Source organism: Acartia tonsa, chromosome 5 (genome assembly GCF_053477335.1).
Source record: "Acartia tonsa isolate MP-2025a chromosome 5, ASM5347733v1, whole genome shotgun sequence".
Taxonomy (NCBI): Eukaryota; Metazoa; Arthropoda; class Copepoda; order Calanoida; family Acartiidae; genus Acartia; species Acartia tonsa.
Window position 1 is genome coordinate 35,331,944 of NC_137264.1, and position 237,504 is coordinate 35,569,447.

Genomic DNA, 237,504 nt, shown 5'->3' on the forward strand with positions numbered 1-237,504 from the left:
TTATCTTTGGACTGAGAGGATAGGTTATTAGGGATAAAATCATTCTTATATGATGAATTTCCCCCAGATTTAAGATTTTTTGGATAGGCCTCCAGGTTCCGGAGCTCCAGGCCTCCAGGTGGTCTCTGTACAGGTAAAATTGAAAAAAAATTTTTTTTTTTAAGTTACAGGTCAACTTATAAAACAAAATATGCATCTTTTTTAATATTACTCACATATTTGAAGAAAAAATATGCATATTTTGTTTTATAAGTTGATTTTTAACTTAAAAAAATTTTTTTTTTCATTTTTACCTGTACAGAGACCACCTGGAGGCCTGGAGCTCCGGAACCTGGAGGCCTATCCAAAAAATCTTAAATCTGGGGGAAATTCATCATATAAGAATGATTTTATCCCTAATAACCTATCCTCTCAGTCCAAAGATAAAGCATATACTCACCGTTTACGCAAATGTGTCAGAACTTCCCCCCCCCCCCTTGATCTATATTTTTCCATGTTTTACCTATATTATTCAATTTATGACAATAATATTCCCTCAAGGAGAAGCTAGAAACATTAACAATTGTTTAAGCTTTACAAAAATAAATAAGAACTATCCGTTCTGAACTGACATGTTTATACCTAAATATTCTGAGCTTTACAGCCTAACACGATCGCCCTTCATCTTTTATCTTCAACGAACATCTGACCAAACCTTGCATTTCCTTCAAATTAACTGCCAAAAATACAGATTTCAGCCGCCAATTTGATATAACCAATTCCAAGGACAGAATCCACTGATTACATCCCTCATAACCACCTTCAATGATCAGACATAGGACCCCACTGGATGAGAGGCTGCTGAGCCAATGGGAGTATGTATATGAGTGGATATCATGTCGGGGGAAAAATTGTCATCAACTTAGGTTGCAAACATGGAACTCGCTTATTGAGTCAGTTCATTCATTCATTAGAAGGGGAGAGTTTATGGTAAGCGGGTGGATGGGAGTATCGTTATTTTAGTCCGCTAAAAGTTTCAATTCAGTAGTAAAAATTAAAATCTGGTGTTTATACACTGCCGAACCAGTAATAAAAATCATTATACTGTGTAATCATCTAAAACAAAATAATAAACAAATTGTTACTTTTTATTCGGATAAAAAGTTACAATAACAAAATTGATAATATTAATATCACATTATTTTATTTTCATTTCTTAATTCGATTAAGAATTTACATAAAAATTAATTTGTAATTTTTTTTATGGCAGATTTTATTTCACAGCTTCGACGATTTCATATGATAAAAAAAGAATTAATTCTAAAATGCCACATTCAATCTTTTGAGAAATATTAAGACATTCTAGTACCTTGTGTAATAGGGAATTTAAAGAAAAAAATTGAATTTTATAAATCCTTCATGTTTTTTTTTGTATGAGAAACATTTAATTTAAATTATTTAAAAATCGATACAATGCTTAATTTATCTAAGCGCAAAAGAAAATTTGGCGGGAATGATTTAGGCGACATTTTGTATTAGGCCAAAATATTTAGAGAATCAACTAATTCATCCACAATTTCTGCACAGGTATAGAATGCAAAATCATAGTATGGTCTGCCTTTAGGATCCTGATACCCAGGTTCCCAGGAAAGCTTCTGACTGCTGCTGGCAGTTGCAGCTGCAGCACCACCTGGCAGATGGATAGGCAAGTCAACATGCATGCTGCGGTGTAGCTGATAATTGTTGACGTTGTGGAATAATGCACAGCACTCGGGACACTCATAGAAGAATAATTCATCTTCTTCCAATTCTCTTTCACTTTCTTCTTCGGAAACACTTTCATCTTCAACTCTCTTTTTAATAAAAGGATTAAAGTTAGCATCTTCATCTGTGTAATTAATGACAGTTTCTTCAGCTTTCATTTCATCAGCTTTTGACAAATTTTGGATGTCATTTGGCTGAAAACACATATCTTCCTGGAGGATTAGTTGATCTGGCTTCCAGCCAAAGTAATCCAGTCGTACCTGGTTCTTCTTTTTGGATGCCAGCCTGCAGTTTGGATCCTCCTGGTTGCTTTCCAGGTCATGGATGGATGTGTTTATAAGGACAGGTATCTGAAATCAAAATAGTGTAAACTTGGGAGTTTGGATTTTAGAGACTTGAACAGAAACGAGTGTTCAATATTTATAATCAGTTTAAATCTGTGAGAGAGGGTACAATGGGCTGTTTATTATACAAATCCCCAAAGTTTATAATAAAATTTTCTTGTTCGTTGGCTCAACATTTTTGAGGACTTTAGTTGTTTTGATTGGTTGATTCATTAAGTCAAGTGTTCAAACAACTAATTTTAATCTACATCAGGAGTAAACTGTGTATTATCATTAGGGATGTACATCAATTTATTGGCCATTGTCTTATTACTTTAGATCCCTGTAATATATCTGATGAAAAATACTTTTGAGTTATGAGCTGGTTGTTTGAATCCAGCATAGAAATGGAACTCTTGTCCTGCGGATGAACTCCTGGAGTTTCTCAAACTTCTGGTGCCGCATCCCAACAACTTTTCTGGACTATCCAACTCCATTATTACTGGCTCTTTTAATCTAATTATAAAAATTTAATTTAATCCCAATAAAGAATAAAGGATCTTAAAAACATATAATCAGAATTTTAATGATTATGTACAAGTTTTGAAGATTCTAGATCTAAAAAAAATATTTTATTATGTATAAAATTATTTAGTTTGTACCTGATTGAATTCTCATGTTCAAGAATGAGTAGTTGTTGCAGCTGTTTAAATTTCTTGATGGTAAGGATCAGGTGCACGGGGTTTATATTGATCTGCCCGGGCTTCAGGATGCACCAGCGGTCAACCAGCAGCTCTGTCAGGGTCTTCAGTGGCTGAAAAATAAAAAGCTCTCACTTAGATCCAGGGATCTTAAGGGGGTGTGACAATGATCGATGAATTGATGAACAGCCCAAGTGATGATAAACAAATTTGCCCATTCTGAAGATTCAAATGCTTGGTTGGAAAGTTTGGACAGTAATAGTAAAAGAACCGACCAATAAGAGTTTTAAAAACTTTGGGTGCCAGTCAAATGTAACCTCCATCCATACCTTATCCCATCAAAAATGCTATTTAAATAAAATGAAATATTATAAAAAAAATAATTCCTAGAAAATTGGAATTAAAGAAAATTTTTAAAAAGTTTTTACAAAACAATGCAATATGTGTAAAGTACCCCTCTGTTATAGGGAGTACACTGTGAAGATAAGACTGCAAAACCACCACGCACCAAATTTCTGTGAAAGAAAAGCAACAATCATATTAATCAATTTATGTGCTTACATTGTTTTCTTTTCAGAAAGCACATAAATAAAATGACTGTTGCTTTCCTATAACAGTGGCTCACCTACTTTTGCAAAGAGGTGAGAATCATATTGTAAACAAGTATCTGGGTGTAAACAACTTTAGCATCCCAAGTACTTTGATAGGGCATTCTTCCCATTATAAATCTTACTGTCTGTAATAACCTTCACTATCAACTGTCTATAATGAATTATTTATATCGTAATATTAATTGTCTTATTTTTTAGGACTTTTTCAACCTTATTCCATATGATGTTAACCATACAATTCATTTTTCATACTAAAGAACTAAAGATGTGAAATATGATATGGTACATTGATGTTGAAAGACAATCGATTAGAGGTTTGTTCAATTAAAAAGCTGAGACTCAGGTATGTGTTATCTAGAGAGCAACCTACTCTATAAGCATCATCTGTCTGCTCAGTACATTGAAAAATTAACCTCTGCAAAAGGAGTCTTAGCCACTACCTCACAATTAAAATCAACTGATATTGACTAAGGGAGCAATCCTGAGACAATATCTAAACCCAACCTTCTACACAACTATATGGCCACAGGGAGAATCTCCTGGCTATTTGAACCCTACCAAAAATCTGCTCAAACCCATGAATCCTGATCACCATCCAGGACCTAATACAAGGGCTAAAAAACGAAGTCTTGTTCCTCCTCTGAATTTCAGCAGGCCAAAACTCTTCAGGGACAACACCAAAGCTGCCCGTAAGAGATCACAATCGGAGCCTAATCTGCCAACCCCAACCAAACCTTTCCAAACAACCCATCGTCCTATAAGAGAGGAGTGGATAACCCACCAAACAGCCTCTCGCCCATCCAGAGTTGCGGCAAGGCCAACAAACCTTCGCCGCCAAAAACCTCTAGATAAGTCTAGCAAACCAACAAGGAGGTCAACATCTGAGCACGGGCTGCCTAGCAGAACAACCACTGCACTAAAGGAACTGTTGCTTGAATGCACCCCCAGAGGTAGTACCCCAATTCATTTTACTTCTAATCCACCCAGCCCTTCATTCACAACTTCTCGTGCACCCACCCCTATCCCTACTACTGAACACCCCCTCCAGCCCACCACCCCTACATCACCTAGCCAACCTAAACATTTCTCCTTCAACCAAGAGGAGATAGTTGAAACAGAGGCAGAGGCTGAACTCGAGTGGGACAACTTCAGCCAAGACCTAAGCTTTCAAGAATTCAGAGGTATACTTGAGGAAGCCCTTGACCAGTTATACTTGCAGGAATCATTGATAGAGCAGTATCCAATTACAGAGGAAGGACTCCACGACCAACTACCTGGAGATCTCAATACAACCTCTGAGACCTATAACGTATCCACTGATATATTGGTTCCCCTTAAATCATTCATCATGCCGGATGCACAGGAAATGTTACTGGAGTGTGACAATTGTCAAACACTTGATACAGATGTCGAGACAATTATGGATAGCCTTGACAACAGAACTGCATCATCACTGAATGAAAAAGTATCTAAACTGGATACTGCAGCAGAAAAACTAGGTCAAATCCTAAACTACTTCAGAAGGTTCCCAAATGCTGCATTTACAGATAATGACAAACTGGAAGCCATAGCCCTGAAGAGCAGATTAATTGCCAAAAGTGAGGCAATTCAGGCACACCTTAGGTCTACTGAGCGTCAACAACCCAAGCCTGATCCTCCAACTGTAGAATTGATTAATTCTCATGAAAATTCTCAATCTGCTAGCAGCAGACACCTGATCCCCCCTGTGCCAACACAAAGGACTGACATGTCTGTCGACACAGATAAAACATTACCAACTCCAGCGCCCAGATCCAGCACCACAGCTGCAATTGTGAAAACTGCCAGAGTCACCCAAAAATTGAAGCCAACAATAAATGAGTTGGATGACTTGGCCATGGCATTTACTGAAATCTTAGGTGTCACATGTTCATCTGTTGCATCCTTCCACAGACTAAATGCCAAATTCACAGATTCCATGGCAAAAGCCAACAGATCCATCAACAAAGCTTCTAAGCTTGTAGATGATGCTTGTGCAGTAGATCTGGAGCATGAAGCAAAGGCCATTGATGAACAGATAACTTATCTCGACACTCAAATATCTGATGCTGAAAAACACCTAGATGAAATAAAGGAATGTCTAGGCATTGCTCCAACACAATATTCACAATCTTTCAAGAACACCAACCTACCCATCCCAACTTTCTCAGGTGACCACTATGTGGATGAATATGATTTTTACACTTTTCGTAAAAAGTTCACCATATACATCGAATCAATGCCTGCCCTTGCAGCTGTAGAGCAGGCAGAGATCCTAAAAGCAAAGTGCTTAAAAGGACATGCACGCACCTTATGTGCCTCTGAAAAATCAGTCACCAGTTGTATGAATCTCCTACAAGTTCACTTTGGCTCAGTTGATGCAATCTTTGCAAGGAGAAGGTGCGAAATAATGTCACAAGGATCCATCCATCCCAGTCGTTGGCATACACAGTATGAATGGCTACTGCAAATCCGCGCTATTCTTACCACAACTCAAGAGTTTGCTATTGAAAACGGTATGGAATCAGCTTTATATGAAAGGGCTGACCTACCCAATGCAGTGCTATCCCTCTTACGTGGCAACAAGTACCAAACTATGGTGTCGAAATTTCGTGCATGCACAAACACTTCAGGAATTCAGGATCGCAAAGCCTGCTACCAAGCCATGCTTGATTGGATAACAGATGAACTTTGCCAAATATCATTCTCAATAGCACACTTTGAAAATGAATCTGCTATTGCTAACTCACACAAACAAATGGCTGATCGCAACCAGGATGGTAAACATGACCAGAGAAAAACCAATGCCAATTCCAACAATCAACAAGCTTTTGGATATGCAACCTCTGAATCTAACACTCCAAATGTGCATCAACAAAGTTCAAGAGATGGTAGCAAAGTCAATGGTGAAAATGGGGTTTCTCGACGTGACAAATCCCCTACACCTTTACTTACTTATACCAAAGCTGCAACGACCCCAACTCCGGTTCAATGCAAACCATGTAATACAACACATTTGTACCTATACGAATGCAATAATTTCATTCAAACACCTATAAAAGATCGAGCAAAAGTTTGTGCCAAAGCAAAAATCTGCTTCAGATGTCTCCGCTCTGACAGCCAGATAGACTTTGACAACATTCAGGAATGGTGGAACAACCACAAGAACAACTGCCGCACTGAGTATGTTTGCATATACAGTGAATGCGCCTCCTTGACCCATCGTCGTCAAAAACATATATTGACTTGTGGTAAGCATATTGATATAAACAAACGTAGAATCAATGACTTCAAAAAGTCAGTCCCTAAGGACATTCAACTTCTACAGGGTAATCTCCTTTTTATGGAACATAGGAATTACCATGTGAACAACCCAAAACCACTTGAGGATCCAAATTCTTTACCTGAACCTGAGGGCTCCTCCATCTTCATGTGCCAATTTACTATTGCACCATCAGGCCAACCATTGTTTGTCTTTTTTGACAGTGGCTGTGGCACAGCAGCTATATCCACTGCAGCTGCAGCTGAACTCAACTCTGTCGAATACAGACCAGGTCCAACAATAATGAATGTTGCTGGTGCCCAAATTGTAAAGCTTCCTTATGGCCATGATCGCTTTCAACTTCCATTAACAGATTCTGTTCACTCTGCTTCAATTATAGGAGCTAAAATGGACGAAATTACTGCTCCATTCCCTCAATGGCATCTCACTCAGGCTTACAACGAGCTTGTTGCTCATTATAAAGGTCATGAGGAATTGCCCACAGTTCCTAAAACCACTGGAGGTGTGCCAGTTGATATAATACTGGGCATTCAATATTCCAAGTATTTTCCACGCCGATTATGCTCATTACCTTCAGGCTTATCTCTTTATGTTAGCCCAATCAAAGCTCCTGATGGTCACCAAGGCGTACTAGGTGGGCCACACAAAGCATGGGCTAAAGCTAAAGAAACTGCTCACTTCATGGGTGCCAATTGTTTTTTTACGAATGAGCTGAGAGCACTCCGTTATCATTCTGAATCCATAATCAACAGTGGCCGCTGTTGGGTAGCAGCTGATTCAGATACTGAAACTGATGAGGATGACACAAAGGAAAACCCTAACACAACTATCCTAGTGTCAAGGGAACCCAATGTAGAGATACTGAATAAAAAACAAATTCAGGACAGGTCATTGCGTGCAAAGAAAATTGAACGGCAGTGGAAGGAATTTGAAGACCTTGGAACTACTTCACTCTATCGATGTATCAACTGCAGAGGTTGCCCAGCATGCAAACAGTCCTTAAGTCTGGAAGAGGTCTCATTTGTTGAAGAACGAGAGCAAAGTTTGATTGAGCAATCTGTCTCCTATAATGCTTCAACAAAGACAGTATCAGCATTACTACCCTTCACAAAAGAACCAACAAATGAACTTCAGGATAACAAAGTAGCAGCTGAGAAAGTGCTGAATTCACAGCTTAAGAAACTTTCTAAAGACCCTGTTGCCAAACAAACTGTGCTGGAAAGTCACCACAAACTTGTAACAAATGGATACACCAAGCGAGCTGATGAATTAACCCCTGAGGAACAGGGCATCGTTGATGCCTGTCCTGGGAAATATTACTTACCTTGGAGATATGTTGTCAAAGCCTCCTCCCCTACAACGCCCTGTCGAGTAGTTTTTGATGCATCTATGCGAACTAAAACTGGAAAGAGCCTAAATTGCATCCTTGCTAAAGGACTAAACAAGCTGGAAAAGATTTTAGCACTCCATCTAAACTTCCGAGCAGGCTATTATGCTGTCACCTTTGACATAAAGATGGCATACAACCAAATCAAACTGAAACCTGAGCATTGGTCCTATCAGCGCTATCTATGGCATGAAAATTTGGACTTGAACAGCCCCCTTACTGAAATGTTCCTGTTAACCACAATCTATGGTGTTAAACCTTCAGGAAACCAGACAGCTCATGGTCTACATCTGCTTTCCCAACATGTGAAGGAGAACTACCCTCAGCATAAAGAAGGAGCAGAACTAGTTGATAAGAAACTCTATGTAGATGATGGATCTGATTCCTTTGACTGTAAAGAAGTAAGAGCAGCTACTGTCGAAAGTGTAAGGTTTACACTGTCAGAGGGTCAGATGGCTGCAAAAGCATATGTTCTCTCTCATGAACCACCACCTGCTGAAGTATCAAAAGATGGCAAAAGTGTATCTTTCTTGGGTTACACTTGGTATTCAGAAGAAGATGAAATTGCGTTGGCTCCAAAAGAGATCTTCTTTGGAAAGAGTGTCAGAGGAAAGAAACCAAAGCCAATCACTGGACCACTCATTGAGGAACTAAAAGAGCACTTCACAAAGCGCACTATCTTATCTCAAGTTTCTGGAAACTTTGACCCTATAGGCCTGTATGTTCCATGCACAGGGAAATACAAATATGATTACCATACCCTGATTCAGGAGGAAAACATTGACTGGGATGACAAAATTCCAGACAAATATCTTGAATTATGGGCTGAAAATATCCAATCTATGGCACTTTTGCCTTTAATTAGATTTAAAAGATCTGTTGTCACACTGGATGCGCATAAAGATATAGATCTTATAGTGTCATGTGATGCAAGCCAAAATATGGCTATTGTTGCTATCCACGCAAGGGTCGTTGACCTGGCTGGACAAGTCTCTGTTAGATTAGTAGCTGGCAAATCAAAAATAGTCACTGGATCAACCATTCCTCGTGCTGAACTCAGAGCAGCTGTAGCTGCTGCAGTGTTTGCAGATGTTGCAACCAAAAATCTTCAAGGTAAGGTCAGACGCCGTATTTTTGTGTCAGATAGTAGCATTGTACTATCTTGGCTTAATTCTGACACCAGACCTTTAGCCCTAGGAGTGCGTTCTGCTGTCATTGAAATAAGGAGATTCACACAAAAAAGTGAGTGGTTCCATGTTGACACTGAAAACAACATTGCTGACTTAGGCACTAGAATGCTTGCTACACAACAGGATATTGGACCTGATTCTGAGTGGCAGATGGGCAAATCATGGATGTACAAGCCCTATTGTGAAATGCCAATCAGACCAATTGAGGAGATCAACCTAACAAATGATCAACAGAAACAGGTAGCCCGTGAAATAAAGGTATTACATGCTGACACTAAATCTGGAATAGAGAAAGTAACAGAACGAGCAGCATACAGCAAATACCTATACAACCCATGCAGATTACCTTGGAGAAAATCTACTCGCGTTATGTCAATTGTTACAAAGTTTTGTAGGATTGACAAAAAACAATCTAAATCAAAACCTGTAATACAACCCACAGCCATCCAGCTGTCTGATGGTGAGTTAGAGCAGGGAACAAATTATTACTTCAGGCTTGCAACAAAAGAAGTAAAGAAATTTTCTGACCCCAAGCAATACAAAGATCGGGCAGTAGAAAAAGATGGAATCCTGTTTTATAAAGGAAGGATTGTTGAGGGACTTAAAGTGGAAGACATTAATGGATTGCTAGATGTCAAACCACTTCACTTTGTTAGACCAATCATTGACAGGTATTCCCCAATTGCATATAGCATTATGCTCCATGCCCACCAGCAGCTTGCCCACCACAGAAATGTAAACACAACATTGTTCGAATCACGATCTATCGGCTACATTCTGGATGGAAGGTCCTTAGCTAAAGAGGTTAGAGCAGCCTGTGTACACTGCACTCGCTATAGAGCTAAACTGCTGCAGGCTGAAATGGCTCCAGTTCATCAGAACAGGCTTACAATTGCACCCCCTTTTTACCATTGTCAGATAGACTTGGCAGGACCGTATCAAGCCATCTGTGAGCACAATCATAGGTCAACTGTGAAAGTTTGGGCAATGGTATTCAAAGACCCAGCAACAGGAGCAATTGCTATTCATGCTCTTTCCAAAATGGATACAGATGCAGTTGTGCTTGCCATTCTACGCTTCAGCCACCGCTTTGGATTTCCAGCTGTTTTGTACTTGGATGCAGGAACACAACTGATAAAGGCTGCCAAGAAATCAGAAATCAAATTTGCCGACATTACCAGAACCTTGAACTCCAGGCATCAAATCTCAATAGAACATGAGATTGGCCCTACACAAGCACACAACTGGCAAGGCTCTGTTGAAAGGAGCATAAAAGATATGAAAGCTTTACTATATGCATCATTCTATGGATTAAAGTTAGATGTCTTAGGCTATGAGAGTGCTTTCTCATATATTGCCAATGAAATGAATTCTCTGCCATTATGTTTGGCAGTTTCAGCTGAAAATTCTGGAGAAATTGACCTGATAACCCCAAACCGTCTATTATTTGGACACAACAATAGACGGTCCCCTACAGGTCCCATTGCCATTCCCAACCCAGGAAGATTATTGGAGCAGCAGGAGATACTGTATCGTTCATGGTGGCAAGTCTGGACATACGAACGAATACAGTCATATATTCCTGTTCCCAAACGATTTAAAGAGACAACTGTAGATTTGAAAGAAGGAGACACTGTTGTTTTCTTGAGAAGCCCAGATGAGCTGGTAAATGACCATCTCTGGAGACTAGGTCAGATTGATGAGCTACTTCCTTCTGATGATGGCATTACAAGAAAGGTGGTGATTCGCTGGAGAAAGGATTGGAATGAGCCATTCCGGACCACAACACGCTCAGTTCGACACATAGCAAAGCTCTTCTCAGAGGATGAACTAACCCTAATTGACCAGCTGAATGAAGCAGCACACAAGGCAGACCACCACATGGTTATGAATTACCCAGACCAGTGTTACATATCTACTTTCCCTGATATTAACCTTGGCATCACACTCAGCTGTTGCATTGAGTCCTCTTGAACAGCAGCAGAATTAATGTAAAATAATGTATATAGGTGATTTATCAAGATATCTTGATATCTGTTAAATACACCACGAAAAAAAAAAAAAAAAAAAAAAAAAAAAAAAAAAAAGTGTCATTACAAGGATCTCTACGAGATCTGGTAATTATACAATAATATGTACCCCCTCTACCTATCTCCATGCCAATCACCCCAGAATTCCAAGAAGGCCAGTCAGCGGATACCTGAAGATTCTCCTTCAATCCTAAAGATAGTCCTTCAATATTTATTAATATTTTAATTATGTATAGTGATGTTTAACAATATTTTTTGTTTTGCATGACAACCAATTAAATATGTGCAATATTTTATATTATATCATGTATTTTAACATCAGTTTAAATTATCAATCATTTTTACCCTTTGAAAAAGAATATATTAAAAATTTGTATGAAAATGCAGCCTAAGGTACGTTGAGTACTGGCTGTCATTAGAACCAATCAACAATCTCAAAACATTTATTTTATTTTTAAATAACATTTTGTGACTCCCTGTAAACATTTAAACATGGGAGACTTAACAATGTATTGTAATTTATGCATGTTGGTTTTGTCAGTTTTCTGGCCCCCCCAATGTAAAGTACCCCTCTGTTATAGGGAGTACACTGTGAAGATAAGACTGCAAAACCACCACGCACCAAATTTCTGTGAAAGAAAAGCAACAATCATATTAATCAATTTATGTGCTTACATTGTTTTCTTTTCAGAAAGCACATAAATAAAATGACTGTTGCTTTCCTATAACAGTGGCTCACCTACTTTTGCAAAGAGGTGAGAATCATATTGTAAACAAGTATCTGGGTGTAAACAACTTTAGCATCCCAAGTACTTTGATAGGGCATTCTTCCCATTATAAATCTTACTGTCTGTAATAACCTTCACTATCAACTGTCTATAATGAATTATTTATATCGTAATATTAATTGTCTTATTTTTTAGGACTTTTTCAACCTTATTCCATATGATGTTAACCATACAATTCATTTTTCATACTAAAGAACTAAAGATGTGAAATATGATATGGTACATTGATGTTGAAAGACAATCGATTAGAGGTTTGTTCAATTAAAAAGCTGAGACTCAGGTATGTGTTATCTAGAGAGCAACCTACTCTATAAGCATCATCTGTCTGCTCAGTACAATATGGAAACATTAATAGTACGTACAATTAACAAATACGCTAATAGGAAACAGTTGTGAAACAATCTGGTCATATTTTTCGTTAGAAAGTTCTAGATTGTAATTTGTAAAGTGAAGTTTATGACCAAACAGTTTTAATAATTTAGATATGGATAGTTCCGGTTGAATTTCTTGGGATAAAGTATGCTTTCAGGAAATCACGTCGAAAAGTTTCGTTGTTCTTATTTAGGTAAGGAATGAATCGTATACAAATATAAATAAACAGCAGTGTTCGTCTGCTGGGAATTCCTATACAAGTCAGATTATGGGGCCAGATTGACCATCTAGATCTACTATATCAATTGTCAATACCTTAACAGGACTGACTGTGCTGAGACTAGGGGTGGCAGGTGGATAGGATCTTCTGTTCAAACTGTTTGCACTGCCGTTTTGCAGTTGCTGGCGTTTAGAATAAATAAGAGCAGCCTCATTTCTTGCTCGTAATAACAAACTGATGTTATCCAAACTCCAGCCCTAAAAAAATTATTTCATTATCAAATTGAAGAAACAAGACCGAAAACGGTCATAGTTAACATGTATTGGTACTTAATTTATATATTTGAACCAAAAATGCAATACATATGTTATTATTTTCAGAGAAAAGGAATGGGATTCCTTCTTGGGAAAATTTAGGAATATCGAAAAGGTCCTATAATTTTCATAATGTTTTAGTGTACAATCTAAAATAAAAGTATAAAATTTATTATATTATCATTGCTGCACTACTTGTGGATATGAATGTCCTCGCTCGCACAAAACAAAGCTTTACCGGAGCATTTAGTCGTTTTCTGTTCTCCCTCTTCCTCAAAAACTTAAGAACGTTTTCCTCTTTAGAGAAATCATTCTCTGCATCAACTTCATCAATAACTTCAACATCCTCTTCTTGACTTGATGTTGTCTCATGGAGAGGCTCTTCTATGATTGATCCTTCTTCGTCATCACTGGTTTCTGTGTGCAGTTTGTCAATATAATCTTGGTTCAGCTTCTCTATTTCAGTCTTCTCTTCTTTTGATATTTTTCTTCCCTATAATAAATATTTTTATTTGTTACATTTTCTGAATGAATCTAAAGTTAATAAAAACTGTCTATGAATGACCGAAACAAAGTTCCCTGAAAGGTATAATCGAAATGGTCTATATGTTTTCAAGACCTAAATGTACAGAAAACAATATCATAAGTCTTTCTTTTAGAAACATCTAAGATTTAAGGGACTTGTGAGTTTAGAGCTTTTAAAACATAAAAAACAAACAAATTAAAAGTAAAATACCTGTTGAATACTAAGATTTGAGATGACACCAATGACCAGATCAGGTTCAATATCCAGGTGACGAGTCATACGCTTTAGCAAGCTTGCCAAGGAATACCCAGTTCGTTTGTGTCTTTAAATAAACATTGTTAACAACTTTGCCATTCGAGTAAAGAAGGGGTGATTTTGAATTACAATGCAGATTTTGAAATATTGTAGTTTCAAGGAAAGAGTAAAGGGGGGGGGGGGGGCATGATGAAGGATATGCTTAATACCCACCACTCTCTTGCTTAATGGGAGGGGAGTGGAGGGCTAACTCTAAAATCAACCTTCAGGGTAAAATTGGTGAGAAGACATCGACTTTAAATTGTAATGGAACCCAAAATTTTAGGTATAACCGCGTTGACTTAAAAACTTTGGGTACTTTAATCTACTTGAGATTGGTTGGTTTTAAAATTTTTTTTGTTACCTAATCAAATTAATGTAAATTCTCCCCCACCAAATAGAAGTACTGCTCAGCGCATGTAAAATCATCTTTTTGAAATCATTTACAGCTCTAGGGGCCTAGAGTAGCACGAAAACAAAATACCTTGGAATTCGCCACCATCTTCTTAAAGCTCTATTCTTAATGAGGGCAAGTTGATTGAAAGTGTTGGAGTCCAGCAAAACTCTTCTTGACAACCCAGGAATGGGTTTCTTTCCTGATGAAGAAATATCTATTATTCTAATTAGTTTGAATAGTGCTGGGAAACTATGATTATTGAACAACAGGGACTATTTTTAAAATTTCTGATTGGATGGTAACAGGTTTAATCTTCTTTATGCCAATATAATCCGATTATTGTCTAGAGTCTTACAGAGCAGCGGAAGGAATTCTGCCTTCAGTTATAACAAGGTTTATGCCAAGTCAAGTGGATATCCAAGTCCATGCTTACAACACTTATGAAATCTAAGATTAAGCTATTCTCTTTTTTATTTTTATATAAATATTAGGTAACAAATATCTACCTGTTATATTTTTGGTCCTTCTTAGCCAAAGCCCAATTTGTCCCAGAGAGAGGTCATATGGGCGGTCAACTGATATCTTATGGAATATTCTCTTCTCTCCTTCCCCTTCAAACTCATCTTTTCCTTCCCCTTCTTGCTCCCCCTCCTTCTTGTCAGCTGATTTGTTGTTGAGCTTCAAGGCGTCCCAAGTTTCGATCAGCTCAAGATCAATGTCAAGAGTTTCAGGGTTCAGCTCTGAACAAAAAATTGCGTTGTTTTTTAATACTTAGGTAAATACTTCCTGAATGGCTAAATAATGAATATTTTAACACATTTCTTTTAAAATTAAGATAATAAGGGGGGGGGGGTCGGATCTGACACTTTTGCGTAACAGGATGCATAGACTTTGTCTTAGGAGTGAGAGTATAGGTTATTTGAGAAAAAAGTTTGCTTTTGGGATGTATTCTTTTATAATATTTAAAAAAAAATTGGATTTGGCCTCCAGGTTCAGGTGCTGCAGGCCTCCAGGTTGTCTCTGGACAGGTAAAAATGAAAAAAAATTTTTTTTTGATGAGTTGGAGTTCAACTTATAAAACAAAATAAGCATCTCTTATCTTCAAATATGTAAATAACATTCAAAAAGATGCATATTTTGTTTTATAAGTTGAACTCCAACTCTTTAAAAAAAAAGTTTTTTTTTCATTTTTACCTGTCCAGAGACAACCTGGAGGCCTGCAGCACCTGAACCTGGAGGCCAAATCCAAAATTTTTTTAAATATAAGAAAAATACATCCCAAAAGTAAACTTTTCCCCCAAATAACCTATCCTCTCACTCCTAAGACAAAGCCTATGAGTATGCACCCTGTTTACACAAAAGTGTCAGATCTGACACCCCCCCCCCCCTTAAATTTACTTACTGTTCTTAAGAATGCCAGAGATGATAAGTATGGAGATGAACTCCTTCATAGACAAGGTGAAACCGGAGGCTAGAAGCTTGTTGTACCCCTTCTTCAGGTCACAACGGTGCTCCAACCCTATTTTTAATACCTGCAAAATTAAAAGTTTTAATACCTACAATCCTTGAAAAGAACAAGAACATAAAGCAGGGAAAGTTGCATGAAGTGCATTTAACTGTAAGCATACGTACAAGAATCCCATCTAACATATATAATATTATATCACAATGAATATCTATCAATTAGGCACCACCAAAATAGTCATCATGCTGTTTTTGTGAAAATAGGACAGCCATGATAGAATGTGGTTGAAACTATTGAACAGAAAAAAAATATGCAGTTCAATTAATTCAAGTTTAAATGCACTTCGTGCCACTACCTATTTAACCTTCAATCTTAATTTCGATATTCATGGTCTTTAAACTGTATCTAAATAAACTGAGAAACATATGTAATACTAATTAGGGTACCTTGTTTAACCTATCTGAATCCCAATAAATTGGAACGCTTGGTTGGCAGTTTTTATTATCCAGTGAGGTGTTACTGATGTCTTCTTGAGGCCTGTCCAGGGTCCTGTTCTCCACCCTGAGGCCAGAGTCGTCCAGGATCATGCTGATAAGCTCCTCAATGTCGTTGGCCTTAACCGGCGACAGGCTTTCTTCATTCCATCTAAAAAATAAAATTGAATACATGGGACTTATCAAAGCTTAATTTTGGCACATTTGAAACTTTTCAAGTGTTTCTTGTACTGAAAGAAATGATTACCTACTACCTATATTTCAATGGTAACACCAAAATAATATAATACCTGTCTTTGAGCAAGATTGACCAGCAAGCTATGTATCCAGCCTGCAATAGAAGCATGAATCTACTTCTAGCTTGTTGGTAAATAGTCAAGGCAAGATGCAAGTTATCAACCTCCAATCCTAGAATAATAATTAGATATATGTATGTAGGAATTATTCAAAAGTTTCTTTGGAAATAAAAGAAAAGAATAGGTTTTATGCTTTTATATAGCCTTAGAAACAAAACTCTAGATTAATTGTGTGGGTTTACTATGAACCCGCACAAAACATGTTTTTTCGTCACAGGAGTTAATAACTCGTTTATTTCCAGTTGGTACTAAATAGTCTGCAATAAAAATAATTTTTTTTTCTTCACTACGTAACATCATTTGCAAATATATCTAGTATACTAGGTAATAATTTCTTAGTTAAACTAGCCGAAGAGGAATTTGTTTTTAACTACCAAAAACATTGATTACAAATTTACTAACCTAAACTGCACAACTTTTGTTGCAAATGGGACTTCATTGCCTCAGGAGCTGAAGAGCACATCAGATAACTTGGAAACCAATCACTCATAGGATCATCATTACCAGAATTATCAACAGACTGGAGAGAAGCTTTCTTAAGCATTTCATCCTCAGTCATATCTTCAACAGTTGTTATGGTGTACAGTGTGCTGCCATCAGCTAGAGTTGTTTCTATTGGCTGGGGTGCAGGTGAATCTGGGGGGAACGTATCAGCATTTTGATCAGGGGTAGCTTGTTCTTGAGCAGTTTGTTCAGGTAGACGCTGATCATAACTTTGATCCATGGCATTATTAACAACATTGTTCTGGTTCAGAGATGATAGTTGACTATGAAGATTGTCCAAAGATTCTACTCCCTCCATTTTGACACTGTTTTCTAGCAACATTTGATCAGAAGTAATTTGCAAGTTGTTGGCATTTGTTGATCTCATTTGGAGCTCTTGAAATTGGAATGGCACTTGATTGGCAATCTCTGATAATAACTGAGCCGCCTCTGCAGCATCTGAACTGATGTTCATTCTTGTTATGTCATTGCCAGCTAATGTATCATTAGATGTTATTGACAAGGTATTATTGGCAGCTGAAGAACCATGCTCTTGCTTCAATGGGCTTTCTATAGCATTTGATATCAAATTATTTGACATTATTGTCTGACTGACAGCTGTTGTTGTGAAGTAGTTTGCATCAGATACATTTAAGGATGATGTCATAGCAGAGACTGGAAAGCTTGATGGAACTTCAGGTATACTTTGCATTGCCTCCATAAACAAGTCAGCTGGACTTTGAGCAACATTAGATGCAGGTTTGTATTCTTTATTACTTTCTATGTTTTCCTGTTTTGGTTCAGTTTTCATTTCTACGAACAAGGTTTCAATATTTTCTTTTACTGATTTATCATCAAGGTTGTCTTTTTCGTTATGATTCTCAGTGGTGGGGGTATTTTCTTCTTTTAATTTGTCAGCTTGCAGCTGTTCTTCTTTGACTTGTTCTGCTAGTATTTTCTGGACAGAATTAAAAATCCATTGCTCAACCACCTACAAATAATACTGAGTAAAGGTGCTTTTCCATGAGGATATTCTACAAGCTATGCATTTTCAACTACTATTAATATTTATGTTTTGTATCTTAAGTTAAGCACCTAGTCTATGTCATTTATGAAAATGATAACAAGAGAAGAATTTTTCCAGCTTAATATTGAATAAAACAAAAAAGTGCTAATAGTAGGTAATCATAAAAGGAATAATTTTAGAAAATTGATTAAAACTACAATTACAAGAGTACTGAGAATCATTATTATAAAAAAAGTCTAGAACAATCACCAAAGAACGGAATAAAGTAAATAACAGAATAAAAAAGTACATTTACATTTACCTGGAAAACAGATGTAGGAATTTCTGGTGGAAGTATGACCTCTTTGTTTTCCAACAATCCTTTCAACTCCTAAAAGGGATGCACTTGTAATAACGCTAAGGAATGAGTAAGTCAAAATCAATAATTTCTTCAATGAAGTACTATCTTATCTTTCTTTCTAACAATCTTAGCATGCTATTTCGTAAAAGAAGCAGAAATATTTACTTTCAAAATAATAAATTATCTATCAATATTAAATTTTTTTTTCAAATTACCAGAAAAATTTCATTTGACAAAGTAGGAATTACATCCAAAGGTGAATCATCTATTTGAGCCTGGCATTGTTTGTATTTTTTCATCAGCGTCTTTTTAGAACATTTAAATGTTGGAAACTTCTTCCTAAAATTGAAATAAATGTAATACGCATAATAAAACATATGTTTAGTGTAATTATATGTAAAATCAAGGAAGTAATGGATTAACTTAGGTGTGTCTGTGTGTGTGTAGTCATTGTTTTTAGTGTTTGGACCTAAGTAGTCAAAGAGAAGGACGAGACACTTTTGTATAGCCATTTTCAAGTACAATGTGACTTGACCCGCTCTTTATTACCTCACTATCGACGAGTATGGCAGGTGTCCCATATTGAGTTACCGTAATGGAGCTTTGGATAAGGGTTGTACACTGTACAGATATTATTTAAGTGAAAATTGAGTATTTAAACTACTCAATTTTCACTTATTCCACAACCAGGGAAAGTTGCGTGAATTTATCACGACTGAAAAATTCGAGTTGCCACATGGGGACTCAAACTCCCACCACCGTAACTCAGTGCATTACTTCTGAGCTATGACTATGGTAAATGAGAAAGTAATAGAGTAATCAAGAACCTTATATCGTAAAAGAATAAAATTCACAAGTATTGAAAATAACATTTAATTTGAACAAGAAATACAGAAAAAAAACATTATCTATGCAGACATCCACAAACACATACCAATTTACTACTTCAGAAGTTTCAATTTTCATGAAAAACTTACTTGAATTCGTCTAACCATAGATCACCAAGCATAGGACTCTTCAAGTGGGTCAACAAAATCTGCTTTTTCCGCTGGATAGCTCTCTGGCGAGATGGAGCCAGCTCCGTCAACATTTCCGGTGTCCAAGACCGGCCAGTCAAAGAGGGCGGAGGTAAGTTGGTGCTGGCGCCACCAATTGAGCCTTGCAGGATGCCCACAGAATTTGTGTTCAGTGTTGGTAGTTCAGTCAGTGTTAGCTTACCATTCTTTATCTCAGACCTGTAATAATGTGAATAGCTTTTGATAGCTTTTATGTAAGTATTTAAATAATTATAAATAACTATGAAGTAAGAGGACATTGCGGTAAAAAATACACTGATACCAAAGGCTTAACAGCCACTTAGGGTGGGTACTTTTAATAAATTTGATTGGTGAGTTCCAAACTTGCAGTGTTCAAACTTTTTTTAATTAAGGTATACTTTTAAACAACAGGAGTACTTTTTATATTGGGGATGTACAATACATCAATTTTCCCATTGTCTTATTCCTTTTAATACCTGAAAATGTAGCACTTTGTGAGGAGCACTGTAGGTCCAACAGGACATCGTGGATAAATTTTCTTAAACTCAGCATGAAGAACATCAGCAAGCTTTTGGTTGTACAGGCTGTTCTTGCTGGCCGTGGCCACCTTGTGACAGTTGATTAGGTTGGCTATGGCCTCTTGTGACCAACGCATCTGACCTCTAAAAATTAAATAATTGGTCAGTTGGATTTTTTTTGTGGATTCGTTTGTCCAGCCGAGAAACAACTTTTGAACACAAATGAAAGATTGATGATAAAAGATTACCTGTTATTTAAATAGTTAGGAGCTTCCTCTTTTTCTTCCGTTTTAATTACTGGCTCTGTTTTCATCTCTTCTTCCTCCTGTTGAAAAATAAGACCATTTGTATGTTAATTTTTGGTGCCTAGTTTCTTTGGAAGTGGTTATACTTGTAGAGATCTCGTTATCATATTAAGGGCAATTAGACATATCAAGTTAGCGCAAGTAGCATCTAGGGGGAAAACCAGCATATAACTACATTGCAAAGGTTCCCTAAACTGGAAATCTTTAACAAAATTTAGGATTTTAACGATTTTTAAAATAGTACTTATAAGCTATCAAACACATACATAAAGTCAAAAGTACAAAAATTGAAAAGAATATTTTTACCTTTCTTTCAATTATAATATTATTCAAATATTTTGTACCTTGATAACTGGTGTAGGTGTTTTTCTTATAATTTCAACTAACGGTGGCTTCAGGTCATTATCTTCCAACTTGAGCATTAGGTATGTAAAGGTGTCCCTCCTCGTGGGGTGCAGTTGGCGCCATTTTGTTACAAATTGCCGCGTTGTATATTCTTGTGTTAACTGTAGCTCTTTTACTAACAGCCTTAAATCCTAAAAATAACATTTTAGGAAACTGGACATCTAATAACTGCATGATTATATCAATTAAATCAACTTCGATTTTCCTAGATAGATAGAAAAAAAAAACAGGTAGGTACCTTATTAAGCTTTGGATTCCATGGTAGTTGAGTAACCTTGATGTTGACCTCCCTTCGTTGTGCCATCAGTTCCATTTCTTCCTGTGACCGCTCGGCCTTAACCTTCAGGTACATAGCCACCAACTCTTCGCCGGATTCTATGGATCCTGGGTACGCCTTCTGCCAGCAATTCTATTAAGGAATTTAAATCTATTTATTTAAAAACATGGGATTCTTAAATTAGTTTTGATATTTTATTTACAAATTCTATATTTTTAAAGTTCTAAAGTTGGCAGGAAACTTTGAAAAGGTTGATATAACATTTACGAAAAGAATGACTTACCTTAAGTTGGCTTTTTATTTTTGATGATGGTTTACCAGGAACAATCAAATTCTTTGCTATGTTCACCAGATCATTTAGCTTTTCAACTGTCCATACCTGTAATATATATCAGTTCATAGCTTTGAAATGGAAATATTTTCCAGGTATACAAAACATACAAGTAAATTTGTAAGACGACGGTTAAGTGACTCTTAGTAAGGTAGGATATACTCAAATAAAAGTGTAAATGCGCTACGAAAAATAAAGAAATCATTAAACAATTTTAAGGACAGATATCCTTTTGCTACTTACCGCCTGATCCAGGTACATGACCGGACTCTGTGCCCTGCTACTGCTGGAGGTTCCAGATCCTGCAGCCTTTACACCTCCAGACTCTCTGCTGTTCCAGTAGAAATAATGAACACTGAAAATAATTAAGATTAACTTCTATGTACCCTTAAATTAGAAGATTTAGAATAACATTTGAATATACATATAAAAAGGAAACTACAAATGTTATAAAAAAAAATGATAAAATTTTTAGTATGGCTTCGAAATAATTAATATAGGCTGGATTGGAAACGGCTCTCCACAATATTGACAAATAATGTATAGCATCGTATTACAAACAATTTTTCCGAATATTGAAAAAAAAATCTTAAAATTAATAAGGTAAAGCGGGCCAAGTCGTTCGTATTTTCATTAGGTAAATGACCTTTATAGGTATCCATGCTCTAATCGACTGACAGAAAAAAACATAATTTTTTTTGCTTTTTTATAGGTACTAACTTTTTAAATTTTATATAAATTCTATAAAAAAAGTGAAATTTCTCGTAATTGAAAAAAATATTTTTTTTGTAGAAAAAATTGTTTGATCTTCATAATTTTTTTGTGCATGCTTATTATTACATTTAGCAACTTTAACCTTTAGGGCATGCTTTAATTAAATCAATATATTATAGGTTTATTGGAAGCTTGAAAATCGACCAACGACTTCGCCTCGAGCGGGGCTAAGTCGGTAGAAATTTTTAGGTCCAATTTTGACAAACAAAAGTCCTAGGATAATGTCCTTTTAGGACCTGTTAGGCTTTTCCGATATCTTTCTAATGGTCATGGTCCCATTTAAAAATAATAATATTTTACCCTCTTTTTTTTCCAAAAAAAACCGATAACACCCGAGTTCGCCCCGCCTTACCAGTTTTCTTGGCCCGGGTATTATTCTTATAGTTATTTATTCAAGTATCCGCGGAAAAATTGTCCATAGCACGATGCAAAAATTAACTAATACGGCACTAAAAAAAATATTTCACCTAAGATTATTTGCAGTATAAGAACAGTTGGGATATATCTTTTTAAATTCTTTAATCCAAATCTTGGAATAGGACACCTTGCGACCAAGTTTAGCTTCTCTTGTTTGGATGGCCACAGCCTAAAATTAAAATTTGTGATATTTGTACATCATTTATTAGTCATTTCAATGTTCTTTAATTTACTTTGTCTTTTCTTATCACTGCACAAATGTACATATAAACATAAACATAACATAAACATATTTATTTGGGCATAAAAATTAAACATAGTCATAAAATAAAAAACAAAATATAAAACACAATTCAAATTACTATAACAATAAAACAACCTAAATCCTAATCAGTTCTGCCCGGGTAACCATGAATAGATCACTAAGGATCTGTCTACTTTGCCCATTAATCATTACCATAACTGTAAGAGTTATCATCCTTAGAATTAGTTCTATAAAATGCTTACTTTTGCCCTGGTGGCTATGACATCTGGCATCATAGCTTGGCTGTTCCAGGTAAACTTATCACCATACACAACACCACTAGTGTCATGATCATTGATATCCATGTAAGAGTCATCAGCAGCGATGCTGTTGTTGTAAAGCATTTCTTCTTCCTCTTCCTATTTCAAAATGATAATTTGTTAACAGATGATCTTTTTATTACAGTCTTTTTAAAAGTTATTTTATCAAACAAAAGTTTTTTGATATTTGGAGTAAAACGCAAGGATCTAACGGGAAAAGGCATTGGCGGCCGATAAATTGATATACATCCCCATTGATTAAACAAAAAATTACCACATCTGTGTGTAGATACAATTAGTAAAAAGGTTTGAACACTCAAATTAGTAAACTAACTTATTAAAATACAATACAAGTCCCCAAAGTTGTTAAGCCACTGAACAAGAAAACGTTATTATAAAAGTTTGGGGACTAGTGTAATAAACAGGCCAATTTTCCTCCATCCCTGAGTAAAACGACTCTTTAAACATATTTCAACTTTCAGTTAATTCTGAATGTAAAATATAATAGAGATACTTTATGTTACCTGTTTAACAAGATTATGATTTTCATTCAGATATTCTTTGATTTTCTCTTTGTTCAATTTTAAATGGCGGATTCTTACAAGAAAGGATTTTACTGTTTCCTAAATACATTAAACATCATGTTAAAGTCTAAAAGACACATATTAGCACTAAATTAATATATATTTTTATCACCTATTATTAAATGTAATCTTTATGATATAGTAACAGGATGTTTGTTTGTTTGTTTGTACCGAAGCTTCTCATAGGTCCCGGGAAGGTTTATAACTATTTTGGGGGAGGGTCCCACCACCCTCCAAATCAACCCTAGAAAACTATATCCCCTCAAAAATAAAAATAATAAATTTTTTTTTTAAATGCTAAGAATAAAAACCTGAGAATCAGGATAGATTTCCATCCACTCTTCCAACAATAATGGAACTAATTTCAACCCAGGATCAGTAACCTAAAAGATATAAATTATATTGCATGCCTTGTGGAATATTCATTGAAGTTTATTTGTTAAAAAAAGTGTAAATCTACCTTCATGACAGCATATTTCTTCCTAGTCTTATCCATGCAGCTGATAAAATCCTTAAGCATGACTAAATTCCAGTCGGAAAATCCTTCAATTCCCGCCACAACTGATCTGCGCACAGATTGCGAGGCATTGCGCACAATTTTGGCGGGAGTTGAGTTTGTTGGGGTTGTGGCCTCTTTGGTCGGTGTGACTACAGGGTCTTTTATTCTTGCCTAAATATGTTGTATTTGTAAATTAGTTTTAAATTTTTAATAATTTAGGTAAAATTTATTCCTACTTCAATACTTACCAAGAGACTTCTGGCAGTTTCAAGACAACTTGGATGTCTTAGTTGAAAAGCCTGCAACAGCTTTTGAGCAAACTCTTTAGATCCGCTTTCTATTTCAGGATATTCTACATAAAAGATAATAATAGGTACCTGAGTATTTTTTTTTTAAATCAGTATTATTAATATGATGCATTTTTTTGTTACCTTCAAATATGAGATCTTTGAGAATGAGTAAATCTTCTTGCATAGATTTATTCCAATGTCTAAAAAAAACATGTTAACTAAATTACTATCAACAAAATAATATAATTTAATATTTTGGTAACCTATCTTCTACTTCTTTAATATTGTAACTAAAAGATCTTAATCAAATTAGCAGTTATTTTTTTTTTGAGGGACAGAGATGAAAATATTTGTTAAATTACATTAACCGAGATATTTATCTATTTTATCTAAACTGTCATTTAGATATTATGTTTATGTAACAGAGAAAAATTGAAGATAACCATCCTCCAAATCTTTTACCTCAATCCTTTAACTTCGTTTCCATCTTCTTCTTCATAGGACTCTAATTTAAGTCTAAATAAACAAAACAAATAAATAAGCAAAAAGGTTCCTGATTTATAAGTTCAAAATTGTAAGAAGCATAGGCTGCAAAAATATCTTACCTTTTCTTGGCTGGCTCTATGGCTTGATTATTTGAGGCATACAAAGGTCTTTGTTCCTCCTCTCTGAATAAAAAAGAATATAAATAGGATAAAAAAACTGCGTCATACAAAGACCAACGAATAATAGTTTTAGATGAAAAGCGGTGGTCACTGATGCCATCGAATACAGTTAGTTAAGTTTGTGGTCACTACCTTCTTAATTCACTGACATAAAACATGATTGTAGTAGAGTTACTTACAATTTCATCCTATATTATGTATTATTTACTTATTATTACGTCATTAAGTTTAGTTCAATTCTTACCTTAATTCAGCAGCTCCGAAATGATATTTGTATCTATCTATGATTTGTTTCCAAACAGGGCCAGTTATTATTCCCATATCTGGGTATATTTTAGACCATTCATCTTTCCATAACTCAGTCAACTAAGACCAATCCTTAAATTAATTTCCAATAAAAAAATGTGTAAACTAAACAAAAATGCACCAGGTAGGTAATTAGTTTATATTGAAACAAAAATTCAACTGTATCTAAGTGCAAAAAGCGTTTTAAATAGGTTAACATTTATTGCTAGATTTTTTAAGGATCCGTCCCTGATTCAACAGTTGACCGCCAATAGCTACAGATTGTACTGGTAATCCGAGCTTAGTTAGCGCACGTTCTCTACTTAACCTAAAAATTATGATTCTATTTTAAATTTGGTTATATTTATTGTTTTATAATAGTTTTCCTTGAATAGGAATTATATGCAACCCTAACAATTCAAGAAATGTTTCTAATTTGAAAGGCATTTACTTTTTGATGAAATAGAGAGGAATGCCTATCTTGTGCTTGAATATTCACATTTCAAATTGTTTTATCACTAAAAATATCCAGTCATTCTTTAAACAAGACTGGTACACTTGTTTCTTCCTATTATATGTAAACTTTTTTCTTATGTATAATTTCAACATTTTTGCATGTTTAAAAGTTTAAAAATTTACCTAATATTTTCAATCATATTTGGTGTCCAGTTAATTTTGCCATGTTCAGAAACTGGTTTTTGTGTCAGTATCTGGATGGCTCTGTCATATTTGCCTAAAATCATAAAAAAAATCATTCTTTTATAGAATAGAGGGCTTTTTATCCAATATATTATAGGTACAAGTATATCTTAAATCCAAATAAGCATAAAGTCAACACAGCGCCTAGGCGTATTTCAGTCCTTGGACACTTCAATTATATTGTGTATTTATTGAAAATATGGAGATGGGAGACCAGGTACGTGCACGCCGTCCATCCTGCACCGTGCATCAATGACCCTGGCAGCTACACCAGAAGAGTCCTACTGTGCTGGAAAGGTCCCAGGGTAGATGCCAGACTGAATTCTGGTCACTTCCCCCCAGTCTAGGGGGTTTGGGTGGGGCTAACAATCCCTCCCTAGAAAAAAAACCTGCTTATGTTCAACCCGCACAAAGTAATGACCAATTTAACTTTGGGCTCGGGAACGAAGTAGAGGTTGGAAACAACAATATGATGTTTGGCTGGGAAACCGCTAACGGACCAGTCAGGCGGATGATTCTGAATTCCCGCAGACCAGCAAAAATTTGCACCTGGAATGTTCGGACAATGTTTCAGTCAGGCCAGACAGAAAACATTTGCCGAGAAATGCTAAAAGCCAAGGTTGACATCCTGGCTATCACCGAATCAAGGTGGACAAACAATGGAGAGTTTAAACATCATTCTGGCTTGAAAATACTATACTCAGGTCATATGAATGAGGATCTAGGCCATAATCAAGGGGTGGCTCTTATGCTGACCAACCAAGCAGAGCAGGCCATGATCAGTTGGCAACCCCATGGTCCTAGAATTATGGAGGCTTATTTCAAATCCTCAGTTAAAAACATCAAACTGAGAATTATAGTAGCATATGCTTCTACAGAACAATCAAATACAGAGGTCAAAAACGAATTTTATGACCAGCTTGACTCTGTATTTAAAAATGGTCATAAAGAAAAGGATCTGACCATGCTCCTAGGAGATTTCAATGCTCAAGTGGGGAGTAATAATGAGAATTTAGAAGAAGTTATTGGCAGATATGGCCTAGGCTTAAGTAATGGCAAGGAAAATGACAATGGTGATAGACTTGTAAGTTTTTGTACTGAAAACAAACTAGTCATTGGTGGAACCATCTTTAAACACAAAAAGATTCATACTGCCACCTGGAGATCACCAGATCAAAGAACCTTTAACCAGATAGACCACATATGTATATCTAGATGCTTTAAAGGTTCTCTCCTTGATGTCAGGGTTGAAAGAGGACCTGATGTTAATTCAGACCATTATCTTCTATCTTCTAAAGTTCGGCTTAGATTTAAAAAGCAGGACACAAACCTAACCCCAGGAAGAAATATAATTTAACAACCCTCCAAAACTCTGAAAAGTTGCAAGAGTTTAAGCTCACTCTAAAGAATAGATTTGAGTTGCTGACTCTTCAAGAGGAAGATGGAGTGGAAGATATTTGGCAAGGTATCAAAAAAGTTTATAATGATACCAGCCAAGAAAAATTAGGTTTCAAAAAGGCTATGAGATTACTAAGAGCATTGCAGGCAAAGTAGACAAATCAGGATCACACATCAGGGACAAGGATGGTTCACTCCTTAAAACTGATGAGGATATTCTAAATAGATGGGCAGAACATTTCACTGAACTGCTGAATCTTCCAGTTCCAGAGGAAGAAACTGAGATTCCACCCTCAGATGCACTTGACATTGACTGTCGAGCGCCAAATCTATTGGAAATCAAAGAGGCCATTAAAAGTTTGAAAAATAACAAGGCCGCAGGACCTGATAACATCCCAGCTGAGATCATGAAAGCAGACCTAGACACATCTGCTGAGGCATTCCTACCTTTGATCACTAAGATATGGAATGATGAGTTATGCCCAGAGGACTGGAAAAATGGACATATCTCAATACTGGCCAAAAAAGGAGACTTGACCCAATGTGGAAACTACAGAGGGATAATGCTTCTTTCAGTACCTGGCCGTATCCTTAGTAAGATTCTTCTTAATAGAATAAATAAGAAGGTTAATGAAAAGCTAAGACCTAATCAGGCTGGATTTAGACCAAACCGTTCCACTATTGATCAGATAACCTCTCTAAGAATCATCATAGAGCAATCCAAAGAATGGAACTCTGAGCTTTTTGTAAACTTTATTGACTACAAAAAAGCATTTGATTCTTTAGACAGGAAATCACTCTGGAAAATCTGCCGACACTATGGCATTCCAGAAAAGATAATCAATATCATTAAAGCTATCTATCATAAAGGAGGTGGAAATGTTATGTATAAAGGTAAACTATCAACCTTTTTTGAGATTGTAACAGGTGTCAGACAAGGATACCTTCTCTCTCCCTTCCTTTTCCTCCTTGCCATTGACTGGATCATGAAGAACTGTGAAAACAATGATGGCATTCGCTGGCAGTTATTTGGCAATCCCAAATATTTGGGAGATCTGGACTTTGCTGATGATATTGCTTTGTTAACAAGCAATAGAAGTCAAATGCAAAGAAGGACTAACATGATAGCTGAAACTTCCAAGAAAGTTGGACTTGAAATAAATGTTCCAAAAACTAAAATACTCAGATTAAATGCAAACTCCCAAGAACCAATAACTATTGGAAACCAAATTCTTGAGGATGTTAACTGCTTTGAGTATCTTGGAAGTAAAATTGATGAAGCTGGAGGCACTTTGACAGATGTTAAAGCTAGAATTAACAAATCTAGAACAGCCTTTGCCAGCTTAAACAAAATTTGGAATTCCAACAACATCTCCATAAAGACCAAGTTAAGACTTTTCAAGTCAAATGTTCTGTCTGTTTTGCTGTATGGGGCCGAAACTTGGTTCCTAAACACAGCAGTGGTCTCCAAGCTTCAGACATATGTCAACAAATGTCTTAGGAGAATCCACAAGATCTTTTGGCCAAACAAGATCACAAATGCTGAGCTTTTAGAGCGCAGTGATATGTCAGACATCAAACTGACAATAAAACAGAGAAAATGGAGATGGTTGGGGCACACTCTAAGGAAAGGGCATGATGATTTAACCTATCAAGCCTTGACTTGGGACCCCTTCACAGGAAAAAGGAAACCAGGTAGACCAAAAACAACCTGGAGGAGGGAATTCCTTGAAGAACTGAGTAAAAAGAATTTTTCATCTTTCAGTGAAGCCTCTACTGAGGCCCAATTCAAAGATAAATGGAGAACCATTGTGCATGGCCTATGCTCTGGAAAGAAGAGATAAATGGCGATGATGATGATTTATTGAAAATAGTTTATTAATAGATTTTTAATGCAATGTAATTTTCATTTATAAATGTTGATATTGTAGGTATGTGTTGTTTTGTCCCAATAAATATTTTAATTTTATAAATAGATTTTCTTAAAAATGACATATTTGTTACCTAATTTCATGCTAATTGTCTTGGTATTTTCTTCTGAATCTGGATAATATTGTTTCCATTGATGCAACAACAGAGGAGCAAATCCTGATGGCTTTTTACCAGGTTTATAGAGATCCTGAATTTTATTGATGTATTAAATTTTTATCGTTTATGTAGTAGCAGCACAGCTATTCTTTAACCACGAGCGTAAAGAGATCGTTGAGAATACAGTATCTATGCAGCTTACACCTCAACGCATAAGCAATGGGAGAAATATAATCTTTGTTTTGTGGTAAATTGTTAAAGCTTAATATTCTTTAGGTAAAATCAGGGGTGTATTTTCTGCACAAGATTCGTTTTTTCCCTCTACGGCAAAATTTTTTCTCCTTCTATTTCTTTTCCAGCAAAGTAGGGGAAAAACTAGAAAAATATTTTCATACCTCTTAATTTTATTCATATCCCCCCCTCCCACATATTCTTTTATTTTTTTTCACCAAGGAGGGGAGAAAAATAAAAAAAAAATGTTTTCTGTTCTCTTAATTTTTACATTTTATCCCCCCCACTACATATTTTTCTTCCCCCCCCCCCCCCTTTTAGCAGGGTCAATTTTGCAGAATACACACACCCCTGGGTACAATCAAAGATAGTAGATCAGTTCTTTCGATGCGCTATCTATGGTCAATAAATATAATTGTTCTTTTAATTAAATGTTTATTATCAGTCATTTCCAAACAAAAACAAAAACAAACTAACTAAGAATCTGAAGAAAAAGGTTATAAAGTATAATTGGCTACCTGTCCAGGAAAATGCGGGACAAGTGAATGCCTCATCTGTAATAGCTGGTCGGTAAGGATACATTCATAACTCTTATTCTCATCATCATAGAACACATGCATGTAATGGTAGTCACAAATCCACAGAGACCTAAATAATTTTTTATTTAAATATGAAAGCCATATACACAAACTTTTCAAATAACATAGTGTTAAAGGCTATTAAAACATACTAATGATACAAAAAAAAAACACTGCACTTTTTCCAACAATTACATAAAAAAGGCACTGAAGGCAGCAATCTACCTTCACCATTTATTATAGGTAATAACTAGCTTTATAATGCTAAAACTGTCAAAGATATAATAAATGCCTTAGAAATATTTATCACTTTAAATATTTGAAATAACTATTAGGATAGTAACTTCATATTGTCTTTATCATAAAATATTAAGCAAATGAAATATAATACCTAAAAATTTCATGCAAAATAATAAATGTTTACCTTGGTAAATCTGGATACTCTATGGGTCTTTCCTGTTATCAAAATAATTCTTTATTTATGTTTTATTTTCAAAAGAATTTAGGAGTAAAGTGAGCGTTGAACGGGGAAAAGGGAGAGCGTATCAGAGTTGATAGATTGAGCAATTTACTTTTTGAAATACGAAGTAATGACTGACATATCATAGTCATCGAGTAGCTGCGATGCTGAAAAGAAATGAAATAATGAATCATTTCCTTGCAGAGATATTGACCAGCTGGAGGCAAAGTTTCAATGGCAGCTGTATCAAGAGCGTTTTCTTTACCCTGAATTTAAAAACAACGTTTAGAATTTAGTAGAACTTTAAATATTTTAGTTTTTACAAATATGGTTTAAATTTTCAGGCAGTCACAGTTGTAATATTTAAGACAAATAATTTGATCTTTATAAAGTTTTGAAAATTGTCTTCCAAAAAAGAATCCTGTCTGAAAAATAAGTCATCAGACGCAATATTTTTACCTGGCTCCCAATAGTTCTGAGTGGGCTCTTCTTAGTCTGCGGCTGACTAGCTGTTCTTTCCAACATAAGAATGGCTTGGGGAGACTTTATAACAGTTGGTGTCCTACCAACAGCCCCACTTCCTACCACAGCTGTTGTTATTGTTGTGTTTAGAGATTTTGTTGCACTTGTGTTCCCGGATTTTTGCGGTAATATTGGGATTAGAACAGGCTCCATGGGTTGCTTTAATTGAGGTGGAGTTATATTGTTTGCAGGTTTCTTTGGGGTTGGTTGCGAAAGCTTCTTTTTGGCACCTCCAGGATACATTGGATACTTTGGAGCAGAGCCTCCATGTGTCCTGAAAATAAAAATAAAAATTAATTTCCCTATTACAGAAAACATTATCAAATGTAGATAAAAGGGAGTATGAAAGAACGAGAATAAAAGGTTACAGCACCTTACCGCATTGATCTAAAGCTGCTAAAATCTAAATACTAGGTTTATGTTTATTACAGGTTAATTATCGATAAACTAAGTTTTTATCAAAATACTCTTTAGATATATATTATGCGATGCATGTATCTAAAATAAGAATCGTCGGTAGTGATAAAAAAAAACATAAGTATGATCAGGGACGCTTAAGCTTTTGAGGGGGTAAAATGTGAGGGGCGGGAAATCTAATGTATTTTTTTTTAAAAATTTTGAAGGACTTAAATGGAATTTATAAAGATTAAGGGGGTGTTTTATCCACCCTAAGGTTTTTCAGCATTTGACGATTTATGTTGACAACTTGATATAAACAAAGCATTTGAATATTTTAAATTATTTTGTAAAAGAGAAGCCTAATTTTTATAGACTTTTTAAATGCTCTGTTCCAACTAACCTTTCATAAACTGTGAATCTTGACTTTAAATTTCTTGGAGTTAGAATTGAGTTAGGATACAATATTTTCCACTCTTCTTCAAGACTAGTACCACATTTAGCAGCCTACAGTTTTTTTAACGATTGATAGTTTATTTTTAATTCAAAGTCAGTATTGTAATATTCCAATGCATAGCTTAATATTATTTATTTCTCGATACAGTGTTCATTAAAATAAATCTACTTATAATAAATAGGTAAATAAGTGGGAGATGATTTCTTAATGCAAGTAGGTATAATGAACACATAAAAAACTAAAACTCCATATGTATATTTTCGATAGGGCCTTTTTTTGTTTTTAAAACTTATGAGCAAAACCATCTCCTTTCGCCATTTTTGAAAATATATACCAATAAATAAACAATTTTAACAAAAAATGCATCAAATCTTTCCTTATTAGCACAGTAGTGTAAATTATGAAGCATACTCTTGCTCCATTGTCTGTCTGAATGATCTTCGCCGGACACAGCGTTGCCGTCTAGAACTGCCATACATGGATAACGGGATAAGAAAATGATCAAATTAGATTTAAGGAGCGCAGCTACTCTACATATATCACATATAATCAGTGAGTTTAATAAAGCTATATCTTCCTTGTGTATTAAAGAACATCAAATATTTAAAGACAATAAACCATGTAATTATTAAAGATTAATTGTCCTAAAATGAAACAAAACTGTCCTATTCAGTGACATACTCAAGAATGTCTTTTAGATTGCTTTTCCTTTAATTAGTCTTATCAATTATAATAAATGATAGGAAAATAAACAACAAGTTAATCCTGCTTTCAATTTCTTCTTTGGTATATTATATTAATTTGAGTAACGAATTTTGATAAATTTCTTTTTCTTCTTTTAACCCCTCACCCCCTGATAATTGTAAGCTAACCAATGGAAGAACGAGTTTAAAAAGTTAAAAGGAAAGAATCACATACAACTGATGTCCCCTATTTCTGCTTTTTTAGTTCTGTTACCGTACCATAAGTTATACTTTTATGTCATATTTAACTATTCCATTATCCTTGCCTTCATTATCTCCGCAGAGGTCCTGTGGGCTGTGTAAAGAGCCAAATGAATCATCCTGGAGACTGCCAGCAGACCCACTGGCAGTGCCCGAGGCCGCCATTGGCAAGAATTCGTCCTCAACTTCCGATTGGAAGGAAAACTTGCGCTTCATGCTGGTCATACCTAAACATTATTAGGTACTTCTAAATATACAAAACAAACTGAGAAACCTATCAGTGTGATTAAATAAGAAATTTTCAGATTTTGATGTATGAAGCAAAAGATCCCTACAATGTCAGGTTGGATTAATCTGTGCTTTTCAGATATGCTTTATACAATTAAGTTATAGGGTGGTATTTGGCTCCTCACAGATAAGATCCCCTTTATTTATGATTTAAACGCTATAAAAGGTAAAGAATGAGCTACTCATATCATATATGAAAACTTTATATTCCTTAATGAAACTACAAAAGACATTTGAAAGGGGTATATAAGATTGTGCTTTGAGTTTGAAGGAAGATCTAATTAAATTATTGATGGGTTTGGGTTATTTCTAACAGAAAATAATTACTACTCTAATTACACCCAGAAATTCAATTCAAAATTTAGTAAAATATTTTACAGTTGGAGAAATTTAAAAACTATTGGCCCGAGAAAAGTGTTCTAAAATGACATTTTCTGATAAAAAAAGGTTTATATGTCTTTCATGGAGGGACAATCTGTAAATTCATCTAAATCAAAAGTCCTAAGTTTTGATTTTTGGTCCTATCAAACCCTATATTTAAAATGAAAAGTATTGCTATAAAAAAATATTTTTGTCATATATTTAATTGTATTCAAATAATAGGGAAAATCCAAGGGAATTCACGCAACCTTCGTATTATATAATACAAATATTCAGTTTTAAACGAATTAAAGGCTTAAAAGTTAATATTCTTGGTAATTGTTAGGTCAGAATGCCATTATTAGTCAATTTAAAGCTAATTTACATAAAAAAAATAGTAAATTTTGGTAAAAATATGAAAAATACGCAAATAATAAAAATATTGGCCAAACCAAACCCTTATACTTACCCATAATAAACATAAACATAATTTCTAAGTTTTCATATAAAAAGACCAGTTTGGAACTAATTTTCACCTGATATCAGTTAGTTTTGGGGTTCTTATTGTGAATTTATCCTAAAAAGTCACCTGAAAATAATAAAATTAGCTCAATTGGAGCACAAAAATTTTACATTAATTTTAATGAAATGACAAATAAGTGAAAATTGCATAAATATACTGTTTTATGAAATATTTTTGATATATATGTAAAGAATAACTAAAATAAAGCTTACCTGCAAAAATTGAAGCCCAGTTAATACCATTTTCACGATATTTTTCACTTTTTAATCAGAGCCAAAATAATGTGTTGAAAAGCCTCCTTATAGACTGACACAAGGGATGGGGAAAGTGGGTGAAGTTGGGAAGGTCAGTACCGTCGACGGGGTATGGAGAGAGAAAGGGGAAAAGAGGGAACCAAAATAAACATTAAAACTTTTAAAACATGAATAATTAGTCCGTCTATTTATGTCAAATAGGAAGAATATGATAATATCTTACATTTTAATGGTAAATTTTAATGATGAAAATCAAAATAAAGGCGAAAATCACCCCAAATGTTTTGTACTTTGACGGGAAGGGGGAGGTGTAAACTCTTATCCCAAATCCTGCTTTGCTTTGCCTTTGGTTGGCTCTCAGCAGACAGTGTAAACGTTTATCCCTTCCCTTATGAACAGATTGTTTTCTATACAACACAAGATTTTATATACCATTTTTTTAATATTTAATTTTAGAAAAAATATATCATAGCCCAAAAGAAAATATTTTGCCTACTTGAAAAAAAGGCTCTGACAAAATTTTTTAAAGACAATAAAATTGCAAAATTAAAAAAATAAATTCTTCTTGGTAGATAATATCAAGAATGGTTGGCAACATTTTACATAATCCATGTTATGGACAATAGCATAGTAAATAAAAAAATATCTTTTTCTATAATAATGTAATTTTTTTAAATGCAAAAAATCTCCTCTTTATTTTTAATTTAAATGCACGATTTAATTTGTTTATAAAAAATAATTTAGTATTTTTCATAATTATTTAGCACATCACTTCTTGAGCCGGTTCCAGAATTCAAGGCTACCAAAACGCATTTTTTGAAATTACAATACTTCAATATTTCCATCTTTGGGTATTTTCAAGAAAATATTCAATAGATTCCTTTAACTTTTATTAATTATAAATTTATAGATTTTTAAGATTACAGCTAAAAAATACAGATTTAAAGATCTGATTTTAAATCAAATATTTCATATTTAAAATTTGGCAACCGTTTTAGAGGTAAACAACCCTGAATAAAAAGTTGTCGCGAGGCGATTGACGTTTCGTATTCGGAACAAGTAAAATTTTACATCTTCAGCCAAATTTGGGACTTGTTTTGTGATTTGTATTTGTTTTAAAACAGACTTTAATTATTTTTTTGTTTTCTTTTATGCTAAAAATAAATTTGTTATATTTTATTACTTGCTATTATAATTGAATTTTCAGATATTATATCGAAAGTAGTACGTGTGGATATAACTGTCGAAACCTTGCTTAATATCATAAAGGTAAGAATTTCTTTTATTATTTAATTTTGTCATGGATATTTCACTGGCCTTCAAATTAGAATAAGCTCAATCTTTTTATATTTTCTTCTATTCAACTAATAATAGGTAAAGTGGTATTAGTTTTTTGGATTTTATTTTGATTATCGTGACAATTTGTCTGTAATACGATGCTACATGATTTTTAAATATGAATGAGAACCGTTTCTAATCTAGCGGATAATAATCGGTTTCGAAGTATCATTGGAAAAGTTATTCCATAAGGGCAGGATGAAATTAAGATTGGTAGCATGTTTTGAGTAATTAAATAAAATTTTGGTTAATTTTAAGTATGTATTTTATATGTTAAAGGCTACATGAATTTATATTTGAAATTTCTGTAAATCTAAACATTTTCTAATTTTTTTTTTGACGTAGATAATACTTGCAATAAAAAATAGGTTGTTAAGTAACCATTTATATTATGTAACATAATAAGGGGGGGGGGGAAGTTCTGACACTTTCGCGTAAACGGTGAGTATAGGCTTTATCTTTGGACTGAGAGGATAGGTTATTAGAGATAAAATCATTCTTATATGATGAATTTCCCCCAGATTTAAGATTTTTTGGATAGGCCTCCAGGTTCCGGAGCTCCAGGCCTTCAGGTGGTCTCTGGACAGGTAAAAAAATAAAAAATTTCTTATTTGAACAGTTAGAGGTAAGTTTATAAAACAACATAAGCTTCTTTTTATTTATTATTCATATATTTGAAGAAAAAATTACAATCGGCCTCCAGGTTCAGGTGCTGCAGGCCTCCAGGTGGCCTCTGGACAGGTAAAAAATCAAAATTTCTTATTTGAACAGTTAGAGGTAAGTTTATTAAACAACATAAGCTTCTTTTTATATATTATTCATATATTTGAAGAAAAAATTACAATCGGCCTCCAGGTTCAGGTGCTGCAGGCCTCCAGGTGGCCTCTGGACAGGTAAAAAATCAAAATTTCTTATTTGAACAGTTAGAGGTAAGTTTATAAAACAACATAAGCTTCTTTTTATATATTATTCACATATTTGAAGAAAAAATTACAATCGGCCTCCAGGTTCAGGTGCTGCAGGCCTCCAGGTGGCCTCTGGACAGGTAAAAAATCAAAATTTCTTATTTGAACAGTTAGAGGTAAGTTTATAAAACATAAGCTTCTTTTTATATATTATTCATATATTTGAAGAAAAAATTATAATCGGCCTCCAGGTTCAGGTGCTGCAGGCCTCCAGGTGGCCTCTGGACAGGTAAAAAACAAAATTTCTTATTTGAACAGTAAGAGGTAAGTTTATAAAACAACATAAGCTTCTTTTTATATAATATTCACATATTTGAAGAAAAAATTACAATCGGCCTCCAGGTTCAGGTGCTGCAGGCCTCCAGGTGGCCTCTGGACAGGTAAAAAATCTAAATTTCTTATTTGAACAGTTAGAGGTAAGTTTATAAAACAACATAAGCTTCTTTTTATATATTATTCATATATTTGAAGAAAAAATTACAATTGGCCTCCAGGTTCAGGTGCTGCAGGCCTCCAGGTGGCTTCTGGACAGGTAAAAATCAAAATTTCTTATTTGAACAGTTAGAGGTAAGTTTATAAAACAACATAAGCTTCTTTTTATATATTATTCATAAATCTGAAGAAAAAATTACAATTGGCCTCCAGGTTCAGGTGCTGCAGGCCTCAAGGTGGCCTCTGGACAGGTAAAAAATCAAAATTTCTTATTTAAACAGTTAGAGGTAAGTTTATAAAACAACATAAGCTTCTTTTTATATATTATTTAAATATTTAAAGAAAAACTTACTATCAGTCTCCAGGTTTGGGTGCTGCAGGCCTCCAGGTTGTCTCTGGACATGTAAATTTTTTACCTTAATAATTGAAAATAAACTCATATTTTTATTATATTATCTACTTACCTCATTGTGTGCGGGAAGGATGCTGTATCCCCCTTGAGGCTTAAGACTTACAGATTGGCTAGTTATAGAGCAGCTTTTGCAATAATAAACTACCTGGGTCTGTAATGCAGGGAAGGATCAAGTTATCACAATCTCACCAGAGGTTATCCAAAGGGTGCAGGGGGCCAGGACGGGAGTACGGTTAGGGTCTCCAGGCGGGGCCTCAGGGCATTTAATGGAGTCTGGAAATATTGGAAGGTCTTGATGTTTAGGCCTAAACAAATAGAGTTATATTTTGGGAAATTTGGTGGAAACCTAAACTTCACCCGGCCTAAGCTATTGTCCTATCCTCCCCCCAAATACATTATTTGTTAATAGGGAAAGGTGGAAAGGTTAATAATTTGAAGAACTAAGCTGTACCTGGATGTTAATTCTGGACAGCTTAGTTTTCCAAAGAGCCGGCAGACATTATAATTAAGCGGTCTGAAAAATGAAAATCTTTAATTTGCTGTTTGCAACCGCGAAATTAGAATGTCTGCCGCAGTGAGCCGCAGGCAACCCGTTGTTCTTCTCCAGTGGACTGGTGGCCTGAAAGTGTACATACATTAGTGTACATGACACTCCCGGCAAGAAAAAGAAGAACATAGGGGTGCGGGTTGATCACTGCAGTTTACAGAAGATAGGAAGAACGATACGCCCAGCAGCAATAGCCTTTAATGTGTTTTTTTTTTTTTTTTTTTTTTTTTTTTTTTATGGGGCGTATCGTTTACAATGGGTTAAAATAAATAAATAAATAACTATTTTGTAAACAATTTTAAATTTACAATATATGATTAATACTAATCCAGGTTTTCTTCGGCTGGAATCAATCCTCATAAGTGGGGTAAACTTCTTGGGGTAATCAATCATTTAATAATAAGATTATTAAAGACATTAGGCAGCATCTACTTGTTGTAAGATAACATTTAATAATGAGATTATTAAAGTTATTAAAGGGAGTGTGAACCTTTAAGCAGGATTTTTCTTTTGTAGTAATTGAATATTTAATAATGACATTATTAAAATCAATGTGCAGGATTATGTAGTGTAATGAGGTAGGGTTTTTTATCTTCGGCACTTACAGCCTTTATTAATAGCAGAGTTGAATTTTGGACATGCATAACATCGTAATGCTTGTCGGTTAAGTTATGTTTTTTCGGCAATTACAGCCTTTATTAGTTGCAGATTTGAAATTGGAAACGCAAAACATCGTAATGCGTGTCCGTGAGGTTAATTATTATCTTCGGCAAATTCAGCCTATGGCAAATTCAGCCAAAGTTTAACGGGTGTAACTCATTTGCGACGCATTGTGTTAACCCGTTTCAGGAACGGTTTTATTAGGTTTTTTGCTCTGAAGCGTATGACTCATCACACTTGGAGGCTGCGGACCTGATTTGGTCAACTAGTGCGAGCTCGTCCTCGGAGAACAGGATGGCGATGTGCCGGACACTCCTTCTGGTCTCATGAAATTCTTCCTTCCAGTGTTTCCGCCAATGGATAACTACCTGACGGACAATACCATCATCAGAAGTGATGAGGTGTAGGACCTGACCAAGGCGCCAGAGTTGATCGCCAATCAACTCATCTGGGGACCGGAGGAAAACGACGATATCCATCTCCTTTGGTTGTGGACCTGTTTTGCCAAATTTCTTTGGTCTTGGGATGTAATCTGGAAGGCGTTCATATAGCCAGATCTGCCACCATGATTGATAGAGGCGTTCCATCTGTTCCAAAAGGCGGGAGGGTTGTTCTACCCTCATTGGTCCAGTGGGGGCACGCCTGTTATTTCTGCCGTGTATCAGACGGTTCGGCGTGATAAGGTCTGCGTGACCTACATCCTCCGTTCTGGATACCATGCAGATCGGCATGTTGTTGATCTCATTTGCTATATATGAAAAGGCAGTCTCAAATGACATGACATCCAGTTTGAGACCGTTAAATGTTGCATGGAACAAGGTTTTGATTTCTTTGATTGAGCGTTCCACACAACCTTGATAGTTGTGAGCAGCAGTGGGACCGACCTCGTACTCTATGCTGCAACTTTTTCCATTGAGCGTTTTAGTGATGTCAGCCATGGAAAACTCCGATTTTGCTACGCCTTTTATGAGCTGTGCTCCTGGGTCGATGAAGACCTTTTTAGGGTAGCAATAACGATGAACGAATCGTTGGAATGCTTGGAGAAAGGCGTCTGTGTAATACTTAGTCATAACATAACACGCTGTTGCGGATGAGGCTGGGTCTCTACAGACTAGACCCCAAACCTTGACTGTGGACCTGTGGTTGTGTTCACAGTGAGCCAAGAACGGACCCATCAGGTCAAGCTGGCAGTAGTAGAACGGGGGAGCAATGGTCAATCTGTTTTGGTGGATTGGTCCCATTTCAGCTTCTAGAAGCTTGGCCTTGAACCTACGACAATGTGGGCAAGCCGCTCTAATCTCTTTGGAGAGATCTCTGCCATGGAGGATATAGGCGATGTGCCTAGATTCTAAGAGTGTTGCATTTACATTCCTGTGTAGTGCAAGCTCTTGGTGGGCGTATAGCATAACGGAGTATGCTATCAAGCTATACCGATCAACTATCGGTCTAACAAAGTGGAGGGGAGACAAATCAGGCATGATATTGTCAACGTCTTCAATGCTGGTGCCCTCGACAATACGACCATTGTATTTGATAATGCCGTCGTCAGTGACAACATTGTTGCCGTGGGCCTTAGAGTTGGAGAATTTAAGCACTTCTTTAGTGGCGAGCCTAAAGTAGTATTTCTCCGCCTTCTGAACTTCCTCGTCCAAGAGTTGGACAACCCGAGGAGTGGGTTGTGGAAGTGATGCCTTGTTGTGACGGTATGATTTAAAGTCGAAAAAGCAGAATTTTCGAACGATGGCCATGACCCGGAGAGATTTTGGCCATGACCGTTTACACGGGTCGTAGAGATAACTCGAGAACTTGGTTATCTCTGCCGTTCTTTCTTGGGGTGATTTCGTATCACCATGGAGGATTTTGACCTCTTGGGCAGCGGCCTGTTTCGCTTCCATTGTTAGTTTAAGATCTTGGAAGGATTGGGCTGGCATGTCCTGGTAATCAAGATACATCCAGGGTTTGCCATTTTGCCATTCAGATTTGGCGTCGATGTCCTTAATAGTGGCAAGGAACCGGGTGCCGAGATCCGCGATGTTGTTTTCTGACTCAACATGACGCCATTGATCCGGGGATGAGAACCGTCGAATTTCGATGACGCAGCTACGTACGCCCAGAGAAAGAGGACGTGCGTCTTGGTGAAGCCATGACAACACAACAGTAGAGTCTGTGAAATAGGTGACTTTGTCGACCTTGTCTTTGAGATTCTTGGCAACGGTTGTTGCAAGAATGGTGCCTACAACGGCTGCCCTTAGCTCTGCTCGAGGGATAGTGCTGCCAGTCACGATCTTTGACTTGGCAGCGGCCAATCGGACAGTGACCTCCCCCGAGAGAGATGTTGACCTAACATGCACACACACGATTGCCATGTTTTGGCTAGCATCAACGGATACTAGCAGATCAACTTTGGGTTGGGAGTTTGCCGGGATTACCGACCGTGGACAGGAAACTGACGCGAGTTGTTGCATCGTTTCAATGTTGGTCACCCATGTTGGAAGCAGTTTGGTTGGGAGCCCATCGTCCCAACCAGTAGCGTAAGAGAGGAGATCGTGATAGTCTGCTTTGAATTTAGCAGTCACGGGGGTGCAGAATCCGAGAAGGTCGAAGTTTGAGGCAACTTGCGACAGGATGGTTCTTTTCGTGAAACTGAGTAGAAGAGCCTCTTCAAGACTGCCTTCTACTGGCGGGGGTCTTTTCCCTCGTTTTGTTTTGCCAAACGACAGGGGTTTGACATCCAAGCTGAGAGTGTCAGCTAGTGGGGCCCAGCGATAGCCGAGGTAGCTAACATGTGTGCCGTCGTTGGACACGGTGTCTTCAGGTACAGCTGAAGATTTGACAAAGCTTTTGACGCTCATGCCTGCCAAGTCAAGAGTAAATTTGACTCCCGCAATGAGTTTGTCTAGTTCAGTTGCGGAGTCTGTTGAATCAGAAGTATCATCAACATAAGTTTTGGTTCTGAGAACCTGGGCACCTGCGGTATGTTCAGGGTGGTTGTCCATGACATACTGAGCTACCTGTTCAAGGCCTTCTGCAGTTTGATTGCCAGAAGGTTTGACCCCATAAATGATGGTACGCATGATGCGCGTTCTGACAGTGCCACCAGGGGTAAGGCTATCAACCCACAAGTACTTGTGCCAGCGGAAATCAGATGGATCCAACTTGATCTGGTTGTACGCCATCCGTATGTCGCATGCGAAAGCATGTGGTCCTGCTCTGAAGTTGATGTCCAGAGCTAAGATTTTTTCGAGCCTGTTTGTGCCCTTTGCTAGGACATCGTTCAGACTTTTACCTGAGGAGGTAGTTGCAGACGCATCAAAGACAACTCTAACTGGAGTGGAGAGAGAATTTTCTTTAGTGACGAAGCGCCAAGGGAGGTAGTATTCTCCTGGCAGATTGTCTACTAAGGCTCGTTCCTCAGGGGACAGGTCATCAATGTCACATGAATAGCCGTTTAGTGCCAACTTGTCATGTGATGCCATAACTTGCAGTTTGGCCTCTGGATCTTTCTGCAGTTTTCGCAGCTGCGATTCCAGAACTTTGAGGGCCCTATTTTTGTTTGGTTGTAACTCCTTGACCGGATCAGCAATGAAGGGAAGAGATGCTACGATCCGGCGTTCGTCAGGTAGGAATTTGACGGACTTTTTTATTAGGAGTTGTTCGGCCTCTTCTCTGAGAGAAGTTGCATCCAGAATGTCTCCGTTTTTGCAATCATTGCATCCACGGCATGCTATGCAACGGTAAGGTGCTTGAGTGCCTATGTCTTCACTCTCAAGATACTTCCGTTCATGTCGTTTGACGTGTTGAATATCGGAGCTGTATGTATGAACATCCAGCGAAGTGTCCTCCTCTGTTTTTTCCTCAACAGTGATTGGATGGAGGTATGGAAAGGTGTCGGTTAAGGAATCCGCGCACCAATTCCTACCACTGTTCAGAAGTGTTTCAGTGGTATAGCGGTAAGCAGACAACTCGTTGGTGAAAAAGAGAGCAGCACCAACAAAGTTTACAGTCTCGGCTGCTTTGGCCCAAGCCTTGTGGGGACCACCGAGTACACCTGTGTGGCCATCAATGCCCTTGAGTGGGCTTCTGTATAAGGATAAGCCACAGGGCAGTGAGCAGATACGCATTGGGAACAAGTAGTTGTACTTGATCCCCAAGATTATGTCAACTTGGCCTCCGCCAATGACATCTGGTACAGTAGGGAGAAGCTCGTGGCCTTTGTAGTGATTTGCGAGGTCACCATAAGGCTCTGTGAGTTCCCAACGAGGAAATGGGGCCGTCAGTGTGTCCATTTTTGCAGCAATTATAGTTGCGGACATGGCACTGTCGACTAATGGCAGTGTGAACTTGTCACTGCCATAGGGAAGATGGACGACTTTACCACCTGCTACATTCATGAGGGTGGGTCCAGGGCGGTGTTCTGTGGCATTTAGTCTAGCCGCTGCAGAAGCTGAAACTGCGGCTGTACCACAACCGCTGTCGTAAAAGACAAACAGCGGATTGCCGGAAAGATCAGGGACGTTTTGGCACATGAAGATGCCTGGGGCAGCAACATCAGGGAAGGTGTTGGGGTCGGAAACGTCAGGTGTGGTGTCAGAGGTTTGGAGATTCATGGTAATATTATCCATGAACAGAAGGTTGCCAGATGTTATAGGAACATCCTTGGGCAATGACTTGCGGAAATCGTCTAACCTCTTTTTATTCTGCTCGACATGAATAGAGCAGGCGAGGATATGCTTTTGCACGCGATGAGCAGACGCGTACTGGCAATTGTCAGCTTGACAGTAAAAGGTGGTGCGACAGTCATTTTTGTGGTTGTTCCACCATTCGTCAATATTGTCGAAATTGACGCTGGCGTCCATTCTGAGGCACCTGTGACAGGCTTTTGTCTTGCCATGGAGTTGACGTTTCTCCTTATGTGGTGTATTGATGTACACCTGGCATTGGAACAAATATGTGTGTTTGTTCTGACAAAGCGCGCAATCAGTTGGTACAGGCTTAGAAGCAGCGCCTGTGTATGTTAAAAGTGGAATGGGTGTCTTAGCGGACTTATCAGAGGCCCTGCCTTTAGGGCGTTGTTTTGGGTCCTCTGAGGCCGAGAAAGTGGAGGCCGTGTAAGTTTGAGAGGCTGGTTTACTCCGGTTCGAGTTTTTCTGACCAGGGTTGTTACCAGTCTGGTTGGACTGTCTATTGCCGGAGTTGCCGCTGCTCAAGTTGGTATTGTTACCACCAGAGGATGCGGTACCAGTATGGAGGGATGCTCCTTCATGCTGGTTAAGTTGGTATTGGAGCTGACGTAGTTCGCAATCCAAGAAGAGGAGAAGTTGCTCATAGCAGTACTGGCCATCTTCCTCCCCATTTTTGTCTGCGCTAAGCAGGAATTTTTTAGACATCTCCTTAAAGTAGTCCCCTTTAAGAAGGTTCAGTACAGAGTTGGCGATGTCCGTTTTGCCGTGGTACAAGGCTTGCTCTGCATCATTCTCTTTTGCAAATTCTTGGGTATCAGCAAGTAATGAACGGAGTTTTACCATCCATGTGATCTGCTGTTCCCAGTTGTATTTAGGGCATGGTCCCAGTTCCATGATTTTAGCCTTACGTTTGGCTATGATGCTGGTTTTGCTGCCGTAGTGGAACGACAGCTGCTTCATACAAGCCTTAATAGATTTTTCGGCTGAGCACAACATCTGCGCATTGCCCTGGAGACAGTTTTCTTTCAGGATTTCCAATGCTTCGACTTCTGCTATAGACGGCATTGAGTCGATATAAATCTGGAACTTCTTTTGGAATGTAAAGAGGTCAAGTTTATCTGTCTTGGCCCCGGAGAAGTGAGGGATAGGGATGTTGGAAGAGCGCTGATTGAAGGAGTGCCCTGAGATAGGTACTCCGAAACGATCCCTCAAGCGTTCAACGTAAGATTCCACGCTGGATATTTCCGTTTCAAGCGTGGTGGACTGGGCATCTAGTGCTGTTGCATCTTGCTCCATGTCCGTAAGCATTGCGTCCTCACACAAGGTTTTGGCTTTATGTAAGGTGCGCTGTGCCTTATCAAGTAGCTCTTTAAATTGAGCATTGAGCTTATTGAATTGACCTAACTGCTTAACTTCGGTTGCTTTAAGATCGCCGAACTTTTCGCAGAGGTCATCAAGCTCCACAAGCATGGGGTCCCTTTTTTGTTTTACCCTTGCTTGTTTTACCGCGTATGTCGTAGGGTTTATGCGGTTGGGGATGGGAGCTGTTTGCTGGAGCATAGTTGCAGCAGGAACAGCTGTGGCCTGAGTCGTAACTGCTGGAGGCACAATTACTTGGCCATCACATGGTAAGGTACCTGCCTCGGATCCGACTGCTGAAGTGGTAGTCGAGTCGTCAGAGCAAGTAGAGAGAGGTACTGCTGGAGGAGCAGTCGTCGTAATCGGTTGAGCTTTCAAACGTGATGTACGATGGTCATGAATGAACTCGATTTTTGAGCGCATGGCTATACGTAGCTGTAACGCTTTGTTCATGTCAGCTTCGGTGACCCTTGGGTCTGGGCTGTTGCGAAAGAAAGCTATGATGTGGCGAATTGACGAGGCTTTTTCTTCCAACAATGATAGACTATTGTCTAGCTTTTCAATGCTAAACCTGTCAGGGTTATTTATGATGCTCTGACAGTCTTCGTCTATCATCATGCACTCATCGCATTCGATGATGAGTTTGGTTGCCTCATCAGTCATGGTTGGGGTTTGTGCTGTAACAAGCGCAGATAGATCGACACTAATATTGTGTGTCGATGTGGAAGCGTTATAAGCGGAGCCTGGGAGGTGGTCGTGTAATGGGAACTGTTCAGGGTTATAAAAAACCTCGTCCTGAACCTCTTTCTGTAAATCTTCAGAATAGAGTTGTTCCAAAGCTTCTTCAAGAATTGAAGCCGATTTTTGGAAGGATGGTATGGGGGAATAATTATCCCAATCTAGTTGCTGTGGGGCTAGCTCAAACTCTTCAGTATCTGTAGGGGTTGTAGGGGTTTGTGGTGAAAGGCCGTTATACGGATGTGTAACGGGAAAAGTTACCAGTGGATCAACAGGTGAGGAGGGTAAGTGGGGGGCTGCAAGTAGTTGGGGAGCTGCAGGGGGTGTAGGGAATCCTCGGATAGGTGACGGGGATGGGCTACGGTGGTGGCTGTTTTGGCCTGGGGGGGTGCGACTAACGCTGGGCCTGCGTGAGGAAACGACGGGCCTAGAGTTGCGGTCAACCGGTTTTTGCCGTTGAAGTAGCGCTTTTTTTGTTTTAAGGAGTTTTTTGGCGCGTAATTCAAACGGGGTGTTGAGTTTATGTTTTTTGGCTAAAACTCTGACGGTTTTAGACCGACGACTCGCAACAGTCGCAGAGTCGGATTGTGAACGTTTGGTGTGAGAAGGGGTGGGGTGTGAGTTAGATGGATGATAGAGGGTGTTATGCCTTGAGCGTGTAATTGCTCCGGGCGGTTTAGTGAGGAAAATCTCCTTCATTGACCACTGAATGCTATTGTTAGTTTATTTATTTAAATTATAACCTCTCTTTAGCTTATATTTTTTTTTTGGTGTTTTTATATTTTTGTGTTTTTACAACAAATAAATGATGAGGGGAGAACCTTCACCGAATTTTTGTTGTCTTTAATATGGCGCAGTATGGCAGGGACCGCAAGCTATCAGGGAGATGAAAAGGGGTAGGGGGGAAAACAGGTTCGGATTATTTAACAGCTATATTGTTAAATAAGAGGACAAGGAGTTGTCCTATGGGTAGGGAGAAAAACAGGTTTGGATTACTTAACAGTTATTGTTAAATAAGAGGACAAGGAGTTGTCCTATGGGTGGGTGGCACTTAGTTGTAAAGCACCTCAGCAGCTGTACAGGATTAACAGTCTGTAAACATCAATGTGCGGGAAGGATGCTGTATCCCCCTTGAGGCTTAAGACTTACAGATTGGCTAGTTATAGAGCAGCTTTTGCAATAATAAACTACCTGGGTCTGTAATGCAGGGAAGGATCAAGTTATCACAATCTCACCAGAGGTTATCCAAAGGGTGCAGGGGGCCAGGACGGGAGTACGGTTAGGGTCTCCAGGCGGGGCCTCAGGGCATTTAATGGAGTCTGGAAATATTGGAAGGTCTTGATGTTTAGGCCTAAACAAATAGAGTTATATTTTGGGAAATTTGGTGGAAACCTAAACTTCACCCGGCCTAAGCTATTGTCCTATCCTCCCCCCAAATACATTATTTGTTAATAGGGAAAGGTGGAAAGGTTAATAATTTGAAGAACTAAGCTGTACCTGGATGTTAATTCTGGACAGCTTAGTTTTCCAAAGAGCCGGCAGACATTATAATTAAGCGGTCTGAAAAATGAAAATCTTTAATTTGCTGTTTGCAACCGCGAAATTAGAATGTCTGCCGCAGTGAGCCGCAGGCAACCCGTTGTTCTTCTCCAGTGGACTGGTGGCCTGAAAGTGTACATACATTAGTGTACATGACACATTGAAACCAAAAATTTAAACTACCATCCATATTTTATTGTAATGACCATTGGGAATCAGGCCATGTATTTGAAAATAAAAGTTTACCTTAAGAGTTAGAAGTATATAATAAAAACAAACATAAAATTAATTTCAAATGTCAAAAGAAGCTTATGTTGTTTTATAAACTTACCTCTAACTGTTCAAATAAGAAATTTTGATTTTTTACCTGTCCAGAGGCCACCTGGAGGCCTGCAGCACCTGAACCTGGAGGCCGATTGTAATTTTTTCTTCAAATATATGAATAATATATAAAAAGAAGCTTATGTTGTTTTATAAACTTACCTCTAACTGTTCAAATAAGAAATTTAGATTTTTTACCTGTCCAGAGGCCACCTGGAGGCCTGCAGCACCTGAACCTGGAGGCCGATTGTAATTTTTTCTTCAAATATGTGAATAATATATAAAAAGAAGCTTATGTTGTTTTATAAACTTACCTCTAACTGTTCAAATAAGAAATTTTGATTTTTTACCTGTCCAGAGGCCACCTGGAGGCCTGCAGCACCTGAACCTGGAGGCCGATTGTAATTTTTTCTCCAAATATATGAATAATATATAAAAAGAAGCTTATGTTGTTTAATAAACTTACCTCTAACTGTTCAAATAAGAAATTTTGATTTTTTACCGGTCCAGAGGCCACCTGGAGGCCTGCAGCACCTGAACCTGGAGGCTGATTGTAATTTTTTCTTCAAATATGTGAATAATATATTAAAAGAAGCTTATGTTGTTTTATAAACTTACCTCTAACTGTTCAAATAAGCAATTTTGATTTTTTACCTGTCCAGAGGCCACCTGGAGGCCTGCAGCACCTGAACCTGGAGGTCGATTGTAATTTTTTCTTCAAATATATGAATAATATATAAAAAGAAGCTTATGTTGTTTAATAAACTTACCTCTAACTGTTCAAATAAGAATTTTTTTATTTTTTTACCTGTCCAGAGACCACCTGGAGGCCTGGAGCTCCGGAACCTGGAGGCCTATCCAAAAAATCTTAAATCTGGGGGAAATTCATCATATAAGAATGATTTTATCCCTAATAACCTATCCTCTCAGTCCAAAGATAAAGCCTATACTCACCGTTTACGCGAAAGTGTCAGAACTTCCCCCCCCCCCTTCTTAATCTAACCAATGTTCTATCAGCCCATTAATTATTAAATTAGTAAAATTGCTCAAAAAAATTATAAATGAAAGTTGGGTATAAATGATTAAGTGAAAGAAATAAATGTAAATAATAAAAATTTTTGTTCAGAGTTTTTAAAAAGGAGAGGGAAGGAAGGATCTTTTCTAAAGTAAAAGATAAACAAATACACATTTCCAAAACTCTAAAAGGAAGTAAGTGGAAGTAACGTAAAAGGAATAAAGAAAAAGGTAAAGTTAAAACTACGTGAGTTAAACTAAAACGTGAGAGCCTAAACATGTCGGAAGGAGACCAAGAAATGAGTCAAGTTGAGGAGATCAAGGTAGAAAAAAATGAGGGAGATGATGATAAGAAATCGTACAGGCTTTTCGTGGGCAAGCTTAACATTATAACCAACGAACACACCCTTAAACGCTACTTTAGCGACTTTGGGGAAGTTGAAGATTGCTTTATCATGCGTTTTCCAGACACCAAGAAGTCCAAGTGCTTCGGATTTCTCAACTTTAAGACTGAGAAAGCTCTAAACGATGCCCTGGATGGAGAACATGTTGTGGATGACAACAAATTGGAGGTCCGCAAGGCTGTCCCAAGGGGAGAGTCGGAGGCCGAGGTGTTCAAGAAGGAGCGCGCCAAGTATCAGGACAGCAAGATGTATGTCGGCGACCTCACAGAGGACACAAATGCCGAGGATCTCAAAGAATACTTTTCAACGTAAGTTTTTTATTTTTGTTTGGTGGTAATTTGACTTAATAATACTGTTGTATAGTTTACGTTAAAATCTTTATTGAAAACTAATGAGGTCAGTATTCAATTGTCATCGAATGCATTGTTTTTAAATAATTGACAAATAGTTTGGACTAAAAAGATTAGGTACCTACCTACACGATTGTTTTAAAAATCCTAATCGTTTTATTTTCGAATATTTTTTGAAATATTCATTATTTGTTTAGTTTTGGTACAGTCGTGGACTCTTTTATCATGAGAGATGGTTACACTGGCAAATCAAAGAAGTTTGGATTTGTTTCTTTTGAGTAAGTTCCTTGTATTAACAGTATTTTAGATAATTTTCAGTATGGTTTCGAATCATTTCAATCTAATGATTTAAATCAATGATTATATGTTATGCTTTATAATCATTTTAATTTTTGTTATTGTTTTTAGGACCACTGAAATGATGGAGAAATGTATTGAAGCCAAACCTCACACAATAAATGAGAAGGAAGTTGAACTACGCAGAGCTGCACCAAAGTAAATCTTAGTTTATTGCAAAGACAAGAAAGTTTTAAAGAAGATACCTAGTTTTGAATTTTTATAGATAAAGTCATTATTATTTACTTTGTAGTGATCTCATTATTATTTAATTTATAGTTTGCAATACGAACATTTGAAATGTTACCCTTATACTATTTCATAACAAGAAACGCCTGAACATTAAAGGTTGAATTAAAGTCATAAAATGCACAGGAACGTTTAAATCATTTAATCACTATTTTTAAAATACTATATAAATTTTAGGAAAGGAGCTTTTGGCAAGAGAAAGTTCGAGGATGATAATGATGACATCATTGAAGGTATTTAAATACTTTTTGCTTTGCTCCTTAAACACATGATCGTTCTTATTTTCCTGAAACTGCAAGCGTCACTTTCATTATTTGGTATAATTGAAAATTTTATAATTTTGGAAAATCATATCATAGTGCTAAACAAGGATGTTAATATTCAAGGGAGGTATGTCGATAGAAATTATCTGATTGTTTAGGTGAACATGTAGAATTACGCAGACTTTATGTTGGTTCTATTCCCACATCTGTTCCTGAAGATGAAATTCAGGAGTATTTTGAAAAGTAAGATTATTAAATTTAGTTTCTTAGGCTATCTAGATAGTCATTAGCCTGAGTGTAAAAGGATCAAGTGTTCCAATCAAGGATCTTTACAAATGAATTTAAATTCTCATAATGTCAAGGTCTATGACTTGACTATTTGTGATATTATTAGAGTTTTTGAAAAATATGGAAATGTCTTTAGATTACAAGACTTAAAGCTAATGCTTAACATATCTTGTCTTTCTTTGGTTTTAACTTATTGTAAGCAATAGGACAATGTAAAACATCTTAACCATTAAAGAACCATTTATCTTTTAAACAAATTTTGAATAAAATTAAAAAAGATTTAGTTTTATTGTGCTTTTCTTCAAATAAAAATTGCTTACGTCATATTCAATTATTATTCAACCACTTATTACATTATCTAATGCTTATTATTTTACTAGATACGGAAAAGTTATCGAATGCACCTTACAGAAGAACAAGTCGACTGGAAAGTCCAAGGGAATGGCTTTTATTACGTTTGCAGAGGTAAATATCATTTTCAGCATTTATTTTTTCTTCAAACAGAGCACAGTAAATAATCTAATTTCGTCTCGATAAACTTCATTTTTACTTAAGTTATGATAAGATTTTCCATAATTATTGTTGTACTGTCTTGCAAATTACTGTTCGTTTTTTTCGTCTTCTAGACTTTCTATCGCTATCCTTTTCTTATTCTATAATAACCAAATGCCCTTAAAATTATCTTTGAAATTATATCTAGGCTAAAACAGTAAATGACATCCAAGCAGAGAAGTCTCACAAAATTGGCGGTAAAACAATTGAATGTCGCAGACCTGCCCCCAGAGGCTGCAGCCCTAGGTCAGTTTAGCATTCCTCATTTTTGTTACAGTGTAGCTAATCCATAAAGCAACCACCTCGTAGCCAATGCGCAAATAGCTCTTAGAACGCGAATTTCGTTTTGAAACTTGGCATGAGTAAGTAATCCTTGGTAACCCTAAATCGAATAAAAAGTTGGAAAATTAACAGCTGCCGGCTCAGCCGTTTTTAGGCTTTTTTAGGGCAAAATTATCGTTAATAATACAAATAAAGTTATTTCTCGCATCGTATTATAAACGGCTTTCCGCGGATATAGAATGTACAATTATAAGATTAAAACCAGTTTTTTTTTTATCCCGTGCCTTCAGTTTTAATCTTATGATTGTACATTTTTATATTCGTAAAAAGCTGGTTATAATACGATGCTAGACTTAGTTTTTTCGTATGGATGAGAACCGGTTCCTATCCACCGGACTTGAATGAATACGAGAAAACTTTTTACAAATTTCTATTACCAGCTGCTTTACAACTAGAACCGACTAGAAACGGCTGCTAGAAGCTACAAAATGCCAAGAGTAGGTATAATTTTAATAGGACCAAATAATGTACAAAAAAACATTAAAAAAGTTGATTACTACGTAATTACTGATGGATGTGCCCTGAAAATAGCCTAAAACCGGCTAAACTGCTGAGCTTCAGCCGCCAGCCGTTACTTTTCCAATTTTCTATTCGAGTTAGGGAAAATAGACCCATCAAGGATTTTATCCTGAAAAGTACCATATGCGCATTGATTACGAGATAGTTGCATTAAAGTAATGTATTCACACAATGTTTTCATACATGAATTAAAAGTACAAGATGAAACGATAGTTAAAATTTAAAAATCATATTGGAGAGGAAGGAATTTATGATTTTATTCAATGTAATCGTATGAACTCTAGTTCAGTATTTCATCCCTATTCATAATTATACAACAAACTGCAAGAAATAATAGAAAATATTCAACGATATTTTGTAATTTAGAGACCCTGAGGTTTTAGCTGTGACCAACAAACTTTGGGTGGGAGGTTTCTGTGAAACTGTTGGAGAGAAGGAAGTCAAGTAAGTCAGGGATCTAAAGGGATAAGACAATGGCCGATAAATCGATGTATATCCCCAATGATGATTATTACTGCTTCACTAGATTGAAATTACTGTTTGAAACGTTTGAACACTCAACTTAATTAAAATATACTAAAGTCCCCACAAGTTCTTAATCTAACGAATAAGAAAACGTAATTAAAAAACTTTTGGGACAAGTTTCTTAAACAGCCCATTGTCCCCTCTCTTTCTGCAAGTAATTTTATTCTGTCATTCTGTCAAAACTATAATCTTGGTACCCAATGAATTCGCCATAAGATGAAGTGCCCAAAACTTAAGAGTTCTTTTTGGGTTTAGGTTTTAAACATTTTGCATGTCTCCTAAAAATAGCTAAAAACTTGAACATTTGAGATATTTAGTATCCAGAATAAGAAGTAGAAGTAGAGGTTTTCCCCCCCGCCTTTATTTGAAATTTAAGTAGTGCAGTTGCATTTATTATGCCACGGGGCTAAAAAAAACTAGTTTTAATCTCATAATTGTACATTCTATATCCGCGGAAAGCCGTTTATAATACGATGCGAGAAATAACTAATCTCAGATGATTGAGAAAGTTGTCTAATTTGGCGAAAAAAGGCAAAAAAAATTCAGCGGGAAAGAACGGTAGCGTTCAGTTCCATATTGATCTCCACAAATGCAACTGCTGTGCCGAATTTTAGAGTTTTAACTCTTTTATGGGCTGAGATCATGCACGTACTTTTGGTTTCAAAAAGTGGCACATCCGCCTCCCCCCTTTGAACCATTTTGGACAAGTTTAATGCCCAGTAATTTTACGTGGAAATTTTTAGGCCCCAATTTGGAGGCCCTAAAAAATCCCCAAAAGTGGGTAAGAAACCCCCTTATGTACAGAAGAAACTTATAACTTTGTGTAATTTAGGGAATATTTTGAGAAGTTTGGTACAGTAGAAGACGTGGAGGCTTTGATGACTCCTGATAACAGAATGAGAGGATTTGGTTTTGTCACATTTGAAAGCAGTGACACTGTTGACAAAGTAAGTTTATTTGCCTTGTTTATTGGCGTATTCATAAATTAAAAAGATGTAAAGGAGAACCATATCGTTTCAGCAATTGGCGAGATCCTTCTCTACAGTCAAAAAAGTTTACTACTTTGTATCTGACACAAAAAGATCTGGCTCAACAAATCAAATAATAAGACATTGCAGTAAGAAATCCGGCGTTATCCTCTTAGAAGTTTTTTTTCAATTTTACTAAACTCTATCTAAGAGGATAACGCGGGATTTCTAACAGCAATGTCTTATTAGATTTGTAAATGCCAGATTTTTGTTTGTTAGACATAAAGTAGTAAGCTTTTTTGTCTGTAGCGAAGGATCTCGCTAATTGCTGAACCGATATGGTTCTCCTTTACATCGAAGCTTCTTACGGGTCCAAGGAAGGTTTATAACTATTTTCGCAAAGGGTTTCTCCACCCTCCCAGGAGAAATTGACTCTAACCTCTCCCCTCTCCCACCAAAAAAAGTCATGTTTTGCTTTTCCATTTTAAAAATAAAATTGAAAGTGTATGGTAATCTTTCCTCACCCCCCTTCTCCCATTCTCTGAAGTGTCCCTAAATGATTCTTCTAGAGGCGTAGCCGCTAGTATTATAATAGAAAACATGTTTTGTTTAGAATATTCATTATAATTTTTATACGCTCTAAAATATCATGGTTTTAAAATATTCAAGTTATAACTCAATGTGAAACTTAATCTAGGTTGTATTAATGGCACGTCACTTTATCGGAGAGAGAAGGATGGATGTCAAGAAAGGTCTCGACAAAAGGGTAAGTTCATTAATTTCGCAATTTTTTTGGCTTACTTACTATCACAATTAAATAACCCGTGACTGTTTTGAAAATTTTGAAAATCGGAGAAGAAAAATTCCGCAAAATCTACTTGTCTTCTCATCTCTAAAATTACCTGTAGGAAGGGAGGTATGAAATATTTTTTGTTGCAGGGGAAAAAATAATCTTGCAGAATATACACCCCTGTATTCATCCCAAAAATAGTGTCAAACCGCCCAAATGCTTTTATTATACGACGTTAATTTTGTCTGTCTAGGAAATGGCGGCTATCAAGAGACAACGAGAGGCAGAATTTATGGAAGCTCAGTACAGAATGGGTGGTATGAACGCCGGCAGCGGTGGGTTCGGGCGCGGGGCTAAGGCTCCCCGCATGGTCGGCAACTTTGGACGTGGTGGAATGCATGGAGGTGACAGGAAAACGGTAATTTTTTTATATGAATAATATTTTTCAATATTAAAACAAGCAAATGACCATAAAAGATAAAAAATAACTAATAGGTACTAGGATATGATAATACAAATTTTTTGTCTTTTAAAATCAGTAATATGTTAGGTAATCTGTGCTTAGCGAGATTCCCCCCTCCGCAAGGGTGTATATTTTCAAATTTGACCCTGCTGAGGGGGGGGGGGGGTGTAAAAATTAAGAGAACTGAAAGCATTTTTTCCCCATTTTTCTCACCTTTTTTGTGAAAAAAAACTTAAAGAATATGTGGTAGGGGGGATACTATGAATAAGATAAAGAGTTTTAAAAATATTTTTCCATTTTATTTCCTTCCTTGCTGGAAAAAACTAGGAGGGGAAAAAAAATAATTTTGCAACAGGAGAAAAAAATTAATCTAGTGCAGAATATTCCCCCCTGCCACTCCCCCCCGTAATCATTAACTTTGAAATAAGTTGCAAAAGGATAAAGGGTGGCGGGAGGGTGGACTATTTTATTTTTGGTCATGTATTTCTATGTGTAGCTGAAAGTTCATAATAATGGTAGTGGGTTAGTTATTATATTATATGTAGGTACCTAATACTAATATAAATCTCATTGTTTTAAAAGCAATGATTTTTATAGGAAATTCTATCGAAGATTGACGCCATCTATGACAACATAGCAGAACTGAACCAGCTGACAAATGACCCTAGCATAGCGGACAAGCTGATGGGGATGAGGGGCGGTAGCGGTGGTGGTGGCTGGGGGGCCATGAGAAGTGGTGGAGGCGGTTGGGGTGCCAGCAGGCCAATGGGAGGTGCAATGGCTGGGGGATACACAAATTTTTCAAGGAAATAATACTTATATTTTACAGTTATAGTTTAAAGTAAAACTTATAAAGATACAGAATTCAAACACAATCTATAATACAAAGTAGCTTGATGTCTGTCCGTCTGAAGCTTAAGATCTCAGTAACCACTAAAACGATTGGACTGTACTCTTCAGGGAATATATTTACTAGTCCTGTGGTGGTTTTAAGCTATTTTCTTGGGGGGTGTGAAACCCTTAACCCCCAAAATTAAAAATTCCCCCCCCACCCAAAAAAAAAATTAAATTGTTTTTAGGCAGTTTATTCACAAAAATTGGCAACCAGAAATACCTACTTAACTTTAATTTTTTTTTAATTTACCTCTTGAGAAAAAAAAGCCCCTAGAGGCTAGGGGCGAAGCCACTAGTTTGTTATAATGTAGATACGCGTGCATTTTTAAATTAAATATTGTAAGGGTAGACAACAACAAAGAAAATAAATAAAGATAAGGGGTAACGGCTAACGGCTTATATTACATCCCACTGGTAACCTACCTCTCTCCGGGACCCCACCCCTCGGGCGATAGTGGACAAAATAATGCCACGTGTCCCGGTCATACGCCGTCACGCGTCAGGTTGTAAGGGTGACGCAAATTTCATATCTTAGTTTTCGCGATTTGAAATAAACTTATCTTTGTATTATAGCGAATTAAATAATTTTGCAAGAAACGCTTTTATCTTATAGAGTAAAAAATAAATCAAATAGCTAAAACTGAGATCTGAAATTTGTGTCCCCTTCCAACCTGACGCGTGACGGCGTATGTCCGGAAAACGTGGCATTATTTTGTCCACTATCGCCCGAGGGGTAGAGTCCTGGAGAGAGGTAGGTTACCAGCGGGATGAATAGTAACATAATGCCGTAACTTGCGTTTGTACGCGGTTATACGCAATCAGGAACAAGGTATAACCAACAAGTGAAATTAATCTAAAATAATATTTGGGGGGCAAATGCAGAGTTCGTCTATTTTACTATGTCCCCCCCCCCCCCCCCCCCCACCCACCAACGAAAAACACACATAGGTTTTGTGATTTTTTCCAAATTCGTTTCATTGTTGGTATAAGCTGATTAGCAATGTTCGAATCCTGACCCAATTGATTTGATTTACTTTTTTTCTCTATAGGATTAAAGCGATGCTTTCAAGATTATTTAATTCGCTTAGATTAGATAGGTATGAGGTAAATTTTTCTGAAATTTGCTTCACCCTTTCCAATATTGCGTATGGCAGCTTGCGACCGCGAAAAACGGTATTTTATTACTAGTCATCGCCAGAGGAGTTTAGGGTTCGTGCCTAATTAAGGTGGGGTGTCTGAGGGGGAAGGGGTGGGTGCCCTAGGGATTGAGGGGGGGGGGGTATTGTATCGGATTACGTAATTCCTCTAGTTTGAAGAATATAGCACGCAAGTACTATTTTTCAAAGGGATAGTTGCATGAGTATTTGATTGCAAGCATAAGTTACAAGAAAACCATCTAACATATATAATTATAATTTTACTTTAATTACTTTAATAAATTATTTTTTCTAATTACATCGTTGGCTACAACTGCATATGGTTGTCTACTATTTTTTTTAAAGATCTGTCATTTATGCAAAAAAAATTAATATATAAACCAATTTTTTCAAGATTTTTCGCTTTTTGTTATACATTCCTTTTAATTGAAACATAAATACCTAAGTAAAAGTATTTACTCAATATTTTTTTTGTCGTGGTCGCAATTTTTTTTATTAATGAACAACAGTTCCGTGATTAATATTTTAGTTCATACTAAGATGTGATGTTGTGACAAATAGCTGTAAAATGCGATTTAAACATATATTTTTTAACAGTTAGACTAGGTGTATTGTTAATCTATTTGTTTTATTAAATATTTCACTAGTTAATGTCTTAAAAGCTTGCCTCCAAGAGGTTATGGAGTGTAAGAAAAATATTTTTGTTGCGGGGGGAGGGGAAAGTAACTTTTTAGTGAGGTATTCTTTTCTTTACTAAGGGACTACCCGGACGGACTTACATAAACGATCACATTTGTATTATTATCATTTCTTATCTTTCTTTTGTTTACTTTTCTCCTCCCCTTTTTATTTCCTCGCATGCAATTTATCATATATGGTACACATTAATTTTAATTACAAATGATATTTATTGTAGTGAACAAGGAAAAATTAAATTGTTATTGTTATTAAAACGTAGATATTAGTGATCATTTTTTACTGAGATTAAATTGCATTTAGAAATATTTTATTTATTACACTAGAAATATTATTAAAAATCATCTATCATAAAATTTTTGAAAATATTACACACGCCCACTTCATATTGAAAATCTTTCGTATTGTCATAAGGAATGCCTTGGTATGTATCGCATCGTATTAGAGACAGCTTTCTGCGGATATTAAAATGAAAAATGTTAGATTAAAACGATTTGAGTTTAGTTTGCCCAGAGGGTCCGAAAGCCCCGGCTAACAAAACTTTAATCTATAATTTTTCTTCAAGATTAATGGAAAATTGTCTTAAATGAGGATGACTTTTTAGTATGGCTGAGAACTGGATATTAATCTGTTTCGAAGCTATACTAGAAAATAGCGTATGACATTTATAGAGCTCGCCTGAAAAGTACAACCCATTAAATTCGGACCAACGATTATGGAGATCTAAAGCTTCAAACACAAAAGATTTTTCTTAATATTAAAGGTTTTATTTTCGAATTTTAGAGTGTTTCGACTTCAAACCCCCTTCCACCTCAAGTGCCCTAAGACGCCTTTAGGGGCGTAGGCGCTAGTAAACATAAAAGTTCCTAAAAGAGACATTTAAGTCAGGGAGTAAGGGAAGGGACAATGGGCAATTAATTCAATTTAAGAGTTTTTGAAGAAAGGCCATGAAAACCAGAATAATCCCGAAAATATGGTGGAAATTGTAAAGTGATTGTTGATTAAATCTAAGAAAAACCGGAAACTAAGAAAAAAGTTCCAAGAAAAAAAGCAATCATTTGAAAATAAGATTACCAGTATTACAGACTGACATAACCATTCTGTAATTAATTACTAGAAATATCTCCCTGGAACTCTACAGATGACAGGGAAAGAGAAAAGGTATTTGGGGGCAAGTGATGTGAACACAAAAAAAAGGGGCAGGCAGGCGTGTAGCTGGATGGGCAAGTATGACCCGCACGCCTTCCTGCCCCTTTTTATCCTGCTTATTTCCCCCACCTCCCTTCTCCATTTCCCTTTCTCGTCTACTTTTAAAAAGGAGGTGGGGATGAAGGGAGAGAAATATAGTATGGAAGGGGGGCCGTGTATTTATATTTGAAGTACTCTCTGTCTGCAAAACTATATATATTCAAAACTAACATAGCTAGTAACGGCATTCCTTGCGCAAGTCCCCAAACTCAGCCAGAAACTGCTAAATTCTTGCACATTCCCTTTAAGCCAGTCCCCAAAGTCTGAGACTCCTAAAGATTGAATATTCGATCCATTGTCCCCTCCCTTACTCCCTGCATTTAAGTATTATTTCAAACTTTAGTGATGAGGGCTACGATGCTAGTTATGGTGGCGGTTGGGGAAGCGGAGCCGGCGCTGGTTACGGCGGAGGCTATGGCGGCGGATCTGGTGCTGGTTACGGTGGAGGCTATGGCGCTGGCGGCGGTATTGGTTACGGAGGTGGTAGCGGATACGGAGGTGGTAGCGGATACGGAGCTGGATATGGGGGAAGTTATGGCGGCGGAAGCGGTGCAGGTTATGGAGCAGGATATGGAGCCGGTAGTGGGTCAAGGTTTGGCGGCGGTTACACAGGCAGCTCGAGACCCTCGGGCGGCAGAGGAGGAAGGGGGGGAGGATACAGTGCAAGATATTAATGTACTCATTTTGAAATGTCAGATTATTTCTTTTACATTATTCAAATTAACTACCTTGGTATTTGACTAATGTAATGTTGCAAAATATGTAATTTTAGTTATTGTAATGTACACTTTGTTTTAATTTTATTGTATCTTTGAACCTATCTTTACTTGTTTTCATTTGTTATCAAATAAAGTAATAATTTTTGCATTGGATAAAGGTTTATAAAAATTTAGTTAAATCCAGAAAAAACTTGAGCATTTTTTAAACAAACTTTAATTGTAATTGCCAAAAAAATATTCTTTGATAAGAATTATTTAAATTAGTAATGATGTTATTGTTACTAATAATTCTTACATGAAATAAACATATAAACAGTCTTAAATGATTTTATTTTTTCCCGCATTTTAAATGTTTTGTTTCAGAGTTTCAATAACATAGAATGCCGAAATCTTCGGAGATAGATTCTCCGCCTCTTTCACCAGGTATTTCAAACGGATTGATAAATGATATAAAGTTCAGCTTTTGTCAAAAATGTCTCCTAGAAAAAAATGCCTGTATAATTCGTACAAAGTAAAGTAAAATAGTAGGTAAAGTGGGGCGAACTCTGCTTTTTTCGGTTTTTTGAACCTGCAAATAGTATGAATTATTTTTTTTAAATGGGACCAAGACCAGTAGAAAGATCTTGGAAAAGACGATCAGGTCCTAAAAGGACGTAAACCTAGGACTTTGGGAAGTTTGTCAAAATTGACCTCAAAAACGGCACAGACTTCGCCCCGCCTCGAGGCGAAGTTGGTAGGGCATTTTCAAGCTTAAAAAATCGATGACATATTGATTTTATTACAGCATGCCCAAAAGGTAAAAGTTGCTAAATCATAATGTAATAGCATGCACAAAAATTTTTATTAAGATAGGTCAATTTTTCTACCTTAAAAAATAATTTTTATGAAGTACGCGAAATTTGACATTTTTCCTCAAATTGTTTTGATAAAAAAAATATAAATACTTCTAGAAAAAATAACTTTTTATGACTTTTAAGGCCTGATCCTTAAAATTCAGGCAATTTTGAATAGATTTGGCCAAAAAAAAATTTGCAGAATTTCCTAAAAAATTAAAGTTGAAAAAAAAAGAGAAGTTTGGCAAAATCTGTGGTTGATTTTCCAGCTTCAAAAAACCTATGACATATTGATTTAATTACAGCATGCCCAAAAGGTTAAAGTTAAAATGTAATAAAGAGCATTCACAAAAAATTTATGAAGATCGAACAATTTTTTCCGCCAAATTTTTTTTTTTCAAAGTACGAGTTCGCCCCGCCTAATAAAAAGATTTGAGAAAAAACTATACAAGCTTTTTAAAAGTTTTCAACGGAAATGGATAGCCAATTAGATTCTTAATAAGTCCCCTGAAGACGTCTAAGCTCTAGCTCTTACAAGTTTTTGTCCAACTTACTGTTGTTCCGACCGAAGCAAAACAATCGAAATTTTTTTTGTCGTCCGACTTTGAGACCCAATAAGTACCATAAAACTTTTTTATAGGCAATTTAATAAGGAACAAATTTGATTTTATGTTTTTTTCTGTCAGTCGATTAGAACATGGAGAAAAATCATAATGTCATTTAATGAAGGCGTGTAAAAAAATAAAGACTTCGCCCCAATACAGAGATCGCCCCGCTTTACCCTAAATAAAATAATTTCTTGTGATGCCTCTTTTTATTGATATGCCTACTAGTGCAATTATGGTCTTTTGTATTATATTTTTATGTGACAATTGGCTTCATCATTAGGACTTTTTTCTTTAATAGAGGAAAGTAAAAATTGGGTTATTTTTCGATCCTAACTTTCGTTAAACTTGTTGAACCGAGTGCTGTTGTTTACGAGATATTTAACTTTTTAAGTGCATACAGTTACACAACTTGTTATTATTATTTTTTATCCTACTTTCTGATTTTAGAGCTTTGCTATTATTAATGTTGTCATTCTTGTTTTTCCAACACATTGCCTTATTTTAATATTTTAGGTTCCGAAGCAGACCGTGTACGTCACAATTCTAAGAGTGAAACAGAAAGCTTACCAGACGACAAGTATGTTTTTCATTTTAAGTAGCGCAGCTACCTTTAAAGGTTTCGGGGGTCAATAAATCTTGGCTATTCAAGATTTTAAAGGCCGTAGATTTTTTGGAGATAAGGGGGGGGGGGAAGTTCTGACACATTTGCGTAAACCTGGTGTATAGGCTTTATTTTTGAACTGAGAAGATAGGTTATTAGGGATAAATCATTCTTATATGATGAATTTCCCCCAGATTTAAGATTTTTTGGATAGGCCTCCAGGTTCCGGAGCTCCAGGCCTCCAGGTGGTCTCTGTACAGGTAAAAATGAAAAATAAGATTTTTTTTTGAAGAGTTAGAGGTTAACTTATAAAACAAAATATGCTTCTTTTTGATTGTTATTCACATATTTGAAGAAAAAACATACATATTTTGTCTCATAAGCTGACATCTAACTCTTTAAAAAAAATTTTTTTCATTTTTACCTGTAGAGAGACCACCTGGAGGCCTGGAGCTCTGGAACCTGGAGGCCTATCCAAAAAATCTTAAATCTGGGGGAAATTCATCATATAAGAATGATTTTATCCCTAATAACCTATCCTCTCAGTCCAAAGATAAAGCCTATACACCAAAGGCCAAAGGCCAAAAAAGACTGATTTGGGCGAAAAAATCCACAGATCAAACAGAAAGGTGGGGAAGGAGAAACAGCACAACATGGACCAGGAGGGGAGGAGGATCCAAGAGACAGAGGACTTCAGAAAGTATAACAACAGACAAACGAACACGACCATTAATGACAGAGGAGGAGGAGAACAGAGAATAAATAGTGATGGGGGTAGGCAACAAAAAGGGAAGGGAAACAAAGAGTCTGCCCCCTGTAAACTCAACATAATATACACCAATGCAAGGTAATGCAGATAATGCTGAAATGGCCCAAACACTAAATGATCATTTTTGTAGTTCCTTTAATGATGACAATGACAATGGACCAAACATACCAAAACGAAACATGAATAGTGAATTATCTCATATAAATGTTAGATTACAAGATGTTATATCAAAAATTGACGAACTTAAAACTGGCAAGGCCCCAGGTCCTGACAAGATATCTGCAGAATTCTTATAGAAAACTAAGAATCATATCGCCCGACCATTGCAAAAACTTTTTCAGGCTTCAATAAGTACAGGCAAAGTTCCACAACAATGGAAAGATGCTAAAGTAGCTGCTGTATTTAAAAAAGGATCACGAGGGAAGCCAGGCAATTATAGACAGATATCTCTCACCAGCCAGGTATGCAAACTTAATGAATCTATTATTCGTGACCACATGATAGATCACCTTATAATTAACAACCTAATCAAACCCTCTCAACATGGATTTATGCCCAAGAGATCCTGTCAAATAAATCTATTGGAATTTTTAGACAAAATTTTTGAAATGATTGATGAAGGAAACTCTGTTGATATTGTGTATCTGGACTTTAGTCGCGCCTTTGACAAAGTTCCACACAACAAGCTAATACAGAAACTGGAAGCACATGGAATAACTGGATCTGTACAAGAATGGATAAAATCTTGGCTTAAAGACAGAACTCAGTGGGTTGAAATACAAGGAGCGAAGTCAAGGCCAGGTAAGGTCAGGTCAGGTGTCCCACAAGGTAGTATACTTGGGCCAGTTCTCTTTGTAATATATATCAATGACCTTGATGATGATATCATAATTGACATTTTAAGAAAGTTTGCTGATGATACCAAGCAAGCAAACAAGATAAGAAACCAAGCAGATGCAGACTCATTCCAAGTTTCATTAAATAAGCTTCTTGATTGGAGCAAAACTTGGGGAATGTTATTTAATATTGACAAATGCAAAATTCTCCATTGTGGCAGGAATAACCCAAAAAATGAATATTACATGGATAATATTAAACTTGGAACAGTTGATTCTGAACGAGATATTGGAATAAGAATAACTTCCAACCTTAAGCCATCAAGCCACTGTAATGAAATTGTCAACAAAGCTAAAGCTGTTTTAAACCAAATATCAAGGTCATTTCACTACAGAGATAAACATGTTTTTATAAGGCTGTACAAACAATATGTGAGACCACATCTGGAGTTTTCTTCATCTGTCTGGAACCCCTGGAACCTTACAGACATTAAAAACATCGAAGCTGTCCAAATCAAAGCAGTTAAAATGGTCTCTGGTCTGAAATCACAAGATTACCATGAACGTTTAAAAGAGCTTGATTTATGGACTCTTGAAAAAAGGAGAAATTTTGCTGATCTTGTCCAGTGCTACAAAATTCTTCATAACATTGGAAATGTTAAATGTGGACTTGAAACTGTAAATGTTTCTCAAAACAGAGTCACAACAAGACAAACCTCTGATATTCTTAACCTAAAGAAAGGAAGGGCTAATTCTGACATCAGACTAAACTTCTTTTCCTTCAGAATTGTCGACCCATGGAATAGTTTACCAAGTGATATCAAACATGCCACATCAGTGGCCAGCTTTAGATCAAAATTGAAAAAATATATGAATTAGTAAAAGATAACAAAATTATCAGTACCAACATCTTCAACTCGCTACAACAGTAGAAAATGAAGATTAACAAGCCAAGTATCAAGTAAGTACCAGGTTTACGCAAATGTGTCAGAACTTCCCCCCCCCCCCTTGTTACTTACTAAGGACATTTTATCGTGAACTGCACTATATCCGACTGTTAATGATTTATATTTAAGATCACTATCATCAACTAGCAGAATACAAGAGAGGCTGAAAAACTTGTCTCAAAAGAATTGTGAAGTTGCTGAATCGAGGTAATGTTTACATCAAAATTAAATAGTATTAAACGAGAATTTAATATAGTTATACGTTTCTTCAGGGTCCAGGGATCTTAACGGATAAGACAAAGGGCGATAAATTGATTTACATCGTGAATGAATATGATGCTAAACAATGCAAATCTGTTGATTAAAATTATGTGTTAAATAGTATTAAACAACTACTTTGAACCTACCAATCAAGATTTAGTTCAACAATTACAAGTACAAGTTTTTAGCCTACAATTTAGATAACATGGTAATTAGACTTTCATTTTCAATGTCTCCAATGTATTAGAATAAATTCTTAGCTATATACCACTTTAATCTACCCTAATGAATAAAATCTAACAGCAAATGGTGGTGGGTTTAATCTATCGCCTACCACTAACAGCAGACAACTCATCAAATGAGCTCTATGCATATAATCCTAAATTACATTTCAGACTGACCAACTCTGAACCCAAAGGAGAATTTTTGAAGAAAGAAATTAGCAGATATATTAAAGACAACAGAAGAGGTAATTTTATTTATTAACTGTCAACATAATTTGTATGACTTCTTCAATAAAGATAGGAAGACTAAATGGTAAATTCCTCAAATTAAGATCAATCCGACCATATTATTGGTTGGAAGTGTACACATTTTGGTAAGATACGTCTGCTAGAGATTACTTTTTAAGTTTGACGGACTATAGTGACTGATTGACCAGTAAGGGTCATTATATTTTTTAAAAGCGAAGCTTTTCTATAATTAGTAGATCTTTTCATGAAAATACCCTTTTTCGAATTTCAATCTTCTGCTAACCTAAAAAGTTACTTTAGGGGCCTAGAAATATATGTACAAAATTTCAGCTCTCTATCTCTACTGGCGACCTAGCGCCAGGCATGTAAAATATCAACAGATAACGGTAGCACGGCGGTTTTAACAATATCTCAATAATGTGCAGGTTTTCAGCTCTTCTGCATATTTCAATTTAAACACATAAGGCCAAAGATATTATATCCAAAAAATCTTTTGTCAAAGTCTACTCTAGACCTAGCGCCAGTCACATTTCTAAAATCATGCATTTTATACCTGTGAAATATGAAATCGCCAGCGCTAGGTGTAGAGTAGACTTTGACAAAAGATTTTTGGGATATCATATCTTAGGCCTTATGTGTTTAAGTTGAAATATGCAGAACACCTAAATTCACCTTCCAAGCCATTCTTTAAGCATTTTAATTTTTTTTTTGAAATAACGGGATTTCAAAATTGCCTTTTGAAAAGGCCTAAAAAATATCTTTTTTTGTCCCTTTTTTCACTGTATATAGTTACAACTTATTAAGATATTATTCTCAGTTAAAAAAAAATTGGCGCTTCCAGCAGCAAAACCGGCAAAAACAGGCAGTTAAACTTCTGAACCCCTACTTAACCCCCTGACAGACCCCCCCTCTATCTCGGCTCCTGTTACAGATAGAGACGTAAAACTTTTTTCTGGTTGTTCATGTGTATTTTTAGAGAATTACTTTTTCTAGTCATAGCGGTCGGACCGCTCCTTATCCGCTTTTTAGCGGCCAGTTGCTAAATATTAAAACAGCTGTAGAGCGGCCAATTTTAAAGCTAAGAAAACCAAATTTTATGACAAACTATTATTTTTTATAATAAAAAAATACCTTTTTTGACCATCGCCGAAAAACGACAATTAAGGGAAACCGCCAATTTTGGCGGTAAAACGGCGGTTGGCGGCGCTAAATAATATTTTTATCTGTTTATAGTTACAACTTATTAAGATATTATTCTCAGTTAAAAAAAAATTGGCGCTTCCAGCACCCAAACCGGCAAAAACAGGCAGTTAAACTTCTGTATCCCTACATAACCCCATAACAGACCCCCCTCTATCTCGGCTCCTGTTACAGATAGAGGCATAAAACTTTTTTTCTGTTGGTTCATGTGTATTTTTAAAGAAAATTACTTTATCTAGTCATAGTGGTCAGACTGCTCCTTATCCGCTTTTTAGCAGCCAGCCACTAAATATTAAAAAAGCTGTAGAGCAGCCAATTTTAAAGCTAGGAAAACCAAATTTTATGACGAGCAATTATTTTTCATAACAAAAAAAAATACTTTTTTTGACCATCGCCAAAAAACGACAAATAACGGAAACTGCCAATTTCGGCGGTAAAACGGCGGTTGGAGGCGCTAGTTTTATCTGTTTATGATCACAATAAAGACTACATACAAAAATTGGCTGGTCTAGAGCTGTTTTAGAATTCCGCTACTGGCAGCTTAAAAACGGCAAAACTACAGGTAGGAAATAAAAAATCAGTTAAAAATCAGTCAAGGAGTGGCCAAATGGTCATGGCCTTACTATTCACGGAAGTTTATTATTACTCAAGAATTAATATATATTTATAAAAAAATTTAATTGATTTGAAGCTTACATGGACTGCCGCCACTTGCTGCGGTCAGCTGGAAACAACAGCTGATTTAAAAAAAAAATTTAATATGTCATGTAGGCATGTAAGATAAGCTTAATTTTACAATTTTAAGTCTATGAGTAAAAAAATAAATACACTGGAGCCATTCAAAGTTATTTGAAGACTAGGAGGATTATATCATGCTGGATCATACCTGAACACCTAATTTTCATCTTATTTTTTACTAAGGTTGATTAAATATTACAAAAGTAATTACAAGAGAGTTGTCCTTACTTCTGATCTTAGAGCTTTGTCTTTAAGGATGTTGTCATCCTTTTTTTTGTCTGTATTTAATCACTTATTAATGTTGTCATCATTGTCATATTATTTAATAAAAATATCAATGCTTTACAAATAAAATTTATAGAGAAGATCATCTTGATGTTTTTAATAATTAGATTTGTATATTTTAATTTTGTTGTTAACCCTTTAACAAATTGATAATATTTCTAAATGTTATTTTTTTTAATTGTCTGCGTCTGGCATCTGACTAAAATAAAAATCTATTACATTAGTTTAAACAATTAACTGTCTTGACCCTTTCCAGACCTTAATCAGCCAATTTTTGTATGTAGTCTTTTATTGTGATCATAAACAGATAAAAATATTAATTGGCGCCGCCAACCGCCATTTTACCGCTGAAATTGGCGGTTTCCGTTATTTGTCGTTTTTTGGCGATGGTCAGAAAAAGCATTTTTTTTGTTATGAAAAATAATTGCTCGTCATAAAATTTGGTTTTCCTAGCTTTAAAATTGGCCGCTCTACAGCTTTTTTAATATTTAGCGGTTGGCTGCTAAAAAGCGGATAAGGAGCAGTCTGACCGCTATGACTAGAAAAGTAATTTTCTCTAAAAATACACATGAACCAACAGAAAAAAGTTTTACGTCTCTATCTGTAACAGGAGCCGAGATAGAGGGGGGTCTGTTATGGGGTTAAGTAGGGATACAGAAGTTTATCTGCCTGTTTTTGCCGGTTTGGGTGCTGGAAGCGCCAATTTTTTTAAACTGAGAATAATATCTTAATAAGTTGTAACTATAAACAGATAAAAATATTATTTAGCGCTGCCAACCGCCGTTTTACCGCCTAAATTGGCGGTTTCCGTTATTTGGCGTTAAAATTTGGGTTTCTTAGCTTTAAAATTGGCCGTTAAAAATAATAGTTTATCATAAAATTTGGTTTTCTTAACTTTAAAATTGGCCGTTTTACCGCCAAAATTGGCGGTTTCCGTTATTTGTCGTTTTAGGGCGATGGTCAAAAAAGGTATTTTTTTATTATAAAAAAATAATAGTTTGTCATAAAATTTGGTTTTCTTAGCTTTAAAATTGGCCGCTCTACAGCTGTTTTAATATTTAGCGGCTGGACGCTAAAAAGCGGATAAGGAGCGGTCTGACCGCTATGACTAGAAAAAGTAATTCTCTAAAAATACACATGAACAACCAGAAAAAAGTTTTACGTCTCTATCTGTAACAGGAGCCGAGATAGAGGGGGGGTCTGTCAGGGGGTTAAGTAGGGGTTCAGAAGTTTAACTGCCTGTTTTTGCCGGTTTTGGTGCTGGAAGCGCCAATTTTTTTTTTAACTGAGAATAATATCTTAATAAGTTGTAACTATATACAGTGAAAAAAGGGACAAAAAAAGATATTTTTTAGGCCTTTTCAAAAGGCAATTTTGAAATCCCGTTATTTCAAAAAAAAAATTAAAATGTTTAAAGAATGGCTTGGAAGGTGAATTTAGGTGTTCTGCATATTTCAACTTTAACACATAAGGCCTAAGATATGATATCCCAAAAATCTTTTGTCAAAGTCTACTCTACACCTTGCGCTGGCGATTTCATTTTTCACAGGTATAAAATGCATGATTTTAGAAAAGTGACTGGCGCTAGGTCTAGAGTAGACTTTGACAAAAGAATTTTTGGATAAAATATCTTTGGCCTTATGTGTTTAAATTGAAATATGCAGAAGAGCTGAAAACCTGCACATTACTGAGATATTGTTAAAACCGCCGTGCTACCGTTATCTGTTGATATTTTACATGCCTGGCGCTAGGTCGTTAGTAGAGATAGAGAGCTGAAATTTTGTACATATATTTCTAGGCCCCTAAAGTAACTTTTTAGGTTAGCAGAAGATTGAAATTCGAAAAAGGGTATTTTCATGAAAAGATCTAATAATTAGGGTCCGTACGTCCTTCTGTAACGGATAGCTTTTTTTCGTTAATTTAGGCATGTTAGAACTGTCCTATTGATTTCAAACTTTGCATGGTGATTCCTGTAGTAGTTAGGTACGATTTAGAAAGCGTAGCAACTCTATAATCTTTACCAGAATGTCCGTACGTTCATTTTAAACATGTTGATTTTTTACTTTTTGAACAACTAATTTTTATGTGATCTAATAATCCGATTAATCTGATTTTTGGTATACTGATTCCTGGGACAACAAAATACAATTTTATAAGCGAAGCAACTCTATAATCAAATCCTAAAGTTGTAAGTATGTCCAAAAACATTATTCTGTATCAAGCAGTTTTTCAACAATTTTACTTACAATTTTGCTTTGATTCTTTTACATTTATATTCTGATTATTCAGTTCTGACATTATACAAGTGCAGGGGTGTATATTCTACATGGGATCTCCGGCTAAGGGGGGGGGGGGGGGATAAAAAATAAGTGGTTGGAGGGGAAAAAAATGTAAAAATTAAGGAAAATAAAAACATTTTTTCCATTTCCCCCCCTCCTTGGTGAAAAAAACTTTTAAAAGTGTGTGGTAGGAGGGATAAAATAAATAAAATATAGATTTCTTTTAATATTTTTCCATTTTCCCCCCTTTTAAGTGAAAAAAAACTAGGAGGGGAAAAAAAAATAAAAAATTTTCTAGCCGGGGGAAAAAAATCTTGTGCAGAATATACACCCCTGTACAAGTGTTAATGTCCGTCTGACCTACCGTTTCAGTGCTTCGCTTTTATGGATGTTGTCATCCTTGTTCCTTTAAAAAGGGCTTTTATATCTGTCGTTAAAAGATAAATTTAGAGAGAAAATCTTTTTTTGGTATGGAAGGTTGTGGCCTCCCATTAAGTAAAGCTCGCCATTTCAATTAAAGATAATTTTGTCAAAAGCGACGCTTCTCTAAAATTAAACTATTTTGTCTTCTCATCCTGATATAAAAATGTTTTTATTTACCCAGAAAATGGCGAAGAAGAGCCTACAGAAGAAGAAATTAGAAAACAAATCTTTCTTCCTAAGGTATTCTTCAGAGTTACAGATTTGTATGTTATAATCTCCTAAATGGCTTCGATTTTACCCTTAAAGTCATGTCATATTTATAAAGGGATATATGAATTCTTTATTTAGATAATTGCATTCTTCTTAATTTATTTGAAAAGTCTTCAAAAAGCATAAATAAAATTCCAGTATGGCTTCGATACTTAATATGACTACGGCTTAATATCTGTTGAATTAGAAACAGTTCTTAGCAATAATTAAAAATCATGTATAGCATCGTATATTCAGACAATTTCACACTAATATTAAAATAAGACCATAAAACTAATACTTTTATGCAGTGTTGTGGAGCCGCTTGATTTTGTTGTGGCTCTATAACCGATAAAGCCGCCTCTGAAAAAAATGGATCCGGCTCCTACCTTTTTTTCCAGATATTTTTTCAGCTATTCCTTTGGAGCTGGCTCCACAACACTGGTTTATGGATAGCCTATGCCTTCGTCCTTTCGCGGCTGAGAAAACAGTTTTATTCTTATAATTTTTCATTTTAATATTTGCGGAAAGCTGTGCTATAAATAAATATTCTTTGTTTATTTTAGACTGCTGATGGTTTTAAAGAACCAATTAAGGAGTGGGTGGAGAATCCAACCAGTAATGTAGTTCCAGGTATGTGATATGTCCAGTTGATTTCCATTGGAAATATAATGTTGTAAAAATAAAATAGTCTTTTGATTTTTGCGCCAAAAAAATATACTTCGGGAAGTACTGTTGGATGTTGTTTATCTTCTAAGTTTTAGAAAAAAAATTCTAGATATTTAAGGTTTTGTACAGGGAGGGAGGGGACATTTGGCTTTTAAATACACTAATCCCCAAAATCTTAAAATAACGTTTTCTTATTAGTTGTCTTAAAACCTTCGGGACTTTTATTGAGTTTTGATTGCTTGGTTTATTTAGTATCCAAACGTTTCAACAAAAATTGTAATCTACAAAATGGTTAATGTTGTGTATTATCATGTTTTTATCTCTTTTGATTCCTGAGTTTGTATGTCTTTAAGCTATTAATCTAATAATGTGTATTCATTTACTTGTTTAATAACTTTAATGGATGCTGTCAGTCATCTGTATTCTTTCATATATAATTCTGCCTAGGATGGAACAAGAAACTTTTACCCGAGGAGGAGATAATTAGACCTCCAGACTGGCGTCCACCCACACCGCCTAAAGTGGATTTAAGGAAACAAAATTCTATCCAAAAATTCTACGCTGAAAATCAAATAAAATACCTAAAGCTGATTGCCAATAAACAAGTAATGCGTACTTAACCCCACTAAAATAATTATCAGAAAATCTTAAAACACGAATGAAAAATATTAAGGACTTTTTGTCTTATATTGAAGTTATTTAAGACACATTTACCAGTTTTGTATTTAAAGTTTCAGGTGCCACCCTTAGAAACTATTTTAAATATGATTAGAAATTATGATAGAATTTGTATAATGTAGACTGACCCCCTTTATTGAAAGAGCCAAACAAGATGCCACCGAGGTAACCAAAATTTTAATGGGATATATTAAGATGGGAATTTTACCAAAAAAATAAACAATGTTTTGTATGCTTGCGTGTTTAATTTACTAAAGGTATAATTTCGCGATAAAAGTGTATTATCTTATTATTTTCTGTGATCCCATATATATAGCTTATAATCGCAGTCGCTTTGGCCCATCCTTGTCATATGTGACTAGAGTAAAAAAGAATATAAGCAATTTTTTTTAAAAACAATGGGTAAGTTTATCTAATGTTAAAAATTGGCTAATTTTGCGAGAAAAACTCGGCGGTTTTCGGTGGGGCGCTTGCTGCGGTTCCGTCGCCGTTCATTTCCAGTTCTAAATCATACTTCCATAAAGAATATTTGCAATGTTAAATTTCATTGCTTTATCACAATTTCTTTTCTGTTAATATATATCATACTAGCGGCTACGCCCCTAGAGGCCTCTAGTGGCACTTTAAATGTTTTTGTTTGTTAAAGTTAATTTTTTATGTACGATACCACCTTATTTGACGTTGAAGTCTCCCCTAAATTATAAAAAATTTCGATTTTTTGTCATTTCTCTTGGGAGGGTGGTGGTACCCTCCCCCAAAATAGTTATAAACCTTCCCGGGACTTATGAGAAGCTACCCTGTTAAGGAGAACCCGATCGGTTCAGCGGTTAGCGAGATCCTTCGGTACAGACACACAGACAGACAAACATCCTGTTACTTTAGTATAAGGATTTATAGGTTTAATTTAAAAAAAAATTATTTAATCACCCCCCCCCCTTAATACCCTTGTCATATATCTCAACTCCATACAATATGAAAACAGTAAAGTTAACACAACATCAATGTAGGTTAAAGAGGAGCCTGTAAAGATGGAGGTAACAATGAAAACCACTGAAGAGGACTTGAAGCACTTGAGAGGCAGTGACGTTATTCTGGTCATGAGCGGCTGTGGATTCGTAAGGTAAGACTATACACACCCTTCTTCCTTGTTCTTTCACTCTTATCTTCCTGGTGTATGTATTGTAAAGGCTGATATTAAGGGCCCAGGCCAATAAAACCGGTATCTTTTGTAATAGGTAGCTAGTGAACTTTGTTAGTCAACATACGCGTATACGGAAGCTGTTTTACACAATTCATTTTGATAAGCTATATCCTCCTATCCTTCAAAGTAATAGGCTTTTTTTTGTCTTTAGCGAAGAGTCTCGCTGACCGCTGAACCGATCGGGTTCTCCATAACAGGGTAGCTTTTCATGGTCCCGGGAAGGTTTATAACTATTTTGGGGGAGGGTGTACCACCACCCTCCCAAGAGAAATCACAAAAAATCTATTTTTTTACGTAGGCTTGAACGCAACATATACATTTTATTAACAAAAAACATTTAATTGCCACTAGATGCCTCTAGGGGCATAGCCGCCAGTAATATATAAAGTAATAAGCTTTTTCTGTCCGTAGCGAAGGATCTCGCTAACTGCTGAATTGGGTCCTACCCCAAACGTAAGAGTCCCAAACGTCAGAGTGGACAAACGCAAGAGTCCCAAACGCAAGAGTCCCAAACGTCAGAGTGGACAAACGTCAGAGTGGGACAAACGTCGGAGTGGACAAACGTCAGAGTGGACATTGCTTAAGTAAAACATCAGAGTCTATGCTATTTTAATTATATGACAAAAAATCTTCTAATTTTTTGCAAAAAATCTTTCAAAACATCCTGACAAAACTATGACTCTGGCTGCAGCACCCTAGCCTGCCTAGCCGCAGCGCTCGGCCCCCTAGCCTGCCTAGCCGCGGGCGCTCGGCCCCCTAGCCTATAACCTAACCTAACCTAATCATAAAGAAAATGACTCTGACGTTTTACTTATAAAATGTCCACTCTGACGTTTGTCCCAAAAATCCTGCGTTTGTCCACTCTGACGTTTGTCCCACTCTGACGTTTGGGACTCTTGCGTTTGTCCACTCTGATGTTTTTCCACTCTGACGTTTGGGACTCTTACGTTTGTCGTGGAACCCTGAATTGATATTGTTTTCCTTTACAATGAAGCTTCTTATAGGTTCTTAAATATTTTGGGGGAGAGTATCTCCACCCTCCCAATTAAAACTCAAATTGAAAATGGGGGGAGGGTCGAAATTAAGTGCCACTAGAGGCTTTTAATGGCGTAGAATAAAACATGAAGAATAGATCATAACAGAAAGCTTTAAGTAAACTGACATTAATAATTATCTGTAATGTAAGCAATAGGTAATCAAATATTAAGGCTTATATTTTCATAGTGGCGGACAAATAACAAACATATATTTAATGATAAAATATACAATATAAAATCACTATAGTTAAGATCGCGGTAAGGTAGAACTCGTTCTAGGAATCATCTGTAAGTAAAGATATTATAAAAGCTAGCTTGAAACTTTAATAAGCTGGTTTAAGTCCATAAATGTCGTAAATACAGTATAATATGTAGCTGTGTTTTAAATTTTAGCCTTCTAGGATTTTTCTTAATATACTTCACACTTTATTGGTTTTAAATTCAATCTGAAATTTAATAGGGCCTCTTTCTATTCATTTATTTCTTTAGGTTCACTAAGGAAAAGTTTCTGGAAGCCAAGCGGTTGAATGAGGATGTCAAACCCTCATTTGGCGGTGGACGGTTTGGCGGGAGAGGGGGTGGTAGAGGAGGAAGGGGTGGTGGCAGAGGTGGGGGTGGCAGGTTTGGCGATGACCGTCGAGGCGGGAAAAGGTAACACATTTTTTAGGGACCATATTCAAGATATGTAGGTCGGAAAAAACCTTCTATTTAACGCTTCGCTAGGCTAACAAGAAACCTTTTTTATTTTAATATTTATATTCAGTTTTGGTCGCTATTTAGCTAGTAGCGGTTGCGCCTGTAACATCAAGGGACTCTGTCTTCAAAGGGAAAGAATAGCTAAAACCACCCAAATATTTTAATTTGAAAACGAAATACCCTAAAACCATCACGAGACCTCTGAACTTTGAAGCCTACCCCAAAAAAAGAGTACCAAATCAGTTTAGTAGTCATTGAGATCTTAAGCTTCAGACAAAAAATCTTACTACTTTATATAATAGGATTAACATTTCATATTATGCTGCCTCCTCGTAAAAGGCAAATATTTTTAGACGGAGTAGAAGCAGATCCCGTGATAGAGATTCTAAGCGGATGAGAAGGTCTTCCCGCAGCCCCAGAGGTGACCGCAGAAGGTCGCGATCCCGTGGAGACAGGAGGTCAAGGTCACGTGGAGATAAGAGAAGATCTAGGTAAAACAGAATCTTGAGTTAATTTTAAAGAGCTTATGTGTGTTTTTATATGTATATATTATTGTATATAGCATATTTTCAAAAGAATTTTATTACGACTTTTTAAAAGGGGGGGGTGGCGGATGTGCCACTTTTTGAAACCAAAAGTAAAACTGCATGATCTCAACCCATAAAAGAGTTACAGCTCTAAAATTCAACACAGCAGTTGCTCATGTGGAGAAGAATATGGAACCGTGAAGAAACGGCGGCGGAATTTTTTTTTGCCTTTTCTCGCCAGAATACCTAGACAATTTTCAATCATCTGAGATAAACTTTATTTTTCTCATAAAAATTTCCCTTACATTTTCACTTGACATTTTACACTTGCAATTTTTTTTAATATTGACATGTTTGAAATATTAAAAGTGTCACTTGAAAATATAAGGGAAATTTTTATGAGAAAAAAAGTTTATCTCAGATGATTGAAAATTGTCTAGGTATTCTGGCGAGATTATTTAGAATTGTCTAATTTGGCGAAAAATAGGCAAAAAAAATCTTCTCTACATAAGCAACTGCTGTGCTGAATTTTAGAGCTGTAACTCTTTTATGGGTTGAGATCATGCAGTTTTACTTTTGGTTTCAAAAAGTGGCACATCCGCCCCCCCCCCCCCCCCTTTTTATTTTCACAAAATCAACATGGTGACCTTTATAGTTGTACCATAAGTTGTTGGTTGCTTGTGTTAGGAAAGAAAACACAAAACAGACAACCAACTCTTTAAAAGTCCCCTGCCCCAATTTAGCTTTAATCAGGGGGGGGGGGGGAATGTAAAAATTAAGAGAAATGAAAACTTTTTTTCCATTCTCCCCTCCTTGGTGAAAAAACTATAATAATGTGTGGGAGGGGGGGAAATATGAATAAAATAAAAGAGTCCTGAAAAAAGTTTTCCATTTTGTCCCCTTCCTTGGTGGAAAAAACTAGGAGAGGAAAAAAATATAAAAATTTGCAGCAGTATATACATACACTCCTGTCTTTAACATAGAAATAATACCTATTTAAAGTCTTTAGTAATGTTGCACTTTATGGAAAAATTTAAATATAATTTTAATTAGTATGTCATTAATTTTGTATTTTAGATCCAGATCTCGCGGCCACGATGAAAGAAGGAGGAGAGATTCTCACAGATACTCACAGAAAGACTCTCCGGCTGGAGGCCGTAGGGACTCGAACAGATCACCTGCAGGGCACCGCGATTCAAAAAGAGGTTCACCTGGACGGAGACGATCTCCTCAACCACCACCTACATCATCACGCTCAAATAGATCTCCCTCGCTAGAGGTTGTGAATGATTACAGGCATTGATCCTTATGAATAATAAATATTTAGACATTTTTTGAGACTCACAATTAATCGTTGTCAATTCTACCCTTGCCTGCCTAGCCGCAGCGCTCGGCCCCCTAGCATGCCTAGCCGCGGGTGCTCGGCTCCCTAGCCTATAACCTCATCATCATCAGGCGCATCTCTCTTTTTGACTGTGAAGGCCAGAGAATACGGACACCTTGAGGCTTGTTCCTCCATGAACTCCTGTCTTTGGCAAGTTACTCAGCTTCTCCCCATGTTAATTTTAAATTAATTAGGTCTTTTTCAGTGCTTTGCCTCCAGGTCTTTTTTGGTCGTCCCTGTTTACGTTTACCAGTGGTGGGGTTCCATTTTAAGCACTTTTTTTGGAAACCTATTTTGTTCCATTCTGAACACATGTCCTAGCCACCTTAGTCTTTTATATTTCATTTCTGCTGCGCTTGGTCTTAGCATACAGCTCAATGTTTGAAATTTTGTTTGGCCAGAATATTTTGCAAATTCTTTTTAAGCAGCTATTGTGAAATCAAATGCATTAAGTTGATTTGTTTCAGTTTTCACAGTTCTCCAGCATTCAGCTCCATAAAGAACTGATTTCACATTACTGTTGTAAAGTCTGATTTTTGATAAGAATTAATAGGACAAGTGTTTAATCTGAAGCAAAAAATAATCAAAAAAAACTAAGGAAGGAACATTTGTAGAAATGCTTTGATTTGAGAAAGATATTTACTTAAGGATTGATTTTAGGAGAAATAACCAGCATGCCATATCTAGTAGCAGCAGGTACAAATACCAAAATTAAAACTTGAAATGTTGGACTGTAAATTATACCTGTACCAAAAGTTTTGAAACTCCATACTCTTATTAGCTAGATTAATAAGTTTGGGTATTTTTATCAAATAAAATCCTTATTGTTTAATTTAAAGGAAGCCTGCAAGAAATACCACGCTTTAACTGCTGAAAGACTGCCACAAGTAGACCCAATAACCCAAATTTGAAGCCTTCAGCTTCTATAACAAAAAAGGTCTAGGCATTTTAAAATGACATTTTATGTACAATGAAAATTTTGAAAGAATTGCAGTGCTAATTTTAAAATTAAACTACGTGGCCTATAAACAAAAGTATAAGCTTATTTTTGGCATAAATTTAGGCAACCAGTAACTAATTATATTTTTACAATAAAAATACCCATTTTTATAGTCAAAATCATTTTAAAAAATTAAGTTTAACTTGCGTTGTACCGAGTGTACTGTAGCCAATCAGAAAGCTGAATCAGCTAAACAACCAATCACAGATGAGCTTGTCTTAGTTTCCCCCTTTGTTTCCGTTTGATTTTCGTTTAAAAATGCAATTTAAATCGAATTTTTTTCATGGATTTTGACTATGAGATGTGGTGTTCTTATTGTAAAAATGTAATCAGTTACCGGCAATCTAAGTTTCTGACAAAGATAAAGTCATAATTTTGTGTCTAGGCGACGTTATTTAATATTGTTTTTTCTTTTATAAGCATTGTATTTCTTTCAAAATTTTCATTGTACATAAAATGCTATTTTGAACTGCCCAGATTTTTTTTGTTATTGAAGCTGAAGGCTTTAAATTTGGGGTATTGGGTCTACTTGTGGCAGTCTTTTAGCAGTCTTGCAGGCGTCATTTAAGCTAGCAGTGTCTTAAAGTTTTCAAATAATATATTTTATCTACACTATGGGCAAAAAATAGCGATTTTCGTCATTTTTTTCCTGCTATACTTAAATGGATGAAATATGCACTATTGGTTAGCAAAATTCTTCTAGTATGATTCAAACATTTTTAAAAACTTAAAAATATTTCTATTTATATAAAAAAATCGATTTTATTTAATTTTTAAGTTTGGACCATTGACGACGATATTTTAAATTTCATACTTGCCTATGGAGCTTTAAATATTTTATAGCAGACAGAAAGCAACTTGTTGCAGACAGAGTAAGATTCAGGGGATTATATAAGTAGAAAATCTTAAAGTTTCACTAGTTTGGATTATTTATTCATACTTAAAAGGTGTTAATTCATAAATTGAGCCGCTAATTACTGAATAATGGACGGGTTTTATTGGGGGGGGGGGGGGGTTCTTTAATTAAGATGTGTAATAAAATATCAAAGGCGGCAATTTAAACAGTAATGACAGAAGGGACAAAAGGATGCATTAAACCTATCAGAATAACAGATTAAATTTATTAGGGTATAAGTCATTTTCATTAAACTCAATAGCATATCAATAAAAAGTTTTTTTTTAAGGGCCTTTAATAAATCAACATAAAAATAGACATTACAAAATAGTTATGGCATTGCTATGTATTTGCTACAGGAATCATCATGCTTAGTTTTAAATTGATAGGACAATTCTAATTTCTAAAGGCCTAAATTAATTTTAGGAGCTATCCATTTTACACGGACGGAGCCTACATGTAGAAAAACTTTGAAATAAAAAAAAAAACATTATTTGAATCCATGAATAAAGATAGGCTATATTAACCCTTTCAACCCTTCCCCTTTCTTAGCACTAATCCTTTAATTGAGAAGTTTTAAACTCAAGTTTAGACCTATAATAACCTCTTATAACACGGTTAACATTATCTAGGAAACTTCGGTGTTCTTGCAAAACAGCATTTTGTAATTTATCATAGATAGGGTAGAAATCTTGAGTAATCACACACAAATTAACAAAGAAAAGGAAAAACAATATGAATCACAGGTTTCAAACTCATTTTACATTTTATATATTCATGTTATATATATACTATAAAAAAGAAAAAGTTTCTAATATTATTTATTCATTAAATTAAGTCTTTGAATTTATTTAAACAATTGCTGTTTATAAAACTTTGTCACCTTGATTTCAAATAGTTAGTAAATGTCAATGTGTAAACAATGAAATACGGATTAAACTTAATAAAGATTTATGACTTTATATCCTACCCTGTGGTGTAAAATGATATTAAGGAATTTATGACCAATCCAGGAGATAAAGAAAGGAAAAGAATTAAAGGATGTAGACTTACGGAAGTGGTGTTCTATCCAATCTGCAAAAATGAATCATCTTTTAAAGTTTGAAATCAATAGAATGATTTATATCTAACGTTCCAATTTTATGATTAAATAAATCCATTACTGAAGGACATATTAATCGACCATTAAAGTAGAAGAGCTCCACTGTTAAAAAGGAAGTATTTGCTTATAATTCTGGTCAATATAAGAGTTTATTTAAGTATTATTATGCATACCTATTTCACATTTGTATTTGCTTTTAAATGATAATTTAAAAATACATACCAAAGTACATATTAAAATATTCATGTATAACGCTAAAATGTCTATTTCTTGCTTTATCATATAATGTAAAAATATTTGTCTTTTTTAAGAAACATATAAATGGAAGAGAAGTGAGAAGCCCCTCCTCTCCTCTCAGTATGATAGCCACGTTATCAAGTTTTAAATCCCCCTATACGTGACGACGGTCATCTACATATACATTTATGCAATATGCAGATGTTACGACATACATCGTCTTACTTTTATTTTTCTTACAAAATATATCCCTAGTAATCTCTGTCTCAGCAATTTACCTTTTTTTGTGCTTATATAAGCATTTTTGTCAGATTTAAGTAGGACGTGCTCACATCGGGAAAGTCAGCACTTTACAACAAAAGTGGCTTACTTAAATCGGACATGTCGGACTAACGAGCCATTTTCGTAGGTTAATTGCTTACTTGAAGAACTATTATTGCCCTATAAACCCCTAAAAATCCCCAAAAATAAGGGTGGCTGATAAGAATCAGCCAAATCGGACGCTTTTGACGTAAATGTCTTACAGATTAAAATTTTAATCCGGATTATTTTTCCTCAAAATTTAATCCCTTCTCAGCCATTTAGGCTATATTTGTAGTTGATTGCTTACTTATATCTTCCATTTTTGCTACAAAATCCTTACTTAAACAAGCCATTTTTGTTATTAATGTCCTACTTATATCTTCCATTTTTGCTACAATATCCTTACTTAAACAAGCCATTTTTGTGATTAATGTCCTACTTATATCTTCCATTTTTGCTACAAAATTCTTACTTAAACAAGCCATTTTTGGGGTTGATTGCTTACTTAAATCATCCATTTTTGCTACAAAATCCTTACTTAAATAAGCCATTTTTGGGGTTGATTACTTACTTAAATCATCCATTTTTGTTGCAAAACCCTTACTTAAATAAGCCATTTTTGGGGTTGATTACTTACTTAAATCATCCATTTTTGTTGCAAAATCCTTACTTAAATAAGCCATTTTTGGGGTTGATTGCTTACTTAAATCATCCATTTTTGCTACAAAATCCTTACTTAAATAAGCCATTTTTGGGGTTGAGTACTTACTTAAATCATCCATTTTTGTTGCAAAATCCTTACTTAATTAAGCAATTTTTGGGGTTGATTGCTTACTTAAATCATCCATTTTTGTTGCAAAATCCTTACTTAAATAAGCCATTTTTGGGGTTGATTGCTTACTTAAATCATCCATTTTTGCTACAAAATCCTTACTTAAATAAGCCATTTTTGGGGTTAAGTACTTACTTAAATCATCCATTTTTGTTGCAAAATCCTTACTTAATTAAGCCATTTTTGGGGTTGATTGCTTACTTAAATCATCTATTTTTGTTGCAAAATCCTTACTCAATTAAGCCATTTTTGGGGTTGATTGCTTACTTATATCTTCCATTTTTGTTACAAAATCCTTACTTGAACAAGCCATTTTTGTGATTAAATTCCTACTTATATCTTCCATTTTGGCTACAAAATTCTTACTCAAACAAGCCATTTTTGTGATTAATCTCCCACTTATATATTCCATTTTTGTTACAAAATTCTTACTTAAACAAGCCATTTTTGAGATTAATTTCTTACTTAAATCTTCCATTTTTGCTACAAAATCCTTACTTAAACAAGCCATTTTTTGTGATTTATTTCCTACTTTCATGATGAAAATTGGCAAAATTGAACCTATAATTAATATAAAAAAAAAACTTTATAAGTCAAATTATATTAAACTACATGATATTATACAGTATTACAATACATTCAAAAATTTTATATTCTTTTCATGTTTAAAAAATGACTGATGAAAGCTTGTTTTAGATTTATACAAATTAGATGTTTAAATCAAATTCACTAGTTTTCTGCATAAATCAATCTTCTGTTTCTGATTTAAAGTTGTGTTATAAAGTTCCAGCAAAACCACTCTAACCACAGACTGAGACAATCTGTCTTTGAAGTGATTCTAATGTACTCTAATGATATTTTGATTGATTTATCAACTCTGTTCTCCAATGAAGGTAACTCCTGAGAAAAAATTACTAAAAATAAGATATATTTAATATTGATATGAAATACACAAAACTACTCTTTCTAACATATGTTTCTTTAATATTTACAATAAATATTCATGAATTATTATTAACATTTAGAATAAATAAATAATAGTAAAATATCTAATATAGTATTTGTCATTTGGGATTAGACTTTTATTCAAAAAAAAATTTAAAGTTATTATATATAAAAACAAGCAATGAAGTGCACTGATGTCTAAGGAGGGAGGGATGTACAGGTATGATAACCCCCACCCCCAATGAAATTTGGCATTTAGGAACTAAGACATCATTGTGGAGCTTCTATGTAATACAGCATGACACACAAAAAGTATTTTTTAGGGTTTACAGACCATATTACTTAGTGTATCAAAATAAGTAGCATATGTTGTTGATCTCTTAATATTTCCACACAAGAAAAAAATTTTAGAAAGAGCCTAAATTTTGAAAAAGTAACTTAAGAAAAAGTAACTTACATAAGTTTTAACCCTTTACAGTCGGGCCCCTTGCCGCACCTTAATCAGTCGGGGGGGGGCGTCCCCCCTTATTATCTCAGTTCCTATTAGAGCTAGAGGGCTAAATTTTTTTGTGCAAGTCCCCTGTTTGATAATGAATTTCCGACCTTTTATAAGTCTAAGTCAATTTTCGCTTCCTTCACCCTTTTATTTAACAACCTTTGTTTTTAGGTCCTTTTTTACTTAAAAATTTCAAACGGAGCCTTTTAAAGATTTCTGGAGACCTGGAGGATCAGGACCTGCAGGATCATACCTGGAACCTGAAAGTGACTTGAACACCTGTATTTCATATAAGGATGTACTACTAGAGGATTTTTAAGTATTTTGGTATGATAAAATGCTTTGTTTTAGTCAAAAAAATATTTTTGCTCTTTACCTGGATGACCCTGCCAGGTTTGCTGGCATCCTGTGCCCGCCAGGATGATGATATTCAAAAAATTCCAACTCTCAGTTATGTGTCATACCCATACTTAAAAAGTCAAGCAGTTTGGGCTCTTCATCTTTCACACACAGAAAATGAGATAGAAAAAACCGGATGGGGGGGCGTTCAACGCCCCCCCCCCCCCCGACCGTTAAGGGTTAAGTAAAAAGTTAAAATAAGTTTTAAGTTGAAAACATTTTTTGAGTCTTGTAAGGTTAATGATATTTTCATGATCTTAACTTTATTAACAAAAAAGATATCAACAAAATAAAATTTCATCAAAATGAGTTTTGATTTTCAAAAGCATAATTTACCAGAGATCTAAAGAGATATGTCGAAAAGGGGGCCAAATAAATGTCGGAATTCATCCTTTATTATACACATTGTGATGAAAAAATTTAGTTTTTAAAGTTAAAAGCATTTTTCTATTATTGGGATTATTTATACCCACAAATTTTAGTTCCAAGGTTATAAGTTTTAAGAATAAAACAGATTTACAACTTAAAAATGTAAGAATCAATCTAGCACCCCAAACAATTGGCAAAACTTAATGATTCTTGGTTAAATATGAAGATTATTACCATAATTATTCCTAAAAATTTCAGCTCTGTATCTTTTATAGGAGTTGAAAAAATCATGTTTTACCCTTTCTGTCTCTGACAAATGGACGGACAGACAGATAGACATTTCATATAATAGAGTAGCTTCACTACTAATTATAGAATAGCTTTGCTACTAAAAATAAGCTCAGAACTCATATTTATAGTTTTAGAGGGGGTCTTTTGCTCCACTAGCCTCTAGAAAGGAAGTCCCAAAGTAAAATCTGTAATGGTTAATTAGTTAAGTTATGTTAAAAAAGTTTTCTTTAAAAATCAGATTGATATCTTTAAAAATAAGCTCAGAACTTACATTTTTAGTGTTTTCGGGGATCTTTTGTTCCACTTGCCCCTAGAAGAAAAGTCCCAAAATTCAATTTTTACAGTTTTACAAGTGGATCCAATCAAATAAATGAGCTTACAAGCTATTAAAACAAGCCCAACAATCCAGGGCAAAATTTGGTACTGAATTATAAATATTATTGTAGCATTTGCTGCATAACAAAAACACACACACATAAAAACTTTAGGGTACCTATATTTTTGGGTACCCCAATGCTAAGAAATGATAAGGGAGTAATAAAAAAAATTATTTGTGTAAGAACCAATTATATTCAGAAAGTTTTTAAAAAACAGAGGGGGAGAGGAATGAGGATACTTTGTTAAATAGTTTAATGTTGCTGCCTTACTTATGGATATACTTATCCTTGGTAAATTAGTATAGTATAATGTTGTTGTTTTACATATGTATATAACTGTCCTTGTTAACATTAGAAGGAATAATGTTGCATTACTTACTCATATTGACCCCCCCCCCTCTAGTTATTTCAATGTCATTTTTTTTTTAGGTAAGATAGAGAGTTGTGACTTCATGACTATTTAAGTTTTGTAATTATACGTCGGCAAGAGTTGATCTTATAAGAATATCTGGTCTGTGTCGGTCGTGGCGTCCGGTCAAAGTCGGTTAGGTGGCACCAAATTTAGAAAAAATTTTACATAAATCTTAATTTCTACATTATGACTTTTGTGTATAAGGAAAACCTAAAATGTTTTTGGTGAATACTTAGATATCAATGACCTTCTGAGAAAAAAGGTGTTATGACCACCATGACCACCAGAAAATTTTTTTATGTCTCTAACTGTAACAGGTGCCGAGATAGAGGGGGAGGGTCAATATGAACCCCCCCCCCCCCCCAATCTATTAAGGTGGGAATTGGGGCCCGATCTGTAAGGGTTAAATTTAGATTATCATAATGTTGCTGACAAACTTGTGGATATAAATGCACTTGTTAAAATCAGTAATTTACCACAAAAATGGCACAATTAAGTAAGCAATTTACTTTTTTTCATGCTTACTCCACGAGGAGAGATTACTAGGGACAGCATAATATAATTTTGCCGCGCTATTTATGAATATACTTCAACATTACTTAAACATCACTATTGTATAATATTGCTGCTCTACTTATATTTATACTTGTCCATGCTAAATTCAGTATAGTAAAATAATGCTGTTCTTCTTATGAACATACTTGTCCTTATACCAGTATTACCTCTAGGGGCTCGGTGACGCTTTGGGTAAAAGTCCTCTCCACCCCACCTTCAACCTACTCTGTGTCTAAATTGCAATGTAACGCGCTCAATCGCCCAAGGGTATTAACCCTTTACAGTCGGGCCCCTTGCCGCACCTTAATCAGTCGGGGGGGGGGGCGTTCAACGCCCCCCCCTATTATCTCAGTTCCTATTAGAGCTAGAGGGCTAAATTTTTTTGTGCAAGTCCCCTGTTTGATAATGAATTTTCGACCTTTTATAAGTCTAAGTCAATTTTCGCTTCCTTCACCCTTTTATTTAACAACCTTTGTTTTTAGGTCCTTTTTTACTTAAAAATTTCAAACGGCTGTAATTTTCTTATTTTTGAAGCTAGAAGAAAATTTTTTTTTCCAGAAAATGTTTATCTTTATGTAAATTTTACATTAGAAATATCAAAATATAAATTTCAGCGGCCGCAGCTGTACTTGGCAGCTGCCAGCCGCCGCAGTCGGCGGGAAAACGGCGGCGGATCTTCATGAAATTTTATAATGTTATGTAGACATGTAAGAAAAGCTTAAGTTTAAAATTTGAAGTCTCTAAGTCAAAAATTGCAGCCACAGGAGCCTTTTAAAGATTTCTGGAGACCTGGAGGATCAGGACCTGCAGGATCATACCTGGAACCTGAAAGTGACTTGAACACCTGTATTTTATATAAGGATGTACTACTAGAGGATTTTTTAGTATTTTGGTATGATAAAATGCTTTGTTTTAGTCAAAAAAATATTTTTGCTCTTTACCTGGATGACCCTGCCAGGTTTGCTAACATCCTGTGTCCGCCAGGATGGAGATATTCAAAAAATTCCAACTCTCAGTTATGTGTCATACCCATACTTAAAAAGTCAAGCAGTTTGGGCTCTTCATCTTTCACACACAGAAAATGCATCTTAACCCTTAACGGTCGGGGGGGGGGGGGGGGGCGTTGAACGCCCCCCCATCCGGTTTTTTCTATCTCATTTTCTGTGTGTGAAAGATAAAGAGCCCAAACTGCCTGACTTTTTAAGTTTGGGTATGACACATAACTGAGAGTTGGAATTTTTTAAATATCTCCATCCTGGCGGGCACAGGATGCCAGCAAACCTGGCAGGGTCATCCAGGTAAAGAGCAAAAATATTTTTTTGACTTAAACAAAGTATTTTATCTTGCCAAAATACTAAAATATCCTCTAGTAGTACATCCTTATATGAAATACAGGTGTTCAAGTCAATTTCAGGTTCCAGGTATGATCCTGCAGGTCCTGATCCTCCAGGTCTCCAGAAATCTTTAAAAGGCTCCTGTGGCCTCAATTTTTGACTTAGAGACTTCAAATTTTAAACTTAAGCTTTTCTTACATGTCTAAATAACGTATTAAAATTTCATAAGGATCCACCGCCGTTTTCCCGCCGACCGCCGACTGCGGCGGCTGGCAGCTGCCAAGTACAGCTGCGGCCGCTGAAATTTATATTTTGACATTACAAATATAAACTTACATAAAGATAAACATTTTCTGCAAAAAAATTGTTCTTCTAGCTTCAAAAATAAGAAAATTACAGCCGTTTGAAATTTTTAAGTAAAAAAGGACCTAAAAACAAAGGTTGTTAAATAAAAGGGTGAAAGAAGCGAAAATTGACTTTGACTTACTTAAGGTCGGAAATTCATCATAACACAGGGGACTTGTACAAAAAAAATTAGCCCTCTAGCTCTAATAGGAACTGAGATAATATGGGGGGGGGGCGTTGAACACCCCCCCCCCCCCCCCCCCCCGACTGATTAAGGTGCGGCAAGGGGCCCGACTGTTAAGGGTTAAAAACGTTTTAGGAAATAAAGCCAAACATTAACCCATTTACTAATTTAAAACAAGGAAATTTAAATAACAAAATGATTTGCTCATAAAAAAATTTAAAAGGTTGGGGTCAAAATAGGTAAACAAGGATGACAACATCCATAAAAGCGAAGCTCTGAAAAGGTGTGATAAATGAACATTAACACTTTTAGAGTGTCAGAACTAAATAATCAGAATATAAATGTTTAAAAGATGAAACAAAATTTTGAGTAAATTTGTTGAAAAACTGCTTAGATGCAGAATAATGTATAAGGACATACTTTCATTTTTATAGATGCTACGCTTACAAAATTATACTTTGTTGTCCTAGGAATCAGTTTTTCAAAAATCAGATCAATCAAAAAATTATATAACACAAAAATTAGCTGTTTAGAATGGACGTACGGACATTCAGGTAACAATTATAGAGTTCCTACGATTTCTGAAGTCTACCTATCTACCAAAAGAATCACCATACAAATTTTGAAATTGATAGAAAAATTCTGACGTGCCTATTTTAATTTAATTTAATGCATAATTTTAATTAACACTCAAAATATTCTTAAAAGTATATGTCCGTCTGTCTGTCCGTCAGTTTGTCCGTCTGTCCATTTGTTTACGTCTGTATGTCTGTCAATACCTTTTCGTTAATTTAGGCATGTTACAGTTATCCTTTAAATTTCAAAGGTTTTAGGATTTAGTGCTCAACAAGGTATCCTGAGTGAAAGTTACAATTTTAATTGGGATAAGACAATGAATGTTTAATTGAAATACATCCCCAATGATGATAATAGTTATTTATTGCACCGTATCATAGACAGCATTCCGCGGATAGTAAATTTAAAAGATTAATTACGGTTTTGTTAACCCTGAGGGGCCGAAGTCCTGGGCTTACAAATCTGGTATTTTTGTTATGTTTTTTTTCATTTTAATATTCATATAAAATTGTCCAGTATGGCTTTGAACCGGTTCTAATCCTGCGGATATAAATAGGTTTCAAAGCCATACTGAAAATAAAATAACCCCTATTGTAGATTAAAATCATTGATTGGGCAATACTTGTCTGGAACCAACCAATCAAAATTAAATAAAAGTACCCAAAGTTTTTATGCTAAACATAGGCGAGGATGGTAATAAAACTTTGGGTACCTTTGAAAATATAGTCCAATGTACCCTCCCTCCTTGGTTAAAAATGTAATTTACTGCTCAATGATCCCTACATCCCTGGGTATGGTGTGTCTACAAAAAGGCAGTGTTCAAACTTTTACACCAATTATTTTAATCTACAAAAGTGATCCCGTTTTACAATTGTAATTGTGCATATTGTAAACAGTTATCGCGTAAGTAAATTTCTGTTTTTCTACAATATAATATTTTTTTTCATTTTGACTCAAAACCTATCAAATCAAGAGGGAAAACTTAGATTCGTAGCCACACTAAAATAGTTATTTATAGCATCATATTATATACACTAAACAGCTTTCCGTGGATTTTAAAATGTATAATTGTAAGAGTAAAAATAATTTTAGAATAATGCGTTGAAAACTTCATTTTATTTGCTCAAAGATGTGCCTCAAATTAAAAACGTTTCAAGAAAAATGCCACCCCCCTTCTCCTTATACAACCTATCCTAACCTGACCCAAAATTGAAGGTTTCAGTGCTCATCAAGGTACTTCGAGTGAAAGCGCCAATATTTTGTTTTAGAGCATTGCAGTTATATGGATTTATATTTCTTGTTTTTACTTTAAACTAAATTTTCGTTTTAACTAGGAATCTTAAAGACTAAGACAATGGACGATATTTTGATGAAAATTCCCTTTTTACAAACAAGTTTGAAAACTTAACTAATCAAAATTCAATAATCTATCATTATTATCTTTAGTGTTCAAACGTTTCCAACCCTAATTGTAATCTACAGAATGGGTAATTATGTTTACCATCAAACTAATTAGTTTTCCAACCCCAAAAAACCATACAAGTCAACAAACAACAGATTAGTTTTTGGGACAAGTATAATTTCCAGTCCAATGTGCCTTCCCTCCTAAATTGTAACACAGAAAGAAATTATCAGGGGAGGGGACCTTTGGCTGTAAATTACACTGCTCCACAATGTTGTGTTTGATGGCTCAAAAACTTTGGGTAATTTGAACCAATAATTTTAATAATTGACTTTGGATGTATAAAAAAATATTATTATCCATCGCCTGTTCTCTTATGATCGTGATTGGATAGTGTTAAAATTTATAATTTTATTAAATTTGGATTGGTTAATTAATTTACTTGCAATGTGCAAACGTTTCATTCAATAAAATTACAATTTCTGAGGGGTAGTTTAACATCCTTGAAGATATATATTAATTTATCATTCATTGTCTTATCCCTTTAGATCCCTGAATTCATAAACAGTTGACCACAAGAAAAAAACCGATTATTTAATGTTATATATTTAGTTCCAATAACATTTCTCTATACGCGGAAATCTGAAAATTAATATGTTTTGATAAATAACTATTAAATAAATTATTGTTTCAGAGATCAACAATATACTCTGAGAAAAACACCAGTATTTTTTTAGCATTGCTTTCATGGATTCTACATTACCAAAGTCTTAAAATATTGTTTTCTTATTCGTTAACTTAACAACTTTGGGGACTTTTAAAATCTAATAAAAGTCTCCAAAGTTGTTAAGCCAGCGAATAAGAAAACGTTATAGTAAAACTTTGAGGACTAGTGTAATAAACAGCCCATTGTTCCTCTCTCTTTGCTAGTTCCCAAAGTCTTATAATAACGTTTTCTTATTTGTTGGCTGAATTTTGATTGGTTGGTTTAACCTCGACTATACGTAATAACCTAACAATTAAAAATCCAATAAAAGTTCCCAAATTTTTAAGCTAACAATAAGAAAATGTAAAACTTTGGGGACTAGTGTAATAAACAGCCCATTGTCCACCCTTATTTCCGAAGTCTTATAATAACATTTTTTTATTCATTGGAGACTAGTGTAATAAACATTGTACCTCTCTCTTTGCTAGTTCCCAAAGTTTTATAATAACTTTTACTTATTTGTTGGTTTAACAACTTTGGGGACTTTTACTGAATTTTGATTTTTTGGTTTAACCACTACTACACTTAATAACCTAACCATTTAAGATTCAATAAAAGTCCCCAAAGTTATTAAGCCAGTGAATAAGAAAACGTTATAGTAAAAGTTTGGGGACTAGTGTAATAAACAGTCCCCTCATTCTCTAATTCCCGAAGTTTTATAATAACGTTTTAATTTTTGATTGCTTAACAACTTTGGGGACTTACAGATGGGGTATTTTTAGGAATGTAAATGAATCTATCGGCTATTGTCTTATCCCTTTAGATCCCTGGTGGCGATAAACTTAAATTAAAGTACCTAGAGGTTTTTGGCCAGCTAAGAAGGTAATTTGCAGTTCAGTGTTCCCTACCTCCCTGGGTAGAGTAAAAGTTGTCTACAGGGAGGGAACAATGGACGAAAAATTAAATAAATTATGTCTATAATAACATGAGAAGGACAGTAGCGCCCTGTAATCGTTATCAGAAAGTCTGAACGTTGATTTGGCGAGGCTTTTTACATTAAGACAATATACATTAATAAGATACATACACAACGTTATTGTTTCTAAGCAACAAATAAGGTAATGTGGTTATAAAACTTTGGTTATCTGTGTAATTAACAGCCCAATGACCCCTACCTCCCTGGTGAAGTATTATCTATCACATCGTTTTAAAGGCACTTTCCAGGGATAAAAAATAAAAGATTAATTCAAGAATTGTTGGTTCTGGTAAAAAAAATTTATTATTGGTGGAAAGTTATCTATAAAACGACATTATACATAATTTTAAAAGTTTCTCAGAAATGGTTTATATTTTTTATATCGCGGAAATTAATTAAATTACACTAGTCCCCAAGGTTTTATAATAACGTTTTCTTATTCGTTGGCTCAACAACTTGATTTTAAATTTTGATTAATAAATTTATTAGTATAGTGTCCAAACGTTACAACCACTAATGGTAAAAGACAGGGGTATTTTGATTGGTTGGTTAATTAAGTTGAGTGTCCAAACGTTTCACCCACTGATCGTATTCTATAGAAGGGGTATTTTTGTGTATGAAAATTGGGAATGTCTATTAATTTATTGGCCATTGTCTTATCCCTTTAGATCCCTACTTAATGGAATAGTTATTTATCGCATCGTATAATAAACAGTTTATTGCGGATATAAAAATGTACAATTATAAAATTGTTATTCCCGCGTTTCGATTATAATCCCCTGGATTAGAACCGGTTCTAATCAATACTGAAAAATAATGCAAAGTATTACAAACTGTTCTCCACGAGTAATAAAATAAAATTATCCTAAAATTAAAATAAGTTTTGTTAGCCAGGGCCTACGACCAATCAGAGCTTACAAAACTGGTTTTAATCTTAAATTTTTTTAGATTTAATATCTGTAGAAAGCTGAATATTATGATGCGATAAATAATTATTTTTTTATATAATCATATCCTTACAATAAAGTAACAGGATGTGTGTTTGTCTGTGTGTCTGTACCGAAGGATCTCACTAACCGCTGAACCGATCGGGTTCTCCTTTACAGGGTAGCTTCTCATAGGTCTCGGGAAAGTTTATAACACAACCCTCCTAAAATAAATCGCCCCTAGGAAAAAATTACCCGCCCTAAAAAAAAGAAAATTATTTTAAAAAAAACTAAATTAAAAAATGGGGTCGGGTGGCGGGACCCCCCCCACTCTAATAAAAATTTTTTTACTTTTAAAAAGAATCTAAATTAAAAAATATGTTTTGAGATTCAACTCCCCCCTCCTCAAATGCCCCTAGAGGCCTCTAGGGGCAGAGCCGCTAAAAATATATAATACAAAGTAGAACAATGTCTGCCTGTCTGTCTATTTGTAATGAAGGATCTCGCTAACCACTGAACCGATTGGGTTCTTTTTTACAGGGTAGCTTCTCATAGGTCCTGGGAAGGTTAATAACTATTTTTGGGGAAAGTACCACCACATATACTCATCCATATGAAAAAACTATGTCTAGCACTGAATTATATCCAGCTTTCTACGGATATAGAATGTACAATTATAAGATTAAAACCAGTTTTTTAGCCGGCTCGGGGCTAAAAAAATAGTTTAAATCTTATAATTGTTTATTCTATATCTGTGGAAAGCCGTTTATAATACGGTGCGAGAAATAACCAACATAAAACTTTGGGTACCAGTGTAATTTATGGTCCAATGACACCTCCCTTCTTTTTTTGCTCGTACATGTACATCAAACGTTTTAAGTACCAAACATAAACCTATTTATAGTATTATGCAAGTTCGTTATCCAAACATTTCTTATATTTGTTTCTTATATATAGTAAATGTAAATAACAAAATGCTTAGCTAATAAAAATGTAAAAAGGTTTGTGTCAAAATAGTTTTTAAAAACCCATATATAACAGACGCACTGATGGACTATATGTACTGTATATCATATATTACTAAAATAAAGTAATGCACAAATAAGGTCCAAAAATACATATATTAATCTTTTGATTTTCATACAACATCTTGTCCTTTGCTGAAAACTAAAAATCAATCCTTATATGTATATGCCGCTACCGAAGTAATGGTGCGTCCTACGTGGTTGCTAATGATAACCACTTTTCTTGGGCTTGAGGAGTTCTAGAAAAAAGTATTTCTTGGTCAAGTCCGTAGAATGACTCCCAGGACCACATTTAGGGATCGAAAAGGTTACCCCGTTTTCGGCGGCAAGTTTAAAGCAAATAATGTTATGTTGTAATGGCCAGATTAAAACTAAATTTGGGTATTTTGCCGGATTTAAAACATTTACTTTATTTCAGTAATATATGATCATTGATACTTAATAAAACAGAGTCTAACCTTTCAATTAATAGAACTCCCATTATCCATGCATAGTTTCCTTTCAAGATAGCTTGACTTGGTTTAATTTGATGCGTAGTTTTAATTTAACTTTACGATTTTCTACAATTCAAATATTCTTTAAAGTATTATTGAATAGTTGAAATTGTTGATAATGTATAGCTAAAAGGAAATAGAATTCACTTGAGAATGTTTCTTGATTTATCAAAACACTTTTACTATAAATAAAAAGTACATTGGACAATCACATATACATAACAATTACATGTTTCTCTCTCGCTTACCATGAATGTACTGACTCGTCTTCGGGTCAGCCTAGTGCTGACCCTCGCGCTTACACCACATACACACACACACACAAGCACGCACACACTCACAATTGAACACTTATTCCCGCATTCTAGCTAATGTTACTTTACTTTGGAGAGTGGAGTTAACCTTTTGCAAAACAGATAAAAACATTTGCAATAAAAAAGCTTGCCCGTAAAGCAAACTTCAGTTCACCTGCAAGATTGTTTTTTTACATACAGACATTCTGTTACTTTTGTATAAGAATAAAAAGATAGTTAATAGTTTTTCATTTTCCCACCCAAATGTATAACATTTTCAAATCAAAACCTAATTATTTTTACAGCACAAATGACTTTTTAGTTGTGAAGCTACTCTAGAATTCACTTTGTCTGTCCACCAGTCCGTCCGTAATGCTATGGGGGGAAACGTGATTTTCTCTCATAGAAAAATGAGACAGACAAGAAAAAGACAGTATAATATCAGAGAAAATTTTTGGGTATAGTCTCATTTGTAGCAACGCCTCTTAAGGGGCGTTTCGTCGTATTTTAACAGTAGCTTTTCTCCTATTTCTAGACCCTGCGGGTCCAATTACCTAACCCGGCGGGGCAATCACCTAATCTTACTTAACCTCTCAAAAGCTACTGTGAAAATATGACGAATCGCCCCTTAAGAGGCGTTGTCATGAAAGGGACTATACCCAAAATAAATTTTCCATGGTCCAATCCCTTGCATAGTTTCTCTATAACTTCTGTTAATTTATAAATGTTATCATGTTATAGATTTCAAACTTTGGGTAAAGATTCCTTTAACATAAATAAGCCTTGGGAAGCAAAGCATTTCTATTATCGTTATCAGAAAGTCTTTATATCCATTTAAAACATATGGCAAAACTCTTTACATTAAAAATTAGTATAAACGTGGGTCCGCATATCTGGATTGGGTGTCCAAACTTTTCAACCAATTAATATAATCAAAAGTAACAGTTTTTAGTACCAAAGCTACTCTATAATTTGTAATGTCCGTCAGTCCGTCCGTCTGCCTGTCCGTCCGTCCGTCTGTTAGAGACAGAGTGGGGGAAACATGATTTTCTTAGTAGCAAAGCTACTCTATAATTCGTAATGTCCGCCAGTCCCTCCGTCTGTCCGTCCGTCCGTCCGTCTGTTAGAGACAAAGTGGGGGAAACGTGAATTTCTTAGTAGCAAAGCTACTCTATAATTAGTAATGTCCGCCAGTCCTTCCGTCTGTCCGTCCGTCCGTCTGTTAGAGACAAAGTGGGGGAAACGTGATTTTCTTAGTAGCAAAGCTACTCTATAATTAGTAATGGCTGCCAGTCCGTCCGTCTGTTAGAGACAAAGTGGGGGAAAACTTTATTTTCTTAGTAGCAAAGCTACTCTATAATTCGTCATGTCCGTCAGTCCGTCCGTCCGCCCGTCTGTTGGAGAAAAAGTGGGGGAAACGTGATTTCTTAGTAGCAAAGCTACTCTATAATTCGTTATGTCCACCAGTCCGTCCGTCTGTCCGTCCGTCCGTCTGTTAGAGACAAAGTGGGGGAAACATGATTTTCTTAGTAGCAAAGCTACTCTATAATTCGTAATGTTCGTCAGTCCGTCCGTCTGTTAGAGAAAAAGTGGGTGAAACGTGAATTCTTAGTAGCAAAGCTACTCTATAATTCGTAATGTTCGTCAGTCCGTCCGTCTGTTAGAGACAAAGTGGGTGAAACGTGATTTCTTAGTAGCAAAGCTACTCTATAATTCGTAATGTCCGTCAGTCCGTCCGTCTGTCTGTCCGTCCGTCCATCCGTCCGTCTGTTAGAGACAAAGTGGGGGAAACATGATTTTCTTAGTAGCAAAGCTACTCTATAATTCGTAATGTCCGCCAGTCTGTTCGTCTGTCCGTCTCTCCGTCCGTCCGTCTGTTAAAGACAAAGTGGGGGAAACGTGATTTTCTTAGTAGCAAAGCAACTCTATAATTCGTAATGTCCGTCCGTCTGTTAGAGACAAAGGGGGGGTAACGTGATTTTCTCAACTCCTATGACTGATAGAAGGCTAAAACTTTTTGATAACATTCCCATCATTAAGGAGCATAATTAACTTTAACACAACCATGGCGGCCGGACTGCTTTTTAGCAGGTTTTAGGCTATTTTTGTATTTTTTACATTTTTTTATATTGGATATCTAAATTAAATTTCCTGTTGTTTAATGAAATATCTATGGGGGTTGGACTGCCTTTTAGCAGGTTTTTGGCTATTCTCTATTTTTACATATTTCTCCATATCTTTGGGGTTTATGGTCCGATTTTCAAAATTTTTGTAGTTAAGAATATCAAAATAAGATTTCCAGTTGTTTAAAAGAAATATCCCTGGTGATCAGACTGCCTTTTTGCAGGTTTTTGGCTATTTCTATTTTTTATATAGTTCCTAATATCTTTGGTGTTTATGGTCTGATTTTAAAAATTTTTGCAATGAAGAATATAATTTTTTTTTTTAACTTATTTAATATTGTACACTATCTTATCCCTGAGCAAAATAAAAAATCATTTTTAGGACCAATTATTGAAAAATATTTTATTTCACACCCTAGCAGCCAAGATTAGTTATTATCGCAGCATTCTATAATTAGCTTTTTGCGGATAGTCAAACGATAAATTATAAGATTAGTTCCGGTTTTGTTAGTCCTGAAGGGCCGAAGGCTTGGTCCAATGAAAACTGGTATGAATATTAGGATTTTAATTTTACTCTTCATAGAAAATGTCTATATTTTGATACGATACATGATTTTGCAGTATGGTTGGGAAACAGTTCTAATCCGGCAGATATTAATTGATTTTGAAGCCATACTGGAAAATCAAATAAATTACAGACTGAATGATGAGAGGCAGAAAAGTGAATCATAGAGTAGCTTTGCTTTTTATACTTTCTTGGTTAGTATTTTTTTTCCAGAGGGAGAGCGGAGACAATTGGCTGTTTATTTCAATAGTCCCCAAAGTTTTACAATAACGTTTTCTTATTTGTTGGCTTTGGGGAGTTTTACTGTATTTTGATTGGTTTATTAAGTTGAGTTTATAAACGTTTCAAACCTTAATTTTAATCTACAGAAGGGGTAATTTTGCGTGTCATATTTAGGGATGTGCATCAATTTTTCGACTATTGTCTTATCTCTTCATTCTCAGTATGAATCCCCCCTCTACTACCCTGGCTTTCATTTCCCCCTGGAGCAGGCAGTTTTGCTTATGCACCAATACTCACAGCATCTATACCGGCAAACGGAAGTAAGCAAAACTGCCTGCTCCAGGGGGAAATGAAAGCCAGGGTAGTAGAGGGGGGATTCATACTGAGAATGATGCAATTATGAAGCTGGAAACCGTTTTTTTACATTTTCTGGAACCAGGTTTTAATACCCGGTTCGTCACTAATGGGTTAAGCAAGGATAACAAATAAAATTATGAAATAAATCAGGGATCTAAAGAGATAAGACAATAGTCGAAAAATTGATGCACATCCCTAAATATGACACGTGAAATTACCCCTTCTGTAGATTAAAATTAAGGTTTGAAACGTTTATAAACTCAACTTAATAAACCAATCAAAATACAGTAAAACTCCCCAAAGCAATAGCTCAACAATCATGAAAATTTAGGTGAATTCAAAATACCCCTTCTAACTTTTTTGTTTTTATAGTAAAGTCGCTGATTTTTTTCGTGAAATCTAAAGTTTATTGACAAGTACATCTATTTGTGAATTCGTTTTTTTCAAATTATTATTTTTTATATGATTTTTCTATCGTTTTTTTACGCCCTATTATGACCCGGTTCGGCATGGCCATAAATACCCGACAGTTTTGGTTTTTACCCGGTTTTAACTTTTCAACCATTAAATATTTGTTTATGATATATTATTATATTATATTAGTAACATATAATATAGGCTAACGTTAAGCTTATTCTTGGAGGGATAGGACAATGGCTGATTGATTATTATACATTTTTACATAAAAATGAAATGGTTTGGCAAGGATAATTAATATTCCATCGTCCTTCTCCAATATCCCAATGTTAATTAAATCTACAGACCTTTGAATCTAATTAATTAAGCTAGGTATATGAAATTTAAAGTTGAAATCTATTTTTTTCCATTTTAAAGAATAATAAGATAATTTCTCTAATTTAAATGAAAACAATTAATTTTTAATGTTTTTCTCAATCCTTATATAAAAGTAACAGGATGTCTGCCTGTGTCCCTGTATGTATCTATGTCTGTCTGCAGTGAAAAACTTTGCCAAAAGCTGAACAAATATTGTTTTCCTGTATGAATCTTTAACTGTATATTCTCATTGGTCCTAGGTAGGTTTATTACTATTTTATAAGGGTACCACACTCCTCAAAATATAAATAGTTCCTAGAAAAATCATATTCCACCTCCCTAATTTTTCATACTATTTTCTCTTAAAACTAATTAGGGGAAGGTCAATTTACCCTTTTTTCCGACTTCAAATTTATCTAGTGGCCTCTAGGGTAAGCCAAATAAGCAATAAATGTGATTGATTGATTGTAAGTAATCTACCAAAAAATTGCATGATCTGGTATATAAGCCAAATAAGCAATAATTTTCATTGATTACTTATAAGTAATTTATAAAAAAATTGCATGATTTGGTTTATAAGCCAAATAAGCAAAAATTTTCATTGATTGCTTATAAGTAATTTATAAAAAAAAATAGCTTGATTTGGTATATAAGCCAAATAAGCAAATATTGTGATTGATTGCTTATAAGTAATTGATCAAAAAATAGCATGATTTGGTATATAAGCCAAATAAGCAAAAATTTTCATTGATTGCTTATAAGTAATTTATAAAAAAATAGCTTGATTTGGTATATAAGCCAAATAAGCAAATATTGTGATTGATTGCTTATAAGTAATTGATCAAAAAATAGCATGATTTTGTATATAAGCCAAATAAGCAAAAATTTTCATTGATTGCTTATAAGTAATTTATCAAAAAATTGCATGATTTGGTATATAAGCCAAATAAGCATTTATTGTGATTGATTGCTTATAAGTAATCTATCAAAAAATTGCATGATTTGGTATATAAGCCAAATAATTGTGATTGATTACTTATAAGTTATTTATAAAAGAAATAGCATGATTTGGAATATAAGCCAAATAAGCAATAATTTTCATTGATTACTCATAAGTAATTTATCAAAAAATAGCATGATTTGGTATATAAGCCAAATAAGCAAAAATTTTCATTGATTGCTTATAAGTAATTTATAAAAAAAAATAGCATGATTTGGTATATAAGCCAAATAAGCAAATGTTGTGATTGATTGCTTATAAGCAATTGATCAAAAAATTGCATGATCTGGTATATAGGCCAAATAAGCAAATATTTTCATTGGTTGCTTATAAGTAATTTATCAAAAAATAACATTATTTGGTATATTAAAATATGCAAAAATTTAGATTAAATAAAAACCTTAACATTCTATTTTCAATTTGTAGACCAACCATGCCCATGGAACATTGATCTGTAAATTACATTTATATCCAAGGTGGGAGTGTACATTTGACTGTATTTACACAGGTACCCAAAGTTTCATTACCATCCTCGCTCAATGGTTAGCTTAAAAACTTTGGGTACATGTAGTGCACTTGCTCGCCGTCAGGGAGGTGAAAGCTATATTATATCTCTGCCTAAGCCCCGTGTCATAACTAAAGACGTTATAATGGTTCCTACTGCTACTAAGTCAGGTGCGCAACAATAATAGTTAGAGTAGGGGGAATGCCTGGGTCCAAAACAGGGGCAACTTATTACAAAGGTTGTGCAATCAAAGGGTTGGTTTGGTTGACTGATTGGTGAATGGATGCTTTACACCAAACACATAAGCAGAGTATGTTTTAAGGTGTTTGGAGAGGTCTAGAACCCAAAGCAACACCTAGCCACCTACAGTTTTAACTCTTACTTTCCTTAGGATGCTACTTTGTCCGAGGCTGCTTTGTCCGAGGCTACTTTGTCTGGAGGCTACTTTATCTGAGGCTACTTTATCCAAGATCCAATTGCTGTCATACCAATGACTATTCAATTGTAAATTAGTTAATTACATTAATGTCTGAAACATCCAGCATAGAAGAATTTTCGGGGTCCCTTTCATGGCAAGCCTCCTAAACGGTGTTTCATCATATTTTCAAAGTATATTTTATAGGTTATGTTAGGTTATTGCCCTACAGGGTTAAGCAATTGGCCCCACAAGGGACAGAAATAGAGGAAAAGTTACTGTGAAAATACAACAAAATGCCCCATAAGAGGTTGCCACAAAAGAGAATTTTCTTCTACAATTTCTATTTAACTATTGACTGATTGAATACAAGCTTATGCTCAGGTTTTTTTAAAGGGGGTGGGGGAAAGGGCATTTGCCAGAAAAAAACAGCCTAAAACTATACCTAGAGGTAAATTTGCAATTGCAGTAGCCTAAGGGAAACATCTCCAAAATGGAAAACTCAATTAATACTGCAATAGAATTTATCTGCTGAATGCATATACAACGTCATTCAAGAGAAATGATTTTAAAAAAACTTAATTATGCATAGAAAAGTCCAATTATTCCAAATACCTTTTTTTCAAAGATTTGTGGATTTCAAGGTTGTGCCAAAATATTCACATTTTTAAATTCAAATTGTACTACTTGTATTAATAGTAGAAAAATATTACTCATACCATTAGAATCTTCATAAGCTCTAGTTTTTGAAAATATAAGGACCGTTTTTGTGCTATTTGTAGTTTATGAGCTAAGTTGAAAAATGTGAGAAAAAGGTTGAAGTTTTCAGTAATTGGAACATTTAACCACCTAGCTCCTATACTATACGTAGCACAGAAATGGTTTTTATATATTAAAAAACTAGAGCTTATGACAATTCTAATATGCATAACATTTTTCTACTATTAAAACAAGCCGCATAATTTGAATTTTAAAATTGTGCTTATTTTTTTAACAACCTTTAAATCAATAAATCCTCAAAAATAAGGCCTTTGGAAAAAATGGTTTTTAGCGCATAATTTGATGAAATAATCCTGTTTAGATATTTGAAATGTAAATGTCTCAATGGTTTTCCATAATAATTTTATTTTCTATGCATAATTAAGTTTTTTTTTTCTCTTGAATGACCCTGTAATACAAAAGTTTTTTTAAAAATTATTTCTCTTGAATGTCCCTGTAATACAAACACCATAAGATTTTTTTGATGAAAATTACTCCATAAACCATATAACTTATAAGCAATCAATAACAATAAATGGTTATTTGGCTTATATACCAAATCATGAAATTTTTTCATAAATGACTTACAAGCAATCAATCACAATATATGCTTATTTGGCTTATATACCAAATCATGCAATTTTTTGATAAATTACTAATAAGCAATCAATCACAGTAAATGGTTATTTGGCTTATATACCAAATCATGCAATTTTTTGATAAATTACTTATAAGCAATCAATCACAATAAATGCTTATTTGGCTTATATACCAAATCATGCAATTTTTTGATAAATTACTTACAAGCAATCAATCACAATAAGTGCTTATTTGGCTTATATACCAAATCATGCAATTTTTTGATAGATTACTTATAAGCAATCAATCACAATAAATGCTTATTTGGCTTATATACCAAATCATGCAATTTTTTGATAGATTAATTATAAGCAATCAATCACATTTATTGCTTATTTGGCTTATATACTAAATCATCCAATTTTTTTTATAAATTACTTACAAGCAATCAATCACAATAAATGCTTATTTGGCTTATATACCAAATCAAGCAATTTTTTGATAAATTACTTACAAGCAATCAATCACATTTGTTGCTCATTTGGCTTACATCAGCCAAATCTTCTCTTTTTTTCATAAACTGCTTACAGGAAGGAAGGGATTAATTATTACTCCTCCTTCTTTTTCTTCAGTTCAACTTATATAAGCCACTTTTACTGTAAATGACTGAGTATTTATTTACTCCACCCTCTTTTAACTCACAAGTAAGACCAAATTGTTGTTGAATGCTGATATAAGTAAGCAATTAGTATTTTTATGGCTTATCAGTAATTTACCACAAAAATGGCACAATGGCACATTTAAGTAAGCCAAAAAAAATGTTAATTGCTTACTTACTCGTTTTGAGATTACTAGGGTATCCTTTTAATGAGTATTTTTAAGCACTAATATCTCCGCTAGTCGGCAAAACCGAGAAAAATGCCTTAAGTAAAGCTAATTCCTCATAATCTAAGCTACAAAATGGTGTCAAATTTTTTTTGAGAAAATGTGAGAATAGTTATTTCTCGCATCGTATTATAAACGGCTTTCCGCGGATATAGAAAGTACAATTATGAGATTAAAACTAGTTTTTTTAGCCCCGAGGTGCCGAAGGCACCGGCTAAAAATACTGGTTTTAATCTCATGATTGTACATTTCTATATTCGTAGAAAGCTGGATATAATACGATGCTAGACATAGTTTTTTCGTATGGATGAGAACCGGTTCCTATCCACCGGATTCGAATGAATACGAGAAAAAAAGTTAATGTTTTTGATTTGCCCATAGTGATCTACAGAAGGGCTAATTTAGTTTTATGTCATTAGGAATCTACATCAATTTTTGCTCGTATTTTATAGTGCTTTTAGTAATTTTCGACGATATATTAATTTTTTTCTATTTAAAAATTGTTGATATTTTGTATTTTAAGACGAAGATACTCCCCCTCACCATCCCCACCAAGACATCACAGGAGCGGCAGGTCACCTCCACCTCAGAGGTAATGCAAGTTGTAACTTTTGAAGGATCGTAGATAGTTTAACCTCTTAAGGAGCGTAGCATATTTGATTTCCAAAGGTTTCTAGATTTTATTACAAAAGCCAATCGTATAATAATTTGTAGGGTTTTAGAGAGTTTATTTTAGTTATAAAATTGAAAAAAAAATTCTAAGAGGATAACGCCCAAAAAAGAATTTAGCCGTCTTCTATTTTAGTATTAGAGAATGAAAAACTAAATTATTGATATATAAAATTGTGAATGACATCTCCTACTTCTTAGTATTAAGAGTAAGACGTGGACAAAAATTGAATCTTTCCTAGAAATTATTCACCTGTGCCTGAAAGAGCAGCTGGAGGTCGAGGCAGCCGTGGCTACTCCCCACCCCCTACACAATCATCCAGGTATTCCCGGACGGAACCAACACAATCTAGATATTCGAACTCATCGCCACCTCCGCCATCTAAATCAAGGTATCAGAACTCGTCACCTCATTCAAACTCGAGGCAACCATTGAGGCCGTCGGCCTCAGGATACTACCATAGTATATCTCCGAGTCCCACCCATAGTCCTGTGCCTCAATATTATGGTGGAAGGCGTAGGTCACCATCACCTCTGCCACAACATGTGACATCCTATCATAGAGATAGAGACAGCTTTCACAGGTGAGCATTTAGTTTAGAACTACATAGTCAAAAAAATACAACAACAAAAAAATCAAAACAAAAATGATTTGAATTTTATATTAAAAAGTTAAGAATTAAAGTAAATAACTTGTTTATGGTTGGTCCATTGGTATTTTTAAAAAATTTTTGTTAGAGATTCTCCCCGACATGGCGGAAGTCATTATCCACGGGATAGACCTGGACCAGGGAGTGACAGGCGCGACTCCAGAGATAGGACAGGAGGACCTCCACAGGATTCAAGAGAAAGACCAAGACACGAATCTAGGTAAATATTTTTAGAACTATTACAACAAAGCAGCATTGTGGAGTCGTTTGATTTTGGTGCGGCTCCGGCTCCGCAGAGCCGCTCGTGAAAACAACGGCTACGGATTTGGCTCCGACCTATTTTTTACCAAGTCTATTTTTGACTTTTGAAGGTTTTAAAAGTTCATTTTTTGAAGAAAAAAAATGGACTTACAATAACTTAAAAGGGGCATTTGTACACGGAAAAACATAGTTACCAGATTATAATTAATAAAAAATCTCCTTTTAGCTAACCCGGAGCCGGAGCAGTTTATTTACGAAAATTACGGCTCCGGCTCCAGCAAAATATGGCAGCCCGCAACGCTGCAACATAGTATTGCGAACCTAACAACAGTGTTTTTTACCTGACGACAGAGAACAATTTTTGCAATTGTCTGCGAGACATGGATTTTTCCTTCGGATTATTTCCGGCTTTCGAAGCGGTTTTTGAGCCTAAAAAGAAATGAATAACAGATTTCCTTATTGATGCATGCCAAATTGCCAATTTACCTAATTTTCATTCTTGCAATTTAGTTCAAGAAATTAACACAAATGAAAGTATTGATTCCATCAAAAAGAGGTATTTAGAATGTGATTCAGACATTGATAAATTTTTACTACTAAATTAAAAAATTGTAAACTGTTTTCATCTTTTCCCATCCAAAAAAACTAACAAAAATTCCTATCCTACTAGGCCATGATATTATGTTTAGTTTTGTAAAGAAATGGTCTTCTTTTCAATCTCAAATGGAAGCGTCTTAAAATCACATGAGTAATTTTGACTAAGTTTATGAAGAATGTGTCTCTCCCTCTTAGTCTTCATAAACTCAACAGATTTATCTTCGATCTTCGAAACTACATTTTTGATACGTGCAAAATCAAATGTTTAAGTTAATATTATCAATTTATCTTTTTTTTTATTTCTAGGTATGGTGACCATCGTTCTGAATCTACATCCTCCCGACAAAGTAGCAGTGCCAAACAGCCAATGTCCTATGCTGAGTATAAGGCTCTCAAAGCGCAGAGACAATAGGTTGAAGAACATGAAAGATATCTATTCTTGGGAGACTCAGTCAGATACCATGTTATTTATGTTTTCATATCATGTAAGTAAATTATGCAATCTTAAGTTAAAACTCAAATTTGCTTAAACTTTCGTTTTTTTAACTTCTGCATAATAATTGTAAAAGGTAAAATATCAAAATTAATTTTAATGGAATTATACTCTTTCAATTTCCAAAGCAAATGCTTTCAAGTTGACAAGCCATTGCCATTAATTCCTACTTCATTTTCTATAGAGACGATAAAAGAGAAACTTTCTAAATTTATTCAATTTATTCGAGTATTAAAAGTCTTTACTTGATATTTTTAAATGTATTCGTTTTTTGATCTTTTTATAGATAGTTTACCCATAAGGTAATCACAGTTCAGTAAAGTTCTGGTAAAGAAATAATTATTATGTGGGTAAATTGTTATTCCGTGCTATTATTATACAAAACCCTATTTTTATCCAAAATATAATCCAGTTATGTTGCATTTTGATCTAAATTAAAAAATAATGTAAAAAGTGAATTTATGTTAACGAGCTTAACGAAATTTCAGAATATGTACCTATAATTTTTAATTGTTCTTCCAGAAATACCTATATTTTAAAAATGATCAACACTGTTTATTTTTTAATAGCTAAAGTGTATTAAAGTAATCCAACTTTATTTTTTAAGTATCTCGTAAATGCTGTAATAGTTATTTCTCGCATCGTATTATAAACAGCTTTCCGCGGATATAGAATCTTATGATACATTTTTACATTCGTAGAAAGCTTGATAAAATACGATGCTAGACATAGTTTTTTCGTATGGATGAGAACCGGTTCCTATCCACCGGATTCGAATGAATACGAGAAAAGGCAATTCAACTAAATTTTGGTGTTTATATTTTTGTACTGTAATTTTTTCAATAAATGGAATAAATGTCATATTTTTTGTGTCCATAGTATTTAAATTGATTTAAATCTAGAGTATATAAGTATTTACAAATCTTAGTTTTATAGCAGGTGTTAAATAACTGTACGTACACCGGGTGGGGACCCTAAACCGTTTTTAAATTTAAATATTGGCCAATAGCGTCGAAAATTTAAAAGCTAAGTCGCTTCGAAGGAGCAGAAAGCAATTTGCTAGTAGACATTGAACTGTGCAAGGCACGTAGAAAATTGTAATCAAAGCTTTGGTTAGTACTTTTATATATTATGGAAATCCACTTATCTAAATGATTAATAATTTCCCTTATTAGTTATAAAACAGACGACATTTATTTAATGAAATTATTTGCGGAATACAGCGCAACCGTGTGTAAACATGGTTTTTGTGCAAATTATACTTTGACAATTTCTCCCTCACATTTCTGTAAATATATAGAGTTTTGTATACAAATGAGGCCAAAATATTAACAAATTTGGGTTCAATTATTATTTTATAGAACATTATCATAGATTAATTTAAAAACTGTCTTTCTTATGAAAAAATATCAATTTTTTCACACAAAAATATAAACAGGAGAAAAATTTACAATTCGAAATATACGCACATAACACGAGAGGAAAACGATTTATCATTTTCTTCACCACGATTTTCTTCTTCGCTAACATTAAATTTGAGTTTTATAACGCATTGTGTTTATTAAATAATTAAAACTTACTATATAATACAATTAAAGGCGTCATTATAAATTCATTATCATAACATATTTTTATAATGAATATATAGGTATATTATTTGACAGAAAAACTTGTTTTCAGACCTTACTAATCCAACACCTATCAAAATGTACATGATGTATTATTTCAATGACGAGGGTAATAGAGTCTACACTCTAGCCAAGGTAAAGATGCGGTAAAAAAAAGTACAAAGCTATGATAAAAAAAAAAAATTCTACTGCATATTATTGAAAATGGGGTGGCATGCAGACTAAATACTTTTTCAAACCAAATTACAAACGTAAAGTAACTGACCAAAAAAAGATTTGGAGCACTGAAATTTAGCATGACAGTCGTTTTAGTGAGGTACTATGTGGAAGTGGAGAAGCGTTGGCGAAGCCGCCGTTGTTGTCAAAATCGCTATTTTTTCTCAGGAATAATTTTTTCTACTGATTATTTGCTTTTTCTCGGTTAATTAGAAGATTTTGAATAGTTTGAGAAAATCGTACATGAATAACAAAAAAAAAGTCCTTTTTATTTTAACTACACTTGTTATATTAGTTCTGACATGTTCAAAATATTTTAAGTGTTAAATAACAATTTATAAGGGAGACATTGATGGATGTTTTTTTTACAGATTCACATTGAATCCCTTTAAGGCTACTGCCATGCTTTTTGTCAGTGCTGTAACTCATTTTTTTGACTGAGTTTCTTTGTGTTTGATTCAAATGAAAACAGTGTAGCCCCCTCTCTTTCAACGTAATGTTTCATTGATAGTGGACAAATTAATGCCCCGTCTCGCGGTCATGCGTCATATTGGAAGTCTGACGCAAATTTCAGATCTCAGTTTTCGGTGTTTGATTTACTATTTTTCTTTATAAGATAAAAGCGATGCTTGTTAGATTATTTTATTCGCTATAATACAAAGATAATTTTTATTCAAATCGCGAAATCTGGGATCTGAAATTTGCGTCACCCTTCTAACCTGAGGTGGGGAAGAGAATAAGGGATGGGGTAGAACCGGTTATCATAATGTTTTATTTTCTCGACTTTAAGTTCATTACGCAGAAATACTGATTTGCTCCTAATTTGGTCTAATGGTTTAAAATTCCGCCCTTCTGTCTAGCCTTAGTTTACTTATTATTCCATGTAGTGTATATTGACATTTAAGGTTGCTCCTGACGGAAAGCCAACCCTGAGCGCTCATCCCGCAAGATTCTCTCCCGAGGATAAGTACTCTAGGTAACAACAAGTGAAATTAAAATATTGTGATCTATTGCAGTTCACGGTAAAATATTGCTGGTAAGCAATATTTTCAAAAATCTATGAATTTTAAAGGCTGCTAGCTGCCAAACGGCTAAACGGACAGATCATGCATGCACACTATTTTAAGCGACATAAGAAGGCCTACAAATAATCTAGATTAGTCAAGATCCAATTATGCACAGGGAAAGCTTCACTGAAAAAAAAACGCGTAAAATAGGTCTTTTTCGCGCATTTCTCTGCACTGCGCAGGGTGGGCATACAAAAAACCCACCCAATAAAACCACCCAGGGTTTTTTTAAAAAACCATTAAAAAACCCCAAGGTTTTTTGGGTTTTTGAAAAAACATTGAAATTTCACGTTAAAATTTACAAATTAAACCTACATTTACTCAAAGACTAGGATCTAATAACATTTTAAAGCCAATTTTACCTAAAAAACGTAAAAAATATGAAGTAAGGGGGTGGGGGGTTTAATGCAACCATCTCGTAATCAATGATTAAATGGCACTTAGAATTCGAATTTTGATCAGAAATTTTGCATGAATAATCCTTGGTAAATCTATTTTCCCTAAATCGAACAAAAAGTTAGAAAAGTAATGGCTAACGGCTGGCAGCTCAGATGTTTTGCCAGTTTTCGGCTATCTTAAGAGCAAATTAGTCACAAAACCTATCTCCACATAATACTTTTTGTCGCTAAAAAACCTTATCAAACGGTTCTAGCCGGTTGCTGTAGGTACTAGAAATTTTAAAAATAATTATTGCCATCATTTAACATGAATTAAACCAAAATATGTTTTAAAAAGTTGATTCCTACGTAATTAATGATGAATTTGCCCTAAAAAACGGCTAAACGGCTGAGCCGCCAGCCGTTACTTTTTCCAACTTTTTGTTCGATTTAGGGAAAATAGACCTACCAAGGATTACTCATAAAAAATTTCAGATCGAAATTCGAATTCTAAGTGCTATTTAATCATTGATTACGAGATGGTTGCATTAACCCCCCCCCCCCCCCCCCCCTTATAAAAATGATGCTCTACATATTGTTCAAATGTTTATGAAATTACTTTCTCTCAAAACTTATTTTCAGAAAACGCTTTGCTACTAAATTGATGATATATAAATTGTGTAAATTACATAATCATAATTGATTTTTAAACTAAAACATAACAATTTATGAAAGGAAATAGTTACAGTGGCGTGCAGAGGGTTTTATTAAGGGGATGTAAAAAGGGGAATACCTTAATAATTTCTGGGTGGGGGGGGGGTGTTTGACAGCTTAGGAATAGAGGAGGAGGTTCCATGTTTTGAAGCTTTTAACCTCCCCCCCCCCCCCCTTAATAGAATATTTTGTGCACCGTTGCTAATAAGGGTTTATAATTGATCGAAATGCCAGTTGTTTTCATTATCTATCTTGTTTATTGTGAAATCTTGCTTACCTTTTACCTACAACAACATAAACATTAATATTTCATCAATATATCAAATGTATTTGACTCCTAAATGAAAAAACCCAATAAAACCCGGGGGGGGAAACCAATAAAACCCAGGGTTTTTACGGGTTGGGTTGGGCTTTTTAAAAAAAACCTGGGTTTTTTCCCACCCTGGCACTGCGAGATAATTATGATTATTGATTTATGGCTATTCCAGATTATTTGTAGGACTTCTTATGCCGCTTAAAACAGTGTGCGGGCATGATCTGTACGTTCAGTCGTTTGGTAGCTAGCAGCCTTTAAAATTCATAGATTTTTGGAAATATTGCTTACCAGCATTATTTTACCGTGAACTAAAGTAGATCCAAATATTTATTTATAAATTACATAACATGATACTATCAAGGATAATTTAGGGGTATCATTCTCTTCTTTTCTGTCCAAACACCAGGGGCATTATATAAAGTTACACCCAACAGACAACCAACTCTGATTGCACGACATTTGTCTGGAAGTCCTAATTGTGCGTGGTAGTGAGATGCGTCTGTTATTGGGTCAAGGCATTTAAAGTAATTCTAAATGAAATAACATTTGTATCTGATTTTCACTAGATTTATCACTGTTATTTCATATTTTCCATTATTGAACAAATCCTATTGAAAGAAGAAAATTAAACTCTAATAATTGGGATCAAATCCTTTTTCTATATGTGACTTTCTAGCTTATTATAGTGTATTTTTCTGTGCGAAATTCTTGAAATATTAGTTTGTTTATATCAATATCATAAATGCTTAAAGTTTAGAGTAATAACTGCTATTAGATACGTTTACCTTATTACCCTTTACGTTGAGATCAATAATTCTTTTCTTTCAGGGAAAGAATCACAATCAAGAAGAGATTTGGACTCCTGCCTACTCAACAACCTGCCCTTACATACTGATCATCACAATTTTCATACGTTTATCTTGTTTTTTTTTGTAAATTTAAACTGTTTTTGTTTTTCAATACATCTCAAAGAAAATACCTATGTTACTGTGTAAATTAAATTCTCAATATTTACATTGAATATAAATATGATCTCTTTAAATAAGAATAGTTCTGTATGAAGGAATCTGATCTTACTATTTTTTTTCTAAGTTTTGTTTATTTTTTCAGATTTTAAAGATGTCTTATGACAGCCTTATTTTTTATTTTACTCCAAAGAGAAATTTTTAATTTCAGCTGTGAATGGGGTTTATTAAGAGATTTTATGCTAAAATCTTTCTTGTGATGTGTTTTTTTGTCTTGGAAAGTCCATAATTAATTGATGGTATTCTCAGAGATCTAAAGGGATAAGACAGTGGCCGATAAATTGATGTCATCCCCAATGATAATCTACATCTTTTGTAGATTATAATTAAACGTTAAAATGCTTCGACACTCAATTTAATGGTTCAACTAATCAAAAGTCTCTAAAATTGGCAAGCTATCGAATAAGAAAACGTTAAAATAAAACTTTTGGGAATAGTGTAATGAACATTTAAAAGTCTCCTCACTCCTGGATATTCTTGAATTAATATTTAATTCCGAATTATTGACTTTTCAAATGAGCAGTGGGTAACTTTTTCTCTTTTTTTTAACACTTGCTTTTTAAGTCTTTAACAAGGTACCTATATTGTTCTTAATAATATATACCACTTTTGTTGGACCATTCCATATCTGTGAGGGATAGGGCAATAGAATTTAGAATATTCTAGTTCTTTACAATTGCAGCTGAAAATTGTTAAGGAGGTACCATATTAAGATGGGGGAGGGGTGTAAATACTAAATATACCACTTATTATCAATCCTAATACTAGAAGGAACTCGACAAAGATTTTCAGCATAGGAATTTGGAACATAAGTTGTCTTTAATAATATACGATGTTGAATTGTTAAGGAACGGTCGCTACTGCCGCCGAAAAATACTGATTTTGCGGCATTTCTTTTCTTAATGAAAATTTTGTAATCATAACAAATCAACCATATTTTTGCATTTGACATTTAAACTTTTTTTTATAATTTCAGATCTATTAAAGATGTCTGAAAGTGAGGCAAGTAAAGGGTCAGGGGATGGTGGTGGGGTGACACAAGTTGAGGCAGAAAATATTATTTTTCTTAAGAGAAAACTTATCATCCTAGACAAACTTTTAAAAAATAAGGTAATATAATGAAAATAAAAGGTTTTTATCTGTGGCAAAGGTGTATTATGAGGATACAAAGAGGAAAAATACTTTTAAGGGATCATCTGTTTTTTTTCTGTTTAACTAAGGTGAGGTTAGAACTGTCCTCGTTTTGTTATTAACATTTTTTTTTGTTTACAATAAATGTCCTTCTACCGACAGTAAATTAAGATGACTTGTAACTATGTTATTCAATGTTACGTAGTAAGAGACTCGTATTATTTTAGTAGGATTTCGGCAATTATAAGAAGGATGCTCTGGCTAAGAAACAAAAGCTTGCAAAACATTATAAATTAGAGTAAAGCACTAGAGGGGGAATAACTGTATTTCCCTATCCCAATGACGAGTGCCGACCAATGCTCAAATGTTCATAAAGACAGACAGAACATCCTGTTACTTACAATCAATACATAGCATGTTATTACAGCGGCTCTTTTATAATTGTGCTAGTTCACAACATTAGAGTAAAATATTAGAGGGGTAAGAGGTAAAATAACAAATCTCAAAGACCTTGAGCCGACTTACAATTGGGTCTTTAAAAATCAATATTGTCGGGAATATTAACACAGCCTAGTAGCAGAAAACAATTTGCTAGCAGACGAAAAAGGTAATTGAAAAGAGGGTAGGTAGGTATCTGTATATAATACATCTATACTATAGATCTGTTCTAAGTAAACATTATTTGTAATATTTGCATCTTCTTGATAACAAAGACCATGCAAATGTTGTACAGGCTTACACAAACAGACGTACTTAAATAACAATCAGGGGCTGTGATTCAGCCAATTTATTCCATTTGAAATTGCCGATAATTAAATATATTGTTTAGGGTTGGCAATCCGAAATCCGTCCAATTTTTGGACAATTTTGGAATCCGGAATCAGTTATTTTAATAGCGGATTCGGATTGTTAATTGTTGGGCTAAAATTAGCGTCTTCAGTTTTTTTTGGTCCGAATATATATTTTAATTTTTAACAAGTTGACTACAGGTATAATGGTGGGTAGCATCCAAAGTTACGTTTTTTAGTATTTATTTTCATTTCACAGTAGCTTTTCATGCTTACTTTAGGATAGTTTAGGTTAAGTAAGGGTTAGAAAATAGCTGCTGTAGGGTCTAGAAATAGGAGAAAACCTACCAGAAAAGTATGAAAAAACGTAGCATTAGATTCTTCCCAGTACCCGGTAAAATTTAATCCCTTAATTTATTTTAAACATTTTTGGGCGCATTTTTGTAAGAATCTAAATCCGTTCCAAAAATTGGGCGGATTGCCAACCCTAATTTTGTTGGCGTAAAATGTTTTTTAATTCAGCTGAAGGGAACTGGGGGGGGGGGGGGGGGAATAAAAACGAGGGTTGTGGGGAAATTTTCACTTAGAATTGTTTGTCTGAAACATATTTCCTAGTTCCTGAATAACAATAATCATAAATGATGATAATATTTAGGAAAAACTGAATGCTCAAAATTCCACCCTTTCATCAGAAAATATGTTTAAAGATAATAAGATCAACAGCATACAGGTATGAATATTAAAAATTACTAATAGAAAAATAACTGTTACAAGATGATCAGTCTGTCTGTTTTCCAATACTGCACTTGATGCTGTAATGTTATGAAACTATGCACTCACTGTAACCTGTTAGCAGTAGCATATATACTCTATGTTCGAAGTCGTACTTGCATCCGATTTAGCAATGAAGCAAAACATAACTTCATTGTGTATATTTTGATCTTAGTAACTACCTAGTTTTGTTTAAAAAAAACATTTTGAAATTAAATGTGCTATTTGGTACAGTTGGGACATGTTTTGAATATTAAATTAAAATAAAAATAAAGATAAAAATTTCAAGTTTCAAGAGCAAGGTCAACTTTATTAAAAGATAATAAGTCATGCCAGGCTACAATTGAATCAAGACAAAAGTAAGTGTGCTCGGCACTGTCTTGATTCAATGGTAGCTTGGCGTTAAGTTTGTCTAAAAATGATTTAAATTGCCTTTTTTTGTGATAAAAAGCAAAAAAATTTGGATATAGCGATTTTCGACACATACCTTTACGGAAAATAAGTAGAAAAATGACGCCCTTAAGAAATTCATTGACAATCCCTGTAAAAAAAAACTCCCCTAAGAAATATTATGAATTGTTTCATTATTATTAGGCTGAATTGGAAGAACTCCGAGCAAATCTTGAAGAAAAATCTGCAAAATTAAAGAATGTAGAGAAAGAGAAACGGGACCTTGCCAATGCTTCTCGGCAAATGGAAGCCACAGTTGCCAAACTAAACTCTGATATCTTTAATGCTAAGGAATGAAAAAGTTTTTTTTTAATATTTCTAAGTTTGCTTACACTGGTTTAATATTATCTTTCTCAATCAAGCAACCAAACTCATATTGATAAGCTTATACATTCCCTGAAGAAATACAGACAACCAACCATTTTACCTAAGTCATAACTTTGCCAGGTAATGAGAAGCGGTCGTTTGTAAATGACCCAAAACAAAACTTTCAGTTTTTATACACCTTTGACCTATTAGTTTAAGGACTTTTTTTATTAAAGTCTTGATTTTGACATAATTATGATATTTGTAGGGAGAAAAGATTTTTATTAGGTACAAAAAAACTGCTTTGAAAAAGGTTGTTTCCAATGGCCTGATAAGTAGAATCGAAGACCTAGAAGCCGAGAATGAGACACTCCAGGAGAAACTTAAAACAGATATACGGAAGTTGAAGACACAATATGAGGAGGATAAATGGCAACAAATTTCAGGTATATTTGCGCGCCGTATGAAAACATTTTCCATTGTTTTCTTTTCCTCGCTGGAAAAAACTAGAAGGGGAAAAAATACAAAAAAAAAGAATTGCAGCAGGAAAAAAAATTAATCTTGTGCATAGTATACACCCCTGGGGAAGGGTATTAAAAGGATATGGTTTGTGTGTAAGTAACAAGTATTAATGATATTAAGTCGTTGTCAAGCTTATAATTTTCTTTCAAATTCCGTCAATAACACACAATTAACACACCAACCAACATGCTAATTACAGAAATCTCCAAGCTGAAGCAACAGAACACATATCTGCAGCAGAAGGTGGATGAAAAGCGTGAAAGTCTTCAGAACTTTGATAACATCACATTCGACAATAAGAAACTGAAGAAGGAGAATGCAGAGTTAAAGCTAAAGCTAGAGGAAATCAGGTATTAATATTTCTTTTAAGGGAACTATTTATTAAAGGTTAGGAGGACATCACATTGACTCTCGTCTCAATTAATGGATGTGTAAAGAATTTCTGTACAAATATATGCACGTTAAAGCTGTTAACAATATTTTATTATTAGTTACATTATCGTCTACGAAGGCTGGGTATTAATCTGACTTATGTTTAATCCACATTTCAAGATAAGATATTTTATGGATTATCGAAAAAATAATGATACTGTCCACGGATATGTCATTCCAATATCTTTACAATAGTGCCTAAACCGGGCCTAGAAATTAGTGAAACCTTTTTTAGGCTTTTATTCCTGTTATATCACATCAAAAAGTTAGTGGTGCCATATTTTATCTTTTACTACACAATGAAAAACAGTATTCTTGTTATTTTTGCGCCTACAATAATTTTTCTAAAAATGAAACTTTAACAATTACAAATTAAAATTGTCTGGTAAAAGTTAATTTACCTTTTGTATAACTTTATTGCTAACCAATAAACTCGATAAATGAACCTCATGCAACGCTCCCTTTTGTTTAGACAAGACAAACAAGTTGAGATGTTAATGAGGAAACTGGCAAAAGCAGAGGCTCAGATCAAAAAGCTGGCAACCAAAAACCTGGATGAAATTGAGGATTGCTACATTCCACCGGATAGTCCTGTACATCCAAGTTCCACAGGTATTTATGCCCAACAGAAATTAACCCTCTCACGGGATTGCTTAAAAATGAAATTATGTTGGCTTTAAAATATAGGTTAGGTATTATATTAAATATAAAGCAGAGTGCAGACATATACTATAGCGTGGCTGATATTTACGCTAAATGGTTTTAACTTCCTTTTCATTTTATAATCTATAATACAAAGTTAATCTATGACAAAACAAGTTTTTTACAAGGTTGCTTGTTTTTGATATGTTTCCTACAGAGTAATCGTCCTATAAAATTCATAGATATCCTTATACTAAAGTAACAGGATGTTTGTGTGTCTGTGTGTTTGTACTGAAGGATCTCGCCAACCGCTGAACTGTTAGGGTTCTCCTTAACAGGGTAGCATCTCTTAGGTCTCGGGAAGGTTTATAATTTTTTGGGGGGAGCCTAGGGTACCACCCCCATCCCAAGAGAAATCACAATTAATCTAAATTTTATCTTAAGTATAGAGACTACTACGTAACATTGTGAGGTATCGTAGAAAGAGACTCCTACGCAACAAAAAAAACTAAACATTTTAAGTGCCACTAGAGGCTTCTAGGGGCGTGGCCGCTAGTATAGTATATATCTTTAAGGTGGTACTGATCATGAAATGAGCGAACATGAAGTTGTAACAGATATTACCAAAGGCATTGTTTTCTAAAAAAAAAGTTTATTTGGAAAGGACTCGTTGCAAGTCAAGTGCTTGTCAAATTGTTATTTTCAGATCTAAATCACGCTCACAAAATAAAAAGAGAGGGGTGGTTGTGACACATTTTGAAACCAAAACAACAGGAATTCAACCTAAAAAAGAGTTGCTGCACTGAGGTTTGGAATGACAGTCGCTTTACAGTACAATGTGGAACCCTGAAGAAAAATTGGTGAAACCGCCGCTACTGCCGTTTCCCGCCAAAAAAAATTCGGCAATAGCGGCGGTTCCGCATCCTTTTCTACAAAGTTCCACATATTACCTCTTAAAAGCAAACGCCATACCAAATTTCAGTCCTATAACTCTTTTTTTTTACTTATAGTTTCAAAAAGTGTCACAACCGCCTCCCCCCTTTTTAACATGAAAAGCTAAAATGAGGATGATTGATTACTATAGAAACAAAACTCCTCAGTCCCTTCACTCTGATTATAACAAAAAAACATTATTTTGTATTAAACGTGTTCCCAATAATATAAGTAGGTAGCAAATTTATTTTTTTTAGCTCAAAACTATTTTGGGAAGGCCTAATATTGTCAAAGTGAATTAAATATCTTTCTGTAGTATTTTTATTATACACACCATTTAGATTACAAGGTAATGATCCCTATATCCTATTTTATTTCACTTGTCCATCCTAGTAATATGTTTCTCTATAAGAAGAAATTAAACCCCGAACAAACATATTATGCAAATCTGAATTTTTAAAATAGCAGCTTTATTATTCATTTAGGATGAGTTTACAATAAATATGAAATGTAGATGCCTCTTTTGGTTACAAAATTCCACTGTTATTTTTTAAGGGGGGGGGGGAAGTTTTGACACATTTGCGTAACAGGGAGTATAGGCTTTATCTTTGGACTGAGAGGATAGGTTATTAGGGATAAAATCATTCTTATATGATGAATTTTCCCAAGTTTTAAGATTTTTTGGATAGGCCTCCAGGTTCCGGAGCTCCAGGCCTCCAGGTCCTCTCTGTACAGGTAAAAATTAAAAAAATAATTTTTTTTTTGAAGATTGAGAAGTCAACCTATGAAACAAAATATGCATATTTTTTAATGTTATTCACATATTTGAAGAAAAAAACGCATATTTTGTTTCATAAGTTGACTTCTAACTCTTCAAAAAAAAATTTTTTTTTCATTTTTACCAGTACAGAGAGGACCTGGAGGCCTGGAGCTCCGGAACCTGGAGGCCTATCCAAAAAATCTTAAAACTTGGGAAAATTCATCATATAAGAATGATTTTATCCCTAATAACCTATACTCTCAGTCCCTGTTTACGCAAATGTGTCAAAACTTCCCCCCCCCCTTAATCAACACCAATAAAGCACAAGATCTCAAAAACAGCATTAGGGGGTAATACTGGTGAACAAACATATTATGCAAATCCAAAACAAAGCAACAAAAAAAAGGTTTTTTGGCACTTTTCTCCTCTTTTAAAGATTGATTATGATAAAATAATAATTTTTTAAGGGATTTATGCATTAATTATTATGAAATATAGTATAAGGTAGAAATTAATGATTTTTCTAAATAAGAAATGATTGAAAAAAAATAAATTCGATCCCTATCACTTTAGAGGATAGCTGCTGACCCCCAGTCTTATGGATGAACCTAAATACATGTTAAAGATAAAAATTACCCTGAAAAGTATACAAAAATGTTTTTTTTATGTGTTAAAAAAATTCATTTTAAAATCTTGATTTTGAGGATGATGACCTTTCAGATGCTCCTGTTGGTGGTGATGGTGAGCCAAATGTTATCTAAGTACATGCCCATTACAACAACTTTTCTATTAACCTATGTACCATTTTTTGTAGTCATAGTAGCCTCCAATGGAGCCTTCCGACAAGAAATATAACCATCTTCTAAAAACTACAGTATTCACCTTATGAATTGAAGAAAATAAAATTGCAATTCTTTTCTTTTTTAATAATGCTGGGCTGGAGGATGCTATAACTACAAAAATTGGATCATAGTTTAATATATAAGTTGTCATCATGGACATGCACTTTGATAACATTTGGCTCACCATCACCACCAATAAGGGCATCTTAAAGGTCATCATCCTCAAAATCAAGATTTTAAAATAGATTTTTTCAACATACCAATAAACATTTTTGTATAATTTTCAGGGTAATTTTTATCTTTAACATGTATTTAGGTTCATCCATTATTTTATCATAATCAATCTGTAAAAGAGGAGAAAAGTGCAAAAAAACCTTTTTTTTTTTTTTTTGCTTTGTTTTGGATTTGCATAATATGTTTGTTCACCAGTATTTCCCCCAAATGCTGTTTTTGAGATCTTGTGCTTTATTGGTGCTGATTAATCAAAAAATAACAGTGGAATTTTGTGACCAAAAGAGGCATCTAAATTTCATATTTATTGTAAAATCATCCTAAATGAATAATAAAGCTGCTATTTTGAAAATTCAGATTTGCATAATATGTTTGTTCGGGGTTTAATTTTGATTTAAGAAAACAAGAAATATAAAATTCTAGATGAAACCATTGCTCCTAAGCAGACAATTCGTTTCCCAATATTCTTCCCTCTCCGCAGAAAAAATATTGTTAACAAAAATGCAGCTGCTAAGCCTTGTAGAATATTCAAGGCGGCCAGCATCTCCTACTCAGATCCTCCACTTGTGCTGGGCATCAAACCTGTGATATCATTTTCTAATTCCAGCAAGGAGTATCTACAGAATGATGGAGAGAACGAGCAGGTTTATTATTTTTATTTTCTTTAAACTGTACAAAAAGTTGTATAAATGAGAGCTTGCTATAATTTCTCTTTTTCGTCACTACTTTGAACCTAGCTTGAAATATAACTTCATCTCATAGTTTATAAAGATTCCAGAAAGGGAGAGGACATTGAACTGTAAATAATACTGGCACCTAAAGTTTTTAATACATGTTCTTTGATTCCATAGCTTAAAATTTTGGGATCTTTTTTAAAATTTTGATTGGCAGGAGTAAACTTGCAGTGTCCAAACTTTTCCACCAATATCATAATCTACAGAGATGATAATTTTGAATTTGAACATTGGGGATGTATTTTAATTTTTATTAATTCAATGTTAATTGTCCTCTCTTGTGATCCCTGGTTGTCATTAAAAAGATAAATTAAGTTAAATTACATTTTTCTGGCCATTTTGTGCCATTTTGACTACTTAAACATCTTCTAAACTTAGGACCAGCCTCTGAAAGTGTTGTATGACGAACAAATCAAGTTCTTGGAGGATATCCTTGACTCAGTGACACCTGGTGGCAGGAAAAGGAAACGCGCCTATAAAGGTGAGATTAAGATCTTCTTGACTAGCTTTTGCTTGATTAGGTTGTCGCATAATATGTTGATTATTGTATGATAGGTTAGATTAAATAAAAGTTAGAATAACCCCGTAGGTATTTGGCCCCGCAGGGTTAGAGCCCTCGCGTGGCTTAAAATATCGGATTTATTTTGGTAATGGGGGTTGTCGGTGGTCGAGAAATAGGTTTGAGTGATAGTATAGAAAAAAACACCTAGCTTCTCCTTGACAAAATCATTATTATTTGATTCGGAATAAATATATATATTATATATATGGTAAAATATTTTGACGTTTACTTTTCAGGACGGCCGCCCATTTCTCCCTACAGCAAGAAGTATAAAAAGGACACCAACATCATGAAACAATCTAAAGGAATGACACTTGTCAAGTTTTGAGAACCCATAATTTGTATTTCAAAGTAGTGTATTATATGAGTATGATGGTTTTAAGATTTTTATTAAGCATTGTATTTTTCGCTGTCAGGCAGACTATTCTAAATTAAAATCAGTTGTCAAAACAAAAGAAAACTACATTAACTTGATTTTTTTTATGAAACTAAAGACGCAGACACTATTTTTAATTTCTCGTCAATAGTTTACATTTGAGCCGGCGTTTCAGCCGCAGCCAATTTAGTTTACACTAAACAATATTAGTAATCCGTAGGCTTAGATATTTTTTCTTTATTAAATACTGGTGACTAGGGGCACTTGAGGTGTAGGGAACCCATTTTCAACAAAAATTAAAAAGGTTTTGAGGGGTCTTTTTTATTAGGAGCGATTTCTTATGGGATGTTGGTGGTTCCCTTCCCCAAAATACCTATAAACCTTCCCAGGACTTTATGAGAAGCTACGTTGTAAAGAAGAACCATATATCTTCAGTGGTTAGCAAGATCCTTCAGTACACAAAGACAGGCATTATGTTTTTGAAAACAGAGTCATGAGCTTTAAAACCTTTAAATTAAATTTTTTCTCGTATTCATTCGAATCCGGTGGATAGGAACCGGTTCTCATCCATACGAAAAAACTATGTCTAGCATCGTATTATATCCAGCTTTCTACGAATATAAAAATGTACAATCATAAGATTAAAATCAGTTTTTTTAGCCAGTGCCTTCGGCACATCGGGGCTAAAAAGCTGGTTTTAATTTTATAATTGTACATTCTATATCCGCGGAAAGCCGTTTATAATACGATGAAAGAAATAACCATTACTTAATGCCTGGTGTTTCGTGGTCTGCTTATATTTTGCAATCTTTGTAAAAGTTCACAAGGACAAGTTTGTACATAATTGCATAGGTACAAAGAAAGGAATGTATTCAGCTATAAAGGTGATCAGTCCAGATAGTATCAATAACTCATACAACATTGCTACCAGGTAATTATGTCATAACATTTAAGCATTATATGTAGCTTATATTCTGCTTTTCATGGTATTAAGCTTTTTTTTCGGAAACTGGCTAAAAATGTCCATTAATTTTTTGGAAGTTTATAAGCCTAAGGTCAGGTAAGTCTACCCAAAAACATATACAATAAAGATTTAAAAAATTCTTGTTGTATCTTTGTGTGGCTTGTGATAGGGATTATCAAAATATTATACATGGGGAATGAATTGGCCCGTCAAAAGGCGTAATTTATTGACCTTTTGATATTTGTCCATGCAAAGTTATTAATAAGTCTTGAATATTACACATAAAATGTAACTACTAGTATGGAAGTTGATGAGACATCAGACGAGGACCATGATAACGATGAAATCATTATTGACGATCATCTCAATCAAGACTCATCCTCAAGGGTGCTATCTTATTCAGGTAAAAAAGGTAAAAAATCTATATTTTAACTAGCACAATTAATTAGCTTAAATAACATACTATATATTGAAATTATGAAATGCTCTGTTTGTCTCTATGAGCATTTCTCATAGAATTTGAGTATTGGTTCAGGGTCCAAGTTTTTAGGATATTTGAGAAGATGTGGGCGGGGGCTTTGTTACTCCTTGGGAAATATGGTCCCTAGATCCCACCCCATCAACTCCATAAATGTCATTAATTCATAATAAATTGAAATGTAGGGGTAGTGGCACCTTCAATTTTTCTTTTGGAGCTGAGCCCTCCGAGCTCCGATAATCATGCTTTTAAAGCTCTTCCAAAACACAATAATCTAATTGTGTATATACCTATATTATATGTCAACTGTCCCCTTAGGTGAGGTGAACAGTTCGTCTCTAGTCCCTGTGATATCATCAGTATCAAGCTTATCAAGAGTAGCATCAGTGCAGTCAACTCCAAGACTACCTTCATTTACTCCAAGTGCAAGTCTATCTAAGGCATTGAGAACTATTGAAAATGATTGCAGCCAACTTGACGTTCAAGCTTTTTGGGGGGTTTTTCGGGTTAAAATATAAATAGGTGGGGGTAATTCAAGTTTAGTGGAATGTGAAATTGCGCGCAGAAATATCTTTTACCCCCTCAAGATTTTTACCCACAGATTAAAAGAGGACTATCCACGATCAAGAGCACGTGATTCTAAGTACCTTCCAGCATTGATCCTGAGTATTTTCTTTCAGAATATAATAGGTCACTATTAATAAATAATATATTGACGAGAAAATTTAAGTTTCACCACTTCAAGTTGAAGAAAAGTAAAAAGATGTCCACCATTTTTCGTTAAATTCTATCAAACGTTTTGTTGAGTTCGGGGTGTCTTTAATTGTCCATGTTGTCAAATAATAAAAATAAAAAAGTCAAAAGCACATTTACTATATCTCATATGTATGTTTAAATTAATGCTAATATGGATTAATTTACAATCTATATAAAACGAGTATTCGCATATGTATCATCAAATATCCATTTTATTAAAAGAATTAGCTTCATAAAATTTTTTAAAAATCAATTAAAATACCTAAAAAAACATGGTGAAACATAAATTTTCTCGTCAATATATTGATAATATATGGTGTCCTATTATATTCTGAAAGAAAATACTTAAGATCAATGCTGGAAGGTACTTAGAATCATGTGCTCTCGTTCGTGGATAGTCCTCTTTACATATGGTTGTTTATCCCCCTTAATTTTAGGTGGGTTTACCCCCTTTGACGTTTTTTATCATATTGCATTAGGTTAATTTTCTATTAATCCCTTTTATATAAAGGAGTAAGTCATTAGTTTATTCATGTTCCATTGGACGGTAAGATTCAAACCATAATCTAGTAAATAAAGACAAGGATACCTGCTTCTTAATCTAAAGTTTTCTATGGTGAAAGGTTACTTCTGTAGAGTCAACATCTAGCTCACAACTATCAAGCTCTTCGCCAAATAAAGGTGGGACAGGTTAGATATAATGTCTTCCATTTTTGTTACCGAATTTAGAAATTTTGCCTAGAATTTATTTTAAAAGCTGGCACTCAGAACTTCCCCAGCCCCCAATTTAAATAGTATAAATTCAATTGCTAATTTAATTATCCCTTAATAAAAATTAAGCCTTTTAGGAGGCTTTTCGCATAATTATGACCAGATTGTCTGTATGTTAATTTGAACTTTCAATTTGCTGAGTTTTACAACTGAAAACACCAAACACCTCCCGTAATTAATAATGGGGATATATATACCTTTCCACTTTCATTTCTCCATTTAGTAAATCAGAGATGGCATCAAATTCGTTTCGGATTAATCGGCCAATTTTTGTACCACAACTCAAAATCCAAAATCCATGAAAATCTATTTAGTTACCTAGCTAGAATAAAGCCGCAAATATTTTATTAATCCAAATCCGATTTTGCCTCGGATTGTCATCCCTGTTCAGTACATTTCTGTGCAGTTGCACACTATTAGATTGTTTTTAATGAAATATTTATTTTTTGGCTTAGGTAACCCACTGTACACAGCAAGCTCAAGCATGTTCTCAGAGAAACCCATGTCGAGTTCAACGCCGCATAGAACACTTAAAGGTTAGATTATTAAATTAAAGTAACAATGGATATAGAATACATGGATACTGTGAGAAATTCACGCTAACCCTCATAAAATGCCCCTTCCCCCCTTTTTGGCCTTACTCCAACTTCCTGCCACATTCCTGGTCATAGGGGAACATATTGACCAATATCTAAGTACTATATTAGCAACCTAAGTTGACAACAAAAATTACCTACCCTTTTACAATATCTACGTATTCTATATCCATTACCGTAATACATATCGAATCCGCTCTTCATTGTAGAGGTGATGTGTTCCAATCTCGACCTAACAGTGACAATTAAAAGTTGTTTAATTAGTGCAATGTGAGATGCGCATAGATACAATAGGGGGGAATGCCTTCGCCCGGAACTGGTGCAACTCCTTACAACTTCCAGTTATGACTTCCAGACAAAAGTCGTGCAATCAAAAGGTTGGAATGGTTGTCTGTAATCGTTGGGATGTTAGTTCCTCGGAACCTATTATAAAGGTCTGGCCTTACGTTGTTATCAACCAATCCCTTTCTGTAGAGATATTGATTAGGTAAAACTATTCTTATAGGAAATACACTGAAACCTGAACCAAGCACACCAAATCTCCTCCACTCTTCAGTAACCTCACCCTACAAATGTCAATCCTCCATCATTAACATTAATAAAATTAAACCAAGTAAGAACAGCAAAGATAACAGGCTGATTGACAAGAATCAAGAAAGTAATGTTTCAAGGGAAAGAACAAATGAAATTAATAAAAGATCTGAGAAATCTATATCCAGGTAGGCTTTTTAGACATTTAATTCTAATGATTAGCCTCACTCGCTCTGCTTTTATTTATGTTTGCACATAATAACATTAGTTTTTGACATTAAATGTTTTTGGAGAAGGAAGTCCTCCCTCCCATTTTGAAAAAGTGTAAAACCACCATATGACCTAATGATATATCCCAACTTTGTACAACCTTGTCGGTTTAGATGTTACGTAGATCTAAAGCTTTATGCAGACATTTATTTTTGTTAATTATTCTATTATACTGCAGTGAAACTTTTTTTGTTGTTAATTTTAGTCTGCCAACCCTGGTACCAGTTACAGTATCAGATGAACCTAAGAGTGTGTATTATGATCCCAACCCTGGGAAAACTAGGAAAGCTCACACCCAACAGACAACCAGGAATACTAATATTGTTTTTATTCATATATTTTATATTATTGTAAAGTAAAATTCGAAAGTTCTTGTAAAATGACAATTTCGGTAATTTCCTTTTCAGCCAGACTTATTTTAGTTTTCTATTATTGTAGCTAATTTCTAAACAAGTTGCATACTCTAGTATACGTCTATCCCATTCTTTAGTTCGCCAATATGCCAAAAAGTTTCACCTGTACTATTCCAAATAAATTTAACATGATTTTTCTATGAATTCCCACTTTAAATAAAATGTATATTGTATATTATTAATCAAATTATAAAATGTTTTACAATATTTGGTCATATTTAGTAGTAGCATATGCTTTGTACCTGCTAAAAATACACCACCACCTTGTAAACAGGTAAATATTATATTTACACGCAGTTATTCTATACTTTGATGTGGAATAAAGATGGTAATTTGCGTATTTTCCGTAAAGTTGTGTGTAACCGTTTAGTCAAATGCGCCTGAAAAAGTTCTTAATTATGACCAAATGTATAAGTATATAAAATTATCATAAATAAGACAAGTTTGACTTAATAAGCGCATTTGACTAAATGGGTGCATACACACAGGTCTCCTTAACAAAACTTTAGATTAAAAAAAATCTCGAAAGAAACGGACAACAGGGCCTTCAAATAGGGTACAGTGGTGGTCAGAATCCGTTGGAGATTAAATCTTAGCTGCTCCTTCTTGCCAGATATTGCAATTTGAAGTTTTGTGATAAAAATGCATAAAATTTAAAGAATTCTAAGGATATATGCATAAGTAAAAACCTTAATACATCAAATAAAAAGGGTGAGTTTAACATTTGAGGAGTTTATATGTCTCTGCATATGTAAACTACACAGTCCCTCCCCATTTAGAAAATTCTGTTTCTTTAAAGAAATTATTTAATGAAAAAGGTACATTGTTCTGTTTACAACTTTAAGCTAAAGGCTGTTACTCTGGAACCAGTAAAGAGAACCTCAGTTCTAGTTTACATATAGCTAAAGTTAATATTTAAAATACTCTCAATCCCCCCCCCCCCCCCCCCCCCGTTCAACCCCCTCTTGCAACCCATAAATTTTAGGGGGGAGGGCAAAGTAATAGTATTATGTTTTACTCAAAACTACTTGAAGAATTGAAAGAAAACATTATATGTAAGATTCTTAGGCCCAAAGTTTCTGGAAATTTTGTTGACTACACCTTCCCCCCCCCCCCCCCCCTAATGAAATCTAATTGGAAGGGGGTGAAGAGGCAGAAGAGTTCTTTAGACAGCACTAAAGATATATATAAGCTTTAGTACTTTAACTTTCGTAGGCATCAAAATCTTTTGCAAATATTGCTGCAACCAACCCACTCCCTCCTTCTTAGACCACAAATTATTAGGAGGGGGGCAGTGGATATGGAAAATATTCTTGTGTTACTTTGAAATCACTGAATTATATTAAGCAAACTTTGGAGTTAAGCTTTTTTGGGATATTAGTTACTTTTACAAATATTGCTGAATTCCCCCCCCCCCCCCCCCCCCTCCATCTGTTGGAAGTAGTTGCTAGTGGCATAGGTAAGTATATTATTTAGAAACCTCTGGAGATATTCAGGGTTAATATTTTAACTTATGTAGGCTATATTTAATTTTATAAATATCTATTTCAACTACAACCCTCCCAATCTAGTACAATTATTTTGCTATATAATCTCCTCCAGTCTATTGGACTAATAAAAGAATTATTGTCAACCCATTGCTCCTTCCCCAAACATTGAATAGGTAATACATATAAAGCAATTTGAAATCTAAAAGTTTTATTCCAATGTTTGCTCCTTATTGCTATAGTGGTTTCTGAGTAAAACACAGGTGGTGAGGTTGTATGGAGGGTAGCTGGAGAGGGAGGGACAGGGCCAGCAATATTTTAATATTTTTTTTATGGGGGTGGAGGAAATTGAGCAGTAATATAATTTTTCTGGATGGGGTTGTTTGAGGTTGGGGAAAGGTCAGCAATATTAGTTCAAGTATGAAGTAATTATGGACCTACTAAAGTTTAAATCCAAAAGCACTCTATATCTTGAGTAATCTCAAAGTAAATCACAAGGGTAATGCTATACTCCCTTCTATTACTTATTTGGAGGGAGGGGGGGGGGGAGAGATTGTAAAGCAATAGGGGGGGAAAGGGGGCTTGGAAGGAGGCTTCAGTAAAATTTGTAAATACTTTTGACTTACTAAAGCATATTTGCTTTGCTGCTACAATTCTAGTGGTTTCTTAGTAATTCTAGTGGTTTCTTAGTAACACACCATAGTAATAAACTTTCAACTGCAACCCAACCATTCTCTCTCTTCAAAATTTTATGTTTTGGATTTATGAGGGGAGGGGAAGAGGTCAGCAATATTTGTAAAAGTGCTTTGGGTCCCACAACAATACAAATCCAAAAGCTTTATATGTATCTAATATTTTCTTAAAACACATTGGAATGATATTCTGCCACCCCCCCCCCCCCCCACACCAATTATGTCAGGACAAGGAGGAGGGGGAGAGAAGGTGGTCAACATAATTTCTACAAAATTTTGGTCTAAAAACCTTACATAAAAATTTTTCCCACTATACCTTAATTAGTTTTTGAGAAACACATAATAGTATTACTATGCTCCCTCCCCCTCCACCCTAAAGTTTGTAGGTTGTGAGAGTATGGGGGGGGGGGAAGCAGAATTACTAAAAGTAACTTAGGCCATATATAAACTTAAACTGAAGTTTTTTCCAGGGTAATAGCCTTTAGGATAGAGTTGTAAATTGGGCAAACCTCTTTAAGCTTATAGTACCTTATTTATTACTCTTATTGAAGTTAAAAACATCACTTATAGTAGTAAAAATTGTTCTAAATGGGGATGAAGTGTGTAGTTTACAAATGAAGAGATATCTAAACTCCTCAAATGTTAAACTCGCCCTTTTTATTTGATGTATTAAGGTGTTCACTTATGCATATATCCTTGGAATTCTTGTAATTTTAGGCATTTTTACCACAAAACTTCAAATTGCAATATCTGGCAAGAAGGAGCAGCTAAGATTTAATCTCCAACGGATTCTGACCACCACTGTACCCTATTTGAAGGCCCTGTTGTCCGTTTCTTTCGAGATTTTTTTTAATCTAAGGTTTTGCTGAGGAGACATGTGTACAACTTTACGAAAGATGCGCGAAAAAAAAGATCGCTTTTTAGTGAGCCATCAAGTACTATTTGAAAGATTACTTTTAGAGAAGCTTTACAAACCCGAAGTATTCCTAAATGTTCTTAAGTTATATTTATTATTTAGAATGTACCAGAAAAGTTGTCTACAAGCTTACCCTCCAGACAACCACCAAAGAAACCTGGAGGGGTGGCTATACCCCCTCCCCAGACATACGAGTCAAAATCCACTCTTGTGATAAACAAGAACAAGAAAGTGATAAAGAAGGTAGCTACCAGCATTGAAGCTAAGCTTGAAAAGTAAGTTTCTTAACCTCGTATCAAAGTAACAGGATGTCTAGACTATCAAAATTGTCTGTGTGTGTGTGTGTCTTTCTATTTATTCCGAAACGTATTGCTAACCAATATTGTTCTCCTTTCTAATGTAGCTTCTCGTAGGTCATTGGAAGGTTTATACTATTTTGGGGAGGGAATCACTACTTTACCAAGAGAAATCACCCATACATAGAAATTACCCTCCTCCACCCCAAGTAACCCTAGAAGCCTCTATGTGCAAAGGAAGCCGCTAAAGACTTTTTTAAGCATAATATTTGTATTTCATAGTCCTGCGTTATAGTCTTGTTTGCAAAAGATTAAGAAACTAACGAAACTGATTGATCAAAAAGATCTAATACTAATAAAAAAAGGTTTTACTATGATGACCAATTTGTCTAATTTAATTATTATTTAGAAGCAGAGTGGCCACAGGTGTATCAACTACCCTCTCGGGTGCCAGAGCTAAGGTTCTTAGTCAGGGATTTATCATTGAGGTAAATTGATAAATTTAAAGTTCAGGTCGCTTTTTGATGAGGTTTTGGGTTCGAGTCTCTTCCAATGTTCGTCAAAATAGATACAAAAAAATGTATAACTTCAGTTGCTCATTTGAAATCCAAGTTACCAACTAAGGATATTATATTCTCTTTTTTACTCTTTTAATTGGGTAAATAAATCGAAAGGAATGGGTAGAGGGGGGGGGGTGTTAAATTATACACCCCTGTTAAAATCCTGTAAATAAAAAGAAAGATATTTTAAATAAAAAGTTCTCTTTATCCCTTTAGCTTAGATACCTTTATTACATAACTATTTGTTTTCACTTTCTAGACCCCAATGTCAGTGACGGAAAAACAGACAGAAGAGCAGAAGGCGGAGAAGAAGAAGCATATGGTTGGCAGGGCAGCTCCGGGAGTAGCCACCAGGCCATCTGTTGATGGTTTCAGGTAAACATTTTTTTAAAATTTTTGTTTTAACTACGATATTTTGATGTACAAGGAATATATCCATTAGGGTTAGTTCCAAACTCTTTTTTTAAAACTTTGATTCATTTTAATTATAACAGGAGAGTCTAAAAGAGTATAATCTCAGTTCGCTAAAATGCCTTTTCAAACTGAAAAAAACAATGATTGACCAATCATTTTTTGATCATCTTAAATGTTTATATTTTTAGGGCTTCTGAACCTTTATCTAAATCAAGTAGAGCCAATACTTTGACAACAAACAAGATCACCAATGTCAGACCAAAAGCTAAGGTAAGTTTTCTATTTTTCAAACACAGGGACATCAAGCTTAAATGATGAAAATTAATCCACGAATATTCAAAAGGAAAATTAGCGATTTTTACATAAAGATAATTTCTATATTACCCTAATTAAAGTTGCATGAAATCTTTTTTTCCTATTGTAATGAAATATTTATGCAGACAAATAAGATTGTTTTTAAATCCACAGGATATACTGTAAAGTATAAGTGATGCTTTATGTAGGTTGCTATCAGTGAAGACATGGCTGTACCAGAGCGAAGGAAGACCCAGCCCGCCAGGATGACCGTAAACAGGGCCAGGTCACAAGCTACTACTCCCACAGATATGCCAGGCAGGGGTTTAGTGGTTATTCTTAAAGAAATACAATTAAGGTCTTAATAATAGAGATTTTTCTCGTTATCATTTATAACCGATTAATATCCGGTGGATTAGAACCGGTTCTCATCCATACGAAAAAATTATGTTTAGCATCGTATCATATCCAGTTTTCTACGAATATAAAAACGTACCTACAATCATAAGATTAAAATAAGTTTTTTTAGCTCGTTTCTTCGGTATCTCGGGGTTAAATCAACTGGGTTTTATCTTATAATTGTACATTTTATATCCGTGGAAAGCTGTTTAGCATACGAGGAGATCAATATCTCTTTAAATTTACTCTCATGTATGGAATTGATTTGGATCTTTAATGAAATGTATCTGGATAAAAATACATTTTCAAAAATAATTTTTAAAATTGTAATACTCATTTTACCTAACTGCACTTCTTTTGACTGTTAAACACATATTACATAATTTATAAGTTTAACCACTTAACCCCCTTTAACAATACTCTAGATCCCAACCTAAAAGAACCGATGAAAGCAACCTCCCCTGTACCACCAACCATCGAGAAACCTACAATAGACAACTCTGAAATGAATATCACCATAAACAGGGTAGAAGCAGAGAAGCCTAAACTGAATGTCACATCTCTCAGTGATGAATCAGAGGATGAAAGTTCTGACGATGAACTTGACCCAGATGAATTACTGCTCATGAAACAAAAATTTGCAGCTAAGGATCCTAAACCAGCTGATCGTGATCATCAACAACAGACTACAGAATCAGAAAAATCCTCGAGGCCATCCTCAAAAAAATCCGTAAAATCCGTTGAAAGTGAATCTTCCACGTCGTCAGATGATGAGGAAATAGACATTGAGGAGTTGATGGCCAAGAAGGCTGCTTTAGCAGCTGACGCAGCTGCAAAGGGATCGCCCAGTAAAGAAATATCGTCAATGTTTGATATGGGTCCATCTAGTGAAGATCAAAAACGACATCTAGGTACATCTATTTTTGTAAACTTTTTAAAAATACTGGTTCAGCACTTGCATCTCCTAACTCTTAATTAACCTAACCTAAATGAAATATCAAAACACATATCTAGTTTTAGGGATATATAATATATATTGCAAAAATTAAGAGGCGTTTTATCGTATTTTCATTTCACAGTAGCTTTTGACAGGTTATTTTAGGTTAAGTTAGGTGAGGTTATTACCCGCAGAGGCTAGAAATAGGGGAAAAGCTACTGTAAAAATACGATGAAACGGCCCTTAAGAGGGATCTTGGACAAAGTAGCTTCAGACAAAGTAGCTTCAGACAAAGTAGCTTCGGACAAAGTAGCTTCAGGACATTTACTTAAGAAAAGCAGCTTCCTTAGAAAAATAGTTTCTTTCTTTCTGTAGCCCAATTCTCCTACTCAATCATTTCATCATCGTTTGTTGCCAGGTTCAGGAACCTAGCCACTTCCAGGGGTTTTGTCCAGAGGTCTCTGGTGGTCAGATCTGTTGGATTTACAGGACAGTTGAACAGATGTTCCGTAGTGTGTGGGGCAGGGCACAGCGGGCAATTATCTGAGGTTGTGTTGCTGTTGTCTATCCTTGCTTTGTAGCTGTTAAAGTAACAGCTGTATCTGGACCGGAGTTGAGCAAGGGTAGTTCTTGTGGCTCTGGGGAGGACCTTTTCAGAGTCACTGATGAGGGGGGGAGGGACCTTAAGTACTTTGCTGTCAGACATTGTGGCAATCATTTCTCTGACAGAGTTTGTGTGGATGGTTTTAAGTTTCCTCTTATAGTCATCAGAGGAAATGTTTGGACGAGTGATGGCCTTTATGTTAGCTCCAAACTTAGATTGTAGAGTCTGTTTCATTTTACGGGGGAGCGCACGGGCATTGAGGTTGATAGGGTTGGGGTGATCCTGTTTTTGGGTAGATAACAGATACTGTTTACTCAGCATTTCACAGTGTTGTCTGACTTTCATGATTTTGGTTTCATGGTGAAGATGGTCAATATCAGACATGAGATGGCAACCTGTGGCAATGCGAAGTGCAGAGTTTTGAGCAGCTTGCAGTTTCTTCCAGTTAGTTTCACTGAGAGATGGAGTCCAGATTGGTGCACGCACAGTAGTTGGTGATTGACTGGCCTAGAGCTTTGTAAGTGTTTGTAATTGTCTCCTTTTCCTTGCCCCAGTCTGTTCCAGTGAGAGCTTTCAGGATGTTGTTTTTCGACTGGAGTTTGGTTTTCATGTCCGAGGCATGTTGGTTGAAGGAAAGGAGCCCGTCAAATGTAACACCTAAGAATTTAGGTTTCTTGACTGTATATAGGTACCACTTCACCGTTGATCTTAATATCAAGTGTTTCATTGACTTCGGCGGATTATGTAGTAAAGAGTGTAGCTGACGACTTGGCTGGAGAGATGAACAAGTTTCGGTTTTTAAACCATTCGTCAAGGATGTCTAGGTACACATTTATTTCTTTAACTACTTTGTCAATAATTGGGCCTGAGTTCAGGATGTTAGAATCATCAGCATATGATACTAGTTTTATGTCGCCTGGTGGTGCTGGCATGGAGGACATATAAAGGTTAAATAACACAGGTGATAGGACACCACCCTGTGGAACACCTTGTTTGACCTTTCTGAATGATGATTTAGAGTTTCTAAATACAACATATGTTTGTCTGCCACGTAGGTAGGCACACAAGAAACGTTTGACGTGGTCATTGAGGGGGAGGTTACACTGAAAAATAGTCTCCAATATGGCCGCAGCGCTCGGCCCCCTGGCCTGCCTTGCCGCGGGCGCTCGGCCCCCTAGCCTATAACCTAACCTAACCTATGTTAGCCTCAGAATATTTATTTAAGAAAAATATAATCAACTGGTAATACATTATTATGTGGTTTAAATTTCGTGCATTTTGCAAAAAGTGGTTGATAGATTTTTACCAGGGTTTCGGATCCGGATCCGCAAGGATCCGCATATTTTGAGTCCAAGGATCCGGATCCGCAAAAAAAATGCGGATCCGGATCCTTAGACTCCAAAAAATGCGGAAAAAATGGAAAAATCTACCTAAATTTATAAAAAATCTCAGACATTCTCTTGATGAGAGCCAATCTTTAAGGTTTAGGTTCAGACTTGAAAATTAAAAGTATTTTTGACTTCGAATTAAAGAATAAAATTTTTTTGAAAAATTTGGTGATTTTATTTTTATTGTCAAAGATCCGGATCCGGATCCAGTAGGATCCGGATCCGCACTGACCAAATTTTGAGGATCCGGATCCGCATAAAATCAATGCGGATCCGAAACCCTGATTTTTACAATTTTTAATATTGTTTTTACAAGTTCTAATAATGTTTTTACAATTTTTTGGTTAGGTTATAGGCTAAGGAGCCGAGCGCCCGCGGCTAGGTAGGCCAGGGGGCCGAGCGCTGCGGCCATGACCTTTATTAACAGTGCAAGTTACTTTGTACTGAAGCTACTTTGTCCTGAAGCTACTTTGTCCTGAAGCTACTTTGTCCTGAAGCTACTTTGTCCTGAAGCTACTTTGTCCGAAGCTACTTTGTCTGAAGCTTCTTTGTCCGAAGCTACTTTGTCCGAAGCTACTTTGTCTGAAGCTTCTTTGTCCGAAGCTACTTTGTCCAAGATCCCTTAAGAGGCGTTGCCACGAAAGAGGCTTTACCCCTTTCTTTTATTTAAATTTGTTTTTGAACATGTCTCTAAAATGATGTATTTGAAGGAACTACTGAAATCAAAGAGGTGGATGACAGTGATGATAAAGCAGGAGTTAGTGGTATAGACGATGCACCTGACGGAAGGGCCAGCCAACATTCTTCTCTTGATGAAGATCTGGATCTCAGTGAAAGTGATGGTGACTAAATTGGAAGATTTTTCTTCTAGAATTTGTGGAGTTATTTTGGACCTAACATTTAATTTTATTTATAAATGTCCGAAGAAGAACAAAAATAGTCAAATATTTTGTTGAATTTGAATTTAAAATAAAAATTAATTTTATTTTGGTTTAATATTTAATTTATAGACATTTACATGACAATACCCAAAAAAGCGTTAAATGAACTTTAAATTTTCAGCTCCTTTGTTGAATATTTTGACAAATCTAAGTCATAACAAATAAATTTATTATTTTAATATGAGTCAATACATAATAAAATGAAGATTTAATCACAAAATTCACGCTTTTATTGAGAACTATAATAATTTATTCAGAAAAGTTTACGAGAATTTGACACCTCCTTCCTTGTATACAGCCACCTAAAAAAAATTAGATAAATCCAGGAATAAGGGGATAAGACAATAGCTGATAAATTGATGTACATTACTAATGATGATACACAAAATTACCCCATATGTAGATTGAAATTAGTGTACTCTTAACTTAATGAATCAACCAATCAAAATTCACTGAAGTTCCCAAAGTTGTTAAGCCAACCAATAATAAAATGTTATTATAAAACTTCGTTGACTATGAAATAAACACCCCACTGTCCCCTCTCTCTGAGTAAAACCAATAAAACACTAAGGCCGGATAGTGGAAAAGTGGATTCTTGTCAGTTTAATTTGAGTTTATATATTTTAAACAGGTCATCAGGAATTAGCTTCTCCATCATAGAACATTAAGTACCCACAGTGAAGATTTGTAAATAAATTATAAACAAGAATTTTAATATCTAAAAAAAGCCAAACCAAAATTATATTTTGAGATTTTCAACCATCTAATTAGGCGCGTGTCTTCAATATGACTGATTCAGCCGAAATATATTTAAGTTGGCCGGTCGCAGCTATCAAAATTTACCTGCTTGAAGTTGGCATACATCAGGACATTGCTCTTGGTTGCTGGAAATGGTAAAATAATTATAAAAACATTAAAAACAGCAAAGCCATACAAAAAAATCTTCTGAAAATGGCATAAATTATTTTTGTCAAAACGCGAAAGTTAAGCTTATACTAAGGACTGTTTTTGTCACATAAATACTCTATTTATGGCTCAAGTTACACGAGCAAAACTGGTTAAAAAAAATCAAAGGCAGTAGTTAAATAAAACTTGTCACCTATTAATTGATTGTGCACCAAATAGCAAAGCTGCTGCTGCAGTAAATGGAGCTATCAATGAGCCTCCTGTAAATAAAAGATAGACGATTATTATTTTCAGAATATTTCAGCTTTTTGGTGGATTTTTTGTCTGTTATTGAGATATTCACAAATGCTTACACTTTATAACTAGCTAGTGGCTGCCCACCTAGCATCTAAGGGGTTAAATCCAACCCAGGGCCTATGTGAAGCTTCCCTAAAATGGAGAACAAACTCGGATCAGTAGTTGATGAAATAATACGATTCAGACGAAATAAAACCATACTACTTTATATAATAGACTATCGGCTACGCCCCTAGAGGAAAATCTGTTTGAAAATGGCTATACTCAAAAAACGCCAATCTCAGAAAACGCCTTTTTCATAAAACGCCTACTAATTTTTAAAAATTATCGTGCAGTGAAACATCTCCGTCTAAGAAGGTATTGTAAATATTGTACAATATGTACATTATAAATCTTTATATTGAAATATCTATCCTTGAAGTATAATGTCACTCTTTTACATTCCTTAGACAAAGGATCACAACTAAATAACAAAAACTTTTACCTATTAAATTCATGTTTTAAGTTTCTTTATTTCATATATCTACTGCATACAACCCAGTTTACTTTTCAGTTATTACAATAAGATGATCAACTATGAGCTCTATCAAAACATACTTCTTATCTATTTTCTTTATTATTTGACCTAATATCTTGAATTAACAGAATATCAGGTTGAAATGTTGTAAATATGACTAAACCTAGTAAATTTGTTAAGAGATATTCATAAAGATGTTGTGGAATTTTGGATGGGTGAATTTAAAAATAGGGTTGTGAAATTTGGGTAGGGTGTAAGGAAGAGATAAATAGTTTGGAAAACACAAAATTTTGTTCTAGTTTTTATTATGCTTCAAAGAAATTTTAGATTCATGTTATGTAATTATTAACATACACAAATAATATACAAAATATTTATTGAGTATAATATGCTTTAATTTTATCAGAATTATATAGCTGTTCCTCAAAATAAAAAAATAGTTTAGAATAATTATTATAAATCATATAGCAATTTAACATTTTCTATTTAACAACCTACATATCTGATGAATTTTGGGGGAAAAATAGGGTGAGGTTATTTTAATGTCTTATCACTATATTCCTTCTTATTTTTACCAGATTAGAAAATTATGTACTTTTGAATGTGCTTCAATAATTAAACCCTTTCCTCCAATGAGTTCTCCCAACAATAATTTTCTCCCATTTATTTAAACTATCCCCTTTCTCTTAATATAGCAGCTACTCTTTAGTTTACCATTTTATCCATCTTTGTACATAGTTTATTTACTGGTTTATTTGGTAACTGTTTATTTGTGTTTTAGATAAGAGATCATGAATGACAAGTATTGTATTATTCTATTAAATACTATTTATAAATTAGGCTTTATTTTTTAAAACAGTAGTGGGCATTTTATGAAAAAGGCGTTTTTTGAGATAGGAGTTTTCTGTGATGGGCGTTTTTTGAGGTAGGCGTTTTCTGAGATAGGCGTTTTTTGAGATGACCCTTGAAAATCAGCTATTTACCAAAAATACTATTTTTTTAAATTTCCTCTTCTGGAGATTATCTGCTTTGGCTTATGTAACCAAATCAAATTAACTAAAAAGTGTCAAAGCTAACAAATGAGAGAAAGTATTGGACCTGTAAATTCATATTACAGTACAATGTCCCATGCCTTGCTGAATTACAACTTTTTTACAAGCTAAAACTCAAATTGATGTTAGAGTTGTTACTAAAGGAATAAGACAATGGCCGACTAATTCATGTAAATCCCCAATGTTAATACACAAAATTTCCCCTTCTGTAGTTTACAATCATTGGTTGAAACGTATGGACGCTCAACATAATAAACCAACCAATCAAATTCATTAAAAGTCCCTAAAGTTGTTGAGCCAACCAACAAGAAACCGTTATTAAAAAAAAATCTTTCGAGGACTTGTGTATTAAACAGCCCATTGTCCCCCCTCTCTCTGCTGAAGACTGACCTGAGAGCGAGGCTGCTAGTATAAGTGTTCCTCCACCAGTTATAACTGAAGTTGCTCTCACTCCAGGACAGTTGTTCGCGCATGGAAGAAGAGTTGCTAAATCATACACTAAAAGTAGCTTCAACTCTGGATTCTCGGGGCTTTGCTCCAAAATTGTGTGTGGATTACCAGTACCTCCCGACATTTGTTATAGATAAAAAAAAAAGCTGGATGGGGTACTTTATTACAATACTTTAAGGGCCATATTTTCAATGTATGGTGAAAATTACAACAATTTGATTAAAGCAAAGATTATCAGATTTGGATATAAAAAAATAAGCAAGGGTTAAAAGAAAAAAAAACTTGAAATAACGTCACCAACTTTTGCTTGAATAGGATATAACCTCGTATTCATAGAGAAGCTTAATTAATTAAAAAAAAACAGATATACCACTAAAATATGTACTACTAGCGGCTACGCCCCTTGAGGCCTCTAGTGACACTTAAAATGTTTTTGAGAAAAAAATGTTATGTTGCGTTCAAGTCTCTACGTAAAAATTTTTTTTGTTATTTCTTTTGGGAGGGCGGAGGTACCCAACTCCAAAAGGAGAAGCTACCATGCTAAGGAGAACCCGATCGGTTCATTGGTTAGCGGAACCTTCAGTAAATACAGACAGATATCCTGTTACTTTATTATAAAGACTTACTTTCATCTACATAACACCAAAACGTGTAGTCTGTAAGAAGCTCAGAATTGTATTGAATACACTGCCTCACACTAAATCTTTCCTGTGAAAAAAATAATTTTTAATTATTTCATGAAAATATCTGACAAGAAATATTACAAACTTATCAAATAAAATCAAAATACATATTTTCAAGGTAGAAATAGTGCAACACCCAATAACAAAAGTTTATCATTTCAAATTATTAATTGACGTAATTAGTATTAACAATTGTATTTTTCAATAATAGAGAGTAGCTATCTATAAACAATTCTGATTCTTGTATATCTGAAATTTAATAATCCTACCTGTATCTTACATACAAATCTGGAAGGGAGGGGATATTGGGCTGTTTATTACACTAGTCTTATAATAACGTTTTCTTATTTATCGGCTTATTAATCTTGGGGACTTTTAAAGAAATTTGTTTCATTTAGTTGAGTGTCCAAAAGTATCAACCATTAATTGTAATCTGCATAATTGGAGATGTATATCAATTTAGCGACCATTTTCTTATCCCTTTAGATCCCTGCATACAATTAAATCCTTATAATAGAAAAGCTTTTCTTTAAAAAATATTTGGAAGTTAAATAATAGTTATTTCTCGCATCGTATTATAAACAGCTTTCCGCGGATATAGAATGAACCCCGAGGTGCCGAAGGCACGGGATAAAAAAACTGGTTTTAATCTTATGATTGTACATTTTTATATTCGTAGAAAGCTGGATATAATACGATGCTAGACATAGTTTTTTCATATGGATGAGAACCGCTTCCTATCCACCGGATTCGAATGAATACGAGAAAATATCTTTCCTCTTGAATATCAAAGTTACACTTAGGTTTGTTAGTGACAGGAACAGCAGTTAGACACTCAGCTACATCTCTAAAATCAATAGCATCAATTAAGTCAAAATTAAATAATTAATATTAATTAAAATAAAACTTGATAGATATAGATTGTATTGCAAATTAGATTTTAATACTAAATAAATTGTCATCAAGCATAATTCTGAATGATATAAATAATAAAGTTAAATTTCAATTCTAGTTTTAATTATTTTTTTTAGAAAGGGGGTTAAAACCTACCCCGTAAAGGAGAACCATATCGGTTCAGTGGTTAGCGAGTTTCTTCGGTACATACAGACAGAGACTCTGTTATTTTTTTTTATAAGAATTAACTTTACATGTCCTGTCTGTCACCAGTTCCAATATCTGACAAGCATGACTCAGGATATCTATAATCATCTGGCATCTTCATACCATAGTTAGCTGCTATCCATGGCATGTAGCATCTAGCATCTATATATATCAATATATCTATAATCATCTGGCATCTTCATACCATAGTTAGCTGCTATCCATGGCATGTAGCATCTAGCATCTATATATATCAATATATCTATAATCATCTGGCATCTTCATACCATAGTTAGCTGCTATCCATGGCATGTAGCATCTAGCATCTATACATATCAATATATCTATAATCATCTAGCATCTTCATACCATAGTTAGCTGCTATCCATGGCATCTAGCATCTATATATATCAATATATCTATAATCATCTGGCATCTTCATACCATAGTTAGCTGCTATCCATGGCATGTAGCATCTAGCATCTATATATATCAATTTATCTATAATCATCTGGCATCTTCATACCATAGTTAGCTGCTATCCATGGCATGTAGCATCTAGCATCTATATATATCAATATGAATATTTAGGAGGCTTGCTAATAGTTTAAGATGCTTAAGGTTCTAGCCTCCTCAGCAGGGCTCAGTAGTTGTGGAGAAGCCTTAAATTTAAGCCGTTAGGATGCTTTGATAAGAGGGATTGCTATATTTGGTTTCACGCCAAACGTAGTGGAAAACATCGGAGTGGACAAACGCAGGAGTCCCAAACGTCGGAGTTGGACAAACGTCGTAGTGGACAAACGAAGGAGTTTAGGGACAAACGTCGGAGTGGACAAACACAGAAGTCCCTAATTTTTTTTCAATTTAAATTTTTTTCTAATTTTTAATTTTTTTTCAATTTTTAATTTTTTTTTCAATTTTAAATTTTTTTTCAATTTTTAATTTTTTTTCAATTTTTAATTTTTTTTACAGCCCCCTCCCCCTTATTTTTCTTAGTTAGGTTAGGTTAGGTTATAGGCCAGGGGGCCGAGCACTGCGGCTATAGTCATTATTACAAAGACAGGGGTATAAAAAAATTCAAAATTGTCATATTGTTAAAATAGCGGACACTCCTGGGTTTTACTTAAGCAATGTCCACTCCGACGTTTGTCCCACTCCTACGTTTGTCCACTCCGACGTTTGGGACTCCTGCATTTGGGACTCCTGCGTTTGTCCACTCCGATGTTTGTGACTCCTATGTTTGGGGTAGGACCCCATATTTGGGTCAGACTTCCAGCTAATTGTTGAAGGTTTATTTTCCTGAGGCTTACAGGTGGCTATCTAACCATGCTACAAAGGTATCAATCACATAGACGAGATTATTGATAAAAAAAAGTTAGAAACTTGCTACGCTGAGGCTAAGGCTGCATTATTCATATTTGGGGATGTGGGTGAAATTTGATGTACGGATGTGAAGTTTAAACCAGAATTCCATTAAAACCTATGCATGAAAACACCATATGCAGTCACAACAACCAGAACAATAGCCACTCACTGGCAATCAGAGTTTAATAAACAGCTTTACCTGTAAAAAGAGTTGGATTAAAAGATTCCCTAACAACTCCGTAGGACACATCATTGTATATTTGATAGAATTGCAAACATCCTCTGAAATTGTCAGATTTGTTTTCTCTGTTCATTATTGTAAATTTTTTAAAATAGGAATATAAACTTAAAGTATACCTATGGAAGCTTAAAGGTCCCTGGAAACTGTACCTATCATAACCTGAGCTTTTAAATGGTTTCATGATTCCAGATCCTGCTTACACAAATAATATGATTTCAAATTCTTAAAATAAGTCTGCAAGAAATACACCTCCCTAACTGCTGAAAGACTGCCACAAGTAGACACAATATTTTTGTTATTAAAGTTGAAGGCTTCAAATTTTGGATATTGGGTCTACTTGTGACAGTTTTTTAGCAGTTAGGGCGGTTCCTTTAAAAGTTATTACAGAGAAAAAACAATCAAAATTTTCTTTTAAGTATTACAAATTAATCTTGATATTATTTTTTTCCTGAAGAACCAAAGTTTGGACAGGTCATGTAAGTTGGATCTCTGTAACATTTACTTTTGGGAGGATAGTAGGTATTGGTCTTGTCACCTGAATACATTAGTTTTCAATAGTTATTGGTGTATTGGCAACACCTAGCGCTCGTCGTCGGGAAGGTGATTGGTTCGAATCTTGGCTTAACACTGCGTTATGACTGAAGACGTTAAAATTGGCTTCTATTGCTGTTATGTCAGGTGCACAACATTAATAGTTAGAGTAGGGGAAATGCCTTGGCCCAAAACAGGCACAACTCATTACCATGCAAAGTTAGGACTTCCAGGTAAAGGTCGTGCAATTAAAGTGTTGGCTGTCTGTTGGGTGTTTGTTAACATAATATAGCAAGGGTTTGGACAAGAAAGGAGAGATTTGTCTCCTCTTAGTTATACTGGGTTGTTGGACCCTACGTTAGGGTGTCAAGGACAGCAGCCTCGCCCGTATGAGGTAATTGAATGTTAACTAGTTTCATTTATGTAAATTGTGTACTTGATTTTAAGAAACTCCAACCTTTAACATCTATATCTTTGCAATCAACCTCTTCCAACATCATCTGCTTCAGATAGAAAGAACTTGCTTTGAAATCAGAGGTTCTCTGGCTAAGAAATCCAAATCTCGCTCTTAATAGATATTCAATATTGTTAATGAGTTTATGTTTTCCTCAGCTTATATCAACAATGAAATAAATTCGGGGAAAAATCATGTAACCTATGCTTGATTTTCAGTTGTTGTTGGGGGTTAAAACATAGTAGAATTGAAGACCTTTTATCTTCTATTTTAGATTTATTTCGCCTGTTGGCTATACCTTACTCCTGGTTTTCCTTAGGAATGAAAAATGAAAATGTTAGATGAATTTATTTACTTTAATTCTATGTTATTCCCATCAGATTTTTTTAGTAGAAAGCTACTCTACAATTTCAAATGTCCGTCTGTCTGAAACGAGAATTCCTTTTCCATATTCTGATACATTATGTTTTGGTGCTTTGCTACTTATGGATGTTGTCATCCTTGTTTCTACCTGTCTTGAGGGTCTCCAACATCCCATCCTGCCAAGAAGTTTAACTTTCTTGTTCCATCTACAAATTGTATTCAAGTTTATTTTGAATATCTAAAAACTTTTCTTTAATTAATTTTCAACAAAAATTTATAATAGTATCACTTTATATTTTGTGTAAAATTACTAATTAAAATTCACTGCACTTTGTATAATTAACCCATGGAAAGAAGAGATTTAAAATTTGAGTATTTTGAGTACATTTCCTGGCTGTAGATATTCATCATCACCCTTGGGAAGACAGGCTGGCCATATGTTGGTCTTCTTCAAGAAGGTTGCATTCTGCAATAAAATATTATGAAATAATAAAATATAAACAAATACTTACAGAAACTTTACAATGAAGAAACCAATCCTATTTGCTTACTTTCAGAAGAGTGTCATCAACTACATATGTTGCAATGTCATGTCCTAAAAATATTTAAAATAATGTTTTCATAAATAAAATTCTAAAAATGATCAAAATATTCAAAATAGAAATAAAAAAGAAATAAGTTCCTTTAAGAATATCCTCTGGATCATACAATGGATGATTGATAATTTCCTGAAATAAAACTTGATTGAATTTTGCAATTTTGTATACAATATGAAAAAAGGTTTTTTTTCCTGTATTTTCCGTAAAGTTGTATGTAAGCGTTTAGTCAAATATGCTTCTTAAGTCAAACTGTTCTTAATATTTAATGAAATGGTCAAAATTAATACATTAAGTTTGACTAAACGCTAACACACAACTTTCCGGAAAGTACACAAAAAATAACCCTCTTTTTTATTATTTTCAGTAAACAACATTGATTTTGCATTTCATTATGAAATACCTTAATTGGTAGAAAGATTTCATCCTCTGGAGAAAGGAATATATTTTCAGTTTCAACACTGAACTCTCCACACACAATGTTCAGATCATCAATTTCAGCCTTGTATGTTCTAGCATCTGGTGTACAGTAGGGACTCTTCCTAAATATCCATATTAGTCATCTTGAAACTTATTAGGGGTGATTAATTTGCTTGAGTTATAATGATTTTAGCAGTATTTGAAAAAAAAAAAAAAAATAACCAAACCCATTGTTAAAAAAGAGTGTTTAAATGTTTTGTCTTCAAAGAAATCGGTAATTATTACATATTTTAAGTGTAACAAGCTTTATTTTTATAAAAATTTTATTCTAGCATTCACAATCTTTCTTCATATGTCCATTTAGAGATATAACTTTACTTATTGAGTATAAAAATGTAATTTTTTTATACCATACTCATAATTGTAAGAACGAGTAGAATATAGTTATTTATCACTTCGTCTTATAGACTGCTTTCCGCAAAAAAAAATAAAATGACAAAACTATATTTTGTTATTTTTATTTAAATGTTTGTGGAAAATTTTCTGTAATACGGTGCTATACATGATTTTTCAGTATGGCTGAGAACTGGTTCTAATTATGTACAGGGTGAGTCAGAAAAACTGAGTTTTCCGATTTTCTGATACAACCAGTAGGAATATGGAAAAAACAATTATAGGTTCTTGTTCTCTATAAAAATATACATTAAACTTAGAAAAGGTGTTTTTTAATATCTCTGAAAACAACGGCGCTTTTTATAGCATAAAGATTTCAAAAAGTGTGTGTGATGACTTTTTCGGCCATTATTTTGTACTTTTTAGGTAGATTTATGAATAATAAAAAATGTCTACCATTCTAAAAAGATGAACAAACATATTTTTTTATTATTAAAATTTGTATTCAACAGATTGTAAATATTTAACATCTTAAAAATACAATTTATTTAAATTAAATTATCACATTATAAATCAAACGTTTTGTTGTAATCTATTGTTGATTTAATGCTCCATGACCGGAACTATTAAATCTTGTTACCTAAATTCTTTCCCCACTCCCCCTGAATTTCCTCTATATTTGGTGCAAGACTGGATTTAATCTCCAAAATCTCCGCCCCCTTTTGACAAATTATACTTGTGTGTTATAATCCATCATAATAACTAAAAAGGCATTTTCATTTTAAAAATCAAACCTTGATAGCGTTTTTATCTTAAGAGATTTTTTTGTCAAATAAAAAGATTTTTTTTTCTTTTTACTATAAGCTACGTTATTATAGAAGATTCTTTTAAACCCCATGCATCACAATAAAAAAATATGAAAAAATTACAAATTGCAGTATTCTAAAAATGCTTTTGTGAGAAGCCAAAAAGCATTTCACCTTTAAAACTCATTAAAGTACTTTTCTTAGATCTTTTTCTAAATAAATATTGAAATTTTAAGATTTTTTTATACAAAATAGATAAGTTGTTTTAATTTTTCTTGATCAACATTTTTTCACACAAGGCATTTTTTGACACCATACACCTATCATAGAGGCCGCATTTTTAGAGATAATGAAAAACACCTTTTACAAGTTTGATGTGCTTTTGTACAGAGATCAAGGATATATAATTATTTTTTCTGTATTCCTTCTGGTTGTTTCTAAAAATCGAAAAACTCAGTTTTTTCTGACTCACCCTGTATATTATTCGGTTTTAAAGTCATACTAGAAAAATGATGATGCTGAAAGTTTTGACCTGCAGTTGGTAACATATCCATCAGGTCCAACAGTTGAACAGCAACAGGGTTCAAGTATGTTTCCTTTATTATCCTAAGAAAATCCATATTCAGCTAATCATAATGTCGCTAATATGTTTAGAGTACACTTTACCAAATAAGTAATCAGATTATGATCTCAAGGCATTGGTTTTTTAAAAAACAGTTTAATAATTGGTCATTCAACCCCCCTCCTTATTTTTGGAATGAATTAAAATAAGGGGGACTGAGTAGATTTTTTCTATGAATATCCCTGAAGAACCCATCAGGACTTTTCTTGCTATGCTTTAACCTTGCAGGGCTACCCAGTATAAACTAACAAAACCCCTACCCCCTTTATATTTTATTTTTTAAAAATAATGTGGGGGAGGTTTTGTGCTCGACAAGGATTTATGGGGAAATCGTCTAAATATGTTGTGTTGTAATGTCTTTTGTAAGTACCTTGCAGAGGTAATTGCAATGAGCTGAAGAAACCAGAATAGTTGGCCCAGGAGGAGCTGATAACAGGGTCACTCCACACTTGTGATAGCTCCTAAATTATACATTGTTATTTTTTTTAAAGTAGTGAAGTTATAATTTACTTTGTCTGTACGTCAGTTTGTAACGCTTGGTGAGATATGTGATTTTTCTCAGCTTCTTTACAAGATAGACGGCTGATTTTTTTTGTGAAGATTTCTTATACCATTTAGCATCCGGTATGTAATTTACTTTGTCCGTCGGTCTGTCAGTCATGCTAAAAAATATAGAATACACTTGAAAGGTTTCGTAATTCCTTCTCCAATATATTTATATTCTTGATTTTAACAAATCACCAAATGCTCTTTAAATCTCCTTGTCAGTATTCACATTCATGATTTTTGTGCTTATGGGTGTTGTCATTCTTGTTATCTATATAAATTGTTATAAAAATGTCTAAAATTGTAAAAATTACGGCAAGTGTATTTAAAATTGCCTGTATCCAAAACTTCTAAGAGAACAAGCCCATGGATATTTTCTTATTTTGGTTGCTGAAATCATAAGTATATTAGAATGTTCATTTAATTAATATATTCTATTACATGGAATCTTAATTAAAAGTGAAAAGTGTTTTTGCATATTCTAATATTATGAAAATTGTAATCCTTTACCTAAATGAGGAAACTATTTGTCTAAAATCTTTACTTACTGCTATCTAGAGTTATTGTTTGAGCCGCTGGTCCTGCAAATCTTGTAAGGAGGCTGCTTCTAATAACATTTTATAGATATACTAGCGGCTGCGCTCCAAGTATCTCATAGCTCATAGTATTTGGGATAGGGAAAAACATACGTATATATTTAAACCATTCTAAGACTTGGATTTAAAAGGAAGATAGCCTAAAACCATCCAGGGATCTATGATTTTTTAGAATGGAGAAATGAATTGGTTTAAGTTTTCGATATCGTTACAGACAAAAAATACCCTACTACTTTATATAATTGCATGTGAACTAATTTTTACAAAATTAAAAATGATTTATACATGTCTCTAGCAGATAAGTAAAATTTACCTCATGAAAGATGTTGGATTTGATGCATTTAGATCTAAAATTAAAATTGAATTTTGACCAAAAGATGTTATTTGATTAAGTTTATTTTAATTCTTAATTGTTTAGGTTTTAGAAAACTCAACAGTTTCATTTTTCTTCCTATAAAATCTTTTAATAAGGTTAAAGAATAATTTAGTTTTAAATAAAAATGGGAAGTTTTACCTACAAAAAGAGGAAATTTTGTATTCAAGTTGTTCCTTGTTAATTCTCCACCCAAGTGTGTCAATTCCAGTGTAGATTTAGTCAAATTCAAGTTTTTGAATGAGTCCTAAATAAAATAAAAATATAAATACACCTGTAGACAAATATAAAACCTTAATAGAACGAGAATGATTTTGTTCAATAGATGTGAAGCTAGAAATGTTGGAAAGAGAAGTGTTGGTTATGGAAAGTGATTGGATATGGGAAAGAGAAGTTACTGCGTTGATTTTATAAATAGGCAAATCCTACATTAGAATTACAAAAGGACGGTCAATAACAAGCACTTAAAAGGTTTACTACTACTTAGAAAGATGACTATTAGGACATCCCAGTATAATAAATTACTATAGAAAGCAATAACATCCATTTTGGGAGGTAAAGGGAGGGGGTCCTAACAAAAAATGAAAATAAATATAATTAGATTTGACCCTCCCCCCCCCCCTCCTTCCAAAGATTTAAAGATTTTTGGTATGTGAATAAAAGATGAAAAATAAAATCGTTTACCTTGTTATCGAGGTTTAGCAGAAGATCAGAATCATTATTTAGTAAAAGTGTATTATTTTCCAAGATAATTTCTTTTAACTTGTTATTTCCATTTATTCTTGCTTTGGTGGCATTTCTCTTCTTTCTTTTGCGGCGTTCATGAATACCTTGATGATTTTTGATATATTTATAAAAATATATGGATAAAGTGCCTTCATGGTAAATCGTTTCTTTTCTGGGCCTTCTGGTGCCGCTTATAAAAATGAACAAGAAAAAAATTTGGCAGCTATCAGCCAATAAATTAAATAGATTTTTGGATATAATAGACCTAAGGAACAGTTCAATGGTCTCTTGACAAGTGAGAAGCATGAGTTTGGTCCCTGCCTTGGACGAGATGGCGAAGCCGCCCAAGTTCCTGAGGCCTGCTATATTTTTATTCTGATAAGGAACAGTTTATCTTGAACTGCACCAGATCAATATAAAGAATACCTCATAATTTAATTCATAAGTTTATATAAACTATCATAGTTTTGCCTTTCCATAAAACAAGGATGAAAAAATACATAAAAGTGAAGTTCGGAAATGGAAAGACAAACGATCATTAACACTTATTAGAGTGTCAGAACTGAATGAATAAGCAGAATATTAATGCTTAATTAAGTATAATCAAAATTGTAAATAAATTTGTTGCAAAACTGAATAAATACATGTTACTGTTTAAGGACATATCTACATTTCTAGGAATTGATTATAGAGATGCTTTACTTACAACATTGTACCATGTTTTAATTGGAATCAGTATTCCAAAAATCAGATTAATCAGATAATTTTAACATACAGAAATTTTTTTTTTTAATCAGCATGTTTAAAATAGATATACAAACTTTTTGGTAACGATTATAGAGTTGCTGCGCTTTCTAAGTCGTTCTTAACTGTTATAGGAATCATCATGCAAAGTTTGAAATCGATAGGACAATTCTAACCTGCAAACTAAGTTTATCCTTTAAAATTCACCTATTAATGGATTATCTATACCTGTATAAGTTCCTGGGCTAAAGTTAAAATAAGTTAACATGTAAGTTACTGCCAAAGAATCAATGTCCCGAGAAAAATGAGGTTCTGAAAAAAAAGAAATGACTTAGTTTATTAATTACTAGCAGACACGCCTTTTTGTAATTCCGTATTCAAAGAGGCAGATAGTGGCTAGAATAATATCTTAATACCATCCCTGGTGGCTAAGTCTGATAATAGATAAACCATTACACAAGCTTTCCTAAAAAAGTGAACTCAATCGGTTCGGTAGTTATTGGGACCTTTAGCTTCAAACGAAAAACCTTTACTACTTTATAATAGGCCTACTTTGTATTATCTCTAATACAAAGTAGCTTGATGTCTGTCTGTCCGTCCGTCCGTCCGTCCGTCCGTCTGAAGATTAAGATCTCGGTAACCACTGAACCGATCGTATTCTACTCTTCAGGGTATATACATATTGGTCCTGCGGTGGTTTTAAGCTATTTTTTGGGGGGTGGGACACCCCCAACCCCCCCCCCAAAACAACCCCCCCCCCATTTTTTTTATTGCAGAAGATTTCCTTGGTCATTTTTTTTGCAGGAGATTTCCTTGGTCCTTTTACGAATTTCACCTTAATTTTTTTTGATCACCTCTTGGGGCAAAGCCCCTAGAGGCTAGGGACGAAGCTGCTAGTATTAAATATAATGCAGAAAAAAAAGATTTTAAAATGCCCTACCTCCATCAGGAAACAGAGAAAGGTAGCAGTCAAGCAATACTCTTATTTTCAGATCAAATTCTGTTGTTACACCCAAAATTAGTAAAGTTGCACTAAAAAAAAATTCTTTAGTTGTGTATTATCGACGTAGGACAGACTTTTAGCTAAATGTAGAATAGTCTTGCAATTCTTACCATCAAATAAATCAATTTTAATTGTACATGTACTTTATTTAAAAGCATGCATGCAGATATTACTAAAATGATAATATTATACCTTTGGTAGATACTTAAATGGATATGTAACCGCGGTGTCCACACCTAGGGACTAAAACCTGCAGCTACTGGGGGGGGAACCTAGCAATGCCAAATTCTATATCCAACTGACTTCTAAATCCCAACCTTTGCATAATATTTATTTGCAAACAACAGCTTAGCATTGCTATCTCTTAAAGTTAGCCCTGCTCGTCCTTGTTCCTTTGTTAGCTGTCTGTTTTGCTTCTAGGAGCAAAGCTCCTCTTCAACCCCTACTACCTTGCTAATATTCAATGAAAACCTAGGCTTTATGCAGAAATCTTTAGCTTAAAAATTTTTTTTGATAAAAAGTACAATGGTTATTGACTTTTCATGAATTTTAATTATCAAGAAGTTAAATTATAAGATGAATGTAAATATTTTGAATACCTGCTAATCATGGAGATATAGTAGGCAGAAGTATAGGAGAGTGCAGAGCAGGATAAACGACCACTTGAGGTTGATATCCTATTAAGTTTGTTCATAAATTGCCAAAGGAAACGTTGTCTATTCTACTGTACCCATTATCTGCATTTTAAAATAATTTTGTCCTAACATCGTTTTTTCAATAATTAGTCTTCGAATTGAACTAAATCTATTATATACCTTTAACATAAATAAATATTGATAATCAGAAATAGGCTCAAAGAAAATTATGAAAGTAAGTAATGCATGAAACTAAAACAATTTTTTCAATTACAGTTAGGTTACTATCGTTCAAATATCTGTAAATTAATTAATTATTTCTCGATTTACAAAACATTTTTTTATGAATATCCATAGCTATATAATAGTTTTTATTATGAACAAGTTTCCTGTCTATCATGTTTGATATGCCTGTGTAACAGTTATCAAAAAAACAATTCCAGCTTTTAGGTTTCCTAGACATATTACTATTAATAAAATCGAGAAATTACTTTTAATTTTATAAAAAATGCAATTCATGTTTCTGAAGCTATTAAACAGTAAAAAAATACAATATAAAACATAAAAAATACCTGTATTCATTTAATTTTATATTTCTCGTTCTAAAACCACTTGTAAGATCGATAATTATAAAATCCAAAGATAGCGGTGCATTAAATGCTTCTTGATCTTCCCATTCACAAGATTCCCAACACTCTCCTATAACAGAACCTATCTTTAGTCAAATAGAACAAAACAAGTATTTATACTAGGAATAGCGACATAGACGTCCAATGGGGGTGGGAGCCGCCGTAAAAGGGTGTTTAACCCAATCAAACCCTTAAAATTCTTCATTTTCCCAACTTACAGGCATGTTGCATATCAAAATGACCGCATTGAAATGCTGATTAAGAATCTGAAAACCGTTTAAAAAATATAGATTCAGTCTAAAATGATTTTCAAATAGCCTACCAAAATAATCAGTTTTGACTAAATCAGCTGTTTTTGAGATCTTATTCAAACTAGGAACAATATTTATAAAAATAGTTTTTAGATTCGTAATCAGCATTTCAATGCGGTCATTTTGATATGCAACATGATTTGTTTGAAGAAATTTAAATTTTTGGTTTTATAAGGTCGTGAGGGGGGGGGCACATTTTATACCCCCGCGCCCGTTGTTATTGGATTACAAAACCCCTGTTAAGTTTTACAGGGTTTTATATTGGCCCAGTAACCCTTGCCAATGTCAACTAATGTGAAAATCCCAAAAAGCTTGTAAATCGACCCGCCCTTAAAAAAGTATATGAAAAAACAACACAGAATTCACATATATGGGGTAGCTCAAGGGTAAATTGATAAGCAGTCAGACAGACATAAAAAACATACGTGCTACCAAGGACGTCCAAGGGTGGGGGGGGGGGGTAAAATGGTGATTACCCCCCCCCATTTAAAATCTACCCCTACCTTGGGGGTAAATACCCCCCCTCCATAATAAATAATCCTTAACAAAAAAAATGTTGGCGCCCTTCGCTAAATATTTAATGCTATTTCATAATTAGGTAGGTACCTTTTTACATTATTAAATTACCCCCCCAAAAAAATTTACCCCAGGGGTAAACTTTTTTTTTATCGAAAAACCCATAATAGACTAGATAATAATAAGGTATATGACCTGAAAAAGAGTTGGCATCCACAGTAGCTGCATTCCTTTTTAAATATAATCTTTACATTTTAATTTCTCTACAGTTTGTGTCATTGATCTAAGGTTAAAAGCTTAGAATCATATTTAACTATATTCCAAGCAAATGAGATTAAAAAACTTTTAAGGGGCAATGTGCAACTCCCTTTCCCTCCGGAATAGAGTTTAGTAATTCTCTTTGTTGGAACAAAATAATAATTTTATTCTCTAGTATGGCATCAAAACTGATTAATATCCGCTGGATTAGAACCGTTTATTAACCATAATGAAAATTCTGTATAGCATCGTATTACAGACAACTTTCCACGAATATTAAATAAAAAATCATTTCCGGTTTTGTTAGCCTAAACCTTTGACCCCTCGGGTCTAACAAAACTGATATTAATTTTTCAACAACGAAATCGATTCATTGGTCGTTAGGGGGCAACACATAGTAGAATTGACGACCTTTTTATCTGCACTCCAAATGTTATTTAAGGTTTATTTCGCTTTTGGCTATATACATTATTCCTGCGAAGAAAGCTGTCTATACTACGATACGATAAATGACTAATAAGATTGTGTATTAAAGATGTGAAGCTTCCTTATTCCACAGTCAGGATAGTCATACAACACTTCTTTGGGTTCCAACAAAAATCTAATTTTTAAATATAACATAATAAATATTTATAAAAGGTTAACTTACAAACAAAATATGAATTTTACATACTTTTCGAACAAAACGTATAGAGCTTGTTTGCTCTCTTCAGATGTCAATATAAATAATGATATATATGTATGTATATATTTGGCCCTTGGGTATTATTTTCCAGGGATGGATTCAGAGGTTAGAGGTAGCCTCCTCAAAAATAGTTATAAACCTTTCCTAGACCTATAATTACCTTCTAAGAAAGACAGAGAGATATCCTGTTACTTCAATATTAGGATTACAGATGTAAGGATAAGGAATATTAAGGTATATTATCCTAGCAATATAGAATTGCTTACATGACTGTACCTATATGAGAGATAGGTATACCTATATATACAAGTAACAATATACAAGGCCCTGGCACATATCATCATTTTTTATACCTGGAAACAGCGTAAAAATCATCCAAAAAATGACGTCATACAATAAATGACCAATGATAGGCCAGTATACATACATTGTAATTGACCAGTGGTAAAATTTAAACTGGCCTCTCATTGTTAATTTTTTGGTGGCACTTTACGTTGTCTCTTATACCTGTAGTAGTAGGCTAGATTGTCACCAACCAGGTTGAAAACATCACTCCAGGTTTTTCCTTTTTATTTTAGAGTATTTTTGTATTTTATGTTTTATTTTTTCTTACATACTTTTATAAAGAATATTCTCTAAACTTTGATTAGGATTATTATGTAGGCGCAGTAAAAAGAAGCTAACAGCAGTTTAAATTAGAGCCTTAGGTTAGTTCAAATCTGTGCCCACTGCCTACCCTCTTCTTTGTTATATTGGGTATATTTCAATTTTAAAAAGGTGAGAGATTCCATAGCTTAATATGCACTTTAAGGAAAAGCACAAAAAAATAACTTTGTATTTTACTATAAACACTTCTAAAAAGCATATAATCACAAAGAACAAAAAATCCCTTCCTGTTGATTGATTTGAATACAAAAGAAATATAAATATTCTGCTAATATACTTTAATATCTTCATTTTTAACTTTAATTATTTACTTCTCGCATCTAAAATGTCTTAATAACTACTTTGGCTTATTTAATCAATTTGGATGTATTTGTTCTTGTTGTTTACTGTTTCATGAACGGATGAAAACTATTTGCCTTCTAAACCAAGAAAATGCATTTGTAGATTTAAATATTTTCTCAGGGATATAAAGGGATAAGACAATGGCCGAAAAAATTATGTATATCCCTAATAATAATACACAAATTTACTCCTTCTGTAGAGTACAATTAGTAATTAAAACGTTGAAACTTAATGATCTAACCAATCAAAATTCAGAAAAAGTCAAAAAAAGTTGTTAAGCCAACGAATAAGGAACGTTATCATTAATTTTTTATGTACTACTGTAATAAACAGTACAATGTCCCCTCCCTCCCTGATAATTTCTACTTTTAATTGCGTATCCTACTGTCTATCATTAACGGATAGCACAGATGATATATTTTAAGCTTATTAAAATCGTCCTATTATTTTAAATCTCGTATAAGATTCTAATCAACTTGGTTTGGATTATAAACATCCAAAGACTTTTTTTTTAAAATCGCATATTTTAAAACAATTTTTTCAATGGTGATTTCTTGAACATCTAGGTAAACACTCTTTAATTTCACTCTAGATTATTTCATAAAAAAATAGATCTTGGTTCAAACATATTTTTCTTGAAATGTTTATTAAACTGTTTCTATAATTTGTTTCATTATCTCGCATGGCGTTTTCCTTGTTTACATGAAGTTTGATAAAAAGGGGAAGTCAGGACCTGTTTTGTCTAAAAGTAATTTGGAAAGAATGGACTATTGAAATAAAATCCAGAAATTGAAAAGATAATAAATTTTTTGTCAGTTAGCTACAGTTGCTAAAAAATACAGGGGGTCCAAATATTCTATAAAGTCATAGAGATTTTTTGGATTACAAGGATGACAATATCCTTAAGATAAAGATTAATGTTTTTGCATTACATACAGACCAAGTCAGTTGCTTGATGGATGCTTTTTAGAAAGGGATATCTTTAAGATCCTCCATAGCGTCACAAACTTACAGAAGGACTAACGGACAAAAAAGGTGAATTATAGCGTAGCTTCGAAAGGCTGATTTTATTTACCATGAATGTGGGAATTTTTTTGTAACCTTTCTGTCGTTTCCACATAATCAGAAATATTTCTTAATTTCATAAATAAGCTTAACAATCTACCTGATTAATATTCTAAAAAGTTACTCTTTGAAGTGAAAGCTAACCGATTTATATGTGCAATTTTAAGTCTTAGGGCGAAAATCCTAACGTCATTAATGTTACTTGTAGTACACCACAGTAATTAGAATATTGGATATAGTTTTAGTTGTGACATTTACATTTAAAAATGCCATTGTTTAAGCTTTCGTGGTAAAGCAGTAAAATAATTCAGGGGAAAACTAATTTTAGGGCTTTTCATAACCCTAAAATATCAGATTACTTGGGAGGGAGGGAACATTGGACTCTAAAGCATAATGAGTTGGACGCCAGTTAGATAGGGGACAATGGGCTGTTTTATACGCTGATCCCCAAAACTTTTTTACTACGTTTTGTTATTTGTTGGCTGAAGGGAATTTTGTGTAGCACCGTATGGGATGTACATCAATTTATCGGTCATTGTCTTTATATCCGTGAAAATCACTGATCTAGGTATATTAAGTTGCACTTTTGTAGAAAGTTGTAGCCAAGGGCGTGCACACGAAATTAGCCTGAAAAATTGTCCCCCCCCCGCATCTTAAAAATTTGTACACACTCCTAAAAATGTGTATGTATGATTTAAATAATACTGTTTAATACTGACACACCTTTTTTTCGCTGGATAATTGAATTGATATGACAATGCTATTTTAGTTAGACTTTATTACTAACATTTTTCAATTAATTACTCATTTTCCAGTAGGACGTTTTAACCGGTTCTCAGTCATACTGAAAAATCATATATAGCATCGTATTGCACACAATTTTCGACGAATACTAAAGTAAAAACCATAAAATTAATACCAGTTTTGTTATCACAGTCCTCCGCCCCTTTTAAATAATCTTCTATATTTATTTACTTTAAAATCCGCGAAAATCTATCTATGATACGATGCGATAAATAATTATTACAATATTCCAGACAATCGTCAGAATTGGGGTAAGATCATTGTCGTATTCCTTTATTCATGGATAGTTAAAATTAATTTGCATTTTATTATTTAATTTCAAATTACATTCTATTTATATTTTTAATGAAATCTAAGATTTGTAACAAAAATCAATAAGTTTTTTTTTATATTGAAATTCGGTGCATTATTTGCCAAATGTACCACTTTTCTGCACTACCTCTCCGATTTTGTTAATACTCTATATTTTGGTCCGTTGGGTCATTCAAGGATGCTGGATGGCAAAAAAAAAGTTTCAGAGTCCCTGGATGTCTAGATATCTAGCTATCTATGAAGGTAGGTAACAAAAATGTAAAAAACACCCATTTTTTCACAATTTTTAAAACTAATTTTTTCATCAATCTTACATCCAATCTATACATTTTATATACCAAAATGATCGTTTATTCATGTAAAAAGCGCACATAATGCTATTTTGGCCAAAACTCTAATTTTACAGGGTGTCCAACAAAAAGTGTATTTTGGATATCTAGCGTAATACCCAAAATACCTGTCCGAAAAAAATCATTTTTTTGGCTTAAATCCTGTGTTTTATCTGTGTGCATATGTGGTATATAACGGTTCGGACCACCTGGGACTATAAAGTTGTCAAATTTCATTTTGGGACACCCTGTAAATGTGATTTTTGCGTCTGTAGAGCTAAAACTTGGTCCAAATTGGCTATTTTTTTCAAATTACTCTAATATGTGTCTTAGTATGTTTGGCCATAGTGTTTTCTTACCAGATCAAAATTTTCATATTTTTTGGACACCCTGTATTTTCAAAAAAAGAGAAAATTTTTTTTTGTTTTTTTAAAATTTTTTTTTCTATTTTTAAGTTACTTATAACTGTCATATAGATACAGATTTTGACTAATAACAATAATATTTGCCTATTTTACAATTTTTTACACTTTTGGGACACCCTGTGCATGTTTTTGAAAAATGATGGTTTTTGCCCATTTTTTGGGGGAAGGAGTCATTTTAGGGCCATAGACTTTTTCTTCATTTTTGTAGAACTTTTCAAGACACATCATTTGTTATTAATGCAAAAACCGCAAAAACCGAACCGTTTTGCGGTTATTCACCGCCAAAGGCGGAATTTTTTTACGTTTTTGCCGTTCCAGAGGTTCTAATGGGCATTTGTGGTAAGAAGACGTTGATTTATCAAGATAACTGTGAAATACTTTTATTTAGGCATTTTAATTTACTAAATTTCATGTGAAGTAAATTTGTTTGTATATCCAACCGATTTTTGTCAAAAGGAATTTCAAATGCACATGATTTAAGTTTCTTTTATCACTTATGTTATAGCAATTATTTATGCTATATTCACTTCATTTTCTTGTTTTAACAATTGAAATCCATCTCGACAAAAAACGGTTAGCTGCACAAAAAATTTTACTTAAACTGTTTTTAAACTATTTTTGAATGGGGGGTCAAAAATATACTAGGACATCTATAGAATCAGACTGCAGAGCCCAAATTTGATTTAAGTCCCCAATAAACTTTTTTTGGGGGATTTAAAAATTAATTTTTACTGTTGCTTTGGTCATTTTTACCAGATCAAAGGGTCTTTTTTTACTTCGTGTAATATTGTAACTTAGTGAACAATTTTATATAATTCACTTTATACTGATACAATAAAAAAAACATTACTCTGTTCAATGGAAATAATTTTTTTTCTAAAACAATTAATTTCATTGAAAAATCTGACATAATACAATAAAAAACATAATGCTGAATTTAAACCAATTAGAAATTAGAATTTCCGAAAGAGTGTTTTCACAAAGTGACTTATTTCAAACGTAGTTAAATAATTTTATTTAATAAAAATGAAAAGAATGAAAACCCTACTCATAAAAGATACATACTTTTTAAAAATATTTTTAAAAATATGTTTGAATAATCTTATTTTATATCATATTTGTATATGTGAAAAAAATAAATTTGTTGTATTGCATAAACATTTGTTGTCATCTTAATTTATTTAACCCTTTACAGCCAATTTTTATGTGTTTTAATGTATAATAAACATGAAACATTTTTATGTTAATTCATTGATATATTGTAAAGAATTAATTTTTAATTAGTATTGATAGATAAAATCAAAAGACCTAACTTTACTGTATACTAGCATACAATATTTACGAAGCAAGACACTCTAAAAGCTGAGTATTTTACCTACAAAGGGAAGAAACATCACGATTCAGTAAAAATTATTTAATCCATAGTAAAAAATAAACTTTAAAATCCTAATAAAAATTGATGTGGGCAATTGTTCTCATTTTTGGCTTTGCAGTATGATTCTACAGATGTCAAAGTATATTTTTAATATACCTTTTAAAAATAGTTTAAAAACAGTTTAATATGAAATTTAGTAAATTAAATTACCTAAATAAAAGTATTTAAGCGGTATCTTGATAAATTAACGTTTTCTTACCACAAATGCACATTACAACCTCCGGAACGGCAAAAACGTAAAAAAATTCCGCCTTTGGCGGTGAATAACCGCAAAACGGTTCGGTTTTTGCGGTTTTTGCATTAATAACAAATGATGTGTCTTGAAAAGTTTTACAAAAATGAAGAAAAAGTCTATGGCCCTAAAATGACTCCTTCCCCCAAAAAATGGGCAAAAACCATCATTTTTCAAAAACATGCACAGGGTGTCCCAAAAGTGTAAAAAATTGTAAAATAGGCAAATATTATTGTTATTAGTCAAAATCTGTATCTATATGACAGTTATAAGTAACTTAAAAATAGAAAAAAAATTTTAAAAAAAACAAAAAAAAATTTCTCTTTTTTTGAAAATACAGGGTGTCCAAAAAATATGAAAATTTTGATCTGGTAAGAAAACACTATGGCCAAACATACTAAGACACATATTAGAGTATTTTGAAAAAAATAGCCAATTTGGACCAAGTTTTAGCTCTACAGACGCAAAAATCACATTTACAGGGTGTCCCAAAATGAAATTTGACAACCTTATAGTCCCGGGTGGTCCGAACCGTTATAAACCACATATGCACACAGATAAAACACAGGATTTAAGCCAAAAAAAATGATTTTTTTCGGACAGGTATTTTGGGTATTAGGCTAGATATCCAAAATAATTGATGAAAAAATTAATTTTAAAAATTCTGAAAAAATGGGTGTTTTTTACATTTTTGTTACCTACCTTCATAGATAGCTAGATATCTAGACATCCAGGGACTCTGAAACTTTTTTTATGCCATCCAGCATCCTTGAATGACCCAACGGACCAAAGTATAGAGTATTAACAAAATCGGAGAGGTAGTGCAGAAAAGTGGTACATTTGGTAAATAGCCTGATATCTAGTTGCCGAATGTGTACGCAGTTTCCTGGGTGTTTCCTCATCCTCGCTCAATATTTACTACTAGCTACAAATCTTCAAACTTCCCTTAAAAAAATCAAAATTTGAATGTGTAAACGATTTATACAATATACATTATAAATTTGAATTTTTTAAATTTTGATTTTTTTTTTTTGAAGTTTGAAGCTTTTTTAGCTAGTAGTAAATATTGAGCTAGGATGAGGAAACACCCAGGAAACTGCGTACACATTCGGCAACTAGAGGTGGGTTCTATAGTCGGAACTGTGATCACAGTTCTATCACATTGCTGTTCTATCACGGTATCTCACATTGCGGTACCTCGGGCGGCCATTTTTGTGTGTCGGTGCGTTCTATAAACATTACTGTGAGAGATAATACGGTAATATGGTACAGTGATAGAACTGCAATACTGCAGCTGTCATCAACAACAAAATCAACAGCAAAACTACAATAAATGGGATGTTAAGCAAATGTCGTCTTTGAATTTTGGTCAATTCAGCCTATTTTTTTAAAGTACAGAAAATGTGAAGGGAGAGGGGGAAAGAAAATGCCCCTCCCCCCCCGGAAAATTTTTTTTTTTTACTCACTTATAGATTACCTAATTTTTTTTCAATTATATATTTTTTTCTACAAAATTTAAAAAAAAAATTTTAATTTCCATTACCTATCAAAAATTTTATATTGAAAATATCTATTTTTATAATAATTATTCAAATTTTTTTACTTAAAATTTTTCATCCCCTGCATAGAGATCTGTTGGGAATGCCCCGTTTTTTTCATCATAAACCATGCTTTCAATGCATGATTTATTGTTTTATTTACATAATTTTTGTCTGCAAAAGCAGGAATTTTGACAGCTTTTGATAGCTTGTACTGTGAGATGCTGTTCATCTCCCTGATCCATCTGTGAAATCAACAGCAATGTGAGATGACGTCATAACAGCGATATGTTACAGCGATTGCATATACCGTGAGATGACTTCTGAACGTCTAGCGTCAGATTTTTGTTGTTGATACCGTATTTGCAGCTGTCAATACCATAACAGTTTTGTTTATAGAACCCACCTTAGATATCAGGCTATCTATTTTTCTTTTTTGTTCTAAAGTCAATCTAATGATTGAAATAACAGAAGAGTATTAGTCTGTCAAAGTAAAACAAAAGCTGTGATACTAAGAAAATGAAATTCTTGAAAGCCACAGTTTGTTGTACAGTACACTGTGTACAGTTTTGTTTACATAGAAGCAGCCCTTTGCTGGGTATAAAAGATAGATATTCTTGTGTCGTCATTAATTCACTTCCATTCATCTATCTATTCACATACAGGTGATTTGTTTGATTGTTTTCAACAATGAAGTATCTCTGTGTGTTGTTAGTCATTGCTGTTCTAGCTCTCCAGGTGAAGATATTTATATTATATACTACTTTTAATACAATTTTATGTTTTGTCTTTTTTTGTTTGGTTTTAGATTGAGTGGTTTCATTGATTAGTTTAGTATGTGCTTTTCAAAAATATTATTAATAGTTAATTTTTCATTACTCTTCTACATATTATTTATTTTGAATTTTCTTTTATTTTAATTTTTAATTAGTAGTCTGTGATTTATTATATATCTTCATATTATTTGTGTTTGAATTCTTTTACTTAATTAGTGAAGATTTGTCCGTCCGTAATTCATTATATTTAGAATTTTTTTGTGATTAGCGAAGCATCTCTAAAAAAATTCCAAAAATACAATCTTTCATTAAACCTTAAAGGGCGAATATAGGTTTGATATGATATGGGCTTATTTCAAGCGTGCAATTATATAGATTACAAGTAACTTAAAGACATTGACATATTTAACTGTATAAGTCCGTTTCTAGCCTAAAACCGAACTGATTCGTTGATATAATTACGCCATTTGCGTAACTTGTGTGGTTCCCTAAGAAATCCAAACATCCCTGCATCACACAAGGCTGCGTCGGAAGGTTGTATTATAAAGCTTTTGTTCAATCATAGTCATAATGAAGACGAAAGGAATGGGGAAAAAAAGGATGCTGCAACTTTTACTTTTAATCAAATAAATTTTTCATAACATAATTTTGTAAAAGTACATTGAAAAAGGGAGGGCTGAAAACTGATTTTAAAAAAATATTTCAAAATTAAAATATTATGTTTGTTTGCCAAAAGTTGCATCATGTTTGTGTCTTTACCCAGGCTACAAAGGGTAAATATATTTTACATATTATATATTTTTATATAAATAAATTGTATTCATCATGAATAAATCTAAAATCTTAGTAGAGAAAATAAATTTAAAAACTTAATATTTATCTTTATAATGCACTATAAAGCAAAATTTTTGATGCTATTTAAAATTTGAATAAAATACTATATAATTAAATAAAATAAACATTTTAATTATCATTTAAGATGCATGCCAATCAAATAATCAATTAAACTTAAGAAAACTAGTCAAAAAAAGTCTTGTAAAGGGCTAAAATAAACGATTTTGTAGGCCATCTCATTTATTATATGTTGAAGAAAACACGAAAATTGTAAAATCTACTTAAGGATTTTTTTGAATTTTTAAATTTAACATAGATATTCTAAAACTATGCAATGGCACCTTTGATATAAGCTCATATCATATCAAACCTATATTCGCCCTTTAACCTACGTCCTACATGTTCATGCGATTTTTTTAAACTTTTAAATTTATATTCTTTTAGATTAAAGTTAGCTTTTCACTACATGGATACATGTTGTCATCTTTGTTAAAGTTCATTTCAGTATGTTAGTTTGAAGTTGCTAATTGTTTTTAATTAAGGCTGAAGCTGGTGGGTATGGCGGTTATGGTAAAGGCGGATATGGCGGTGGCTATGGAAAAGGTAAAGTTATAACTATTTTATGCTATAACAAAGCGAAGTATTTCAATAATAAATAACATTTTTATAAAAAAAATCTTGCATTTTTGATTAATGGGAAAACTGCTGAAAACTTTTTTTTTTTTTGGGGGGGGGGAGCTGAGAGTATTTTGTTTGCAGATTATTTTTTCTCATTTAAATATGGTATTATTTCTAAGTGAGAAACTTCTCTGAATATCTATTTGAATATTTCTATTAAACCCTAGAGTTCCTTATCAATTAAATAACTGGCAAATACAGTCCTTTACGTACAGACTTTATTCTTAGCGTAGCTTCTATCTAATTACTGTTTAATATTTTGCTCTGGATATAATCTTTAATAATTTACAATAACTTTTTAAACAATTGTTCATTTTTATTTTTAGGTGGTCACGGTGGTTTCGGTCCTTGGGGTGGAATGGGTGGATGGGGTGGATATGGCGGATGGGGCGGATCCGGCCCATGGGGAATGGGTGGATGGGGCGGATATAGACCATGGGGATTTGGAGGATGGGGAGGTTGGTGGTGATTTCATCAAAAACTATTTTATTTTTATGTAATTTTATATTTTATGGAAGATATTATGTGAACAAATAAAATTTTACAAAATCTTAACTTAATTCTTAATTTAATCATCCTGTTCTAAATTTTGGGTTTAAACGTCAATACATCCAAAAGTTAGCGTATTAAGTATGTTTATTTGTTTTACAGAGCATGTCATTAAGTAAAAACAAGTCTTAAGTAGCGGAGCTACTCTGATACTAGTTAAGTTAGCACCATCCAGTACTCCAAATACCACCCTCGTTTCCGCCATCTATTTCATCTGCATTGTCTGCGGGTACCATGCCAAGCTAAAACAACAAAGTTGGTTAATTGAAAGAATAGTCATTTCTCGCATCTTATTATAAACACCTTTCCGCGGATATAGAATGTACATTTCTATATTCGTAGAAAGCTGGATATAATACGATGCTAGACATAGTTTTTTCGTATGGTTAAGAACCGGTTCTTATCCCCCGGATTCGAATTAATACGAATAATCTGATTGGTTTGTTTCGTATTTTTACAGTAGCTATTCAATTATTTACAATCCCTGCGGGGCCAATTTCCTAACCCTGCAAAGCAATCGTTAATATTTACCTAACCTGAAATAACTAATCAAAAGCTGGTGTGAAAGTAAGACTAAACCCGCTATTACGTTTTCTTTTTATGATCCGAATGTTTAAATTGCAATTTAAATGATTTCTTGGCGGTTGTACTGAAAAATGTGGTAAATTTTTATAACTAGGGCAAGTTTTTATAGTTCATATTATGTTAGTCTTATGTACAACAGTATATGTATTTTTGAACAATATCATTTTGTCCAAAATGAGTATAATGCAGTGGTTAGAAATATATTATTACTAGCGGCTACGCCCCTAGAGGCCTCTAGGGACACGTAAAATTGTTTCTTTTCAATCTATCTTAAAATCCGCTTTCATGATCTAATATTTTTTTCGTCGCTGGGTGGTGTTTTTAGCTAATTGCGAAAATTTCCGCAGGGCGGCGTTTTTTTTATATTGTCGATCACTGTGGGGTGTGTGGTGGTACCATCCATCAAAATAGTTATAAACCTTCCTGGGACCCATGAGAAGCTACCCTGTTAAGGAAAACCATGTCGGTTCAACGGTTAGCGAGATCCTTCGGTACAAACAGACATCTTGTTACTTTATATATTACTAGCGGCTTCGCCCCTAGCCTCTAGGGGCTTTGCCCCAAGAGGTTTGATCAACTTAATTTTTCGTATTTTAGATTTAAAAAGAAAATTAAAAAAAAAAATTTTTTTTTTTGGGGGGGGGGTATTTTCATTTTTTGGGAGGGTTGGGGGTGTCCCACCCCCCAAGAAAATAGCTTAAAACCATCACAGGACCAGTAGGAATATTCCCTGAAGAGTAGAGCCCAATCGGTTCAGTGGTTACTGAGATCTTAAGCTTCAGACGGACAGACGGACAGACAGACAGACAGACGGACAGACATCGTTCTACTTTGTATTATAGACTAGCGGCTGCGTCCCTAGTATCTAGGGATATTAGAAGGGACATGAAAGTGCAGAAAAATAACTTAAATCCTTACAACGACTTTTTTTGTAAAAAATAAACAGCCTAAAACCACCCTGGGACCTATAAGAAGCTTTACTCTGAAGGAGAACAATATCGGTTCAGCGGTTAGTGAGATCCTTCGCTACAGACAAAAAAATGCTTACTACTTTATATATTAGGATAGCGGCTTCGCCCCAAGAGGTGATGAAAAAAAATTAAGGCGAAATTCGTAAAAGGACCAAGTAAATCTTCAGCAAAAAAAATGGGGGATTTTTTATTCTTGGGGGGGTTGGTGTTGTACTACCCCCCAAGAAAATAGCCTAAAATCACCACAGGACCAGTAGGTATATTCCCTGAAGAGTAGAATCCAATCAGTTCAGTGGTTACCGAGATCTTAAGAGACGGACAGACAGACATCAAGCTACTTTGTATTATAGATATATTATAAGGATTGTTGTATCCCTGTATTAAATTTTTTTAAGGAAAATTTTATTTTATACTTTGTTTAATCTTAGTGAATTTGTTATATTTGATTCCTTTCTGATTGTTTTAAAGAATAATACTGATTTTTATAATCGCATCTATCCTTGATATTATGTTTGTCTTTAAGTATTATGGTTACCTTAAGTTCCTCCATTCTTGCATCCATTAGTTGTACAACATGAGGTAGCTCCTCTCTTAAATAATTTTCAATTAGGCTCTGGTTCTTATCTTGTTCAAAGCTTTTTTATGAAATAAAAAGAGTGAAATATGTTGTTTCATAAAATGAAGAGTGAGTAACTGATAGATTTCAGTACACGCTTGCAAAAGTTTTACTTATATATGTAATACTAGCGGCTACGCCCCCTAGAAGCCTCTAGGGGCACTTAAGGTAGGAGGGGGAAAAGTCGACCTCGTCTAATTTTAAATTTTACTTTAAAAAGAGTAAAAAAATATTTTTTTTGGGGGGGGGGAGGGGGGTGAAGACACCCTCCCCAAAAGTAGTTTAAAACCTTCCCAGGACCTATAAGAAGCTTCACTGTAAAGGAGAACAATATCGGTTCAGCGGTTAGCGAGATCTTTCGGGACAGACAAAAAACGCTTACTACTTTATATAATAGGATGTATGTATAGTGATTATTAGTGTTTGAAAGTGTAACTTTAAATTGTTTTTTTTTAATACAAACCTTACATTTACTGTATATTTCGTAAGATTTTCTAGATTATATTGCACATATCATTTTTGGAAAGTAAATACTTTCTTGAAGCCAATCTTAACGAGGAAGGTATTTTTGGAAAGGGGAAAATGTGCAGAAAACACCCATGTAAATTAGAAAATCCGCAGAAATCATTTTCAAAAGTTATTTGCAAACATTTGCAATGTTAATTTGCAAAATTAATTTCATGCCTTAAATGATATATTTTGAAATAAATGTTCTTATGAAAGTTTTTATCTATGAGTTTAGGACATGTTCAAGACATACATTTTATTTTCAGTGTTAGTTTTTTCGCCCTACGTGTGAAAAAAGGCATTTCTCACATTTTATTATAGAAAATTGCATATAAACACAAAAATAATTTTTTTCTGCAGTAAACATAATAATTGGTATAAAATCTATCATTTTAAATGCAAAAGTCAGATACTGAATCCTTTTTAGAGCGAATATATTGCAAAAAGTATTAGCAAAGTATTAGCAAAGTATGAATATCTAAAGAAATAAATACTTTTTATTTTTAATATACATATTATATAAATGAATAAAAAGAGAGAGAAAAAAAACTATAAAACAAGGTATATGTTTTTTTCACTCTATCATTGAATAAAATGCACTTTTAGGTTTGATTATAAGCAACGCATCACATAAAAACTCATTTTTTACAGTTATTAAACAAAATCAATGCAATTCTACAATCAAGGTAGTTTTATAAAGCAGTAATCCTTTTTGTAGCTATATTTTTTGCCAAATTTATTCTTTATTTTTATAAATAAACTTAATAAAAATCTAATGATTTGAGATTTCGTAATAAAGAACTTCATATTTTTACTGTTTAGACATATAAATTTCAAAGAAAAAGATTAAATCCTTTAAGTTTGAATAAAACTTTATTCATTTACATAATAAAAACGTTAAAATCATTAAAGAATCTAAAAAAAGAAAAAAATAAGTAATTTTTATAAATGTTTTTGTGTCGTCTTTATAAACTCTTTCCGCTTTTATTATTAGACTGATAGAATTTGAAATTATAAATAACACTTGTTGGGCCTATCCTATTATATAAACTTAGTAAGATATTTTGTCAGTATCTTAAGGTTTGATACTGCTAAACTGATTGAGTTCTCCATTTTAGGGAAACTTTACATTGGTCCCGGTATGGGTTTAAGCTATTTTACGTTCCCTTCTTAACCCTTCAGAAAACAGAGCCCCTAGAGATAAATAAATTGAAATTATTTTAATCTAAACAGTCAGAACTCTTCCAAAGCTTAACCCTTAACAGTTGGGCCTCTTGCCGCACCTTTATTGGCCAGAGGAGGGGGGGGGCGTTCAATGCCTCCCCCCCCCCCTATTATCTCACTTCCTATTAGAGCTAAAAGGCTTAAAATTTTTGTGCATGCCCTCTGTTTGATAATGAATTTCCGACTATAAGTGAGTGAAAGTCAATTTTCGCTTCCTTCGCCCTTTTATTTAATAACCTTTGTTTGTAGGTCCTTTTTTACTAAAAAATTTAAAACAGCTGTCATTTTCTTATTTTATCTTGTTCATACAATGTTTATTTTTATGTAAATTTTATAATAGAAATCTCAAAACATAAATTTCGGCAGCTGCAAGCCGCCGAAATCGGCGGTTGGAGATAAAAACCTGGATAACCCTGCCAGGTTTGCTGGCATCCTGTGCCCGCCAGGGTGGAGATATACAAAAAAAATCTAACTCTCAGTTAGGACTGTAAAGGGTTAAGTGGATGGGTTGGGACTTGGGGGGGGGGGGGGTAAAATAACATTATAAAACCTACTAGAGGCTGCACCTCTTGCATCTAGGGGCTCTATAATCGAAGGAATATGAAAGTGCAGCCCCCTTGTAGCAAGACTTATCAAATTGTTTCTTTTTTTGTCCATAGCAATGGAGTCTAAAAGAGATGAAATAACTTGTTCTTTTTTCTGATGACTAACATTGCTTAATAGTGCAACAATATTTTCAGGTATGCATTTTCCCCACATTCATGACCTTTGCCCTTGTGGATAAACAAATATTGCAAATAATTATAGTTTCCTTGTTTTGTGTAACTTTGGCTTCAGTTGTAGTCATATATACAACTTTGTTACCTTTTTGTCTGGCTGTGCTGCATATCATGTTTACTTTTTTAGTGCAATAAACAGTTAGGGAGTTGAATCCATTTTTATAGAAGCAGAAACATAATCTATGATTATGGTTTTGACCCTCTAAAACTGTAATCTACCTTTCCACTTTCCACTCTCTTGGTGAAGATATCTTCAACGCGGATACGATTTTTGAAATGTAAGATTCTACTTTCCCTTCTCTTGGTGAAGATATCGTCAACGCCGATACGATTTTTGAAATATAAGATTCCACTTTCCCCTCTCTTGGTGAAGATATCTTCAACGCCGATACGATATTTGAAATTTAAGATTCCACTTTTGCCTCTCTTGGTGAAGATATCTTCAACAACAGAGACAAAAGTGGAATCTTATATTTCAAAAATCGTATCGGCGTTGAAGATATCTTCACCAAGAGAGGGGAAAGTGGAAGGGTAGATTACAGTTTTAGAGGGTCCAAACCATAATCATAGATTATATTTCTGCTTCTATAAAAATGGATTCAACTCCCTAACTGATAAAGGCAAATCTTCTTTCTGTTTTCCTCATGACTGCTCATTTTTGTCTACAAGAATTTGTAAAATCTCTTATATGACTGGATGTACACATAAGACTTTGAAAATTGAATTTTGGTAATTTCCTTCTAGGGGTTTGTGGAGCAAAAGACCCCCAAAACACTGAAAACATGAGTTGTTAACTTATTTTTTTTAATGATTTCAACCCGATTTTTTTAAAGAAAACTTTTTTAATATTACTGAACTAAGGAACCATTACACATTCCATTTTGGAATTTTTCCTTCTGGGGGCTTTTGGATCATAAAACCCCCCAAAACACTAAAATTATGTGTTTTGAGCTTATTTTTAAAGATATAAACCTGATTTTTTAAAGAAAACTTTTTAAATATAATTAAACTAAGGAACTATAACACATTTCATTTTGGGACTTTCCTTCTAGGGGCTGGCAGAGCAAAAGACCACCCAAAACATTAAAAATATGAGTTCTGAGCTTATTATTAAAGATATCAACCTGATATCAAAAAAGATTTCTTTACAAAAAATCAGGTTGATATCTTTAAAAATAAGCTCAAAACTCATAATTTTAGTGGGTCTTTTTTGTTTTGGTGGGTCTTTTGATCCACAAGCCCCTAGAAGGAAAGTCCCAAAATGAAATCTTATGTGTACATCCAGTCATATAAGAGATTTTACAAAAAGAATTAGATTGATAACTATATTAACAAGCCCACCTGTCCTTCCCAAACTTTCATACTGAATTTAATTTCCTATAAGTGTACAAACTCCCCCCCCCCCCCTTAATTATAATTTTTGTTTCCAAGTGAAATAAAACAGCCCATAGATAGTTCAGTTGTTTTGATTGATTAAAACAGAATCTGTCCTTTTCCCAATTTCCCCACTAATAAGACAATCAATTTTTTGGGAAAATGCAAATCATTTAGATAAATAGATTTTTTAGATAAATAGATTTGAATTTTTCATAAATATTGTACTCTAGTATAGAAAAATTAGGTCTTTGATCATCTATCAAAACTAGTTAAAAATTAATTCTTTACAATATATCAATGAATTAACATAAACATGTTGAATAGCTATTACCAATTTAAACACATAAAATTCGGCTGCAGAGGGAAAAATATGTAAAATGTAAAAATAAATGTATTATGCAATACCATTTATTTTTATCGTATATACAAATACAGGGTGTTTTTTTTAATAGGACAAAAGTATTGCTTACTATAACCCACTTGCCATTGACAGAAAATAATAATCTATATCTTAATTTCTTTATTGGGTTGGGGCAGTTTGTATGAGAAAAAAATATTTAGCGATTTTCAACAAATTATGCTTTAAAAACCGGTTTTTCAAAGTAGCTATTTTTGGAAGATTTTTTGATCATGGCCAATTTAAAGTGTGGGCAAAAATGCATGCATTTTTAAAAATCAAATTGCACGGCATGTGTTAATAGTAAAAAATGTTATGCATACCATTAGAATTGTCATAAACTCTAGTTTTTGGAAATATATGTATCATATTCATGCTATTTGTAGTATAGAAGCTACGTTTGAAAATCTGAGAAAGTTTTGAAAAAGTGGCTGAGGAAAAAGTAACTTAAAAGAAAAATGCTTTTTTAAAATGAAATTGCGTGTTTTCTTTTTAATTTCAATACTTTTTATAAAACTTATATAAAGATGTTTCCAAGAAATTTTCTTCATGCTGAAAGCTTTTTATTTTATTAAAATAGGTTAAAAAATAAAAAGTTACAGCTAAAAAACTTTTATTAAACATTTAACAATTGGGGAGGGAAATTGGTTATAAGAAAATGCATTCAGTAAAATTTGAAAAGTAGTTTTTTTATATGTAAAAGAAATGTTTTTTATTGCAATAAAAAATGCTTTTTTGATGGTCAATCTGTAGAGTTTATGATGATTATGCATAACATTTTTCTGCTATTAACACAAGCCGCGCAATTTGAATTTTAAAATATATGCATTTTTGCACACTCTTTAAATTGGTCATGATCCAAAAATCTTCCAAAAATAGGTACTTTGGAAAAATTGGTTTTTATGACATAATTTGTTGAAAATCGCCAAGTATTATTTTGTTACACAAATTGCCCCAACCCAATAAAGAAATTAAGATATAGATTATTATTTTCTGTCAATGGCAAGTGGTTTATATTAAACCATTAGTGACAAACCGGGTATTAAAACCCGGTTCCATCCGGTTCAAGAAAATGTAAAAAAAAACGGTTTCCAGTCTTCAAATTGCATCATTCTCAGTATGAATCCCCCCTCTACTACCCTGGTTTTCATTTCCCCCTGGAGCAGGCAGTTTTGCTTACTTCTGATTGCCGGTATAGCTCAACAAAATTTGTAAACCATGAAAATTTTAGTGAATTCAAAATACCCCTTCTAACTTTTTTGTTTTTATAGTAAAGTTGCTGATTTTTTTCGTGAAATCTAATGTTTATTGACAAGTACATCTATTTGTGAATTCGTTTTATTCAAATTATTATTTTTTATATGATTTTTTTATTGTTTTTTTTACACCCTATTATGACCCGGTTCGGCATGGCCATAAATGCCCGACATTTTTAAAACCCTGCTGGGTTTTGGTTTTATTACCAGGTTTTAACTTTTCAACCATTAAATATTTTTTTATGATTTATTATTCTTGAGCCACCCTAATCAGTATACCCTAGTAATCTCTATATGTGTCCTCCAATATTTTTATGCTCGTTTTCTGATATGTATTACCCAATTTTTATATGTTCTTTTTTTGTAGTGTGTGTGTTGTAAAACTACAAGAAACGGCAGCACCTATAGCCGAAACACTAAGTTGGATATAAATCGCTTCGTATATTACTTTTAGCTCTATAGATTACATGAGGTTGTGTAGTTTTCAATTAAGGATCGTATCAAAGTTCTAAAAAGTGTTCATCTCACTTTGGGCGTTCAAAAATTACATTTTTCATTTTTTTGCCGGGTTTTTTTGCAACTTTCCTGTGCACGCCACTAGAGCAAAACAAAAAAATATGTTTTCCGTTTTTACCATTATAAAGCTTCCCTGAGATTTTCAGCTCGATCGCCCCATAAAAGTGGCGCTCGGCACTAATGGGTTAAGCAATACTTTTGTCCTATTAAAAAAACACCCTGTATGCAGGGGCGTCCAAGCTTTTTATTTTGGGGGGGGTAAATACCACCTACTAAATGGTTGGGGGTGCCTACGGCACCCCCAGGGTAGGGGTAAATTTTAAATGGGGGGGGTAATCGCCCCATTACCCCCCCCCCCTTGGACGTCTATGCCTGTATGATATAAGATAAGATTATTTATCAAAACAGATATTTTTATGGTGGAAGCTAACTGTTTTTCGTTTTTTAAAAATAATTTAGACAATCCTACTTCTTTTTGTCTTAGAATATAATTTGTATAGAAACACCTAAAACAGTTAGGGAGTTGAATCCATTTTTATAGAAGCAGAACTATAATCTATGATTATGGTTTGGACCCTCTAAAACTGTTATCTACCCTTCCACTTTCCCCTCTCTTGGTGAAGATATCTTCAACGCCGATACGATTTTTGAAATGTAAGATTCCACTTTTGCCTCTCTTGGTGAAGATATCTTCAACGCCGATACGATTTTTGAAATGTAAGATTCCACTTTCAATAGAGGCGAAACTGGAATCATGGTTTACATTTTTAATATCTATGTTTCTGTAATCTTCCATTCCTTTTTTAACATCGACATAATAGAAATGTACCATACTATTTCAAAATTATGTCAATTGTGAAAAAAAGCATAGATTTTATATATAATTTAAAAATTGTTGTATATTCTTAATTAAATAAACAAAACATACAAAGAGCGTATATAAAAGATGTTTTGTTTATTTTTAAAGAATACTTTAAAAAGGGTATCAAATGAGTATTCAAAATTTAAAAAGTCGTTTATTAATTAATTCAATTGTATATGTTTGTAATTTTTTTGTTCAATTTATTTCATCTTAATATTTCCCTAGTAATCTCTCACCGTGTAAGTAAGCACTAAGAGATTAATTACTTATTTAATTGTGCATTTTTGTGGTAAATTACTGATCAATTACTGAACAATTTGGTCTGATTTGTGAGTTAAAAGTGGATGGAGTAAATAAATCCTTAGACATTTATAGTAAAAGTTGCTTGTATCAGTTGTATCATCTCTGGCCACAGCGCTCGGCTCCCTAGCCTATAACCTAACCTAACCTAAAATAGTTTTTTGAAATTTTGAAAATTTGAGTACCCCCGACAACAAACATTTCTTGCCGCAGCGCTCGGCTCCCTGACCTATGACCTAACCTAACCTAAAATAGTTTTTTGAAAGAAGGCATCTTAACTTTTTTGCTTTTTATTTAAGATAGCTAGCCGGTTCTTTTAGTAAGTAATAGATGTGAAATAGAATTCAAATATGCAATCGGTTTTTTTAGTAGACCTCTTATTTTTGAAGTAATTTAAGTTTTTTAAACAAATAATTAAGTCAGTTTTAAGGTACTAAAACGCAACAAAATAAAAGAAGAAAATTGCCAGTATGAACAAAAATAGTAAGATCTTTAATTTGACACCTTACTTTTAAAATTCTGTTGAGTAATTATTGAAAAAATCTATTTTTTTAACTTCGGTTTAATAAAAACTTTAAACCTAAATATTTTCTCCAACAGACATAAAAAATATGGGTTCATATATACCTTTAGAATCAGAAAAATATTACGAATCCATTCTAAGCAAAATTGAAAAAGTTTTATAAAACTATAATAAAAAATATAAGTTTATTTTAAGAATCATAATTTTGGCTTTAAAGGGCTGACTTGAACAAAACCTGAACAAAACCTAAACAAATGTACATACACTGTAACAGATATTTTTTTAACACAAGAAACAATAATGCATTTTTAACTGCATTGTTTTGAAGTTTATAAACAGACGGAAGCATATTTGTTCATACTTTTTCATTCTTTACATGTTATGTAAGTATCAATATTTTTATTGTTGTATCTATTGTATATGTTGTATGAACATTATCCTTTTTTTTTTGTCAATTCTATTGGTTAAGTTTTGAGGTGAAGCTTCCTGATTCGTCAATTTTTGAGATTTTTGATTGGCTAGTTTAATAGTTAAAATTAAGTGTTGCCTGTAAAAATAAAATATTTTAGGCCATTTTTATTTTTTTAAGTTTTTACTTTTTTTCAATTTTGCTTAGAATGGATTCGTAATATTTTTCTGATATATGAACCCATATTGTTTTTGTCTGTTTAAGAAAATATTTAGGTTTAAAGTTTTTATTAAACCAAGGTTAAAAAAATAGATTTTTTCAATAATTACTCAACAGAATTTTAAAAGTAAGGTGTCAAATTAAAGATCTTACTATTTTTGTTCATACTGGCAATTTTCTTCTTTTATTTTGTTGCGTTTTAGTACCTTAAAACTGACTTAATTATTTTTTTTTTAAAACTTGAATTACTTCAAAAATACGAGGTCTATATAAAAACCGATTGCATATCTAAATTCTATGGACCATTTTACATCTATTACTTACTAAAAGAACCGGCTAGCTATCTTAATTAAATAAAAAGCAAAAAAGTTAAGACGCCTTCTTTTGAAAATTTGACTACCCCCAACAACGAACATCTCTGGCCGCAGTGCTCGGCTCCCTAACCTATAACCTAACCTAACCTAACTTAAAATAGTTTTTTGAAATTTTGAGTACCTACCCGACAACGAACATCTCTGGCCACAGCACTCGAAATTTAAACATTTTCCGCCTCTCCCTTTTCTTCCCCTTTACACTCAATCCCCCCCTACTATTACCTTGCCTCTGTATGTCTGGACAGGGCAAGGGAGAAAAGGTCAAAGGAAAGTCTAGTTCACCAATTTTCAAAATTGGTAAAAAAATTCCTAAGAGGATAATGCCGTTTCCTTTTATATACACAGATATCAAAAAATCAACAGAAAAATTACTTATTTTTACTTTTCTGTCAGTGATAATAATTAGCCCAAAAAGTAAAATAAAATCACGCATGGTATATTTATCTTTTCTTAGACAAAGATTATTTTAAATGGGGTATTCCTGTCCAGTTTTTTCCTAAACAAAAAACTGGACAGGAATATCATTCTCATTTAAACAAAAACTCATTTTTATGCTAGTAAAATGTGGTTTAATTTTGGTTTTTAAATTTCATTTATTTTCCTGGTATAATTTTTCTTTCTTTTAGTAATTAATAAAAATTATAAAATCTTCCAAAAAAAATTAAAAATCTTCTAAAATCATACCAGGGATATAAATGATCATACCCGGGAAATAAATGAATATTTACATCCACTATTTAAGGGGTTGTTTATATGGGAATGTGCATTTATTTCAAACCAATGAAAATTCAAACTGAAGTACAAAATAGAATCCAGAAATTTGCCTGTCTATTTTGGCTTTCATTGTAGGTGGATTGAATTTATGTAAAGGTAATTCTTATCTCAGGACTTTAAAACTGTAAAATTAGATTTAGATATATTTCAAATAGCTTAATATATTAGATTCAAAGGCCTTATAGATTTAATTAACTTTGGGATAATGGTAAAGGACAATGGAATATTAAGGGGGGGGGGGGAAGTTTGTACAGTTATAGGAAATGAAATTCAGTATAAAAGTTTGGGAGGGCCGTGTGGGCTTGTTTTTATAGTTATCAACCTAATTCTTTTTGTAGGCTCTCTTATATGACTGGATGTACACATAAAACTTTGAAAATTGAATTTCGGCACTTTCCTTCTTGGGGCTTGTGGAGCACAAAAACCCCCCAAACACAAAAAATATGAGTTCTGAGCTTATTTTTAAAGATATCAACCAGATTTTTTTAAATAATACCTTTTTAACATAACTGAATCAACGAACCATTACAGATTTCATTTTGGGACTTTCCTTCTTGGGGCTTTTGGAGCACAAAAACCCCCCAAACACTAAAAATATGAGTTCTGAGCTTATTTTTAAAGATATCAACCAGATTTTTTTAAATAATACCTTTTTAACATAACTGAATCAACGAACCATTACAGATTTCATTTTGGGACTTTCCTTCTTGGGGCTTGTGGAGCACAAAAACCCCCCAAACACTAAAAATATGAGTTCTGAGCTTATTTTTAAAGATATCAACCTGATTTTTTTTAAATAATACCTTTTTAACATAACTGAATCAACGAACCATTACAGATTTCATTTTGGGACTTTCCTCCTAGGGGCTTGTGGAGCAAAAGACCCCCAAAAACACAAAAATATGCGTAACGAGCTTATTTTTAAAGATATCCACCTGATTTTTTTTCAATAAAACTTTTTTAACATAACTGAATCAACGAACCATTACAGATTTAATTTTGGGACCTTTCTTCTGGGGGCTTGTGGAGCAAAAGACTAAAAATATGAGTTCTAAGCTAATTTTAAAAGATGTCAACCTGATTTTTTTAATAATACTTTTTTAACATAACCGAATCAACGAACCATTACATATTTCATTTTGGGACTTTCCTTCTAGGGGCTCGTGTAGCAAAAGACCCCCAAAAACACTAAAAATATGAGTTCTGAGCTTATTTTAAAGATGTCAACCTGATTTTTTTAAAAGAAAACTTTCTTAACATACCTGAATTAAGGAACCATTACAGATTTCATTTTGGACTTTCCTTTTAGGGTGTAGTGGAGCAAAAGACCCCCAAAAATACTAAAAATATGAGTTCTGAGCTTATTTTTAAAGATATCAACCTGATTTTTTGAAAATAATACTTTTTTAACATAACCGAATTAACGTTAACCATTACAGAATTCATTTTGAGACTTTCATTCTTGTGATTTGTGGAGCAAAAGACCCCCAAAAACACTAAAAGTATGAGTTCTGAGCTTATTTTTAAATATATAACAACCTGATTTTTTAAAAATAATACTTTTTGTTTTTTTTGCCCCACTAGCTTCTAGAAGGATAGTCCCTGAATGAAATCTGTAAAAGTTACCAAGTTCAGTTATGTTAAAAAAGTGTTCTTAAAAAAAAACAGGTTGATATCTTTAAAAATATGGTCAGTACTAATATTTTAAGTGTTTTGTGGTTCTTAAGCTCCAAAAGCCCCTAGAAGGAAAGTCCCAATATTTTTAGTGTTTTGAAAGTCTTTTGCTCCAGTAGACCCTAGAAGTCCAAAAATGAAATCTGTAATGGTTTCTTAGTTCGGTTATGTTAAAGAAGTATTATTTTAAAAAATCAGGTTGATGTCTCTAAAAATAAGCTCAGAACTAATATTTTTAGTGTTTTGTGGTTCTTTTGCTCCACAAGCCCCTAGAAGGAAAGTTCCAAAATAAAATCTGTAATGGTTCCCTAGTTTGGTTATGTTCAAAAAGTTTTCTTAAAAAAATCAGGTTGATATCTTTCAAAATAAGCTCAGAACTCATATTTTTAGTGTTTTTGGGAGACTTATGCTCCACAAGCCCTTAGAAGGAAAGTTATAAAATTAAATCTGTAATGGTTTCTTAGTTTGGCTATGTTAAAAAAGTTTCAATAAAAAAAATCAAAATGAAATCTGTAATGGTTCGTTAATTCAGTTATGTTAAAAAGGTATTATTTAAAAAAAATCAGGTTGGTATCTTAAAAATAAGCTCAGAATGCATATTTTTAGTGTTTTTGGGGTTCTTTTGCTCCACAAGCCCCTAGAAGGAAAGTCCCAAAATGAAATCTGTAATGGTTCGTTGATTCAGTTATGTTAAAAAAGTATTATTGAAAAAAAATCAGGTTGATATCTTTAAAAATAAGCTCAGAACGCATATTTTTAGTGTTTTTGGGGTCTTTTGCTCCACAAGCCCCTAGAAGGAAAGTCCCAAAATGAAATCTGTAATGGTTCGTTGATTCAGTTATGTTAAAAAAGTATTATTGAAAAAAAATCAGGTTAATATCTTTAAAAATAAGCTCAGAACGCATATTTTTAGTGTTTTTGGGGGTCTTTTGCTCCACAAGCCCCTAGGAGGAAGGTCCCAAAATGAAATCTGTAATGGTTCGTTGATTCAGTTATGTTAAAAAAGTATTATTTTTAAAAAATCAGGTTGATATCTTTAAAAATAAGCTCAGAACTAATATTTTTAGCATTTGGGTTTTTTTTTTGCTCCACAAGCCCCAAGATGGAAAGTGCCGAAATTCAATTTTCAAAGTTTTATGTGTACATCCAGTCATATAAGAGAGTCTACAAAAAGAATTAGGTTGATAACTATAAAAACAAGCCCACACGGCCCTCCCAAACTTTTGTACTGAATTTCATTTCCTATAACTGTACAAACTTCCCCCCCCCCCCTTATCCTTGCCAAACCATTTCATTTTTATGTAAAAAGGTATGATAACCAATCTGCCATTGTCCTGTCACTCTTAGATAAAGTTTAACTTTGGCCTATGTTATATGTTATAACACATACTTAAGACTTAAAACTTAATGTAATAAAAAGCTTTCACTTAAGCAAAGCTAAAGGGTGTGCAAAAAAAAAATGCAGACATTTTTGAAATTGAAATTGCGCGGCTTGTGTTAATAGTAGAAAAATGTTACGCATATCGTTAGAACCGTTAGGAAGTCTTTTTTTTGATTTTGGTCTACCTGGTTTCCTCTTTCCTATGTGGGGGTTCCAAGTCAAGGCTTGATATGTTATATCATCATGCCCTTTCCTTAGAGTGTGCCCCAACCATCTCCATTTTCTCTGTCTAATTGTCAGTTTAATGTCTGACATATCACTGCGCTCTAATTTATGAGCTATGTGGTAGAATGTCCCAACTGACTTAAAACTCAAAAAAAATTCCACTTTTCTCACATTTTTCAATATAGCTTCTAAACTAAAAATAGCAATTTTTTCAATGTCTGCATTTTTACACACCCTTTTTTATCTTTAATGATTTAATGCACATCCATAATGATGACGCACTAAATAACCCCTTCTGTAGATTAAAATTAGTGGTTCAAACGTTTATAAACACAATTTAATCAACCAATCAAAGCCAACGAATAAGAAAACGTTATTGTAAAACTTTGTGTACTATTGTAATAATCAGTCAATTGTCTCCTCCCTCTCTGGAAACAAATACTAACTAAGAAAGAATAAAATGCAATGGTACTCTACAATTCACTTTTCTGCCTGTCCGTCATTCTGTCCATGATTTTTTATGATTTTCCAGTATGTCTACGAAACCAATTAATATCCGCTGGATCAGACCCGTCTAATCCATACTTGAAACCATGTATTGTATTATATTATAGACATTTTTCTACAAATAGTAAACTAAAAAGTAGTAATATGAACACCAGTTTTGTTAGACTGGGCCTTTGCCCCTTCAGGACTAACAAAACTGGAAAACAGATGCAATTAACAATTAATCTTGTCTGTTTAGTTTTGACAATGCCAGTTTTCATCAACCAATTAAGATTAAATAAAAGTAAACAAATTTATAAATCCAACAAATGTTTATAAAACTTTGGGTACTACTGAAATTTAAACCCTCTGTTATTTTGCTGAGAGTGAACATATTAAAAAGACATAGTTATAGAAACCTGCAAACCATAAGAGTGATTTTTTTAGACATACAGACTTCTACCAACCCTTTTGTAGAAAACGTCACTTAGAATCAATAACATTTTGTATGTATCTTATCAATTTATATTGTTATAACTCTTTATATAAAAAACTTTGTAAAATGTTTTAAATGGACATTCAGGACTTTCTGATAACGATTACAGGGTGCTACTGTCCTTCTCATTCTGTCTTCTCATGTTATTATAGACAGAATTTATTTAATTTTTCGTCCATTTTTCCCTCCCTGTAGACAACTTTTATTGTACCCAGGGAGGTAGGGAATAATGGACTGAAATTACCTTCTTAGCTGGTCCAAAACCTCTAGGTTCTTTAATTCACGTTTATCGCCACCAGGGATTTAAAGGGATAAGACAATAGCCGATAAATGGATGTACATTCCCAAAAATACCCCTACTGTAATTTGCCATCAGTGGTTGAAACGTTTCGCCACTATACTAAATAAACAAACCAATTAAAATTCAGTAAAAGTACCCAAAGATGTTAAGCAAACAAAAATGAAAACGTTATTATAAAACTTTGGGAACTAGCAGGAAGAGAGGTGGACAATGGACTGTTTATTACACTAGTCCCCAAAGTTTTCTTATTGGCTGGCTTAACAACTTTGGGGACTTTTATTGGATTTTGAATGGTTAGGTTTTTAAGTACTAGCGGCTTCACCCCTAGCCTCTAGATATAAAAAAAATCTGGTGCTGCGACCATAATTTATGGGCATCACCAGAATTTTTTTTTGGGGGGGGGAGGAATTTTCATTTTTTGGGGGGGGGATTGTCCCACCCCCCAAGAAAATAGCTTAAAACCACAACAGGACCAATAGGTATATACCCTGAAGAGTAGTATCTGTTCGGTTCAGTTGTTACCGAGATCTTAAGCAACAGACGGATGGACAGACAGACAGACATGGTTCTACTTTGTATTATAGATAGTAGTGGTTAACCAACCAATCAAAATTCAGTAAAAGTCCCCAAAGTTGTTAAGCCAACGAATAAGAAAATTTATGTTTTGAGATTTCTAATATAAAATTTACTTTAAGAAAAACATTTTCTTAAAAAAATTGTTCTAGCTTCAAAAAAAGGTAATTACATCCATTTAACATTTTAATTAACCTTAAAAAATAAAGTTGTTAAATGAAAGGGTGAAGTAAGCGAAAAATGAATTTGTCTCCCTTAAAGTCGGAAATTTAGTATTAAACAGGAAACAGGCACAATTTTTTTTGCCATCTAACTCTAATAAGATCAGAGATGATATGTGGGGGGGGGGGGGTGGAGCGTTGATTGATTAAGGTCCGGAAATGAGCCTGATTTTTAAGTGTTAGCAACCTTTATTTTTAGGTTTTTCTTAAAAACTTCAAACTAATAAAAATATAAAAAAAACTAACTAATATGTACCATTTCTACTATGTCGATTCAAAGATATGATATGTTATCTTGAATGTATTATTCCAGTTTTGGCTCTATTGAAAGTAGAATGATACATTACTATTATGTCGATATAAATAAGGAAATCAATGTTTATGAATACGCTGATATGTAAACATGAATGTATGATTTCAGTTTCGCCCCTATTGAAAGTGGAATCTTATATTTCAAAAATCGTATCAGCGTTGAAGATATCTTCACCAAGAGAGGGGAAAGTGGAAGGGTAGATTATAGTTTTAGAGGGTCCAAACCATAATCATAGATTATAGTTCTGCTTCTATAAAAATGGATTCAACTCCCTAACTGTAAAAATATTATTAATGTCTTGATACAGACATTGTTTGGTCAAACCCAATGCATTGTTTACTTTAAAGGCCATATGATCCAACAAACTATTACATTGTTTTTATCTGGTGGAACTATATTGTATTCAGAGCCATGATCATGGACATCAAAGCTTTTTTATTTGGGTGGGGGAGATAAAAAGACGAAATTCTTTAAAATCCTATTTTATTTGGGGAAGGGAGGGTAAATAATTCCACCAAAATGGTTGTTGGTAAATTTTTTGGTTGGGGGGGGGGGGGAGATGAGTAAAATAACATTTTTTTCTTCTTAAATATACATGGTGCCTATGACATCCCCAAATGCGTTTTGGGTGTGTGTATGTGGGGAGGGGGGTAAACAATAAACACACCCTTGGACAATGACATACCTGACAAAACAAAGTATTTTCATTTTTAACCTTTTTAGAGTGTCCCAAAGTGGAAAAAATTATGCATAAATAAGACACAGTTTTAATCAGTAATTAAAGGCCTGTTTTATGTCACTTGGAAACAAAGTAATCAAAAATTAAAAATTCTCATTACAGAAAAAAAGTTTATCTAACAAGATTTAATACCAAAAAGAAGAAATGGAGAGAGCTAATAAACATACAGACATAGTATACAGTATTGGAGCCATTACAAATAAGCTGCTGAAAAAATTAAAGGCATTTAACCCTTTACAGTCGGGCCCCTTGCCGCACCTTAATCGGTCGGGGGTGGGGGGGCGTTCAACGCCTCCCCTAATTATCTCAGTTCCTATTAGAGCTAGAGGGCTAAATTTTTTTGTGCAAATCCCCTGTTTGATAATGAATTTCCGACCTTTTATAAGTCTAAGTCAATTTTCGCTTCCTTCACCCTTTTATTTAACAACCTTTGTTTTTAGGTCTTTTTTTATTTTCACAGAAATTGTTTATCTTTATGTAAATTTTACATTAGAAATATAAAAATATAAATTTCAGCGGCCGCAGCTGTACTTGGCAGCTGCCAGCCGCCGCAGTCGGCGGTCGGCGGGAAAACGGCGGCGGATCTTCATGAAATTTTAATACGTTATGTAGACATGTAAGAAAAGCTTAAGTTTAAAATTTGAAGTCTCTAAGTCAAAAATTGCGGCCACAGGAGCCTTTTAAAGATTTCTGGAGACCTGGAGGATCCTAGAGGATCCTAGAGGATTTTTTAGTATTTTGGTATGATAAAATGCTTTGTTTTAGTCAAAAAAATATTTTTGCTCTTTACCTGGAAGACCCTGCCAGGTTTGCTGGCATCCTGTGCCCGCCAGGATGGAGATATTCAAAAAATTCCAACTCTCAGTTATGTGTCATACCCATACTTAAAAAGTCAAGCAGTTTGGGCTCTTTATCTTTCACACACAGAAAATGAGATAGAAAAAACCGGATGGGGGGGCGTTCATCGCCCCCCCCCCTGACCGTTAAGGGTTAATTTTCATAACAATGCTTCGCTACTAAATGAATGACTGTCCCACAAAAAAAACATATTTAATTATTTGGGAATCGTCCCTTTCGTAACATGGCCCCATAAGGGGTGATTTGTCGTATTTTTAAAATGCCTTTTTAGGCTATTTTTAGGTTATTTTAGGTTAGGTTAGGTTATATTTGGTTAGGTGATTGCCCCACAGGGTTAGGTAATTGGCTCCGCAGGGTTAGAGCCCCCCCGCAAGGGCTAGAAATAGGAGATAAGCTACTGTTTTAAATACAAAGAATCGCCCCATAAGGTGCGATGTTACGAAAAGGACTACACCCGATTATTTTTATATTACTATGTCACCTCACTTTTTAATAATTCACTATATTTTTCAAAAACCTTTTTTTTTACCCTTATAATTAAAAATTTCTTTTGCCCACAGGGAGAAAATATTCTTTTTTTTCTTTCAAATGGCTGGCTTTTATTAATCATTACGACATGCATGTTTAAATATAAAATAGAGACAATGCGGGTTTTTTTAATGTACAAAAGTAATTTTATTACAAGAAAAAAAGAGTATCTTTCATTATAACTAAAAGTAGCTTTTTTGTTCATGTTAAAAATCCTTTTTATGTTTCTCAGAAAAGAATATTACAAAATACATGCATGCCTGAAAATTAGTTTAAAAAATTCGTATTAAACAGGAAAAAGAAACTAAATCGTCGTTATATTTATTGGTTGTTCTTTTTGGTGTAAGGTTTTTTTTAATGAAACTTTTTTGGATCTCGTTAATTCGATTTCTGCGGATTTTCTGGTTGCCAGAAATGAAATCTACGCATATTTTTTAGCTAGATGGCATTTGTCTGGTTAAGATTGGATAAAAAATTCTTTGGTTGGTTAAATCCAATAAGTGTGATTGCAATACAATTTTTATCTTATATACAATAGATATAATATATCTAGATAATTCATTTTACCTCGTTTATCATCAATCTTAAAAATGAAATTTTGCAGACAAAAACTGTTAACATTTTGTTATGTACGAGATATGGTCGACGAAATTTAAGACAAATTTTTTAGGCGATATGTTTTTTAGCAAAGCTAACTTTATTCCGAGAATTTTATAACTTACTTAGTTTTGTAATATGCTTCGCATTATATGGGGGAGAAATTTTTAACGAAATAATTAACCAAGATAAGCTTTATCCTAAAATATGTGATTCATAATGCGAACAAAATGAAAAAAATATGCCCTAACGTACTTTAAAAATAATTAATGAAATTGTTACTTGATATCATTTCTCTCCTCCGGGTCAACTTCCAAATCATACAAATGAATAATATCCACTGCTCTATCATTATCCACATTGTTGTCAATAGGACTATCTTCAACATTGTTTGAGTGACTAGGTTTTTCTCCATTAGGAAGACCCTCTAGAAATATGATAATTTAAGTAAAATGATTAATATGAAAAGTTATTAGGTCGTTCATGCTAAGTTTTAGCCAACAAGCGAAATAAATCTAATCTAATCTAAGATAATATTCAACCCGTGGACCAGGATTCTTTACATACTTGTATCTTCTCAATATTTATACCTGGAGGTTGTACCCACCCAACTCATGGACCATGATTCTTTACATACTTGTATCTTCTCAATTTTTATACCTGGAGGTTGTACCCATCCAACCCATGGACCTGGATTCTTTACATACTTGTATCTTCTCAATATTTATACCTGGAGGTTGTACCCATCCAACCCGTGGACCAGGATTCTTTACATACTTGTATCTTCTCAATATTTATACCTGGAGGTTGTTCCCATCCAACCCATGGACCTGGATTCTTTACATACTTGTATCTTCTCAATATTTGTACCTGGAGGTTGTACCCATCCAACCCATGGACCAGGATTCTTTACATACTTGTATCTTCTCAATATTTATAGCTGGAGGTTGTACCCATCCAACCCATGGAACTGGATTCTTTACATACTTGTATCTTCTCAATATTTATACCTGGAGGTTGTACCCATCCAACCCGTGGACCAGAATTCTTTACATACTTGTATCTTCTCAATATTTATACCTGGAGGTTGTACCCACCCAACTCATGGACCATGACTCTTTACATACTTGTATCTTCTTAATTTTTATACCTGGAGGTTGTACCCATCCAACCCATGGACCTGGATTCTTTACATACTTGTATCTTCTCAATATTTATACCTGGAGGTTGTACCCATCCAACCCATGGAACTGGATTCTTTACATACTTGTATCTTCTCAATATTTATACCTGGAGGTTGTACCCATCCAACCCGTGGACCAGGATTCTTTACATACTTGTATCTTCTCAATATTTATACCTGGAGGTTGTACCCATCCAACCCATGGACCTGGATTCTTTACATACTTGTAACTTCTCAATATTTATACCTGGAGGTTGTACCCATCCAACCCTTGGACCAGGATTCTTTACATACTTGTATCTTCTCAATATTTATACCTGGAGGTTGTACCCATCCAACCCATGGAACTGGATTCTTTACATACTTGTATCTTCTCAATATTTATACCTGGAGGTTGTACCCATCCAACCCGTGGACCAGGATTCTTTACATACTTGTATCTTCTCAATATTTATACCTGGAGGTTGTACCCATCCAACCCATGGACCTGGATTCTTTACATACTTGTATCTTCTCAATATTTATACCTGGAGGTTGTACCCATCCAACCCATGGACCAGGATTCTTTACATACTTGTATCTTCTCAATATTTATACCTGGAGGTTGTACCCATTCAACCCGTGGACCAGGATTCTTTACATACTTGTATCTTCTCAATATTTATACCTGGAGGTTGTACCCATCCAACCCATGGACCTGGATTATTTACATACTTGTATCTTCTCAATATTTATACCTGGAGGTTGTACCCATCCAACCCATGGACCAGGATTCTTTACATACTTGTATCTTCCTAAAAGAACAACCCAATTATTCTTATTTCTCTGTAATGATCGTTTTTCTTCCTAAAAATATTCCTAAATGTTTCTTTTTTCTCTATTTCTCCTTTAATCCATTTTTGATAAATTATTTAAAATTCTGTTTTAATTCATTATTAAATAGGGACTCGGCAGCCGCGCGTTAGCCGCCTCTAATCAATCAATCTTAAATTTCAAATTTCAGCTGGAAGTCATAACCTCACTACCCAAATACGGCAATAACTCTTTTTCAAAAAAAAAATTAGATTTGAGGCTTATTTGCGGATGTTTTGCGGCTGCCGCGCCCTGGAGAAATGACCTTGTATGAGAGCACCAAAAGTAATTCCTTTATCATCATCAATATTAACAACAACCTCATCTCTGCCTGCAGTTAGTTGCCAATCATTTTTTATAAGGGGCTTCTCTACATTTTGTTGGGTGAACGTATATTTATTCTAGTACTTTCCCTCACAGATCCTAGCGAGCACAGAAACAACCCCCCACATATATTTTTAAAAATAAATTGGAAATAAGGGGGTTGTATTTTTTTTATTAGAAGAGCTTCTTCAGTTTGAACTCTAAGGATGGTTTCAGGCTATTCTATTTTTAGATTTTTTATATTTTTCTGCATTTTCCTACCCAAACCTATACAGAGCCTTTAGATGCTAGGGGCGCAGTCGTTACTGTAATAAAATTAGTTTGACAGTCCTTGATTCTCTTCAGGGTCCACCAATACTGGCCATTGGTTGACTCCACTAAAATTCTCAGCCTAAATTAATTTAGCAAACAAATTCACTGAATCTAACACAGTACAATTTTTAAAAAGACTATGGCATCTTTGGACTTGTAATGTAAATTGTGTATATTGACTCTATAGGATCAAATTATAATGGTTATGGCTGACTTATCATTTGCATGCTATTCTTGTTATCATTATCATTATTTATATCGACTATATGAAAGATTAGAAAGAACACTATTGAATGTTTTCATTGGAGGATTTTTTTCAGATCGAAATTTTTTTCTCCCACTGTTTTTAAAAACATTGAAATAACATTGCAAAAAAACATTGAAAATATATTTCAAAACATTAAAAAAAAATAATATTCATAGGAATCGATAAAACTTTCTAAGTTTATAAAAATGTTAAATGTTTAAAAAAGACCCCACCTGCATGCATTTAACATTATGTTTTTTGTAAGTAGTGGAAACTAGGATTGGGCCGGATACTTTTTTGGCCGGATACCGGATATCCGACCGAATAACCGGATTCCGGCATTATAATCAGCCAGATATCCTGTATCTGGATAGTTTCAATATCCAGTATCAGGCCCAACCCTAGTGGAAACCTTACCTTATTGTCCCTCTTCTTAAACATAATAATTATTTACCTGGATTTCTTCAGGCGTTGCTCCAGCAAGGTGGTAGAAGGTTGGCAGCCAATCAGAAATATGGAAGAGGTTTTCAGAGGTATAGCCTGAAATTATAACATTTTGATTCCCTTACAAATTTCAAATGTCAGCTGTCTATAATTGAAAATTGCGGCTTGGCTGAGTCACAAAAAGGCGAGACAAAGAGTCTAGACAAATTAAACCATTTGAATCTTTTAAAAGGAAAGAAAAAAAAGAAATAAAACTGACTGAAGAAAAATCACCAAACCTCTCGTTTATAGATTAAATTATATATTGTGACTTAAAACTAACCTGAGTTTTTTAGCAATGGTGAATGCACAAAACCTAACATTCATATCAATATAAACATTTTTAAAATTTGGCTAGGATATTATAGAATATTGATTGATTGATTTAAAGTCTGTCTGTCTGTAAAGATTTAAGAATATAAGGCCATACTTTTTCTGTACTTCAACAATCCAAAGAAAAATAGATTTAAATTACATTTAATGAATATTTTAAAAGAACTTATACATATGTATGTATATTATAAATGGACTTTCCGCTTACTTATGGACGAAATTGTCCTAGTTATTTATGTTTTGTTTGAAAAAATATATAATTCCAGAAAATAATAAAACATTCTAACCTGGCACTCTAACCCCACCTTCCCAAATAAATCCTTTGAAACCTCTAAACAAAAATAACAATTAATTTTGAGCAGTACGATTTTCCAAAGCAAAGCAGAATATATAAAAATTCATTCTACATTACTAATTATATGGTTCAGTGAAAAAAATGCCCCTTTATATCAAAATGTGTTGCTAGTTGGCCGATTTAATGATTGTTTATCTAGACTTTCTATATTTATTGCAATAGATTAACCATCTAGAAATATTTGTACCTGAGAGGCCAATTATTTCCACCGGCCCCAATGATTGGATTACCTCCATTGTCACTAATGAAAACTACCAGAGTGTTTTCATAAAGTCCACGATCTAAATAATTACTTATTGAAATGAATTTGTAAAAAATATGTCCTTTAAAAGAGCACTGTTGCGTGGCCTGATGAAAAAAGTTTATTTCAGTGTTAGGCAAAAATGACTTTGCAATGGTATCAGTAAGTAGGTCTAATAACACCCTTTGCTAATTTTAAAGTCCAACTAAATCTAATTTTTGAGAAAATTAGATTTGAAAATTTTAAGTTCAATTTTCATCCCTTAGGAGTTACCGAACAATCATGACAAGAAAAGCAAAGATTATTGATTTAAAATTTGCTTTTATAAAACCACTCCTGAAGGGAGTTAATCAATGGCCAGTTTTATCAGTTGCTTTGCTAAGGTAACGAAAATTCAGCCTTAAATAAATCTTATTTAGAGTGGCTTTATTAAGGACTTCATAAAAAGTTGTAAAGAATTGAAAAGTATGAATATTTGCTTTTCTTGTCATGATTGTTCGTTAACTCCTAGGGGATGTAATTTGAACTTAAAACAATCAGTATTTAACTTAATTATAAATTGATTCATCGTATTAAGACGTCTAAAGATTATCCAGGTTTTATAAAAACAGATAAAATAGTTACCTTTAAGATTCTGAACCATGATTCCAACTTTTTCATCCAGAACTGTAGAAGTTGCTAGCAACTTTCTGCGAGCTTCATCTGTATAGAAACAAGGATGACAACATCCATAAAAGCGAAACTCTGAAACGGTGGGACAAACGGACATTAACAAAATTTGTTGTTAAAAAAGTAAAAAATCAACATGTTTAAAATGGACGGACGGACATTCTGGTAATAATTATAGAGTTGCTACGCTTTCTAAATCATACCTAACTACTACAGGAAGAATCTACATGCAAAGTTTGAAATCGATAGGATAATTCTAACATGCCTAAATCAACGAAAAAAAGCTATCCGTCTCAGACTGACGGACCGACCCTAATTAAAGAAAATCTTCGCTTTTAAAAATATACACTAATAACAAAATTATAAAAGATAATATTTTACCCCTCGTTTTGTAGTAATTTTACTGAAGACAAGACAAATAGTTGCTGCCTTCCCTTTCCCCCCATTTTCATGTTCAGCTGACATTTGGGTTGGGCCGGATACTTTTTAGGCCGGATACCGGATATCCGGCTGATTTCTAATGCCGGATATCCGGTTCCGGCTGGATATCTGGCCAACGTTCGATATCCGGCAAATTACCGGATAACCGGATATCCGGCCTCAAAAATCAGCTGGATATCCTGTAACCGGATAGTTTTAATATCCGGTATCCGGCCGGATATTGAAAATGGCCGGATAACCGGCCAAACTAGATATCCGGCCCAACCCTAGCTGACATACAAAAATGTCCAGCAACAAATTTAAATGGACTGCTTGTATCAAAATTTGTTCAAAAGAAGGTCATTATTTTTTAGTGACGTCAGACAAAAATTTAAAGATAGTAATGTAGTGCTTAGTGTCTTATTATATTAAGAAGTGAGGTTTCTTTTTGTCTGAAGCTGAAGATTTCAATAACTACTGAACCGATTGAGTTTTTGTTTTGGGGAATCTTCACATAGGTTCCAGGGTGGTTTTGGGCTATTTTATCTTTACGTCTTGGAAGGTCTTAGGCTATTCTTTTTAATTCAGAGCACCTTGATGCAAGGGTAAAAAAGTAAAAGAGAACCATATGATTTCATATTTAGCTTAAATACAAGAAAAGAATCAACCTTCAACACCAGCATATAAATCCAAGTACTCCTGTGGGGGAGCTAGAGGTGTATGAACTGCCTGAAATTTAAAACAATGCAATGAAAACAACAACCATAAACAGCATGGCAAACTATGAAATTGACAAGTTAAAGAAAAAATACTTTTTAATCCTGGTGAGCATTATGCTAAAAACTCAAAGAACTCAAAAGCAATTTAAAAATTAAATATATATTAAGCATAATTAAAGCAGCTAAAGATCTTTCCAGTGTAAATATTATATTGGCCATAGAAATGTTTTTATTAATTCTGAAAATTTTACCTGATGTGACATAAATATGAAGAATGGTTTGGAAGAATTGTTTTCCACGTGTTCGTCAAGAATTTTAACAAATCTTTCTTCATACAAATCTAACAAAGAACAGTAAAAGATTATATTGTATTTTTGGACATTTAATGTCATAATATCACTATGTTAAGTTATCATATATCGGTTTTTGCAAATAAACCATTGAAATTGTATCAACATAATTCCTCTAATTCAGGGGCTGCTATTCAGCCAATCAATTCCAATTGAAAATGCCGCAAAATCTAATATTTTGTTGGAGTAAACTTGGAGTAAAACTTGTATTTTCACGTATCTGAAGGGGAGTGGGTAAGAGTGGGAGAAAAAGGAAAGGTTGTGGGGAAATTTTCCTTGTTCGTTAGAATCACATTCCCTTTTCCCTGCTCTAGTTTTGACAAAGGTATTTCTACGATTTTAGAAGTTTTCACTTCATTTCTGGACATGACAGATATAGTGTTTTAAACTAATAATTAAAAGCATGTTACCCTCTGAGAAAGTGTTATTAGCCACAAGATCCAGCTCCATCTGGTCCCTGAAGTCATAGCCATGTCTGTACCACTTTGTATAATAGTCTTCACTTCCTCCCCAGTATCCGTAATGGCTGTCAAATCCTCTAAAACAATTGAGTAAGTTAAATATATACATGTGCTGTAGCCTAAAATGTATCCAAAATTGGCAGGCAAATACTTTTAAATGACATTTAAATAAGTTTGGTTTAATAGGTGGTGGATTTTAAATCCTTTATTTTTCTCAAATATTATAATAGTCATAACTACTACATAATATCCATAATGGCTGTCAAATTCTCTAAACAAACATTAGCAATTGTGTAAATCAAATATATTACATACGTACTTTAGCCGTTAATCTTTTAATATATCCAAAAATTGATGACATAAACTTTTAAATTAAAATAAGAAATAGTTAGATTTATGTTTGTACCCTAGAGCAATTAATGGATCATGATTCTGCAAAACATCCCTGAAAAAAAACCTACAAAACCTCTAAAGGTAAATTCAATTTTAGATACTAAATTTTTTGGGTATAGTCCTTTCCACGACATCCCTCCATAAGGGGCGATTCTTCGTATTTTTCACAGTGGCTTTTCTCCTATTTCTAGCCCCTGCGGGGGGCTCTAACCCTGCGGGGCCAATTACCTAACCCTGTGGGGTAATCACCTAACACAATATAACCTAACCTAACCGAAAATAACCTATAAACAGCCATTTTAAGAATAGACTAATCGCCCCTTATGGAGGGATGTCGTGGAAAGGACTATAACCAATTTTTTTTTTTATATTTAGAGAATTAAAAAAACTGACAGTCAAGCTGTTATTGACTTGTTACTGGGTACATAGACCACCAACGGTCATTGTAATAGAATTGGAAGTAATACTTACCTATTTGTAGGTAAATATTCCTCTTTGCAGAATCCCAAATGCCATTTTCCAATCATATGTGTGGCATATCCTTTATCTTTCATGTATTCTGGCATCAGCTTTCTATCTGAAAGAATGTTTTTTTGGGAAGAAAATAAAAATACTTTGATACAAGCAAGGGCTGCTTTTCAACACATTATTTCCATTTAAAATTGCCGAAAATTTAGTTATATTGTTGGCATAGAATTGGCGGAAAACTTGTCTTTGTTGAAACTGAAGGAAGTGGGTAAGAAGGGGGAGAAATAAGGGTGTGGGGTTGTGAGGAAATTTTCACTCAGACTTGTTCCCTTTCCCTGGATACAAGCAATTATAAAAGTTATTTTTACCTCACTATATCAATAAGCTGAAAATAATGTTTGAATTTAAAATCTATGCAATTCCTTCTTCTTTGACTATTCTATCCTTTTAAACTGATTAATTGTAAGAAAATCCTCCAAAAGTTTAAGATAATGTAGTGAATTAAAGCTATGTTATATAAACTTACGTTACCCCCAATAGGTGGTTTCATGGGTTAACCTAAAGAAAGCCCTAAGTGTAATATTTGGTTTGTAGGTTATGGAGTGGGGGTGCCCTGTCTCCCCAAGAGGTAGGCATTTATTGGTTAAAGTAAGCCCCGAGGGTTATTTATGGGATATGGGGTTGCTAACTTCCCGAGGAATCATACTATACCTAAAGTAAGCCCTAATGGGGAATTGGGGTGCCTTGTCTCACCACAAGGATATCATACTTTACCTAAAGTCAGCCCGAAGGCTGTTTATTGGGTATGAGGGTGCTAACCTACCCACGAGGTGCAGTAACACCTTACCTAAATAAGCCCTAATGGCTGTTAAAGGGGAATTGGGATGCCTTGTCTCATCACAAGGATATCATACTTTACCTAAAGTAAGTCTAGAGGGCTGTTTAAGGGGTTTGGGGGTGCTAAATTACCCACGATTTAGTCCTACTGTACCTAAAGTAAGCCCCGAGGGCTGTTTATGTGGAATGGGGGTGCCCTGCCTCCCCACAAGATAAGCATACATCCCACTCATTAGGGAAGATCTACTTGGGGTGCAGATAGGTTGCGCATAGTTGTGCTCCAATATTATTCCACTCTGAAATAAGATAAATTCAAGTTTTACAAAATGGTTCAAAGCATTATTATAAAAACAAATATCAATCTTGGGCTATTGACTTATTCATGCATTTGTGTAAAAAAGGTGATAGAAAAACAAGGATGACAAAATCCATAAAAGCGAAGCTCTGAAACGGAATGACAGACGAACATTAACTCTTATAGAGTGGCAGAACGGAATCTACAAAATAAAAATGTAAAAGTTTTGACAAAATTATACGTCTATTTGTTGCAAAAATACAGAATTCTGTTTAAGGACATACGAACATTTTTAGGACTTGATTATAGAGATGCTTCGCTTGTAATATTGTAACTTATTGTAATAGGACAGTGCTCCAAAAAATTCAGATCATTCGGATGATATGTCACATGAAATTGTTGTTAAAAAAGTTAAAAATTAACATGTTTAAAATGGACGTAAGGACATTCTGGTAACGATTATAGAGTTACTACGATTTCTAAATACTGCAGGAATCATCTTTCAAAGTTTGAAATCGATAGGACAATTCAAACTTGCCTAAAGTAACGAATTAGCTATCCGTTACGGACGCACGGACGGACGAACCGACCATAATTATAGAAAGTTCGCTTTTAAAAATGTATTAAATAATTTTATTCTTTGAACAACGTAGCACGTCAATAAGAGCCTAACGAGTTGAAAAATATGTATAGTCTAAGAAAAAAATCTCAGAATATTTTGATATCCTCTAAATAACAAGGGCGTTAGAAACATTTCTACTAACTTATACAGATAAACGAAATAAGCAATTGTATTAAATCAGCTGAGCAACTAAAAAATAGAGACTTACCCTTGCAAGTTCATCAAGATTTGGAGTCAGGACAAAGGGATTGTGATACCCTAAGTAAATAATAATTATCAGGGCTCGGCAACCACATGGATAGTGTAGCTTGGTGCTAGACTGACAGCTGGATGACGCTTTTATGTTGAAATTTGGCAGTTATATAACAATATTAAGACGATTTTTGTTCAGTTTTCCTAAGAATATTCTGTTTCTAGAAAAATTATTATGGGTCTGTCTGTCTGCTTGTCAGTCTTTTCTAGTCACTCTATATTTTTTAATGTTGTACGTCTGATTTGTTGAGCTTTTTTTTGATGTTGTTATCCTTGTTATATTTAAAAATAAAATAACAAAATCCGCCAAAACCAATGAAGTAAATGTAACTATAATCTTTTTTTACAATGATGTGTTTATAATTATTACTAGACTTGTAATTATAAAACATATTATTATATAACTTGTAATGACCATTGTTAATTATGGTTAAAAATACATTTGCTCGTGATTAAACCTTCAGAAACCGTTACAAAGTGACGGATATTATTTAGTAGCGATGCTATTCTGTAAGTCACATGTGTCTGCCTGTCTGTAACACTTTCTAATATAGAATTTCAAATATTTTACTTTCTCTTTCTTACCCTTTAAGAAGCGAAGCTATTCTATAACCCACAATGGTATACTACCCGTCCGTCTGTACGTGAAAGAGGAATCTTATTTCCTTGGCTTCTATTCAAAATATTAAAGTAACAGGATGTCTGTCTGTCTATGTGAAGAAACAGCTATTTTTGAAATTGTGAAAAATATTTAATTCTTTCGATTTTTTATTTGAATAGATCTAGCATTTTCAGAGATCTTAAAGATGCTTTGATAGATGAAATATTTACCTATATCATTGTATCCCATATCATCAGCAAGAATCAACAAAATATTTGGCTGTTCTTGGCCCTACAGAAAATACGGTTCAAAATTAAAAGAGAATATAGGATGGTTATTTATCGCATCGTATTAGAGAGAACTTTCCGCGGACATTAAAATGAAAAACAATGATTAAAACTAGCATTGATTTCATAATTTTTTTTTGATATTCGTAGATAGATTATGCAAAGTTTGAAATCGATAGAACAATTCTATCCTGCCTAAATTTACGAAAAAAGCTATCCGTTCCGGACGGACGGACGGACCGATCCTAACTATAGAAAAGCTTAGCTCTTAAAAATATGACTTATGCTCAAACGATTTGATTAAAAAATACCATTCTAAACTCCCTAAAAAAAATATTTGAACATGCTATGTTATTTGAGTTTCTGCACTACTAACTAAAACAAAAATTACCAAAGCCAGCGAGGCCAAGGCAACAAGGCCGCCTATAGCCAAGAGTTCTTTCCTCTCCCACATAATCAAAAGAACTGCAGTCAATAAATAAACAAATATTTACAAAGAGTAATTTTTATCATTCTGTCATTTAGAGAAAAAAAGATAACAAACATGGTCAATTATGTCTGACAACTTCGCAATTATATTAGCTATTTGAATTAAATGTAATTTAACATTTCCCTTCATTATCAGGCATTTTATCTAAAATCTATTTTGCCTGTAACGTTTTCTCTAGGGCTTCAAAGCTTTTTCATTGGGGGGGGGGGGGGGTAAAAATTTAAAAAAATTTAAAAATCATATAGGCAAGGACGTCCAAGCTTTTTTTTTTGGGGGGGGGTATCATCCCTTCCCCCCCCCACCCTTGGACGTCCTTGACGTTTCCCCAAATTTCTTATTTTGCTTATACCGAATTCATTGTACTCTAATATGTATTTTGTCTTAAAGATGGTTAATTCATAGAACATATTGACAAAAAAGAAGAAAAATAAACAGTTTTTCACCTTATTAAATATACCTTTTTCCAAAAACGTCTGAGCTAGTGGCTTGCACATGGTTTTTCCAGGGAGGTGTACAGTACACCTTAGTGGATGTAAAAGTATGGAGGGAAGTGTTCCCAATTGTAATACTCAGACAGGCGTTGACACCCTTTACACCAGCTTATGGTCTACTTTAGAGTAGCTTCGCTTCTACAGATTTTATGGTGTTATTAGGATACAAGAAAAGTACGTTGATATTGTGTCAAACTTATGGTCAGTATTTGTTTTTGTTAATTGTATATTATACTATTTTATCCGAATAAAACAGCCTTAACAAAAAAGATAAAATATTTTTGTTAGTAAAAGTACTTGTTTAAAAGTGTACAGAAGTACTTTAATTTGTCTTGAAAGAATTATATGTATATAATAATTAGGATTATTTTATGAACAGTTTAAATAATATGTTTAAGCTTGTAATCAAATTTAAATGCTAAATTGTATTTAAAAAAAAACATAGCTTTTTGTGTGCAGGAATAGTTATTTCTCGTATCGTATTATAAACGGCTTTCCGAGGATATAGAATGTACAATTATAAGATTAAAACTAGTTTTTTGAACCCCGAGGTGCCGGAGGCACCGGCTAAAAAAACTGGTTTTAATCTTATGATTGTACATTTCTATATTCGTAGAAAACTGGATATAATACGATGCTAAACATAGTTTTTTCGTATGGATGAGAACCGGTTCCTATCCACCGGATTCGAATGAATACGAGAAAAAATATTAAAAGTGCGCTTTAAATATGATAACGTTTAGGTAATGTTTTTGAAAATAAATAATTTAATTTTTGTAATAGGAAAAGTAATAAAATTAAATTCTTAATTCTAGAACACAAATTTTGCCCAATTTAGCACTAAAAAAGGACTTCATAATGAGTAAAATATTTTTAACCTTGGGTGACCTTTTTAAGGATTGTTTTTCCCTCTTCATAATAAAGTAAGTAGATGTGTGGATGTTTATCAAATTGTTCAGAAACCCCGGCCCTGAGAGTCAATAATTTTCAGGAAATCTTACATATGTTTTCTTCCCATATTAAATCATAAATGCTTAAAAATAATTGTTAATTTGTTTGGGACAAAATCCCCATCCATAAAACTTAGCCTCGAAGTCTAGGGACAAATCATCACAGGATTCGCGTTTCTAATTGAAAACCTTTATAATGTTCCTAATAACGATGAAGCAAATTTTAAGCAAAACCAATTCCACTGACAATGTTATTTTAGGTTAGGTTAGGTTTTATTTGGTTAGGTGATTGCCCCACAGGGTTTGGCACTTGGCAGGGGCTAGAAATAGGAGAAAAGCTACTGTGAAAAAACGAAGAAACTCCCCTTAAGGGGCGTTGCCACGAAAGGGACTATACCCAAATGTTTTATGGCTTTCTTATCCGTATTCAAAAGTATGTAAGCTCATGCGAGGAATACATAAATGGATATATTATTACTTCGATCTTTCACCAGATTTTCATGTTCTATAATAAATTGAACTTTGTAGCGGGCTAAAATAACAATCTCCCCCATCCGTTTCCTGTACCCCATCCCCTCCCCTCCTAATGGATGAACGGTCTGACCCAGAAATAAGGTATAACCAACATGCAAAATAAATCCAAAATAATATTTGGGGCCAAATTGAGAGGTCGTTAATTTTACGATGTGTTGCCCCCCAACGACAGCTGAAAAACACGTATAGGTTTCGTGATTTTCTTCCGAATTAATTTCGTTATTGGTATGAGCTGGGTCTGACCAATAAAAGCGAGGGGAAATTGTAACCTAAATTGACGACAATTTTCTCCTGTCATAATATCAACGTATATTCTACATCCGTTAATATTATATAGTTATTAAATTGAAAATTATTGATCCCGAATTTTCAAAGTTTTCAATATTTAACAAATATATTGTCGAAATAAATTATAAATATGGTGATAATCGGTTTTAGATCATTAAAATTGAACTGATTAACGCAGAGAAAAACGGACATTCGAAAGTTTAAACAACATTTTTTAGAATAAGATGTTTAAATTAATATTTTTGTTGTCCAAATTTTCTTTGATATATCAGAGAAATAGAGAAGACAATGGGCTGTTTATTACACTAGTCTTCAAAGTTTTATAAGAATGTTTTCTTATTCGTTGTCCTTTCAACTTTGGGGATTTTAGTGAATTTTGATTGGTTGTTTCTTTAAGTTTAGTGTTGAAAAGTTTCAACCTCTAATTTTAATATACAGAAAAGGTAATTTTGTGTACAATCATTGTGGATGTATCTTATCCCTTTGGATCCCTGTAGGTATAAACTGTCATACATAAACATTCTATACTGCGAGGGAAAGGACATTAGAATGTAACTTATACTAATCTCCAAAGTTATAAACTTCGGGGACTTTTATTAAATCTTGATTTGATTGATCCACCAATAATTTTAATCTATGAAATTGGTGACAAAAAATAAAAACACATCAATTCAATAGTATCCCTAATCTTGCCTCTTTTATGGTAGATTAAAACTTATAAAGGGGGAGGTAGGCTGTGCTAAAATTCCGTAAAGGTGTGAGTTTTAAAGCTTAAAAGCAGTAGTAGAACGATAATGTTAACTAAATATGTTTATTCCTTATTGAAAAGAACTATAGACACAAAAATAATTTAAAAGTAAACATAAATTTTATCGTTCTACTACTGTTTTAAAGCCTTAAAACTCACAACTTTACTGAAATTGAATTTTAACTCCCCCTTTATCAATCCTAAAAAAAGTACACATACACTAAAGTATACATGTAACAAGGATTGCAATACCCAGTAGTAACGAAACACTATAATAAAAAATATAATTTACAGTAGTAATAACAGACGGAAAAAGTAGAATCAGTCCTAGTAATATTCACAAAAATATCACATAGCTGTGAAAAATAGCTTTCATCACATTTTCCCAAAGGCATAAATTTACTGGCCTCCAAAGTGAGTTATTGAAAAGATTTTTTTTGTTAAGGGGCATCATTTTAAACAAAATCAGAAGCCTATTTCATGTAGCAGCGTTGCAAATCACAATTTATACATGGTTGGACAGACGTACGGATATATTTAGATGTACAATAGATAGATATAAACATATTTACTATAACTTCTATCCCTTATAGCAGCCGACCAAATTATGTTTCCCATGAGAAAAGACAGACAAAATGAATTATAAAGTGTCTCAACTTGTAAAAAGATATGATGCATAAAACAATTATATTTTGATGATTTTTATACACTTCTAATAATGACAAGAATTATGTATATGATTAAAATAACATTTTAACACCACTTCCTATGGTAATAATTGTAATTAAACAAAGATAACCATATCCATGGGTAGCACAGCAATAACAAGAATAAACTTTTTAGATATATTGTCAAGTACAGCTATACAGTAAACAAAATTAAGATAGAAAAACATTTTACAGGCATTGTAAGTAAATCAATAAATGTGACATATTCTTAAGATAGCAAAATTCAAATTATTAGTGAGGAAATGCACAGATATTTATTTTTTTGTTGGGGGAGGGGGCAACAATTAGCAATAATTTCTACATGTCTTTTTAGGGTTTATACTGAATAACAGTACAATGCTTCAAGTTTCATTGATAACAGTGTTTAATTTCTATGAACATACAATTAATCATAATACTAAATTATACAGCTACTACGCAGACAATATTATACTAAAACTTCATTAAAGATTCATTATCATTAAAACGGACAACGACAACGGAAGCAAAAACTTTGATTTTCAAGAGCAGCGTATCAACTGTAAAATAATGTAAATTCGTTCATCCGTCTGCATATCAGCCTGTCTGTCAAAGTTACATATAAATTAATGTAACTTTCTTGCAAATTGAGACATCTAAATAAACCATGAAAATTTCATATGCAGTCATTTAGTTACAAATAGCGGCTACTCCCCTTAATGCCTCTTGGGGCATTTTAGGTGGGTGGAGGGGAAGGAAGTTGACTCTCCCGACGATCATAACGGTTAATCGGTTGGTGAGATCCTACGGTACAAAGAGACAGATAGATTCATGGACCTCCTGCTACTTTTATACAAGAATATCAAGTTTTTTAACTTCATAAACATATAAGGTTTAAATTTCATAAACTTTATATATGATTATTTTAATTTAGCATTGATTTAGACATATTTGTCCTTGTTCACACTTCAATTTAACATAATTCAACATCTATTTAAACCATATCTAACTTTTTAAAGCTCAGGTACTTTACTGCTCGTTTGTTAGTTTGTTTTATAAAAAAATATAAATGAAACGAACCAAAAATATCTTTTATTTTATAATTTTATTTTAGAATGTATTGTCAAAATTGTAATTCCTTTGAAGCATTGGAATATTTTGAAATAACAAACATTGTTTTGCATTTATGCTAAATTTAGAATAATATCATATACTTGCAGTGGTAAATCGACCTGGCACCCCAATTAATTTATAAATCTTAATGATACTTAGTGAAAATATGTAGAATGTAAAATTGATTAATGATTAATCCCTGAAAATTGAAAAGTTGTTGAGAAATGCACAAAATTTGAAAATCTAGGAATTTTCTAGCACCCCAAATAACAGACAGGTTGACAAAACAAAGTATAGATAAGATGGGCATATATCATAAAAATCTTCACTACAAATTTCAGTTGTCTATCTTAAATAGGAGCCGAGAAAATCATGTTTCCCCCATAGCGTTACAGACTGACTTACTGACTGACGGACAGACAGAGTGAATTATAGAGTAGCTTCGCTACTTAAAAGCTTTCATACTTTAAATAAGTTTAAATTGGGTTAATTACAGGGTATTTAAACACCTAAATTTTATTTCTTTTATAAGTTGTTATAGGTATTAATTAACAAAATACAGTTCTTGTAATGTTAAAGTTGTCGCAAAAATAATATTGAATACTACTACGTATATTATAACAAACAGAACAATATGGAGAATTGTCTATTAATTACGGTGCTAGATCAATTTCTAAATTTTTAAGTTTTAATGATTTTAAAGGTTTCCTAATTTCCCTATTTTATCAAATTTAATTTTTATTGTATGACACTTCTTTATAGTAAATGTTTTCCCAATATCCATTCATAATTTTTTAGCTTTGCTACGTTTGGATGTTGTCATCCTTGTTTATTTTTAGATACAAGTCTTAGTGTGGTTTTAGGCTACTTTCTTCCCATCCTTCTTGTTTCGAATGCGTCCATCTGAATATATTAACAAGGGGTGGTGGGCGGAGTCTTGTGTTCCAATAAAAAAGGGAAATCTTGCAAAATTTGTGCAACATATTCTAAAATATTTGAATTCATACGTTTAGTTTGTAGTTTTTAAAATTAAAATATTTTTTTTTTTGTAAAATTCTAAATTAAAATTTTATTTTAAACTTTCATCAGTAAGCCGCATCCTACAGTAGCCTAACCGTCAGCCGTTCAGCTTATTATATTCAAGCCACCCGATATAAGCACCAGCCATCTTATTTGTATTCCGTCAATCACAGCTACAGCCAAGCAGCCTTTAGAAGCTGTTTCCGCGCGGCTGCCAACCCCCTGCGAATCCAAATCCTTGTTAGTCATTAATTTTTTTTTACTGTTAAATAAAGTTTTATCAAAAACATTTTTTTTGCAAAGTTTAATTTAGAAAATAATAATATTTTAAATTTTTCATTTCCTTTCAATTTTAGTTCTTTTTGTTATATGTTTTTCTATTTAAAAAAAATCATTGTCAAATTTGTACTTTAAATTTATTTTTATGATTTTAATGAATCTACACGTGATCCATTTATATTTTTTAAGTGATGGATTATTCTAGTTTGACGTCATTCAGAAGTTTTTAAATTTATCCCCTTTTTTACAGGCACTATAAAGAGCTTATTTTTCATCGTTGGATAATCAAGATAGAATAGAATTGTCTCAAAATTTTAAGCGAACGAATAATAGCTTTAAAAATGCCATAAAACTTTAATTAAAATATAGGAACGATCGTCATACAGAATGACATAATATTAGTTTAGTTTATAGGAGTACTCTTCATATCTTTTATGTATCCTTCATATAACAAGGATAACGATATCCACAGTACAAAATTATGATTACTTTTTAGAATATGTTAAGATCACCTGTTTACCAAAAATAGATATAAACCTTCCCAGGACCAATGAGGAGCTACACTGTAAAGAAGAACAATATCGGTTCAGCGGTTAGCAAGATCCTTCGGTACACACAGACAGACAAACAAACAGAGTTCCTGTTACTTAATTATAAGGATATACTAAAATAAGATAAAAAAAACTTAAATTTAAATAAAGAATAATAATATTTACTAGACAAAAGGCCTACAGACATATCCTAGCTGTAGGTAAGCTTTTTTTGAGAAAAAAAAAACATTGTTTATTCAATAAATAATTTATTCGCCATAAATTAGAATTCAAAAATAAATACATAATAATAATATTACAAATATTATTGATGACAATTTCTAAAAAATACAAAAACTAAAATTGTCAAGGCTAATTTTTTGGCATCACTATGGATTTTGTGATTTTTTGACTAGTCAGAGAGAAAATTAGTCCAAAATGGCTCTCTCCCTCTTCCCCCTCCCCGCCAACCCTTATTTGACTTTCATACAATGTTAAAAAAAGTAATAGAATAGCAAAATGTAACAAAAGTAAAATTTAATAATAAAAAAACTAAGGCAATAACCCAATCACTAACTTTTTTAATAAAACATGTTTTTGGAGTTTACACTTAACTTGTAATGAAATAGATATATATATCAAAAAAAATTGAATTCTAAATAATTATATAATTAGCAAATAATTCAAATTGATCTTTTAAAAATAAAAAATGTAACATTTCAAAAATTTAATAAAATTTTCATGAACTTTTGCTATAATCCCCTTTTTTATACTACAGTGTAAAAACTCCATCGCTATGTGCGCGACGTTTGACAAATCAGTGAGTATTCAAGGACTTTTTTTACACTCTATACATACATATATGTATAATACTTTTTAGTTGCGCAGCTACTCTATATATCGACTCTCATTAGACTATGTTACTACTTTTTTACAATTAGACTTTAATTTATGCATGTTTTTTATCATATGATTAAAAATAGCCAGACGGTTTGTTGTAACTTAAAACAAACATACAAACAAGAAAATATTCACCAGCAATTATTCATTTCACACGCAATCACCCAGATTTACAAAAAACGTCAAAGGCCGTTCAATTTCTCAACACACACATACATTAAAAAAAGAAAAGAAAAAGAAAAGTAATATTTTGAAATGCTCATTGAATTAAAGCTGCGTTTTTAAATCATGATCATATTCGTTACTTTATATATAGACAGTCATACATAAACATAATTACTATAAGGAGGTGTTACAAATAAATTTTCATAAATTTGCATGCTAGTTCATCCAGAAAAAAAGTTAAAAAGAGCTCTTATTGTTTTATTTTATCAGGACGATTGAACGTTAGACTAAAAATGGATCTTCCCCCCCATATTTTTAAATTTATTTATAGTTTTTTTTTGGGATAAGGATATTGGAAAATGACATAAAACACAAGATTATATACATAAGTTTTCTACCAATTATTTTAATCTGCAAAAGAAGGATTTTAGGAAAGATCAATTTATTGCCTATTTCTGTTTCCCCGATTTTAACACCCTTTAAAGCTTTCTGTTGTCAGACTCATCTAAAAAGGTGGATAGTGGGGGGTAATGCCCCTTACCTTTTTATATTTAGGTTAGTGGTGGGGGGGGGGGGTGTCGTGGGGCGGATGTATTGTAGTCTATTTATATGACGAAGTCTAATCTGTACCACTTTTGCACCACTTGTGACGTCATATTCTCCATCTCTTTTTTAGGGGATTTCTTTCCCACTTCTCCTCTCATCTTCCTCATTTTATGACGTCACAGGAATAAAAAGTGGTGCAAATTGGGCTTCGTCATTTCTCTTAACAATGTTAAACTAATTGAAAATAGCCTACTCAGAATAGATTGAAGCTTTTCTAAAAACTAAATTACATAAACACCAAAAGAGACCATTTTAGAAACTTTTGTAATATAAAATTAAAACTATGAGTACCCTTTTAAATACAGATTGGCTAACTAAATCATTGTTGAAAATTAATAAAAGCAATAAAACAATAATAACAAGTACAATTATATGAACAAGTAGTGTAGCAAGTACAAAATAATCAAATTATAGACTTGGTAAAATTAAGATAAGATGCATACCAATGGGAGAAGCAAAATGGATTTAATTTAAATAAAAAAAATAATATTCAAATCTTTTGGGTCTTTATTTTTCCATGCATTTATGAATTTATGTGAGAGTATTATTTACACACACACACACACGACACATCATCATTAATCATCGGCATAACCAATTAAATCTATAAGTGAAAAAGTAGCTGCGCTTCTTATAACATTTTTAATTAATTATTTGACAAATTAATTACACCCATTAACAATAGCTACAACTCGGCCAATTTATTATTTTATAATTTTCTCAAAGGAAATATATAATTTATATCTTCAATAGAAAACATTAAATTACATCCCAACAATTTGGAAAAATATCAAAATTAAAAGTTTGAGCAAAATTAATTGTTCATATGACATTCATACTTTTGCATTTTATAACATTCATGAGGGTAAATTAATCATTTTATCAGAGGTCAATCCTTTTAAAAAAATAATCGAAAAAAAGAGTTAAAATAGGATTGTTTAACAAGTGACTTTATCAATCCTATTTTAATTTATAAATAGGAATTTCTAAATATATATTTAGGCCTATATTACAATTTGACTACAAAATATTTTTTAAGGGTCGACTTCAGATTTCTCTTTAAAAATGTGTTATGAATTAAAAGAAAGACAAATGTAAAGAATTTTACTACTTTTTGATGAAAAATCACTCTATCGTTGATTGAAACAAAATGAAATTAAATGATTTTAAAAATATTTTAACTAAATATACAATAAATATTAACAAATATAGTACAGTGTTCGGTGAAATATACAACCAGTGCTGAAATTGAGTGTTCAAAAAGTTTTAAATAGTTAACCGCAAGAAGATTTTTTTTTGATTTTGAAAATTAATTTTAATTTCTTTGAGAAAAAAACGAAAGCATTTTCTGCTTTTAATTTTTGATCAAAAAATGATGTACATTATGTCATTGGCAAGTCCCTGTATGCTTTTCTGAACACTTAATTGATGATGAATAATTTTGTAAATACCCAGCTTTGGTATAGTTTTGATGTTGTTTTTACTCAGTCTTCTCATCTTTATTCTTTCTTACTTCTACACTTTGAATAATGGATTCTATCATACTAAAACATAGATTATTATAGATATATCATAAGGCAGCTACCAGAAGGGAGTGGATTATAATAGTTAAATAAATCTAAACCTAAATCTTACAAATATCTATAGCCTTATCAATAGATTTTTCACAGAACTAATCGCCAGACCAATTAAGGTTAAATCCTCTACACAACCATTTCTTATTATTTTAAGTTTTAAATACTCTTTTTTCCCTAGTGAGATTTTCAGTGCTTTTCCACAAAGTGCCAATTGAGCACTAACCCTCCCCCCCCCCCCCACATTTAATTTTGAATAAATTTAAAATAGATGGGGGAGGGGAATTTTTTCTCTCTATGCTAAACCCTTCGGGAGATCACAACACTGTAACCCTAGTAACCAAACCAAAAATAGTAACCAAACAAACGAAAAACTTACCCTTCCCCTTCCACTTATCTTTAAAATTATTATAAAATAATGGCAGGGAGGGGGTGGCAGCAGTGTGAAAGCAACGATTTTCAATTGGCGTTATCTGTCAGCCGTCGAATGTATTCTATAGTTTTGTTGTGTGCAAAAGTTTTCAAACATTTTATCAAAAATTTCAACAGTTTCGAAACTTTTTGTACAATTATAGTAGAGATCGGCAACCAATTAATGACCCATTATGACCCATTGAAAATGCAACCTATATTTTTCTAATTTTATTTATTGGATACAATTGTTTAACTTACTATTTAGATAAATTTCAGTTCCCGTTAAGATGTTAAAAAACAAGGACGACAACATCCATAAAAAAAAGTAGAAAAAACGAACATTAACACATTCAAGAATCAGAATTTAAATGTATAAAAGTCAAAAGAAAATTGAAAGTAAATTTGTTGAAAAACTGGGATATTGTTCAAGGACATACATACATTTTTAGGACTTGATTATAAGGATGCTAGGCCTATAACATTGCACTTTGTTGTCCTAGAAATCAGTATTCCAAAAATCAGATCAATCGAGTAATATTATCACTTAAAAATTTGTTGCTAAAAATGTTAAAAATCAACATGTTTAAAATGGACGTGCAGACATTCTAGTAACGATTATAGAGTTGCTATGCTTTACTAATCGTTCCTAACTACTGCAGGAACCACCGTGCAAAGTTTAGAATCGATAGGACAATTCTAACTTGTTTAAATTAACGAAAAATACTAACTGTCTGTGACATACGGACGGATGGACCGATCCTAACTATAGAAAAGGTTCGCTTTTAATAGGAATTTAAAAAGTAAATTTTTGCATTTTGAATCCTAGTTGACCGAAGAGAAAGAAAAAATATGTGCTAAATATCTTACCAATCTTAATTATTTTGATTTCCTGGTAGGGCTAGGGGAATGTGCATTGCATATAGGAAGTTAAGCCACTCTGTTTGAAAAACAAGGATGACAACATCCATAAGTAGCGAAGCACAAAAAATCGTTGATGGGAATACGTACAGGTAGATTTAAAAGGTTTTTACTAAAATCAAGAATAGATTTATTGGATAAAATAAACATGAAACCTTGTTTTATTTTGCATGATGACGATGGTCAAAGTAAATTATATTAAAGATGCTCAAAACAATAGTAAAAATTATTATGATACTGATATCCCATAAAAGTTTGAAAATTGCATCAAAATAAACAAAGATATGGGGAAATAAGTAAAACATATAAAAATAGCCAAAAACCTGATAAACCGCAGTCTGGCCGTCATGGTAGTTTTAATAAAACGACAAAAAATTTAATTTTTAAATCCTTAACTTAAAAATTTGGAAAATCGGACCATATACACTGAAGATATGGAAAAAAGTGTTAAATATATAAAAATAGCCTAAAACCTGCTAAAAAGGCAGTCTGGCCGTCATGATTGTTTTCTTTAAAAGACGGGAAATTTAATTTTATCTATAACTGAAAAAATTTTGAAAATCGGATCATAAACACTGAAGATATGGAGAAAAATGTGAAAAAAATAAAAATAGCCTAAAACCTGCTAAAAAGGCAGTCTGGCCTTTATGGTTGTTCCTTTAAACGACGGGAAATTTAATTTTGATATCTGTAACTGAAAAAATTTTGAAAATCGGACCATAAACACTGAAGATATGGAGAAAAATGTGAAAAATATAAAAATAGCCTAAAACCTGCTAAAAATCGGTCAGAACGCCAATGATGTTTTATAGTCAATTGTGCTCCTTCATGATGGGAATGTTGTCAAAAAATTTCAGCATTCTATCTTTTATAGGAGCTGAGTAAATCCCATTTCCCCCATAGCGTTACGGACTGACTGACTGACGGACGGACTGACTGACGGACGAACAAAGTGAATAATAGAGTAGCTTCGCTACTAAAAATCACACGGCCATAGTGGAATTTTCGGGACACAGCCATATTATATCGCAGATTTACGATAGTATCTTTGGACCAAAGAAAGAAAACGAAGTAGCAGATTTTATCGTTTTTTCACAGTAGCTTTCGATAGGTTATTTTAGGTTAGGTTAGGTAAATGTTAATGATTGCCCCTTAGGGTTAGAGCCATCCGCTGTGGATAAAAATAGAAGAGAGGCTACTTTGAAAATATATATTTTTTATGAAAGCGTAACCTTTTACAGATTTTCATAAAAGGCCGCGACAGATTGTTATCGGCTGCGGCTGCTGACCTCTGGCATAATGCCTAATAAATTATGCAAATATTTACAGGGAGGGAAGGCCCATTTGGCTATTTATTTCTAGTCCCCAAAGTCTTATAATAACGTTTTCTTAATCGTTAGATTAACAACCTTTGGGGCATTTATTGAATTTTGATCGGTTGGTTGAATTACTTGGGTGTCCATATGTTTCAACCACTAATTGTAATCTACAGAAGGAGTAATTTTGTGCATCATCATTGGCGATGTAAATGAATTTATCGGCCATTGTCTTATCCTTTTATATCCCTGAAATATTCAACATAAAACATACTGTCAAACTTTTTTCATATTTTATCACTCAAGAAGGATGTAAATTTCAATATATATATGGATATGAAACATTTTCGTAAATATTGTGACAGGGAAATTCAGGTTGCTTATATAGTCCTCAGATATTGTAGATACGTTCCTACATGGTAAGGGGAGAGGATTGGGTGAAGTCATAAGGGGTATCGTTATAATAGCCAGCTGAGAGTAACATTTATTAGGTTCTGCAAGAATCTTTCACAATATCTAGTTATTCTATTTACATTAGTAGCAGAACTATTGATGTCTCGTACCAGAATTAGCAGACAATATTTTAAATTTTTCGTATAAAGCCCAGTCAGGGACAAGGGATAGTCCATCTGTAGAAAACCTTTAATCCCCTTTTTGGCAATCAATAATTACAGTTTCTTTGGAATAGTTCTATATGTTCTCTTTTGGTAACTAGCTACAACATGTTATTGTAAATAAAGTTTTCTATGATATTTTTAAAAAAGTTTTACTACCGTGTAGATTAGCTTTTTAGTTTTTCTTCTCCCATCCCTTTTCCCTGGTTTAGTCCAGACTTATTTGAAGTCTTAAAGAAGGTGTATCAACTTTTTTGCTTTTTATTTAAGATAGCTAGCCGGTTCTTTTAGTAAGTAGTAGATGTAAAATTTTTCATAGAATTCAGATATGCAATCGTTTTTTTTTGTAGACCTCTTATTTTTGAAGTAATTTAAGTTTTTAAAAAAAATAATTAAGTCGGTTTTAAGGTACTAAAACGCAACAAAATAAAAGAAGAAAATGGCCAGTATGAACAAAAATAGTAAGATCTCTAATTTGACACCTTACTTTTAAAATTCTGTTGAGTAATTATTGAAAAAATCAATTTTTTTAATCTCGGTTTAATAAAAACTTTAAACCTAAATATTTTATCAAACAGACATAAAAAATATGGGTTCATATATACCTTTAGAATCAGAAAAATATTATGAATCCATTCTAAGCGAAATTGAAAAAGTTTTAAAAAATTGTAAGGTGTCAAAATAAAGATCTTACTATTTTTGTTCATACTGGCCATTTTCTTCTTTTATTTTGTTGCGTTTAAGTACCTTAAAACCGACTTAATTATTTTTTTTAAAAACTTAAATTACTTCAAAAATAAGAGGTCTACAAAAAAACAGATTGCATATCTGAATTCTATGAAAAATTTTACATCTACCACTTACTAAAAGAACCGGCTAGCTATCTTAAATAAAAAGCAAAAAAGTTGATACACCTTCTTTTCAAAAATTTTTGAATCTTTGATATTTTACTATTGAGCATAATATTTTTTCATTTTTTTTATTTGTTTTTCAAAAAACAGATACTATTCTTTTGTACATAAAAGAAAAACTTAAGTTTGCAACCAAAAGATTTAACGACTGTTATGTTAAGAATTTATTATATCTAATCATTCTACCATTAACCTATCCCTATTCTAATAAATTATTTTTCTAATTTGCATATTCGACGGACGAAAAATAAGAATTATTTTAATACTATGCCGGTAGAAACGTGTAACATTGATCTTGAAATCATATATTAACTTTTAAATACAAGGAAATACAGACGGTATGCACACTTTGTCGTGAAAAACCTCGCTTTTGAAAATCTAATTAGAACTCATTTCAAAAAGATTTTTTTTCTCTCATAAGTAGAGCTCTAAATCTAATGTTATGAAAGGGCAGACTAATAAACCAATAGTTTCAACTTTAATATCTACTTTGGCACAATTAGATACTATAAATTTAGGTAATATCAGGCTAATTCAAAGATTACTAAATAAAACAAGAAAATCTTTGACCTAAATTTATATATAAACGAGGTTGGCATCATCCACATGCATGTAGCGTTAAGAATTTACAAAAAGATGACCATTGGTCAGTTGTCATAGGAATCTTCACAAAAATAATATTTATAAAATGATAGAAAAACCGAGGGCTATGGACCCTCACCCACTAAGAAATTGAAATCAGCATCAGCAACCACAAGCATTAGCTTTGCTTGTTATGGGCAGATAAAATAAACCCCGAAAAATAAATAATAATTCTCATTTTGTTAGATTTTTAAATAACTCACCTAGGATCAATAGCTTGTTGTATCTTGTTAATAAGATTAATAGTTCCCTCTTCTGTTAAACTAGAGCTGTAGCTGGATACCTTTTCCTGAAATAGATTCATTTTAAGTTAACATCAATACAAAACAATTCGAATAACAAGAACGAAGCAGCTCATAGTGCCTAATAAAAATGACGCCATACAATACAAACGAACAATTGGTGCTTGCTTACATGTGAAGACCGGAGCACCGAAACCCCCCCCCCCCGCTTAGTTTTGACAAAAATCAAAAATAAGGGGGGGGGGGTAGTTTTTTAACCCCCCGCTTAGTTTTGACAAAAATCAAAAATAAGGGGGGGGGTAGTTTTTAACCCCCCCCTTAATTTTGAAGAAAATCAAAAATAAGGGGGGGGGGGGGGGGTAGTTTTTTCACTGTACAACACGCCAGAAAGTTGAGTGAGGTAAATCAAGTAAATCCAGTATACCAGAGGGGAAACCTTATTACAGGGATATTCATGTTTTGGGGCATAATTTCCTTATTTATTGACTGATTTTAGTAAAAGGTTTTAATTTTGCGCAAAATCAACTTTCTGGCGTGTTGCACAGTGAAAAAACTACCCCCCCCCCTTATTTTTGATTTTCTTCAAAATTAAGGGGGGGGGTTAAGTCTTTGCCTTGCTGAGCACTTTTCCTCCTTGCCGTTTTCCAGACATTAAAAACTACCCCCCCCTTATTTTTAATTTTTGGCAAAACTAAGCGGGGGGGGGGGGGTTTCGGTGCTCCAGTCTACCACATGTAAGCAAGTACCGAACAATTTTAGGACAGTATACATTTTACCAATGATCAATAACAATGTATACTGGCCTGTCATTGGTCAAGAAAGTCTGATAAAGAAGTGATGGGGGGTGTGTTTTTTAACCTTTTCATAAATTTTAAGAGGATGATTACCCACCCATGTAAATTTTTACCCTGGGCTAAAATGTTGGTGTAAGTGAATAAAAATTAAAATTTTAATAAATGAACTCCATTCATTCCTTTGTTGAATTTCCACCCGATTAAAAACTGGGTACTTTTATTGTATTTTGATCTAAACTAAGGGATGATTTTGTTTATCATCACCTGGGATATATATCAATTATCGTCCATTGTCTAAGAGCCACTGTAACTGTAAGCTTATTATTATCAACAAAAATGCTTGCTAAATTTACTTGAACTTTCCCAACACACCAAAACTTATTTTTCATTACAGTAGTAATTTATTTTAAATTGAATGTTAACTTTCTTAATTCACTGAATAAATTGGGTTCCTATTGGTTTTAGGTAGCGACTCTACTCTACAAATCTGTTCTATTCGATAGTCTTTACCAAAGTAGAATTCAAGTGGGAGTTTATTTATAGAAAGATAAACAAATGTGGTTGGCATTAGGAAGGAGGGGACATAGGGCTGTTTATTACGCAAGTCATTATTTTTTTATAATAACGTTGGCTCAACAACTTTGGGGACTTTTATTGAATTTTGATTGTTTGGTTCACAAATTGGGGATATATGTGCATCAATAAAGAAACTAGTCAAAGAAATGTTTAAATTAAGAAGTAAAACGTGGTTTTCCTTTTATTTCTTTTTGTCAAAAAGAACAATTCAATTAGAAATAGTATCAAATTTCTTTTTCTTTAAATTAACATAAAAAAAGAATTATTAATTAAGATGATTTTCATAAGTAAAATGTGATTTCCAATTTTAATATTTTTAAACATGTCATGATATTTTAGATCTTTCTGTCTGTTCGGTACAAAAACCCTTCAGGCTGCAACCCTACCCTTCTATTCTTAACATAACCTAAACTAATTTCAAAAAGCATAAAATGTTCGTTTGTGGACGTGGTCCTTATGTAAGGAAAACCACCTTAGATAATCAAAGCTCTAAAATAATTTTGAAACAAATACAAAAGCTACAATTTAAACCTTCTTGTAGCATGTTAAAATTGTTAGAAAAATCTATTATTATTCCTATGTAAACCATTCTAAATTTGGCGCTATCAAATTCAAATTAGAAAAGTCAACTTAACATAAACAAACCAAGGACGTTCAAGCTTTCTTATCCTAGCGGGGGAAGAGGGGTCCATGAAACACATTAGGTGTTTTACAACTATTTATACAATTTTAAATGTTTTGTTGCTGTAGTTAATAAATAATTGTTATAGGAATCAACATTTCAAAATTATTACTTTAAAAACTAGTGTCAAATATCTAAAAAATGGATATACAGACGTTTTGGTAACGATTAAAGAGTGGCTACGCTTTCTAATTTTTACCTAACTATTTTAAAAATCATAATGTAAATTATGAAGGCACTTAATTATAACACGCCCTTTTAACGTACGGCTATGTACGGATGTAACCTAATTATAACATAGGATCGCTTTACAAAAATGATTACCTTGATGTTATGTACGAGATTACTGAAGAAAGACTGGCCACCGCTACTTCTGCCGAAGTCAACGCCAGAAACCGTCGCATATGTTCCGGCGCCATATATTAGAGCGGCCGCCGCCGTAAATACCAAAACCTCGAATTAAACAAATCAAGAAATTGAAAATAACAGGGTTAATTCTATACACGATAGTTCCACCTTACACCTAATATTCTAAAATTTATCCTTAAAAGTTGTTGAAATTTTTGGAGAAAGGTTTAACTTTAAGACACTAATTTAGTTTGACTTTCGGGATTAAGATTTACCAAGGCGAGGGGGATGAAAGATTGGACTGTACCATAGTTTTATAACGCGATCTTTCATCTGTTGGCTTGAAACATTGAAGTTTTAAATCAAATATTATTAGACGATCTCTCATCTGTTGGCTTAAAAACGTTTTAAATCAAATATTGGAGGGGCTTTACAAAGTGTCTTAACTTTTCCATAAATAGTTTGACTCTTTAAAGGGACAATTTTGTATATCGTAATCGGTGGTCTACATCAATGACGTCCAAGCCTTTTTATTGGGGGGGGGGGGGGTAAAAATATTCTTCCCTTTAAACACCCCTTGGACGTCCCTGGTCTACATATATTCATAGTCCATTGTCTTGAACACAGTAATAGTGTCTGACTGATTATGACGTAACAAAAAAAATAGCCAATTAGAGGCCATTATTGACCAATGGTAAAATTTATAGTGGCCTCTCATTGGCTTTTTTTTTGTTACGTCATAATCTGTCAGACACTTTTACTGTGTTCATTGTCTTATCCCTTAAAATCCCTAATATTTACAATTTATTACTACCTCGTAACAATATTATAGTTTACTAAAATTTAATGCGTTTAATAACTGTGATCGCTGCGCTTCGCGTGGACACAATGGTCCATGTTATCAAAAATTCTAATTTCAAAATGATTTTAAATAAAATTCACGTCAAAGTTTTTACTTATAATTATCAGTTTTAAACCTTCCTGTTTACAATAGATATTATTATTAATATGACATAGCATTTTAGTCACTTGATACTGATACTGATAGTTTCAAATTTCCTTCGAGTGCTTAAAAGTTTCAATTTATTTACAACCATTTTGGCTTATTTACCTTTATAGAAAGGAAGACCAAATTTTTCTTAGTTTCCACATTTCTGAATAAATTCCTTAGCGCTGATCCTGGTGCCGTCAGTACAGCCTTTATCCGTTCATTTGGCTTCCGCCTGCCCGGTATCAGGTTAGGTAGTGGCCGGGGGTTAATTGTGATTTTGGGCAATTTGATTTTTTTCGGAACTGTCGGGTTTATTGGTTTAAATTTGGGTTTTTCGAATAATGGCTTTTTTTCACCGCCACCGCTGTATGAAGGTTTGTGGCTATTATATGAGGGTTTGGGTTTGTAAGATGGGGCTGGGGGAGCGTATGTAGGCTTCGGTTTGGGAGGAGAATACGTTGGTTTAGGTGGAGCATATGTCGGTTTAGGTTTGGGTTTATATTGGGGTTTGTAGGAGGGTTTTTTGGTGGAGGGCGGGATGTAAACTGGAGGGGATTGAGGGGATCCGTATTCGTCAGCTGCGGGTGAACCATATCTGAAAAACAGCATAATGATTAGCCTTTGTAATCATATTACATAAAATAGTAAGTTGTATGGTTGTTGGTTTTAGACTATTTTTATATTTAATTCTTAGGGTTTTTTAAAGCCATTTTCGCCCCTATCCTCACTTCTTCGATCACATATCCCCTATATGCTAGGGGCGCAGCTTCAATTTACTCTAAAGGCACTTGTATATTTATAGTCGGTCTTATTGCATAAAAAGATCTATTACAGGGCAGGTTTAAGACTACTTTGTTAGAGATGATGGTATGGATTTACTACACCGGTATTTCAAAGAAATAGTTAGAAAAATTTAAGTCACTAGAGACTAGGGGTGAAGCTAAAATTTTTTATACAGTAACTTTGCTACAAGTAACAGTAAGGTCAAATAATAAATCAGTATACATACAATATGTAATATTCAAATGTATCATCTATAGATATTAAAAACCATTAAATAACCTTACTCTAGTGGCACAAAAACCCTTACAAACCTAATTTATTGATATTCATGTTGCCAAATTTGATCACCACATAATTATAATTATTATTAGTACATTAGAGGGTTTCAACAATTATTTACTTTGAACTATACAAAGAATTGTGTTGCTCGCAGTACATAAAGTAGACAGGTTTTTTGACTGAAGGTTAAAATCTCAATCACTACTAAATCGATTGGGTTCTCTATTTTAAGTAAGCTTTGCAGAGGTAATGGTGTCAAAATATTCTATTTCTAAATTTGAGTCTATGAATGGTTTTAAGCTATATTTTTAGTTCCTTTCTACCCTTAAGCTAGAATATAGAGCCTCCAGATGCTTGGAGCATAGCCGCTAGTATTCTATTAATTCTGATATTTAACTTTTTTCTTTAAGGCTTAGCTGCGTTTGTACAGGTCGTTCTTGTTCTAATTATTTAAAACTAGTTGTTCGACCCCGGGCCCTTACATGTGTGGAGTTTGTGTTGGAGTATACATATAACCCTCTAAAGACTTTACAGAACGTATCCTAACTTTTGTGAGTTTTTTTTTAAATAGCTAGTCGGTGTTTTTTGTAAGTAGTAGATTTAAAATGATCCATAGAATTTAGATATGCAATCGTTTTTTTTTTGTAGACCTCTTGTTTTTGAAGTGATTCATTTTTTAAAGAACTAGCGGCTACGCCTCGCCTCCTAGAAGCCTCTAGGGGCACTTAAGGTTGTATGGAGAAAAGGCGACATCATCCCATTTTGAATTTGAGTTTCAAAAGAGTAAAAAATAATTTTGGGGGGAGTGGGGTGAAAACACCCTCCCCTAAAATAGTTTAAAACCTTCCCAGGACCTATAAGAAGCTTCACTGTAAAGGAGAACAGTATCGGTTCAGCGGTTAGCGAGATCCTTCGGGACAGACAAAAAACGCTTACTACTTTATATAATAGGATAATAAAGAAGTTGGTTTTAGGTACTAAGATATTTAGATCTTTAACTTTTAGTTTTTTTAATTCTGTTGAGATATTATTGAAAAAATCTTTTTTTTGTTGAACCCCGTTGAATCAAAACTTTGAACTTTGAGTAAAAATAAAATCACAAAAGTTAGGACACCTTGTTTAGAAATAAAATTTTCTGAAACCACACGTAGCCTCAACTCAATCGGTTCAGTGGTTTATAAAATTTCAACGGACAAACGAAACAAAGTACCCTCTCCCCTAATATTTTTTTTAAGCTTAATTAACTATCCTTAATTTCCTGGGTTTAATCCAATTTTGAGACAAAATAACAAAATAAATGAATATTGTTATGCATGGACCATTTCCAAGGGCAGATAACCAAAAGTGGTGAATAATATTAATAGAAATAAATTTGTATCATGGAAAAAAAACAAAGTAGCGGATTTCGTCGTATTTACAGTAGCTTTTGATAGGTTAGGTTGGTTAAATGTAAATGATTGCCCTGCAGGGTTGGGAAGGATTTGAGCACTCCCGTAGGGCTAGAAATAGGAGAAAAGCTACTGTGAAAATACGACGAAACTCGCTACTACGTTTTTCATGATCCATAAATTTAAATCAGAGGCGTGCACACTTAGACTCTGGGAATTCTGATTGGGTATATTCTGCTAACCCCCCCCCCCCCACTTTAGACACATTATTAAAGGAAAAAGGACACCTACGTCTAATAGTAGCAAAACTGTTGGAAATTATATAAGCTAAATATACGGTCATACATTGAGAGAGATAGAAAAAGAAAGAAAAAAGAAAGATTATAGTCCCTCGAGTTTTCCTTTATGTTCTACAACACTCATAACGATAATGCTCCTAACACCCCCAAATTTATTTTTGTATTTTCCTATGTTTCTGTCCCTTCCGATGGTGGTCTTTACCTGCGAGACTCTTCTAGCTCTTACTCAACCTAACCTATTCTAAACCAACATCAAATGCAATTTTACAAAGTTTGGTTTTCGTAGTTGATAACTTTGGAGTTGTTTAATTATTGCAATACAACCGACAAAAAAAACTTTACAACAGAAATGCAGTATTTATGAATTAATATTTTGTATTTTAATGTACTATATACAATACATACCCATTGCTGACAGGATTAGCCTGCGGGGAACCATACCCGTCATCTGCGGGCGCGCCATAGTTGCTTCCTGCGGAGGTGGATCCGCCAAAACCATCGTTGGCGGTGAAAGAGGTTTGGACTGGCACGAAAAATCCATCTGAAAAGAAATAAGTTTTGGCTACTTTTTTTCCATAAGTGTTTTGCTGCCTTTTTATTAGCGTAGAAACTCTTTAGTTTATGTACATCCGACTTCATGTACTTATTAAACAGGCATCTTAATAATAAAAGGATTGGTAATAAATTGTTGTATTTTATCCCCAACGACGATGAACAAAATTAACCCTCCAATTTCGCCTATTTTCTTATTAAATAAGTATTTTTTAATATGAGTGATTCAAAAAATAATTAGTAGTACTATCATCCTAGCTTGATATAATGTAGGAAAATAGACTAAAACCACCCCAATACATTTATGAATCTTACATACAGATAATCAAGTTTTGAGATCTTAGCCTCAGTCAAAAAAACCTTACTACTTTATATTATAGGATGATACATGTCTATGATCATTGGTGCGTAGCTTATATAAAACTTACTTTGTATTTGAGGCTGAGGGGTGGAAGCAGTAAATCCGCCGGATGGTTTATCTCGCTCTCGTCGTATTAAAGCACCAGATATCTGAAAAAATGTTTAGTCTTGTATAGATTTGTGGATGAATTTACCCTCCAACTATCTAAACTTTATTTATTTTACAATGATATGAAGGTTAATGAGTTAGTATTGAAAATTTTGTTACAGATAGACAGACAAACACTCTCATAGAATGGCTTCGTTCCCAGCTAATATATACCATCTAACTGCAATCAAGCTCCCAAAAACTAGCGGCAGCGTAACAACTGCAAGGGATTAGCCTATACCAATAACGAAATTATTTCGAGAAAAAAATCACGAAACCTACGTGATTTTCAGCTGTCCTTGGGGAGCAACACATTGTAAAATTGACGACCATTTTATCTGACCCCCCTAAGTTGGCTATAACTTATTCCTGGCATGAAATATCTTACTTTATTGAACCTAATCTGACCTACTAAATATCCATTTTGTATGTTATGCTCTACTTATATGTTGCTGTGATACTAAAACACTTACCCCAGGATTAACAAATCTTGCGGATACGTCGTCTTCCTTGGAACTGATTGTATCAATTTCATTGCTCTTATTTGGCTCTCCAAATTTGAAGTTCTTCAAAGATTCTGGTTTTATCCACGTGGATTCTCCTAAAAAATTAAATGATAGGCTTGATGTCTAAACTGTCATCTACTTATTTATTTTGATGTTGTGGATGGGTGATACATTTTTTTATGTCTTCTAAAATTATTTGGGGGCGGTAGAAACCAACATTTTGCTGTTTGTTATGTCAAAAATACACCTGATTTGTAAATATATACTAAAAGGCTTTGAACCATTGAACAAAGAGCAAACATTTTTTCAACCATATTTTAGGCAAATTTATTATGATGTAAATCTAATATATTTTTATAAATACTGCTTTTTTTGATTTGTGGTAGTATTAACGTCCTAGCTAATAAGCAGCTTATACAAAATAACGAAATTAATTCGAAAAAAAAACACGAAACCCATACGTGGTTTTCAGCTGTCGTTGGGGGGCAACACATAGTAAAATTGACGACCTCTCCATTTCCCCCCAAAATTTCATTAAAGATTTATTTCACTTTTCGGTTATACCTTATACTTGGGTATTTAGTATCAATTTTCTACAATAATAGTGTGACTAAACAACAATTTGAAATAAATCATTTTAATAATAAAACATCTCTTCTTTAATGAAAATTTCCTAAAACTACTTTTTCCCTAAAAGTTTTAAATTCAAGAAAGTTAGCTTGAAAGTTTTTTTTAAATTGGTTATATGGCCGCAAGGGAATAAAGCATTTTAGTTTTACTCCTACTACACTGTTGTTTCAATAAATGTATAAGGATAGATGTTTAATCCAGACAAGTAACTGGCCCAATTGGTGGAGACCCCTTATCGTCTGCTTGCATATTGCTTTCTGTTCTTTATAGGGACTCGACTATGTTTACACTTCCAACGCTATTAGCTAATTTCAAAGACTCTATACAATATCGGGACAGAGTCCCCGCCCTGTGGGCAGGGTTCATATAGCTCATGCCCCCTCTTTTATTTCATTTCAATATTGTTTCCCAAAAGATGAATAGGCGTAGTTGAGAGAAAGCAGGCTTACTTAGAAATGTGCCACTGTTAGGGGAAAATTCATGTAGCAAAACAAGAATAACAATATACAAAGCGCTTTATTTTAAACGAAGTTCAGTAAATATTTTTAATTTATGTAAAATAATATGATGCATTTGATAATATTTGAATGTAGGTTTTTTTTGACAACTCTAATATACTAAAATAGCTGATATATATGTGCATTAAAACCCCTAACTGACTGGACTGATCGATGAACAAATTAATTCAATTCGAATTTTCGAAACTCCTCTTAAAGCTATCATTTCAGTATGGATGATATAAGGAAAGGAAATGCATATAAAAGTTTCTAAGAAATTTTAGTTGACAATAAAACTTGTTTTTTTTCTGTCTTGTTCCATCAAGGTTCCTCGTTGAGCACAACCCCCCCCCCCCATATTTATTCTTAAAATAAGGGAAGGGGGTTAGTTTTTTTAATTGTTTATTTTAAGCCATGTTATATTAAGTACTTGTTGGCCCCTGCATGCAAAATTAAGTCACCACAGGTGTAAACAGTAGGTCTATACTTATTTTCATTTTATTTCAAGAAATTAGGTGGGGGGGGGGGGGGTTCAGTGCTCGACAGGCACTTTGAGGAAAAGCACTGTGTTTCTTTTTTGTACCTTTATAAGTTGAAAATGAAATACTATAGAATATACATCAAAACTTTATATTTCTTCGAAGTTTATAATGTAAGTTTTTTTCTTGTCTGCAATTTTCAGAAATCATGAAAATGGATAGCAACAATGATATAATATTATCTTTTGCGATATCAGAACAGTAAACTGTAATTCAGTCCAAATTTAATGTTGACCAAAAGACGGTTCAGTGGTTTACCTTTTTATTGTATTCTTACATCTATTTTAAATCCTACAATATTTGTTAAAAACAATAGAGGTAATATAGAGCCCCACTCTATAAATCAACCACGATGAATAACCCGGCTATATTAATGGTTAGAAAGTGTACATATTTTGGTTATTTTTCATTTCTTTCTTATAATGCTTCAACTAGTCGAATTTTAAGGATAAAGCTAGCTTTCGGGAAATTATCTAGTCGAAAAATTTCGTCGCTTGTATTAATAGAAAGAATCATATATAAGTTGTTTGTCTGCAAGAATGTCCTTTTTTAGTTTGACGGATTATTAAGTGAGTTTGACCATCAAGATATAAATATTAGATATATTATCTTTACCTTGATCCACGTTGTAGTAGTACCAAGTTTCATACAGAGGGTCCCATTGAGCTATCCAATCTCCAATCTAAAGTTTAATTTCATTAAAATTATTAATGTTAAAGTAGCTGGATATAGTCTGTGTGTCTGTTTGCCTGTCAGTATGAGCCATTAATTAACTTCAATTAATTTTCAGAGAAGTTTCACATTTGACAATCTTGAACCATTTGCTAAACAACAGGGGCTGTTATTCAGCCAATTAAATCCATTTGAAATTGCCGAAAATTAAATGTTTTGCTGACGTAGAGATGGCGAAAAACTTTTTTCTCGTAACTTAAGGGAAGGGGGTAAGAAGGGGGGGGGGGAAGGGAAGGGGGTTGTGGGGAAATTTCATTTAGAATTGTTTGTCAGAATCACATTCCCTTTTCCTTGGCTAAACACATATACAAGTATATCAAGACTTAAAATATGAACAAATATCTTACCTCTACATAGGTTTCTTTGTTGATAGTTACCAGGGCTTCTTCTTCATTCTAAACAGATGTGAAATTAATCACCCCTCAATCTTTATTTGTATAAAATTCTATTTTTTGAAGCTACTAAGTAATTTTGATGTTAAAAATCACGATTAAAAATCTAGGACGATTATATTACTAAGAACTAAAAATAAAAGACCTGTAATTGTACACAGCGACATAGGGATGCGACAATAAATCACAAATTCATTTTTTTTTGTCTTGGAATTGGACACTAGAACCAACACTCTTAATTGTTTTAATTTTTTTCATAGATAATTCTGATTTTGAAGGTTTTTGAGGGAAATTTTTGAATGATTTATGTTATTAAATATTTTCAAATCTGATAGCAAACAAAGATATCTATGCCAATTTTATTAGGATTTATAAGCATGACTGAATTACACAGTAGCTTTGCTCAACAAATTTAATTATTTTACCTCTTCAAAAGAATCGTATCTTCTCTCTGCCACTGGTTCAGTCTAAATTTAAGAATAAAATATTACAAAAAAATGCTTTGCTGTCAAGAATATGCATATCCTTGTTATATGTTAAGATAATAATAATAATAAATAAACTTTTATTCAAGAATTCGTTCAATCCTGTTATGAGTAAATCTCATAGACATGTTATAGCTAATATTATTACATGATCACAATATTTTATTTATTCAACTACATAGGTAACTATTCATGTTTTAATTATTACGGGTGAACATAATAAAATAGCTGTGAATATAAATTAACTATAGTGATTTCTCGTGGCGGCACCAGGTGTGACTGAGCCTACAGCGGGCTTGACTGTCGGGATCGTGGTACGACTTCCGTCGGCCGGTTACCGCCAACGGCGGATGAGTAAGTTATCCCCATTGTGGTTCCACTGCTTTGATATGTTGGCAAAATAACAACTATGACAACATATGATCTAGATTTCAAAAGTCATAAAAGACAACTAAATTGATGTATAAAATTTGTTATAGAGTAGATACGCATTTTTGAAAATATAACTAAAATTCTCCTGTAAAATACACAACTTCATCACATCTCAATGGACATCAGAATAACGAGTTATGTAGAAATTTCTCATATTTATGGAAATCTGTATAAGAAATTTCCAGCCTCTATCTTATATAGCAGCCAAAACGTAACGTATAATTGAAATTTATTGATTAGGTTTCCAATAAAAGAAAACTTGTATAACTGAAAATTAATATTTTTTCATTTCTTGAAACTAACAAGAAAATATTTCGTTGTATTTTAAATTAATTTGAGAATTTGAAAAGGACAAGTGAGCAAGAAAACGTTAATAATAGTAAGTGTAAAAAAGAACATTAGAGTGTTATATCATTTTTAAAATTCGAAGAAAATTTAAGTCTATTTCGATAAGTTACTCGGTGAGATAGACAGACAAACGGACAAATTAAAATTAAAGAGCAGTTAAATTTTAAAAATCTAATTAAAACAATTAAAAATTAAAAATAAAATATATAACTTAATTAAAAAGTGCAAATTGGTTATTATAGTGATATTTAGTCTTAAATGTAATAGAATAAACTCTTACATAATTGATTAAATTTAAGGTATTTCAAATTTTGCTAATTTCTTTTGTATAATTTACAAAGTACCTTATGTCATAGAAATTTTGAGGTTTGGCATAAGTAATAATGTCATGATGTCATTGGAATATCTATGTATATGTATCGTTGTGCTTGAATGGTGTATGGGTAAATTTGAGTCACTCAGACTCTACCTTCCCAAGTTGTGAAAAACTTTTTCGTCTGCTAGCACATTGCTTTCAGTTCATTTGTAAGGACTCAACTGTGCGTACGCTATTGAATGGTATTGAAAGACCCAATTGCAAGTCGGAACAGGGTACCACCTCGTGGAGAAAGTTAGCTCGTTTCCGCTCTATACTTTTGCCTAAATTTTCCTACAATGACAAAAATGATGCCTTACGGGCAAAAAAAACCAAAACTTTTGAAATAAATTGAAGAGGGGAGGCAAACCCCAGCAGGGAGCCCTAAACCTGTAAGGCCTATGTCTTCAGTACCCTAACCCTGGGTGGCTACCCTGTACCAAATATAACACATTCTCAGCTGACCAAAAGTGAAAAATAAACATTCCAAAAAGTACCCTCTCTTCATTTTTAGTAGCGAAGCTACTTTATAATTCACTTTGTCTGTCCGTCAGTCCGTCTGTCCGTCCGTCAGTCCGTAATGCTATGGGGGAAATGGGATTTACTCAGCTCCTATAAAAGATAGAATGCTGAAACTTTTTGACAACATTCCCATCATTAAGGAGCACAATTAAGTATAAAACATCAATGTATCAAAATGTAAACAACTTGGGAACATAATTCTTCTTGATATTAATTGATCTATTCTTAAATTTTCATGATAATATTAATATTTCAAAATATTAAACAGTTTTTATCTCAAGTTATAAGTTCAGGGCTCGTCAAACCATCCTAAAATGATTAATCTCGAATGTCAGTCTGGAAAGTTTATACCTTTTCTTATGTTAAAAGGATATCAAAATGACAAAAGAATCGGTAATTTTCCTCAAAATAAAATGTCAAGCATTGAACCCACCCCCCTTATATTTTCAAATAATTTGAAAATAGAGGAGCAGGGGTAGATTTTCGTTTGTTTATTTATCACTTTATTTTAGACTAATGGGATAGTAGCTCCGAAGGGTTTTAGCTCTTTGCAGGGGTTAGAAATGGGAAAAAAACTATCCTCACTCTTTATTTTCATTTTTTTCAAATAAAAGGGGGGGGGTATTTCAGTGCTCTTAGGCCACTTAAAGAGAAAGTACTAAAGAATCTTACTTTCATTAATTATTTTATAATTCCAATTCTTTTCCAAATATAGATACAAAAGAGTCTTTTTGAATTAATGTATATTTATAAAACTGTTAAAATTTAGAAAAGATGATTAGATTAATATTTTAGGAATGATACGTCATTTGTAACAAAAAGTACAAGATTTTTTTTTTGGTTATAGCAACTGTACCTTATTTTGGATTTTGTTAAATTAAGTTCATCACAGTAAGAAGTTTGCAAAAATTTCGGGATCTTATAGGATAAGACCAGTGGCTTTCACAGGGTTTGCTAAGCGGATGCAAACCTCAAGGAAGTGAAAAGTGGGAAGGCAGGCCTTCTTAATCATAAGTTTATTTTGGATGTTGACATGCACAACACATTCTTGTGCAGGTTTAAGGATAGAACAATAGACGACAAATTGCTATGCAACCCCAAATAAAAAAAAAATCCTGAAGATTTAGATTATTTGGTAGATAAGTTGTGACTCTGAAAGAATAAAAAAAGTAACTAAAGATTTTAAGCTAACGAATTATAAAACTTTGTGAATCAATATAGATTGTATTATTTGTTGTCCATTGCCCCCAACCCCTCCCTGTGCAACCCCATAGCAAAATCCTGTCTACGCCCCTACTTTTTATAACTCTAAAAATTTCATAAATACTGTTTTGCAATCTTTCCAATATTGAAACTTTTAGAGATATTTTGAATCAGTGAAACCACTCTATAACTCAATATGTCCATTCGTTGTCTATTCGTCAGATCTGTTATTTTCTCTCCGCTAATATTTTTTTGGTTTGTCCCTTTGACGCTAGGAGCATAGCCGATAGTGACGAATAAAGCATCTGATCTAATTCTTACTTTGTCCATCCGTCTATTTCTTTTCTTTTCATTTTAGTTTTTATTGCTTGTCATTGCTACTTTTGGATTAGGTAATCCTTGTTTTGTTTATAAAAAGAAAAAGGAGTAAATAAATTAGCAATGTTTTCACTCCCAGCTAAAAACCTTTTAAACTATAAATATTTAATCAGGATTTTAAAGCTCTCTCTTTTTAACTTTTACAAGGGGCTTCGCACTAAGAGTCTAGGCACCATGCAATATAATTTTTGTTAAATCTGGCGAATAATTAATCTGTTCAGCTTTTTGATGTAATTTAGCTATGGTTATTAAACATTTTTGGGTTTATATTAAAAATCTGGAGCTTTACATGGGCCGTCAACAATTGTTAGAGAAGAAAATTAATGATTCAAGACAGCTATCATTTAATTTTGTAAGCTTTGCTTTATGAATGAAGTCATGCTTGTTTATATAAAATTTATAAATTTACCTCATCTTTCAAATGATCATCAACAATAAGAGATTTGGTTAAATCTATGGAAAGCCCGGGCTGAAAACTATTGTCTCGTTTCATTAACGTCGAAGACTAAAAGTAAAATGAGCATTTAACAATTTTTCGTGGTGATTCCTGAAAAAGTTAGGTACAATTTAGAAGGCTTAAAAAATTCTTTAATCTTTATAAAAAGTCCGTATGTACATTTGAAAAATGTTCATTTAAAAAAAGATATTTTACAGTATTCTTTATGTCAAGTATTTAAAAAAAAAGTTTCAAATGAATATTCCAAGAACAATTAGGCATTATGTAATAAGCAAAGCATCTCTATAATCAAATATACTTAAACTTAGCAAATCTATATCAAATATGGATGATGACACCTTGTTTTTAAAAAATTAAAATAAAAAAAAATATAAAAATTGGTTATTTAATCTTTATTGAATTGGTTTACTTGAATAGGTATTTAAAAGATTTCATGAAAAAAAATATATGAAAAAACTTACCTCTAAAGCTAAATTCGGCGGGGGCTCAGGATAAATTAGCTCCCCTTTTCCATAGGCTAAATATTATTAAAAATCATTAATAATTGTCCTAAGTGTGTACAGGGATATAAGGATAGGATAAAGGAGAATAAATAAATCTTTTCTCAATTTGTAAAAAAATATTTTTTTAAATTGTACAATCCGGCCTATTTATTGGAAAAAAAGTCGTGCAGAAACAATTTTAAAATTTGTTGACATTTCATAAAGATTTCCAATATTCGTTCTCAATGTTATAAAACTACCAAAAGCATAACTTGCTTCGAATATTTTTGGGAGAAGATTTGTTTACCGTCCAGTGTCCTTTTCCTCTCTGGTTTTGAATGGTCGTATAAAAAAAAAGAGAAAACTTGCATTTTTTGCTCGGTTAACCTTGAAGTTTTATTTAGGGGATTTTTTTGAACTATTTTTTTCCGGGAAAATATCTTAATGGAATAAAATCATGAATAGAATTGGCAATAAATTATTTTATTTAGCATATATTCATTTATCAGTTTTCATTAACATGTCAATATTCAATAGCCCACAAAAAAAAGAAAACTAAGCAAAATAAAATAGTTGTAAAAAAGTTTTCTTTACATGGAATTTAAAATATGAATTTTTCAAAGAAACTCTTAAAATATCTTACTTTAATATTTTGTAAAGTAAAACATGAAAAAGCATGGCAAAGAAATTCCTTTTATCTTAAAAAATTATACTTGAAATATAAAATAAATTTTCACAAACTTAATCCTTTTTTTTGTTTGACACTAGAAATAACATTTTCACAAAAAATGATCACAACTTTATGTGTAAGGGATATTTTTAAATAATTCAAGGGTTCTCAAAAGACTTTTTTATTATTACCTAACAGAGTTAGATATGAAAAAAGGTGTAATGTTGTACAGGACCATGTCATTTTGATTACTGTTCCGCATCAAATAATTATTCATATTACAATATTATTAGTACACATACACACACACACACACACACACACACACACACACACATATTACTACATATGTCATGTTTATGCGCTCAAACAAAATTTACGCATTTTGGTAATAGAAGAAAGAATGATTGATTAAAAGCTTAAAACTTTCAACATTTCTCACATTTTTCAACGTGGCTACTTAACAAACAGCACAAAACTGGCACTCATTTTCCATTATATTTATGACGATTCTAACGGTATGCATACTACATAGTATTTTTTCTTGTATTAAAACAAGCCGCGCAGATTGAATTTTAAATTACGCATATTTTTTTAAGCCTGTAAACTAATGGTTTTTATTGCGTCAAACTGACGCATTTTTTTCTGCATTGAAATAACACTTACATACACTCCCCTCTACTCATCTATTTATGGTTGAATAAATTCATAATACATACATATATAGGCTAATTTCTTTTACTTTTTTAAATGCGTAACTTTTCATTATTTTAGGTTCTGGCCGTCCGTGTGTATAAATATTGAAAAGTATTTATATTAGTTGATGTCAATATATTTTTTTTTTTTGATGCTTGTTTTGTCTTTAAAGTATTTATTTGTAGGAAATATGAAAACAGCCATAAGTAGCGAAGCAAAGACTTTTATAAAAAATATCAAATGTAATTGTGGAGGATAAAACCTCTGGAGGATGGGATACACTATAAGGTGTTAAAATTATTGCATCTCTAGAACAAATATTGCTGATTAAGTGCATGATTGAGAGGTGCTGGATGCTTTTGGGTCATTTAGAGTGTCTATAGCAGCTGAGAAAATCTCATTCAAACTGTTGTAGACTGACAAAGATAGCTATAGAGTATTTGCTCATATGTCAAAGGGATCTTCACAATCGTCTATCTGCAATAGCTGGTGAGAAATTTTATATTTCCATTAGAGTGATACGAACGGATAGACATTGTAAGCCTTAGAGTAGCTTCGCTTTAAAAAGAAAACTTTTTCTACTTCATGTCATGTCAAATGTGTATTGCATAAAGCTTTGTATGAAGCATGTTTATCAATAAAGATTTTAATGGCATGAAGTATGAAATATAAAAAAAATTCAGTATGACAATTCATAGGTAAAAGTCACGTCACTTAGCACCTACACACAACCTACTGGCATGACAGAAATTATGCTTACTGATACAAAACCTAAACATTCTAGAATTCTACACTAAATCTGTTTCTTATAGCAAGTAGTAATGAAGCAGTCATACTTATTTGAGGAATGGTTGCGCTCCCCATAATGATAATGTTCTTGTATTATATCTATTTCATGCAAATTATAAACTTGATTTTGTATTATCTATTGTGTTAATTCCTTCCTCCAAATATATAAAGGGAAGACATTATCCTATTCAATCCATCCTAATTCTGTAGATTTTAAATTTAGTATTGTTTTGCCTCTGTGTTATTGGTGATTTTCAACCTATACAAAGACTGAACGTTGTACTGTATAACATCTTGTCGATAATACTGTTGATACTGTAATCGTAATAACATCTTGTTGATAATATGTCAATAATTGCCCTTTTATCTAATGTCATATGTTATTCATGGATAATTGTCTTGGTAATAATGTGTGTATGTTTCCTTGTCTAATTCCATTTCATTAAAACCATTTTTTCCTTATCCCAAAGTCAATCGAAGACGACTTTTGTGCTGTCTGCAGACGTGGCATACTCCCCTGAGAGCTCGTCCCAAACAAACAAAGCATCATTCTTTTGTTTATATTCAAGCGAGCGCCATGTTTGGTTGTGAAAACTCATGTATTGTCAATTGATATGTGTGTTAGCTCTGCTTAGATTCCCTTGCATGCTTTCCTGCTTGATGAATGTATGTCCAAGGTAAGATTATTTTTCGCGGTGAACGAATATTTGAATTTTTATATGATTTTTTTTAGCTACAAAACTGATAATTTTGTTTTCTTTAATTTTCATTGAAAAGACCAATTTAAATTGATTTATTTATATGTACGAACGTTTTAACATGTATTTTTGATGATTCTATCTAAAAATTATTAATTTCTAATATGTTTTTGCCGTGTAAAAGCAGATTTTTGACATTTTTCTTTGTTTAATTTTTATGAAAATCACCAAACCTATCGTATAAGGATTTCAAAAAATTTATCTTTTATAAAAACTTATTTCATTCTGAAATGGTATTAAAATTATGTATTAATTTTGTTATATTTTTCAGTACCACCGGTTTCATGGAATTCAATAAATTCTCATTAGTAACCTGTACTAATTTCACTCAGGGAAAGTAAGAGGATGTTCGGTCTATTTGCCCTTAAAATCTAGAGAACGGCGAGACAATAATGTTCATAGAAAAACCTTTAACAAGTACATTTAACGACCTACTAATTGAATGGAGGAAATTAATTGTTCATAATGTATCCCTTAATTTTACCCATATTATTATAAATTTGATGTAACAATGACAGCTTATTGGCAAAATAATAATTTTTAATCTAAATATAGTTATCAGTTTTATAAAGTTAATTTACATAGTTACACTTAGGTTAGTTAGTTTTAAAAGTTGTTTTGATTTTATTTAAATTATTAGAATAAAATTAACCAACGACCACGCCCATAGAGGCCTCTAGGTACAATTTTTGGTTGGTAGCCTTTTCCAAATACAGATAAAAACATTCTCAGGACCCATGAGAAGCTAAATTACAAAGGAGAACCATATCGGTCCAGCAGATAACGATATTTTTAGGTACACACAGACCCATAGACATCCTGTTACTTTTATAAGGATTGTTTAATTCAGCATAATTTCTTCTTTTTTGTTTGGTTATTCATGATAGTTTAATAAATTGTTTAAAATCACAAAACCTTATATTGTATTCATGGTAGTTAAGAGTGAACATTTTTCTATAAGTAAGGTCTACAGGGGAATAAAGGTCTCCCAATCTTTTTGAATTTAAAAAGGTTGAAAAAATAAAAGTAACCTTAAAAAAAGAAATTAAAAAAAATTTGAAATTATAAGAAATACTAGAGTTGGCTCGATATAATTATCTCCCTATTGGCTAGTTTTCTATATGCATATCTATTTCTCAATAAATCTATTTTCCTCACCCGGCATTACTATCTAAAAGAAAGTAAATATTTAATAATTTAAATGATTTTTAAAAGATTTTTTAAAATTATATTTTTTTCTTTACATTACCATCACCAAAGGGTTAATGATGATGATTACAATTTTAGTTTAATATTTGAACACACAAAATGTCGCCACAATCGAATTCTTTTTCAACATAGTTTTCTTAAATTTATAATATTATAAATTTAAATTTTCTTTTTTATGATTAGAAATTAAATACATCAATATAAGATAAATAGCAACATGAAATGAAAAAAATGAATTTATTTTTAATAAAGTAAAATAATGGGTCTTATCGTTCTGGGCAATGAGAGTTTATTATGGATTATTGGAGCACTATGAGTTTTAATCATATATTCCTTGGAAAACTTGAGCTCGTTTATAGACATTTATTTCCTATATAGATCTGACATGGATCTTGAAGCAATTAAGCAGGCCGTTTTGTACATGTTAAAAATTGGAAGATTTCATTAAATAAAAGTAATCGCAAATATACTTAGTAAATAAAAATTAAAAAAAAAAATATTTTTTGGGGGCGGGGGGAGGACGAAAATTAGTTTTTTTTAGGGGGGTTTTGGGTGTTCCCTCCCCCCTGAAAATAGCTTAAAACCGCCACCGGACAAGTAGATATATTCCCTAAAAAGTAGAATCCAATTTGTTCAGCGGTTACCGAGATCTTAAGGGACAGACAGACAGACAGACATCAAGCTACTTTGTATTAAAGATAGATGTAATCATTTTTAATATCATCCATTACGTGTAAGTGTTGAAGCTGAAGTTTATGATATTTTCAATTTAACAGTATTTGAAAGTTTGAGTATAAACGCTTGTGTAAGAGATATTTAGTGGCGAAACTACTTTCTAAAAGATTATGAACGTAAGTTAATCCTTGTAGGATCCAAAACTGAAGTATAAACAAATATTCGGAGAATCGGATAGATATCCAATGAGTTGATTGAGTTGTCCTTTTTATGGAAGCTTCATTTAGTCCCTAAATGTTTTTAGGTTTTCTTAATATTTGGACTGTTGGATGGTTTTATGCTATTGATCTACATTCAATACAGAACCCTATTATGCTAGGGCCGCTGCCGCTAGTACATTTATTAGGAAGTAAATTACCTTTTCAAAATTTTAATAATGTGTTATACATATAAAACATAAAAAATTAAACAAATTCTTTCTTTGTAAAATTTAATGCAAACTCTCTGGTGGCTAGGAGCGCAGACATTAGTAGACAGTACAAGCTTAACCCTTAACGGTCGGGAGGGGGGGGGGGCGTTGAACGCCCCCCCATCCGGTTTTTTCTATCTCATTTTCTGTGTGTGAAAGATAAAGAGCCCAAACTGCGTGACTTTTTAAGTTTGGGTATGACACATAACCGAGAGTTGGAATTTTTTGAATATCTCCATCCTGGCGGGCACAGGATGCCAGCAAACCTGGCAGGGTCATCCAGGTAAAGAGCAAAAATATTTTTTTGACTTAAAAAAAGCATTTTATCTTGCAAAAATACTAAAATATCCTCTAGTAGTACATCCTCATATTAAATACAGGTGTTCAAGTCAATTTCAGGTTCCAGGTATGATCCTGCAGGTCCTGATCCTCCAGGTCTCCAGAAATCTTTAAATAGCTCCTGTGGCCTCAATTTTTGACTTAGATACTTCAAATTTTAAACTTAAGCTTTTCTTACATGTCTATCTTACATGTCTACATAACGTATTAAAATTTCATAAAGATCCGCCGCCGTTTTCCCGCCGACCGCCGACTGCGGCGGCTGGCAGCTGCCAAGTACAGCTGCGGCCGCTGAAATTTATATTTTGATATTTGAAATATAAAATTTACATAAAGATTAACATTTTCTGCAAAAAAAATTTTATTCTAGCTTAAAAAATAAAAAAATTACAGCTGTTTGAAATTTTTAAGTAAAAAAGGACCTGAAAACAAAGGTTGTTAAATAAAAGGGTGAAGGAAGCGAAAATTGACCTTGACTTACTTAAGGTCGGAAATTCATCATAACACAGGGGACTTACACAAATTTTTTTAGCCCTCTCGCTCTAATAGGAACTGAGATAACATGGGGGGGCGTTGAACGCCCCCCCCCCCCCCGACTGATTAAGGTGCGGCAAGGGGCCCGACTGAAAAGGGTTAAAGTGCTCATCCTTGAAATAAATGGTGACCAGACCAAACTATTTGAGGGACAAAGACAACATTTGAGGACTAAGGGGAAATCCGAAAAAGAGAAAGAAATCAATAAGAAGTTTTGTCCTTACAATATTGTAAATTTTAATATTTAGCTAATTTTTATTAGAAAATAGCACAATATGCCTATAAATTACTGTTATCGGTGATTAGAGTTTAAGAGTTAAATATTAAGTTATATTTCTTCTATATATCTAACTAGCGGCTACAACCCCTAGAGGCCCTTGGGCACTTGTGAAGGGGGAAGAATTTTTTTACTAGTTATAAATAGTTAAATATCTATAGTTATAGTTATAACTATACACCTATATTCCCAGGACCTATGAGAAGCTACCCTGTAAACGAGAGCCATATCAGTTCAGCTGTTAGCTTGATCCTTCAACAAACTATCAAATAGACAGTCAGACATCCTGTTAATTTTTTATCAATTTTAATTTACTAGTTAGAGGCTTACAATATCTGTAGGGAGAAAATTTGAAAGGAAATTGTGGGAGGAGTGAGCTTTTTTTCCAGGGGCATTTTTTCTTGGATAGTCGGCGTGTCCTCCCATAAAATTAACATTCCTTGAACTTAAAAAAGGCTTAATTCTAAAGAAAATTATATGGGTCCAGCGGATTGCGCGATATTAAGCTAGTCACAGACAGGCAAACATCCTGTTATTTTTGTACAATGAAAACAATATTCAAATCTGAGTACTCATTTGTTGTCTGCGTAATTTTTAGCTTAATCGGAAGAAAGCTGTTTAAATTTGTATAAGAAGTTAAACAAAATATACATTACATATATTTATATAATATATATGGTCTGCTTTCAAGGTTGAGGTCATGCACAGTAGGGTGGGTCGATTTGCAAGCTTTTTTGGATTTTCACATTACTACACATTGGCAAGGGTTACTGGGCCAAAATAAAACCCTGTAAAACTTGAAAGGGGTCTTGTAATCTGAAAACAACGGGCTCGCGGGGGATATAAAATTTGCTCGCCCCCTTATAAAACTAAAAATTGAAATTCCTTCAAACACAGGCATATTGCATATCAAAATGACTGCATTGAAATGCTGATTACGAATCTAAAAACCGTTTTGAAAAATATTGATTCAGTCTGAAATGATCTTCAAATAACCAACCAAAATGATCGGTTTTGAATAATCAGCTGTTTGCAATATTTATAAAAATAGTTTTCAGATTCGTAATCAGCATTTCAATGCGGTCATTTTGATATGCAACATGCCTGTGTTTGAAGGAATTTAAATTTTTGGTTTTATAAGGGGGCGGGCACATTTTCTACCCCCCACGCGCCCGTTGTTATTAGATTATAAAACCCCTTTCAAGTTTCACAGGGTTTTATTTTGGCCCAGTAACCCTTGCCAATGTGTAGTAATATGAAATTCCTAAATCGACCCACCCTAATGCACAGGGACTTATATTCTGTCGTTTTTTTTTTATTATTTACAATTTTTAGCCTCCTTCCTTTGTTCTTAACCTATTAATTTTTGTACTGTCATGATTAATTTCATTACATTAATTATAGTGTTATAGATGAATATCATCACTAATTATGTTATTTTTAAACATTAATACTTTGATCCAATTAACAAAACGTATAAAGTAGTAAGGTTTTTTTTGTCTTTAGCCTAATATTTCGATAACTTCTAAATCTATTGAGTTCTCAATTTTAGGGAAGCTTCACTTATGTATAGAGGTGGTTTTCGGTTATTTTATATATAGATCTTTATTTTCAGATGGTTTTAGGCTATTTTCTTCTCTTCAATAACCTTCAAGAAAGGTACTCTTTAGGGCGGGGAAGGCCAGGAAAATAACCTAAACCAGCCAAAACATTTATAATGTTTCCCTGAAGAGCACATGACAAATTTTGAAAATCTTAATTTTCAGACAAGAAAATACTACTTTATATTATAGGGTAATAACCATCCCCATTCTAAGTGAGAATTGAGTAAATACAGTATAAACTGAGACAGTAAACGATTTAAATTTGTTAGAATATATATCTTTCCCTGGGAAGGGGGTGGAATGATAATGCAATTTTGCCCCTCAAGTCAAACGCAAGCAAAGAATGTAAAATGAATACAAAATAGCCAACAGCCAATTAAAGGCAACTTGAAATTTATTAAACGCCCTGAAAGTATATTGTCGTCCGACAATTTTTTATTGTTTATGTCGGCAATATGGAATTAAATAAAAGTGGTCATTGCTGACATACTATCGACTTGCCGCTAAATAGCGATATTAAATACTTCTTTTTAATGCTGTATCTTTCATAAAACTCTTTTCTAGTAATGATATTATAATTATGACTATTCTTTCATTATTGTTCCAAAGCAAATTTTTTGCTGTTTTTTTTTTAGATTGACTACACTGCATAAACATAGCCAAGGCATGATTCGCACAAAAATCTTGACTTACATGGTAACATTAACAGAAGTACTCCGTGACAACTAACATCTATAGGATCTTCAATTAAGTGAATTTGATTTTATGTTCTTAAAATATTTATATATTAATATGTGAAGTATTTACTTTTCTGTTATTTTATCAACATGGGGCCGTCATTATAAAATCATTTTCTATAATTGGGTTTGTATGTCAGTAAAGGACAGCTCTAATCGGTAATTTAGGCATGTTAGAATTGTCCTATCTATTTTAAACTTTGCATGATGACTCCTGTAACAGTCAGGTCAGGTACGGTTTAGAAAGCGTATCATATCCATTTGTCTTATAAAACTTTTTGACAACAAACCGGCCTTTACTTGATTTTAATATATTATTAAATGGCTTTTGGAAAATTATTCCTTAGACAACAAGGTACAATATTATGACTCATGAGCCTGAATAAAAAAAACATAATATAGATGAAAAGTTTTGACAAAATTATACGTAAATTTGTTGCAAAACTGTTGTTAAATACAGGATACTGTTTAAAAGACGTAATTAGATTTTTAATTCTTGATTCTTCGCTTATGATATTGTACTTTGATGTTTTAGGAATCATTATTCCAAAAAAAATCAGATGAATAGAATAATTAAATCATACAAAATTTTGTTGCAAAAAAAGTTAAAAATTAGCATGTTTTAAATGGACGTACAGACTTTCTGGTAACGATTATAGAGTTGCTACGATTCCCAAATCGTGCCTAATTGATGTAGGAATCATGATGCAAAATATGAATCAATAGGACAATATAACATGTCTAAATTAACGAAAAGAGCTTACAAGTCCCGGACGTACAGACTGACCATAATTATAGAAAAACTTCGTTTTTAATAAAAATATTTAAAAAGTTGTTTTTCATATCAGATAGTCGTCCTTGCTATCTTAAGTTCAAATTTAAATATATTTTTAATAATATCAAATACTTTTTTAATGTATCTTTCACAAAAATAAAATGTAAGAACTTTTGAAAAAAAATATTATTTTCACAAAATTCAAAAGCATTCTAAAAATGTGTTTATGTCCTTTAAATGTTTCAAAAGAAATTTACTGCAAATTCTACAAAAAACAATATATATTCTATCCATAAGTAGCGGAGACAAGCTTGTGTTATATATTGTAAATTATATGTGATATTTTTGTCCAAACTCTCAGAAAACTTTAGATAATCTATGTTTTTAACAATTAAAACAGTTACGTAAGGTATGTAGGTGTCAAAACCACCTTAAAATTAAAAGTGGGAATGATTCCTTTCCCCATTTTTTACATTCTAATGGTTCTACCCCCCTTATGGTGAATATTATGCACGCCACTAAATGAAAGGCTCGTCAATAAACAAGGAAGTTATTATAATTCAATAGGTCGGAAATGCAGCCACATCTTAATTATAGAAAAGCTTTGCTTCTGTTAGTGTTTAAAAAGACACGCAATGTTATATTCAAATAAATTTTACAATGTTTTTAAACATACATCATAATATACCACAAAACAGAGATGGGTTCTTAAAAAAAATTGTTGTCGCTGCATCGCTGCCACACCAAAATTGCTTTTGTGAAAAATCATCCAATATTACATAAAAAATCTACAAAAATAAAATCTTATTTTAATAATCCTCCTATGATTTAATTTAAGTTTTATAGATATTTTATGTGATTTTGGAGGGTTAAAAAAAACAAAACAATTTTGGTGAGGCAGCGACCCTATTTTTTTTTGTTAAGAATCCAACTCAGGACTTTAAGTGTGCTTTTTACTTCCGCTTACTATTAAACCTGCATTATAGTGTTTATATTTCCAAAAAGAAACAAAAATTTAAAAGAAGGAGTTGAATGAATAAGAAGGCACATTTTTTTTTGTAATAATCTGAGGTTCTTTTCTGATTATGTAAATTTATGTGCACAGATTCTTGCAACTGGATTGCTTTAAGCGCACAATAAATTTAGGCAACTCCTTGTAACACCTATTAATTGAAAATCGAGGTCGGGGGAGGTTAAAAAACAATTGGGGCGTAATTTTAGTATCATGGGGAGGGGGGGGGGGGTGATATACCCCGTAAAGCTTACCTCCTACCTAATCAAAATACTCAAGATTCCCAAGAGCATCTTTTGACTGGTAAATTGACGCGCCAAGCGCGCAATTTTATTTTAATCCCCTTAGATTATATATATTTTTTCGAAATTAATTTTAAAATTTGCATTTACATATTTATTTTTAAATATAGTTTGATTGCTAGCTTCTGGTAGCTAGAGATACATAGCAGATAGGAAGATACCGAGTAGACACTGAAGGTCAATTTGTTTCGCGGTTTAAACAAGCAAAATTGGACAATTATTCTAATAAACTTTTGACTGGTAAATTTTATGTCTTTCATTTCAAATTAACATTTTTTCTGTTTAGAATTTCCTCTTCATATTTATCTATTGTGGTATATACAGTATTCCACGGATATGAAATAAAATTATAAGATTAATTCCAATTTTGTTGACCAGAGCCTACAATTCTTATTTATTTTTTCATGAAAAATTGTCTAATATATGAGTTTCCAATATAGCTAATAACCGGAAATCATATGATTACAGTTTCCTTTCCTTAATATGTGCATTAATCAAACCAAAACCATATGATAATTATCGATTTAAGATAGTTATTATTTAAGAGAATATCAAAATGATAGGTCAAAGGAAGATAAGCCAATCTTAAAGAATCAAAATGTACTTGTACTGTCCTTGTATATCAAGATGAAATAACCTATCTTTAATTTAAAGTTTTCAGCTGCTGTGTAAGTTAGCGTCTGATTTAAACATGTAGATTCTTATTTTCAACAGTTGACAAAATAATTGCTAATTGGTGTTTTTACTCAACCATATATTTGTGACCATGGATGTATCTTGTTTTAATATTACTAAAAATAAAAGTTTCTTTTTAAAGCTTTTCTATAATTAGGGTCGGTTCTTCCGTACGTTACATTCGTAACAGATAGCTTTTTTAGTTAATTTAAGCTTGTTAGAATTGTCCTATCGATTTCAAAGGTAGCATGGCAATTCCTATAGTAATTAGGTACGATTTTAAATCGTAGCAACTTTATAATGGTTATCGGAATGTCCGTACGCCCAATCAAAACATTTTATTTTTTATTTTCTAACAACATTTTATATGTGATCTGTTTATCCTATTAATAAGATTTTTGGAATACTCATTCCTATTTCAACAAGGTACAATGTTCTAAGCAAAGCATTTCTACAATCAAGTCCTAAAAATGTAAGTATATCCTTAAACATTATCCTGAATTTAAGTAGTTTTGCAACAAATTTACTTCAATTTTGTTTAGGCTTTATATTTCTTTTCTGCTTTTTAAGTTCTTACAGACTATAAGTGTTAATGTTTGTTTGTACTACCGTTTTAGACCTTGGCTTTATGGATGTTGTCATCTTTGTTTTATTACATTTGTGTATAAATCACATAGGAAATTTAAATCAAGTAACAAGATTAACAATTTATAATATCCATAAGTAGCGAAGAACATAAATAAATGAGGAACAGCAAAATAGGCCGATGGAATAAAAGGTCATTTTTAACATTGTTGCTCCTTTATCAAAAGGTGTATGCAATAGAAATTTTCACAAGCCCATCAGCAGACAAAATTTTCCTTATCGTTATAGACGAACGGGTATTGTTGGGTACAGAGTAGCTTTGCTAATAAAAATGCATAAAAATTTAAGTAAATTGATTAGAAATGTCAAGCATCAATAAATTGATTAAATTTTGATAATAAGCAAGGATTTTCTACATTTGTGAACATATCTTATTAATCCAATGACTTGAGAACAGAAGCGTTTACATGGTTTTGCAAACTTTGCAAAATACGATTTTTGACATCCCCCTACCCCTCCCTAAAACCAAAATTGAGGGGGGGTGTAATACTAAAATAGGGGTATCATCTATTGTCAAGGGGTGGATTTACCACCTTCTGCACGCTTCTGCTTAGAATTGGCGTATTCCCTAAAATTTGCCTGTTACGCTCTAAATCCCTCAATATCTAGTTTTGAAATAAATCCTTATAATAAAGTAACAAGATGTCTCTCTGTCTATTTGTACCGAAGGATATCGCTAACTGCTAAACCGATATAGTTCTCCTTTACACTATGGTTGGGCCGGATATCCGGCATATATTGATTATATTGCCTGATATTTGGCCGGATAGCTTCGATATTCGGTATCCGGCCGGATTTTGAAAATTGCCCGATATTCAGCCAAACCATACTTTACACGTTAGCTTCTCATAGGTCCTGGGAATGATTATAACTATTTTGGGGAAGGGTAATAACACCCTCCAAAGAGACATCGCCTATAGAAAAAAAATTCCCCCTCCCACCCCCCAAATTGTTTTTTCTTTTCTTTTTTCTTTTTAAAACTACAATTAAAAACAGGGGTCGACTCCCTCCCCTCTCTCTCAAGGGCCCCTAAGGGCCTCTAGGGGCGTAGCCGCTTGTATTTAAAAAAAGTGTAGATATTTACATTTCTTAACATATTTGCTGCAATAAATTTATACTGGTTTATACCTATATTTCTTTCAGTAATGTACATTACTCAGAGTAAAATATATATATACTAGGGCGGGTTCATATCGGAATTAGACAAAGAGGGGATATGCAACAGATAAAATTAACCTTTAAAACATTTCTGACCGAAAAAGAACTTTAAAAAATTGAGTTTTAGAACGCGACCACTAAAAAATATATTTGATTACTTATTAATATGCAAAGACGACATTCAAAAAATGTTTTGAATCAGAACTATGGCTTTATGGTGATCCCTGGAAAGGCCTTAATGAGCTGAATCAGGAACTTTTGTCTGTTTCAAAATATCTCGTTCCTAGCCTTAGAAATCACTAAAAAAATACATTTTTTGAAGGTTTATTGAGAATTGTCCAATTTGTGTAGGTTTTTTTTTTATTTTCTCAGGCTAGGAACCAGGGGCGTCCAAGCTTTTTATTTTGGGGGGGGTAAAATTTTTTTAAGGGGGGGGTAATTTGGTTTTGGGGGGGGTAAAATGGCGCGCGAAGCGCGCCGCAAATTTTTTTTACCCCCCCCAAAATTTTTACCCCGGGGGTAAAATTTGCTTGGGGGGGGTAATTACCCCCCCTGAAATCTGTTGGCAGGGGTAAAATTTGTTTACCCCCCCCAAAATTTACCCCCCGGGTAAAATTTTTGGGGGGGGTAATTTAAATTTTATATAAAATTTAGTATTAAAAATGCGCGCGAAGCGCGCAAAAATTTTTTTTGTTAGAGATTTTCTATTTTGGGGGGAGTATTTACCCCCCCAAAATCGTTTGGGGGGGGTAAATACCCCCCCCAAAATCGTTGGGGGTGCCTACGGCACCCCCAAGGTAGGGGTAATTTTTTTTGGGGGGGGGTATTGTTCACAAAATTTTGGGGGTGCCTACGGCACCCCCAAAATCGTTTGGGGGTGCCAAATGGCCCATTACCCCCCCCCTTGGACGCCTATGCTAGGAACGAGATTTTTTGAAACGGTCAAAAGTTCCTGATTCTACTCCTCAATGCCTTTCCTGGGAGCACCATGAAGCCATAGTTCTGATTCAAAAAAATTTTTACTCCCATTTAAAATTGCTATACAATTGAATGTCTGGTCGTCAGCGGTTTTAAGACTTAGGATAAATTTTAAATCATCCAGAGGTGTATTATACTCATACAAATCATTTGCAGATCCCCGCTTTGGCCTCAGAAAAAAAATTCAAAAATCGACCCACCGTAATATATACATACACAATACATATAAATAAACAAGGATAATTGCATAAACCAAAGCGACGCCAATATGTATAGTATCTTTATAAACCATCCTTCTTTCTGACTGTTGTATTTTTTAAGTTAGATTCTTAGCTTTTAGGTATCCTATTATATAAAGTAGTAAGATTTTTGATCTCTTTTGTAGTAAAGCTTCTTATAAGTCCAGGGAAGGTTTTTAAATATTTTGGAGAAGGGTATCTCCACCCTCCCAATAAAAAATGACCCCACTCCATTTTTTACTATTACTTTTTAAAACTTTTTTTATAATTTACAATTGTGTGGGGTCGACTTTTCCCCCCTCCCACCTTATGTGCCACTAGAGTCTTTTATGGGGCATAGCCCCTAGGATCTTAAAATCCTATTATATAAAGTAGTAAACCTTTTTTTTCTGTCCCGAAGGATCTCGCTAACTGCTGAACCAGTATTGTTCTCCTTTACAGTGAAGCTTCTTATAGGTCCTCGGAAAGTTTTAAACTATTTTTTGGGAGGGTGTCTTCCCCCTCCTCCCCCCCCCCAAAAAAAATATTTTTATTACTCTTTTGAAACTAAAATTTAAAATGGGATGAGGTCGACATTCCTCCCCTCCTACCTTAAGTGCCCCTAGAGGCTACTAGGGGCGTAGCCGCTAGTTATTATATAAAGTACTTTCACCATATAATATTTATGACTTCTCTGAAATGGAAAAAAATCGATCGGTTCATCAGTTCTCGAAATCTTAAGCTACAGACAAAAAAACATGCTAATTTATATGTATATTGTATAATGATGGAACAAATATGTAATAAATGCAGACAGACCTTCATACCAATACATAACACTTGTAGTGAAGACTCGCTGCTACATGTATGAGGTTTGCATCTTGGAAGAGATTTTGCAAGGAAAAAAAGAAAGATAAAAAATACAAGGATGATAACAACCATGAACCTTATTTTATATACATTAGAAATTAAGATTTTAGAAGAGTATCTACTGAATAACTTTAGCCCAGCATTTCAATAGATCTATAGAATGTTAAAAAAAGAACAGTAGCTAATTAAATGTACTTGAATGAAACATGATATATCAGGGATCTTAGGGGATAAGACAATGGACGATATTTGATGTTAATCCCCAGTTAGGATAAATAAAATCATTCCTTCTGTAGTTTAAAGTTATTGGTTAAAACGTTTATACTCTGCCAGTTAATGAACCAACCAATCAAGATTTCATTAAAGAATCCAAAGTTTTTAATTAGAAAACGTTACTATAAACTTTGGGTACTAGTATAATTAACAGTCCAATGTCCCCTACCTCCCTGATTATTAATAGACTTAAACTTTATCTCTTTTATCTTTATAATGTGACCGTCGCCAGACAGACAATGCAGGATATCTAAAGAGCAGCTACGCAATAGTGAAAAGGCATAAAGATGTCAAAACATATTACCATTACCTAAAGTACACCATAAACTTGTTATAACAAAATTGCAACAGTTTTTTATGTACTTTTTTCTTATTGTTGTATTTATTTGGTTTTCATCAGGAAACATAAAAATTTGTAGTAAGAAAAGATGGATCTTGAACAAAGTAGCTTCGGACAAAGTAGCTTCAGGACAAAGTAGCTTCAAAACAAAGTAGCCTCCACTGTTAATAAAGGTCATGGCCGCAGCGCTCGGCCCCCTGGCCTGCCTAGCCGCGGGCGCTCGGCCCTCTAGCCTATAACCTAACCTAACCTAACCAAAAAATTGTAAAAACACGTTTAAAAATTGTAAAAACAATATTAAAATTGTAAAAATCTATCAACCACTTTTTGCAAAATCCACGAAATTCTAAACTACCTATGAATTATTCGTTGATGATATTTTTCTTAAATAAATGTTCTGAGGCTAACATAGGTTAGGTTAGGTTAGGTTATAGGCTAGGGGGCCGAGTGCTCGCGGCTAGGCAGGCCAGGGGGCCGAGCGGCGCGGCCATATTGGAGACTATTTTTTTTGGAAGCTACTTTTCTTAAGTAAATGTCCTGAAGCTACTTG

General features: G+C 33.5%; 10 protein-coding genes and 1 long non-coding RNA gene across 22 annotated transcripts; 5 read left to right on the forward strand and 6 right to left on the reverse strand.

Moving 5' to 3' along the window:
* Window positions 1-1,111: 1,111 nt before the first annotated feature.
* Window positions 1,112-34,582, reverse strand: LOC145319368 (uncharacterized). 4 transcript variants are annotated; one of them, XM_080161474.1, is made up of 44 exons: window positions 34,410-34,579; window positions 34,211-34,263; window positions 33,092-33,253; window positions 32,458-32,550; window positions 32,029-32,131; window positions 31,167-31,503; window positions 30,901-30,973; window positions 30,672-30,699; window positions 30,188-30,317; window positions 29,415-29,529; window positions 25,953-26,046; window positions 25,563-25,641; window positions 25,273-25,394; window positions 24,969-25,031; window positions 24,826-24,879; window positions 24,505-24,563; window positions 24,322-24,425; window positions 24,035-24,244; window positions 23,886-23,957; window positions 23,515-23,613; window positions 23,039-23,089; window positions 22,934-23,002; window positions 22,477-22,595; window positions 21,479-21,590; window positions 21,188-21,283; window positions 20,866-21,036; window positions 20,567-20,758; window positions 20,166-20,245; window positions 19,876-20,061; window positions 19,340-19,597; window positions 18,578-18,701; window positions 18,324-18,392; window positions 16,915-17,986; window positions 16,447-16,564; window positions 16,109-16,307; window positions 15,600-15,729; window positions 14,704-14,937; window positions 14,285-14,396; window positions 13,717-13,828; window positions 13,219-13,473; window positions 12,762-12,923; window positions 2,729-2,880; window positions 2,435-2,582; window positions 1,112-2,093 (listed from the first exon to the last, which is right to left on the reverse strand). In XM_080161474.1, the coding sequence occupies exons 3-44, from the start codon at window positions 33,249-33,251 to the stop codon at window positions 1,515-1,517; spliced, it is 6,795 nt and encodes a 2,264-aa protein (XP_080017600.1). In that variant the 5' UTR covers window positions 33,252-33,253; window positions 34,211-34,263; window positions 34,410-34,579; the 3' UTR covers window positions 1,112-1,514. The 4 variants fall into 4 exon arrangements, with proteins under 4 accessions (XP_080017600.1, XP_080017599.1, XP_080017598.1 ...); XM_080161473.1 differs by having other exon boundaries at window positions 22,934-23,089; window positions 32,458-32,544; window positions 34,410-34,582; XM_080161472.1 differs by having other exon boundaries at window positions 20,166-20,242; window positions 22,934-23,089; window positions 34,410-34,582.
* Window positions 34,583-35,359: 777 nt separating this feature from the next.
* Window positions 35,360-59,585, forward strand: LOC145319370 (uncharacterized). Of its 2 annotated transcripts, none has more exons than XM_080161477.1 (14): window positions 35,360-35,720; window positions 48,571-49,170; window positions 49,410-49,490; window positions 49,621-49,707; window positions 49,975-50,030; window positions 50,219-50,303; window positions 50,729-50,813; window positions 51,049-51,146; window positions 52,128-52,205; window positions 53,119-53,233; window positions 53,952-54,020; window positions 54,298-54,462; window positions 55,105-55,311; window positions 58,844-59,585. In XM_080161477.1, the coding sequence occupies exons 2-14, from the start codon at window positions 48,737-48,739 to the stop codon at window positions 59,174-59,176; spliced, it is 1,893 nt and encodes a 630-aa protein (XP_080017603.1). In that variant the 5' UTR covers window positions 35,360-35,720; window positions 48,571-48,736; the 3' UTR covers window positions 59,177-59,585. The 2 variants fall into 2 exon arrangements, with proteins under 2 accessions (XP_080017603.1, XP_080017604.1); XM_080161478.1 differs by having other exon boundaries at window positions 55,120-55,311.
* LOC145319357 (uncharacterized) lies at window positions 37,651-44,574 on the reverse strand. Its single transcript, XM_080161442.1, has 2 exons — window positions 38,050-44,574; window positions 37,651-37,903 (listed from the first exon to the last, which is right to left on the reverse strand). Exon 1 carries the CDS (start codon window positions 44,550-44,552, stop codon window positions 39,006-39,008), a length of 5,547 nt encoding a protein of 1,848 aa, XP_080017568.1. The 5' UTR covers window positions 44,553-44,574; the 3' UTR covers window positions 37,651-37,903; window positions 38,050-39,005.
* On the forward strand, window positions 59,562-104,104 carry LOC145319372 (uncharacterized). Of its 7 annotated transcripts, none has more exons than XR_013879825.1 (18): window positions 59,562-59,644; window positions 61,176-61,239; window positions 63,945-64,022; window positions 64,472-64,545; window positions 69,656-69,714; window positions 70,290-70,356; window positions 70,840-70,922; window positions 71,191-71,235; window positions 72,078-72,190; window positions 73,798-73,959; window positions 74,358-74,495; window positions 75,609-75,827; window positions 76,576-76,611; window positions 101,097-101,165; window positions 101,485-101,826; window positions 101,981-102,112; window positions 103,057-103,319; window positions 103,428-104,104. XR_013879825.1 is itself a non-coding variant. In XM_080161479.1 (17 exons), exons 1-17 carry the CDS (start codon window positions 59,602-59,604, stop codon window positions 103,160-103,162), a joined length of 1,830 nt encoding a protein of 609 aa, XP_080017605.1. In that variant the 5' UTR covers window positions 59,562-59,601; the 3' UTR covers window positions 103,163-104,104. The 7 variants fall into 7 exon arrangements, 4 of the variants coding, with proteins under 4 accessions (XP_080017605.1, XP_080017607.1, XP_080017606.1 ...); XR_013879826.1 differs by having other exon boundaries at window positions 103,766-104,104; XR_013879827.1 differs by having other exon boundaries at window positions 103,057-103,235.
* A 648-nt stretch (window positions 104,105-104,752) lies between these two features.
* On the forward strand, window positions 104,753-108,672 carry LOC145319373 (H/ACA ribonucleoprotein complex subunit 3-like). The gene is made up of 3 exons (XM_080161483.1): window positions 104,753-105,006; window positions 105,993-106,063; window positions 108,390-108,672. The coding sequence occupies exons 1-3, from the start codon at window positions 104,950-104,952 to the stop codon at window positions 108,454-108,456; spliced, it is 195 nt and encodes a 64-aa protein (XP_080017609.1). The 5' UTR covers window positions 104,753-104,949; the 3' UTR covers window positions 108,457-108,672.
* Window positions 108,673-109,528: 856 nt separating this feature from the next.
* Window positions 109,529-131,822, forward strand: LOC145319369 (uncharacterized). Of its 2 annotated transcripts, none has more exons than XM_080161475.1 (25): window positions 109,529-109,696; window positions 111,161-111,235; window positions 111,871-112,014; window positions 112,343-112,478; window positions 112,754-112,904; window positions 113,459-113,598; window positions 114,204-114,257; window positions 116,818-117,038; window positions 117,507-117,609; window positions 117,927-117,993; window positions 118,917-118,997; window positions 119,330-119,442; window positions 119,827-119,948; window positions 120,888-120,954; window positions 121,491-121,571; window positions 122,137-122,350; window positions 122,638-122,740; window positions 123,066-123,119; window positions 126,043-126,215; window positions 126,646-126,724; window positions 127,056-127,171; window positions 127,399-127,480; window positions 127,714-127,822; window positions 128,329-128,814; window positions 131,543-131,822. In XM_080161475.1, the coding sequence occupies exons 1-25, from the start codon at window positions 109,574-109,576 to the stop codon at window positions 131,680-131,682; spliced, it is 3,234 nt and encodes a 1,077-aa protein (XP_080017601.1). In that variant the 5' UTR covers window positions 109,529-109,573; the 3' UTR covers window positions 131,683-131,822. The 2 variants fall into 2 exon arrangements, with proteins under 2 accessions (XP_080017601.1, XP_080017602.1); XM_080161476.1 differs by having other exon boundaries at window positions 120,888-120,945.
* A 78-nt stretch (window positions 131,823-131,900) lies between these two features.
* On the reverse strand, window positions 131,901-147,252 carry LOC145320123 (uncharacterized). Its single transcript, XM_080162562.1, has 18 exons — window positions 147,158-147,252; window positions 146,496-146,587; window positions 144,770-144,915; window positions 142,941-143,031; window positions 140,285-140,328; window positions 140,124-140,199; window positions 139,882-139,939; window positions 139,374-139,483; window positions 138,832-138,920; window positions 138,502-138,575; window positions 138,344-138,426; window positions 136,827-136,941; window positions 136,449-136,525; window positions 135,622-135,696; window positions 134,936-135,031; window positions 132,873-132,939; window positions 132,617-132,657; window positions 131,901-132,075 (listed from the first exon to the last, which is right to left on the reverse strand). Exons 1-18 carry the CDS (start codon window positions 147,250-147,252, stop codon window positions 132,023-132,025), a joined length of 1,482 nt encoding a protein of 493 aa, XP_080018688.1. The 3' UTR covers window positions 131,901-132,022.
* Window positions 147,253-157,220: 9,968 nt separating this feature from the next.
* Window positions 157,221-159,583, forward strand: LOC145319376 (uncharacterized). Its single transcript, XR_013879829.1, has 3 exons — window positions 157,221-157,478; window positions 158,893-158,953; window positions 159,355-159,583. It is a non-coding gene; the product is annotated as an uncharacterized LOC145319376 (long non-coding RNA).
* A 63-nt stretch (window positions 159,584-159,646) lies between these two features.
* On the reverse strand, window positions 159,647-182,145 carry LOC145320124 (uncharacterized). The gene is made up of 6 exons (XM_080162564.1): window positions 182,137-182,145; window positions 181,959-182,094; window positions 181,579-181,635; window positions 179,941-180,085; window positions 161,669-161,723; window positions 159,647-159,819 (listed from the first exon to the last, which is right to left on the reverse strand). The coding sequence occupies exons 1-6, from the start codon at window positions 182,143-182,145 to the stop codon at window positions 159,739-159,741; spliced, it is 483 nt and encodes a 160-aa protein (XP_080018690.1). The 3' UTR covers window positions 159,647-159,738.
* A 115-nt stretch (window positions 182,146-182,260) lies between these two features.
* On the reverse strand, window positions 182,261-190,948 carry LOC145319374 (arylsulfatase B-like). Its single transcript, XM_080161484.1, has 14 exons — window positions 190,754-190,948; window positions 190,306-190,366; window positions 189,431-189,480; window positions 188,460-188,601; window positions 187,472-187,577; window positions 186,557-186,684; window positions 186,048-186,136; window positions 185,746-185,806; window positions 184,613-184,690; window positions 183,935-184,028; window positions 183,680-183,723; window positions 183,343-183,375; window positions 183,031-183,116; window positions 182,261-182,408 (listed from the first exon to the last, which is right to left on the reverse strand). The coding sequence occupies exons 1-14, from the start codon at window positions 190,814-190,816 to the stop codon at window positions 182,334-182,336; spliced, it is 1,110 nt and encodes a 369-aa protein (XP_080017610.1). The 5' UTR covers window positions 190,817-190,948; the 3' UTR covers window positions 182,261-182,333.
* Window positions 190,949-200,451: 9,503 nt separating this feature from the next.
* Window positions 200,452-221,868, reverse strand: LOC145319377 (uncharacterized). The gene is made up of 13 exons (XM_080161485.1): window positions 221,813-221,868; window positions 220,931-220,986; window positions 220,422-220,517; window positions 216,715-216,756; window positions 216,245-216,292; window positions 215,781-215,847; window positions 213,467-213,594; window positions 212,914-212,995; window positions 212,339-212,474; window positions 209,305-209,779; window positions 208,170-208,298; window positions 205,755-205,840; window positions 200,452-200,706 (listed from the first exon to the last, which is right to left on the reverse strand). Exons 1-13 carry the CDS (start codon window positions 221,862-221,864, stop codon window positions 200,643-200,645), a joined length of 1,461 nt encoding a protein of 486 aa, XP_080017611.1. The 5' UTR covers window positions 221,865-221,868; the 3' UTR covers window positions 200,452-200,642.
* Window positions 221,869-237,504: the final 15,636 nt, after the last annotated feature.

Bases quoted from the DNA above. Each gene is read 5' to 3' on its own strand.
- LOC145319368 (XM_080161471.1), bottom strand. From the start codon at position 33,251: ATGACCAGCATGAAGCGCAAGTTTTCCTTCCAATCGGAAGTTGAGGAC. The intron at 32,132-32,457 runs AAAGATTTGATG...AAAAACTGTAGG, and splicing joins ACACTACTGTGCTAATAAGG to CTGCTAAATGTGGTACTAGT. The intron at 31,504-32,028 runs GTTAGTTGGAAC...TTTTATTTTCAG, and splicing joins AGATTCACAGTTTATGAAAG to GACACATGGAGGCTCTGCTC.
- LOC145319357 (XM_080161442.1), bottom strand. From the start codon at position 44,552: ATGCCGTCTATAGCAGAAGTCGAAGCATTGGAAATCCTGAAAGAAAAC.
- LOC145319370 (XM_080161477.1), top strand. From the start codon at position 48,737: ATGTCGGAAGGAGACCAAGAAATGAGTCAAGTTGAGGAGATCAAGGTA. The intron at 50,304-50,728 runs GTAAGATTATTA...TTATTTTACTAG, and splicing joins ATTCAGGAGTATTTTGAAAA to ATACGGAAAAGTTATCGAAT. The intron at 55,312-58,843 runs AGGAAATAATAC...ATTTCAAACTTT, and splicing joins GGGGATACACAAATTTTTCA to AGTGATGAGGGCTACGATGC.
- LOC145319372 (XM_080161479.1), top strand. From the start codon at position 59,602: ATGCCGAAATCTTCGGAGATAGATTCTCCGCCTCTTTCACCAG. The intron at 71,236-72,077 runs GTAACCAAAATT...ACATCAATGTAG, and splicing joins CCAAACAAGATGCCACCGAG to GTTAAAGAGGAGCCTGTAAA. The intron at 74,496-75,608 runs GTAAAACAGAAT...TTTGTATTTTAG, and splicing joins GGAGATAAGAGAAGATCTAG to ATCCAGATCTCGCGGCCACG.
- LOC145319373 (XM_080161483.1), top strand. From the start codon at position 104,950: ATGTACATGATGTATTATTTCAATGACGAGGGTAATAGAGTCTACACT. The intron at 105,007-105,992 runs GTAAAGATGCGG...TTGACATTTAAG, and splicing joins GAGTCTACACTCTAGCCAAG to GTTGCTCCTGACGGAAAGCC. The intron at 106,064-108,389 runs GTAACAACAAGT...CTTTTCTTTCAG, and splicing joins CCCGAGGATAAGTACTCTAG to GGAAAGAATCACAATCAAGA.
- LOC145319369 (XM_080161475.1), top strand. From the start codon at position 109,574: ATGTCTGAAAGTGAGGCAAGTAAAGGGTCAGGGGATGGTGGTGGGGTG. The intron at 112,015-112,342 runs AAGGAATGAAAA...ACTGCTTTGAAA, and splicing joins ACTCTGATATCTTTAATGCT to AAGGTTGTTTCCAATGGCCT. The intron at 112,905-113,458 runs GTATTAATATTT...CCTTTTGTTTAG, and splicing joins CTAAAGCTAGAGGAAATCAG to ACAAGACAAACAAGTTGAGA.
- LOC145320123 (XM_080162562.1), bottom strand. From the start codon at position 147,252: ATGAACAAACTTAATAGGATATCAACCTCAAGTGGTCGTTTATCCTGC. The intron at 138,427-138,501 runs GTATACTTTAAG...TGACAATTTCAG, and splicing joins GGACCTTTAAGCTTCCATAG to AGGATGTTTGCAATTCTATC. The intron at 135,697-136,448 runs ATTTTCTCGTAT...CACAGGAAAGAT, and splicing joins TGATATTCAAGAGGAAAGAT to TTAGTGTGAGGCAGTGTATT.
- LOC145320124 (XM_080162564.1), bottom strand. The intron at 181,636-181,958 runs GTCATTTCTCCA...TTGTTCTTTTAG, and splicing joins TTTTGGTGCTCTCATACAAG to GAAGATACAAGTATGTAAAG. The intron at 161,724-179,940 runs GTAACAATTTCA...AAATTATTTAAG, and splicing joins GAGGAGAGAAATGATATCAA to AGAGGAGCTACCTCATGTTG.
- LOC145319374 (XM_080161484.1), bottom strand. From the start codon at position 190,816: ATGTGGGAGAGGAAAGAACTCTTGGCTATAGGCGGCCTTGTTGCCTTG. The intron at 187,578-188,459 runs GTACAGTAGGAC...ACATTCTTTCAG, and splicing joins GCCCTCGGGGCTTACTTTAG to ATAGAAAGCTGATGCCAGAA. The intron at 183,376-183,679 runs GTTAGAATGTTT...TATGAATGTTAG, and splicing joins AGGTGGGGTTAGAGTGCCAG to GTTTTGTGCATTCACCATTG.
- LOC145319377 (XM_080161485.1), bottom strand. From the start codon at position 221,864: ATGACATGGTCCTGTACAACATTACACCTTTTTTCATATCTAACTCTG. The intron at 213,595-215,780 runs GTAAAGATAATA...TTAATTTTTTAG, and splicing joins CTACTACAACGTGGATCAAG to GAGAATCCACGTGGATAAAA. The intron at 212,996-213,466 runs GTAAGTGTTTTA...ACATTTTTTCAG, and splicing joins CAAGATTTGTTAATCCTGGG to ATATCTGGTGCTTTAATACG.